Genomic DNA, 220,308 nt, shown 5'->3' with positions numbered 1-220,308 from the left:
CCCAAAAATGGAACTTCAGTAAAAAATAATTTACTCACCTTCATGTTGTTCTAAACCTGTATGATTTTCTTTCATCTGTTGAACACAAAATAAGATATTTTGGAGAATGCTGGTAACCAAACAGTTACTAGTAGCCACTGACTTCCATAGCATTTTTTCCCCATACATCAGTGGCTGCCAGCAGGCTGTTTGGTTACCAACATTCTCTTTTGTGTTCAACTCATGTAGAACTTTCATTTTTGGGTGAACCATATTAGTTATGTATATGAGATTTTTATCGATTCTATCCTCCCATGGTTATTTGGACAAATAGGGTTGTAAAAATTGCCCCCCACCACTAAGCCACCCACTGTACTCTATATTCAATTAGCAGCAGGGTCTATCAGATGACCTTTTGTAATCACGCTGCGATAATTCAGCTGAGCGCAAGCGTATTTTTAGTTTCTTTACACAATTAAAATCCTGTTTTCAGACAAACAAATCATTTATCTCCATCTTTCTTCATATGAATCCCATAACAAAAGCTAATCAGATTATGCTAAGTATTGAAGTGGTACAATCAAGCTAAATGTGGTGGAAAACGTGAGCAGAAGGGGCCAAACCGGTTTAAAAATCACAGACCACCGTTAGAACAAAGAGGGGCGTTTTGTTCCCCTTCTGAGATGCTATCGTTTTGATAAATTGTGCATGCCACCCATCCTCTGAGACGAGAGGAAAGCGATTGTGATAATGAGCATCCTTGACTAGCTCCAGTGAATTATGGGAGGAAGTGAAACTCGCCACTGATGACTGAGAGGATCAAAGAGAGGAGGAGAAACACTGATCTCAGCTGCTTTGATGCATTAGAGCTTGTGTTCATGCAGGTCTGGAGAAGCATCCTGAAGAGCCGCAATCATCATCTCAGGCTGCTGCTGATGGCATGGACTTGAGTTTAACTCGCTGTTATGCAGTGGGAAGCTCTTCAATGTTCAGATCAACACATTTGGAGGTAGCCAGACTTTTGAGTAACAGCATACAATCTGAAGCAATTTGCATCTTAATGCTAGTTCACACTGTCACAACAATTATCAGCGACCGTTGAAAGTTAGCGTTTGTTGGGGACTCAATGTGAACTAGCCTTTATTAATACCGAGAAGCACCAACATAGACATCTAACTGAGACCATTTATTTGATGTTCAACCAAATGAATTTTTTTTAGATGTTTATGGCATGTTTTTATTAATACTTTGAATCAGATGTATATGTATATGTGTGTGTGTGTATATATATATATATATATATATATATATATATATATATATATATATATATATATATATACATATACATATACATATACATATACACACACACACACACACACACACACACACACACACACAGTGGGTACGGAAAGTATTCAGACCCCCTTAAATTTTTCACTCTTTGTTATATTGCAGCCATTTGCTAAAATCATTTAAGTTCATTTTTTGTCCTCAATGTACACACAGCACCCCATATTGACAGAAAAACACAGAATTGTTGACATTTTTGCAGATTTATTAAAAATAAAACTGAAATATCACATGGTCCTAAGTATTCAGACCCTTTGCTCAGTATTTAGTAGAAGCACCCTTTTGATCTAATACAGCCATGAGTCTTTTAGGAAAGATGCAACAAGTTTTTCACACCTGGATTTGGGGATCCTCTGCCATTCCTCCTTGCAGATCCTCTCCAGTTCTGTCAGGTTGGATGGTAAAGCGTTGGTGGACAGCCATTTTAGGTCTCTCCAGAGATGCTCAATTGGGTTTAAGTCAGGGCTCTGGCTGGGCCATTCAAGAACAGTCACGGAGTTGTTGTGAAGCCACTCCTTCGTTATTTTAGCTGTGTGCTTAGGGTCATTGTCTTGTTGGAAGGTAAACCTTCGGCCCAGTCTGAGGTCCTGAGCACTCTGGAGAAGGTTTTCGTCCAGGATATCCCTGTACTTGGCCGCATTCATCTTTCCCTCGATTGCAACCAGTCGTCCTGTCCCTGCAGCTGAAAAACACCCCACAGCATGATGCTGCCACCACCATGCTTCACTGTTGGGACTGTATTGGACAGGTGATGAGCAGTGCCTGGTTTTCTCCACACATACCGCTTAGAATTAAGGCCAAAGTTCTATCTTGGTCTCATCAGACCAGAGAATCTTATTCAGGTGTTTTTTAGCAAACTCCATGCGGGCTTTCATGTGTCTTGCACTGAGGAGAGGCTTCTGTCGGGCCACTCTGCCATAAAGCCCCGACTGGTGGAGGGCTGCAGCGATGATTGACTTTCTACAACTTTCTCCCATCTCCCGACTGCATCTCTGGAGCTCAGCCACAGTGATCTTTGGGTTCTTCTTTACCTCCCTCACCAAGGCTCTTCTCCCCGATAGCTCAGTTTGGCCGGACGGCCAGCTCTAGGAAGGGTTCTGGTCGTCCCAAACGTCTTCCATTTAAGGATTATGGAGGCCACTGTGCTCTTAGGAACCTTAAGTGCAGCAGAAATTTGTTTGTAACCTTGGCCAGATCTGTGCCTTGCCACAATTCTGTCTCTGAGCTCTTCAGGCAGTTCCTTTGACCTCATGATTCTCATTTGCTCTGACATGCACTGTGAGCTGTAAGGTCTTATATAGACAGGTGTGTGGCTTTCCTAATCAAGTCCAATCAGTATAATCAAACACAGCTGGACTCAAATGAAGGTGTAGAACCATCTCAAGGATGATCAGAAGAAATGGACAGCACCTGAGTTAAATATGAGTGTCACAGCAAAGGGTCTGAATACTTAGGACCATGTGATAATTTTTTTTTCTTATATATAGTTTTTCTTTTTTAATAAATCTGCAAAAATGTCAACAATTCTGTGTTTTTCTGTCAATATGGGGTGCTGTGTGTACATTGAGGAAAAAATGAACTTAAATGATTTTAGCAAATGGCTGCAATATAACAAAGAGTGAAAAATTGAAGGGGATCTGAATACTTTCCGTACCCACTGTATATATACATACATACATACATAAACACACACACACACTTGTTTCACTATCCTTGTGGGGACATTCATAGGCGTAATGGTTTTTATACTGTACTTACTGTATGTGCTATTGCCCTACACCAACCCTACACCTAAACCTACCCCTTACAGGAGACTGTCTGCATTTTTAGATTTTCAAAAAACTTAATTCTGTGTGATTTATTAGCTTGTTTGCCCGTGGGGACCTCAATTTAAAAGTCCCCATGAGTCTGTATTCAGGTTTAAGTCCCCACCTGAATAGAAAAACAAGTACACACACACACACACACATACATATATGTATTTGTTTTTTTTATTCAGGTGGGGACTTAAACCTGAATACACACAGACTCATGGGGACTCGTGTCATGGTGGGGACCTAAATTGAGGTCCCCATGGGCAAACAAGCTAATAAATCACACAGAATTAAGTTTTTTGAAAATCTAAAAATGCAGAAAGTCTCCTTTAAGGGGTAGGTTTAGGTGTAGGGTTGGTGTAGGACAATAGCACATACAGTAAGTACAGTATAAAAACCATTACGCCTATGAATGTCCCCACAAGGATAGTGAAACAAGTGTGTGTGGGGTTTTTTTGTTTGTTTTTTTCATTTTAAAGTTTTAGTCATTTAAAGTACTTTTGTTTTACTTTTATATATGTTCATATAGATTGTATTAAATTGTATATCAGTTTGTTTGGGATATTTTGTTACATCAGGTTAAACTAAATGAAAAATGTTGAAAAATGTATATACATACACACAGTGCCCTCCAAAAGACAAAATTGTTAAATGAACACACACACACGATAAATGAAGTAAAATAAACATTAAAAGAAATAAAATAAGAGATTAGTTTAAATATTTTTAGTTTATTTACATATTTTAAATCTGTTTATATAAAATGATATACTTTTTGAAATTATTATAGTGCTTATTAGAATATTGCAATAATAAATGTTTAATTATAATTTACACACACACATTTAATTTACTTTGAAGTAAAATAATTAAAACTAAATAAACTAACTAATAAATAAAAAATAATAAAAATTGACTAAAGCTTTAACTATGAAAAACAGAAGAAATAAAAGAACAACAACACAAAAGTCTGCACACAGGCTCCTAGGCTTTTTTCTGTTGTCGTTATCAATATTTTTTTGTCATGCAAGCACCCTGTTTGAGTGTTTTTTCCAACTAAAATTAAAGTGACAATATAATAAAAATAAAATATAATTCAAGATAGTAACAAAAATTATAATAGTGTTTCAACGATACTAAAGAAACACTGATTGGAGAGAACCTAAAGGTTTCAGTTAAGGGTGATGAAATAGCTGACCTTGTTGTCCAGCTCTATCGTTATCCCATCTTTTAGTGAATTTTATTGGTTAACTGATGACCTGCACAACTCCTAATTGTACCGCTATCACTGTGACTTACAGTTTGCTGAATCAGCGTCCATGAAGCCCATTCCTCAGAATGTTTGTTTGTGCTGCTGGCTGACCTTATTAGGCATCTGTTTTATGCACGTACCTGTGTGAGATTCCCGCCGCAGTCAGCAGCCTTGCAGCTGGTCCAGGGATGGTGGAGTCGTCAGCTCGCGGCTGTTTTTATAGGGTCATTCATCTATCACGGGCACAGCGCACACATTTAGAAAGGGCATTGGAGAATGTCAAACCAAAATATTACCGTTGAGCAAGAACGGCACACAAAGAAAGACCAAGAATGAGAATGAAAGAGACGATTCTAAATAAGAAGTTTGATTAGTGTATCTGCATCAAATGTGTGATGTGACCCACTCGGCAGTCAGCCCTGTGTCTTTGACCGAAAGAGGCCAGGAAACAGGTATAACGCTGAGGTGCATGAATCTTTGAAATCACAGGGGGAAACAGAAGTGGGTGAGTTCCCAGTTATATATCTATGAGAGAAATGAACTCCCTCCAGCATATCCGAGTCATTTATAATCCATACAAACTATAGGACCGGAGAGAGACTTTCACGTAGAGTAGCCTACAAAAAAAGACCCATTTTTGTAGCTTAAATAAAGTGAATGAATGCAAATACTGTATTGCGGGGAGAGTGGGGTAAGATGTGCTGCGCATGTTAATATTTGTCATGTGACCATATATTTCGATAGAGCTCATCATAGCTGATACAAATGTGATAATCATTTATGTACAGGTGCTGGTCATATATTTAGAATATCATCAAAAAGTTGATTTATTTCACTAATTCCATTCAAAAAGTGAAACTTGTATATTATATTCATTCATTACACAGACTGATATATTTCAAATGTTTATTTCTTTTAATTTTGATGATTAGAGCTTACAGCTCATGAAAGTCAAAAATCTGTATCTCAAAATATTAGAATATTTACATTTGAGTTTCAATAAATGACCATCCCTACAGTATAAATTCTGGGTATCTCTTGTTCTTTGAAACCATAATAATGGAGAAGACTGCTGACTTGGCAATGATCCAGAAGACGAACATTGACGCCCTCCACAAAGAGGGTAAGTCACAGAGGGTCATTACTGAAAGGTGTGGCTGTTTACAGAGTGCTGTATCAAAGCATATTAAATGCAAAGTTGACTGGAAGGAAGAATTTGGGTAGGAAAAGGTGCACAAGCAACAGGGATGACCGCAAGCTTGAGAATATAGTCAAGCAAAGCCGATTCAAACACTTGTGAGAGCTTCACAAGGAGAGAACTGAAGCTGGAGTCAGTGCATCAAGAGTCACCACGCTCAGACGTCTTCAGGAAAAGGGCTACCAAGCCACTTCTGAACCAGAGACAACGTCAGAAGCATCTTAACTGGGCTGTGGAGAAAAAGAACTGGACTGTTGCTCAGTGGTCCAAAGTCCTCTTTTCAGATGAAAGTAAATTTTGCATTTCATTTGGAAATCAAGGTCCCAGAGTCTGGAGGAAGAGTGGAGAGGCACAGAATCCATGTTGCTTGAAGTCCAGTGTGAAGTTTCCACAGTCAGTGATGATTTGGGCTGCCATGTCATCTGCTGGTGTTGGTCCACTGTGTTTTCTGATGTCCACAGTCAACGCAGCCATCTACCAGGAAATTTTAGAGCACTTCATGCTTCCTTCTGTTGACAAGCTTTATGGAGATGCTGATTTCATTTTCCAGCAGGACTTGGCACCTGCACACAGTGCCAAAGCAACCAGTATCTGGTTTAAGGACCATGGTATCCCTGTTCTTAATTGGCCAGCAAACTCGCCTGACCTTAACCCCATAGAAAATCGATGGGGTACTGTGAAGAGGAAGATGTGATATGCCAGACCCAACAATGCAGAAGAGCTGAAGGCCACTATCAGAGCAACCTGGGCTCTCATAACACCTGAGCAGTGCCACAGACTGATCGACTCCATGCCATGCCGCATTGCTGCAGTAATTCAGGCAAAAGGAGCCCCAACTAAGTATTGAGTGCTGTACATGCTCATACTTTTCATGTTCATACTTTTCAGTTGGCCAAGATTTCTAAAAATCCTTTCTTTGTATTAATTTTCTGAGATACTGAATTTGGGATTTTCCTTAGTTGTCAGTTATAATCATCAAAATTAAAAGAAATAAACATTTGAAATATATCAGTCTCTGTGTAATGAATGAATATAATATACAAGTTTCACTTTTTGAATGGAATTAGTGAAATAAATCAACTTTTTGACCAGCACCTGTATTTATGAACACATAGATTGATTAATTATGTATGCATGCATGTGTATGTATGTAATTACAACAAAGGGCAGGGATAATAGTTAACAAAACCTAAAAGAAAATGTTACTTTAAAATAAGCATCAACTAAAATAAAATACAAAACGTTTTTTATTTCAGCTATTTTAGTTCATCTCATTTTTCATTTTCATTTAGTTTAACTTGACATTGTAAAACTAAAAATAAACCGAAATAAAAAATGAATAACAAATTATGTAAACATATTTAAAAAATAATGACTGCCAAAAACAAGTGAAAAATAAAATAATTCAAAATATTAATAAAAAATATAATAGTATCTCACTGATAGTAAACTAACATTGGTCAAAGTAAACATGTTTAGGACTAGGAATATATTCCATAGGTGATTTAAAAAAAAAAAAGTAAATAATTTTTAAATATTTGGCTAAAGTGTTATTATTACAAAATGCTAAAATTGTTTTATGGAATTCAGAAAGAGCTTTCCTGGTTGAATAAATATGTATATATACAGTTTTACCTCTTTATCTTGCAAAGAGGACAGCCAAAGTAAATCGCAAGCACAGCTTGCCCTACTCTTACATAAAAAATCCCATATTCCTGTACCATAACATTTAGATGGAACTATAAAGGACTGCCAAGAATACTATTATAATCATATTGCATCCAAAATTAAATGACATTTATGGTAATCATACAGTATCCTCCTATTCCCATCCATGGTACTGCCACAGTACTTATCATAAAGGTAATATTAAATCTTGGAAGGAAAATTAAATTGCAGCTACATCAGTAAATTAGTCCAGAAGTAATGCAGACGAGCTGGTTATAATGCTCTCTGTATTGGTTTTCTTTATCTCTGCACCAAACCATGCAAAACTAGTTTTAAGTTCTGATTTCATTGTATTTTATTTGCACAGCTGAAGAGGATTTGTGCGTTTGTCATTTGTTCTGCGTGTCCTGAACTTGTGACTGAAAAGCAGGATGGATGGAGCTTCAAGCGGTCACTATGTGATGTCTTCATGACATCATCGCTCTCATTGTTTCCAAGGCAACACGGCTGGCAGTGACGCAGGTGATTCGATACTCTCTGCGGTCACATAAGCTAATGTTTACTCGCTGCAGAAGATGCTTTGAAATGTTGGATGCGTCGTCATCTGTTCCACACACAGTGACAAACACGCTCACCACTGCAGAGTGTGCAAGAAGGCTCAGATAGCATGCATTTGCATAATAAACATACAAATGCATCGGTATCATAATAGACAGTGTCGTGCATGCAGAAATGAAGTCTTGCATCTGCTCGGCTGAATGTACTGTAAGAAGCCACATCATAACTGACCCGTGCACAAGGAGTCAACTGCATGTGTGCGTGCATGTCACTCTTCATCTGTGGGAATGTGATGATGGCTGCTCTTGGTATTGAGCATTAGTGAATCATGTGGTTGTCTGAGCACACCAGCAATTGTTTCAGAAATGAACTAATAATGGATCAGATATTCAAGGCAGATTCTCTCAACTGGTCTGTTGTGAAGGCTGTAAAGAGCAAATGTTAGTTAGAAAATGCAATTAGCCAAATAATTGTGCATAGTTAAGATAGCAAAATAAATCGATTTAAAGGAAAAGTTCACCCAAAAATGAAAATTTCCTCGCCCTCAGGCTATCCAAGATGTAGATGAGTTTCTTCATCAGAACAGAATTGGAGAAATTTAGCATTACATCACTTGCTCATCAATGAATCCTCTGCAGTGAATGGGTGCCGTCAGAATGAAAGTCCAAACAGCTGATAAAAACATCACAATAATCCACAAATAATCCACATGTCATCACTGAAGCAAAAATTGCATGTTTGGAATAAACAAATCCATCATTAAGATGTTGTTAACTTCAAACCACTGTTTCTGGCAAAAATATGAGTCCATAATATGCTTACTCCAGTGAAAAGGTAGTCTAATCTGAATCAGGTGAGAAATATGCACAGATCAAGCACCGTTTATAAGACAAAACAGTTCTAAACAGATATGTCAGTGGATTTTGATATGAGAGAACAACACGGGACTTTTACATTGGATGAAGCGTTATGGATTATGGACTCATATTTTGAGTCAAAATGCCTTCATTATGGATTTCTTTCTTACAAACACACACCTTTTTGCCTCACAAGATGTTAACTGATGGAGTGGTGTGGATTATTGTGATGTTTTTATCAGATGTTTGGACTACATTTCTTCAAATATTGAAAATATGAGCCAGATTCATTTGCAATGAGAATAAAAATGGTGTGCGGACCACAATGTATTTTGTAAGGTGAAGGCTGCAGAAAGCATTAAAATATCAAAATTATATTTTGTATGCTAGACAATGTCAGTACTGTTTTTGGTTGATTTAACTTGAATTTGATCATTGAAACTTGTATAATCTGGGGCCTGAACCAAAACCAGTTGAGAACCATTGATTTCAGACGTCAAATTTATTTGCTGTATATAATGGTTATTAAAAGTGGTTGTCATCCCTAATGTAATCCATCTGATTGCTTTCACACCAGTTGAGAACCGTAGTGGCCCTGTTTGATATTGCTCTGAGGTATTGCACAGATTTTGCCCTATATTTCCCCTTTTTATATTTTATGTTTAATTATATATATATGTGTGTGTGTGTGTCCACTATGTGCCCGTGTGTGTGTGTGTCTGAGATCTGACCAGATTTATGACTCCTGCCGTCTCTCCCAGTGAGAAATGTTAAGATATTCTCATAGAATGCATAATGAACTCCTTATTTTATTTATAGAGCCGTGGCGGCAAGAATGCACAGAGGGCCAGAAATAGACGTTGTGTATGTATGTATTAATGTGGTGCTTGATGATTTATTTGTTTAGAATATATCAGCATCATATTTAATTTTGTTTATCAGAACATCACCTACTACAGTGCTATTTATGGATCTGTGCTGTATGTCACCTTACAGTTAACTTGCGGAATATGCAGTATGCATATGTTAACATCAGTTACTTTTTGTATGTTTTGTGACCCTGATATGTCATAAGTGGAGAAGCTGCAAAGGTATCAAGCAGTCAGTTCAGGCTTGAGTCATCACACATAATATTTAAACAATATTTTAATGTCTAAAATTGTACGCTACTGTGCTAAAGTTTGGAATCAGTAAGATTTTTTTGAAAGAATTCATATTTATTTATTCTATTCAACAAGGATGAATTCAGTTGATCAAAAATGACAAAAAGAAAAAAGAAGAAATGGAGGACTGACAGTAAAAACTTTCAAATAGGCCTAAATGCTTTTCCTTTGAACTTTTTTCATTAAAGGATACTGAAAAAAAAGTATCACTGGTTCACAAAAATAACAAGTAGCAAAAACAGTTTTCAGTATTGATAATGATAAGAAATGTTTCAGCGAATCAGTGTATTAAAATGATTTCTGAAGGATCATGTGACACTTAAGACTTGAGTAATGATGCTGATAATTCAGCTTTACATCACAGGAATGAATTACATTTTAATATATATTGAAATAGAGAATAGTTTTAGAATATTGCAATAATATTTCACATTTCTAATGATTTTACTGAATTATTGATCTAATAAATGCAACCTTGATGAGCAAAAACTCATGCATCCTGTACATTGAAAGTAGTAAAGTGATTATAGAATTTTTTTCATATATTTACTATGGATTGACATCCATATTCTGCTGTTGTGTAAATGTTTCCACTATTAGTGTTTTCTTGTTCTGCAATCCAGGCCTTATTGCTTTGATTTGAACATCTTACAGCATGAATAATGAAAGACTGTGCAATTAACACTGCAGTACCTCTCCTGTCCAGTAGGGGCCAGTGTGTTGATTGAGATTGAGCTGCTGTTCTCAGTGTTTGTTCCCAGCACGAGGCCACGGCCTGTTCTCACAGCCCCGTCTCTCTCTCTCTCTCTCATTGCTAGGCAGGTTCTGGTTCGCCTAATCCCCGCTGGATCCGCTGTACCCCGAGAATGAAAAGACACGGATTAGGTAACATGAAGAAGGTGATGTTAAAAAGCTTTGTGAGCAAGAAATGAGAGGAACAGGAGAAACCTCTCATGGTATATTCTGCCCCGCCCACTCGGATAATTACAGTAGTGATTGACAGCTGCACTGACCTCTCCTGGCTCTGTGTCTCCATGGCTGCATCTGAAAACTTATATTAGACAACTGCCTCGCTGCCCTATGAGGCGATGACTTTGCAGGCAGCGTTTTTGCATGAAGGCACCTCACGAAACTGATTTTGGACAAGCTTCTGAGGCAGTGTAACGGTTTAACGATCTACAACAAAATAGAACTAGTTTTGGTGATAACTAAACGAATATTTAATTACTATAATACTAATTTCTCGCTAGAAATAACATTAAAAGTGCAAAAATAGTGCAAAAAGTTAATCATTTTTAATCAGTTTATTTTTTAGCTTAACAGTTTCGGAATGGAACGCACAGGATTGTGGGATATCAAAGGCAGCGAAGGATACGTCTATGCTGCCTTCAAAAATCGATCAGATGAAGGCATCTCATGAGACAGGAAGTGATGCTAACTTTGGATTCGGACATGCCTTGATGCCTTCCTACCTTGGTGTCCTCCAAAGGCAGCATTTTTCAGTTTTCGGATGCAGCCATTTGTCATTCTTTCTGATGTTGACAAATGACTCTTCCATCTCCTGTTACCTCATGACAGCTGTCTTGTCAGCCCCATGTGGGCTTTTACCTCATTTGCTCTGCATTGAGTTTACATGTACACCTGTTTACTTGGGTTTCACAGCAAAGCGACGGACAGTAATGGTTATATTGTCAGTAATGGCGTTTGGATGTGATGATTTCTTAAGAAGGTAGTAAGTGTGGCTTGAAAAGTGCCTCTTTTTTTTTTTTTTTTTTACAACAATTTCTAGTCCCCTGGGTTAGGGGTTTCAAGTTTGAATATATAAAAATGAAACAAACTCTATTATAACAAATAACATGAATGTGAATTTAAATAAAATTATATTTCTAATTAATAATATTTAAAACTAAATCTTAATTATGAAAAAAATATTAAAGTTTATTAAATTAACTATACTATAACAAATAATATTCATGTGATTTCTATAAAATTATATTTATAATTAATATTTAAAAAGTATCCTAAGTATGAATAGCAAAAATGTAAGTACATTTTAAAATGAAAAATTCAAGTATATTTTAAGATATACTGAAAATGTTTTATGTTACTTAGAACACTGTAAAAAGTGAAAGTTGACTTAATTTAAAAAAAATTGAGAAACCCGTTGCCTTCAAATTATTAAGTACATAATAATTAAAAGAAAAAGTTAAGTGAACTTGACAATTCAATTAACTTATTTTTAATTATCATATACTTAAACATTTTAAGGCAACGGGTTTCTAAATTCTTTAAATTAAGTCAACTTATCACATTTTACAGTGAATATAATAAATCTTATAATTTATATTGTATATAAATTCACACAGATGTTATATTTTGTTATATCACCTTCTAAATAAAAATTCTGTTATTATGCAGCCATGTGAAATGTTAAATAATATTATTATTATAATATATAATTTCATTTTTAATATATTTAAATTTTGTAATTATTAATTTTTGTACAGTATATTTTTGTAATATATTCTTATTATTACCATGCTTTTTATATTACTTTAAATAATATTAATAATAATAATTATATATTTTACATAAATTCACACTTACGGTGCTAGTGTATTATGCAATTCTATTCTATTATTCTCTTCTATTACAGCCATGTGAGTTTTTATACATGCATACATATATACATATTTAGTTTTATTTTATTTTATTTTGTACAAATGACAAAATAGTTGATACAATTAAAATCCAAGTGCCTCCTTTGACTCCAGAAGGCTAATATTGTCTTAATGTGGATAAAATTGGTAGATGGAGCATATCAAACTATGGACAAATCGACAATCTGTTCAACATTCCCAGTGAATTTCTGGTCAAATTGACACTAGCATCTAGATTTGTTTAGTGAATATTTATCTAGTAACTCCTTGTTTGTGTTTCCTGAATTTCATTTGGCCAGGTTTTCAGTCCAAGTATAATGCAAACAGAAATCTCAACTAAACAGACTGTGGTGTTCATAAATTAGTATCTACATGAAACTGATTAACCGGACATCATTAGCCTGTAGCCCGATCCGTTTTTACTTATGTTCCACCCTTTGCTCTGATTTTTTGTGATTAAGTCAGTTTTTCATGAGTTCCCAGTAGGGGAAGGTTGTAAAGATTGTTTTATTCAGGTTTCCTGAATCTCTGATGTGATACTTTTAGACTAATTAATTCCCAAGCCGTAGCGTGCCTGAATTTCCCAGTGGAGCACAGCAGGAAGTTTTAGATCACTAAAAAAAATTTGCAACATTAGGAACAACATAACAGCTTTAATCATGCTTCGCTGATATTCTGATAAGACTGCAATTTACAGTACATAGTATTAATTCATTTGACATATATTATACATTGCATAAAATGATTACTTTATAATAAATAATTTATTTTTATTTCATGCCACTTCCTGTGACGTCATTAGAATTATCTTCAGAGTTTCCTGTGCCGCACACTGCTCGAGTGTGACCTCAGCAAACAGATCACACAGCTGTGTTTAAAGGTGCAGTTGCAGGCTTTATTTCCAGCGCTAGTTCAATTTGCATGTCTTTGACCCACAGTATTATTTTCTCTTTGAGCTGCCAACCACTGAATTGAGTTGCGAAAGGTCACTGAATCACAGTGAGGTTTGAGGTTTGAGCGCGTGTCTGTTATCTGGAGTTGTTATTTGCGTATATATAGGCGTGCAGCTCATGCACTGAGGCCGCAAGTCTTGCTGTTGTAAAGGTGAACTTGATTTCTCTCCTGCTGGGTCTAAATAAAAGAGGAGAAGAGAGCTACAGAGAGTGAGAGAGATATTAAAAAGAGGGAATAGGAGAGGGGGTTCTCACATTTCTAGTACTCTCTCTCTCTCTCTGTCACTCTAAAACTAGTTACAAACTCGTATAGCCAAGTATTTCATTATCAAGTCTGGTACAATTGCAGCCTAACCTGGCCAAAAACATCCTACATAAGAATCAAAAGAGTCTCTAACCGCTTTGATTTTAGGTGCCATTTATCTGAAATCATTAATAGCAGTATAAATTTATAGAGTCAATTTATTTTTGTAATGCTCAGAATTAAATGTTTGTATTTTTATCTAATTTATTATCTATTTAATTCACATTTATTTTATTTTAAGAATTATTTTATATCTAATTTATAGGCTTATTATAAATATAATTTATGAATCTAATATTATGCTTACTGACTGTAATTGTTGAGTTTATAATGGATATATATATAGGCTAAAAAGAAATATACTGTTAAATAAAAATCAATAAATATTAATATATAAAATAATTTTATTGTAAGAATTATTTTATATAAATATTACATTAAATGTGACATTAAATATATGTAATATGTGCTGTAATATATATATATATATATATATATATATATATATATATATATATATATATATATATATATATATATATATATATATATATATATATATATATATATATTAATAATCAATAATAATTTTATATAAAACTAATATATATATATTAGTTTTTATTTTGCATTTCAACTAGTTTACATATAGACTATATAAACAAGTTATTTTTGTGGAAATATTTTTAGAATTTTTTAATTTATTTTAGATTTTTTAAATGATTATTATTTATTTTATTATTATTATTATCATTTAGTACATTTACATTTAGTTATTTAGCAGATGCTTTTATCCAAAGTGACTTACAAATGAGGACAATGGAAGCAATCAAAATCAACAAAAGAGCAATAATATGTAAGTGCTATAGCAAGTCTCGGTTAGCTTAATGCAGTACATGTAGCAAGGTTTAAAAAAAAAAAAAAAATTATATAATAAATTAAAAGAAAACAGATAGAACAGAAAAAGAATAGAGCAAGCTAGTGTTAGAGGCATTTTTTGCTTTTGTTAATTGTATAATAAATTAAAAGAAAACAAATAGATAGAATACAGAAAGATTAGAAAAACTAGTGTTAGTTTAAAAAAATAAAAAATGGAATTAGAATAGAGAGTGCTGGAGTTAGAGGGTCAAATAAAGATGGAAGCGATGTGTTTTTAGCCGATTCTTGAAGATGGCTAAGCTGCTCGGACTGAGTTGTGCTGGTCATTCCACCAGAAAAGTAGTCTGTGTTTATTTCAGTGAAATATTAATGTATTCATATATACATACAAGTATTTTATAATAACAATTTACATATATTGTAAAATCCTAACAGTTTTTTATGACTCGGACAAAACACTATCTTTGATTTGTTGACAACCTGACATACTTTGCTAAAACCCATAATTAGGCCTAGTTTTTCCTCAAAGAGTTTGCTGCATCAATCTAATACCCTAAATATGTAAACATGGCTTTGTTTCTAGATAAAACCCTGTGTGTGTACTAACTCCGGAAGCTACATAACACCGACAAATGGGATTTCAAGGTGATTTCTGGTGAGTTGTGTGTGCAGTTTATGCATCAGTCTGTGAGTGCTGCCATATGAGGTTAAACTACCCTGAAAACTGCTCTGCGGTGGTTCTGGAGTTTGATCCTGTGCTATAGTTCCATCCATCATCATACGGCACACTGCACAGTCATAGACATAGTATGAGTTGTGAGGATTTGTTGTCTAGGACTTTTTGGAGTGTGACGGTGCTGTCGGTACCGGGGTGACAAACTTCTGATCCCTGTGGGTCTGATCCTGGACCGATGATGATCGTCGACCGACTGGAAATTGGACACATCAATCCCGCTCAAACGCATGAGTGTTCCTGTCATTGACTCTGGTCCATCTGATATACAGCTTCCTGAGGAGCCAAGTGAAAAAAAATCACATTCAAAATGGATTTATAGGTAAAGCACTGCCATGGGTTTATAATGGTAAACACTATTATAGACGACACACAATTTCAACATTTTTATTTTATCATCACGTTTCTGAAAGTATACACTGAAGCTGTTTACAAGGCTAAATTAATCTCATACTTACTCATGTCGGATAGATCGTATTTATTAACAACCACAAAGTTGTTATTATGAGTGGGAAACTCAAAATTTTCTTTAAGCCCCGAGTTTCCGAGTTGGGGGCATGTAAGTGAGAAAACGTGTCTGATGCAATAGCTGAATACTATAGATATTCAGCGGCTGTATTGACAGTAAATTTGTTGAAATTAATAAAATGATTATTTTTTTATATTGTATAATTATCATAGAATATATAATGATTTAGTTTACATCACTTTCATAAATTGATTTAAATTTTGAAAAGAAAAAAACACGATGCACATTCTTTATTCATCATTTTGTTTATTATAGAGTTTTAAAAAAAAATCATTACATTTTATGTAAGTTAAATTGCCATCTTGTTACAACAAAAGTGACTTGAACGCACCAGACGTCGTAATTATGGTTGTCATTTCATAAGTACGAACGTCCCAGGAGGACTTGAATGCATCAAACACCATGTCTGCAGTTTATGGTTTATGATGACAGAATTTGCGATTTAAGAATTCAGAATTCGCAGAATTTATTCAGTGAGTGTGCGCTACAAAACTCTGGTGTTTTCCACGCTGCCTAATCTAAATGCCTCTGATTGGTCGTTGCATTTATAAGCTCACCAGAAACATGCGTGATTTGTTGCAAAAAAAAAAAACACTTAAAAGAAATCTGATCCAAGGTAAGCAGATAAATTTGTGCCGCAAATTGAGGCTTTTCATTAGTTTTAACATTTTGTTTTAATTGCGAGTCACGACAGCTGTAATATATTCAGTTTAATTGTGCAGGGGCATTTTCTGCCCCATTATCTTTAATTTGTGGGGCATTTTGTTTATTGTTAGCATCATTTTTGCCCCGCCTTTCCCCCATTTTTGAACATTTGGAAAATGTTAGAATGACACCACCCTAGAATGACATCTCTGTTTGGTCCTAATTCAAGATTGACCCACAACCCTCAGCTTTCTCTTGATCAAAGTTTGTTAAAGTAAAATTGCTTCTCGATCACAGTCAGCACTTTCCGCAGTTCAGTCTTCTGTCATTGTAGCTGCAGACTGATTGGAAAGGCTTTGAATATTTCTCTCTCAGCATGATGAAATTACCAGGGATGGAGGATGCAGCGCTAACGGTCCCCTCCGTGAGATATTTCCTTTTTTGATGTGCGTTGTGCCGAGGCAGGTCTCTGCTGCAGATATGCTTCATCCCAAATTGTTTTTCAGTGTCGGTTCTTAAGTGGTGCGAGGCGGATTCCTGCCGCTGCTGTTTCTTGCTTTACTGTTAAGTGGGAGGGTTGAGATTGCTCCCTAATTTCTTCACCGTCGAGTTTTATTTGAATATCTGCCATGAAAGCTTTATTGATTTCTTTATTTTCCTCTCGCACATTTTGTTTTTGTTGTTCTGTGTGGTAGTGGTTTTTCCTCCACACATCCCCAGCCATCCGTCTCTCTCTGTCTGTTTATCTCTCTGCATATTTACAAGTATATTGGAGGAACTCTGTAGTTCTTGTACTTTATCAAATCCATCTGCTCAAAAAGTGCTCTGAGTCAGCATTATACGAGACTGTAAGTGTGCTCTTATTTATATAAGTGTGTGTGGAGGTGTAGACATTGTGTGTGAGAGGGAAAATACATTGATTGAAGGAAAGAACAGCCCCAGTGTCTGAAACACAAACGCTTTACAGCTCCGAATGCCTTGAAGCACATTATGTTCATTGTTTTCAGCCACACTCACTAAAATCTCTCTCTCTCTCTCTGTGCGTGTGTGTAAAATGTATTAGATTTTTTCATTTTTATTATATTATAAATAAAACATTATTCACATACAGATACTCGTTGTTTACAGATACGTTGTTTTTTATTTATTATATATCTAGTGCTGTCAAATCGATTAATCGCATCCAAAATAAAAGTTTGTTTACATAATATGTGTATACTGTATGTGTGTGTATGTATATGTGTATATACAGTGGGTACGGAAAGTATTCAGACCCCCTTAAATTTTTCACTCTTTGTTATATTGCAGCCATTTGCTAAAATCATTTGTTCATTTTTTTTCCTCATTAATGTACACACAGCACCCCATATTGACAGAAAAATACAGAATTGTTGACATTTTTGCAGATTTATTAAAAAAGAAAAACTGAAATATCACATGGTCCTAAGTATTCAGACCCTTTGCTGTGACACTCATATATTTAACTCAGGTGCTGTCCATTTCTTCTGATCATCCTTGAGATGGTTCTACACCTTCATTTGAGTCCAGCTGTGTTTGATTATACTGATTGGACTTGATTAGGAAAGCCACACACCTGTCTATATAAGACCTTACAGCTCACAGTGCATGTCAGAGCAAATGAGAATCATGAGGTCAAAGGAACTGCCTGAAGAGCTCAGAGACAGAATTGTGGCAAGGCACAGATCTGGCCAAGGTTACAAAAAAATTTCTGCTGCACTTAAGGTTCCTAAGAGCACAGTGGCCTCCATAATCCTTAAATGGAAGACATTTGGGACGACCAGAACCCTTCCTAGAGCTGGCCGTCCGGCCAAACTGAGCTATCGGGGGAGAAGAGCCTTGGTGAGAGAGGTAAAGAAGAACCCAAAGATCACTGTGGCTGAGCTCCAGAGATGCAGTCGGGAGATGGGAGAAAGTTGTAGAAAGTCAACCATCACTGCAGCCCTCCACCAGTCGGGGCTTTATGGCAGAGTGGTCCGACAGAAGCCTCTCCTCAGTGCAAGACACATGAAAGCCTGCATGGAGGACTCCAAGATGGTGAGAAATAAGATTCTCTGGTCTGATGAGACCAAGATAGAACTTTTTGGCCTTAATTCTAAGCGGTATGTGTGGAGAAAACCAGGCACTGCTCATCACCTGTCCAATACAGTCCCAACAGTGAAGCATGGTGGTGGCAGCATCATGCTGTGGGGTGTTTTTCAGCTGCAGGGACAGGACGACTGGTTGCAATCGAGGGAAAGATGAATGCGGCCAAGTACAGGGATATCCTGGACGAAAACCTTCTCCAGAGTGCTCAGGACCTCAGACTGGGACGAAGGTTTACCTTCCAACAAGACAATGACCCTAAGCACACAGCTAAAATAACGAAGGAGTGGCTTCACAACAACTCCGTGACTGTTTTTGAATGGCCCAGCCAGAGCGCTGACTTAAACCCAATTGAGCATCTCTGGAGAGACCTAAAAATGGCTGTCCACCAACGTTTACCATCCAACCTGACAGAACTGGAGAGGATCTGCAAGGAGGAATGGCAGAGGATCCCCAAATCCAGGTGTGAAAAACTTGTTGCATCTTTCCCAAAAAGACTCATGGCTGTATTAGATCAAAAGGGTGCTTCTACTAAATACTGAACAAAGGGTCTGAATACTTAGGACCATGTGATATTTCAGTTTTTCTTTTTTAATAAATCTGCAAAAATGTTTAATCTGCAAAAAATCTGCAAAAATGTCAACAATTCTGTGTTTTTCTGTCAATATGGGGTGCTGTGTGTACATTAATGAGGGAAAAAATGAACTTAAATGATTTTAGCAAATGGCTGCAATATAACAAAGAGTGAAAAATTTAAGGGGGTCTGAATACTTTCCGTACCCACTGTATATATATATATATATATATATATATATATAGCGCTGTCAAATGATTAATCAGAATCAGAATGACTTTATTGCCAGGTATGTTTACACATACGAGGAATTTGTTTTTGTGACAGAAGCTTCCACAGTGCAATAGAATGACCGACAGAACAAAAAACAGATTAAAAAAAAAAGTAAATAAGGAATAAAAATATACAAATTGACAATTGTATGTACAGGTATATAATTACAATAGACAGTTGTATGTACAGGTATATTATGTGCAAACTGAAATGTAGTCTAAGTATGTGTGTTAGATAAATAAGTGAATAAGTGTATAAATAGTGTGTGTTCCACAATTATTGTCAGGTGTTCATGAGATGGATTGCCTGAGGGAAGAAGCTGTTCCTGTGCCTGGCCGTTCTGGTGCTCAGAGCTCTGTAGCGTCGACCAAACAGTTCAAAGAGGGAGTGTGCTGGATGTGAGGGGTCCAGAGTGATTTTGGCAGCCCTTTTGCTCACTCTGGATAAGTACAGTTCTTGGAGACTGGGGAGGGTTGTACCAATGATTCGCTCAGCAGTCCGGACAGGGACTACCCTCTGTAGTCTTCTGAGGTCAGATTTGGTAGCTGAGCTGAACCAGACAGTTATTGAAGTGCAGAGGACGGATTCAATGATGGCGGAGTAGAACCTTCAGCAGCTCCTGTGGCAGGTTGAATTTCCTCAGCTGGCGAAGGAAGTACCTCTGCTGGTCCTTTTTAACAATGGAGTCTATGTGAATGTCCCACTTTAGGTCCTGGGAGATGGTGGTGCCCAGGAACCTGAATGACTCCACTGTCGTTACAGTGCTGTTCATGATGGTGAGTGGGGGGAGATCAGGAGGGTTTCTCTTGAAGTCCACGATCATCTCCACTGTTTTGAGCGTGTTGAGCTCCAGGTTGTTAAGACTGCACCAGACAGCCAGCTCCTTAACCTCCTGTCTGTAAGCAGACTCGTCACCGTCCAGAATGAGGCCGATAAGTGTGGTGTCGTCTGCAAACTTCAGGAGCTTGACAGAGGGGTCTTTAGATGTGCAGTCTTTGGTGTAGATGGAGAAGAGCAGTGGGGAGAGGACGCAACCCTGGGGGGTGCCAGTGCTGATCGTACAGGTGTTGGATGTTTATTTTCCCAGCCTCACTAGCTGCTGCCTGTCTGTCAGGAAGCTGGTGATCCACTGACTGGAATGATCATGTTAAAAGCTGATCCTCACATAAGTCCCTGGTATGTCTGGATCAGAGGTCTCAAATTCAATTCCTGGAGGGCCACAACTCTGCAGAGTTTAGCTCCAACCAGCTTCAACTCACACCTGCTTGGAAGTTACTAGTAATCCTGAAGAGCTTGATTAGCTAGGTTTGATTTGGAGCTAAACTGTGCAGAGCTGTGGCCCTCCAGGAATTGAGTTTGAGACCACTGGTCTAGATGTTGCAGAACATAATACAGTCTCATGTTGACTGCATCGTCCACAGACCTGTTTGCTCTGTAGGCGTCCAGTAATGTCCTTCAGGTAGGCCAGCACCAGTTTTTCAAAGACGTCATGACCACAGACGTTAGAGCCACAGGCCTGTAGTCATTTAGTCCTGTAATTAATCGCATTCAGCATAAAGGCTTTTGTTTACATAATAATATGTGTGTGTACTGTGTATATATTAAGTACTGTATATATAAATACACACACATGCATGTATATATTTAAGAAAAATGTTACGTTTATATATTAAATATATTTATATATGATATAAATATATACATGTAAATATTTTCTAAATATATGCTGTATGTGTGTGTATTTATATATACATAATAAATATACATAATACGCACAAGTATATTATGTAAACAAAAACTTTTATTTTGGATGTGATTAATCGCGATTAATCGTTTGACAGCACTAATAAATACACACACATGTACTGTATATATTTAAGAAATTTTTACATATGATTTATATAAATATATATTACATATATTTCTTTAATATATACATGTTTGTGTATGTATTTATATATACACATAAATATACACACACATTACATAAACACAATTTTTTATTTTGGATGCGATTAATCGTGATTAATCGATTTGAAAGCACTAATATAAACAATTTTATTTAGAAATATAAAAATATTATAATTTGTGTGTCTTTATGATTACATGACCAAAACTAATGTTGCTCTTTCTTTGTGTGGAAGTGTTTGTGTTTTCAACAGTGCCATTATATGAATTATGCTGCTCCAGTAAGATTGTCTGTGTAATGTTCTCTGCTACAAGAAGTGGCTCATAGAGCTTCTCTTTGGAACAGCACACTCAAATCAAGAATCAAAGGAATAAACCCAGATTGAACAAGAGAGAAGATGTCAAAATAGAAAACATGGGGGGGGAATACCAAAATTACGTAAGTGCAGAATAATGAAATAACATGTACCTACCCACAATGAACTGGGATTATTTATGTACCAAGCTAATACTTACAGTACAAAAGAAATTACACTTTTATCACACTTTATAATGATATTTCCAGAAATAACCTCTGAATGAGAAGCAGGACAAGCACAGCAACCCAGATTTGATTAAATGAAAATAACAGACTGCAAAGCCGACAGAAACACGGGATGTCACACCTTCCTTTAGCTTTATTTTTACGTGTGCACGGCTTTGTATTAACGCACCCTATGGAGTGATCATATGTTCCCTACCATGGGGTTTCAAGAGAGACAGAAGGAGAGAAACAGGCCTAATTTTGACTGAAGATTAACAGTTTTTCTTTAGAAATAATTTAAGGCCAGAAATATTAAAGAGGTATTCCTGATTCAAGTTAAGCTCAGTCAAAAACATGTTATTTACACTTTTGTATAATTTGAACTTTAAAGTTGTTTAAAACATTTTTTACAGTGATTTTATGGGTTATGCATCAATGTTGCCATGGCAACAAAGTTATTTAAAGGGGTCACGTGATGACACAAAAAAAAAAAAAACATTATAAACGAGGCATTTGTTGCATCCAGTGGGGACATATTGTTTATAATGACTTATACTGTCTTTTTTACGTGTCGCATTGCATCGTGCTGCGTAAACATTACCATTTCTGCATTTTTGATCGGAGAAACGACAAACAAAAAGCGCCAATCTACACGGCTCAAAATTTTTTGAGTTTGAATAGTCAGTGGCAAATTCTTTAAAGAAAACATACTTACAGGCTGTGAGTCAGAAGCGCCAGACTTTCTTTGCAAAGTTGGAATTGCCCCACTTTATAGAAAGAGCCTTTGTGCATTATTATTATTATTATTATTATTATTATTATTATTATTATTATCAGGCAAGTAATACTATCTAATTAATATTAGGGCTTAATATATTTCTTTTTCCACATTTTTACATTGTTGCGCATTATTATAACCAATCACATGATTATGCTGAGTTTATGAATGGCCAATCAGAGGCGTTCAGATGAGCCATTGCTGGAACAGCGGAGTTCTGTTATTCAGCACGCGCTGACTAAATTCTGACTCGCGAGTTCTCTCATCATAAACAACAAAGTGCAGATGTATGTGCGATGTAAGTATAAGAGATTTATTCATCATACAGTGTAGATTCACTGATTATAATGGGAGTGTTTTTAAAGTGAATAAACTCGCGCTAGGCCGATGTTCTTTGCTTGTTTTCTGTAGCTGCTTTTTGAATAACTGAGGAAATATATGCATTATAATTAGTAACTTATGATGTTTCTATTAATTTGTTATCATGTTAAATACAAATTCAGTCATATTAAAACATTAGGCTGCTTTTAGCCTTACGCTAGAGTTGGTTCACTTTCCGGCAATGAAACTAAGTAAATAAATAATGAAATAAATTAGCACGATAATATCGTGTATCGGCGATCTCACAGGCTGACGATAGGACGATATGAAAATTGAGCATATCGCCCCACACTACTGCACACCCTCTAATATTTGGGTTGAACTGTTCTGGAACAGTGTTGTAATTACAACTTAACCACTGATTTCTAGTTGTGTCCTCTTTTGGAAGCACAAAGAAAGTACTTTCGCTTTCACAATGAAACACTGCGTCTCCACGACATGGCGCCGGCGGCAGCAACAGTACTACAGCGAGAATAATAGTTCCGCCTTCTTTCATTGCGTATACGTATGTTTTGCAAATCTTCCCACACAGTGACGTAGACATGTGGGGGTGTGTTTAAATGAGCCATTTTAGGAGGGCGTGGTCGACTCTTAACTTTTATAAGGAATATCTCTTTGGTTTTGAGACTTTAGTCTTTGCAACTTCAGGGATCTTATCTATACATAAACAGCTTGTAACACTCCAAAGAGAAAGGAAAACTTGAAATCACATCATATGACCCCTTTAAGTAAATCAAATGTAACTTTACATACCAAAGGTGAGTAAATGATTTTTTCACACGTAAATCATGTTAACACACATACTGTTCATGCTTTTGTTGTTATGCTATTAAAACTGTGAATATATTAAGGTTTTCAAATTGACTTCCATTTCTAATCTCACTGTAACCCAGATTTTTGCTTAAAAATGAAACGAAGAAAAAAGAAACAAACAAAAAAGAAAAGGAAAGAGTCAAAAGAACTGAAGGGTTCTCCAAAAATCCATGAAATTATCTTATATGTTCATACATATACTCACATGTGCTTAAAGTTTCCTTGTGAAATTTTGAAAAACACTCCGATTTAATCAAAGCAGAAGTAATAAAGTGAATCCTTTGATGTTTGGAGGTGGTTGGAGAGAGAGGTGAAGTTTCAAGCCGCTGGGCTTTCACTCTTTCCTCTCATCCTCAGTTCTCTCTCTCTCTTCCTCTGATTATATAATGCTGACGTTTTTGCCAAACCCTGTGTTATCATTTTTTAATGTGTCTCTCTGAGGCTAATCCGTAACGCGGCCCTGCTGAAACTTCACACCACACTCTGACATGTCTCTAAATTTACCACAGAAAGGCCAGACAGTCCGAAATGCATATTACATCTGCAGCTATTAGAAGTGAGAGAGAGAGAGTGTCAGTGTGTGAAAAAGACTTTCAATGTTGTTGTTTGTGAATACCTTCACTCCTGTACTCCAGAGCATTGACTGCCTTATTAAAATGACTTCTGTTCTGTACAACAAGAGGCCGCAAACATAATTGAAAAAGCAAGAAGTGTTTATGATATTCTAGTCTCTAGATGTGACTTGGTTTGCTATAGGGTTTAAAAACAAAAATAAAAACCTTTTTTAGGTCCAAAAACTTGCAGTAGTTATTATTTTCCGTAATGGGAATAACACTGACATGCATTTGGTTAGTAAATGGTTGACAAGAGCTGCTTATTTGTGCTAGGAAGTCAAAACGTCTATAAATGAGGTAAGACATCCAATTATTATTATTATTCTAAATTATGAGTCTTTTGGTGTGGTTGCGTGGGGTCAAATGATTCATTCGACTCATTTCACCATTTTGCATGAATTCTTTCAATTTCAATTCAATTTCAATTCTTTCATCATCTGATACTAATTTTTACAATTTCGCTCTGAGTGAGCAGTTTAAAAAAACCTATGAATTTTTTAAATTTCGCCATCTCTCATGACTTCTTACAATATTAGAAAATTTAAGTAAAATGTAATCTTAGTAGAAAATTTAAGTTTTTACCATCTTGAATGTTCACACTTCCGCAATTTTGAACAAATTCATAGACTTTTACAATTGCATATTTCACATTTCAAATTCTTTCAATTTCAGTTCAGTTTTAATTCTTTCATCATCTCTCAAATTTTGACACTTTTGCTATTTCGCACTAATGTTTACACTTTCGCCATTTCGTACAAATTTTTACACTTTTGCCATTTCGTATAAATTCTTAAACTCCGTTCACACCAAGGATGATAACTATAAAGATATCAATATAGTTCTAAAAATCGCTCTTAATATTAAAGAATAGCAGAGTCCACACCACAACTATAACAATAAAGGCACAGAGAAACGATATCGGTGGAATTATTTTCAGAACGATTTTTTCCAGCTGATGAACGATACAAACATTGACAGCCAATCAGAATCCATCCTGCTATCACAAGCACAAGAATTTAAAGCGGCAGGTGAGCATGCGCTGAGAATAAACAGACAATATTGTTCGCTGATGTGGACGCTAATATCGTTATCTTTATAGGTATCGTCCTTGCAGTGAATGGGCTTTACACTTTCACCATTTAATACAAATTCTTACGCTTTTGCCATTTTGCACAAATGTTTACACTTTTGCCATTTCGTACAAATTTTGACACTTTTGCAATTTCACACAAATGTTTACATTTTTGCCATGTCATGCAAATTCTTACACGTTCGCTGTCAAATATTACTTCTTATACTTCAATTTTTATGATTTCACCATCTCGTGTGAATTTTTTCAATCTCTGCATACAAATTCCTACGATATTGGCATCTTATAGAAATTCTTACATTACATAGTCATCTTGTGCATCTATGTGTGGTCTCTTTACAAATTATAATTTTTTATCTTATTTTTAATAATCACTGCAAAGAAAGCAGCCATCCATCAAAAAAAGATCGAAGAGTTATTGCAACTAACTAAAAACCAGTGTGTCTCTTTCCATATCTTCATGTTTTTTTTTGTTTGGTTTTTTTTTAGGTTACATTTTCATTTTGAAGAGACAAAGCTGAACAAGCTGAGTCTTTTGTATTCAAATTTGGTTGCTTGGGTTTAAATAATTCAGTCCACTGAACTGGGCTGCGTTAGTAGACTTGAGCCAGCTCACTGTATTGGAAATCATTGAGTGGTTTATTGGGGAATTACCTTAAGTTATCTTATAAGAAGGACTCACAGCCTTTTGCCGGAGGTCGTGTAAGCATCTAAACAGTGGGAGGGTGGTGATTTACGAACTTAAACACAAAATCCCATTTGTTATCTGACTAAGATTTGTAACCAACTCAGCAAAGTCGAGAGAATACCTTGCTGAGCAAGTCGAACAGCAGAGCTATAAATACAATAGAAAATGACTCATCCCATCCATCCCAGAGGGAAAACGTAAACTGGAACACCCAAGTGACAAACCACCAGAGTCAGTCCCGGCATGAATCTCCAATCTCCGCTTTCGCTTTCACTCTTCTTGTTTCTTTGCTTGCGGTTATTATCAGTGCATTGATTTGTTTTTGTTATGAAAAATGTTTGTCAGCTGCGAGTTTATGATATGGAAGCAGAGTCTTTGATAAATGTAATGTTTTGTCTGGAGAAGTGTAGTGTCTTGAGTTGTTTAGAGGTGACTGGTAAATGGAGACTCATACTGTATGAGATCTCACAGATCCTTCAAATGCTTATATACATCTCACCCTGTCTTCACATTATTAAACCATAATAAGTTTTGGTTTTATTTGAACTTGTACTATTAATATTTATGTTTTAATTACATTTAATTATTTACATTACAAGTTATTGTTTAACTTAAAGGATCATTGTTTACTTTTTAAATAAGTTTCAAGTTATTTCTTTTTTTTCATTAATTTTTAAATAGTTAAAAGCTTTTTACAGTAAGTTATTGTTTAACTTAGATTAAGTATTATTATTATTATGCACTTAAGTTGTTTTTTAGGTTATTGTTTATTTGATTTTGTTTATGTTGTTTAATTTAAGTAATTGTTTGCTTTAAATTACTGCACATAAGTTGGACAAAGTCTGAATTAATTTTTCAGAAAGTACAGAGTATTTTTTTAAATTAATTATTATAATATATTTAATGGCTGTACTTTATATCTAATACAGAGAATGTTAAATAATGCAGTAGTACAAATAAAATTAAACCTGACTGAAAGAGATTAAGTCTTTTTGTCTAAAGTTCTTCCATCTCTGTTTTCCATTTGTTTATTTGTAAAGATACAAAGCCAATTGCTGCAATTTTGACTGAAATGTCCCAATCGACTCTTCCTCTCGCAGTTTATTTGGGGAACCTCAGCTGACTCAGCCGTTTAACCAGCTGCTGTATCAAACCACACAGGACCATGATGACGTTGGTGGTCGCCAGAGGACTTTGAGACATCTGACAAACACGGGTCAGTTTTTATGAACATTACTCATTTCTGTTCCCTGATAATGTCATGCCAGAAAAGCAATCGAGATGATGGGGAAAAAAGAAAAGCATTGCAGCTCTTTCTCAGGTCTGGCTTTGAATACATCAGTGTAATGAGAAGTGATGAATTCATGCATTAGTCAGAAAAGTGTCCGTGTTGTCCTGGACCAAGCTCTCATCTCTAATGGCTTATCTGACCAGGCAGCTGCCTGCTCACAACTATTTGAACAATGAACCTCCTGCAAGGGCTGCATAAATCAGCGCAGTGTCGCATGAATACATGCATGCGAACAAACCTGTGAGCAAACCTGCAGGTTTACTGTGGAGGGCTGAGCTCGGACTTGAGGGGGGTTTGAACGTGCTTGGACTGAAAATGAACGCTCAGGGCTTTGCTGACCAGAGCAGGACGCTCTTGCACACTGTAATGGTGCTTTGTTAGCAGTAGTAACTGATTACTATTGTTGATAAGGAAGGACGTGACGTGTGGCGTCCCATACTTGGAATTTGTGCTCTGCATTTAACACAAGTATACACACACACACACACACACACACAGAGAAAAGCAGTTGGGTGCCTTGCTCAAGGGTCTCACCTCCGTCGTGGTATTGAGGGTGGAGAGAGCGCTGGACATTCACTCCCCCCACCTGCCAGACCTGAGACTGGAACCCGCAACCTTCAGGTTACAAGTCTGACTCTCTAACCATGGGGGATTTAATTCCCCAGATGTAATTAGATCATATTATGTTTAAAAATTCTCACAATCAGAGTACAGTTACTTTTTTATGGATTACATATTATTTACAAAATGACAGTAAATTATTCAGAACTTATTCACACCAGATCTTTTTTTCTCATTAATTTATCTTTTGAAATAGCCTACCACTTATATAAATTAGACTAGTCTTCATAGTGACTAATATACTCAACTAATATTAATATTGGAAGTCTGGACAAAAATATTTTAAACCTGGCAGACTTTGGCCATGTATTATTTTCATATTTATTAATGTTTGTTCATGTAATGTAGGAATTCACAAGCTTTTTTCTTGAGCCGAACCCTTTTAACCCAAAATATTTACTTGACATTTTTATGATTCCATTACAGTTTTTTTCATGAACCCCAGTTTGTGAAACCCTAATGTAAGGTTATGAATTTTAATGCATTCATGATATTGATAACAGGTAATGTATATCATGATATTGATAACAAAGAATTAACTATCTTTTCTTTCTCTTTTTTTTTTTTTTTTTTTGTTTATTATTATGGTATACAATAATTCCATTCAAGTGTGCTAAATGAGTAATCTAAAAAGTAAGTAATCAAAAAGTAGTCCGACTACATTACCTAATATGTATAATCCAGATTATGTTCCTAACTACAATTTTCTTCATGAAATTTGCAATCAGTAACAGACTACAATTTGTAAGTAATCTAGCACTGTTTGTTAGCATGCATGATTTTATGAAATTTACAAAAGTAGATGTTTTCTCCTTAAAGAAGAGTTCATTTCTTTTAACTTTCAGCCCTATGAGTACCATGTTTGCTGGGTTTTTCCACCTGCACTCAGCTGGGCTCTCATAAACTATTATGGATCACTATGAGGTGCCGTAACTGAACCCAAGAGCCCAAAACCATTGACCCAGATTGGCTCTACTGAAGCGTACAGGTTCACACTAACCATTTGGAGACAAATGAAAGGCAATTGCAATGGGAACTACACTGCAAAAAGTGATAAGTTGACTTAACTTAAAAAAATTGAGGAAACCCGTCGCCTTAAAATTATTAATTAAATAATAATTTAAAAAAATAAATAATTAAGTGAACTTGACTAGATACACTTTGGGGGAAATATGGAAAAATATGTTTTCCTGTTAGTTTAGAAATGTCTTTGACTTCATGTGATTTACTTGCTTTATCTGTTTTAGTGGAAGCAAGCACCGTTGGTCAGAATTAAGGGGCATTTGTACGGACTGTGATTTGCAACAACCAGAAGTCAATTTTCAATGAGTTTCCAGCAGAGTAGCAACTGTTAGCAAGGTGACAAGTTATACACAGTTCAACTTTATGCAAATGAGCAATAACACCAACAGCACCGAGACCTCCAGCGATTTAATCGATGTCAGTGTGTGAACGCACCTTCACTCCTAACATCTGTTTTAGTACAGGATGTAGAACAAACATGTTGAGTCCAGGGTTACTGAGATGGGCCACAGTAATTGTTTGCCAATCTTCTGAGTAAATGAAATGGTTGTGGATTATGCCATGCACATTAATTTCCATAATTAACAGTGCTTATTTGTTCAACATCGTTTTGTGTTGTAAAAAGCATTGTATTAAGAAGAGGTAGAAGTTTGGGCGATTTGTTTTCAGTTCTTCATCATCTATATAGACAACATTAAATAACAGTTTACTATAGGAAAACTGTAAACAAAAAAAAGTAAATAAAACTAATCAGCTGTTTATTTAAAACCTGTGTGTTTATGTGTATAGTGATGCCAAAACAAAGGTTGTTTTAACCCATTACAATCTCATGGCAATGTGTGACTATTTTACATTTTGGTGAATTGGTGGCTAAAGACCTATTCATAGCAAGAACAATAACTATAAGGATAACTATATTAGCACCCACACCAATGCATAATTATAATGCAGGTTTATTATGTTGTCACTCAGCCCATTTAAATGTCCTCTTTAAAGCAGGATGGATTCTGATTGGCTGTCAAATGTTTTTATTCTTTTCAATTGAATAATAATAATAATAATTCATTTTATTTGTGGGCGCCTTTCAAGACACTCAAGGACACCTTACAATAATAAAATACACAATTTAGAATGATTTTTATATTTTTAGAACTACTACTGAGACATTCATGATTGCTTTTTTTTCTAAAAATCGTATGTTTTTAGTTTTAATTTAATTTGAAATCACAACCTTGCGAAATAGTTGCATTTTACTATGAAATCGGGTATGTTTTACCATGCTTAACCCTCTGATGCATGATATTCATTTGACATTGTCAACCATTCTGTGTTTCCCTTCTTGTCTATGGGTCACCCTTGATACTCATAATTTTATATGACATTGTTAAAATATAATTTTAAATATAATATATTTTTTAAATAATACAGTAGCCTAATAAAAATATGTAGATTTTTTAATTAATAATTTATATTTTTATGCCATCATATTCAAAATTTGAATGACAATGGTGATAGGTCATATTTTATTTCTTTGATTTAACAATTCATACATTTTGCCAAGATTATATTATTTTTATGAAGTACCAGGATTCACATTTTACTTTCTGATTTAATAATTCATTCATTTTACAAAAAGAAAGAAGAAAAAAAGAATGTTGGATTGTTATATTCTTTTTATGAAGTAAAAATATTTATTTATTTTTTACATTTTTTTAAAAATATTTTTTATTTATTTAGCCAATTCATTATTAACAGGGACATTTTCTTTCCTTTGTGATTTAATCATTCATATAGTTTTAGGGTTAATCATAATTAGGAGTCAGGAAACGGCTTAAAACGGCGCGTAAACATTACCGCTCACTTTCATGATTAATATTTCTAGTGTTGCACAAGCCTGAGCGGAGCATCCTGGCAATTATTCAAGGTATCATATTGCCTTAGAGCGATGTCTGCCATTGGCTGATTAAAATGGCAGATTTTCAGCCATTCCTTAACGAGGATTTCATCATGATGTAATAGTTCTCTGCGAGAGAAAGCAATTTAATAAACACTTCATGTGAATTTGCCGCGTTCCAGCACAGTCGCGAGGTCGGCGGGCAGCACCGGCTGCAAAAGACAGTACAGGCTAATTTACAGGCTTAACGCTCGGGTAATCTTTTTAATCTTCATCGAATGCATTTATTCACCCCCCACCCCGCAGTTTTTTTTTTTATTATTATTCTAGCCCGTGTAAACGTTAGCCTTTAATCCTTGTCTAAACAAGAGCCAGACTCACCGGCTTCCAGCTCAATCCTCTACCGAGCTAAACTGTAATCAAACCACTAACAGATCATCACAATGAAAGCACGGCGGACGGAAGAGTGCCACCATTACGCAATGCTCTTAGGTCACTAAAAACAAACCCCCAAACCTTTAGCTCATGTTGAATAACATAGTGCAAATTCAGTCACGACAAAGATTTTGGAATATAGTGCGGCTATAACTGTCATTCTAAAACATTAAAGGTGCTTTCGGTACTTTGGCTGTCTTGCAGGTCATTATGACAGCTGTCTTGGACTGAACACTAAAGTTTATTGATGTTTTTTTTTTTTTTTTTTTAACGGATGGCTTTGAAAAAATATGTTGTGCACATGTCAGCCATGATTAATTTGTTCCCCGAGCACAAGTATCCAATAATTGAAGCTGATTCATCTGGTCATGTGATCTCAACCAGGACAAGTAAAAAGATTAATTTACACACACATATTTATTTATTCAAATATGCAAGAAATAACTTGTTTATTTACTTTATTTGCTCATTTATGAATTATGTATTCACTTATTTATTTACTTATTTACTTTCTTTTTAAATAATTATAGATTTATTTATTTACTTAAAATAAAAATGTATTAATTAATTATACTTACCTTTCAAGTATCTTTAAGTAAACATTTATGTATTTACTTTTTTATTTACTTATAGGTACATATGTATGTACTTATTTAAATACATAAGTAATTTTCTTATTTATGATGTGATATATTGATATATGATGATTTATGATATGTGACCCTGGATCACAAAACCAGTCTTAAGTCGCTGGGGTATATTTGTAGCAATAGCCAAAAATACATTGTATGGGTCAAAATGATAGATTTTTCTTTTATGCCAAAAATCATTAGTATATTAAGTAAAGATCATATTCCATTAAGATATTTTGTAAATTTACTACTGTAAATATATCAAAACATCATTTTTGATTAGTAATATGCATTGCTAAGAACTTCATTTGGACAACTTTAAAGTAAATTTTCTCAATATTTAGATTTTTTTGCACCCTCAGATTCCAGATTTTCAAATAGTTGTATCGCAGCCAAATATTGTCAGATCCTAACAAACCGTACATCAGTGGAAAGCTTATTTATTCAGCTTGATGTATAAATATTTTGAAAAATCGACACTTAAGACTGGTTTTGTGGTTCAGGGTCACATATGTTCTTATTTACTTTTTATTTAAATTATTATTTGTTCATTTTTTTTTACTTATTTAAAATAAAATGTAATGAAAATAAGTAATTATCCTTACTTTTCAAGTACTTTAAGTAAACATTTATTTATTTACTTGCTTGAATGAAAAGTTAATATTTATGTATTTATTTAAATTAAGTGTAACAAAAATAAAACTATACTTATTAATTAATTATCCTTATTTACTTGAATAAAAAGTTAATATTTATTTATTTTTTTTAAAGTCCAATAAAAATAAGTAAATAATTACTTATTAATTAATTAACCTTTCTTGCTTTCTTTTTTGTACTTTCAGAGGTGCACGTTGTCTTGGACGTGCATCTTTATTTGGGAAAAAGAAGAAGAAGAAGAAGAAGAAAAAACAGCAGTGTTGCAGATGTTGGCATGTCATTGAGGTTGGCTTGGCACAGACCTGGAAACCCTGAACATGTATTTAATAGTGCAGTTTAGGTCACACTGAACAAGCAGTTCCTTTAGCTTTGTACTGATGCCAGCTAAATCCAGACAGATGCTGCAGCTGAAGTCCTCAACACGCAACGCACAACACAGCTCATTACTGACTCACCATTTAATTCAAACCTACAGCTCTTTAATTGCTTTAATTATTATGCGCTAGAGTCTAATTATTATTTAATTTGTAGTGTTCATCCTTTGTCTTTTTCATTACATTTAAATTTCAAAAGAAGAAAGTGAATTTAGCAGAGAAGGACTCGTTCCTGCTGTTCAGTTGAGTTCTGGTACTGTTCTGCTTCATGCTGGCTTCTAAATGGACACTTGCTGATTTTGTTCAGCATGCAGTTGTCAGTGCTGTCAACAAGAATTGTGCAAGAAATGTATTTTCTGGAAGTCAAACTGTAAAATCACATTCATATTTTACTTCTATTTTGCACCTTTTGTCCTAATTTATGTAAAACTAATTTATGCAAATGATATTATTTTTAATAATGGAAATAAAAATGTATTTATTTATGCATTTAATAAAATACAGTTTTCAGTATGCTCTCAGACCCCACTTTATTTGGTGCTTTGGATTCTCACTGGTTTGAGATATTTAAAATATTTTGAATGTCTTTGTTTAAATTTCAAAGGCATCTTGCGGACAATAAACTGAAAGGCCCTTATGTGAGTGTATAAAGCTTTAAATTCGACTCATGTTTTTTGAGATTAGGTCCCTGGGGATTGACTTACGGTCTTGAGCAGATGTGTAATCCTCTGTATAGCTCAGACACAGGAGGGAAATTAATAATCATCATCATGATATTTCACAAAAAAAATAAAAAAATAAAACCGCCAGCTGTGGGGAAGCTCTGTTAGGAAGCAACCAAATTATAGGATCACCGATGTGGTCAAAGAAACCAAAACAAACCCCATGAAGCCCATGTGGTTATAAAGCTATAATCTCAGGGCACTTAAAACTCTGGATTATTCACTGTTATGCAGCTGGCTTTCAATGTCACATGGCCTGCCGAAAGTGATCTGTGAAATTGAATGGATGGCAATTGAGCAATTACTAATAACATTTCACTTTTAGATAGTGACATTGTGATTTGTCTCTATGATTGTTTCATTGGTTTTATTTAATTGTATTTTTATTTTATTTATATATATATATATATATATATATATATATATATATATATATATATATATATATACTGTATACACACACACACATATACATGACATGTGAAAGTTTGTGTGTGTGTGGGGGGTGAAAACATTTTGAATTTGAAGATCAAGGCAGTATTAAATGGAAAAAAAGAAAAAAAAAAAAAAATCAACAAAAGAAAAATTTGGACATCTTCGTCCTGTTCAAAAGTTTTCACCCCCGGCTCTTAATGCATCGTGTTTCCTTCTGGAGCATCAGTGAATGTTTGAATCTTTTTTAATAGTTGTGTTCGAGTCCCTCAGTTGTCCTCAGTGTGAAAAGATGAATCTCAAAATCATACAGTCACTGCTGGAAAAGGTTCAAATATGCAAAACATGCTGGAAAACTGAAGAATCTGCAGTACGTGGAGGATTTTTCTGAAGAACAGTGCTCAGTTTAACTGTTCAGAACAAACAAGGGACCCATGAACAACCATCACAAAACAAACACAAAAAAAACAGTTGTGTATCATCCAGGTAACCACACACAGTATTAAGAACCAAGGGTTCCCAAACTTTTGAATGGGGTTATTTGAATAATTTCAGCTATTCTTGTGGACTAAATATAAACATCTTTTATGCAAAATATCTTACTCGGGACAGTACTAAATGTTTGTTAAAATTACTTACATTTTCACAGATTCTGCAAGGGGTTCCCAAACTTTTGCATGCCACTGACTGTATATATAGTATATAATTTCAGTCCTTTTTGTTTATATGGTATTGTCATTTTATACCATCTTTGAACCAAAGCATTTGCAAAATGTCAAGCTTGTTTACTTTATGAGCAGTCAGTGTAGTGCATTTATCTCAGGACTGTAAAAAGTCCCCTGGGGAAAGTTTATTACAGTGATTTACTGGCTAAAACTCAAGTTTGATTTGTTGTACTTTAAGGAGCAAAATAGGCTTGATATTTCACGTAGAGGAAAAGACAAGCCGCAGATCCTGGTGTATATTTTCCCCATGTGTGAAAAATGCTTATACGAAACTCATTGTTTTCCTGAGCATCCATCACTGCCACAAGCAGGAGCCGTGCTGTTATGCAGCCCTTCTAGTTGCGTTTGGCTCTGAATGGACTGGAAAATAAATCAATACCAGGCAAAATGGCCCAGCCAGCCCGGAGGGTATTCAGCACATTTAGCACTGCACCTCCATGCAGCTCTGCTCAGTCGCTGCTGTTACGACTGTCATGTTTAGCTCTGCGGCCACACATGATGCTGCATACATCTACAGCTGTGAATTACTCCTTTTCCATATCCAGATGGCAGAGTAATTAAGCATATAAGTGTCGAAAATTGCCAAAAAACTAGGTTAATGGAATACAGACTTAACAGATACTACAGAAAAAGATTGCAAGGGGAAAAAAAATGTGCATTTTATGCAAAACTAGAAGTTTCTCTTCATTTTTAAAGGTATAGCTCACCCAATTTTAATTCTGTCATTTATGACATTGCTGTATGTCTAAGGAACAGCAGTTGTGAATTTTTAGTAATTAGCCAGTCTTTTTAATATAATTAAAATGGATGCGATCCAAGCAATAAAATAAAATAAAATAATTAATTCATTGATTAAAATTAAAATATTCTTTTTATTTTTAAAGGTATTTGTTCACCCAAAAATTCTAATTCAGTGGTCTATACATCATGTCTGAGGAACATAAAATATAATAGAAATGGATGGGAACCGGGGGGCTGTCAAACAATGTGATGTGAAGCGATGTGATACAATGTGAAAAATTAAATAAAATACAATTTTCTACTAATTTTTAAAGGTATTGTTAACCCCCCTAATTCTAATTCAGTCATTTATTTTATTATGTCCAAGAAATGCCAAAGGTGAATTTTTAGTAATTAGCCAGTCTTTTTAATATAATGAATGTGGATGGGAACCAGGGGCTGTCAAAAAAAAAAAAAAAAAAAAAACTAAATAAATACAAATAGATAAATAATCAAATTAAATTTAATCCTAAAATAAATTAAATTAAAATAAAATAAAAAACAAAATGAAATGAAATATAAAATATAATACAATAAAATAATATAAATAAATAAATGACATTTACGTGAGCTTTCCAAATGTTGAATGCGAGATTCCTATTTGTCCTAAGCTTTGTGATAGCTTTGTGTAAAAAACTGACAACAATTGAGGAAATATTTACTTGCAGTTAAACATTGTGCACTCTTTCTCAGGCGTGAGTACTTGAGTTTATACAACATGCTCTGATTGCCACACAATTTTGATACAAACATAATTACTGAGCAAAGAGAAGATAATGGCTACCGCTGATTAAAATGATAAGTCTCTGAACCCCGAATCAGAGAAATGAGGTGTGTTTTGACTGTAAGTTGCTAGTAATATATTTGTGTGTATTTTAGGCAACTAGCATGACGTCTCAAATAGAGACGCTGTGTTCTCTTGCCTCCAGTTGACTGGATATATTTTCACTGATTACTCTCTCTTTAAATTTCTCCCTCCTGCATGCCTCTCTGGAACATCTTAATCCAACCCCTTTTTTACATTAGCTGGGGTGATTTCAATAGCATGACAAGCTTTTTAATGTTAGAATCCTTTGTTTTTGTGCTTGCTATTTTTACACATTAATGTGAGATGGGGAAAATAGCTTCAGGATGAATAGGATCAGGTCTTAGTGTCAGCATCTGTATGATAGGATAATGTTAGTTTGTTAGTCTCTAAATGAAACACTCTAGCTCGGAAGATGTCATAATTTAGACTATCTATCTATCTATCTATCTATCTATCTATCTATCTATCTATCTATCTATCTATCTATCTATCTATCTATCTGTCTATCTGTCTGTCTGTCTGTCTATTTGTCTGTCTGTCTGTCTGTCTATTTGTCTGTCTGTCTATCTGTCTGTCTGTCTGTCTGTCTGTCTATTTGCTATCTGTCTATCTATCTGTCTGTCTGTCTATTTGTCTGTCTGTCTGTCTGTCTATTTGTCTGTCTGTCTGTCTATTTGCTATCTGTCTATCTATCTGTCTGTCTGTCTGTCTATTTGTCTGTCTGTCTGTCTATTTGCTATCTGTCTATCTATCTGTCTGTCTGTCTGTCTATTTGTCTGTCTGTCTGTCTGTCTGTCTGTCTATTTGTCTGTCTGTCTGTCTGTCTATTTGTCTATCTGTCTATTTGTCTGTCTGTCTGTTTGTCTGTCTGTCTATTTGCTATCTGTCTATCTATCTGTCTGTCTGTCTATTTGTCTGTCTGTCTGTCTATTTGTCTGTCTGTCTGTCTGTCTGTCTATTTGCTATCTGTCTATCTGTCTGTCTGTCTGTCTGTCTGTCTATTTGTCTGTCTGTCTGTCTGTCTATTTGTCTGTCTGTCTGATCTATCTGATACCGCTTTATTTGATGACTTTAAAAAAAAAAAAGTACAAATAAAATAAAAATACAATTTATATTTTATTAAAAAAAAAATTAAATTAAATAAAAAAAAAAAAATATATATATTATTCCAAATTTTCTATTTTCAAACATTTGGAATAATAAAGTTTTTCAAATCGAAAAGAAGTCAGCTCACCAAGATAAAACGGTAATATTGTGAAACATTTTTACAAAAAATCATTAAAATTTTATCTTTTTCTTGATTCATGAGATTTCATTTATTTCTGTGATGGCAAAGCTGAATTGTCAGCATCATTATGATGCTCTTGATGTCTTCAGTGTCATATGATTCTTCAGAAATCATTCTAATATTCTGATTTGCTGCTCAAGAAACATTTCTTATTTTGCTGCTTAATACTTTTGTGAAAAACATGATATACTTCAATTCAAAAGTTTGAGGTAAGATTAAAAAAAAGAAAGAAATCAAATCTTTTATTCACCAAGAATGCATTAAATTGATGAAAAGTAATAAAGACATGTATTTATTCTAAAATGTTGTAAATATTACAAACAATAGCAAACAATATAAAATAGTAAAAAAGAAATAAGGTGTTTCCAAACTTCAAACACAAGCTCCTTATTATGTTGATAAACATGTGATTTTCTTGTTTCACATTAGCTTGTGCATGAAGAGTCACTTTACTGGAAAACCCCGAGGGAATCACGTCCAAACCTCTGGTTCCTCCTGTGCTCTTGGCTGGAGGCGCTGAGAGTCTCACGGCGCTGGTCTTGACTGACTTATCTCTCTCCACAGACTTCATTATCAGACTGAGATCAGGGGGCCAGGACTCTCTACATGACCTACGCAGAAGCTGTTGAACCCGATGCCTCCACAGAGCTGCATTTTACTGCTGAAGTCAGTAAAGCAGATCTGCTGAGTTGGTTTTTACCTTGGTGGGAGGCTTGTTAATAGTCTTGGTCCAGTCCAGGTTGCAGGATGTTTATCATAGCTACTGTAGAAATATTTAGTCAGATATAACCAAAATGTGTTTGATCTAATTCAAACGGATTTATCATTATAACTTACTCCATTAAAGCCATCATTTTAATTCTCCAACCTGACTGCAGCAGAAGTCGTTTTTATAGGGCAGAGGAGGTAGAAATAGCTGCTTTTGCAACCATTACTCCTAAATTGCTCCCAGACTGCTCATTTTCACTTTGTACAATGCACGCAGTGGTCATTTTTTCTTCTTTTTATGCCTTTGGCAGACACTTTTTACCAAAGCAACTTTCACTGCATTCAAAGTATTCTATAATAATATAAACAATATGATTATAATTCTAGTTCTGATTAGAATTTGTGTATATGCATTTGTTAATAAATTGATATATAAACAAATAAAATATAAAATAGTAATTTAATATATAAGTAATAAAATAATCTATAAATACAAACACACACACACACACACACACAAACATATATATAATTATAGTTCTGTTTACAGTTTGCTAAATTTTTGTAAATACAATTGTTAAAATTGTATTACAATTTATTTATTTATTATTCATACTGTATATATATATATATATATATATATATATATATATATATATATATATATATATTAGAAAATAAATGTAACTGTAATCTGTTACAGTTACTGAGAAAAATGTGTAATTAAATTACAATTACATCTGAATATTGTCAAACACATGCACCGATTTAATTGATTCCCATCCCAAATTGCATTGACTGCTCTAAAATATGTGACAACAGTGTTTCAGGAGTTTAGGACACAGAATAGGACACAGATTCTATAATTGTTTTATTTACTATTTAGGCTTATGTATATGCTTTATTTTTTAAGATGAACTGTTTTTTCCAAGGCATTGTTAGATGCCAGTGTTTCCTGTTATAGCTATGCAAAGATTTGATTTCAAACACAGTATTATAGCTACTCAACTATTTCTTGTTATGATATTAAATCTGTATTTATCCTCAGAATGATCTCAAATTAAAAAGAAGTGCTAAAATCTGATTTTGTGTTGGCTGTGCTTTAAAATGTAATTTTTATAATCTTAATTCAGTGATGATGGATTTTGAAAGTCTTCCTGTAATCAGTGTTGATACTGTAAGGTTAACCCTGACTGCTTTACATGTTTCAGAATGATTAACAGTTGAATGTATTCGTTAGAAATTTAGAAAAGTAATCAAAAAGTAATCAAATGTAATTAATTGCATTACTTTAATAAAGTAATAGAAATAGTTACACTTATTACATTTTAAATAGGGTCAATCTGTAACCTATTACATTTACTTTGCTCAGAGCAAGATAGAAGCAATTCACAGTTAAATAAGTTTCAAGCTTCTGCTTGAAATCTGAAAATATATTTTCACTCCTAATAGTCCACAGTGGTCATTTTTTTGGAGAACAGGCTATTTGCTTTGCTGGCTTTGTGTGATTTTGTCGAGTTGCGTTTCTAATCTTTAAACCTCAGAGGACAGGGCAGATTTCTTGGGCTTTATTGTGCTGCTTTGTGCCTTTGGTCAGAACTTTTAATAACAGAAGATGTTTGCTCCAGGTCTCCGGGACTTTACAATGACTCCACAGAGAATTGCGAGATAAATTCTAGGAAAAGCAGAATTCGGTGAAGTGAGGAAAGGACGAGATGGATGAGGAGCACCGTACACACTCTGGGGATAGACGTTCTTTTGTTTACAGAAAATCTGTTTTTGCGACAATGGAATCACAGAGTTGAAAAATCATTTAGGACTCCATTTGGAGATCTGGAAATGGATCCATGCGACCTCTTCATTGTGGAGTATAACCTTGTGTCAGAGATTTCCGAGTGGGAGAGGAGGTTGAGCTTTCTGGGAACAAATTGCAGAAAACGAAGCACAATCAATAAATGTCTATTGGACGAATGGCATTCAAAATTTACCTTGAACGGATGTAGCTTTTAGAAAGTGTCCTAAATTCACATAAACACATGGAAATAATAATAATAATAAAAACTTAATTGATTTAATATATTTTAATCTTTTTAAAAAGAATAAATTAATTAAAGTGGCGCAGTGACTTACTCAGGGGTTACAACACCCATTACCATTTTAATTTTGCATCAGCCCAGCTAACAAAAGTCTATTCTAAGAACATTTTGCTAACATTCCCATTAAGTTCTCATATATTTCTAAATGTTATCTGAATGTTCAAATGATGATGATGATTTTTTAAAAATTGGTTATGCAAATGTTAGAGAAAACATTAAAGGAACTTTCCAGCTTTTAAAAACTTTTTTTTTCTTAATTACACAAATGTTAGAGAAAACATTAAAGGTGGGGTAAGTGATTTCTGGTAGCCAATGCTGATATTTCAAATCACCAAAACAAACACGCCCCTACCCCAAAAGGGTCTCACCCCTATTTTGATAGCTCCGCCCCACACATACGTACGCAACCCAGACAACAATTAGTTCTGTGAAACAAAGCAAAACCAATGTTACTCACCTATTGAGAAGAAATAAAGCAACCTCGGAGTCCGATCGCAGGCCTTCCAGCTCCTTGAGTTCTCTCCAGCGCTGGAAAGCTGATCCAATATTTACACGGGTCCTACTTCTTGCCTGATCGTAACACCGTGTATACACTGGACGCGAGCGGCGCGACAAAATACTATAGAACTCATTATAATCAGTGATGCTGTCTACACTGGACTGCACTTGGATGGGTTAAATGCAGAGCACAAATTCCGAGTATGGGTCACCATACTTGGCCTCACTTCACTTTAACTTTCACAACAAATCCCCGACAGTAAACTGCTGCCGTGTTCTATTTATGACATATTGACACAAATTTGGCCACTTTGTCGACTCCAGTGTAGACAGACTTTAGCTGTTGCTCGCTGCGCAGCGGCATCCGGTGTAGATACGGTGTAAGCCTACTTTTGTTCCGCAGACGTTTTCCTCTTTTGTTTTTACTCCACCATCTCTATCTTTCTGTTGTCGCTCGGCTAATGTCCATCCTGTGCACTGAGCGCTCTCTCCTCTGCATCATGAGTGGACACGCCCCTTACTGCTGATTGGCTACAAGTTTGTTTTGGTACTCGGCTCGATTCAGTTTTCTAAAGCGTTTTTGAAAAAAATACATACCTTACCTTTAAGCAAACTTTACAGTTGTTAAAATGTTTTTTTTTTTTTTTTTTCTTTGGTTATGCCAAAGTTAGAGAAAACATTAAAGGAATGTTCCATCACAGACAGCAAGCAGTGTCGGCCCAGATCCGGCCCACATCTGGCCCGCATGGATTTCATGCGGGCCAGATATAAACGGATCTGGGCCAACACTATGTTGCTGTCTGGGATTTTATATATTTTTTGTAAACAGGTTGGCTTTTGAATGTTCTCTAAGTGTTCTGAAACAAGTAGTAAGTAGTAACATTTGAAAAAAAAAAAGTTAGACGAAAATCAAAATTAAATGAAATGTTTCAGAAAAAGGTTCCATAAATGATGTATAAATACCATTTTTGTGGATTTAACATTTTAAGAACATTATTATAGACCACATAGCTTTGAACCAACATTCTATTATTGTTGCTGGATTTTTATCTTGCCAGAACATTAATTAATGGTCTTTAGAAATCGTTCCCTGTTAGTTAAGATTTTTCACCATGAAGTGATGATTTTGTTCTCAAAAAACACAAATACTTTTTATGATATTCTTTTTTTTTTTTTTCATTTGTATACAATAAATACAATAAGATTTTTTTAATTTAGTATTTTAGTATACAATAAATATAATAAGATTTTCAAATAGACAGTGCAATCACAAAACTACAAAAAGCAAAAGTAAAATAATGTTTTTTTTGTTTTTTTTTAACTTTAAATAACTCCAGACAGCAACATAGTGTTGGCCCAGATCCGGCCCACATCTGGCCCGCATGGATTTCACGCGGGCCAGATGTGGGCCGGATCTGGGCTATACTAACTAACTAACTAACTAAATAAATCCAGTTAATCACAGCATTAGATGCAGGGGAGATGAAGACAAATTTGTGCCCAACATGGCATTATGACAATGATATTCCAATTTTGCCCATTAATTAAATCCTCAGCTTGGATGAAAACACACTTAGTGATTCCAGTCTTAGAAAGCATTGCTATAAAATAAAAACGTAAGTGCCACAGTGATGTAAACACTGTGATTCAAATCCAACAAGCCGCCTGGCAATCCTCACATCATGAATCGTTAGGAACTGAAGGCTGATATCTCTTCTAATTTAGTTTCTGGCTCTGTTTCTCAGTAAAATACAGAGATATGAAAAGTGTACCCATGTGTTTCATAAGCAGAACAAATCTCCAGGAAGAAGCTAATGAGTCTGACATATAAAGGCAGTGATCACAGAAACATCTTTCCAGCTAATTAAGTGAGCCAGTAGTGAATGCCTCACAGAGAGAAAAGCATGCTTATGAGAGAAAGCTCAGTATGGGAGATCAGAACAGGCTTCGCTTTTTGAAGAAGCTTCCAGAGAACGTCTGCTGTTCTGTTGGTATGGCATGAAGCTTTTCCCTCGATATCCTTTTAACCTCGCACACCTCGTTTAAACTGAGATTGCAACCAATGCAACAAAACTAGAAAGCTCCCATTACAATCAAGGTGCCTATTGACACACAGCTTCGTTGATGGCTGCGTTCTAGTTGTATTGCATTGTTCGCTTGCACCGTAGACATGCTGTTGGATGAGAAAAGCACTATAGCATATCTTTGGAGATACTAAAGCGCAGCCCTGGCATGGCACAGGTCATGGAAGGTCTATTTTTGTCTTCTTTCAGAGCAGATAAAGCCTGTAATCTTGCTGTGATCACAGTCGGACCGCTGTGTTGCGAGCAGACAGGAGCGCATCATTTTAGATCAGCTCAGATGAGTGAGGATCAGGATGTGAACTTCAGTTAAAGGCTTAGTTTATGTAACCGGACCTGTTCATATGGGACGTCTGTCTGAATGCTGCAGAGGAACATGGGTTGCTATGGTTAACTAAAACTATAGAAAAAAAAGTGGTAACACTTTACAATAAGCTTCCTTTTGTAAACATTAGTTAAGTACATTAGTTAACATGAACTAACAACGAAAACTATAAGCATTTATTACTTTTAAAATAAAAAGTTGTTTTTGTTAACACTAGTTAATGCACTGTGAGGGCTAACATGAACATGAAGATTGTAACTGGTTAATTAGGTTTTTTAATAACTGCTGTAGAAATATATTACTCATTATTATTTCATGTTAGTTAATGCATTAACTAATGTTAACAAACGAGACCTTATTGAAAAGTTTTACCAAAAAGTTTAAAAAGTAAATAAAATAAATGTTATCTGAAATAAAATAAACTAAAATATAAAACACTTAAACTTATTTTTATTTATTTATTATTTATTTATTTATTTATTTATATATTATATTACTCATTATTGTTTCATGTTAGTTAATGCATTAACTAATGTTAACAAAAGAGACTTTATTAAAGTTTTACCAAAACGTTTAAAAAGTAAACAAAATAAATGTTATCTGAAATAAAATAAAATAAAATATAAAACACTTAAACGTATTTTTATTTATTTAATTTATTAATAATTTATTTATTATTAATTCTCATTTTCATTTAGATAAACTTAAAATAACCTAACAAAGTAAAAATAAATAACAACTACATAGAACTATTTAAATAAAAATAATAATAAAAGTGACAGATACAAAAAATGACTAAATATTGAACTAAAATTAAAACAGAAAATACATAAAAAATATGAGGTTATCTCAATGATACTGAAGTAACACCATCAAAAAAAATGACATCATGATTTCAGATGCTTTTTCTCATTTTTCTTCTTTAAATTTTAATTTTTAATGTAGTGGATTGTTAAACTACAGCTGAAACAAAGCAGCACTGCATTAAAATATGTTTCTTCTGTACAATTTTGGCTATTTTTTTTTTTAAGCTTGGACAAAGTATCCAAATTGTACTTTTTTTTAGAAAATGTTTAGAAATTTATTTTTAAATTCAGATTTTCACTGAATGTTCAGCATTCGAAATCTAATAATATCATTGTAATATTCACACCCTGATTTGCATCTATTCTTCTTTCTTCTTCTTTTTTATTATTATTATTATTATTATTATTTGCGTATTGAATTGTGATTGGTTGCTTCCTTCTTACAACTATTAAACTGTATATATATCTGTCCTTTTCACTGGAAAATATCCTAGGATGCATGTTGTGCCATAACAACAGCAAACTAGGTCGGATAGAGCATTTCATTTACACAGAAGCTTAACATCTAAAACTTGCTTGAAACTAATACTATTGTTTTGCTGCCTTGAAAGTGGCATTTGAATGATAACTAGATGTTGCCTTGGGCGTATACTGCTGTTTCCTTATCAATGAAAATGCAAATGCAGCTTTTCTATATTGCTTAGGTGGTCAACTGATCAGTTGCCCTCTTCTGTTCTACAAATGCCCTTCATTGGCATCAGACCCGTCTATTTTCCTCATGTATCCTCTGTGTACACTCATCAGGACCCAGCTGCCCGGACCAGAGCCTCCCAGTGGGAGAGCGGACCAAACAACCTCAGTCAGTGAGCAAACTGGTGTTCACAGCCAGAATGTCACCTTGAGAGCTGCAAGCATGAGTTCTGCTTTCATACTGTTACTAGTATCCTGGCCTAAACAGAGATATCAGATATCTGAGATCTATTTATCTTCTTGGCCTCATTTGAAAACCTAATTCATGTGTTCACTGCAGGTGAAAAAAATGAAGAAAAACTAAATCTTTAAAAATAGAAGTATACATCTGGAATTTTGTGATAAAGAATATGTGTATTTTTATTCAACATACATAAAAAAAGAAAAGAAAAAATGATATGCATTCTCTAGTATGTCTCCAATATTGCATAGCCCATCACAATTATTTCATACAAAAATCTGGGATTATATTGAAAAATGCACCAACAATAAGATTCATAAAATAATAATAATATATATATTTTTAAATAGTCTCTAAAGTCTCCTTGAATAAAATGCCTACAAAGTCTGGAAGTCCAGGGACAATGCCTGCATTCAAATATGCATACTTTCCTGCATTTTTACTGTCTTGCACCTTGATGTTTATATATATATATATATTTTGAATTTATTTAGATAATGCAATTTATTTTCTTTTTAGCTAGTGTTAGCTTTATAGCTATACAGTTTGCAATTTTAAACTCCATCTAAAACAACTCTAGACAACATTTTCAAATTGTAGTATTTCAAAAATGTTTTACTATTATAATTAAGAGGTTGCATGGAATAATTTTTGCTTTTGAGAATTTACAAAGGACCACTGAAATGATCTAAATATTTTTTAATAGGCTATATTTAATGTATGTTTTTTATTTTATGCAAAACATTTGTGTAGCCTAAAAGGTGCTATACAAATATAGTTGCTTGTATGGTAGGACTAGTAACATCTGCTTTATTCTCTCAGATTTACCACAATGAGCTTGAAACTTGTCTCTGATTACTGTGAAGGTATATACATGGAAATCTATTACAAAATTCCAGTATATTTATTTATTTATTTTGATTGTTATGAAAGAACAATTGTTTTTTTCATAGGCTACAGTATCATGCTTAACGTTTTAACCTCAAACAATTGCCTCAACAACCTCTGCGAGTTCAATAAACTTTAATAATGTGATTGGCTGGAGGAAGCGGCATACATTGATCTCAAGGTCTTGAGCTGTAATGAAATTCCGATGTATAGGCTATGCAATCAGATAATAAATCCATACAGCACAAATCCATCTGGAGATATTTTTTTAATTCACTCCCGTTATCAATGCCACCTATCTACGGTACACAGCCATTATGAAATAATGCAATTACAGAAGTCACCTGACACAGAAGATTACTGAGCGGCGACATCCTTCATTACCCAAAGGTAACCTTCAGCAGCGCGGGAAACCAATAAATCAAGAGCTTGTGTTTATCTGTGCTTAGGGGGGCTAACACTAATTCACTTTCTGCCAGCGGTTATTTACGCTGACACAAATTCTGATGAGATGCTTGAGCATGCCGATAAATATTCATATTCTAAAGATAATAAATCTATCTGTGTGAAACTTTCACAACACTTTTTACTTTGATAATGTGATGAGTTTTGAGTGAATTATAGAAATGGGTGGGATTTTAAGCTTAAAATGAAAAGCAACTTAGTGCAACTTTAGTGTGTGTGTGTGTGTGTGTGTGCACATGTAATGTTTGTGTGTATATATATATATATATATATATATATATATACAACCTGAATTCCAGAAATGTTGGGACATTTTTAAAATTTGAATAAAATGGAAACTAAACGACTTTCAAATCACATGAGCCAATATTTTAGTCACAATAGAACATAGAGAACATAACAAATGTTTATACGGAGAAATTATACACTTTTATCCACAAAATGAGCTCATTTAAAATTTGATGCCTGCTACAGGTCTCAAAAAGTTGGCACGGTAGACATTTTGAAAAGATTCAGCTGGGAGAACATCTAGCAACTAATTAAGTTAATTGACATCAGGTCTGTAACATGATTAGCTATAAAAGGGATGTCTTAGAGAGGCAGAGTCTCTCAGAAGTAAAGATGGGCAGAGGCTCTCCAATCTGTGAAAGAGTGCGTAAAAAGATTGTGGAATACTTTAAAAACATCGTCAATTTTCAAAGGATTTGACATATGTGAACATGGTCCAGAAGCGCCGCTGTGTCCTGTGGGTCAAGGCTAATATAAAATGGACTGTTTCCAAGTGGAAAACTGTTCTATGGTCGGAAGACCTTCCAGCGTGTTATCAGCGTTCAGTTCAAAAGCCAGCATCTCTGATGGTATGGGGTGCATAAGTGCATACGGTATGGGCAGCTTGCATGTTTTGGAAGGCACTATGAATGCTGAAAGGTATATAAAGGTTTTAGAGCAACATATGCTCCCCTCCAGATGACGTCTATTTCAGGGAAGGCCTTGTGTATTTCAGCAGGACAATGCAAAAGCACATTCTGCAGCTACAACAGCATGGCTTCGTAGTAGAAGAGTCTGGGTGCTGAATTGGCCTGCCTGCAGTCCAGATCTTTCACCTATAGAGAACCTATAGAGAACCTATATTGAGACCTGTAGCAGGCATCAAATTTGAAATGAGCTGATTTTGTTCATAAAATTATAAAATTTCTCAGTTTAAACATTTGTTATGTTCATGTGGGCTCATGTGGTTCATGTGATTTGATATTCTTTTAGTTTCCATTTTATTAAAATTTAAAAAACGTCCCAACATTTCTGGAATTCGGGTTCTATGTAGGCTATATACACACATATGCAAATGCTGTTGCGCCTTTTTGATCAGTATGGAGGTATTGAGAGTCCAGGGAAGATCCTCAGAGAGATAGACACCAAGGAACTTGAAGCTAACCTTGCGCTCCACCTCAGCCCCATCAATGTAGATGGGGATGTAAAACAATAAATACCTACATCTACAGCCCTATCAATGTAGATGAATATATGTTTTGCTATTTGGGAAAAGAAAATAAATATATGATATAATAATAATATATAGACTTCTGCATATATGAAGGATGTACTAATATGAAAACATCAGCATTGTTTCATAACCACAGACTATATACAGTATTTATGAAGAATTGCCCTGTTCTTTTGACCTTTTACAAACCCACAGCTTGGTTTCTTAAATTACATTTGGAATATAAATAATGCTGAATTGACATTTGCAACTGATAGAAATTCTAGCTGAACTGGTGTCATGTGAAACCCTGCTGTTTTTGCAGACGTTTAGAAGGTTGGGTTGCCTGAACGGATGAGAATAATGTTTAAAATAAGGATTTACCAACAGCATGAAGTCAATTTTAATAATGAATTAAACTGAAGTTGTATTATAATGTGTGCACTGTTAATTTAATAAGATAATTCACTTAATATTGAAAATTCTGTAGTCATTTAATCACGCTCATGTTGTTCCAAACCTGTTAATTCAGAACGATTGGGACATTTTTCTCCAGTCATTTCAACATCAAAAAATGTCCCAATCAACTTGAGTTCACCCCATGACTTTTTTTCCTCCTTCACTGACATCAAATTGATGCATTGATGCAATACACTTCATGAAGGAAAGATTTTTCAGACTTTATGTTGCAATGTTTTAGTTGAATGTCTTCTTCTTCTTTTTTTAACTGGATGTTAAGGCAAGGCAAGTTTATTTTCTGAACTTTACAGTATGTGTATGAATTATCCTGCTAATCTCACTGTCACGGTCCTCTTTAATGGATTCATCTGTATTCTGCTTTGCATGAATTCCATTAAGAGCCATTGGGAATTCTGAATGTGCGGATATGGCTTATGTCAAAGGTCTGTCGCCTCGGCTGGTTTTGTGTCACCGTTTCATCTCCTCTGTGAAGTAATATGTGAATTTCATTTACAGGAAAACGTCTGGCTGCTGTCAGCTGCTGGATGTGGAAGTATATCTTGGTAAATGATACTATTTGGTACAGTATGTAGAGTTTTGTTGCTTTTGGTCTAATTCAAAATGCTCATGGTAAGGATTGACTGTGGTAATACTTTGTAGAAGTCACATTATGTTGATTTTGATCTGACGTGAAATGTTGTCAAGTGCTTGATCTGATGCAAATAACATAAGAAAAAAATATAAAAAAGAATTAAAAATGAAAAATTAATAATTAGCAATTAATATTGAATTTAAAAAAATACATGAATGAGTAAAAACAATTTCACACAAATATTGAATTGGTTTATGATTATTTCACTTGTATATAATAAGATAAACATAATAATATATGTATATAATATTTTATATAATCGAACATCTTAAAACTGTATTTTTATAATGCGTTTTCATATTTAAGGGTAAAAGAGGGTAAGGGTTTTTGAATTCCTGATTTTATAGTTATTAATGAAACCCTCAAGGATTTACATATGAAGAGATGCAAATGTTTCATTCTATCTCAGATTTATTAGGCATACAGAAGTCTAATCCCTATTGTGGAGTGTGAATTATGAATCCAAACTGTGTGTAAGGTGTCCTGTTAATCAGAACCAACCGTGAGAGGGTTCTGTCTCAATGTATGAATACTTCATGACTGATAACTGCATCCGAGGGTAATGAATGGAAATCCTGACTATCCCAAAGAGATCATTTTTCATTTCACCACAGGAGTCACTGACATTCCTTCTCTGTTCCTTTCTCCAAATTTATATTTCATTCTTTCCCACTGTCACTGTGTCACACACTTAATTTTTTATCTCTGTACACAGAAAGAAGAGAATGGCTGAAGCAAGATGACCTTTATACTAAGAAACTGTCAAAGAGTTCTTCTCTTCTTCTGTTTCTGCAGCACATTCAAATTGTTTCATTATGACATTTAATCTCAGTTTAATCTCAGTAATTCATTTTTAAAAGAGCATAAAGGCAATTTAGACTGGACTATTTTGTGTTCTCATGAAGTGGATGGATTTCTTCTGTGTTGTTAGTTGTTTGTGTAAAGCAGCACAATATGATTGATTCAGTGATAAGTTATAACAACTAATAATAATGTCTGCATTTAATGTCTGTGTTATCGGAAGTGTTTCTAAAGCACTGTATTGTGTTTTGGATGACTTTGTATGTTGCCAGGGGGTTGTTTGTAAGACTGTTGAAGATCCCACCGCTGAAGTGAACTGTTACTTTCTCAAGCACACGGTTAAAAATAAGTTTTGTTGTTGTTATTGGCATTGATGGTTCCATGAAGAACCTTTCTCATTTACGCAACCTTTCCATTATACAAAAGGTTCTTCAGATTATTAAAATGTTCTTCACACTAAGAAAAAAATGGTTCTTTTAAAGGTTCTTTGGGGAACCAAAAATGGTTCTTCTATATATGATGTAGCTGGGAAAATTCCTTTTTGGAAACTTCTTTTCTTTTTCTATTTTTAGGAGTGCATTTCCACATTGATGTCATAATACAACCCCCCCCATGTGGGAAATATTACAATCTGAACTCATTCATAACTGAGTACCTCTACACACCTCTACAAGTCACGCAATTTGAGTTATCATTCATGTCTGTATGGTGAAATTAATAATAAATAAAACAAGCAAAAGTCGAAGATTAACAAATGGCAGCTCACTACAAAAAAACACACTGAAGCCTGGTGATAAATGGCAATAGTTCTTTTATTTTTTTCTCTATATTTTAAAGGTTTATTATTTACAAAGAAACAAAATAAAACAAAAAATAATGAAAATGAAAATAATTTTTTGACAAACACCGTTTGTCTGCATATAATTGTAAGAAAGTATACATTTACCTTTCTTTATTCAGGATCAAGTAACTAATTGTTCATGTATATTTATTGAATGATTTTCCCCCCATTTTTTTTATTCTTTTTTTTATTTATTAAACCAAGCATTGGTGTACATGAACAAGCATAATGGAAAAAATAGCTGAGATTAAGAAGAGCTTGAGGCCTGTTCTAAAATCTTCCATCATTTGCATCGTCATTGAACATATCAAACAGAATGATTTCACCTGAATCGTAGAGGCTGCAAACCAACCGTTTTGGTTTTTCCCTTTATTTAAACATCACTCCTCCTTTTTCCTTTGCATTGTTCATTTCCCATCACATAAACACATATATGATAAAAACAAATTAAAAAAACAAACAAACATATGAAAATATGTGCTGGTTTTCTTAAACGCCTCCTCAGAAAGTGACAGCATTCTCTTTTTTAGTGTATTGTTGTATGAGCGCCTCTCCTTCCCAATCTGGAATTCTAACAGTGTTTAAAGCTAAGAGGAAAAAGCACATTAACATGGGAAGCGTTCCCCTCCGAAGGCAAGTACAGTATCAATAAAAAGCAGATACCCAGAGTACCGCTGACCATCCTATCTGTACACTAGTTTCTCTAAACTATGGCATAGCAGGAGTTAAGCGCTTTTTGTTGTATGTGAACACACAGGTCCTCCCATTGGCCCAGAGGCCAGAGGATGTGATTCTGGATGATGTAGCAACCCCTTTAGTTAACCAACTAATGTATGTGTTTCTGCTTCTAGGTTTCTCTCTCTCTTTAAACAGAAAGTGCAATTCACAATGAAAGTTTGTTTGAAATGTTTCACTTTGGCCAGTTTCTTTCCACACAACATCAAACCGAACATCAGTGGCTATAAAGTTAAGTTCCACACATATTTAACCAATGATCTATCGTGATTCCAGCCGATACTGATTTGTTTGCGAATAGATATACTTTCACTAGTATGTTAATCGCACACGCCGAGCAAATCTCGTCCTTTTGCTCTGATACGTTTGGCCATTCCCATTGCTTTTTGTTCTCGTCGGAAAACATTGAACATACATGTATACACTTGTTTACATACACGTGTGCGCGAACGTGCGCGCACACACGAGTCACACTCATAAAATGAACAGGATGAAACATGGCTATAGTTTAGGCACAAATACTTAAGAATGTCCTTTTTGTGAAAATTCAATGTTTCTGATACGCACAGAGAACGTCTAGGCAGACAATGAACAAAAAAAAACATAATCTCACAATACATTTAAACGTCAACGTTTTTTTAAATAGGCTAGTTCCTCTTTTTAAATATTTGTGACAATGCATGCGCTTATGGTAGCTGTATGGGATTTGCACTGGTACAGTACTGACACAAGTTTTTTTTTTTTTTTTTTGTCTTTTTTTTTGGAGTATTGTCGTCTTTTAAACATTGTGCAAGGGGGCTTGGAGACTTTGCACAGGTCAGATGAGTTTTGCGTTATTTTACCGACTTTTGGTAGCGGTATTGAAAGAATAAATTAAAAATAGGTGGGGTCACTGCTGCTAGTTACCCCTAGTAAAATCTGCTTTACCACCAATATGGATGACTGACATGCTATTTCAAAGTCTTAAGCCCCAAACTGGATGAATCGATGTACGGGAGAGATAAAAACCTTAATGCAAAGCAGCTTCCGTTTATCTTTCTTTGAACGTCTGTATTTGTTCTATCCTTTGTTGGATTCACATAGTTGCTCTTGAAAACATACAGAATACTTCTGCTGGCCGTTTTCATAAGTGTGTTGTGTCTGCTGTGCCATCGGTTTACGGATTTTTATGTTTTAAAACTTAGACTTAAAGGTTGAGGTGTTTTTTGTAAATCTAGCAGAGCATTAATAATAAATACATAAATAAATGTTAAGTTACAATGTTTTTCACAGTCTTTAAATGCAAAAATAATGGAAAATGCATAATCAGACCATCTACATCTATGTAATATTATGAAGTTGGAGTAGTGCGTACATCCATTAATACTGATCCATGCAGGAAAAAACCCCCACTATTAATATGAAACTATTATAAAACAAAGCATCTATCGATGTATGCAGGCAGCCTATGCTTCCTTGTTACATCAGCCCAGGAAATGATCAAATAAATAGTCTAAAATGATGATGTAATATAGGCAAAATACATTAAGCTTTGCTGCTGATGATGATGATGAAGATGCATAACCCCCCTCCCCCACCGCAGTGGTGCCATGCCACTGTAATCACTCATATGCCTTTATCTTTGACCAGCATGATATTTTTGAATACAGATATTGTCTTCACTACTACCTACAGTGTAATGCTACTATTTGCATTAAGGTTTTCTTATCCCTAATGAATGTTTCTGATGCTTGTTGTCACATATTACCATTTGAATATATATATTTATATATATATGCATATATAGGCATTACCCAGGCGGCTGACAGAGATAAGACATTGCCATGTTTGAGAAATGCACCACACATTACTTTTGTAAATTCTAGTTCTACAAAACTATGTACAACACACATATAGGTAATCTTTATATCACAGTCTATTGCATAATGGTGATAATCTTTAGTTTTATAAATATTGTAAATGTACAGTCTTTAAGTGACATTTCATAATGTCCATCTCGTTCTGAAATCAGATATAGAAAATAAAACCATCCGATTTGACCACACATCCTCTGTAAAAATCAAATAAATTAAAATAAAAAACAGAAAAAAATACATTGATTCCCTTTAATGCACAAATGCTGTCTTGAAACGCAACGCAATTACTGCACAACACAAAGTATTGCAGAGATCGAAACTGCACCTTGATTTGATGCTCCTAGCATTTTCTGATATTATTTTTTTTTCCAGCTGCTAAAAGTTTTAGATGTGCTTTTTAAACATTTCAGTATTTCCCAGGTTTGATTTGCGCAAACATTTTCCACAGTGATGCCAAAAGCTGCTGAATGCTGGACTTGTTTTGTCATCTTCTCGTCGAGAACAAAAACGGTAAAGAAAACACATTCAAAAGCATTCCAGTACCAAAAACGATAACGAAAATCCGGACCGTAAGGAAAACATCAACAGAAAAGAACATCTTCAGACACGTTATAGTCACATATGTTAGAGAGGAAGACTTGCGTTTATACTAGAGTTTTTTTTTCTTTCCCATATGGTCAATGCCAAATATTCTAGTTGGATTTGCACATATATATTCGTATAATATACATTCTTAAGTTGAAGGGGAAGTGTGTCTAAAATATAGTACAAGGAAATTCTGTACAGGATAGCTATGAGGTTATTATTTTTTTCTCAGAGGAAGTTGGAGAAAAAAAAAATACGAGTCTTTTCCCCATTTTTTTAGTCTCTCCGTAAAAATCAATCAAAATATCTTTTAAAAAAATGAACATGGAAAAAAGTAAAACGGGATCATAAATTCGATGCGAACCGCATCTTGTCTTGTTCCGTCTCTGTACTACTTGAGACTGCCGACTCTCTCCTGGAGCCCGTGGAATCCCTGTGCTGGGCACTAGAGGGCGCCATGCGCACCGGCGGTAATGCGCCCGATGACATCTGCCGGAAAAGGGCAACCCTCTGTGGAACGTTGGTGCGGATGCCGCTTTGCAGAACGGAGCCCGGGGCCTGGATGCCTGCCGCGGATCCCATGGGTGGCTGAATGGAAGCGAGCGATTCGCCCGATGTGGGATGTGCCCGGGCAGCCAATGAGGTCTCGTGGGGCAGTGACGGCTGCGAGGCAGAGAGGTGGCGTATGTCCTTGCTCAGGCTGCCTGACTGGAGTGCCTGCGTGCTCTTATGGACATCGCTCCTCTGAGGAGACGCCCCTTGCGATTGCTGCGGTTGTTGTTGCGGTGGTTGTTGCGGTATGGAGGCAGGCGAGGGCTGCTGGGGTAAGGCTTGCTGTACAAGGGACAGTTGGGAGGCCGTCGGTGATCCGTACTGGAATGTTCGGCTGGCTAAAGGGGTTTGCACCGGGGGACTGCAAATGGATGTGGTGAACGAACAAGGGGACATGATGGCCCCCACTGGCTGCTGCAAGGGCGTAGGGGGATTCGGGGAAGAGGTGCTCAAGTTACCGTGAGAAACGCTCGCCGCCGAAAACGTGACGCCCTGTGAGGGCGGCACGCGGCCTGATGGGGTTATAGTGGCGGAGGTGCTGTAGCTGAGAGGGGCGGCCTGCTGCTGTAATTGGTTGTTCCCAAGAATAGCAGTTGCTGTAGTGAACGGTGGCTGGGCGGGAGAGTTAATGATGGAGTTTCCAGACATCGGCGTGGAGTTCATCCCTGTGACCGATTGCTTCCGATCCACCATCATCACCATCTCTCGGTCCTGCCGGATGATCTGCTTCAGCAACTCGTTCTCCTGAGTGTTGAAGACGCCAGCGTTCAGATCCTTCTGGAATTTCTGGAGCAAGAGTGAGTTCTTCTTCCCTGTTTTGGGGGAAAAACCGGAAGATAGTCAGTTTTTAGTTAGGGCTGAGCGGGTACAATCTAGCCCAAATGGGGCAACAAAGGAAGTTGAACAGTGAGAGGAGAAGCACAAAGGTTTCACAAATGTAGAAAGGGGAGGCTAGTCACTCCTAAGTAGAGGTTTTGAAGTAGGACTGATGTTTGATTCAACATCTGGAGGTGCTTACCTCATATGGTTATACACTCAATCTCAATGCACATTTGTTTTTCACTATCGCTAGAGTAAATACACACATTTAGACTAAAACATTACATTCTCCGAGCACACCACAGATACAGTACGAGTTTCATTACCCTGCTGAAGAACAAGCATCAAGCTTTTTTTCTAATCTGGTTTGCTTGTCTTCGCTGGTCTCCTAGTCTGGTCAGGTTGGTCTATTTGCTGGTTTTAAAGGGGCTTTGAGACCACAACCAGCTAAACTTAGCTGTGGACAAGCTTGGCCAGGCTAGGAGACGTGATATATCAGTGATATATAAGCTGTTTGTTTTCCAGTAGGGTGCAGTACTACTTTAAAAGGACAAACACACAGTTTTATTGCACTACACTGAGTAATAGTAGGCCTTTACTCTGAAAAAATATTTTCGTCAGCAGCTAATTATCCTATAAGCCTCTTCTAGGATATTTTTGTATATTAACTTAGTTGTAGTTGTTGTATTCACGACTGTTATTGTCTCTTCTCTTAAATTGTTAATGTAGCTTTTTTTTTTCTTTTTTTTTTAATTGTCCATCTACCCTGTTAGCTAGGCTAAGCTAGGTTTTTGTGTTAGTGTTTTACAATGGAGGCCTAGGAGTGTCACTTTAAAAATAATTTTAAATAATTAAAAAAAAAAAAAAAAAAAAGTTAAAAAATTTTAAAGTTAAATGTAACAGTGAAAACAAATTAGATTTAGCAGAAGGATAAAGGCAATTGGAAAATAAATAAAGCAAAGCTGTTTGCAAAAGTTTTTAAAATCAATTTAAATATATAAATATGAAATATAATTTATAGTTTGTTATATTTTGCTACATTTTAAACGTTAATTAAAAAAACACACATTTTAAATACCTACTTATTTGTCAATTTGAAAAGTTATTTATATTTTTATTTGATTTTTATTTATTTTATTTTATTTAATTAATTTATTTTATTTATTTTATATTTTTTTTTGTGGAACTGCTAGTCCTCCATAGTCTACATATAGGTAGAATTCATAGACTGTAAAAAAAGATGGACGACGCGTCTCCGCTTTCTTCCACTATAGAAAAGTGAAGCCAAAGGATCTCAATGTGGCCGTTGCCATCTTGAGAAAATTACGTCATTTGGAGCCCGAGTCTGCGCAGTAGAGTCGTGAGGTGGAGCCGCAGAATGAAACTCCCGCCCAAACTTCCGCATACCCAATCAACCATAACGACACACCCCGTTTTGATCAAATTACTAGCTAAAATTAAACTTATCACAAAAATGAACAACTGAACATATATCATTGTGATAACAACTACCTTAAATGACCAAAACCATATTTCTGAAAATTTATTTTTTAATTTTGACTCAAGTCCCATTCGTTTACATGGAGAGGGCGGGGTTTATGACCTGTACTGCAGACAGCCACCAGGGGGCGATCAAAGAGCCCGCAGCTTCACTTTTCAGGACATGTGAGGCACACCCGGTAGAATCATTGATCAGTGCAGTTAACGGTCATCTATTTGTGGGTTACTGTGAAATAAATGCCAACGTTTGAACCAGGAATAAAGAAAATGAACTGTTTGATCACCTAATGTTTGTAAAAAATGCTAACCCTAACCCTAATACGAATTTAACTTCACTCCAGTGTGCCAAATGGACTTAAATCTGCTTCTTTTACTCAAGTCAGTTTTGCTTCAATCATGAGGGATGTATCGATTTTTCCATGAACCTCTACTATTACTGCCCTTTTGTATACAATAGCTGAGCATAGCTCTATTGTTAAATAAGATGACTGAGTAAGGCTCTTATGAGCTGAAGGCATAAAGCAATAGGCTATCAATCTCTCAGCCGTAGCTGTCAGAGCGAATCAGGGAGGAGGCACAGTTTCACGATCCAGCTGCTGTGGGACATACTGTATAAACTTTTACAATGAAGCTGTCTGCAGTGTTGAGCGCACAATTGTTATATATTTAATTATTAAGGAAGGACTATTACACGATTTTGTGATTACAGAAAGAATGTAATTTTAGTATGATTTTTACATGTTTGTGGGGGCAAATGCTAATAGTTTTTCAGTGCATCATGTCAGGTGGCCACTGAATCATTGTTGCATCATAAATAATATTACCATACTTTGCAAAAGTTTAATGTACAATTCCATGGAGTTAATGCTACTAGCATTTATTTTTCATTTTTTGAAAACCATGCTTAAATTGTCACAATTACCAGTCAGGCATCACTGAAATAGTGGTTAATTTAAGAAATCACTTGTCTTTGCGACAGCCCTGGCATTTTATAAAGTTTTCAATACAGACCTACTGAATTTGAATATTTTGGAATTAAAAACAAAACAAAACTCAAGGCCTTTGGAATAAAAAACAAGTTGCTGATTATAAGTTTATATACAGTATCTCACAGAAGTGAGTACACCCCTCACATTTTTGTAAATATTTTATTATATCTTTTCATGTGACAACACTGAAGAAATGACACTTTGCTACAATGTAAAGTAGTGAGTGTACAGCTTGTATAACAGTGTAAATTTGCTGTCCCCTCAAAATAACTCAACACACAGCCATTAATGTCTAAACCGCTGGCCACAAAAGTGAGTACACCCCTAAGTGAAAATGTCCAAATTGGGCCCAATTAGCCATTTTCTCTCCTCGGTGTCATGTGACTCGTTAGTGTTACAAGGTCTCAGGTGTGAATGGGGAGCAGATGTGTTAAATTTGGTGTTATCGCTCTCACTCTTTCATACTGGTCACTGGAAGTTCAACATGGCACCTCATGGCAAAGAACTCTCTGAGGATCTGAAAAAAAGAATTGTTGCTCTACATAAAGATGGCGTAGGCTATAAGACGATTGCCAAGACCCTGAAACTGAGCTGCAGCACGGTGGCCAAGATCATACAGCGGTTTAACAGGACAGGTTCCACTCAGAACAGGCCTCGCCATGGTTGACCAAAGAAGTTGAGTGCTCAGTGTCATATCCAGAGGTTGTGTTTGGGAAATAGATGTATGACTGCTGCCAGCATTGCTGCAGAGGTTGAAGGGGTGTGGGGTCAGCCTGTCAGTGCTCAGACCATACGCCGCACACTGCATCAAATTGGTCTGCATGGCTGTCGTCCCAGAAGGAAGCCTCTTCTAAAGAAAGCCAGAGCCTTTGCTGAAGACAAGCAGACTAAGGACATGGATTGGAACCATGTCCTGTGGTCTGATGAGACCAAGATAAACTTATTTGGTTCAGATGGTGTCAAGTGTGTGTGGCCGCAACCAGGTGAGGAGTACAAAGACAAGTGTGTCTTGCCTACAGTCAAGCATGGTGGTGGGAGTGTCATGGTCTGGGGCTGCCGGCACTGCGGAGCAACAGTTCATTGAGGGAACCATGAATGCCAACATGTAATGTGACATACTGAAGCAGAGCATGATCCCGTCCCTTTGGAGACTGGGCCGCAGGGCAGTATTCCAACATGATAACGACCCCAAACACACCTCCAAGATGACCACTGCCTTGCTAAAGAAGCTGAGGGTAAAGGTGATGGACTGGCCAAGCATGTCTCCAGACCTAAACCCTATTGAGCATCTGTGGGGCATCCTCAAACGGAAGGTGGAGGAGCGCAAGGTCTCTAACATCCACCAGCTCTGTGATGTCGTCATGGAGGAGTGGAAGAGGACTCCAGTGGCAACCTGTGAAGCTCTGGTGAACTCCATAACCAAGAGGGTTAAGGCAGTGCTGGAAAATAATGGTGGCCACACAAAATATTGACACTTTGGGCCCAATTTGGACATTTTCACTTAGGGGTGTACTCACTTTTGTGGCCAGCGGTTTAGACATTAATGGCTGTGTGTTGAGTTATTTTGAGGGGACAGCAAATTTACACTGTTATACAAGCTGTACACTCACTACTTTACATTGTAGCAAAGTGTCATTTCTTCAGTGTTGTCACATGTATAAAATAATAAAATATTTACAAAAATGTGAGGGGTGTACTCACTTCTGTGAGATAATATATATATATATATATATAAATATATATACACACACACACTTACAAACCGCAACTTGATGGCAAATGTTGAATTACTGTTTTTGCAACAGCACTGGCGTTTTATAAAGTTTTCAGTACAGACATAATTAATTTGCATATTTTGGATTAAAAAAAAAACACGACCTTTGGAATGGGATTGCCATAGGATTGGAATGGGATTGTCATAGGATTGTGTTTATTCATTTATTAAATAGGTTAATATGTTGGATTTTTCAAATGCTGTTATTCTGTTTAATAAATAGAAGAATGGAAGAATAAATAGAAGAATGTCTAGAAGAATGTCTTATAATATAGAATATAAATAGGAGAAATTCTTAAGCCTTTATTGAGGTTTTGTTTTAAATGCCTTTATAAAAATAAATGGGAAAAGGACTTTACAAACCAAGACGGCTTAAAAGTGGATAGGCACAGAAGATTTAATGTGATATGAAAATAATGCTTTTCTTGTCAAAACATACACTATAGCCAAAAGTATGTGGACATAAGCCATCAGCACCAGATGGATGATGGTTTAAATTAAAATAAGAACAATATGATCTGCTATTAAGAGCATAATGTGGTAGTGCAGGACAGTAACTGTCAAGATGAATGAATTTAAACAGTGTCTCCTGATAACTTACTGTAATATGTATATTTTATTTAAGACCCTTCCCATGGGGGGAAGCGATCAATAACCAATAACGCAGAGTTTCAGCACTATGCCATTTGTTATTAGCTGAGGCAGAAAATGAGAGATATCATATGTTACTGAAGAAAGAAGGGGCTCTTGAGGATGAACAAGTCTGGTCTTGACAGGAACGGTTATTCAGTGGGACAGGAATAACGTGTACATAATCGCAGTAAGGACAAAGACCTCCCTGGAGACGTCTCTGAGGTTTTACAGGCCTGTCGTGTCCTTGCATATCCAAATATACACAATTTCCTTGTTCGTGGTGCGTATAGACTAGTCTAGTAGCGGTAAACATGGCTGGGCGAGTTTTGTAGAGAGGCAGTCAGACCTGAGATGCATTTTGACTGATTGCCCCTGATGTTTGCAACCCACCCTGAGAGAAATGGCCTTTGCATATTCGTTCTCAGAAGGCAAAGGCCACGTTGTGTAATCTACTGGCAGCCACAGTGAAATGAATCCAGATGAACACTGAAGAGACTACGGGGAAAGTCGTGGCCTAATGGTTAGAGAGTCAGACTCGTAACCCAAAGGTCGTGAGTTCGAGTCTCAGGGATTGTAGGCGGGGTGGATAACCAGCACTCTCTCCACCCTCAATATCACGACTGAGGTGCCCTAGAGGAAGGCACCAAACCCCCAACTGCTCCCAGGGCACCGCAGCATAAATGGCTGCCCACTGCTCCAGGAGTGTGTTCACTGCTGTGTGTGCACTTTGGATGGGATAAATGCAGAGCACTAATTCCGATATATACGGGTTACCATACTTGGCCACATACTGTATCACATCACTTTCACTTTTTTCACTTTCACTACGGTCTACTTCTAAATGAACACGCATTGTATGTCTATAGACTTACGTAATGTCTGAAAAGAGGTTTGGAGGCATCGTGAATTCTGTGAATGAGGAGTTGATCAAAAACATGTTATTCACAGGACTCTAAAGGGCCAGTGGAGAAGGGGATCTAGACAAGCTCCTTCCAGATCAATCATGATCTCTAAGAGGTTTAATGTTCTGCTGGATATGTTTAAAGTGGAGACATTCTCTGACACTCTTGCAAGAACTTTGAATTGATACTGTATGTCATGTTTTATTGACCAAGTCTTGCCATCAACCAAATCTACAGGGATTTCTGTAGGAAATTACATAATCTTGGGTTGTACTAAATTAAGAATTTGGCTTGCAGTAACCCAAAAATATTTAGAAACTTCAGTCACATTTAAAAATGCATGAATGTCATTGCATTACATAACAAAATATGAAAACCAAGTAGCATTAAATGGAAAGAATGCCATCTCAAACCAAAGAGATCTAATTACTAATCTAATCAGCTTCTAAAACATAAACATTTGTAGGTCTCTGATGATGGTTATACATAAAATGCTTATGAACTATTTTTAATATGTAGATTTTATTGTAGTTAATTAATGACATTAATTATAAATGTTCAGTACCATCATATTTAATGCATTATATATAAAATATATACAATAGTGTGAAAAAAGCAGTGTATTTATATTTTTGTCAATTAATAATTAATTCACTATAAATCAACATTAATATAATATTCTCTATATAAAACACATGATATAGAAAACAATTAATTTAATTTCTAATTTAATAAAAAAAACGATGTCAAATTAGGTGAACGCATTTTGATATAATCATAAAATTTAGATAAAATTGCAAAATGTACGCTATTATATTTCTAAAGCTGTGCAAGCTTAAATATGCTATGCTTTAGATGCTGTCAGTATCCAAATTGTATGTCTCAATGTTTTATTGTACATTCAGTTCATCTAACTGAATAAAAATGTAAACATTATGCACAAATAATACATATGAAAATAAATTTTTCAAGTATATGTCTTAAAATTCCTTAGAAGTAAAAAAGGCAATTGCTAGAGGAGTACTAATCAAAATTCTTGGAAGAATTTAATGAGAAATTTTATTTCATTTTAGAATAACTTAATGGCAGACTTGGTATTTTGGCTAATCTAACCAAAGTTTGAGACACCGTTGGGACCAGTGCTCAGTTTTAAGTAAAACTTTTTGGCAAAAATATATTTTGAGACTGCCACAACATTTGATTGTGAGCAAGAAGACCTATAAAAAGACATTCTGAACATTGCTTTAGCATTGATTTCACAGTAACCCACAGTCTCTTTCAGAACAAAACCTATTACATGGGGCTTGTACGGAGAAACACACATCTCCACTGAATGTTCTTAGACATTCAGCAGAACGGAACATTCTATTTCACCTCTAAGCTTGACGGCCTCCGCTGAGACACATTAGCCCTCTGCTGCATTCTTCTGGGGCTGAATGGGGATACTGGGCTTCATTTCTTTGTATCTGTGTCACTAAAGATGCCTAATAACCTGGAGTCTGCCTCCCATTCTCTAATTAATGAGTGGAACACAGTGAGCCGTGAATGCGGCACACCATTGAGCTCAAACACCTTGCCAGGTGGCCGCCATGACATTTGGACCACGGCTATAAATAGGCAGAGAGAAAGCTGCCTACTGTATATCTTAGCTTCTTTGCTAACATGTAAAACTGTGTAAACTAGTTTGAGTTTAGTTTGAGAATCTGTGTAAACTAGTTTGAGTTTAGTTTGAGAGGTAGGGATGTAAAGTGTAAATACATAGTCAACCTGGAGATTTTTGAAATTGTAATTTCCAGGCCAACGTTAAAATGTTTAACTGGCTCTTTAACCTTATCTTTACAGCAAATGACAAAGTCATGGAAATTCATTGTCTAAAGGTGTGGAAAATCTGTGTTTGAATGCTTGGTAGCTAAAATCAGCGGCAACATTACTAATTGTATTACATTTATCAGTAGTGTAACACTAGTTTATCACGAGTTTTTTTTTTTTCTTCTTTTTTTCATACAATAAGCATTTTAGGTTACCTTCTTTGCATAAAGAAAAGTTTGTTTAAATGATATTAATTTTTTTCTGTCTTTTTTAAATTAACTGTCTTATTTTTTCTCTGATTATAGAGTCTCTGAAATTTCTAATAAAATCTTATATATTTAATAATGTATTAATACATGACCTCTCTAAGTATCTTATCTTTATGTATAGCTAAACATTTAAAGTAGCTTGACTGTAACTACAGTTGTCAACATTTGAAGTGGATCAAATAAATTAATCAAATTTGTCCTAAGACAAGAATGAATTTTGGTTTTAGGTTTAAAGACCACTTTGATGAAAGGTTTAGATCCACTTCAGATGTTTACTACTGTACTATAAATAGGCTTACCAAGCTCATTGTAAAGTATCTTTCCCACCAGATTCAGACAAATAAGAATTAAAACAGAATGAAGCATTTTGTGTGTGTTTAGCAACATCATCACAACAAGCAGCAGCGTTGTTATCATTATGATTATTTTCTTGCATTAAAAACCTTAAGTGAAGCACATCTTTTGGAATTTCTAGGACCGATCAAATAGTATGCATGCATTGATTATTATAAAGACAGTTACATAGGATAAATGCCCAAACATGACATAAAAATTACTTGCCTTGACTTTAACAATAGCATGCAACCTTGTTTTTACTTACAATGGGCGTTTTATTAGTTTGATTTAACCTTCGTTTTGAGGTCCACTGGTGCACTGAATGCATGCTGGCTGCCTTAAGCCTGTGGATCGTTTCAGATGTGACGTGAGGGGGGTAAAATCTGGATCGTCATGAGGAATTTACCTGCTGCCTACTGGTCGGCCAGGACACTCTTGAAAACGAGATGAGCTCATCTCAAGAGGGGCTCCTGGTCAAATAATTTTTAAATAAAGATAGATACATCAATTGTACAACATGTCATTCTGGTTAATGCATGGTAACTTTAGTTTGCTTTTTTTTGTCAAATTCTTTTGCTTAGGACGAGACAAGCATTTGCAGTCCAAAAAACAGTACATGGAGCACCAATCATGTCACGGTCCGTATTTTTCCCTTGTATGAGACAAGACCCCTTGTTTTAGTTGGACTAATGTCAAATCAAAAGTGTTTTGTAAGTGCTGGCAACTTGCAGTGGCAATCTAGTACAAGCCCGTTCTCCACATGAAAGGACAAATGCACGTCGTGGCTTTGTTTACACCGGTCGTCTCGCGTTGTGACTGGCGTTTAAAGGGTGTTAACGTCAATGCCACAAACAGAGATGGGTGTAGATATAATCCTAGTTTTGAATTCGGACAGCGTAATGCATACTGTCGTCTTAGGGTTTAATTTAATGTAACTGAATTTGATTTGATTGGCCTGATCACATCAATTCTTATCTGTTATTGATTAGTTGTGACGTGCATGTCACAATAGTGTGGGCATATTGATCCAAACCAATCCAATCCAACTTTTAGTGCAAGGCAAGTCAATAGCAACATGCCAGAATTTTGCAAATAAACACAAAAATAAAAAGAACCAAGGAAAAAGGTTAAAAAATAACATTAGAACCTATATCTAACTTTTTTTTTTGGATGCAGGCAAGCAGGTGCTAATTTTTTATTCGATCCCAATGACTGTATAATGGAACTTAAAAAGGGATATTGTTTTATATTTCTAGCATGTTTCATGCACTCAAGTTGTGAAATTATGCAGGGCTTCATGCTATATTAGTATACGTCATAACCGATTCATATGCTTAAAGGAGAAACATTTACTTTGCGTTTTCAGGTCACATCTTAAATTATCTTCTGGTTTTATCTTATGAACTGTGAAATCAAAAGGTGCACAAAGAAACAAGACACAGTTTATACTTTGTATTATATAATCATATCAACCCCTTTTTAAAAGAAATACATATTTTGAAGCTATGCTTGGATGTGACCACTGAATTTAAGATGCATTTGTGCTTCACTTCAAATCTGGTCTGTCACAAACTAGTTATAAATATTCCTATTGAATAAAAGATTCATGGAAATGTTGGGTGAAGAGTAACAAGGCTCATGCTCTAGACCCTACTGTAAACCGTAGTGACAGAGAATTCAATTGAATAGCACAAAAAAGTGGTGACAAGGTCATAGACCGAACCCATTAAATGGTGCAGAACATCAAACCGATGTTCTACGAATGTTCAGAATGCATTAGCTCACATTTGAATTCCACACAATTCAAATTCATGATGGACGGTGGCCTGTATCTCAACAAGGAGACAAAGACTAAAATATGCAGCATTACAGAACCTGATGTGTCTTAAGACAGCTCGAATAAAATCCCTTTTTTATTTTCCATTTTTCCTTTGAAACTGGTTGAAAGAGAAATCCTTCTTTTCAGTATTTCTATGAAGAGTGGTGTGAGTGATAATGGATTTGTGTTTAGTGGGGAAATGTTAAAGTACGATCAAGCTGACTGAAATAAAATAAGACTTTTTTTAAGCATAGTACAAAAATAATGCTAATTTTAGGACATGTTTTTATGGAAAAGAACATTCAGTAAAGTAGTAAATGTGTTGTAGTGAAAAATGAGGTGGGTATATAAGGTGTTCCTGATTTTCTTCAATTTAAATGTGATATTTCAGATGTTAATGTTGTCATTTAATGAATGTTGAGGCGATTCATGCAAATTTTGCACAAATAAACTACAAAAAAAATAACACATTTGGAAAATAAACATTAAATGCTGCTTTGGAACAATATGTTTTGTGAACAGAATTGTTAAAATAATGTAAATATATAGTGGTTAACACTTTACAATAAGGCTCAATTCATTAACATTAGTTAATACATTGGGTATCATGAACCTTTTTTTTTTCAAACATTTATCAATTAATTTTATGATAATTTATAAACATGCCATTTCCAACATGTTGGGATCAAATTACATTTATATATTCATACACTCTGATATTTATTTTATTTATTTTTTGAAGTAAAATAAATTAAATATTGGTTATTGGAGTATGTTTTAAAATACATTTTCAGTCTTTCTACTTCAAAATGCCATGTTTAATTCAGAGTGTTTCTTTGTAAAGTAATTGTGAAATTTACAAACAGTATCTGAGTGAAAATTGTTTCTAAATGTTAAAAATTTAGAAATTAACCTTGACAAAGATTAATAAATGCTGTACTGTTCAATGTTAGATCATGGCTCCCAATCTATTAACTAATATTAAAAATGGATCCTCATTATAAAATTATACATAAGTGTTAGCATTGAATTAAACTGAATTGAGAAGCCTGTTATGTATGAAAAAATATTTGTTTGTTTTAAGAAAAAATAAGTAAATAAATATAATAAATTAAGCACTTTAAACGAGCAGGGACTATACTAACATGTGAAGAACTGGTTCTAATTGATAGGTAATTATTTCAGCCCTTGCCCTTTAGTGCACCAGCTCAAACCCCCTCTAGGGGGCGCACTGCTGCGGCTAGGGGTCAAGGGAGGACGGGGTGGTGCTCATACCCAGGTGTGCGAGGTGGGGGAGTGGAGCGGAGGCTCATGCTGGTGAGGGTTTGCCTCCGTCCACCCTCCATGCGTCCATTTGGGGATGACATTGAACCAAAACCAGCAGGGCGACCAGCCCTGGGCAGAACGGCTACATGCACTGTCGCTTGCCGACAGACCAATTACTTAACACTAGCATTTACAGTTAGTTCTAACGATTTATAATGGCTATAATCCATACGAAACATTTGGAGAAAGAAAAAAAGAGAGAGAAAATAAGGTAGCATATATATACACGTCATGCAACACAATGGTAGATGATTGAGGTGCGATGAAGGACAGGACAAACGCGCAACAAACACACACAAGGTTCAGGCATTAGACTAGAAGAGAAGGCGAGGGTTGGGTTTCTGGTCTTACCGATGCGGTCCAAGCGGTCGATAGCCACGGTTTCGAAAGCGCGGCGCATCATGGGATATTCCTCCAAGACTTCGTTGAAATGGTCCACGGACAGTGAAAAAAGTCGGCAGTAGGTGTCAGCGCGGACGCTAGCTGTACGACGACCTTTCGTCAACAGGCAGATCTCTGTGGGAAACAGATGAATTGAATATATTACATGTTTTATATAATGGAGGTCACTCGTTGGAGAAGGAGGCCGGTTGAGCATCTTCAAGGCTAGCTGGAAATGATTATAATATAAACATAGCATGAGAGTATGAATTCACGTGATGTATCTGGTTTAATATGTGGCGGGTGGTGCTTTTTTATACACATAAGTTATTTTGTGAATATCAAAAATTTATAAGATCACTCTTACTGGTTGGTTTTGGAACATTATCAATTGCCCGAATGTCACTCATTTATTGAGCTTTGTAGGGCGTTGCTTTGTGTTGCTTGGTTGGTGAGCTTTCCAAGAACATGTATTTTTATAATTAAGAAAAAGTTTGGACTGACTATGCATACTTAAGTACTAATAAGGGGATTATGAAGTATTGTTTGTATCACCTATTTGAATAGTAGTAGTAGTAATAATAATAATAATAATTTATTATTATACAAATAATATATTTTTAATTTATGACTCAAACAAATAACTACTACTACTTATTATTATTATTATTAACACCAACAACAACATTTTATTTAGTTGTTCTTCTAAAACAATAATATTTATATTATTATGCAACAACAACAACAACAACAACAACAACAACAATAATAATAATAATAATAATAATAATTAATTATTGTTATTGTTATTATCAACAACAACAACAGCAACAACAATAATAATTTTATTTATAGCTGTTCTTATAAAACAAAAATAAATATTATACCAAGAACAACAATAAATAATAATAATACTTTTGTGTTTATTTGTTCAATTTATTTTCCTTTTATTTGTATTTTATGGATATAAATGTAATTATTTGTATAATAAAAATAACAATAGCATTTTATTTCTAATTATATGTATTATTTATATAATAATAATAATTGTTATTATTGTTGTTGTTATTATTATAAAAAATACAATATTATTTAAATTATTAAACAAACATTATTATTATTATTATTAATAATGTAAATAAGTATTTGCATGATAATTATAGAAATTTGGATTTTATTTTACCCAAATACATAAAATTGCACCTCATCAACGGTTGAGAAGTAAGTGTTTCATTGAACAAAGTACATACTCAAAGTGTCTCACAGAGAGATTTGTAATGAACCTTGTTGTCAATGAACCTGAGGCGTCAGTGACAGTTTAATCTTGTCCACAATTTAGATTAATCTGTATTCGGGAAGAAAAGTCCTTATTGCTTAGAGAAGATCTTGTGCAAATGGTCCTGTCTTTCACCTTGAGATGTGCATGGGTGCATACTCTTATATGTAATGTCTGTAAGCTGGAATAAATAACATATGACTACTGATTTTGTGAATATATTTGCTGTAAATGTAGGACTGTACATCCTGTGCTTCAAAATGACAGATTTGTAGCATTATTTACAGAGTCTAGAGATGATACCCTTGACATTTTTTGTCCTGGACAGGAAAAATGCTGTGGAAAAAGTCTGTGTAGCCCGCGGGACATGCTAACAACACTCTCCAGCTGGGAGTGGGAACAAGGTGTTGGAGTTTTTTTAATGGAAAAGTGCCATCTCTCTTGCGTCATGTGGTGCAGTATAAAGGTGAGGATGGCAAAAGTACTTTACTCTTGCTGTTCTATTTCTAATTGGTTCATTAGGCTCAAATGTCACCGTAATGTATATTTTCTCAGCCCAAAAACAGCGACAGAGAAGTCAAGAGAGATGGAGAGAGTCTGAAAGCAAGAAAATGATGAAACGTCATGAAATTTCAGATTCCGGTAGTAATTGTCTTACTTTGCACGTCTGTGGCCTGCTGCCAGCGGTGGATGAGTGCCTGAACGAGTTAGCGCATAAGCTAGCAAATGTGTGAAGGTGTCTCTCTCACCCTGACAAAAGAGCGTCCAATCAACCAGCCCTCCTCTTGGGCCTCTGCAAATGGAAATGACACTTGACCTCATAGCCTTGAAGGTCCGTTGGTTTGGCACATATCCCAGCTGTGAGCTAACAGACGGGGTTTGCCTGATTTATCGTGATCAACACTTCACCTTAACTGGCCCTCACCTCACAGCACACTGCCAGAACTTTATTAAATTAAAATGCAAGAAAGATTTCAGACCATTCCAAAAGTCATCATTATCATCATTATAATAATAATAATAGGGCTGTCAATCGATTAATCGATTAATTAATCACATGATTGTCATGAGTTAACTCGTGATTAATCGCAACTTAATGGACAAATATGGATGCTTTATGCAAATGTATGTTTCTTACACTGAACAAAATTATAAACGCAACACTTTTGTTTTTGCCCCCATTTTTCATGAGCTGAACTCAAAGATCTAAGACTTTTTCTATGTACACAAAAGGCCTATTTCTCTCAAATATTGCTCATAAATCTGTCTAAATCTGTGTTAGTGAACACTTCTCCTTTGCCGAGATACTCCATCCACCTCACAGGTGTGGCATATCAAGATGCTGATTAGACAGCATGATTATTGCACAGGTGTGCCTTAGGCTGGCCACAATAAAAGGCCACTCTAAAATGTGCAGTTTTATCACACAGCACAATGCCACAGATATCGTAAGTTTTGAGGGAGCATGCAATTGGCATGCTGACTGCAGGAATGTCCACCAGAGCTGTTGCCCGTGAATTGAATGTTCATTTCTCTACCATAAGCCGTCTCCAAAGGCGTTTCAGAGAATTTGGCAGTACATCCAACCGGCCTCACAACCACAGACCACGTGTAACCACACCAGCCCAGGACCTCCACAAGTGCTCACTAACACAGATTTAGACAGATTTGTGAACAATATTTGAGAGAAATAGGTATTTTTGTGTACATAGAAAAAGTCTTAGATCTTTGAGAAAAATGGGGGCAAAAACAAAAGTGTTGCGTTTAGAATTTTGTTCAGTGTATTATTGAAACCACAGTCAACATAGAGCAATGAAGACTAGACATGTTTTAAAGGTCATAGATGTTTTTCAAAGAACTTTTTCATGTCTATTAGACACATGAAAAAAGAAATACCAGGTTCCCATTACTTCTCTTTTTACTTCCTGTTTACATTTTTGCACACAAGGCAGCTCACTTTTTCTGAACATGCAAAATGTACATTTATTATTTATTATTAGATTTGTTTGCCTCTCTGTGCCCACATACTGTGTTTTGATGCAGCTAAATTCTCAATAAAATTGTTTTCATTGGTATATTTTACTGTTTCTGTTGTCAGACAACGGAATGAATATGAAATAGTGACTGAAACGCGACCCATTAAGACTAGGCTACATAACCAGCTCTCCTTTCCAAGATGTTAATCTGCACAAAAATCCTGATAATCGAGCCGTCGTCTGATCAAATCAAATACACATAAGATATAGACAATATCTGTGCTGTGATTTCAGCTATACTTGCATGTTAAATTAGAGAAGCAACATAATATCTGTGTTTAACTGAAAGCGCTGCTACTCTCCGCCGCTCGCTGAACGATGCAGATGCACAGAGAGAGAGAGAGAGAGCGAGAGAGGTGTATGCGCGCGCTGGGAAATAGAGACCTCGCGCTCGCGCGACAGTACTAGCGAGTCTCAGGAACTAAATAAGGTTTGGGCAAATCCTAAAGATTTGTCGTCGCTAGGCGCTTTTTTGAAGAGGTGGGAAAAAGTCGCTAAAGGGGTCTGCAAAGTCGCTAAGTTGGCAACACTGTGCATCTCCATTTCTCCAACTACGGGCTAGGCCATGGGTCAAACAGAAAATGTGTGCTGCGTTAATCACGCATTAATAAAATTAGTGCCGTTAAAATTAACGCGTTATAAATGCTTTAACTTTGACAGCACTAAATAATAATATTGTTTTGTCTGTATTTATTAGTATTAAACTATAACAACAACAACAAATGCATTAATTGCATTAAAAATAATAAAATTAATTTTAATAATAATGGTGATAATAATCATAATAACTACAACATAATAATAGTCATTATTGTCATAATTTACTTTACAATAATCAATTTTCTTAATATATATTTATATTTATTATTATTAAAATTAATATTAATTATTTTTATTTATTATTTATTTGTATTTTTATTATTATTAAATAATAATAAAATAAAACAAAATAAAATAATTAAAATTGAACCGCTCATGGTATTAAAGTACAAGAATCAGTACAAAAGTTTTGGATTTATAGACCCAATTGCTTGCTTTTCTTTTTAATGTAATAATAATAATAATAATCATCATCATCATCATCATCATCATCATAGTAATACATATTTTATTTAATTTGTTTATAATTATTAAAATTATTATTCATAATGAATTGTTTTATTATAAATATTATAACTAACTAACTAACTAACTAACTAACTAAAATAATTAGTATTTAGCATTTAGCTAGAATTTGAATGAATTTTTTATCAATCAATTTCTGACAGTTATATATTGCTTTTCAGCTATTTTTAATCAGTCAATAAACAAATACTAGCCACTTTCTTCTGAATTTTCAGTGTCAGCTTAGGTATTGGTCACTGAAATTGCATGGCGGTCAAAAATCTACACTGAATGCAGTTTGACTTAATGCTACCCATTAACAAGTGTGTAAATTGGGTTGTCCTGCATGTTTTCATATGATCTCCATTCAATTTAGGACCAAGGTCAATGTGTGTTGAGTTTCTATCAAAAGGCAGTGAGGAGGAAGAGATTTCCTGACACTGCCAGCAGCTTCGACACACGTTCGCTCCGTGTACAAACGCACACATGCCAGCAGCATTCCCGCTACGGGCCAAAATACCAGTAGCAGATGGTTTTCCACTGGAGCAGGTGGCTGGCATCGCAGTGCACCCATGCTAGAGCAGGCACAACCTTCATGAATCGTGAGAAAAAATGATTTAATTTAAATTTTTGTTCCCACACTCGTGCAGCTTAGGTAACACTGAAGAACATGTGACATCAAGGTCATTCGAGACATAATCTCTGAATTATAAAACACTGTGTGGCTGATCTCAGAGTTAAAAGCTTGTGGTTTGTACTGTACATGTCAGTTTGATTTTGGTCCATTGGTACGAAATGATTTACTTGCAGAAATTGCATTGCATTGGTTAGGGTTAATGTTAGTATTTTGATTTCATTTTGTGCTGTAATTGTGCTTTAAACCATGAATGAATCTGACAAAAACAGAGGAAACAATCTGTTTGTAAGTTTTGAACTGACCTCCAAAGTAGGATCCATCAGTGAGTTTCAGCTCTTTGCTGAATTTGGTGATGACGCTGGCCACTCCATGCTGAATGAAGTACATCTTTTTACCCACGGTCCCCTCGCGAATGATGTAATCGTTAGGCTGGAAGACCTCAAACTTTAGCTTACTCAGCATTCCCGTCACAAAGTTAGGGTCTGCGTTTGCAAACAGCGGCATGGTGGCCACCAGCTTACGACAGTTAAAGTTCACAATTTCCTGTGGGACAAAACAAGGAAAACACAATCAACAGACATCAAGCAGTAAAGAAAAAAAAAAGAATTTAAGTGGAAAAAATGCATTTTATTCCTCCCAATATTTTTGATGTTTTGCGTTTTTGTAGAACAATTTAATATGTGTAATATAAACATTACGGTATTTATTTATTCCTTTTAAAAATATTTTATATGTATGTATTAGTGCTGTCAAATGATTAATCACGATTAATCGCATCCAAAATAAAAGTTTTTGTTTACATAATATATGTATGTGTACTGTGTATATTTTTTATGTATATATAAATACACACACATACAGTATATATTTAGAAAATATTTACATGTATATACATTTATATTATTATATTTTATATTATATATAAATATATTTAATATATAAACATAACATATTTTTCTTAAATGAAAATATAACAAATATAACATAACAAAATATAACAAATGTTTCTTCTAATGATGGACAAAACGCAGATCTCCTGTCATTCGGTCATCAAAAACCTTGTTAACTCCATTTGTGTATGATTTTCAGAAATTAAGTGCAAGTGTCTGATCATATATAAAGCCAAAATACCAACTCTGATGACGCAATGTTTAATTATTGAAAAAAAAAAGTTTCCCCTTTCTATTTTTTTATATATATTTTTTAATAATGCTTAACGTTAGTGGTGTGCTGTGGGATTTTTTACATATCAAAAATGTGCCGCGGCAGAAAACAGGTTGGGAAACACTGGAATAATCGTTTGACAGCACTAGCATGTATGACCTTTAACTGAAATGGTGTAAAAGCTTTATTATTATTATTAATAATAATAATAATATTTATTTATTTGTTTATTTGTTTATTTAGTTATTTTATTTTATTTATTTATTTTTCATAATGTTGCTTAATTTTGCATGCACAATTTCCGTGGGACAAAACAGAAGGAAAACATAGTCAAAGCACATAGAATATGAATGCAAATAAAAAAAATAAATAAATAAAAAATAAATTATTTTAAGGCCACATCCACACAAAGCCAGAGCTTTTCCTATCTGATCTTTTTTTCCCCCTCGTCTCAAGACATATCTGCATACACACGAAACCACGAAACTGACTCAAAACGATGTAGTATACATGCCAGACCAGTATGTGGTGCTGGCAATCAGGTAGCGATTTCAACGAGAGGGGTAAATAATTTGGCAGGGGTCGAAAATGGGAACAACACCGGTTTCAAAACCGGTTTCACGCTCCCAAAACGCCGGATCCGTCTGGACGAAACGATACAAACAATACGATACAAAATCTTTACGTATACAGCTAAACGCGTCTCCGTGTGGACGGGGCCTAAGATAGCATTTTTGATGTTTTATTATGTACTATTAACAAAATCCAAAACATTTATTTATTTAGGTTGGTTATTTATTTAGCTGAAAGTTTTTCAATATTCAATCAGTAGCTGAATAGTAATAGTGAGTAATAGTAATAGTAAGCTGAAAAGGAAGGCATTTTAACATTTTTGATATTTTGTGTTTTTAGTAAAACAACCTAAAAAGTGTAATATAAATAAAACGTTTTTTTTTTTAATTTATTTTTTTTTATTAATTCAATTTTATTAATTCATCTTTCTGACCATATTTGGTATGCATCAATATTTATATCTGAAATGGTATGAAGGTATTTTGTTTTGTTTTTTAATTTAAATCACACTGTTGCTTAATTTCAAATTCACAATTTCCTGTGGGCCAAAACAGAAAGAGAAAACAGTAAATATGTATTTATTTATTTGTAAAAGAGCCCTGAAAGGTGTCATATAATCAAATAATTAAAAGTTTCTTAATGTTTTTGCCTTCTGACAACATTTGATATGCATCTCAGTATTTATGTCTTAAATTATATATAATCACAATGTTGCTTAATTTTAACTATCAGCAAAAACAAATATGTTGTGAATATTTAATATATTATTTAGTAGGGCTGGGCAATGTCAAAATGTCTGTCTAAACTACAGATTTCAAAGCTTTTTTTTTTAAGCTTTTGCTTAGCACTCCTCTGCGACAATCACCAGCCTCTATAGACTGTCTTCCCACTGCATTGCAGTGAGCTTATTTTATGGTGCCCATACAGTCAGTGTCAAGCTCACTTCAGCCATTAGCTGAAAGCCTGATGCACGTAATCTTCAGTCTTTCTTGTCTCCATGCTTCCAGGGTGAAGGATGTGTTTGTTTGGTGTGGCTTGGGTGTGAAGAATAAATTTGCACTGTGCTTTAAATTGTGGCGTAGTCAGAAAAGCGTCAGGAAGGTTCTGACCGCAATCACACAGGAGGAATAATGAGTTTGATAGCCACGTCCAACCCTTTACCTCCACTAGGGAGACAAGCTGGAGACTTTATCTATTTAAAGCTGGTTTGTCACAAGGCGGTGCATGTAAAAATAGCAGCCCTGACCAACTGAGGGAAAGAGAGAGATGGAGGAGCGAGGGAGGGTGGGAGGGAGGGAGGGAGAGTGGTGCTGCCGGGAGTTAAAGGTGTTTTGGGGATGAAGCTGTCAGTGTCATCTCTCATTTTGCTGTGTCATAATAGACACTCACTGTGTCTGCTTGATGATCATGATCATGATGATATGAGTACTGCATTCTAGGTAATTTTGATACATTGCCAATGCATATATACTGTCTACTGTATGCTAATTTTCTGTATGTATAGAATATCTGGATGACCTTTTAATATTTACCAAAATGTGCAGTATACTATACAATAGAGCACATTGTGTTGGGTACTGTATCCCACAATGCAATGTGCTTGACCTTTCCATTTTTGTTGTAATATTATAGCAGATTTCAACTATGCAGTACTTTTTTTTTTTTTCAAACAGTTTTTTGTTTATAAACTGTAAAGAAAAAATGTTTGTTTGTTTGTTTATTTATTTCTAAAATAAATTGTATACTTTTAATCACAATGTTTAAGACAATTAAAGCATTTAAGACAATATTTTTTATTATTGTGCAAAACAACCTAGAAGGGTATAATATTTATGTTTGAATATATATATTGATATTCATTTATTTATTTTTTAAATTTTATATTCACAATTTCCTGTTGGACAAAACAGAAAGAAAACACAATTGACAATCTAACAGTAATGCAAAACAAACAAAAACATATAATAATAATAATAATAATAATAATATTTAAGACAATATTTTTAGTATTATGCAAAACAACCTAGAAAGGATTTATTTATTTATTTTAGTTTTTGCCTTCTGACAATATTGAATATGTATCTCAATATTTATTTTAAAAATGGCACTTTTTTGTTTATTTATTTCTAAAATAAATTGTATACTTTTAATCACAATGTTTAACACAATTAAGGCATTTAAGACAATATTTTTTATTATTGTGCAAAACAACCTAGAAGGGTGTAATATTTATGTTTGAACATATCTCAATACGTATTTATTAAAATTACTTTTTTTTAATCACAAAGATTCTTGTAATGCAAAATGCAAAAATGTAATGTATTTAAGACAATATATATATACTGTATATGTATATATTTAAATATTATGCAACACAACCTAAAGGTATAATTTATTTTTAATATTTTTAATATGATGCAAAACACACTTGTAATTTTATGCAAAACAACCTTCTACCAATATTTAATATGTGTCTCATTATTTATATATGAATTGAAGTCATTTTTGATCACAGCGTTAAGCATTGATGTCATTTTATACTGATTTCATTTTAATGGCTTACTTTGATATATTTAATTCAACATGCTGAGTGCACTTCATTTTTGTGTTGTTTTATGGGATATAATTCTGAGAATTCATGTTGGTATGAAAATCATTATTTACTATTAAAATACCATATAAAACTATTATATGTTATTTTAAAAATAGATTTCATTATATTAAATCAGATATACAGTAGATCTTCCTTATGACATCATAAAACCTTAAAAGTCTTAATTTTTTTATAAGAACATCTGTGTGTTTTGACGGCTATCAGCTGTGGCTGTTAGGGGGCTGATGTCAAATTTAATATAAACTACCAATAACCTGACACAGCGTTACTGACACAGATGAGTAAATCTGCCATAAGTGGTTACTAGGGTTTAAAGAACTGTACTGTAATTGCCATTCAAATAATAGCAAAGTACATTTACATTACATTTACATTTATGCATTTAGCAGACGCTTTTATCCAAAGCAACTTACATTGCATTCAAGTTACAGTTTTTACAATTTATCAGCTCTTGCTTTCCCTGGGAATCGAACCCATGATCTTGGCGTTGCTAGCGCCATGCTCTACTATTTGAGCTACAGGAAAGCTAGTGAAGTAGTGAAGATCTAAGATAAGATGTTTCCTTTCATATCCAAATGAAAGCGATTATGCGTCCAGAAACAGGGAGATTATCCAAGATCAGCACTTATTTTCTCAGATGCTTAGGTTGAAATGTGCCCATGGCCATATAAGCTCTGACCCTGGGTCAGCACTACTATGAGGTATTTGTGTCTCACCTCTTTGAGCGGGTCGTTGAGCTCGTTAAGGATGCTGTCCTCATCGAAGATCTTTCCCTGGTAGCGATGTTCATAGTAATCGTGGATTTTCTGCCGCATGTCTGCCGGCAACTTGTGGAAGGACATGTACTGCTCCACTTGCTTGTACTGTAAGAGAAGAAGAGTTTTGGGTAAAAAAAGAAGAAGAAGAAGAAGAAGAAGAAAATAAAAAATAAAATAAAAATCTGGAACTGCTGCAAGTAAGCAAGGCTTATAGGAAATAACATCACAGTTGTTTCTCCTAGATTGCAATTTGATTAAATGGAGGGCAAATGGAGACTTTTCCTTAAGGCATGTCTTTTTCTGTCCTTTACTGTTGTTTCTTGTCAGATTGTACATTATGATGAGCCTTGTGCGATTTCGAGCAGGATATGCAACATCAGCTGTATTTCATTGATTACATTTGACAGGACCGGGTGTTTTGACCTCATTGACATACAGCATTGCACACCACAGGAGTTAGTCTCCTGCTTCTTCTTAAAAAAATAAATAAATAAATAAACACAATTATTTATTTCAGCAGTTTTACCAATAAATACAAAAATAAATCATTTCTTTACAAATTATTTACTGAAAATTCTGAAAATATATTTTTTTATTATTGTTTATTATTTTGATTCTAATGATACTACAATAATGTATAATAATAATCATCATCATAATTTTTTTTAATTATTCAACAAGGACATATTAAATTGATAAAAAAAATGACAGTGATAAGAAAATAATAATACAATTTATTAATGCAAAATATTTCTATTTTAAATAAATGCTGCTCTTTTAAATAAATAAATGAAATTTATTTTATTTTTTTAATTTTATTTTTCTATTAATCAAATAATCCTGAAAATATGGATTAAATTTTCCACAATTACATAAATAAATCAAATAAACAAGCAGCACAACTGTTTTCAACACTGATAATAATACATTTTTCTGGAACCGCAGCATATTGAAATAAATGAATATCAACATAATTAAAATGATTTCTGAAGGATCATGTGACACTGAAGACTGGGGTACTGATGCTGGGAAAAAAACAGCTTTGCATCACAGAAATAAATGGCATTTTACAGTTATTTTAATTAGTAATAATATTTACCATTTCACCAAATTCATCCAAGACAGAATTATCTTTGCTATTATTGTCTCAGCTGTTTCTATTTTTACGTCCCCCAAGGAATTGGTCCTTAAAGGAAACAAAACTCAGAACATTTATCTGAGCTACGAAAGAGCGACCTTGAGCAATGAAACGCCCCTCTGTGTAGGCGTTTGATGAAATGATCTTTTAATTCATGCATGATTTAGTGATGAGCCTTTCAGATGAATCCTGTGTAAACACATCCACACGCACACAGAAATTGTGCTGGGTCATTGTCTGTGGGCAGGTGGTGTGTGCGGATGAACACTTCCTGTCTGCCAACTCAGCTGATGACATCAGAGCAGGAATGTCTAATCCAGCACCTGCTCCCTGTTACCTATCTCTGGTTACACATAAATTCAATTACGTATGCTTTCTGTAGCTACGCAGGCTGCCCGCTCCGTACCGTCACAGGAAATCATACCAAGACAGTCTATAACTGTCCCAGAGCAATCTATTTAAAATTTTTACATTGATTGACTTGCATATCTATATCAGCTCTTCTATTCATGATTAATCAATAAATGCTGTTAGATATATAAACTCTTATTTCTGTACAAGCTGTTTTATCTATTCTCTATCAGTGTACTTTTTAGATTCATTAAAGAAACGGTTCCACAAATTCAAACTGGCTGTATTATGATTTTCCTTGCTTCAGTAAGATCATTTTGACATACTGTGCATTACAGCACATGTCATACTTTCTATTTGTAAAAAGAAGCATGTTGAGGTTTTATGAAATGATAGTAAAACTAACATTTTGAAATATTATTACAATTTAAAACAACTGTTTACTATTTTTATATATTATAAAATGTGATTTATTCCTGTGATGCAGAGCGAATTGCCAGTATCCTTACTCAGTCTTCAGTGTCACATGATCCTTCAGAAATCATTCTAATATGATGATTTGCTGATCTGAAGCATTTTCTATTGATGTTGAAAACAGTTGTGCTGCTTAATATTTTTGTGAAATGTAAAAAAGAAAAAAAATGATTTAATATTTAATATATTAAATTAAAAATCAATATTTTTATTTTATAATATTATAATCTAAAATGAAATATTTATAAGAAAATACAACATTTTAATTAATATTAACATAATTAAAATTGTATTATTATTATTATTATTACTACTACTTGATGACTAGAAAGTTTAAAAGAACAGCATTTGAAATAGAATTAATAAAGGTCTTTACTGTTTATTCTTACTGTTAATTCTTTTTTACACTTACATGTACTGTTCATTTTTACACTATTAACAATGTCTTCAATACAATTTTTTTAAATTAATTTAATGCATCCATGCTGAATAAAAGTCTTAAATTCTTTAAAAAATAAATAAAAAATAAATAAATAAATAATAATAAAAAAAATCTTACAACTTTTGATAATAGTAGTATATTTTCTCAACAACATCAACAAAAATAAATAAAAATCTAATTTTTTAATCTCAGTTTGGGTAAAAATATCTCCATGATCAAAATGCCAGAAGTTGATGTTAAAAATAATTGATTTCAGTTCATTTATCACATTTGATACAGAAGGTTAGATTGAATGCCTTGCATTGCAGGACAAATTAACAGTGCATGATCTGGCAAATGTAGTATTCTTTTCACAAATGGAAAATGTAAGTAAAGCAGTGTTTTCATAACAATTCATTTTCTTAGAAATCTGAGTTAGAGACCGTAAGTAAACATGTAGGATACAGCACTTTTAATGTTTATTTCCAAAATCAGATTGTTTTACATGGACAGCAATATGTGTTTTATGTGATGGCAGTGAGAGGGAAATGCAGCAGCACAGAAACGGGACAGAACAGAAGACCGCGTTGTCCTTTATCAGTGCGGGTGAAATGGCTTTAAATGACAATTCAAGCACCAAGCAATTATACTAATGTTCCAAAACCTCCCCGTCTCTCTCTGCTGCATCTGCGGCGGGGAGATGGCTAGACCCATAGCTACTTACAGTCTCGACAGGAAGTCTTTATCCTTGTCTCTTAGACAGAGGCCTTGAGAATTTAAGAACTGATGTCTTCAGGCTGTGGGACGCTAAGATGGTACAGCCTGCTTTAGCTTGACCATGCTGATTTTATATGTCTCTGAGGAGACTTTGTGTCTCATATATGAAAACTGGAATTCTAATGCACACACAAAGGGGTGAAATCACTAACAGTGGTATTTTCAGTGCCAAAACATGAATTTATATATTTATATATATATATATATATATAGATTAGTATAGAATTTTAATATTTGCCATTTATTTGTTGTTGTCCATAATTTGTATATTATATATATATATTTCAACACAAACATGCCTCTTTTCTATGTAAATTATGCCTACTAGATTATGCCTTATTCACCACATCTCCAGGCTATTTGGCTGGACTAGTGAACACTGTTCCATAATTTGCATAATTCAGGCAATGGAATTGAATGCTAAAACAATGCAAATAAATGGTGCGGGCACAATTAATTCCTAGTGAATTCCCCACATTATGTTTCTAATCTGGACGAGTCAGAGTCATTGCTGAATATTCATAATATGAGTAAGAGTGACCTGTGGTCAGTCAGTCGGTGGCGGTGCGAGTGCCATCAGCTTCTTGTAGAGATACAGTGAGTCATTGGGCATCAGGGCAAAAGCAAAGCACTGATATGGGCTTCCTTTCGGAGACACAGTCATTGTGTTTATTCTCACACACATACTGTAGACTAGTATGCATGAGAAATCCTCCGTATATTTAAATCAATTTCCGGTGGCATTTTAACCTTTCTATAAAGGCAATTCTACTAACCCTTTTAAATGTATATGTCCCCTTACATTTATTTATTTATTTTTTAATTATTCAATAAATGCAATTACAGTAGAAAGATAGGACTATTACAGGGCTTTTACCAATCAAATGAAATCAGGCAAAATTTTGATGTATTTACACAGACTGTTTACACCTGGATAAATAACGTTATAATATTAATGTTATACGTTATAAAATAAAATCCAAAATATTCTGAATATAAAAATATGCAACAAGTCACTAGCCGGATTTCCATTACAGATTTGCACAAACGTTTTGCGAAGTTTTATAAATTTCGATAAAAACTTATTGTGAATCGATGGTGTTTCCATTAACCGATGTTATGTGACTAAAACATAATTTCTTCCTTTCACAAGAAGTCATGGTGACGGATATTGGTAGGTTTACGTATGTTGCAGCCACAGCACTAGTCATATATTTTTTTTTAATCGAAGGAGACGTATGCATGTGTTTTTAGTGAAGCAGCACAGAGAGTTGCTTCTGGGATGCTTCTGAAATGTGCCGCAACGCAATTGGTATATACACAAGCAGTGGCTAGAGTGACTGTAATTGGCTGTGTGGCCACGATTGATGTGCCGTGGAAATAAGGGGTTATCCAAGCATTAATGGCAAGGAAAGCATCTTATACTTGAGAGCAGCCACGTACACTGTAAAAAGTGATAAGTGCTAATTTGACAATTCACTTAACTTATTTTTTAAAATTATTATTTACTTAATAATTTTAAGGCAACGGGTTTCCTCCCACTGAAAAAGTGATAAGTTGACTTAACTTAAAAAAATTGAGGAAACCCGTTGCCTTAAAATTATTAAGTAACTAATATATATATATTTTTTTTAATTAAGCGAACTTGATAATTCACTTAACTTATTTTTTTAATTATCATTTACTTAAAAATTTTAAGTCACCGGGTTTCCTCAATTTCTTTAAGTTAAGTCAACTTATCACTTTTTACAGTGATTAAGTTAAGTCAACTTATCACTTTTTACAGTGTATGAAGCATTTTTTCGAGGTTTTAGTACATCAAAGAATGATCATCTTTTATGTACGCCAGGTGACCAGTAAATGCAAAAAACTTTTTCCATTGCAGCTTTGCGAAATATTCCTTTTTTGAATTGCCTGAAAAACCACCTCCTTTTTTTACGATATATTGCGAAATATACGTAAACCTACCAACATCGGTTGTCATGACTTATCGCGAAAAGAAAAAATTATGTTTTAGTCACATAACACTAATTAATGGAAACTGCTGAAAATAGTTTTTTATCGATATTTCTAAAATATCGCAAAAGTTTAACACAAATCTATAATGGAAACGCAGCTACTGATGATTTGTTAAAAAACGTTGAATCTCTCAGAAACAAAACAAAGCTGTTGACTGGAGACACAAATGTTCTGCTGTGACTGTTTGGAACTATTTTGGAGTCAATATTGTGTCTAAAATGTAGGTCGCTTGATATAAGTTAAAACCATGTTTAAATCTATTTATTTAGTAATTATATATCATTGGATAATGTATAAAATAGTGATGATTGTAATAGGAGGACAAATGAGCATCCGACTCAAGGCTGTGCAAGTAGGACATAGTATTTAAAAAAAGGCCTAAAACTGGACAGATGGCCACCCTACCCTTACACAAACACATATTGAAACTTTGGAAAAACACGAGCTGGAGACCAAAAACTCCAGAAACTCAAGAATCTCATCCATTTTAATCAGAGTCTGCTTACATAGACACACACACACATTCAGGAAGCGGAATCAGGGGATCAGCCTGTTTGGTTTAACGGATTGTCACAGCCTGGTGACGACAGCACCTGTGAATAAACATCGTCTTGCACACTGCAGGCCAGTGACGCTGCAGTAAGATGGTGGGTAGCAACGAAAATGAGGGCGTAAACAAAAAACGATGTCACTTCTTGTTCTACATTGATTACTGCGTGTCTGTCAGGACATGATAAGACCTGTTTGTGTTTGCAGTGAGTTGATTTACGCTGAACTCGCAAAGAAGGGAAACTTTTTGGTTGGTGGTTTGGGAAGTGCAGGGGCTTTTAAAGGAGCAGTCCTGAGGTGGTGAGATGCCACAGAGAAGTCAAGCTGTTTTGGGCATGTGGCTTAAAGCACAAATATCATTGGTACTGCCAGAGCAGATAAACTCACTTCATCCTGAGGGGATTTCATAAAGCTTGCTTACATGGACTTCATGATTCCCACTGAGGTAATGCTAAAATGTTTCAGCCGTCTGTGTGAATGACAGCTGGCGTCCTTTTAGTGTCAGCGGCATGTTTATATATCAGCTTCAAAAAGGCCATTGACACATGATTTACCAGCCTATTCCTGCAGACATGTGCCAATGTTCCTGAATTTGAATTTTGCACAATCCTTTTCCTTCATTCCTATCCTGTCCTCTCCTTTTCCCTTTCCTTCCTTCCTTTCCTGTCTTTTTTCTTTTCCCATCCTATTTTCAGTGTCCAGTTTTCTTCCCATTACCTTTCATTTTCTATTTCCTTTCTTTCTTATATTACCTTGCAATATTTTTCCTTTCCTTTCCTTTCCTTTCCTGTCCTCCCCGTCATTTAAATTACCTTGTGTTATTTTTCAATCTTCAATCTTTTTTATTTCCTACCCCCTCTTTGCTTCTTTCACACTGTTTCCATTACTTTTCCTTTTCTATTGCTTCCATTCCTTCCTTCCTTCCTTACTACCTACCTTACTTCTTTCCTTCCTGTTGTCTCCTCCTCTTCCTTTTCTTGTCATTGTACTTTCCATTTCCTGTCCCTTACTTTTCCTTTCTTTTGTACTTTTTTTCATTTTCAGTTTCCTTTCATCTTCCAGCTTGCTTTCTTTTCTTCCTCCCTTCATTCCTTCCTACATTTTCCCCTTCCTGTTCTGTCCTATTCCTTTTCTTAAGGTCTTCCTCTCCTTTTCACTACCATTTATTTTCCATTTACTTTCCTCTTCTTTCCTTCCTTTTTATTACCGTTCATGTTACCTCATCTTTTCCTTTCCTTTCCTTTTCTATTCCTTCCTTCCTTCCTCCCTTCCTTCCTTACTACCTACCTTACTTCTTTCCTTCCTGTTCTGTCTCCTCCTCTTCCTCTTCTTGTCATTGTACATTCCATTTCCTGTCTCTTCCTTTTCCTTTTTTGTACTTTTTTTTCCTTTTCAGTTTCCTTTCATCTTCCAGCTTGCTTTCTTTCCTTCCTCCCTTCTTTATTTCCTTCCTTCCTACATTTTCCCCTTCCTGTTCTGTCCCATTCCTTTTCTTAAGGATTTCCTCTCCTTTTCACTACCATTTATTTTCCATTTACTTTCCTCTTCTTTTTTGCCTTCCTTTTTATTACCGCTCATGTTACCTTATCTTTTCATTCCTTTTCTTTGTGTTAATACTAGGCTCGTTCAGATTTTTCCTCTCCACTACATCTCGTGCAAAAGCACAGCAAGCTAATCCATGTCTGGGTTTATTATCAGCCTGGGAACAGAAATGCTTTGGCAAGATTAGGTTTGTTTATCACCACTCTCTCTTTTTTCCATTTCTTCTTGCAGAAGCGGTCATCACATTAAACGTGTGCAGGGCTCTGGCAGGGTTATATTAGATGTCAGAAACAATCCGCCCAGCCTGTCTGCATCTCCCCTGCGTCTCAGGTGCTTGTGGCTGCCCCTCAAAGTGAAGAGACAACACAACTACCCAAAAAGTGCTTTGTTCCACCAAATTGCAAAGTCACCTGGTTGGGGAGGATAGACTGTGGTGCTCATACAAGGCGGATGATAATACAGATTGCTACGAGGGAAGATGAGAATAGGCAATGATTTGAGGGCATAATGCCTTTTATTCTTCTGTCCTTTTGAAAATTAGAGTCTATATTTTTGATCCTGTTAAAGTAAAAAACACACAAAATAAACCATCTGTTGCATGTCTGTTGCACATGTGGCTGAAATTTCAGAAAAAATAGGAGCACAGCAAATGCATTCAGTGTTTAGATATAATTAGTTTCTTGTATCAACATTGAATACATATTTATTAGCAATAATAAAATATTTTGTTGCATATCATATATTGCATTATAATCCATGTTAAGGGTTATCTATATAATATAATGTGCAATATAAATGTCACTATTTAGCATTCCCCTCATGTCATGATCATACAATCAAAACGACCTTTCCTTTTTCGCCCAGCAACAACAGATTTCAGACGCTTTTTTTTATTTTTTCAAGCAAAACACTGACAACATCAATGCTGTGGATTATCACCTAGTCAACGCTGTCAGTCATGACCAAAGTCCCAAGATATATATCACACAAACTGACACAAGAAAGGCTGTTAATGTTGCAGTCTGCTTTGAATTTAAAGCTCTTACCAGGGACACTGAAGAATCTGACAAGCAACAATCATAAGGAAGGACAGAAAAACAGGTGTGCACCTGGCTTTAGATGTCTTGTAGCATCCAACAAACAATGCACCTGTTTAACCTTTGCATTCAATCACACAACATTTTGAAGAAGATCCTCGCCTCGCTCTCCTGCTGTGGAATGCTCTGTAAATGCCAGGAAAAATGGCTGTGTTTATTCCTAAACTGCTATCAGAAATGACATCAGGTGAATAAGGTGAATGTTGACCTCACATCAGAGAAACTTCTTCTCGAAGCGCTCTCCTGCCGATCTTCTTTGATCTTGCACTTTGAAAGAACTCTCTGCTCAGCACACAACCACATGTCGTGGCTGCTCTCTGCGTCTGATCTCATCCATGTGCAGGTTTGATCTGCTGATCATAAGAGATCTGCTACTGCAAAGCCACAGATGAGAGGACTGATGAGAGATAAGGCCACTGGAGCGTGGTTATCTTCCATTAGTCGGTTTTCTTATGCTTGTCTTTGCAAATGGAACAGCAGATAGGATCGGAAATGAGTCAAGAGCTGAGTCAGAAAACAGATCTTTGAGATCTCTCATAAAACCACAGATTACAGCATTTATTATTATAAACCACAGTAATGTGCTCATTTGAAGTTAACATGGGCGTGTGAATGGATTTTTGCGTGTGTTAAACGTGACTAACAACAAGCCACGGTGCAAAAAAAGGTTGCAACTTCTGTTTCATCAAAAATGTAATTAACTGATATTGATACATTGTAAATTATTTAAAAGGCATCATTTCATTTTTTGAACTTAAAATGCACTTTTCTTTCTCCATCATGGTGTGGCCAAAGGTTTCATTGGTGCTTTGTCATCATTGTAAGATTTCAGATGCAACCCAGTCAGTTCTTCCAAGGCAACAAACACTGGCACATGACCAGACCGCTCCACTGCAACTACATACCGTGTGTACTTTAAAGACTAGGAGTTTATTGTTTTCATTCCAGGTAATACAGTATGTGTAAATGTTTGTTTAGAATTTTTACTACAATTATAATGTGCAGGGGTTAATGTTCTCAGTGGCATCTACGCTAATATTAGTCTGTTTCATTCTTATTCCGAGGTGAATGTAGCCACACAGTCCGTATCCAGATCAGATGGTGGATCAGCACCTAGAGATGCCCTCGACAGCCCTGAATATCAGCGGATACCATGTCAGCTAGATGAGCTCCAGAGACAGATCCCATCCGAAGACCTCGTTGGCCATCGGGACAAGACCACGAGAACCAGACAAGTCCTCTGCTCAATCTGACCTGTGTTGCAGCCTAGAATTAAACCACGCCGTGCTGGTTTCGTCTGGCCAGAGGAGAACTGCCTCCTGACTGAGTCTGGTTGGAGCCAAGGTTTTCTACTCAATTTATGTCACCGATGGAGTTTTGGGGCCTTGCAGCTGTTGCCTTTGGCTTGCTTATTAACAATTCAGATAACACTTTGTAGTCAGAAATTGACTGAATGTAAACTAGTTACTAAATAATAATTAGTTGAAACTGCTTGAAATTTTTTACAGTGTGTGTTTTAATATAATATTTTATTTTTGTAATTTAATAATAATAATAATAATAATAATTTATTATCAATACTATTTTTATTAAGTTTGGCCAAACTGTAAGGAAGTGAAAGAAAATTAATAATAATAATAATAATAAATCTAAGACTGAGAGTCGTGATTAAATATGCTTATTAATTTCATTTTATATTGCATTTCATTCAATAGTAAATAGTATTGATAAAAATACTCAATATAACTGAAAATTCAAAAATGTTCTCAGTTTTATCTTACAAGCAATACAAAGCAAGGCAGTTCATTAGATTAGAGTTTAGCATCCCAATTAGCCAGGTTAGTGCTCTAGATTTTTTCATGTATTCTTTTTTAGTTTTGATATTTTAGCTGTAATGCTTTAACTACCATGCAGAGTTTTAGTTGTCAAATAGTAAAAGGCTAGTTAAGCTAGTTAAACAGCCTGGTTGGGACATCAGCACACCAGTATCTAAAATAAGACACACCGCATGCTAGCGTTCGATGTTCTTCTCGGCAGTATGGGCCAGTGACATTGGCTTTGTTATTTGACCTCCGCTGTTTATATATAGTGACCACTCTATATGGCTGTTCAATATGAATGCCATTTTCAGATCTCTAGGCAGGGGAGCCGTATCTAATATCCATTTGCAATGGAGCCAGATTTTAATTGGCATTATGGCGGGATGAAACCACAGTGGTGACATTGCGATCCTAAATGGAAGAGGAGCGTGTGTCTCGTTTGTGTCGAATGCTACACGGCTACCGCAAGGTCAAAAAATCATATTTAAATTGGAGATAAGAGTCCATGCCGGGACAGGCGGAGAGATGTAAATTCACCGAAGCCCTTTGTCCGTTTCAGACCGCTGTGTCATTGTCGTGGTGAAGGTGACACCGGCTACGTGTGCATCTCAAATAAGCCTGTGCATGGCAGCCATGACAGGGAAATTTATGGTACGCATGAGCCATGGATGTGTGCAGCACCCTGTTTTGCAGAGTAATCCCACACTTTGTTCCGCTAAAGGGTTTCAGCTAAATGGCTTCAGCTAAATGGCTTTGCCAATCAAGAAGATGTAAGGGCCAGCTGTAATGAGAAAATGCAACTTTATGAATGCGAGTAAACTCCTAGATGGTATTTTAAAACCCTGTAACAGATAACAAATGAGCTACACTGAAAATATCTCTGGATATTGATTGGATCGTATGTCGGAATGTGTTTATGCTACTACAATAAATTTAGAGGATGCTGACATTTAGTTGGTTGTTTAGCAGATATTTTTTTTCCTAAGGCAGCTTACAGTGCACTTGATAAAGAAATGCAAACATTTTTATTTATTTTTTGAATGCATAAGTTTATGCTTATACATTAAATTGATTTTGTCGACAAAGAGAAATTGTATATAATTTTTTATTATTTTTTTTTTTTGCACAGGGGTTGCTCATAACTGTTTCATAGCTGTGAGTTGTCAGTGTCTCATTTAAGTATCAACTTTCTCCGGTGTTAAATTTCATAGGAGAAATAGAAATGGAAAAAAAAGAGACATTCTTTGATATACAGTAAGAGTTTAAAAGCGAAAATACCAAATGTTTGGATGTATTTTTAATGCTTTTGAAAGTCTCTTACCAAAGCTTCATTTATTTGATGAATACATTACAGTAAAATACAGTAAACACAGAAATATTGTGAAATATTATTATAATTTAAAATAACTGTTTTCTATTTTTAAATATTTTTAAATGTAATTTATTTCTGTGATGTCCAAGCTGAATTTTCAGCATCATTACTCCAGTCTTCAGTGTCACATGATCATTCAGAAATCATTATAATATGCTGATTTGCTTAAATTAAATTAAATTAAATTAAATTAAATTAAATTAAATTCAATTAAATTAAATTCAATTCAATTCAATTCAATTCAATTCAATTCAATTCAATTCAATTCAATTCAATTCAATTCAATTCAATTCAATTCAATTCAAATACTGTCCCAAACTTTTGAATGTGGATAGTATAGGTAGCTCAGATCTTGCTCTTGGAAGAATTTAATGAGAAATGTGTTTATTTTGATTGCAGACTTTTGCAGATTTGTCAAATCTGAGTTTAGTTTGAGATCTCTTCAAAATCTCTCAAAGAGATATACTTTAAGTGAAGTTACTGGGGTATTTTTTTCAGGAAACATTGGAGAAACCTCAGCAAAAGTCTTAATTTGTTCACTGACTCTTGATTTCAGAACTTATCTTTGAGACATTGTTGAGATCTCTTCAACACCACTAGAAGTAAGACTCATTTACTAGGCTCTTTTTCTAAATGAACATTTGAGAAACCTAAGTAAAAGTCTCCATTTTCTCTCTATTTAACCTCTTGAGAAAAAAATAAAAATATTAAAAAGGTCCCATTTGTGATATTTCTTTACTAAGTGTGTATTCAAACTTTTCACTGGTGGTACACAGTCATTAAAAAAGTACTTTTAGAGGTACAACATCTTTTTACTGGGTCAGCACCTTTTAAAAGGTACAAATTCATAGTAGATGCCATATGGTGCAAATATGCACTTTTTGAGGATACTGCCCCGTGACAAGCTTCCTAAAAGGTACAATCTTTCTCTGACAGTGTTGTGTATGTTTTCTATTTCATTTAGTCTGTGCCAGCTCCCTGGAGCAGAATTCCATTCTCTCTGTTTCAATCTCGGCTTTCCACTCATCCACTATAATGGCATTAAACAGAGAACCTGATGGCTCATGTTGGCTTGATGTTGCGTGTGTGTTGTGACGTTAACCCGGCTCACTGAGGTCGGGTTTGCCACCCAAACAGAGCCCAGATGAGATAAGCCCCCCTTCTCTCATTGGACAAAGCGGCTCTGGCTCCCATTGCGCAGCATGCTTTGGCCCAGAGAGAGTTTTGCCGTTCACTTGGGATCAATCCTCTTTGAAAGCACAGGGATATAATGATCCACTAATGGTACAACAAGCCCTCAAAGACAAGATGCTAGAATGAGGGATAATCTGCCAATCTGTCCTCTCGTGATTTCCCAGAGAGAATGTGGCATGCTGTTTAGAGGAAGTGAAATCAATACACAGTGGCATCTCTGAGTTGATGACTTAAGTATCACAATCCTCGATTGAGCTCAGTAATGAACTATACAGCTGAGGTCAGAGAACTGCAGGAATGTGTCAAGCAGCGACAGCATTGTTTCAGAAACCTGTGCAGGTGAGAGTTTATTATTTGAAGTTGATTGTTTACTATTGAACTTATGCTAGATTTAAAAAATTAGACTTTGTATAACAATTTTACTTGATTAGAAGTGATTAAACTATTATTATTATTATTATTATTAATAATTATGATGATGATGATTTTATAGTAAAAATAATAATTTATTATTATTTATTAAAATAATTAAAACACAACATACATTAAATATTAATTAGTTAATTCATATTCATGTTTATTATTAGTATTATTATTATTATCATTATTATTACAATTTCTTAACAACAACAACAATAATAATAATAAAATTAATAAATAACCAAGAATATGTATTACTAATTATTAATATATTATTATTATTATTATTATTATCATTATTATTACAATTCCTCCTAGTTTTTAATAATGATGATACTAATACTAATACAAATACTACTAATAATAATAACAATATAACAAAATGTTTTTGGATAATAAAGAATATTAATCACTAATAAGAATCAATTATTATTCAATAATAATAACAACAATAACAACAATTTCATAATTATTAAAATAATCATATGGATAATATTTTTATAACTAAGACAATTTAATATTAATATTAATTCATATTCTTGGTTATTAAAAAATTATATTATAATTATTATATAAATTATTATGTTTTTATAATATATACAGTTGCAATACTAAATGGCTCATTTTGGTCATACTGCTCATCCAAACATATCCAATAACTGTAGCCCTGTAGATGTAGATCAACCTGTACATGTTGTCTGAAGCGTGCAAGCCATGTAGCAGAGGTAGAGTTTCTTTGACGTGAGATCAATATTGATGTCATTCTTGAATGATTGATGAGCAATGAGCTCATAATGTGATACATAATGATGCCACAGATTACTACGCTGTCGAGATGTTGTACCATCACATGCACGTCCAGCGAAGGCATGGTGGTGTACATATCAAAATAACTGCAAACCTGTGAATACCTGCAAACAAAGAAGCCAGGTGAATGAAACCAATGAGGCTGCGCTTACCTTCTCCTGGTACTGCCGTCGAGATGAGTCCAGAGACTGGATGAGGGCTGTGGCGTGACCCACAAACATGGCGTAACAGGTGGCGCCCACAATCATACTTAGCATGGTGATCCAAAGGTCCGACATGCTGACGGGCGCTCTGGCGCCATACCCGATACACAACATGTGACTCATGGCCTTAAATAGAGCGTAGGAGTACTGCTTTCCCCAGGAGTCGTTCTAAGAGAGCGATAGAGACAGAGATGAGAAGATGACACAACAAGAAAGAGTCAGCAATAGAAAAGCAGGTGGAGTGAATTTAACATGTACGCTTGCAGGCAAAATATTCAGTGTATCAGTGAGTCTGCATACAGCATCCTGCCAACTTGACCTTCATGCATGGCAAACTATCTCTCTCCATGCTTCTTCCCTGTATTCTCTGTATTCTATTGTCTATATTTCTACTTCTCTGTATTTCTACTGTACTTCCTGTTCCCTTTTATTTGTTGTAATCCAACCGTCCACCTATATAGCTCTATTTTATTTTATTTTTATTTTTTTGTCCAATGTAATATTCCATTTGATTTTACATGGTTAAAGTTATTTGTAACACTGTTTTGCCCTACAACTAAGCAACAAACAACCGATATTATGTAAATTAATAAAATTAAATATATTCTAGAAATGTATATATTTTTATGTATTATTAATTGCATTATGATTATTAAATTTCTCTCTCTGTCTCTCTCTTTCTAATTAATATTTATTCATTTACATTTATTTGTACATGTGTTATAATGATTTTTAAATGGGTATGTTTTATTTGTGTGGGGAAAAATATGTATTAATAGTTACAGTAAATAGTATATATGAAGAGTTCAGATGCAAAAGCCTGTCAAAAGTGTCATTTTAAATTGTCTTCTAAAATGAGCGTTTTTATCAGGCTCCTAAGTTTATGTTCAGTTATTTCAATTTAATGGCAATGAAAAGAAGCTATTCATTGCCATTAAAGTTAAATTTCTGAACCTACACATGAGAGCCTGATAAAACTGCTCATTTTAGAAGACAATTTCAAACGGCACTTAGAGGCTTTTGCATCTGAACTCTAATATTAATTTTGAAAATAATTATACATTTTAAAAAATAAAATAGCTTTAATTTAGCTTTTTTTACACACTGTCTGACGATTTTCTTTATTATAAAATTATATTTTTTCACGCTTTTTTTTTTCTTTGAGAAAATACTCCATCTCTACACCATCTTTTTAGTCTCTTTGTCATTTGCAGTGAGGTGTTAAAAGAAGTGATGGCTTTGGTGTCTGCTAATCAACTTGGATTACTTCCATTAGCTGCCGTCAGTAGCTCTGTGGATTCCTCATGCCGGACGAGAGAAGAAGAGCAAGGACACTTTCAGTCCTCTCACAGGCTATTAGCGCAGCTGATTTTAATGGAGAACTGTGCGAATAGAAAGAGACAAACTGTACTGCAGATGTACTGCAGCGTGTCTGACCCTACTCACAATCAATACATCAGCTCATGAAAACAAGGCTGAAACTTTCCAAGTATTTTTTGCTGTTGATACTGTTATTTGTAGGCTTATATATATATATATATATATATATATATATTATATTAATAATAAATTTATATATATAATATAATATAATATTATATTATATTGTATATTTTTCCATTTTATGTTGTTAAATATTAGTGTATAATAGTATAATAAAAATAATATTAGTTGTCTAGAAAAAATAGAGTTAGTTATTTCTCTATTGAAAGCACAATCTTGTAAGACTTGAAATATAATGTGCTTTAATACTTTTTTATTTTTTTTATAAAAAATAAGCTATTTCTTATTTCATTTGTTTGTAAAATCCCTGTTGAATCAGCATTGGATATTTTTGGGAGGTTGTACCAAATGTAGCAGTGCTCTGTTTAGGTCAGATGAATTTGCTTCTCTGATTTATTTTATAGCCAGAAGCTATTTTCAGTTTGCTCTGTCACTCCTCAATGTCAGCATTACTCACAGACATTAGTTAACTGAGAGCACGGACTAAAACAAGACCCATACGACTCCCGATTGCCTCAGCTCCTCATGTTTTTGTGAAGCTCGCTGAAGGGATATGAGGATGTGACAGTTCCGAGTTCATGGATGGAGTCTGGGATGGAACTGCTGACTGTTTGAATCTCTTCCTGCTCATTTTGAAGAGAAAAAAGTGCTGAGGAAGCCGACAAATGCTCGCTGAAGCCGCTCTTAAACCTGCATAGCGCTGCCTGCCAACCCACAGGGCTCTCAAATGCTAGCCGGGACGCTAGTATCACACACGCTAGTTCTGCTGAGTGTGTGCGCCTGTCATAATAACTTCAGGAAAATGCTCCTGACGTGCTCGCTTTCTCTCTCTATGGTTGTATTAAGTCCAGTACTGAGTCACCTATTACTGCCAAATCTAATCTCTATGCTGATTGCTGATTTATTTCAAAGATTGATGGAAAAATTAAGGTTGTAATTGCACACATAGAGGTTGTGAGGTGGGGGGACTGCATCATATTAGATATTCCCTATAGCATGCTGTCATTGCACATCATACTACATTTGCTGAAAAAAATAAATGTCAGTGGTTGCCAGGGCGAGTCTGTTACTAACATATTTTCTGTTGTGTTATTATGTGGTTATTAAAGTGTTCTGAGTGGTAGCTAGGGCGTTGCTAGGGCCTTGCAAAGTGATTGCAAGGTGATTCTGGTTGGTTGCTACAGAATTTCTAGGGTGTTCTGAGTGCTTGCAAGGGTGTTGCTAGGTTGTTGACATAGTTTTCTGGGTGGTAGCTACAGAACTGCTCGGGAATTCTGAGAATGGTTGCAAAGGGGCAGGAATTACCAATAAATTTCCAGAAACCTTCCAAAATTTTCAAAAACAATTCTCAAAAAAATCTTGGAAAATTGTACCAGTAAATTTACAGAAACTTTCCAAAATTCGTCAAATTTTTCCAAAACATCCTGGAAAATTTCTGGAATTTTACCATACATTTTCTGCCCCTTTGCAGCCATAGATCTGAGTGGGTGGCATTGCTAGGGCATTGCTAGGTGGATGATGTAATTTTCTGGGTAGTAGCTACAGAATTGCTCAGGAGTTTTGATTAGGGTTGCAAAGGGGCAAAAAATTACCAGCAAATTTAATATCATTAAGTTTGGAATTTTGGAAATTTACCATACTTTTTATTTATTTATTTATTTTTTATACCCCTTTGCAACCCTAGTTCTGAGTGGGTGGCATTGCTAGGTGGCTGATATCGTTTTCTGGTTGGTTGCTACATAATTTCTAGGGTGTTCTGAGTGGTTGTTTGGTTGTTGCTAGGTGGTTGATAGAGTTTTCTGGGTGGTAGCTACAGAATTGCTAGGGAGTTGCTATGTTGTTTCCATGTCATTGGCAGGGTGTTGCTAGGTGGTTGATGGGGTTTTCTGTTGGATTGTGAGGACCTTTCAAGGTGATTGGTTTTCTGGTTGGTTGCTACAGTATTTATAGGGTTTCTGAGTGGTTGGTTGCGTTGCTAGCTGGTTGATAGAGTTTTCTGAGTGGTAGCTACAGAATTGCTAGATAGTTCTGAGTGGGTGCCATTGCTAGGGTGTTTCTAGGTGGTTGATATAGTTTTCTGGGTGGTAGCTACAGAATTGCTAGGGTATTGCTATGTTGTTGCTAGGGCCTTGCTAGGTGGTTGGTTTTCTGGGTGGTTGTTACAGAATTTCTAGGGTGTTGTGAGTTGTTGCTAGGGCATTTCTACAGCGTTGCTATGGGGTTGCTAGGGTGTTCTGAGCGGTTGTTAGGGTGTTGCTAGGTCATTGATTGGGATTTCTGGGTAGTTGCTACAGAATTGCTATGGTGTTCCTATATTGTTGGTAGGTTGTTGTAGGTTGTTCTGGGTAGAACTTTTAGGGTGCTGTTATGAGGTTGCTAGGGTGTTCTGATGGATTGCTAGGGTGTTTTGGGTGCTGGGTGCATCATTGCATGGGTGTTGCAATGTGGTTTTTAAAGTGTTCTGCGTGGTTGCTAAGGCGCTGCTAGGATATTGCTAGGTGTTTGCTAGGGTGTTCTAAGTGGTTTCTAGGTGGTTGACAAGGTTTTCTGGGTGGGTTCTTATTATCCCAAGTCAAAACCAAGTTTTATTCTGATCTGGTCCTGATCAGGTTTTACGTGAGTCTATGTGAGACTTTCACCTGTTTTGTTGTCCACCAGGGAAAAACAAATCGCAAGTCAAATCAGGTGCTTACGGAAAAAAAAGAAAAGAAAATCAAGCTGGAAAAGTTTGTTTCAGCTTTAAATTATAAAATATATATCAATTTTCATTGTGTAATATTACCTGTTTTATGTAAATAGCATGTCATGCTTTATGACAACTGCAAATAATTAAATTATTAAACCTTTCCGGAAGAGAATCTGGTTTGTAAATGTGGGTTTGTGTGTGTAAAAACCAAATGATCTTCCTCTGTAGTTTCTGATGACCAGATGTCAAGAGAAGGCATCCGTCCCAATCAGACTCACTCCACAAACACCTACAATCTCTCATCCTCTGCACTCAGACACTGTTTTAACTAACACTTCATACCAGTGTATTTGATAGCTGTGGGTCCTTAAGTGGTCTGCCGATGATTAGAAGAGCCCACTTGGGAAATGTGTTGATTGGCTGATAATCTGTGTATGTTACAGTGTTACAGTAGGTGTCATAGCCAGACAGCACCACGTAGAGCATCGCAGAGGGAGACAGCATACAAAAGCAACTACACACCAGGTATATACATGTGTCCATGTATAGCTTGGGTCATAATGCTCTAATCCGCATAATAGCCACAGACATTCACGTGCGCACACATGAATAATCCAACATAAACCGCTAAAACTTGTACACATGCACATGGCTTTGCACATATACACAGTGCTGGGAAGCTACTTCAAATTATTTCAGAATTTAAAGTTGTTGACAACAGTAAATAGGCTATATCAGTAACTCGTAGTTTAGCTTATAGCAATTTACTGACATAAAGTGGCTAACTGCATTAGCCTTTTACAGATACTATATTAAGAGGGCACTCAGAATAATAAAGAAATAAGCCATGAGAGGCAGTGTGTTACCATGATTTTACCATGGTTAAGGGATTATTTAGGGATAAAAACATTTTTCAAAGTAATACAGTTAGCCTTGTAATACGGAATTGAAAAATGTTGCTAAGCTAATAGCGCTGTTATGTTTAGCTAGTTGCTCCAGCACTGTTGACACATACACATTTCCTTTCACAAATTTGTGCTCTTCTTTGTTTGAAATTCATTCACCTGTTCAACAATGGAAATCAAAGTGGCGTCGCAAACCTGTGAAGTTCTTTCTCCAGTGTATAAGAACTATGGGCCTCGTGTGACTGTGAATGTGCGACCACTCTCCTCACCCAGGTGTGACTCTCTCAGATGTGACCAGACATGCAGTAATTGAAATTCAATCCAATTCCACTATTCAAGCTAATCACACGCTACGTTACCAGGCCCAGTGTGTCAGAAAAGGGTAATCAGGGGCTCGAATAAACCACCTTCACCTTAAGAGACATTTGCATGAACATGCAGTAGGCTATGTCATTTTCTTAATCTTCTAAATGTTTGTTTAAACAAGGAAAGTGTAGAGAGTGAAATCTTGGAGGTTTTGATTGGTCCCTGAACCCTGTTTCAGTTATTTTAACAGTGTATGTTAAAAGCACTCAGAGCACCATATTATTTTCTGGAACTCACATTTTATTTTTCCCCTACTCACGTTTCCTTTTATTTTTCATGTTTAATTATAGTTTATTATGGGATTGGTTGGGCTAAAAAGCTGCATTTTATGATTAATAAAACATGCAATGATAATTATTTAATATTTAAAAAATGTATAACATTTGACTGCAAATGAAAATAAATGCAGCAAATATTACATTTTATTATTTTACTTTGCTGAAATTAAATTAGTTTTATTTGTATTAAAGCATAAAAAGTATCTCTATTTTATTTTGAATTTAAATTGAATTGATTTTTTGGTTTTGCCCAGGACCACAGTCTGTAATTAATGAAAACTGTGACTCTTGCGTGTCTTTTCGAAACTGGATGGTTTTCCGGGTTCACTGTCAACTAGCAGCTCTTGTCCTCTTTTTATCTTCTGGTTTCTCCCTCTATCTATCTCCTTCTACCTTTTTAACCAATCTGTTTTTCTTCTTCTCTCACCTTTTCTCTTCTCTCCCCTCTGTATTTCTCCTGATGGATGTCAGCTGAGCTATCTAAAGTGACGTGTGAGATAAAACGAAAGGCCAAGCAATCGTATCAACAGGCCTCTTGAGAATTAAAAGCAATCTTTTACCAGCTACCAAACAGATCCCTGTTTTATCCCTTACATCTGGTAATTAATTACTATAACAAGGAGACTTTATTAAATAAAAGTGTGAGCTATTGATTTGGCAACATCTCAGGAGACAGCAAAACTGATGGAAATCAAAGTTAAAGGACCATAGCACATTACACACAGTGTAAGCTTTATCAACAGCATCTGAGGCGGTCGATTACCACAGAAAACACTTTTGACTAGTATCTCATACTAGTACAGCATTTCAAAACACAAACCTGTAAATCATTAACAGGTTTGTGGTTTGAAATTCTGTATATTTCGCTCAAAGCATTTTTTGCTGGTTGACACAACTGTTTTCTGTGGTAATCGATACAGATACTATAGAACTTAACGTAAATCAATTTAAAATCAGATTTTACAAACCAAATCGCATTTCCGTTACTGTAATCCAGTCAGGGAGTTTCTAAACTCTCAAAAAGGGTTTAAACATCATGATTAAGACGTTTCCAAACATCTGGCCCTACATATTCTGGTCCGTCTTTGTGCCTTGAGCATGTGCCAAAAAGACAAAGTTACATTGTTCCTTTTGTTTAGGACTATTTACTTTTCATAAACCTGAGAGGATTAATGATCTCTTACTCCTTCTAATTTGGTTTTCTGCAATGTTATCTACTCTCATAATCTCTCGCCAAATGACTCCTATGATCGTCTCTTTATAATTGCCTTGGGAAATGCAGTCTTTTGTTCATAATGGAATACTAGCATATTGTTCACAGTATGCAGATACTGTGCAGTATACACTGATTACAGCCTATTAGCTTTTAACCGCCTATTATTTAAGTAGTATCTCAAACAAAGTAGTATGCATTAATAAATGATGAACAGTAGTATGCGACCTGAAATAAAAGCAGGTATTTTTGCTATTACTGGTTTGTGTAAAAACACGATAGTCCAATCAAATAATGAGTCAAAATGGAAATGGTAAACAACGGCTGATATTAATGCATTGTATGGTATTTTATGCAATCTGCTGTGGTCACTAAGTTGTAGCTTTTGAAGATATTGATAATACAAAATTTGCGTACTGCTATATTTAACTAAAACTACAAACCATGAACAATCGTTATTTTAAATAAAGTGCAAGGCAACATTTTAACTTAGTTTAACTTGATCTAAAATAACTAAAAAAACTGAAACTGAAATAATATTAAAAAAACAAAAACAAAATATAACAAAATTAAACTACTAAAATGATTCAAAATATTATTAAAAACTGTAATAGTACCTCAATTATGCTAAAATAATAAGTAAGTCGTATACTATTAAGACATAGCTTTGCTGTTATTTTAATCATAAAAATACAAGTGGAAAAGCAGTGCCCCCTTTCCAAGCCCACCTGCAGCAAAAAGTAAGCTCTTTATTCCAAATAGACATGGGCCTTTTACATGTATTTAGGACAAAAACGCGACAAAAACGAGAATACGGAAGGATACCGTTGGAGCTTACAGTGTACATTATGCCGTGCATTGTGGGTGAGAAGTTTAAGCAGGAAGATAATGAGTCAGGTAGTAGCGCTTCTTATTATAAATAAGCTGGAAATCACCTTTGTTCTACTGGGCTTTTCTCCTCTGATGAGCTACTGTGCAATAAAAATTCAAATGAGGTTCAGTCTTTTCCTAAAACACACACACACACACACTTACCAAAAGGCCACACACATCCATATTTCTGCTTCTCTCTACCTTATCGCTTTAACTAGCCACAAGTTTCAAAGCGTTTCCAGAAAACAGGGGTCATTTAGAGAGTATGGTAATGATATTCTTCTTAATTCAGCATTACAGAAGATCAAGAGCCATATGCGGGAGATAAGAGGACTTAAGGAAGTTGTGGGCTGCATGACATTACTGGATTTAATACATTTGATAGGCTCTTGCTCTCTTCAGAGGAGTTTCTTTTTGTGTGCTTGTGCATACAGAACAGAATATAAAAATGTGTACGTATATTCATTGTGAATGTTTTTGTGAATCTATTCATCAGTCTTTGTTCCAATAATATTTTCCCATTTATTGTCTCCAGGCTCCAAGATAAATCGAATACATAGAATATTGCAGCATTTTGGTGACATGAAAAAAACATTTGAAAACCGAAGAAAAAGACAAAAGGTATGAGCTTGTGTGCTTAAATTCTTTTATGAGGGAATGAACTAGGCATTGCATAAAGCATTGCAAAGGGAACAAATTAAAATCTGAAACAGGACATTGTTTGGAAAATGCTATTTTTACTGTTTTTTTTACTGTAAGTGACTGTTTTTTTTTGTTTGTTTTTTTGAATGAATCATTGAATCATTTGCTGAACTGATTCATTCGTTACACTGATTCATTCATGAACACAAGGGACTGTCTTAATGACTTCATTCAAAAACACTAATTCATTCACAACCAAAAAAAATTATTAAAGTTATTTAAAGTGATTCACTGAATCATTTAAATAACAGATTCTTTCAGATGACTAAATCATTCATTCGTGACCAAAGCAAATGAATATCTTAAGGTGCGATCACATTTATCATTGTTTGGTGAATTTTTGCTGGTAAAATCTTGTTATTTTAATAGGAATTCACTGGGAATTTCGTGTGAGGGAGAAAAATTTCCCCACGCATATTTCGCAATGGGTTTTTCGCAATGTCGGTTAGGTGGATTTATTGCTTTGACCAAAACAAAGCTCTTTGGTTTGAAAATGACTTATTCACGTGTCACTTTAGCTATTCATTCAAACTATTTGTTTAAAAATTAATTTATTCAATGTTGGTAGGTTATTTGCAATGCTTCATGGGAGTGGGTAGCCATTACTGGGCTGCTATTACTGTTTCCATGGTAACAAGAACTTCTCTGATTCGTGGATCTCCTACAAGGATTGTGGGTGGTTTAATTCTGCAGTGGGAATTTGGAAATAAACCAGAATTTTTATCAAAAACTTAAAAAGTAAAGTTGAAAATCACATTTGGGGCTTCTACAGCAATATATATTTTCTTGGAGCTCATGGTAGGTCTGTCTTGAAAGGTTTATACATTATTGCTAAAAATCAATTTCTATATGGAGAAACTAAATAGGATAAACCCAACTGGTGCACTCTATTCTAGTCTGTGGGGCTTTTGGTGATTACAGTGAAAGAACAGTGGCCTGTTACTCAACACACATAAACCTGTCCCATATATCAGCTCTTAGATTGATCGCTCACACCCAACCTACGTAATTACGTCACCTTTAACACCAAAACAAACCATCCAATCCACAGACACACAGAGAGCCCTCTGGGATATGTGTGTGTTTTTATGTATCTGTGGTTATTTATAGCAGAGGCAATAGTCACGATTTTGTGCAACGGTAACGTACGAGATGCCCTTACAGTTCAGACTGGCATTTGAAGTAATGGTTTAAACGAGAGAAATACGGCCACAGCCAATGAAACGGAAGATTAAAAATACAAAACAAGAGCTGATTAAAATTGCGCTCGGAGAGGCCAGCGGGCTTTTAGTGTCACTACTACACCAAGCTTTTGTCTTAACATGAGGTGAGTGTTGTCTAAAGGTGTGTAGAAAATGTTTTTATATCCCCCTCCCTCTCTTTCTGTCTCTCTCGCTCGTTCTCACACCCACACAACCCCGGTTACTATCCAGCTATTCAAGCGTGAACCAATCAGGTGACAGCAGACAGCGTGTGCTTGGAGAGCGGAATAAGATCACATGTAGACCATCCCTGAGGTAAAACTACACACACATTATATTACATCCAGGAAAAAAAAAACATGACTATTTAAGAATTGCAGTATAGATATCAGTATAGATCTATTTTATATATATTTAGAACAAACAAATAACAGTATATACACATGCATACATATATATTGCTGTTATATGTTGCCTTTTTTGTCATCTTTTAATAATATAAGATTAAATATCAATACAATGACAACATAATTGTATTATATTGTATTATATTATTTTATATATATATATTTTTTAAATATGATCATTTTATGGAGAAGCGAATATTCACCAGAAGAGACGGACAGCAGCTCGTAAGTGTTGCGATACTTAGTCATAGATCTGTTGTTTAAATTATTTACTTGCTGTTGGGAAGGAATACTGTCGTTTCCTTCTATTTCTATTCTGCATTTTCGTTGAGGTTTCGTTGTTTGATTGCACTTTCTGTTAATTATAATAATTTGCACCTCGGCTAAGAAGGAACCTGGATCATTTTCAGTGCTCCTTGCTAGCGAAGTGTTAGTTTAAATCTTGAGTTATTTGCACAAGGCTATTGGCTGGGCCAATCAGAAGCCGCCACAGCGACTGTAAAAGTATTTAAACTGCCTGTTCGCTATTACAAGTCGGGAGAAGCCGAATATTCACCAGAAGAGACGGACAGCAGCTCGTAAGTGTTGCGATACTTAGTCATAGATCTGTTGTTTAAATTATTTACTTGCTGTTGGGAAGGAATACTTTCGTTTCCTTCTATTTCTATTCTGCATTTTCGTTGAGGTTTCGTTGTTTGATTGCACTTTCTGTTAATTATAATAATTTGCACCTCGGCTAAGAAGGAACCTGGATCATTTTCAGTGCTCCTTGCTAGCGAAGTGTTAGTTTCGTCTTGAGTTATTTGCACAAGGCTATTGGCTGGGCCAATCAGAAGCCGCCACAGCTGTTTTCACGGTAGTGTGTTAGGCTGTATTTATCAGAGGTCCGAGCGCTGACGCGAAGCATCAGCGAAGCGTTCAGCCTCCTCGTGTGAAGACCGACGAGGGTAAAGACCATCGACTTTTCCTGCGCGACTTTAACCGAGCAACGACTCCGGCGACACACTTAAGTATCTTTTCTTTTTCCCCTTCCCTTACACACTCTCCGTTTCCATCCTCTTTCCTGCCACCTCTATCATGTGTTTCCAAACTATTCCGGTTCTCTCTCAACCACGCCTAACGTCCCACGCAGACGGCAACGTAATCCTGCTAACCTGCGCCTTATCTCTACCTCCTTCACTACACCTCTTTCCTTCTCTGTGGGTCTCTGAATTGTCAGTCAGCTGTCAACAAAGCTGACTTCATTTCTGCTTTTTCTTTAAAATCCACGCTCAGCATCTTGGGCTTGACTGAGACCTGGATTCGTCCAGAAGACTCAGCAACCCCAGCTGCTCTCTCTACTAATCTCTCTTTCTTCACACCCCCGGCAAGTTGGCCGGGTGGAGGCACTGGTCTGCTCATTTCTAACAATTGGAAATACTCAACCCGCTCTTCCCTATGCAATTACAACTCATTTGAATCTCATGCCATTACTGTATCAGCTCCGATAAAACTCCAGATCGTGGTCATTTACCGTCCCCCTAGCCAAATTCTAGCCACCTTCCTAGAGGAGCTGGACGGGCTGCTGTCCTCTTCGTGGAGGATGGCACTCCACTCCTAGTCTTTGGTGATTTCAACATTCACCTAGACAAGCCTTATGCTACAGACTTCCATGCACTCCTAGCTTCGTTTGATCTCAAACGCCTTACCACTACTAGCACGCACAAATCAGGCAACCAACTTGACTTAATTTACACACGCAATTGTACTGCAGATAACATTCTGGTACAACCGCTACATACTTCGGACCATTTCTTCATTACATTTACATTACACTTTGCTTCTCCTGTGCCACCAACCCCTACCAGTTACTTTTAGACGAAACCTGCGCTCCCTTTCTCCTTCCCATCTTTCCTCTGTGGTATCCTCCTCTCTTCCTTCACCCACCCATTTCTCATCTCTGGATGTAAACGCAGCTACTGAGACTTTATGCTCTACCTTAACCTCTTGTCTAGACGACATTTGTCCTCTCTCCTCTAGGCCCGCACGGGCTGCTCCTTCCAACCCCTGGTTATCCGAGGTTCTTCGTGAACATCGGACTACACTCAGAGCGGCAGAGAGAAAATGGCGCAAATCAAACGATCTGTCGGACCTCAGTAGGTACCAGTCTATGCTCACATCCTTCTCTGCTAAAGTCCACACTGCCAAATCCTCACATTTCCGCAACAAGATCGACAGCGCTCCAGACATGCGTAATCTCTTCAGAACATTTAATTCCCTCCTCTGTCCCCCTCCACCTCCTCCCTCCACCTCTATTACAGCTGATGACTTTGCCACTTTCTTTACAGACAAAACTAGATCAATCAGTGGTCAGTTTTCACCTCCACGCACACAGGACCCTCACCCTACCACATCCACTGCTAAAACTCCCATCTTTTCTTTCTGTCCACTCACTGAAGCTGAAGTATCCAAGCTTCTCCTCTCCAACCATCCTACAACATGTCCTCTTGACCCAATCCCCTCACACCTTCTCCAAGCAATCTCACCCACACTCTTACCTGCACTCACACACATCATCAACACATCCCTACTCACAGGTAACTTCCCCATTGCGTTCAAGCAGGCTCGGGTAACCCCACTGCTCAAAAAACCTACATTAAACACTTCTCTTATAGAAAACTACAGACCTGTCTCTCTCCTTCCGCTCATAGCGAAAACACTTGAACGAGTTGTCTTCAACCAAGTCTCACTGTTTCTTTCACAGAACGACAAACTGGATGCTAAACAGTCAGGTTTCAGGAGGGGCCATTCAACTGAGACTGCGCTTCTCTCGGTCACTGAAGCCCTGCGAATTGCAAAAGCCCATTCCAAATCATCAGTCCTCATTCTGCTGGACCTATCTGCCGCTTTTGACACTGTCAATCATCAGATACTCCTGTCCACCCTCTCATCACTGGGCATCTCTGGCATTCCACTTCGCTGGTTTGAATCCTATCTCACTGGTAGGTCTTTCAGGGTGGCCTGGGAGGTGAGGTATCCAAAGCACATACACTGGTCACTGGGGTTCCTCAGGGATCAGTTCTTGGACCCTCCTCTTCTCCACATACACTACATCACTGGGTCCCATCATACAGGCACATGGATTCTCATACCATTGCTACGCTGATGACACACAGCTCTACCTCTCTTTTCAACCAGATGATCCAACGGTAACTGCAAGGATCTCAGGTTGCCTGGCGGACATCTCGGCATGGATGAAAGAACATCACCTGCAGCTCAACCTGGCAAAGACTGAGCTTCTTGTCCTCCCTGCCACTCCGACTCTACAGCATGACTTCACGATCCAGTTAGGTTCATCAACAATAACCCCATCAACTTCGGTCAGAAATCTTGGTGTAATCTTTGATGATCAGCTGACCTTCAAAGACCACATTACAAAACTGCTCGATCTTGCAGGTTTGCACTATATAACATCAGAAAGATCAGGCCCTTTCTGACAGAGCATGCTGCACAACTTCTTGTCCAGGCCCTTGTCATTTCTAGGCTGGACTATTGCAATGCTCTTCTGGCTGGACTTCCGTCTAATACAGTCAAACCTCTACAAATGATTCAGAATGCAGCGGCACGACTGGTCTTCAACGAGCCCAAAAGAGCCCATGTTACACCTCTCTTTATCTCCTGCACTGGCTACCAATCACGGCTCGCATCAAGTTCAAGACACTGATGCTTGCATATAGAACAACCACTGGCTCAGCACCCGTTTACTTGCACTCTCTATTAACAAACTACATCCCTCCAGAAATCTGAGATCTGTTAGTGAGCGACGCCTCGTGATACCATCACAGAGAGGCGCAAAATCACTCTCTAGATCATTCTCATTCACCATTCCTGGCTGGTGGAACGATCTTCCCACCTCTATCCGGAATGCTGGATCCCTGTCAATCTTCAAGCAACAACTGAAAACTCATCTCTTTCGACAGCACTTGACTTCATCCTAAACTTAAAAAAAAAAAAAAAAAAAATTATCTTTACTTATTCCTTCCTTTGGTAGTTTGTATTTATTTGAACAATGTCTGAGACTTGGTGTTGCAAGCACTTCGTATGTCTGATTGCCTCTTCAAGATTAATCGCCGATGTATTCCCCAATTGTAAGTCGCTTTGGATAAAAGCGTCTGCTAAATGACTAAATGTAAATGTAAATGTAAATGTATGGATAATCTGGGACCTGAAAGAACCATTTTGAATAGAGCATTTAAATATTATATTTAAGTATTATATTTAAAAGTGAATAGAGAGATTAAAAATAAGTGTTCACTCTCACAGCGATATGCAAGTTTATGATATGAGGTCTGGTGATTTGAGACAATGAATGAAAATCTTACTGACCCCATATATACATATAAAAAGTTATTTTTATATTTATTTATATGAATAATTTTCAACTTTTTTTAACTTTAAATAAGCTTTCTTTAAATTCTAAACTTTTTAAATGTTTAACAAAAGTTCTATCCATTTATTTGATTTTGTATTTTGAATGGAGAGTTTAAATATTAACGTGTTGACTTTTACAGCAACAAGATTAAAATTTTAAATGAGATTTGGCGATTTGAGGCATCTACTGAGTAGAGTTTTATGCAGCAGATAAATCAATGTCATGTATGAATGCTCCTTGAGACTTAGAAGCGTTTAGGACTTTTTTGGAGATGTGTTACTGTCCTGATGTAGATATAACTTGATAGGACTTTTATAATCTGGACAAATTCTTTAAATGTGAAAAGTATAATTTCTGCACCATTGGTGTCATTATATTAAATTGCAATTCCAACTAGATTTTCCAAACAGTCCGACCACCCTCTTTTGCAATTTCCTTTGGCCTGCATGAGTTGTATACAAATGATTTATTACAGGAATCCATGGGAATGCTGTGGATTATTTTATGTACAGAAGATCAAATGAAGCGTCTCATTAATGTTTGGCAGCAGTAGTGTGGACAGTTATGCAAAATTCATGATTGAGTCACATGAAGAAGAACTTTGCGTGCAACACATCATTCAATTAAAAACTCATTTATTATTTATTATGTGGAAAACAATTATAGTTATTGATGTTTCCTCTTAGCAGTGTGTTTTTCGCAGAGGGCTCGTGTTAGAAACGTGATTTATGGACAGTGTTTCCCACAAAACCTCTGTTGGTTTGGCTGCTGCCGCCGCTGGTTCATAATCACTCTTTCACATCCTTTATGCAAAAAACCTTTGTGAATATTTCAAGCGAATAAACTCTCAGCATAATTATCATTTTTTATATAATCATTAATTATGTACTTAATGGGAGGAAATCTACAGTGTTACTTTGCATAAATTAGCTTTGAATGTACTAAACAAAAGCATCAGTAACTTAAAGAGAGCAGATTTTGGAAAACAGTTTGTTTTGCTATTGAAGAAAAATTTGCTGCTTGATATTTTTGTGTTTTCCCCCCCAGGATTCTTTGAATCATCAATTTAATGTATCCTTCATGAAAAAAAAAAAAAAAAAAAAAAATCATATGTATATGTACATACAAAAAATTATTAAAATGATCATGTGTTTATTTATATTAACATTTTTATATATTTTTTAATAAGCTTTCATAATTCTAAAATTACATTCAACGAAGGTCCTATTCAGATGGTAAAATTCTGTGATTTAAATTTATTTACCTGATTTTATTCATTTTGATCCTACCTGAATTGGCTTCATCAGTCATTTCTTTCAGACTTTTTTATGGTCTGTGTGTTCTTGTGCTGGTAATTTCCTAGTATCATTTACCATCTACAAAAATGTTTTGAAGAAATATCCACTGGTAAAAGTAATCCAGCGTGAAATGACCTGGTGGTAAAAGCTTGTGAATCATCTCTCTGTGGTCCATGTCCAGCCTGTAGGTCCTACAACCATTATTGTGCATCAAGCACTCTAAAAGTTTTGAGTGGACGCTGGCCAATGGAAAGATGCACTTCAGAACTTCTCAGAGGGACCATGCTTGCTGTTGTGCATCCATTAAAGCACTTTTTTTTTTTTCTGAAACATAGGTTAAAAGCTTGTCTAATACAGTATTGCATGCTTATTTAACTAAATAAAAAAATTCAAATTAATTTAATATTGCTCTATAATGCATGACATTGATTTATCCAGCATTTAATGACGCAGACATACAGAGTAATAATGGATGGACTAATCTGATATGAAAGCTCCAAAGATTCAAATGTTTTTACTGATTGGAAACTCTTCATTTGGGAAATTCTGACATGAATTATGTCTGTTTTTAGCGCAGGAACCCCCAACACTCATAACACATTCACATTCCGTTTTGACCCGGAAGAGACACATACAAATGTCTACAAAAATGAATAGTTTTTAGTAAGGGAGCAAAACCTTACAAATGCTTTAGATCCTCAAAATACATATTTTTTTTCCACTTTTTTTTTTTTTAAAGAGGCATAACTATTTAAAAAAATTACACATTTATTATGGAGTACTATAGGTGTCAAAAATACCTAATAGCACACAAATAAAATGATCTATGAAGTTATATTAGTGTCTCACGCATGTTTGGGACTAAAACACACACACACACACACAAATATGTACACTTATTGGTAAATCATTGCAGTGTGACATTTTTTTTATCACTTTTTCATCTGAAAGTGAAACTTTATGCAAGTAAAATTAATTTATTTTGTTTGAAAACTTTTCATAGTAATATTTGTCGTTTTGATGCTGTTTTGTTAGAAATATATGGTTTCATAAATTTGGACTGTTTTTGAGCAATCATGAGTTATAAATTAATTCCACTCATTTATAGAGTTAATACTGTCAATTCCCAGATGATATGTTCCTATACATTTCATGCAATTACATACTGTATTCAAATAAAAATGTCTTATCAATACTTTAAAAAAAGTCATTCTAATCAGATATAATATGGTTTTAGTTCAAAAATATTAAGTTATGACTGTTTTCTAAAATTAAGATTCTTCGGGTCCAAACGGACCCAGAAAATGAAAATAGTATACCGTTTCAGTAGGGTTAATATAAATAACATTATAAGTGGACTTTAGGGAAGTAAATATGCTACAAGTATGGAATATAACTAGTGCTGTCAAATGAATAATCGCGATTAATCGCATCTAAAATAAAAGTTTTTGTTTACATAATAAATGTGACCCTGGACCACAAAACCAGTCTTAAGTCACTGGGTACATTTGTAGCAATAGCCAAAAATATATTGTATGGGTCAAAATGATCGATTTTTCTTTTATGCCAAAAATCATTAGGATATTAAGTAAAGATCATGTTCCATGAAGATATTTTGTAAATTTCTTACCGTAAATATTTCAAAATTTGATTAGTAATATGCTTTGCTAAGAACTTCATTTGGACAACTTTAAAGGCGATTTTTTCAATATTTAGATTTTTTTGCACCCTCAGCTTCCAGATTTTCAAACAGTTGTATCTCGGCCAAATATTGTCCGATCCTAACAAACCATAAATCAATGGAAAGCTTATTTATTTCGAAAAATTGACACTTACAACTGGTTTTCCTGTAGCTCAAATAGTAGAGCATGGCGCTAGCAACGCCAAGATCATGGGTTCGATTCCCAGGGAAAGCAAGAGCTGATAAAAATGTAAAAACTGTAACTTGAATGCAATGTAAGTCGCTTTGGATAAAAGCGTCTGCTAAATGCATAAATGAAATGATATAAATGTTTTTGTGGTCCAGGGTCACATATGTGTGTATACTGTGTATATTTATTATGTATATATAAATACAAATGCATTTAAGAAAAATATGTTATGTTTATATATTAACTATATTTATACATAATATAAAATAAGAATATAAATATATACAGTGGATACGGAAAGTATTCAGACCCCTTCAATTTTTCACTCTTTGTTATATTGGATGTTGCTGAATGCATAATTTCCATCTGTTTCATCTGAGATGAAGATGAGATAAAATGACGTAAAACAGACAGAACGAAGGCTTCTCAAGCGTCTTTAATTTGTCAGAAATGTCACGTTCAACATAGCCAGAGGTTTCGCAACATTTCAAAGCACGACTATCAATGATTCCCGGTAAGGCCCTCCAGAGCCAAGGGGTCTAGAGCACCTCAAAGTTAGATTGAGCCCCCTAGCACTTGAGGGGATATGTTTGTGTAACTGCGAACAGCCATATCACCCCACCACAACCACCACCCAAGACTGTAATCTAATGCGATGCCAAGCTAACAAGCTCAGACGAATATGCAAAGAGATTTGCACATGCCCATTACAGGCCGTCTGCTGATCTCTGAGCACGCTTTCAAAGTGAATGCATCATTTTTGTTAGCGGGAAATCAGAGAAATCTGACTTCCTAAAACAGCGTGACACAGTTGGCCTTGAACTAAAAAAGCCTAATGCTTTTACCAGCACTGCAATTTGACCTGGAATGTGAGTTGAACTCATTCGAAAAAGCTGGGAGAAGAAAAAAATGATCTTGGCATTTTAACATCCATTTAGCACCAACATGATGTGCGGTGAAAAACTACAGCGAGCCATCTGTCCTGATTAGCTGAACAGCTCTCGTTTGATAAAGGTCAAGTGTAAAATGTTCTGGCCAGTGCCTCTCGGATTTTAACAGTAATGGGACCTGCAAGTCCAAATCTTCGTATACTAGGGTTGTTTAAATTACTTTTTTCTTTTGATTTTGTAAAACATTATGTAGACTAACTGGTGAGATGATTGCTGCAATCACGTTGTGCAAGTAGGTTGAGATGTTTGTTCATGATGTTGTCAAACCAACCCAATCTCATGAAAGTGCGTATAAATAGTATGCCAAATAAAAACGAAAACTCACGGTTTTGATACGCAAAAATGGACTTTGGCGTGTATATACTACGCGATGGGTAGGTAGGTTGTGGGGTAGATGCATATCATATGTACTCAAAAACTGCGTATCATATGCACGGCAACAAATTTTATATCATATGCACGCGAAAACTGCGTATTATATGCATGCCAAACACGTACATAGCATATACGTAGCATAAAATGAAAACTCGTGGTACTGATACGCAAAAATGGTTTTTCGCGTCAAAAACCATTTTTGCGTATCAGTACCACGAGTTTTCATTTTTATTTGGCGTACTATTTATAAGCATTTTCATGAGACCGGGCTCTGTCAAACATATTAAAGTTTGAAACTCTGACTGCTATGAAATTCTCTAAATTCTCTGTGTGGTGACATGTAAAACCACCAAAATTGCAGTGGATTTAATGTAACTGTAATAGCTATTCGCATTGCAGCTTATTCTGGCCAAAAACTGCCCACTTAGACAGGAAGAGAGTTTTTGTGTAAACTTTGTGTTCAGGACTTTTGATTGTCTAGATGAACTGGGCACTTATTATTTCACATATACAAATCAAAATATAAATCACATTATCCTACCATTTAAAAATCTTGGGTCCATATGATATAATGTTTTTGAAAAAAGTCTCTAATGTTCACCAAGGTTGCATTTATTTGATCAAAATATATTTAAAAAAAAACAAACAAAAAAACAAACACAAAAAAAACAGTAATATTGTAAAATATTATTACAAAATTAAAAAGAACAGATTTCTACTTTAATATATTTTGAAATGTAATTTTGTAACGTAAATTATTCATTCTAATTTGCTGATCTGCTGCTCAATAATTTATTTATTTATTTAAATTATCAATGTTTTTTTCCTCAGGATTTTTGATAAATATAAAACTCAAAACTAACATTTGTGATTTTAAGTGTTTATTTGAGTTTTTTTTTGTAAACAATTTTACTGTCTTTACTGTCGCTTTTGATAAATTTAATGCATTCTTTCAGAATAAAATAAAAATAAAAATTTGAAAAACAAAAATCTTACTGACCCCAGACTTTTGAATGATAGTGTATATAATTCTGCCTGTGAAATATCTAGTTTATTTGTTACTAATTCCCTCAATTTTTATTTTTTTTTCAACTGGCAAACTAATTTAATGATTAGATTTTCCTCACAAGCACTCAGAATTTCAACACAGGTTAAGACAGGATTTTGGTCTCGGCAGAATGGTAAAAAAACAACAACAACAACAACAACAACAACAAAAAACATCCCTGACCCATAAAAAGCTATGCTGCAAAGGCAATCTGATTGGAGCTTACGATTTTCACAAGTGCCTTCCAGTTTTGTATGCATTATGCATCAGACAGTCAGACGAACAGCTAGATAACAACCTCTACACATACTTCAGTTTGATATGCCATTTTATTATTACCAGTGTTAGCAGGTGCTCTCTTTGTTCTTCTGTATTTTGCAGAAGGTGAATTTATGTAGTGATTAAGAATTTTGCTGTCTTAACCAACAAAGCCACTCTTGGATCTGTAAAAGTTGCCATGGAAACAAAGTCCCGCCATGTGAATGTTGTCATCTTGTAATTACGGTAATTCTGACACTATGTGAACGTGGAATATATTTACTGTCATTATTAAGTCTCTTAATGAACAGTTAAACATTTAGAGAACATTTTCACTAAATCATTTTCTTGTCCACTGATCAATTAATCATTTTAACCTGATCCAATGTGTAGTTCAAAATAAAATCGGAAAATGGTTCTGAAAGAGTAATGAAAAGTTTTGAATACTTACAACCATACCATTTAGCGACACCCAGCAATCAGGAGGGAAGTCTTGCAGGAGAGGCACCAGAAACTGCAGGCATCCGTCCCAGTGACACAGCAACAACATCATGCCAATCAGATTAAAGATTCTTACCACTGCACTCGCCAGGTCATACGTCATATGAAAAATCTGGAGGAACACAAGGAGAAAAAGATCAGTGGTTTTATTAAATAGTCCTGAACAACAAAAATCATTATATTGCATATTAATGTTCACCCAAAAATGAAAATTCTGTCATTAATTACTCACCCTCATGTCATTCCAAACCCGTCAGACCTTCGTTCATCTTTGGAACACAAAGTAAAATATTTTTGATGAAATCCGAGAGCTTTCTGACCCTGCATAGACAGCAACACAACTGACACATTGAAGGCCCAGAAACATATTTAGTTAAAATAGTCCATGTTCAACCTGTAATTTTATGAAGCTACGAGAATACTTTTACATGCATTGTGGTACTATTGTGAACGCACGTTGACTGAAGAAAATATGTTATTTTTGTTTTCTTTGCTTACAAAAAGTATTCTCGTAGCTTCATAAAATTACGGTTGAACCACTGATGTCACATGGAATATTTTAACAATGTCCTTACTACCTTTCTGGGCCTTGAACATGGTAGTTGTGTTGCTGTCTATGCAGGGTCAGAAAGCTCTGGGATTTCATCAAAAAATACCTTCATTTGTGTTCCGAAGATGCATGAAGGTCTAACAGGTTTGGAACGATATGAGGGAGAGTAATTAATGACAGAATTTAAATATTTGGGTGAACTATCCCTTTAAGAAAACAGTATGTCAGTATTTTTAACTGCATTTTTGATCAGATAAATTAAGCCTTGGTGAGAAGAGACTTATTTCTGAATATAACACAACCTTACCAACTGTAAACTAAATGATATTGTGCTGCATATATGTATTTGTTTTGTTATTGTTTTTCCCAGCCCACATGGCCAGGTGATTTATTCAACAGGAAAGTCATTTCAGAGTTCAGAGAAAGTAATTACATTTTGATTATTTTTCAATATATAACATGCACTGATGAATCATGCACAATAAAATCAGTGACATTTATTAAGAAAGTAAATTGGCTATGTTTTGATTTCATTTCGTCTATAACAACTCAACTTAATTGTAAGACTGAAAAACTACTAGATGCGCCTTGTAGTCTGTTTCCTGCTCAAATCTCCCTTGTTCTTAATAACCAGTGTTATGTTGTATCAGAATCGCTATCTAGACAGAGCTGAGAATGTCATGCCTTTTCACCTCTTCGTGGATTTATATTGCTAATAATGCAGTGTGAAGAAAGCGAACATCACGGGAGCGCTGCGTCTCGCAGAATGACGAGTCACTGCCCTGGAGAATTCAAAACAATTATGCTCGACCCCAAAGACAACAGTCAACATGAGAAGAGATGTGTTATCCATCTCATCTCCGCCTACTAAAAGCTCTGATACTTAATAGCTCTGCATCAAATAAAACTGCAATGAAAAGGGCTGTTCTACAATTCGCAGAAGTTCTCAACTGGTTTTGCTTGAGGGTCCGGAATTCACATTAGACGTTGAGTGGAAACTCACCATGATGCCACACCATATAAAAGTCACTAAAATGTCTTTACATACAATCTTGAGATGTTTTTCCTGCTGCGAAGGCAAATCTTTTAAACTAGACCAAACCAAAAACAGCTTAGGCCTGTTTAACCATCAACTGCAATGGTCCAACAATAAGCAAAATAATTAACTTGACATAGGCTAAATGGGAAACTTGACAATATATAAGATCCAAAGTGTGATTTACCAGATTGGAACAAACATTGGGCCAAATATTAAAAATGTACCATATTACCAAGTGACAGATGATTTTGCACCAAAATACACCCTAAAAAATAAAAATCTTTGGTTTTGGTGGCTCTAAAAAGAACCTTCAACATCCATGGAACTTTTTTTATTTGTGCAAAAGGTCCTTCATAGTGTAAAAAGGTTATTTTAAGAACTGCTTACTGAAAGGATGTTTGGGGAACCCAAGAATGGTTCTTCTATGGAATACACTCTTGAAAATAAAGGTTCTTTATTAGGATTGATGGTTCCACGAAGAACTATAAACATACATGTAACCTTACATTACACAAAAGGTTCTCAATAGTGGAAAAAGGTTATTTAGTGTATTCAGATGTTCTTTACACCAAGAAAATAATGGTTCTTTTAAAAACTTTTCACTAAAAGGTTCGTTTGAAACCTTTATTTTTAAGTGTGTACCTTTGACATAAAAAAAGATATTCTTCTCCCTTTTAAAACCAAACTTATTGTTCTGTCCTAAGTATGCACAATTTGGTAAGGTTGCTTTTCATAATTTGCATTTAGCATTGTCAGAGCAGACCTGCTACTTGTTTTGGTCACGACCCACCCGTTGAGAACACTGTTTTAGAGGTTTCATTGAGAATGCCGCCCACAGGCTCCTACGTGTAACATTAGGTGCTCTTACACATGATTGCAAGAGTCCTCGTCTGTCTTAGCGAACGCCTGGGATATCTGCATGTGTTTTGAGCCAAGGCAGATTTAGTTTATGTTTCACAAGAGTGATACTGCCAAGAGCCAAGAGAAGGAGAGGAAAGGAGAGGAGAGGAGAGAGGGAGATACAAAACAGGGGACATGGCCTGAAATGATATGAGATTACATATAAACACGGCAGATGATTAGTCATATGCAAACTACATTGTGCGCTGGCACAACAGAGACTCAGAGGGGTGAAAGGCTTTGAATTCCTAAAAAATCAATTCAGGCTTGGCAAGACGGAAGCGGGTGGCAATTTTAAATGGAGTGAAATAATGCAGAGAAATGGATAGGGGGTTAGAGGAAGAGTGTGAGTGTGTGTGTGTGTGTGTGTGTGTGTGTGTGTGAGTGTGTGTGTGCGTGTGTGTGAAAGAGATACACATTTATTCTTGTTTTGTTTTGCTGTTTATTCGGTGTAGTCGACCGAAAGAGACTGTGGCTGTTATATAATTCACAGTGTCTCTTTTTTACATTTAAACTAACACAACTTCTCAGACTATTTACAATAACATAATTGTATTTTACTCCCATTTACTCCACATTTTCAAGGTGTAAAAATGTATGCCAGGACTTGATTTTATCCATTGGAAATTGAATGAATTGAAAAAAGTAGTTAGAAAATAATAAGAATTTGTCTTTGGGCAAGACAAACATTTTATCTTACTTGGAATAACACAAAAGACCAGAGATGTATATTAAACAAGTACTAAGGAGAGATTTTGATCAACCCAGGCTCATTAGAAAAACGTACATATGGCGACATTTTTGCTAAAGTATGTGAAATTTGAATATGAATCTGGCAACATTGTATTTCTTTGGTTGTTGTGCGTGCGTGTCGCAACAGTTCAGAAATTAAATGTTTATGCTCTATTCTATTTGAAAATAACATAGCAACTACCCTAAACCTAACTTACAGTGTTAATAAAAGCAAACATGAGATTAAAAAAAAAAAATTCATTTTAGCTCGTTTCCAGAAGTCTTTATCAGGAATTGTTTAACGGACCTGAGCGCTTTGCATCGCACGTGTAATGATCAGCTACCAGGTGAGCGACAGAGCATTTTTACTACACCAGAAAAGCTATACATATAGAGCTGGTTATGTGATGCAAACATTAAAATGTATTCCTTTGCAAATCATGCACGATGGTAAAAATGTTTTGAGATAAACATAACATAGAATTGTGCAAGGAAGTCTTTATTAATCGATAATCTGGCTCAAAATCATAATTTGTGTGAAAAGTTGGTATTTTACTGCCACTAGTGTTCATTTCAAAATTGTATGTATAGGTACATTTTTGCAAAAATGTAGATAGAGAGCCATGTTGATTTTGATTTCATACTAACTTTTTACATCACTGCTATGAAATATTTTGACATTACAATTCTGGCTGAAACTCCTAACACTTTTAACATAATCTCAATTTGAATTGGTCAGTTTCATCCAACATAAATAAAGAGACAGATCCTGTTGGTTAATCAGACAATTTCATGTTATAGCACAGCACGCTCGTCCATCGTTAGCAAACGGCATGGGATAAAAGGTTTCAACGGCACTGGCTCCGAACAAAGCTGATGTTCTCTCCTGAACGCCTCCATGGGCACCCTCGCTAATTCAGCCATCCCTCATTTGCATGAAAAGCCCATTAACTCCACACATCACTCAGTTTCTTCTCTATCAGGGCCAGTTATTTCATTATACAGCCCTGGCCGGAGAAACTCAATACTTACCCCCCCAAAAAAAAGATCTCTACTAATGTTTTTCCCAGCTCCAGTGGTCACTGGTTTTGCATGAAAAACGCTGAATTGCGGTAGATATTTCCCCTGCCAAATTAAGGCAGGATTTGAAGCTGAGGGTAATTGTTATCTATTTTTAAGTCGATGGGATTGCTCTTGCACTCCACATACGGCTGGAATTACTAAGGTGTGAATTTGATGGCGTTTTAATGGCCGCTTATGGTATGGGCCTGAACGCTGCAGTGATGGGTTAAGTTCATTTTATGCTCCACAAAACCCACAGTGAGATGTGGTGACATTTTGTAGTCTCACACTATTTTTGAGTTACTGCAAAGAAGCCGAGGCGTCATTGTGAGTTAACAGAACAGACTGCCGAAACTGTCTCTGCAAATTTCTCTCAGAGTTTGATGCTTGTAATGTGATACAAAAGTATTTCTTTATGAAATACAGAGGCTGTTGAATTTCTTTCATCACAGATGTATTTTGCTATGATGAGAACAATGTTTTAAATCTATGTATAAAAATGACCGTATTAAGTTCCTTAAATGTCCCTTATTTGTGAATAGTTTAATCAAAATGTAACTTTCTCCATCTCCATTTCTTGTCTAGTAAGCAAGGTCTTGTGGATGGGAAAAATCCTCCTCTACATCATTTCTTGGCAGCATCCAAAAACTGAAAAATGCTGCCTTCGGAGGACGCATTCAGGTGTGTCCGAATCCAAAGTTAGATTCGCTTCCTGTCTCATGAGATACCTTCGTCTGATTGATTTTGACAAAGATGGCATCTGAAAGTTGCATTTGGTGGTCATTTTGTGTGTAAATGCATATTTCTGACAAAACTTTTGCACTTTTGATGTTATTTCTAGTGAGAAATTAGTATTATAGTAATTCAATTATTAATTATCACTGAAGCTCGTTCTATTTTGTTGTTGATCATTAAACTGTTACGCTGCCTCAGAAGCATCTCCGAAATCAATTTCATGAGGTGCTTTCGTGTAAAAACATTGCCTTCAAAGTCATTAGGCAGCTGATAAGGCAGCAAGTCAGCTGCCTAGGTTTTCGAATGCAGCGCTTGTTGTATTACTCTGAAATACGTCACATTATGGAAGTTAAATGTGTTGTGAATGCAGCTCAAAAGTGAGGTGTATAGTATTTTTTTTCCCATCCCATTTGTGGGTTTATTCCTCTAAAAGTGTAGACATTCTAACTTTGTGTTGCTTTCAAAACATTGCTTTGTTTAAGCATTTCTGACCAGCTCAGCATAGCAACAGTGTCTCAGCCAATGGCATGAGTTTGGGGTTTGGCTATCTCTTTATTTACCAATGGCAGGTGAAATTTTTTTGGAAACCTGTTTAAAAGTCTTATTTTTATGATTCCATTTCGACACAGAAATAACACACTTCACCTTTAAGTTTTTGTGAAAAAAATGACAGAATTTGGCTTTTGAACAAATCCTGCGGCACCTCCTGACTTGAAGCTGTAACAGTCACTGAGTTGTGAGGTCAAGAATATTGTCAAAACGCATTAACCTTCAAATTGGCCTGAGGTAATGGCTGTATCTTACATACACATGACTAGCATTTTATCTATATTGGTTTTTCTAGGCTTGTAAATACACCTCATGGGACTTACACAGAATATCAGAAAGTGGTGACATGTGAAAGACCCTCAATGCCAATGAATCAATCCCATCTGAAGTCAATATCCACAAACAAACCCAGACACAAGGTTTCTTTGGCTAGGATTATGGCTAACTAAACATGCCTTACACAAGTATGCAAACGGACACTAATGCTTAGCCAATGCATTGCAAGTGTCTTGTTAAACAACTCTTGCATTGCTCTAGGGGTAACAAGACTCAGTACTCAAGTGTGGGATAGAGTTGCAAGATAGAGAAGCAAAAGTGTTGTTATTCAGGTAGCTAGCTATAACATGTTGACAATGTACTGTAGCTAACTTTAACTTTCTCTGCAAGATTATCAAACTACTGCTCCGCCATGCCATTATCCTACCTGACATAGAAAATTGGAAGTACAAGTAGGTTATTTGAATGCTAATGTCTGTAGTAATGCAATCCATACTTGTTTAGATTTTCTGACACATTTTGGAAAGCAAATTCCAGCTTGGGAGATATAAGTGTCTGTGTTCACAAACTTATGTGTTCTTCATGACTTGACAGTTAAAACTTTGTATTTCTAGGCAAAAAGTCCAAGTTTCAGTCATACGGTGGTTGGAGGTGATTCACCATTGGAGAGTTACTGAGATCCCAAACCCCATTCTACCCTTGAACAAAGCAATTAACCCAAGGCTGCTGCAAAGGGACCATTTCCACGATTGTTTTCCTGTAAGTCACACAGGATAAAAGAGTTAGCTAAATTGTATTAGCAATTTCACCATGCAGAATAATCAAATAATAGCTTGAGGATATCATTTTGGAGTTTACATATAACTAATGTATGTTACATGTTTTCCTTCAGGTCTTTGAACTCTAACATACAACGGCATTGTGTAGAGGTAAAGCACTATGGGAATGCTAACCAACAACACTCGATTGATGCTCAAGGTTACTGATGGAAGGGCACACAGCACTTAAAAGATCAGACCACCAGCGTCAGATAACCCCTACCAGGCACTGCCACGGACACGGATCGAACGAAGGCATTCGGCATTATTGTCCGCCAGGGGAAAATCATACGTCTGGTCACTTAGAAAGGTATTAGTATTGTCCCCTCAACACACTGCATGATTTGAGGTATTAATTTGAGGGTGTTCAAGTCCCTAAACCTAAGTATGAGCAACAGTAATAGTGATTCTTGCTTTAAGTATACAAACTTATCACACATTGAGTTGAGTTCTTTGGACCAGGGCTTGAAACCCCAATTTTAAAACTCCTTATTTAGTTTCCTTATTCTAGTTTTTCTAGCTATTTCCATGTACTCATATAACTGTAAATGTAAAATGTGATCGATGTTTCTTTCAAAAAAGCTTGGTGAGAAACTGTACAGCAGCAGATGAACAAGCCAAACTGAGTAGGAGTAATAGACATAAAAAAGGAAAATAGTTTACAATGCTAATAAGTAGGCAATAGAAACATGGACAGCTGAGTCAAGCGAAGAGTTCGGTGAATGCCAGAGCAAGCCTCAGGCGCTCTACGCTTTCTTACTATCAATTATTTTCCAACTCGGTCTCCTTCTCAAACTAGTTTGTTTATCTTTCTGTTTATCTCCTCTCAGTAATGTTTGGAGTCAGATTCCTCTAGTTGGTGATTTGATCGTGTATCAGTTGATGGCATTGTCTCTCCTGGATGTATAAACTTCAGTGGGTTTGTAAGTTGTGTTCCATTGTGCCCCAGTGCCTCATGGAAAGTATGATCAGGTGTTACTGTTGCTGTGTTACTTATAATAATATAATTTTGAGAGGTTCATGCTGTGGATTAAACTAGAACAGCAGCAGGAACATCTACATTTGCTCCATGGTAAATTAATGTTAATAATGTAATGTCATTTAATTTACAGTATAGTGAATGTGTTGTAGAAGCATTAGGAACATTTGTGTTCACTTATACTGATGGTTTCATTTGTAATTGCTTTCAGATTATGCTTTTTTTCTTATTCAGTTATTGTGATAAGTGTTTGCCTGGGTTTTGAACTGCAGTTTGTGCAGTATTTAATCATGTTACTGTGTAACTTAACAATTAAAAAATACATAAAATGGCTTTGCAAGTTCACAGTTTATTCTAGTCTAGATACGGATATAAGATATCTAAGATAGGAATCATTGGAAAAAAATGTGCCTAAACTTAAATGAGCTAAATCCAAAAATGTTCCTATGCATACAATTCACAGCAGTTTTGAACTACAATGAACACTAGTGGGAGCAAAGGATCAACAACTTATATTCCTTTTCATGCAAATTATGATTGTGGAGAAGATTATCAATCAATACTCATTTTCATGTGGTTCCTTTGCACAATACTATGTTATGACCTCAAAGCAATTTTACCACAGTGGGTTATTTGTAAACATTTTCATGATGTTTTTTGATGTTGTACAACCCATAACCAGCTCCATATTCATTTTTATATCACATTTGCTTTTGTTAACATTATTGATTAGGTTTAGTGTAGGTTCTACAGTATGTTATTTTCAAATGCGATACGGCATTAACCTTTTAACACCACTAACCGGACATTTAATTTCCGAACTTCTGCGATATGCACAACGAACAAAGTAATAAAACATGTCAGATTGTTCATTTGTTTGGGATAAAACTGAACTCAACTGAGCTTCAAAAGTGTCGCAAAACATGTAGGAAGCACCATAATATCCCGTTTCCCCAAAGAGCCTGGGTTGCACATTTTACTGAAAATCTTGCTGACCGCAGCAATCTCTCATTAATTCCTATGTAAACCTAATGAACTGCAATTCTGCAGGAAACTCCATACTTTCTCGTTTTCCTCACTATTCGTCTTCTCGACCTCCTTCTGTATCGCCACACTCTTTCTTTCTCTCCTCCCACCGCTGTCTCTGGGAATGGCTCGGGCAACAGCAGTGATACAGTAGAGGCTTCTGTAACTCTATTAATCTGCCCGTGTGAGAGATACTGTAGCGGTGTACAGTGCGCCAGGGCTAAAATTAGCCCACGGCTGTGAGGCCTGATGTTTCACAGCGCCCTGACCCATCACCATTCCAGCACTATCTCACATGCACGCATGCTTAGTACACTCACACACCGCTAAAACACACATATCATCACAGACTGTGCGTTTAGTAACATATATAAAGAATCAGACTCACACAGATGCAAATCTTGAGTACAAAAATAACACTAAGTATCAAATGCAAGTAACAATGGACTGTAACAACAATTGAACTAGTCATTTTAATGTTTTGTAATAGGTTCAGGTTTACTGAGATACAGAAACCTTGTCTACGAGGCATTGTGACAAGGTCAGTGTGATCATTTTCATTTAAGATGACACATTGAAATGTCAACTTTGTCTTAAAATGTGTCATAATATAGTGCAAGTATGCGTTGCATTATTAGCATTGCCACAAGGGGCATTATAGTAAGAATATGGTCAGATACTGTCAAGGCGGAGCATAATTTTGAAGAAAATCTTGCTGAGAAAACCAGATAAAGTTAGTCATTTCACATTCAGAGCACAAAATTAAGCGAGTTTTAAGACAATTTAACTGCACTGCGGCAAGGTAAGTGATCATTTTTAACTTTGTGTTAAAATGTGTCATAATATAGTGCAAGTATGCATTGCACTATTAGCATTGCCACAAGGGGCACTATAGTGGGAATTAGTATAAACATTCTTCTTCTATGGTCAGCTACCGAGCAAAATCTTGCTGAGATTACTAGTTAAAGTTAGATAATGTTGACTTGTTTGTAGTTAGCTACCTGAATAGCATGAAGCTTAATGGCAGAGACATATGAATCTCTGTCACCATTTGAGAATTGAGGCTGAGTATGTACTGTAGACTACTACAAGAGCATGCACTTGCAGTACATCAGCCAAGCATTTACACACTTGTGTGTAAATTATGCACTCTATAGTCACAAAACTATGTTGCACATAGTTAGACAAGCACAGTGCTAACCTTATACACTGACATATTCAAATAGACTCACTTTCTCTCAACACAAACACTCATACACAGATCGAAGCTAACAACATCTAAGGGTTTAACAGCTCCTTTAGGACCCAGAAAAGACATGAAAAGGGGAAAAAGAAACGGGAATAACAGGAAGATACACGTTAGCCTATTAGCATTGCTAATGTTTCACAGTTCTGGATGGATAAAGAGAGACCATGACAGCCGCCTGAGTGCTATTCATCAACTAAACATTAGTAAAAAAAAAAAAAAAAAGAAACAGTGGTGGAAAGGAGAAGGTTGTGTAACATAGTGATCATAACTATGATCAAAACAGCATTAGCTTTGCTAACGTTCAACTCTGTTGGGGCCTAACCAGGTTCTGGCAGACAAGAGGTTATGATTTTAATATATTTCTGTACCAAGAAGGAATTTGTCTTCTTTCTTTATTTGTATATTGACTGAGGCCTACAAATACATGCAGTATATAAGATGATATAACAACCCAGGCTAAATTATGATTTCAGGGACAGTATATTAATGAATAAAGACTTATTTTCATGCAGTTCCTCACACAATTTTATGATCTCAAAATGCTCTTACCATAGAGTATGAATTGTAAACTAACACATTTTTTTTTTTTTTCCTCACATAACCAGCTCCATATGTATGTTTTTTTTTTTTGGTTTTGTTTTTTCTGACGTAGTAAACTTGCTCAGTAGCTCGCCTGGTACAGCATTACATTTTCAATGTGGTGTGCTGGGGTAATATTATTTTGCATAAAAATCACCACGGGCATGTTTTTCCCAGTGAGCCTGGGTTGTAGTATAAATATCACGGGACAAGGAGAGATAGAAAGAGATTTGTGGGTGATAAAGATAAAGAGACATTCTGATTGTCTCAATCAGATTTGCGTATGTGAATCTCTAATCCTCATTACAGAGTTTATTAGTCAGTTTCTGAGTGGGGTTCACAGTATGCTAACAGAATTAGCGTTATCATTATAACAGCTCTGTTAAAGACAATGCATTCATGCATAGTTGACAGTTTAAACATTTCTTATATGTATCTAATCCAGAACTGCATGCTGACATGGCTTCTGTCACTCTAATTTGACATTGTGTATGTGAGTAACCTCTATTAAAGGTTATCAAGGATTAACAGGGACTAATTTGCTGGGATTAAAATCCATGACTGAACTCATTACAATGACAAAGAAAGAAAATAGTGGCAGGTAATTTTATTTATTTTTTAATTATATATATTTTACATTGCATTACAAAAACGTAATGTCTCTGAAATCTTGATCTTAGGGCTTTTTTCTTTTCTTTTTTAGCGAATATTGAAATGCCATTAATTTGATTTATTCATCATATATAATTTAAAATTGATCGAATAGATTTACATCACTAATATATCATTTATATATTATTATATATTAATATTAATATAAGGTTATTATTATTATATATTTGCATATTATTTACTACATGTCAAAAGTTTATAATAATTATAATTTTTTTTTATATGTTTTTAAAGAAACATTAAATGCTCACCAAGTCTGCATCTATCTGATCTGAGATACAGTAAAACAGTAATACTGTGAAATATTATTACAATTACAAAAACTCTTTTGTATTTGAATAAATGTAATTTATTCCTGTGATGGCAAAGCTGAATTTTCAGCATCATTACTCCAGTGTTCAGTGTCACATGATCCTTCAGAAATCATTCTGTATACTGACACTGATCATTGTATTAATATTAATCTTTAATTAACAATGGGAATCTCAGTGTTACACAGAATTATTGGTGGTATAACATAATGTTGATGTGTTCGGCATTATACAGCCATGTTTTGCTTACCGATTTCAGGCTAAGATGCATCTTGTTTAAGAATCTTTACACACCCTAACAAGCTAAATGAAGTGGAAGGGCTTTGCACAGAAGAGGAAATGTGACTCACTGCGTTTGCTTTGAGGGGTTTTCACTGTTCCAGAGGAAGGGGGCTTTTTACAGTGTGCCTGGCAAACAGCCGCATGGAAATGACATCAGCCTCTCTGCACTCAGTGAGGGCCTGTGAACCGGACCCCCGTGGGGTGACAGAGAATGGGCCAGAACTTTGAGCGCAGCCTCACCGGCTGTCATTAAACCTTCTGATTCAGCCCATTACGGAGCCATTTAGCACTTTCACGTCCTACTCACACTGACCTGACAGTCTAAGAGAGAGGAGGGCCAATGGGTAGCCTGCTGTCAGTGAAATATGTGTGAAATTTTTTTTAAAAAAAGCAAAGATGAGGGGTTTACTGGAGGAAGAATGGTGATGAAAGTATAGATTCAAATTAGGTGAGATGAACAGAATCCAAGACAGTACAAAACGGTGAGTATAAATACAGTGAAATTGTAGGGCTGCACAATACTCACAATATGTATTGTAGTTTTCTACAAAAATTATTTGCATTCCGATTCTGACATCCAAAGGCACAACAATACATTTTTTTCCCTCTTATTCCATACCCATTTCCCTCCACTTGTTACTAGTGTTTATATATTGGCATATATAGGATATTGTACATGCTCATTTCCTCTATTCATTAATTCATATTGCCTCTGCAATAATTTCAAAATGCTAAAAGCTAATTTACACTGTTCTGTAATCTTAAGCAAATCTTAAAATGAATAGCCATTTTTCATACATTGCAATATTGTGTTATTATTGTGTACATTAAAATATAGGGTTATTCTAGTAAACTAAAACTAAATCTAAATTATTGAAAAAAAATTGTTAATTAAAGTAAATGTTAACTGCAATAAAACATAAAAACTTACTTAGGCAACACTTCTCATTTTTATTTAGTTTAACTTGATGTACTAAAATAACTCAAATTAAAACTGAAAAAAAAAACTACACTGAAAACAACAAAAACTAATAAAAAATGTAAGTAGAAAATATAAAAATAAAATCTAATTCAAAATATTATCAGAAACCATAATAGTATCTGTTTTTTAATCCCTCTTTTACATGTATTTAGTCAGAATAGAACATATTGTAATATCCTTTTGTGTGCTCCACAGAAAAAGAAAAATCATACGCCGTGGAACAACATCAAGGTGAGTAAATGATGCAGTTTTTCGCCTGAACTGTCCCTTTCAGAGGAATGCAACCCCAAGTTATTAAGCATGTACATATGCTGTACAGTTTACTAAGCTCAGGCCTAGTAGAAATGTCTTAGAACTGTCCAGACTGTGTGGCCTAACAGAGGCAGTCCCTGATGTTATTTAGCGACTAGAGACATTATTAATTCAAGCCAAGGTAACGATCAATAAAAACATTCCTTGGGTTGCTGCTGCATGTGTGTGTAGAGGATTTGGCAACTCAACTCTGTCGGCTATGTTTTACCTCAGAGCACAAAAACATCTGACACTTCGATTACTGAAGTTCAAAAGCTTTGTGAAGAGAAGGCAACTGATCCAAAGGTCATCTCGCTGCAGCGTCTTTCACCAACGGAATAAATGCATTTCTTTCTTCAGAAACACAGAAACGGACTGTGAAAGTTCAGGGGTTGTCAGCGCATCACTATTCAGTGCGCTGAAATCTGGGACATCCTGCTGAATTCTAATGTATCAGATGAGTGTGAGGGGAAGAGGCCAGAGAGATTTATTCTCTTTGATAAGATATGGGATATTTAGAAAGCCTACTTGTAAACATCGCATTCTGCCATAATCTGGCTTCCGCATTCAGTTAAGAATGGAGAGACAAACAACAAACGTGTTCGCTCACGTGTCTGTCCATCTGTCGAGCAATTCAAGCTTGTCTTCTCACTGTTGTAACATTCTGATGTTCGTTACTTGGAATTAGATAAAATATCTTTATCCTATAAAATCTTTTCAACTCTAATGAGAGTAAATCACATGGACAGACATCATTCTTTAATCTTCTATCCATTAGTGGGTTTTCCTGTAAGCCAGAGCATGATGTTGGTGATTTATGGCCTTTGGAAAAAAAAAGATCTACTGTTAGTTTTATTCTTTTATATTATATAACTAGAATAAAAACTGGACGTCACAACATATATAGTAACTTGTTTGGAAACCGTCATTAGTGGTTTTAATACTTAGCAACTGCATAGCAATGTCCTGGAACAACCTGAAAATACCTAAGAAACCACGTAGCAACCACCCAAAGCACCCTAGCAACTGTTTAGCAATGCTCTGTAAACACCTACGAAACAATGTAGCAATGCCTTAGCAACCACCTGGAACACCCTAGCAACTGCACAGCAATGGCTTGGAACCACCTGACGACACCTAAGAGACCTTTTAGCAATGACCTAGCAACCACCCAGAACACTCTTGCAACTTCATAGCAATGCCTTGGAACCACCTGAAAACACCTAAGAAACCATGTAGCAATGCCCTAGCAAGTACCTAGAACATCCTAGCACCCATTTGGACCTCCCTAGCAACAGCATAGCAGTGTCTTAGCAATCAACCTGAACACCTTAACAACTGCATAGTAATGCACTTGAACCACTGATAACACCTAAGAAACCATGTAGCAATGCCTTAACAACCACCCAGAAGGCTGTGGCAACAACTTGGACCACCCTAGCAGCTGCATAGCTACTCTCTAGCAACCACCTAACATTGTAACCAACCGGAATAACCTAGAAACCATATATCAATGCCCAAACAACCATCCTGAAATCCCTAGCAACTGCATAGTAATGAGCTTGAGCCACCCATTACACTAAAAAAACAATGTGATGCCCTAGTTACCAGAACACCATAGCAACCACTCTGACCACCCTAGCAACTTCATAGCAATACCATAGCAACCACCTAGCAATGTAACCAACCGGTATAACCTAGCAGCCATATTACAGTATCCTAACAAATATTCTGAACTCCTTAGTAACTGCATAGTAATGCACTTCAACCACCAATAACACATAAGAAACAATGCAGCAATGCCTTAGCAACAACCCAGAACCGCATAGCAATACCTTAGCAACCACTCTAAACTCCTTAGCAACTGCATAGTAATGCCTTAAAACCATCCAGAACACTTAAAGAATAATGTGATGTCCTAGTTACCAGAGCACCATAGCAACCACTTGGACCACCCTAGCAACTGCATAGCTATGCTCTAGCAACCACCTAACAATGTAACCAACAGGTATAACCTAGTAACCATATAGAAATGCCCTAACAACCATCTTGAACGCCGTAAAAACGGCATACAATGCACTGGAACAACCTGAAAATGCCTTTGAAACCATGTAGCAATGCCCTAGCAACCAGAATGCCCTAGCAAGTATACCTAGAACACCCTAGCACCCATTTGGACTAAAACTAAAATGCACTAAAACCACCCAGAACACTTAAGAAACAATGCAATGCCCTAGTTACCAAAACACCATAGCAACCACTTGGACCACCCTAGCAACAGCATAGTAATGCTCTAGCAACCACCTAACAATGTAACCAACCGAAATAACCAAGCAACCATATAGCACTACCCTAACAACCATCCCGAACTCCCTAGCAACTGTATAGTAATGTGCTAGAACCACCAAGAAACCTTCAAAGTCTATGTAGCAATGCCCTAGCAACCAGAACACCATAGCAACCACCCAAAAAGCCCTAGCAACCACTTAGAACACATCAGCAGCTGCTAGCAATGTATTAAAACTGTTTACAACACCTTAGCAACCTCATAGCAACCATCCACAGCACTGTAGCATCAAGGCAGTGACTTTTGCTTCCTCAAATGTAAAAGTCTAGTTTCTTTCTGATATTTCTATGGTTTGTTTCCGTACTGTAGAGGAACACAGGCTCTCATGAGAGGCGTAAAACAAGTGCTAAGTCTGGTGTATTGGTCTGGAATGAGTGCTGATGTGGAACAGAAATGAGTTAGGATTTTTGCTGGCTGATCTCTCCATCTTTACGTGCCCTAAGTGGCACATCCTCCCTGCGTGTTGCAGCTCGGTCTGGGCTGGGTCGGTCTGGGCTGCAGTGGGTCTATTTTAGTCTCAGAAGCGTGATAACCTCAACTCCTCTGCTCTTTTAATCTAAGGCCTGAACGAGACGCAGAGCAGGTCTCTTAATTCACTTCTGGCTTCTCCTTACCATCTCGTCTGTCAGTCAAAACGGTGCACAACACCGACAAAAAGTACAAAAATCCTTACAGCACCAATATTGTAAGCATTATATTTTTTATATGTTTGTATATTATATGTGGTATTATGGTACAAATTCACAGAGCTTATACTCTCTCACTCTCTCTCTCTCTCTCTCTCTCTATATATGAATGTACACACAATATGTATTATATATTTGTGAGTGTGTGTATGCACGATATTTGTTTTGTGTGTGTGTGTGTGTGTGTGTGTGTTGATTTAACAGATTCACAGAATTTATGCTATATAAACAGTTTGTGTATGTATAACAAATAATTTATTATATACCGTATATACACATTTAGTTTGATTCAATTTACTTACTCTACATATTCATTCATTCGTTCATTTTATTAAATTAAATTATTTTATTTTATTTTATTTTATTTTATTTTATTTTATTTTATTTTATTTTATTTTATTTTATTTTATTTTATTTTATTTTATTTTATTTTATTTTATTTTATTTTATTTTATTTTGTGAGCAACAGGACCATGTTTAAAAAAAAAAAAAAAAGTATATAGTGGCAATATTTCTTTTATGGTGACTTTCGAAGGAGAGAATTAGAACAGATACTTTACAAGCCTATTAATAATAACATGAGACCAAAGTCCTATGTTACATTAGCAGCTTACATTGTGTGTTATTTTAAAACCACCCTCGTTCAGAAGGTTTCTAAAACAAACACTAAAAACCTATCATGCCCAAGGCCTCATATTTCAATGCTAAACAGAACTTATTTATAGTCTGAGGGAAGAGGCAATCGATTCTTGGATGTAACACAAGAACATGGAACAAAACAACAACACAAACTAGCTAGCTTCTGTTAAAACAGCATTTGCCTATGTACACTCATTAGCAGCAATGACAAACTTTTCATTAAAAAAAGTTTAAAGGACCTAAATTCCATGCATAGCTTTCCTTTTTGATATATTATTAATTTATCCGATTTCTCTGAGTTCTGCTCAGTTCATTTGTTATATGTGTAACATTAAACTAGGTAGATCTTGTTCAAGTTTCCCACTTTCATTGATGTATTATTCTGTACATCCTGAATATGAACAATAAGAGTCATTAAAAATGCAGCTACGGGAAAGCTGGATCGATTATATTCTTTCATATACTGCAAGTCCAATGCAGAGGCCACAATATAGTGCATGAAATATTTAGTTGCCAATATTTGAATTGATTAGCAGTCTTTCTGAAAGCAAAGAAAAATACAGCCAAATGCATGCTGGGTACAGAAAATATGGTAAAAGAACAGATGTTAACAAATCATTGTTCATATTGGACTAGTAGTCGAACTATATATTTGATAGACACTGCAAATCAGTCTTGTTTACCAGTGAAATATCTTTGAAAATCAGATAAACTGAGTTTTGAAATGACTTGTTTTCAGATAGTAGATCTTGAATTATGTTTTCCTAATTCAAGTGCCCATATTAGACAGAGAGACTAAGAAAGAGACACTTATTGCCTGTTATTTCCATCTGGCAACATCACTACGATAGCCACAACCTAGAAAGCGGCCAAGACGCCATCCACTATCCCTAATTATAGAGCCTAAATTACCAGAGTTAAATTATTGATCAAGGCCACAGTTAATGGTTGTGTCAGATAGTTGATCTCCCATGATTCAAATGCCAAACTCCTGATTCCAGACAACATCACTCAGCACGTCTGTGATCATTCACACAAATGAACATCCTCATGTGGGTCGGAATGGGAAATTCATTCCCTTCGGCACTCGGGGAACCTTAGATAGTTCCTGTAAAACAGCGCCTTCAGGCAAATATAACGGTGCGCAATGTTTGATGTAAAATGATGACCTGGCACGATCATCTTACAGGTTTGACATTTCAGTAAGTACATATATTCAATTATTTATATCATTGGAAATTTGAAAACATGAGATAGATACAGGTCAACCACAGGATGTTGCCTTAAAGGAGGAAGCAGGAACTTAAAAATTAAAATAGTTTCAAACCCATATGCATTTTCATTGTCAAGACCATACTATATCATAAAAATAAAATATGTAAGACAAAGACAATAAACTTGACTGTATTATATTGCTGTCAAATAAACTTTTAGAAGCCTAAACAAATCTAAATGTATCAGAACCATCATATATAGTGACATTTTGGTGGTAGCAACATATAATGTAACGACAGTCAGAAAATATGGGCTGAATTCACATATAAATCCTTCAGCTGCTGTGAGATCTGAGTGACTGTCTAATGTTTCAGTGATGTCTCCATCTCAAACAGACTTCTGTAACAGACTAAAAATGTTGCTCCGCTCTGTTCTTATGTTTGGAGGGGCTCGACTGTCCTCATAGCTAAAAAAAGCATCTGAGACTGCCAGAGCTGTCTGATCTCTTAGTATAATCAAGTCTATGATCAAGAAACTTTTTTTTTTTTTTTTTGGTCTTGCAGCACAATTGATGCAGAGCATCCAGGCTCAAAGGTTTCTGACACAATCACGTCAAATCACAGCAACTCTAAGTGCAAGATGATAAAATTCCAGCTGCGATATTCAAAGAAAGAACGAGACTGAAATTTCGATTAGTAAGATGTTGGGCGGTCAGTGTAGTTTTACAACTAACTAATCCATTCCGAGGTTTAAAGGAAGAAGCTACTTCATTAACCTCTAACACTGTCTCTAATCTAAATGACCATATTTAGCCATGCTAGCTTATTCATTCCAATGGGAGCACTGCGCTGCACACACACAGAGAGAGAGAGAGAGAAATGCATGCAGATATCTCTCACACACACACATACACGCTGTACTGTTCGAATGACAGATTGGTCGCAGTGTAATACCAGCAGAGAGCCTAAAAGCACATTGATTTAAAAAATGGCTGACATCTCTCTCTCTCTTTCTCTTTCTCTCTGGTGTCTCTCTCTCTCTCTCTGGACCAGTGCTGTTCCCACTTCCACATTTAAAAGGATTCCTGATCCCATGTGATGTCTATATCTTCAGAATTTCAAAATAAGTTACTGGTAATCCTTTATGCGCTCATCTTGTAAATATGTTCTTTCAGAATCCGAAGGCCATGTGGATAAGGAAAAATGATATTATCCAATAATATCGCACCCTCAGAAATTCTCATCTAATCAGATCAAGCCCCGCCCTCCATGATGGCTCTGCTTGAATATTATTTTTAACTTACAGGCATGTCATATTGTTTTATGCTTATCAAGGCTGCATTTATTTGATCATATAGTAAAAATACACACACATTTGTTTTTGTGAACTGTGGGGACATTCCATAGGCGTAATGGTTTTTATACTGTACAAACCGTATTTTCTATCACCATACACAAACCCTACACCTAAACCTACCCCTTACAGGAAACTTTGTGCATTTTTGCTTTCTCAAAAAAAAACATTCTGTATGATTTATAAGCCTTTTGAAAAATGGAAACAAGGGGTAATGTCCTCATAAGTCACCTTCTCCTTATAATACCTATGTCATACCCTTGTCAATATACAAATTTGTGTCCTCATATGTCACAAAAATGCATGCGTGCGCACACACACACACACATATACACATATATATATATATATATATATATATATATATATATATATATATATATACACACACACACACACACACACAAGATTAAAATATTTCAACATTAAGGCATACTTGTGAGAAACGGTGCAAAATGTTTATTTTATTAAACAAAATTATCCGTAAATAATGCTTTTTTCACTCAAAACTGAGGTAAGTTTAGATCAATGAGGCCTACAATTAATCAATATCAAAAAGAAATACAAAGCCTGTCCTAAGTGAAAGAAAACAAGTTGACAAAAAGTTTAAATGTAATATTTGTTGATAATAGCATAATGAGAGATTTCTAAGCCGGACATTTTGGCCCAGGAACACCACAAGTGTAACATGATGGGAAAAAGAACCCTAAAAAAGTACAAACATTTTGGAAGTTGTTATACCCTTAAAATGGTTAAAAAGACCAGTCCCTCTAGTAGTCATAAATAGCTTAGCACCGAAGCCAAAGTGGTGTGAAGAAGTCTGTTGTGTGGAGGGAACAGTAGTGGGAGTCCATTCATCCCCATCTTTCTCCCCCTCTCTTTCTCACTCTCAGACTGAACTCAACTGTGGATCTATACAGCAATGGAGTGGAGCTTAAACAGATCCTGGTTCGTTCACTCTACTGGCTGAGCATGATGTGTATTTGCCAAAGGTGGGGTGAGAGAGGAAGGCAAGCAGTCAGTGGAGTGATAGAGAGAAAGAGCTGATGAAAAAAGAAGTTGTAGCAGTGGCTACAGGGATAGTGTGTTCTGAAGAGAATGTCAGTTCATTAGGAAGTATTCCAGTGTGCTTCTGTCCACTGTTGAAGGTCATCTGCCAAATGAGTAAATGAAATATAGAGCGATGGGAACAGATAGAGAGAAAAAGAGGGTGGATAGAGAGACTTGGCAGCAATTTGGCAACGCTCATGTGTACTGAGACTGCAGTCTGGACGGATTAGGACATGACAGAGAGAGAGAAAGAGGCAGAAAGATCATGGGAGAGGATCTGCAGTGGTGAGGTTACAGAAATCTGGGCCGGTTTTGCAAGATTTTGATGAGAAATAGTTTAGTTCTTATTGGGAACTCTGATGTTTGATTGTAGAATTTAGTGTTTTGGCAAACCTGAGAACAGTTTGAGACACTGGGATGTCTTCTGAAACACTAAACATGCATGTAAGATTCCTAGGGCATTTTCTTGCTGAGAGAAAGAGAAGAGGCAGAAAAGTCTTCATTTGCTTTCCATTTCATTGCTGTCTAGAAGAAACTACGAACAACTCTTAAGAGCTCTTTATAACAAATCAGTCACAAATTTGAGTTATTTAACTCACTAATTCCGCAAGAGCATTTTTTTCTTTTTTAAATGTTGCTACATTATATATATATATATATATATATATATATATATATATATATAAAGTGTTTATGGTGTCTGCTTTAGTTAATAGTTTCAAAATGTAAGCGGAACTGAATGAATCGATCACTCTTAAGAGCTAATTCTTTATAACAAATCAATCAGAAATGACTCATGAACGATTCAGTCTTGAACTGATGTTGTTCAACTCACTAAATCAGTACGAGCTCTTATTCACTGAACTGCCATTTTTTAATAAATAAATATATATATTTTCAAAAAAGTATTATATTTTTGTTTAGTATATAGTTAAGACTAGTTAACTTATTGAGGATGAACTCAAGTACTAAAAAACACGTTATTGGAATTGAACTTGTTTTCTTGTGTTTACTTGTGTTTATGGCGTCTGCTTCAGTTAATCGTTTCAGAGTGCAAGCGGAACGGAGCAACAAATAATTATTACAAATTCCCAAGATCTGTAAATTCATGTCTGGACGACACTCACGCACAGTTGAGCCATGAAAGAGAAACGCACAAACATGAAAGAGGGTGAATAAAGAGGCTTAATTTCTCCTGAGAGTGTAACACTGCAAAGACTTCTTAAAGGAGGATTTGAATTTTCTACCCTCTTTCTCTGAAGAGCATCTGTCCTGTTTTTAGTGTCGCTTTCTCTATCACATGTCTTGCTGCATTACTTAACAGCTCTTGGTCTCAGTGCAGAAATCCAGCAGAGATATTAAGCTCGGGCTTTTCATAACCATGCATAAGAATCATTTCCCCTTGGGCTTCCTTTTCTGACGCTACCATCTATGTCATCATCACCAACCCATTATCATCACGATCACAATGAAAGTGTGATCGATTCAGCTTCAGCACTCGAGGTATGAAAATGCACTATTGTATAAAACCTCCTTCGCTCATTGTGACATCTTCAGGATTTGAGTGGATTTTCACTGACGATTGTGTGATTTTTCACATGTATGGAAGGAACTAGTGCTGTTTTCTTGCAGAAGCTCATTTTGTTTTGGCCCGATTCCAACTAATCACACTACTAGGGTGACGATCCGTTTAATTCTAAAATGATTATTCCAATTTTAGTTCAGTTATAGAACAACTTGCGTTAGCCTGACAACATGCTTCATGAACTTTAGCACATTAGCACAGTTAGCACATTAATATTAGTTGTATAAATGTATAAATGACCACCTATTTTTAAAGATTGCTTTCAGCTACAGTACATATCGGTAATTGGAAGTTCCCCATGGGAGCATAATACAGATGGGCAAAAAATCTGTGACAAATGTAACTCATTCCTTCGCATCAAAAGACACGTCTCAGTACATTAACTCCACAACCCACTTGGCAACAAGACATTATAATGAATCAACCTTGGTGTCATGATGTCACTCCTCAAGATTCTGAGACCCAATCAAATTTGCATCAGTGCATGTGTTGCCAGATCAAGACAGCTGATCATTTAACCGCTTAATATTAGTGCAATTTGGGGATTAAAATGTACCTACTACCAGATATATAGCTATAAATAGACAACTATAAGGGATGGAGGTCTGATTTAATTTGAGGTCTGATGTAGTGGAGATCTGATTTAATTTAATAAGTATAGTATAAGTTGTCAACATGGCTAAAGGTGCTATTTTGGCATTGTTGCATTTATTATGTATTTAGACAGGAAGCGAAGTGGGAAAGAAAGAGGGGGGCGGGATCAGGAAAGGGCCGTGAGCCGGGACTTGAACTCAGGACACCCGAAGTGTAACAGCGCTATATATTGGCACGGTGCCCACGAGGCTATTGGTGCAGACAAAAAGAAATCAATATTGATTCTTTTTATTCTTAATGCACATAGTTGTTGTTTTTTTCTGCATGATTTATCATTGCATATTATTTACATTTTAAAAATGGTTTCTTTTCATCTTTCAGTACTTATGAAATGAGTTTCCTTTTCAGGTGACATCATCAAGGCGGCATAAGTTTCAACCAATCAGTGTTGTCTGTGTTTCAGGATGGGAGGAGTCTCCTGTGAATGATTACAAACTCTGGTAGGAAATGCCCACTTTTTATGATCCAATCAATTCCTGAATATTTACTCTGTTTTATTGATTGGTTGGTTGGTTGATTGGTTGACTGGTTGTTGGTTGGTTGATCGAGTGGTTGCTTGATTGATTGAAAACATTTCTTATTATTATTAATGATGAAAACAGTTGTGCTGCTTAATATTTTTTGTCGAAACTGTCATACCTTTTTTTCAGAAATATTATATAATATATATATATATAATTATATATATATCATTTAAAAAATTTTAAAATCTTTTTGAACGGTAGTGTACATCTGTACGGAATTTCTTCAGGTTGACTAAGCCATGATTTATACTTGTACAAACTCAGCAGTGTCGCTGACAGTGTCAAAATGTTAAAATTGTCTTAGAGGAGTAATTTCTAAGTTGTGTCCTCGTTTCACATGGTTCCCTAGTGTGCAAGTTTGTGGCAGCAGGACTTGCATGCAAGTTCACCCACCGGTCCACATCTACAGTACAGCAGCAGCTAGAAAATAAAACAGATTAGGCTAATCTGTGGAATTATCAGTCTTAAATAGTCCATGTTCCTCCTTCATTATCCAGAGTGGTCTTGCAGATGGAACGTCAACATGCGTTAAAGCTGCTCGGTGTAAATCAACAGCTTGCTGACAGAGTCACAGCTTAAAAGAATCTCAATGTCAGCATGGAATAACGCTTTATTTTTCATTTTAATTAATCTGATTAAGTAATATTAATCTGCCTTAATGAAGACAAGTTATCCCATTGGGACTGCAAATCCAAGTCTGCATTAGTCACACAGTGTCCTACACTCGTCATAAACAATGTAGTCACCTTAATGAACTTTTGCTGCTGCGGTTTCTGCTTTAGCCAACAGGGGGCAGCGCTTGGAAAAATGGGATGTTGGGTGATTCAGCATTTCCCTACCATATGTTTCTTACCAAGTTGGGTAAGTGCTTTAAGGTAGTGAAGTATAACTAAAGACCTAAAGCCCCAGCGGCCTGTTCTTTCGAAGGAAAGAACCCCAGTTGGTGCTCTTTAAATGTCACGGAAAACAGACAAATCTCATGTTGTGTTAAAAAGCAGTGGGGTGAGAAATAGTCGAGTTTCCAAAAACGGAAGCATCCAAGTCCATCCCCACTGGCACACCGAACGGCGCAGTGCGGGATGAAGCAGGGGATATTCTCTAATAATTGGATCTCAGGTGAAAATAATCCAACAACCTTCTTGCCAAGGAGGTAGATAATGAATTATTGAATCAGATCCCACATCTGCCGCTTATGGGGATTTAACCAATGCCATAGAAAAAAAGACTGCTGCGGTCATTTCTTTGTTTTTATCATGGTGTATCAAAGCATGCAGTTTGTAGTGGAGATGTGTACTATTACTTTAAGTGATCGTACAAAAAACAAAAAACAAAACGCATTTTATGCTTCAAAAAAAGCTGAAAAGAGTATCACAGCTTCCAAAAATTATTAAGCAGCACAACTGTTTCCAACATTGATGATGAATCAGCATATTACAATGATTTCTCAAGGATCATGTGACACTGAAGACTTTAGTAATAACGAAAATTCAGCTTTGCCACCACTGGAATAAATTATATTTTAAAGTATATTAAAATAATAATAAAAAAGCATTCTTTTAAATTGTAATAATATTTCTCAATATTACCGTTTTTACTGTATTTTTGATTAAATAAATGCAGCCTTGATGAGCAAAACAGACTTCTCTTTATCTATTTTATTTTTTTACTTTTTTATATTTACATATAAATTTACATATATTATTTAGGTATATATATCATTTGGAGCAGTAAAAAACTTTTGCACAAGAAATTCTGACTTCTTAAAATCTAGTTTTGCAGTACTGTTAATAATCAATAAGCAAAGTTTATTCATGTACTTACTAAATTAATTATAAGAAAATGGTTTGCTTTTAAGTGCTATGTTAATGCAGTTTCCCAGTGATGGTCTGATCATGCACTGCAAAAACATTTTGGTGTAGAATAAATTTTAACTTTTTCACTTTTGGTGTGGAAATTCTTTTCAAATTTTCGAAAAACCTTTATACATTTTTCGAAATTGTAAATAAAACAGTATTTCCAGTCATTACAGAAAAATGTAAGAAAATTTCAGTCAAAATTAAATGCACATCAGGTTCACTGCATATGTAACACTCAATGAACAGATGTTACTGTACAGCTAAGCTGTGCATTAACATCTACGCTGATCCGCAGTGTGTAAGACCATGATACATAAGCATCTGTGTCAGGTGCTATTAGATATACATACGCACACCTACATACAGAAAACACAGGACAGACAGGCAAAGAAACTGAAAGAGACAGAGCGTGAGACGCCGAACACTGAGGGCGAAACCATGTTTGCGAAAAATCTTTTAATCTGCCAGTTGCTCTAAACTCAATGGAGAATGAAGCAGCAATGCAATAATTTGCTTTGGGTAAGAGATTGATTTAGCATCGCTCTCTGTTTATGGTTTTTCCCAGCATCCCCTGATCTCCTTTGGGGCATTGAGAGGCTGGTGCCCATGGGCAACGAGCGACGAAACAACTAGTACTTGTTTATCCTCCTGTGAGCTGCAGTCCCGCCGTTTGCCTGCTCTTCCGTACGGTGCAGCGTGGGCCAGTTTTGGCCAAAGATTAATTGTTAATTGAGAGGAAGAGAGGAGAAATTGCATTAGCATGCCTGGACAAAGGGAGCCTCTTGAGAAATCTAATTAAGCAAAGACACACGAGTTTAAAGAGCAAGGAAAAATGTAAACGGGACAAAAAACAACCTGGTGCTTGGAATTTATCTTCTCAAAGTATGACTACTGATCAGCACGTGTAATGGAGGTTAGCAGAATTTGAAGAGGAAATATTTATAAGCAAAGAGATTTAAGATTAGGTTTTAGAGTCCAAATGACTGTTTTAACAAGATAATCTGTATATATATATATAATTATGAGTAAATTAATATAATATTATTTCTATAAAAACATATATAATACGTAATATAATACATAATATAATTATGTATAAATAAATAAATATTATTTTTCTACAGATCGAGAACTGTGTGTGATTGTGATTTTGGATACTTTTAGATGGTAATTGTATTAAATAAACAAGTGAGTATGAAAATTGTGAAGAATCACTGCCACATTTTACCTTAAAATTCTAAAAAATAAATAAATAAATAAATTATCAGGTCAGTATCATCAAAACTGTGAAGAAATGTCTGTTAAAATCATAAATAAATAAAATGCATTTATAAGTTATTTTACAAAATGCAATTTAAATTTTTGATTATATATTAATATATGTATCATATTTATAAAAAAATAAGACAATTATTTCAATTCAGTTATTTCATTAAATTTTTTAAATTATTTTAATGGAAGAGAGAAAAATAAGAATAATACATTACTCTGAAGATAATATATTGTAAAAATGAGCAAAATAGTTATGTAAATAATTTCAAAAACATGAAATCTTGATTCTAATTTTTCTGATTAAATCTTCTGATTCTCTCTCATTGCAGCTTAATAATCTCTGATTTAAAGATCAAATATGATCTGTACATTTCCTTCCGGGATTCACCAGATTCAGCGGATACTGACATCAAGAGGTCTGTACAACATGAATAAATATAAAGTCTTATCAGAGGTGGGTAGAGTACCCAAAAACTGTACTCAAGTAAAAGTAAAAGTACTTGAAGAAATATTTACTCAAGTAAAAGTAAAAGTAATAGTCTGAATAGTTACTTGAGTAAGAGTAAAAAAGTATCGGATAAAAAAACTACTAAAGTAGTTAGTTACTAGTTACATATACTGAATATAGTTTACTTTTATGTAGATATATAGATATTTAGATAAAATTTATATATACATATACTGTATATATATACACATATACATATGTGACCCTGGACCACAAAACCAGTCTTAAGTCGCTGGGGTATATTTGTAGCAATAGCCAAAAATACATTGCATGGGTCAAAATTATACATTTTTCTTTTATGCCAAAAATCATTAGGATATTAAGTAAAGATCATGTTCCATGAAGATATTTTTTAAATTTCTTACCGTAAATATATTAAAACTTAATTTTTGATTAGTAATATGCATTGCTGAGAACTTCATTTGGACAACTTTAAAGGCAATTTTCTCAGTATTTTGATTTTGTTTGAAAAAATTGACACTTATGACTGTGGTGCAGCGTCACATATACATATACACACACACACACACACACACACACACACACACTGCCGTTCAAAATACTTTTTGGTTTTTTAATGTAATTTATTTCAGTGATGCAAATCAGAATTTTTATCAGCCTGATTTATTATCAATGCTGTTCTTTTTTAGCTTTCTATTCATAAAAGAATCCTAAACAAAATGTCACAGGTTCCAAAAAATATTAAGCAGCAAAACTGTTCCTTGTTGAAAAACCCCGCATATGCTGGTAAGGTATGTTTTGAAGCATGGGATGCTGGTTTGAGCTGATTTAAGCTGGTCCTTTGCTGGTTTATGCTGGTCCGACCAGCTTAAGACCAGCACATGACCAGTTAAGGACCATCTTAAACCAGCAAAGGACCAGCATAAACCAGCATCCCAGCTTCAAAACATACCTAACCAGCATATGCTGTTTTTTCAACAACACTGGTAATAAATCAATATATTTTAATGATTTCTGAAGGATCATAGGACTCTGAAAACTGATAAAACAGCTGATAAAAATAAGTAACAGCTGATAAAAATTCTGATTTGCATCACTGAAATAAATTTAATTATGTATTATAAATGTATATATGTATATAATAAATGTATAAATGTATATATGTATATTTCTCTGACACGGAGAAGAGTGAAAACTCCTCACATGACTGCTACAGAACATCTGAACATAACGAAACAAATGCACTTCTTCCGTCTGTTCTGCAAAATGTAAACAAATGTAGCCTTTATTTCTGCAAGTGTAAATATTGTGAAAATATCAATATTAATTGTGTCTAGGCAAAGGCATTCCTCCTGGAACTAACGCGGGTTTGGCGGATGTTCATTTAATACTCTGTGACTCTGCTTATTTAATGAATAAATTATACATTGTATTTAATGTGTAAGGTACATGTACAACAAACTGTAATGTCATAGTGGTATCGTGTACTATAATCGAATCTATACCTGTGGAACCGACAGCACACGCCGTGTTCGTCTAATAAAGATCTTCATAGCTAGCAAACAATAGCCTTTGCTTTCAACTGACTGTAGATCCAAAGCCACGTCTTCAACGCTTTTGATATTACAACCGCTTCAGACGACTCAGCGCGCGCGGCAGGGAACTGAACGAATCATTCAAACTGATTCGCGAACCGATTCACTGGTTTGCCAACTGGTCTGATCAAGCCTTCGAACAGAATTGACTCAAAAGAATGAATCATTCGCGAACGGGCATCGCTCATTGCCCAGAAAAAAAGTAGACGGCGCGTTTGGAATAAATTGAAGGATTTTTAACTTGTATTGCATTAAGATAAAGTAACGAGAGGAGCGTCGCCCACAGTAGCTAAGTAAAAGTACCGTTTTTTCACTAAAAATGTACTTGAGTAAGAGTAAAAGTACCCATTTTTAAATATACTCTGAAAGTATTAGTTAACCAAAAAATTTACTCAAGTAAATGTAACGAAGTAAATGTAACTCGTTACTACCCACCTCTGAGTCTTATAATACTCAAAATCCTATCATACCTTACCTAATACCAAATTACTATAAGTGTAATTACTATACATTGAATAGATTCTCAGGCCTGCACAGGACTTCCAAACCATTAAAGCAGACTTCCTGCTAAAGAGACCTGCTGTGTCCAAACAGCCAGTCACATACACTCGCCGCGTGATGAGAGCTTTTAGCCTGCTGAGGAAGGCAGACCGCTTTCACACACACACACACACACACACACACACACACACACACACACACACACACACAGAGAGTGATGAGGATATTCAGTGGCTCAAGAGGCATGTGTAAGCAAGAATGTACAGAAACAATACTTTAGCCAATTAGAAGTGGCACTATAACCTGCTATTTGCATATCTGAAATCTAACCTCAACTCACTGGTGCCATTTTTAGACTTACTTTCTTGAGGCTTTTGGATGTTCACTACTATATATATATATATATATATATATATATATATATATATATATATATATATATATATATATATATATATATATATATATATATATATATATATATAATAACTTTTAATGTTTATGAAAAACGTTTCTTATGTTCACCTAGGCTCCATTTCTTTGATCAAAAATACAGTAGAAACAGTAATACTGTAAAGTATATTATTAGAAATTAAAATAACTAATTTATTAACTATATAAATGTATTTCTGTAATGGCAATGCTAAATTTAATAATTTTAAAAGACTTAATAAATGTTTATTATTATTATTATTATTAATTAAAACATATTTTTATCTTCATACATTTACCATTCAAAATTTTGGTTGGCAATTTTTTCTTAATGTATTTTTGTTTATTTATCTTTAGTGACATTTACAGTGTTACATTTATTACATAATAAAGATTTATATTTCAAATAAATGCTGCTACTTTGGACTTTCTATTCATCAAAGAATCCAAAAACAAATAAAAATAAATCACAGTTTCCACAATGTTAGGCAGCACAAAAAAAAAAAGGTTTTCAGCAATGATTAATAGAACAATTATTAATGTTAGAACACCAATAATAATTGATAATAATTGAATACCAAATCAGCATATTAGAATGATTTTTTAAGGATCATGTGACACTGAAGACTGGAGTAATGATGCTGAAAATTCAGCTTTGCATCACAGGAATAAATTAGATTTTAAAATATATAAAAAAATAAAACTAAAGTTATTTTAAAATAAAATAAGAGGATAAAATAAGAAAGTTATTTTAAACTGTAATAATATTTCACAATATTACTGTTTTATTGTATTTTTAAGCTAATAAATTTAGCTTTGGCGAGTATAAGAGACATAAAAGTTGATATGAAATATGAAAGCAGTTTTCTAGGCTGTTTTATTTGACCTCATGTTAGCACACACAAACATATAAGTAAATAAGTTTCCTCCAAATCTGAGGAAATAACTGCATAAATCGCTGGATTCTTGCTGTCAAGATAATCAGCTCAAGCTGACTCAGCCGAGTTCTGCTTTCAGGGAGGATGGTGATAGAAGCCGATCTTCTCTCGCGTCTTAAAGGTGTGGCTGAACTGTTTGTGCTACGGTTTCTAATACTTGGCAAAGATGCAAGATCTCGCTGAGGAGGCAAACAGGAAATATCCTCACCTAGCATTAACTCCCTCACCTAGCATAGCCTCCTGACACCTGTGCGCCACGCAGGGGAGGGACGTTTGTGGAGAAGGGATGAGTCACCAGAAACAAACACAGGTGCATTGAAAAACACACAGGTGGACGAGAAAACACAGTCTGACTAACAACAAAGGAAACCAACCAAAGTGATGTAGTCGCTTCTCAGGAGCAACATTTACTCTGGGATTTGGTGACCTTTTGTTTTAGAAAGGACAGTATTGACCCGTCGATTGTGACATTTGAATGCACTGTGTATTTCTGAGGTGCCAAGCACCTAGACAGTCGCCAAACAAACATGCTTTAAAATGAATCAAGTTACAATTAAAGGAATATTCGGTATACGTACATTTGTTTTAACGGACTAAATTCTTTTCTGGGATATTCAAAGGCTTCTCAGTTTATATAAACAAACAATAGATATTTCTAGAGTTATGCACTTTAATAATGCAATTTAATAATAATAAGTTGCATTACCAATTAAAATAAAATTATTGAATTATTTTTATTTATTTTTATTTTTAGCATTTACTTCAACCAAATATTTATTTATTTAGATTATGTATTATGTTAATTTTTATTAATTATTATTGAATTATTTTAGTATTTATTTTAATCAGATAAGAATACTAACTCATATATTATTTTATTTTTGTAATATTTTAATGCAATATCTTAAACATGCATTTTAATCACTGCATGTGTTTTAATCAAATCATAATTATTAATTTATGAATGTATTTTATTTTGTGATTTTTAATATTTTAATGCAATATTTTAAACATTAATTATTTTTATTTGTAGTAATTATTTTAATCAAATAATAATTTCATTAAGTTATTAATGTATTATCTTAATGTTTTAATTATTTAATATTTTAATGTAATATTTTAAACATCAATTAAATAAACTTTTAAATATATCTGTTTATTTGTTAAGATAAATGATATTTATTTTTTTATTTTGTTAATTGATTGATGAATTAATTGATTGATTTAACTGCATATTTAAAAATTAAATAAATAAACAGATTAAAATGTCTATTTGAAAATATTATTATTTATGATTAATTAACTGATTGACCTTTTTATATTTTAATTAATAAACTGATAATTAATTCCTTAATTTCAGATTTCTGAGGCTTTCTTCAAGGGCACAGTCCGATCTGAAACCTGCATAACATCCCCCAGGATCCTCACTGTCCTAAAAAAAAAAACCTGGAGGTGAAATTGGGCCTTGTCGGATGACTCGTCTCCAGACCAGTTTACTAACATTGGCGTCATTCTGTACCTCTCTGCCCCCTACGGTGCTCCTTCCGTAAGTAAGCTCAGTATGTGGGTCTGATTTTCCCCTTTTAGATCAATTTACCAGCTCACTGATGAATCATTCTGCTTGAATTTCTCCCAGGTTGAGACACGCTTAAAGAGACAGCATCATCTGACTGATGGTCACGATCTTCTGTGACCTGTTTGGTTTGGATGCATGATGTGGTTTATATGCAACCCCCATTTAAAGAAGTTAAGGTTTGATCACTTCAGCTATTTCTGGCATATTCTGCGCTTTTTATTTTAAAGTCCTCTCACAATGTTATTTAAGATATCAGACTGTTTTTGCTACTGTACCTTTAAGACTTCTATATGTTAATAGGTCTGTTATGCTTGGCAAACCTCTGTAAACTGACATACTTAACACTGTCGTTTATGAGGACAGACCAAGCATGTAAATACTGAATATGCATTGATATGCAAATATTGCAAGGCGAATGTTAATGTGTGTATGTTTGTGATATCATAACTTCTGAAAAAGCCATTTTCGCATCTAAGTTTGGGGAGGGAGATTTGTGTTAAACTCTGAATATGGATGAAATATGGATGTTAAAAACTGAGTATTAACAATATTCCTTCTAGTTTTTGTTCCTGCTGCCAATAGTTAAAACATTTTATTTTGGATTACAAATGCAATGCAATGCAATGCAAATAAAAATAAAATAAATAAAATAAATAAAATAAAATAAAAAATATATTTTTTAAATTAATATAAAAAATGAAATAAAATAAAATATAAAAAAATGAAATAAAATAAAATAAATTATAAGGTTATAACAGGTGTACATTATATATGGATGGCTGATTTAGATGGTAAAGTTACCTGTGCTAGGCAATGAGAGGGAACAGCTGTGTTTTGTTGTGGGTTCTACACTGATACACACATACACACACCATCAGGCCTCCAGAGCAGACAAAACGCTGGTGTGAGAGCAAATGGACAGATGTGACCCTCATTGACTTGGGGATTCAAGCGCTCACTTGTCTCCCCACCCTTGTCTGTTTATTTTTCCAAAATCACACCAAATGTCCAATCCCTCCTGTTTTTTCTCCATTACCTCTTTTGTTTCCATTCTTTCCTCTTAATATACCACCCATGCATGCTTGTTCCTCTCTGTCCCAATCCAAATAGCATAAGATAAGCTTTTAAGAGCATTTCAGGGACAGAATATAAAGCAAGAATGATGATCCCCTAGAAGGAGCTTCTATAACATGTCATTTTGTCATGTGGTTGCATTACTCATATGTCAGCTATGAGAGCCGTTGAGGAGATTACTTATGGTTGTGATTAGTTTCAGCTGCTGCTACTTGTTTATGTAACTGTTGTATTAAAACAATGCCACTATAATATACTACTATTCAAAAGTTTGAGGTCAGTAATATTAAGAAATGAAAGCTTGTATTTAGCAACGACACATTAAAGTGATTGTAAATCACAGTAAAGACATTGAAACTGTTACAACAGATTTATACTTTAAATAAATGCTGTTCTTTTAATCTTTCTGTTCATCAAAGAATGTATTTAGAAAAATATTAAGTAGCACAACTGTTTTCAACAGTGATAATAAGAAGAAAATGTTCTGGAGCAGCAAATCAGCATATTAGAATGATTTCTGAAGGATCATGTGACACTGAAGACTAGAATAATGATGCTGAAAATTCAGCTTTGCATCACAGGAATAAATTACATTTTAAAATATATTCAAATAGAAAACTGTTATTTTGAATTGAGCATATCTATCCGATATGTGAACTATCCGATATATAGCCTATTGTTTCTACAGTGTTGAAACCTTGAAAAATTATAGCAAGGAATGTAAGGAATTCTGGTCAATAGACCTTATTCAGGAAACACGAACAGAATGAATACTACGTGAAACCATTGTTATGTAAATTGCCACATTCAGTTCAATGCAACCATGAATAGATTTACCATTTACACAGAAATAATATAGAAAACCTTCTTCATAGCATATGTGTGCACTATTCCACCTCCCCTCCCCCTCTACTTGGGTGTCTCATCTGGAGAAACGGAAAGAGAAAGAGAGAAACAGACACAGAGGAAGTGAGAGGCAGGAAGTAAAAGAGTGATAAAGCAGGGTTAAGTAAAAACAAAAAGAAGCAATGCTACATAATGCAAAGAAGATGGAGTAGGTAAGGAAATGAGACTGAGATAAGGAGAAAGGAAAGAAATATGCATGTGAATAAAGCATATGCATAAGAAACAGATGCGAGATTGCATGTGCATGAGAAACCCGATATAACCACATTTTCTGTAAACCCTTCAAGCTCTACCGAACATCACGTCTGCTCTGCGTCGACCTCTTGATTCACACTCCAGGTTTCATTAAAGCCCATTTAGACTCTGCACCATGTCACACTGCAGCATCGTGATCCACGCGCTAACTCACGCCACAGCTGTGTTTGAGCGGATCAGGGTACAGTGACTTCATTCAACATGGCGGTAAATCCATAGAGGCGTATACACTGCGGTATATAGCACACAGACCTGCTCACGGCAGGATTTAGACAGCGATAGCGAACCCGGGAATCACAGCGTGTGCCAGGAGCACAACCCGAGGTCGGGAATAAACACGCGCTCGTTCCTGACAATCAAAACATCTCTATGAGAAGAGGGTGGGGGAGGTTTACAGCTAACTGAGAGTGGAAATATGCAGTAATGCATTCAACATGCAATATACAGTCATGGCCAAAGATATCGGCACCCTTCTCTTAGAAAATTGTTGCAGTTGCAAATGTTTTGGTACTCACATGTTTATTTATTATATTTATTTTTTCATTGGAACAACACAAAAAAACAGAGAGGAAAAGTCAAATCTAATTCAATTCCACACAGAACCCCAAAAATGCACTGGACAAAATTATTGGCACCCTCAACTTAATATTTGGTAGCATCCCATTTGGAAAAAATAACTGAAATCAATCGCTTCCTGTAACCATGAATGAGTTTCTTACACCTCTCAACTGGAATTTTGGACCACTCTTCTTTTGCAAACTGATCCAGGTCATTCAGATTTGAAGGATGTCTTCTCCCAACTGCTGTTTTGAGATCTCTCCACAGGTGTTCTATGGGATTCAAATCTGGACTCATTGCTGGCCATTTCAGAACTCTCCAGCGCTTTGTTTGTAACCATTTCTGAGTGCTTTTTGAAGTGTGTTTCGGGTCATTGTCCTGCTGGAAGACCCATGACCTCTGGTGGAGACACAGCTTTCTGACGCTGGCCACTACGTTCTTTGGTAATCATCAGATTTCATGACACCGTTCACACAGTCAAGGCATCCAGCGCCAGAAGCAGCAAAGCAACCCCAAAACATCTTTGAACCTCCACCATGTTTGACTGTAGGGACTGTGTTCTTTTCTTTGAAGACCTCATTTCTTTTTCTGTAAACAATGCCATGATGTCCTTTACCAAAAAGCTCTACTTTTGTCTCATCTGTCCACAGTACGTTCTCCCAGAAGGATTGTGGTTTTGTCACATAGGTTTTGGCAAACTCCAGTCTTGCTTTTTTATGCCTTTGTGTCAGCAGTGGTGTCCTCCTGGGTCTCCTACCATCATTCAGATGGTGACGGATAGTGCGAGCTGACACTGTTGTACCCTGTATCTGCAGATCAGCTTGAATTTGTTTGGAAGTTAATCGGGGTTCTTTATCCACCATTCGAACAATCCTTCGTTGTAATTTGTCATTAATTTTGCTCTTCCGTCCACGTCCAGGGAGGTTAGCTACAGTGCCATGGGCTGTAAACCTCTTGATGATATTGCGCACAGTGGACACAGGAACATTAAGATCTCTAGTGATGGACTTGTAGCCTTGAGATTGTCCATGTTTTTCCACAATTTTTTCTCTCAAATCCACAGACAACTCTTTACACTTCTTTCTTTTCTCCATGCTCAGTGTGACACACAACACAAAGGTTGAGTCAACTTTTCTCCATTTTAACTGGTTGCAAGTGTGATTACTATATTGCCCACACCTGTTACTTGCCACAGGCGTGTCTAAATACAAATTACAGGAGCATCACATGCGTGAAAAGCAATTATTTCTTACAATTTTGACAAGGTGCCAATAATTTTGTCCAGTCCATTTTTGAGTTCTGTGTGAAATTTTATCTAGTTTGACTTTTCTTCTCTGTTATTTTTTTTGGTTTTTTTTTTTTTGTGTATTGTTGCAGTGCAAACAAAAACAATAAGTACTTGAATACCAAAACATTTGCAATTGGAACAATTTTCTGAGGGAAGTGTTGCATTTTCTGACAGAATTGCAAGGGTGCTGTTATTTTTGTCCATGACTGTATATAGATATAAATATGCAAGTAACATCTTGTTTTTTATATATTGCTTTGCAATAAAGAAACAGCATGGCAATGAGAGGTCAGAAAGGAAGACAGGGAGAGATAGAGCTGATAGTCATTTCCCAGAATGCATCAGTGCAGCATGAGAGAGGGTAAATGGTGTGTATAATGCAGATACTTCCGGGGATGCCGTAAATAAGTGCTTAGTAAAGCCTCTGGCCTGTTTTAGCCTGTGGTTCTGGATTACTACTTCAAAATATACATTTTTACTGCATTATTTGGTCATAATTAGGTCATATTAGGGTTCAAGGTTCAAACACGCACTTAACCCTAAACTTTTGCATTTAGACATGAATGACACCTCATGGCTTTTCGTGGAGAGATGTGCTATTAATATTCTAAGCTGTCTGACTTATCAGTTTTGCATGGTGGATAATAAAACAAGCATGAATATACAACCTAGGCTAATTAGAAAACATGCCTCTACCTACATTTAAAAATATAAAAAAAATGGACCTGTACATGAAATTGGCAGAATTTTCCAACTGAAATGAACACTAGTGGCTTTAAAACACCAACAACATTTATTCCTTTTACTGCATTATTTGGTCATGATTAGGTCATTTTTAGGGTTAAAGGTTCAAACACACACTTAACCCTAAACTTTTGCATGTTTCTTGCCCCAAACAATTAGCATTTAGACATGCCTCTACTTACATTTAGATTCATTCATTTTTAAATGTAGATAGAGGCATGTTTTCTATAAGCTGTATTATGATTATGATTACAGGGAGATATTTGATTAATAAAGATGTATTTTTGCACAGTTCCTTGCACAATACTATGTTATCACGTCAAAACTGTTACCACAGTGCATGATTTTTAAACAAACTTATTCTGACAGTGGCATCACATGACTAGCTCCATATGTAAGGCTTTCTAATGTGGTAAACTTGCTTGTTAGTCCACCTAGTACAGTGTTGCATTCGCAATGTAAACCTCCCGAGTATGAGTCCTGTGAAGTAAGTCATGACACTTGATAAATAAGCTCAAAGATTTGTAAAAGCAAGCTAAAATGCTATTGTTGCTTCAGCAAACCTGTTTTTAGCTCGTTTGGTTTTCTTAACATTATCAGAGCGACAGAGCATTAACCTTTTAGCGTCTCTCACTGGATATTTCATTTCCGAACTACCACTATACAGTATGTGCAGGCAATGTAATAAAATGTTGCCAGATTCAAGTTATCTATTTTGGATAAAACTGAATGCTTTTAGTCCCACTGGACATTGCACTTTGAAAGTGTTGCAAAACATGCAAGAATCAACGTATAATCATTTTGCAGAAATGTCGCCAGTGGCATATTTGTACAATGTGACTGCATTGGAAATCCCCTAAATTTACATTGACTTCAGTGGGCTCTTTTAAATTGGACTATAAAAGGTGAATTACGTATTTCTGCGTCACAGTTTCTGTAACCACCCAAAACATGCTAGAAACCACATATCACTGCCTTATAAGCCACATAGCAACAGTTTGGCAATCACACACAACACCTTAGCATTATGATGGTGAGTTCTGGGCTTTGTTTTTAGCACTATGTGTTTTTGGCAATGTTTTTGTTTTCTGTCTGCAGCGTAAAGAAAAATGTTAATGAAGTCCCTGTCCTAACTAATCCAATGGTAGATGTGCAGCAGAAAACAATAGTAATGAATCAGCCGTGATTATTGTCAGCCACATTAGTTTGTTTTACTCTTCCTGAGAGGTACATCTGTATTTCAATTAGGTAAGATCAGAAAGCGTCGACTCTGCTCTCTACCAGTCCAGACTTGGGCTTCTGCCAGCTGAAGAGGAAGAAGAACTGGCTTTAAGAGTTTAATAACCCGCAGGGCACCAAAACAAAGAGTGATATCTTCCTTCTCCAGCTTTCAAACCTCCTCGAAACTCCTGATGTTGCATTTTTTACTTTGGAAAGATCAGCTAACCATATCTTTTTTTATCAAGCAATAGTTGTCTGAGTTGGGTTAACTTTCATAACATAAGCTGTAATTTACTGTACAACTGGCTACGGATAATAGCAGGTGGGAAGCAGAAACATGCAGTGTTTTTCAGACGAAAGTGACCTTAAAGTGCAACAACGCTCTTGTGAAACCAGCCAGTTGGGGAGGGCTTGCAAACCATATGCGTCATGTGAAGATTAATGCTTTGTATTTTAGCTTAGGGTGTCTCAGACAGAGGTGGGAATGAAGTGCTCTAGCATGAATACCGAGGTATTTAATAGTTTTGCTCAACTGCTCTCACAGCGTTGAAGAGGTCGGTTCCTCTTCCAGCTCTCGCTCCCCAATGCGGCTCTTGAGGTGTTGCCGAGGGCGAAACAGCAGATATGCTTACCTTAACCCCCAAATAAGTCTCTCCACCTCTTAAAGAGTGTGCGTCAGAGGTCTCAGAGAGGGGTGTCTGCTGCAGAACAACACCTGAGCTCAAAGAACCTTGGGTCGATTGCGTCAAACACATGCAAACACACCTAAATGCACACAACGTCAACTAACATCTCTTCTAACAAATCCAAGACGTGTTACTAAAGGCCATCTGTGTCATCTTTCGTTCACTCACACACTCATACACACACTGTCCCCTCACCTCCTCCCACTGGTGGATGTATCTGATGAGGCGTGAAAGCCTGAGAAGACGGAGCAAGCTGAGGATTTTGGTGAAGCGTACGATACGCAGTGCTCGGGCTGTCTTGTAGACCTCTGAATCGAAGCCTTTCTCCACTATTAGAAAGATATAATCCACCGGGATGGAGGACAGGAAGTCTACCACGAACCAACTCTTCAGGTAGTTCATCTTAATGACTTTTGGGTCCAGGATGATCTCTGAGCTCTCCTCATTCACAATTCCCGTTCGGAAGTTCATGACCAGGTCCACCAGGAAGATGGTGTCCGAGGCCACGTTGAAGATGAGCCAGCTGGTAGTGGTTTGCTCGGAAAAGAAGGTAATTCCCACAGGAATGATAATTAGATTCCCCATCATCATGATGAGCATTATCAAGTCCCAGTAGAACCTGCAGGGGAGACAGAAAGTGACGTGTTAAAGTGGGACCACTTGAAGGCAAAACTGTTTTTCTCCCAGCAAAATTAGAATTAAAAAATTGGTTCCCTTTCTATTCATGAGTGCAGATTTGAATTGATTTGGCCACACCTCACAGGAAGTTGAATTGGAATATGAACTAAATTCAAAATGCATTTTTTCTTTCTGTTTGCTATCAATTCAAATTGGAATTATAAAGCATTCTCTTTTCGTTTAGAATGTCACACAACCCTCCAGCTCATTCCGGCATGGATTTCCTGATTTGGATACATCAGCATCCCATTCTGAAGACCAGCATTCAAAACACAACATTTGCAGGTCGTTTCAGCAGGTATGAGAGGATTTCTGGTCAAACGTATGGCTTAACCATTTCCATTACCTGATCTATCAAAGATTTAACCATGAATTGACTTTACAACCACTTCAAAAGCACTTTCACATTCCTTCCCATCCTGATTCTATTCCTGATAGCAGGAAAATGCTAGCCCTGTTCAGCATCAAGATGATGTAGCAGGACTGGCAAGATTAAATTCCTGCTCTTTTCTGCTGGAATGCCCTCACTGCAATGGCCCTCAGATATTTGTGATGTTTCTCTGGGTCCTGTCTAACAGACTTCCTTCAGCGATCAGTACAGCTCGTGCCTGCAGTCCACACATGATGCACTACAGTTCATTTCCCTGTCGCTTTTGATATCACCGCCAACACTTCCTGCTGGATTGCCGCCCTGTGACTGCGCAGCACGGCTCACGCGTTGCTCTCTGGATGAGAAGGCAAAGAGCCACAGGACCGAAAAGGCAAGAGGGCGATTGTAACATGAGAGGGTTTCCCTCTCTTATGTGAGAGTTGTATGTTTACAAGCGTCTGTGTGCGTCATTCTGCTTTGCTTTGCTTGTACAATACCCAGAAAGCTAATTAAAGGTACAGGCTTTAATTGCTGAGGCAGCAGCACTTGAACCCTCAGGAATTAACTTGTGTTTTGAAAACATGTGAATGGAGCCACCATAGGGGTGAATGGAATCGCGGCAGCCGTTTGAAGGTGTTTGTTGATGCAGTACCACTGGCGGCCTGCTGGGCCCAGCAATTACACAGTATGCACTTTATTAATGTGTACTGCTAACAATCTAGCAAGGTAATAGAAGTGTTAACTATCCTTTGTGTACCAAAAGTCCTCAAGTCCTCAAACAGCCCATTGGGTAATGGATAAAACACAAATCATGTCAGTTGCTATACAGTAAACCTCATGAATACACATTTCTATTTCAAATCAATGCCTTTGAACTATCCATTGAGCAAAGAATCTAAAAATAAATAATCACCGTTTCCAAAAAAAAATATTAAGCAGCAATAGTTTCTTGAGCAACAAATCAGCACATTAGAATGATTTCTGAAGAATCATGTGACACTGAAGACTGGATTACTTCACAGGGATAAATTGCATTGCAAATTACATTAAAGTAGAAAATGGTTCTACAACAATATTATTGTTTTTACTATATTTTTGGTCAAATAAATGCAGCTTTGGTGCACATAAAAGACTTCTTTCAAAAACATTTGAAAAGTCTTATCAACCCCAAACTTTGTAACGGTAGTGTATAAACATCTAAATTATAAAAATATCAGCATTATCAATTATGAGCATTTATCACTGGACCGCTAGACCATCATTTTGTTTGTCAGCCAACAGTAAACCACTAGACCATATCTCATTGCTTAGCTGATGTTATATAATCATAATATAAAACGTTAGTTACATTTTGAAAAGCTCACAAAATTATTATCAGTTGTAGTTTGTGATACTCTGCAGTCTCAGTATGTCCTTCATTCTCTCTCTTCACCAGAGCACTGAACTCGTGAGAGATTTTCAGTTGCCTGGCAGAAGATGCAGTGCACAGCGAGAAGAATCGCATTATGATTTCAAACCTTCAGTGTTACGTAACAAGACACCAGTGTTAAACAGACATGCGAAGAATTGAAGGACAAAACGGCAGTATTTGGACTGACTGCTTATTTAATTCATTCCAAATCTGAGGGAAAAAAAGGAAAATGTTTTTGTATACTTACTCAATTATCAAAATATCATTGTATGTTTTTATAATTATTAATTTAAATTTTAGTTATTTATATATATATATATATATATATATATATATATATATATATATATATATATATATATATTGTGATTTAATTGATCATCATCCTTGATGCTAATTTACTCTTACTGATAATGCCGTCAAAATCATTTCTGACAGCAGGAACACCAGTGGGCTGTTTTGATATCCACTGGTCAAGAAGATGCTTCTGATAAATAATGAAACGTCAGTCCGCCTCCATTTTCATGTCTCGCAGTGTTTGTCTGCTTTGGCAGACCGGACATGTCCCTGAAATGGCTACAGACTCTGCAACACATATAAAACATCCAAGCGTAAATGAATGTTTTGCTTCTCGACATCTATTTAGCACAGGTTAAAGACTTCCATTGTCAACTCGCAAGCGCAAATCTAATGTTTGACAACAAGCCAAACCAAACACAAGTGAAGTAATTAGCGAACACTGCTACGTTGGTGGTATTACTCATGCCACCTAATGTGAAGAAATCTTCCTCAGCACAAAGTGAAAAATAGCCCGTTTTTATGTCTGCCATGAGCAGACATGAGTCAGCTCTCTGAACACTCTCTGATAGGAGTCCAACAGACAACAGAAGAGATTTTTTTGCAACACTGAAATGTTCAGAGGTCAGTGTACTGCATATACACACACACACATGCTGTAATTGCATTAATGTAGCCTCTGTGTCTTGTAAAAACCAAAGCCAGACGTATTTTGACGGGCGCCGGACTGGCCTAGAGAACCACACAAAATGTCCCGGCCACTGATAACGGCATACATCCATGAACTAAAATAGATGCTTTCAAGAATCCTATCTCATGCTAAAAAGCCCTGGCTGGTGCCTCCGATGAGGCCGATGCACTTGGCTGTAATGGATCTGAGCGAATGAGAAAAGCTCTCGGCCTTGCTTTATAAATATCTACCGATCCGGTATCAAATAATTGTCTGTGCTTCGGTCCAAACAGGCATCTTCGGTTAATAATATCCACCTTGGTTATTTTTACTTTTGGGACCTCTAAAAAGATGAAAGAATTCATTATTTGATATTGCTTCTGCTGTTGGTTGCAGTATAGCTGGGATTGTGAATGAATCACGTGTGGAGGTATATCGAGTACTCATATTGAGAGAGGTTTGACAAACCGTTTTGCTTTTGTAACTGTAGCCTTGACTACCGAATGACAGACAGGCTGTATTGTCACAGAGGTGGGACGGTTGCCATGTGACCATCTGTCCTACTGGTGAATGCTAAAGACAAGCATAGAGGACGTGACCCCGACACAATGGTTGTATATGCTCGAATGCACTTTTCTGTCTCTCTACAGCAGCCACAACTTCATTTCAGTGTGGAATTGGGTTCTTTAAAGGACAAATCTGAATTTCAAACTCAAAAACCCGAATCATTGAGTTGAACTTAAGAACTGAATCAGACTGGATTGCTAATCATTCAAACTGGTTTTATGAACTCAATGAACCGATTCACTGAAAGATCCAACTCATATGAACAATTTAGAACATTGCTACTCCTGTCATAAAACTTTCACATATTCACATATACTGTATATACACAATCCCAGCTCTCTCTCTCTATATATATATGTGAACACAATATATATAGAGAGCTGGGATTGTGTGTATATATTTATATATTTGATGAGCTTAAAGGGACAGTTCAACTAAAAATTTAAATTCTGTTCATTTACTCACATTCGAACCAAAAATTGGAATAAATAAAAATGTTTAACGTTTTGGAAAGTTTCTTAAAGGGATAGTTCACCTCAAAATGTAAATTATGCTATCATTTACTCAAGTTGTGCCAAACCTGTATGAGTTTCTTTATTTTTGAACACAAAATAAGATATTTTGAAGAATGTTGGTAACCAAACAGTTGATGGTAGCCATTGACTTCCATAGTATTTTTCCATACTATGGAAGTCAATGGCTACACTCAACTGTTAATAATAATAATAATAAAATAAACTCATACAGGTTTGGAACAACTTGAGTAAATAATGAGAGAATTTACATTTTTGGGTGTACTATCCCTTTAAGAAACTTTGCAAAATGTTAAACATTTTTAATTTATTCCAATTATTGGTTATATATATTATATAAAAATTAAAAGATTATAAAATAATAATATTTTCTATATAAAATATATTTTTACATGTACAAGTATAACAGTCCTACAAGTCATATACATATAACATACACAAGTCCTCTGTAGTCTTATTTTTATACAAGATATGGTAGGTAGGTAGGTAAGATAGATAGATAGATAGATAGATCACTGTAAAAAGTGATGTTGACTTAACTTAAAAAAAATTGAGGAAACCCGTTGCCTTAAAATGATTAAGTAAATAAATAAATAAATAAATAAAAAAAAGTTAAGCAAACTTGACAATTCACTTAACTTATTTTTTTTAATTACCATTTACTTAACCATTTTAAGGTAACGGGTTTCCTCAATTTTTTTAAGTTAAGTCAACTTATCACTTTTTACAGTGATTAAGTTGTCAACTTATCACTTATAGATAGATAGATAGATAGATAGATTTTTATTTTATTTTATTTTTTGGTGGACATAAAGAGCCACAGATTGCTCTTAACTTGCTGTGGCCTGTTTTCAGAGCTCTGCAGTCACACTGCATTCATAAATTGGGTGTTCTTCAGCATTGTATCCGAGAAAAAAAAAAACAGACTTAGGCTATTTAAAGAGTACCAAGGGGCATCCGTTTGGAAAGAGTGAGACACACACTCACAAAGACCTTTATTAGACTTTGGGACATGTCTTTGAGACAAGCCTCCAAAAAGCAACAGCAAAAAGCATCAATAATGCAAGACAAACTTGCATGCCCCTAAAAATAGAGGTTAATCTGGGTTTAGAAATCAGAGGCCGTTTGATAGGGAGAAGAAATCTGCTCACATACAAATCCTGCTTTTCCACAACCTGTGTGATTAATTTATAAGACAGAGATTTGACCCGAGCTCATCCGTTACCTGATAAATCCTGCCACTAAAAAAGAAAAAGAAAAACACACACAAAGTCCCTCGAAACGGTGAAGGAATTTAGGGAAGGTGACGTCAGTCACGTCTGAAAACCTTCAAACGATTTTCCTTTCCCCAGTGAAGAATTGTGACCACAGAAATAGGCTGGACAAACAGGCAAAGCAAGAGACAGATGACATGCAATATGGAGGACCGATAAAAGAAATATACGACTGAGTCACGCGTGACAAAAGCCGATGACAAAAGAGCTCAGGCCACATCAAGTCAAGCATGAGCCCTTTCTGAAAACAATGAATAATGAATCTTACTAACCTCCTATTAATCTTTAAAGAACCACATTGAGATATTGAGTTTCCTAATGCTTCAGAACCAAAACAGCACAGGTGAATGCTGTTGTCACTCATGTGGTGTTGCTGGTTCCAACATTTTCAGTTCACAGCTGGGATGGAAGAGAATGAGCAAATTTCACAAAATCAACTGGAAAAAGCTTAGAAACAAAAGAGCAGTTCCCTGTGTGGGTGAGAAAGAAAAGCCATTGTAAATGAGCAGACTATGCCGAAGCCTGCCAAGTGTAGCCAGTATCGCACGGTTCAGGCTTTCGGCCATTAGAAGCAATAACGACTGTCATCCTCCTATTCACTCTATTTTTCTTTCCATCCACCGTCTCCCCCTTCATATCTCCTGTTTTCTCTTTCTCACCTGTTTTCTCCTTTTCTGGTTCTCTCTTTGATGTAAAGCCTATTTGGCAAGTGTGATCAAAGGCTCAATATCGTGTTTACCACCTGCAAAATTGAAGCATGGCCGTCTAAGAATGCTATAAATAAGCTAGCACCGAATTAATTTAATTAAAAAAATAAATTAAAAAAAAGACGACGCTTTTTGGCTGTTCACAAAGAGTGTTATTTTAGTATTGCTTATATACTGTAGCAATACTGTATTCATTTTTGTTTAAATTATTACTGTTTTGCTTAACTTTTATTTTTATTTTAGTTTAATTTTAGTTCTTTAACTTATTTGATTTGAGTTAGTTTCCAAGACAACATTTCTAATTTTCATTTTCATTTATGTTTTTTAAGTTTCTGTTTTCATGTAAATTTTAGTTTTAAGTTTTAGTCGTATTGTTACATGCTTTTGTGATTTTTATTTGTTTTTCTTTACATTATTTGTTTTGCTTTATTTTTATTCAAGTAATTTTAGTGTTTCAACTTTAACCTTTTATTTCAGTTTCCAAGACATTTTTAATTTTCATTTAAGTTTTCATGTAAAATTTTGTTTTACATACGTTCGTGATTTTTATTAGTTTTTGTTTAAATTATTTGTTTTGAAAATTATCTAATTTTCACTTAAAGTTTTTCATCTAATACTCAAATTTCAATTAAAAAAACAAAACAAAATTTTTTTTTTAAATAATACAATAATAACACTCCTCATGAATTATGGTCTTTTTTCAAACCATCTGTGATGTTAGTTTATGCAGAAATTTCAACCGATTAAAAAAAGTCTGTATATACCTGAAGTCTGTAATTTTCTTTTTAAACAAGTTTCCAGATAGTCCCGCCCCCAAATCACTCCATTGGTTGAAATAGTGTTATTTTTTTGTTTTGAAAGTACCTCAGATCCATTTTTAAAAAAAAAATTTTTATAACACAATTTATAAAAAAATAGATAATATTCCTCTGCATATTGGCATCTGTATTCTGGCATCAGAAAATGTACACACTTCAGCTTTAAGTACTGGATTCTCAAAATGACCTCCTTAATAATTCATATATCGTACAGTATGTGATTGTTAAGCAGCCACGTCCTTTGTACGTTATGGCAGAAAGGTCAATCGTGTTACATCACAGGGTTCAAAGCGATGTTAATCTCGTTCAGTGTGTGTTGGACATCTAATCCGATCTCACCTTCTCTCATCCCTGCTCTGATGTTGGAGGGCTTTACACAAACCATTCTGATCTGTTTCAGGGGTGGCGTAGCCTAGTGGTTAAAGGTCTGAAAAGTTGTAGGATTAAATCCGTGAACTATCCCCATTATGCTCTTGAGTGAGACAAGTAACCTCATTTTGCTCTGGGAGGGGTTCCTGTAATAAGTGCACTGAGAGTCGCATCGCATAAAAACATCAGCTAAATGTCAAGTATAGTATTTGTAGTAGAAATGGACTTCCAGCAGGCATAATGGGTCATTCATATGGTTCAGTATTGGCTGACCTCTGTAACTACAAAAATAATGGATATGTTTGTGTTGTAAATAAATACTTCTAAGGTACACCAGACATTTACTTGAGAAATTAGCTTTTGGACTTGCTCAGGCACTTAATGTTAATTAATTATGGCTTGATTATTTGCACAAAGTAACACGATGGAACCCAATTTCACTGCTGAACAGATGTCGCCATTTTTGCAAGTCCCTTCTAACATGAGAAACTGGCAATTTATTAAGAAATAGAAAGGTGTTTCTTTATTTATTTACATGGTGTTGACTTTGATTTTGTATTTAATTTAAACATCTTTTAAAAAATATTATTTTATTAAACAGGATGGAATGTTTTAGAGAAAAACTAACTATGTCACTTCCTGGAGGATGATGTCATCGCTTTTGTTAGTTAAAGGGATTTTACTAGACTAACAAGATGGAAAGTGACATTGGGGACACAGGAAAAACTGATATGCTGCTTATGAATTTAAACAATATTTCCAAGAAAGCACGATTTGTTTAAAACAGTGCTTCCCAAACTAACACACCTGATTCCACTCATCAGCTCATTAGTAGAGACTGCAAGAACTAAATTGGGTGTGTCTGATTAGGGAGACATACAAAATGTGCAGGGTAGGGGGTCCTCCAAGAGAGATTTGGGAAGCACTGGTTTAAAACATTTGTTTAGATAATGAAAAAAATTAAGAAACACCTGAAATATTTCTATATAAAATGCATGTTTTTATGGTTTGGGATTTAGATTTAGTTAACTATAATAACCCTTATAATATTATTTCATTAATATAATAATGAAAATGAACTGCATATTAGGAATGACCCTGCTTTGGTAGTTAGGTAGTGACTTGGGACTGTAACATCTGAATTGTTTTGCTATAACATGTTACACATGATATGCCAAAGCAAAGTACATCAAGTACATGGGATAAATAAAACAGTGAGGCAGGTGGGAGTCGAGCTAATGACCCTGTATGGGATAGAGTTCTCCACATTCATGGACAGTGTGGAGCTGTTTTCAGCACCATGGAGAGCGTTACAAGCTGAAACTAATGATCAGAAACACCATTCTTTCTGCCTTGCATCTATCTATCTATTTATCTATCTATCTATCTATCTATCTAGTTGTCAGAACTTTACTGTAAAAACATGATGTTCGATGTTTCAAGCATTTTGTTGACTGTATCATTTTAGTTCCTAACTGTATATGACATGAAATTATAACCTATTTTTGGTATTAATATCTTTTGTTACTTTTAAGTAAAAAGTAAAGAAAATGTTAAATGTACAAAAAATAACTCCAGTTGTCCAATTAACAGCCATATGATGACTTCAAATTCATAAACATTAGCTTCTCCAACAACTATGACAAATAAAAATGGTAGTTTATGCACAAAAACAATTGTCCTGTTTCCCATAAATAAGGTGGTTGATATTTTTTACAAAATTACAGTAAACATTTATACAGTAAACAAAAAAATCTAAATAATGTTTTACCATATATGGTGAGGTAAACCATCTTACCATATTTTTCAGACATTTTTGCAGTATATATATATATATATTCATTTATGCATCTACCTCTCTCTATCTATCTATCCCTCTATCTGTCTGTCTATCTGTCTATATTGGCGCAATGGGGTGAGAAACTTCAAACGTCCAAGTCGACCAACAAACTCCAAATGATGCACAGCAATATGATATTATGCAGTTGCTTATGTAATTATTCCCTTCCTAACAAGCTATTTGCCAATAATCTAGTGGCAAATGGCCAAATCTTTGCCCATAGTAGTTTAATTTGAAGTAGACTGGCCAGTCAAGTTGTGCATGAAACATTCTGGTGGGGGGCATTGGGTTTGAAAATCCCCTCCATTCACCTGACTAACACGATTAGCGTTAAACTGCTTTAGATCAACTGTCCCAGCGCTAAAATTGGCATGGGATGTTACCTGGTGAGAGCCACACGGGATCATACAGAGCCACGAGATAAAACAATGGAATAATCCGCGTGCTTCTGCCTCAAAACGAGACGTGATCTCGCAGCCACCCTCGTTCCTTCTCATCTCACGGCAGACACTAACAGCTATGTGTTTACAATGCCAAAGAGTGGTGCATCATTCCCTGCGCGCACCAGCACATGCGTCTTACACAACAGCAGAATTGAATGCCCAATGATGGCAGGTCGGAGACGTCCCATGATGACTACCGTGCCGTTTATTCACCGAGATGACATTCACCCCTACTCGTGCCAAGGGCATTGCGTGCGTTCAGGTTCTGGTTCCCTGAAACGCCAAGCAAAACGACCGCAAACGCGGCGCGCGGCGCACGCAGAGCCCATTTTACCGTGACCTGAGTGTGCGTGGGAAGGTGACTTTCCACACTCCTTACCTAAAATCACTATAGGGGTGAATGATCCAATATCCAGCCGTCTGCACTCTCTCCTGCTCTTTCTCCACGGCTTTCTGACTCCCGAACATCCGCAAGGAGAACTTATTCACGCCGGGCTGCATCATGGCTCCAAATTGCCGCTGCATAAACCCGTATTGTCTGGACGCGGCGTCTATATCGTCAAACCCGACCATGGTTTCTTCCCGGTCCCCCTTTGCACCCACTGAGTTGCCGTGGTCTTTCATGTTCTGGCTCCCCATGCTGTTCTTCAAGATCGAGTCTTGCCTCTGGAACACATTATTCCCATCCGCTTTCTCCTCTTTGTTGCTCGAGAACGAATTGGATTTGTCTTCCATGGCGGTTTCAGAACGTGCTGTCTCCGGATGCGGAGGACAGGCTACGCGTAAAAGTCGAAAGGAGCAGCTGGCGGCTCTTCTGTTTCATTGGACGTCCCTCAAACCACCGCTGCCTCCAGTGCGAGTGCTGCTGCACAACTGAGAGGCAGAGTAGTGGTGAACCCGACGGGATCAGCTTTCTTGGGCTGCTGCCATCTACTGTCGGGATTGAGCGCGGCCCGCGTCCCGTGGCTCTCCAAGCGTGTCGCGCACGCGGACGCACTGCCATAATGCGCTGCTCCGATATGCGTCCAGACTGAAAGGGTGCCAAAGGAATACGATTTGAACATGATGTTGTAGATGCAAATCAGGGTTATGCAAAGCATTTGGGAAGGGCATGTTGAGCTGAAATGGTAATAATATTATGATAAACTAACATCCTTGTGGTTAAGACTATCTATAAAATATCATGTGTCATAGGGGTTTTTGGTCTGACAAAATCATGCATATAGTTTTTAAAAATTGTAGATATTTTCCCCACTTTATATTTTAATAACCATAATGCCTGTTTATTTTGAATTTTTTTTTTTTTTTATTTCATTTTATATCCAGTTTTACAACTCATGGGTATTTAATCTCATTTGACTCTTTTATCTTTTTACTTGATGTCTGCAGACCAACAGATTATTATTTGAACAAAAGTTTGGCATCTGTTCAAAACCAACTTCTCATTATGTAACAGATTTAAAAAGAAAAGTCTCTAAACAATATAACTAATATTGTAAAGCAGTTCTAACCGGATTGACAGTCATAATTATATCATGAAAGACTAACTTTTATGTGGTTAAAATCTCATGATAAATATGGGCAAGACAAAATGGAGTTTATCACTTTTAATGATTTTATACAATTTGTATTCACTGAAAGCCCTATTATAGTTATTTTCCTGCAAATTCAGTAAAAATAATTTACATTTTATTAACTGTAGTAAATTTATTTTTTATCATACCAGAGCCAACAGTATTCATACTACCTCTATTCCAAGTGCAAAATTAAGGTACACTCTCAGAAATAAAGGTACAAAAGCTGTCACTGGGGCGGTACCTTTTCAAAAGGTACACTTTTGTACCTATTAGGTTCAAATATGTACACTTTAAGTACTAATATGTACCTTTAAGGTACCAAAATGGACCCTTTAGGTACAAACATGTACCTTTTGAAAAGGTACCGCCCCAGTGACAGCTTTTGTACCTTTATTTCTGAGAGTGTATAGATAGGAAAGAAGAAAGCAAGCAGTATACTGGAGAGAGAAGAATGATTTTTTTTAACACGTCTTTAGAGAAAGTGCTGTCATTTTAACTGTGATGTAGATGGTGACAAAAGATTGAAGGTAAGTGACCATAGTATAAACAGTACAGCCAAATCTCTCCCAGTTGACACATTTTACAATCACATGATAGCCTACATTATACTGTAAGCCAATAGCAAGACTCACATAGCTATTTTAAATTCAGGACTGTCAACCTGTAAATCTGGTTGCAGGCTCCAAATGCACTGCCAATACAGGGACATTCTGAATCTGAAATAAGAAATGTTGATGAAAAAAAAAAGCTTGAGATATATGAAAACGAATCTTTTCAGGTTTTTAAAACCCGCTTTCATCTGGTTCTTTCAACCATGAGAGAACTGCTCCCTATTAACACTGGAAGCATTGGCCCTGAACTGATCGTTTTCCCAAAATAAAGCTTTTCTTGTGAGTGCTCTGATATTATCTGTGAAAAATGTAAAAAAGTCTACTTTATGGACCCTGCCTAAACTTTTATGGTTTAAGTGACGTCACTTAAAGTGATAAAACGCAATATTTAAACATGTAGTATTCAGGTTTTGTCTTTCAATATTGGCTCATCAAATTGATTTCATTTTCTTTACACTCCTTTCAGGCTGTTCCCAGCTGATTTAGAGAGGAAATAGAGTTGATGATGATGGCGATGAATATTTATGCATGCTGGACAGTTGTGGACATAGGATGATATGCAAATCCGACACAAAAACTGTGAACTGATGAAATCCAGACCGAGTCCACCTGCTACCCTGCCGTCCTGTGATTGTGTGTGTGAGGCTTAAAACCCCACATTTTCCCATTTTGCACAAGATGATTTTGAACCTGGTCTCACCAAAGGTAAAATCAGAAGCTATATGGTAGATTCTGTAAAACTGAGGCAATTTCAGCATATTTACTGCTTGTTTGCCATTTGTATCCAACACGCAGAATCCCACTAACAGCATTAAATTAGTAGGTCTATCTACACCCTTACAATTTAACATAACAATTTCCACCAAAGTACCCTTGTTATTATAATACAACTATTTTTATTACAATAAAACAGTGGTGGATTGCTAGCAAATGTTTTGAAAGCTTTATATACTAACATTAAAAAGTTTGTGGACAGTAAGATTTTTCTTATGCTCACAATGGCTGCATTTAATTGATTAAAAATACATAAAAATGTAGAAATATTATGAAATATTATTATAATTTAAAATAACTGTTTTCTGTTTAAATATTAAATATTTAAATTGACAGTGTTGATGAATTTAATGCATTCTTGTTGAATAAAAGTATGATTTCTTAAAAAAAAACAAAAAAACATAGTAATTATTAGTGTATACTTATATATTTTTTTTTATGTATTTGCTTTTTGTAGTTCCAGTTATTGGAATGTTTGTGGATTCTATTAGTACAAGAAAAGATAGAGTAAAAATCACAACATAAAAGTAAATTTATGTTTTATGGCATTAACTATTTAAAAATGTAAGCCTCGTTTCCTGGGCACAGATGGTTGTGGACTGTGTTTCAACAAAAATGATGATTCACCACTGGAAAATCTGTGTACAGGGAACTTTCTGCTAATGGGCAGCATTCATATGAAGACTATCCAGCATAGCACATTTGGCAGTGAGGTCATTATATAAGTTAGCCAAATTAAAGCTGACATTCCTTTTATTTCCTCCGTTTTGCTTTCAGCCAGAGTTTTGCCTGGATTAGTTGGCATACCAACTGTTCCCTTACAGGGCAGTCCAGAATGCTTGTGTAACTTTAGTTTTGGGGCGAAGTGTTGCGTAATTTATGAACACAAGGTAATAACTCACAGAGACTGACCACGGAGCTTAAACGCTGCTGGATCACGTGTGCGGGGGGCCGAAATAAACTCTGGCATATGCAAAGGTCTCACTGGACGCCAACTGCAACAGATGAGACAAGTGAAGGGCATTTCAAATCACTGCTGTGTGTTTTTATATCAGAAAATGTGATTTGATGCTCCCGAGCTAATTAATAAACCTGAATTTGGCACAGATGTGGGAAGCTGAATTGCTTAGCATCCTGCGAGGCTAATGTTCTCATGTGCACCTATCAGGTTACATTCACTCATGCGATATTTTACCCAGATGTGAAACATTACATGCTATTCATGTCAGCTATTCCTCACACAACAAATATAGATTTGCGCCAAAAAATCTAAGCATTGTTTAAAAAATAACTGACTCTTTCTGCTCACTCATACACAGTGCTGGATAGTAACTGATTACATGTAATCTGGATTACGTAACCAGATTCCAAACAATAAGTACTTGTAATTAGATTATATTACATTTTCAAGTACTCATAATCAGATTACGGTTATTACATGATTATATATTATTTACAGTAAATTATTCATAATATATTGATTTGCCTCAATTCTTCTCTCATATTTTCCTTTCTTAAAAATCTTACTGCTGTATGCATTCAGAAAATCTGGTGTAATGTAATGTTTAATGCAATTCATGATGTTAAAAACTCTCACGAGTTAGGTCAAAAAATAATCTAAAAGTAATCAAAAAGAAGTCAAAATACATTGCCCTAATATGTAATCCAACAGATTACGTTACTAACTACAATTGCCGTCATGCAATTTGTAATCTGTAATGGTAATGCTCTATCCACTGCACTGCTCATACATCTTAAAGAAAATGTACATTTTAATATCACTATTAAAATATTTGTTCTTTATTTCCCTTTCTAGTATTATACACATTTAGAAAACCTAAAGCAATAGAAATGCATTAAATGCAACAAAGAATGTTTTTCCATTTTGTAGGCCGTTACTAGGCTTTTGCTAAGTAGTTGCTAGGTTGTTCTGGTCTGTTGATTCTGGTTGGTAGGGTGTTGCTATGTAGTTGTTAAATTGTTTTGGCTTGTTATAAGATATTGATGTGTGGTTGCTAGGGTGTATTTTTGAGTTGGTAGATTGTTTTGGGTGGTTAATATGCCATTGCAATGCAGTTGTTTTTAACATGTTGCAATGTAGTTGCTAGGGTGTTGTTATGTAGTTTCTTGATTGTTTTGCGTTGTTAATATGCTAATGCAATGCAGTTGTTTTTAGCATGTTGCTATGTGGTTGCTAGGGTTTTGGCTTTGGTTCTGGGTTGTTAATAGAACATTGCTATGCAGATTACTAAGGTGTTCAGTATGCATTTTTAGGGTGTTGCTATGCACTTGCTAGACTCTAGTGGTTGCTAGGTTGTTCTGGGATGTTGATATGCTATTGCTTTTTGCTGTTTCTTAGGTGTTCTGAATGGCTTTTATGCGGTTGCTAGGTTGTTCTCAGTTGTTGCTAGGGCACACAGGCCCCTTCTTTAATGTAAGTTAATATGATTTTGACCTTTATTTGCAAGACAGATGATAAATTTTGCGTCTGTGATGGGCATCAGGTTTCAAGCCCTTTGAAAATATAACAAGTTAAAGAAAATCTTCTAATGTTGCCACACATTAGTAGGTGAGATTGTGATTACTTTGCACACATATAGAGCTCTTTGTGTTGTTTTGAATAGCAGAAACATTTTCTCGCTCACATTCTTTAACTGTAATCCTATCTCAAATCTGTCTTGTATCGTGGGCCGTTGTGTCTGCATTATGGCCTCTGGGGAAATAAAGTACTATTACTCTGATTCTGTCTTGCCATGTCAGAGCAGCAGAAAACGAACAGCAAACGGAGGACGATCCTGTTTTAGTTTCCATTCGACCTTGTGCTAGTTCACATTCAATGTTTTGGGGGCTCATCAGGGCGCTTTCACCTTAACTGAGCTGAATATGAATCGGTTATCTGGATTAGGGGAATTATGGCTGAGCTCTCAGGAAGTTTATAACATCTCTCTCACACACTTGTCCTCTGATCAGTTATAAGACTGAAAAGCTCCTTGAGCAAAGACACAATATTGATTTATATTATAACACTTCTACTATTTATAAGTTTCTATTTACATTTAAATATGTAGCACTGTGGTCCTGCGACCATTTCCTTCCACTGTATGTCTCCTCATATAGCAGAATGACAATAAAGCTCACTTGACTTGACATGGCAGTCATCTCTTTTTGATATCTGAAACATTGAATAAAGGAGGACCACCTTTTGGACACCCCTGACTTTGCAAGAATATGCTGACCACTCTTTTCATAATGAAAATAAATCCTAAATGACAGGGGGGAAAGGACAAGAAAAACCTTGAAGTTGTCAATATTACAACTACATTCCAGTGACTTCATGATAAAATATTAAATTTTTGTGTGTGGATAATTCTTTTAATATGCTTTAAACAAATAATAACCACCGCATTCTGCTAAGAAAGCAGAAACATTTTATTTAATTTCTTGATATATTTGGCTTTGCCAAAAGGTTTTTGCCACAGCCATATTTAAAGTATAGCTTAGTACCATACTGTGTAGTTATATATATATATATATATATAGTATTTAAATATATATATATATATATATATATATATTAATAGTATCTATATATAATAATATATATATATATATATATATATATATATATATATATATATATATATTAGTGCTGTCTATCGATTAAAAATGTAATCGCGTTAATCACAGTCATGGACTGTGATTAATCATGATTAATCACAAATTTAAAATACTAGGATTTACCTGTAAATGTGTTGAAATAAAGAAATGCATGACAAACTAAGGAAACAGAACCTTTCACACTTCCACCAGGTATGAGACATAATCCTTATTATTCTTTTATCATTATTCTTTTGTTTTTATTTAGCCATGATCAGGCTTTATACTGGCAATAAAAAGTTTACCAAGCCATATAAATACAACAAAACATTTTCTTGCGACCTTACGTGAAGTATTATGACAAAATGCATTATGAAGAAGAATTGGACCTATTCTGCAGGTGCATTAGAGCTAATATTAGCATCATGCTTCATAAGACAATTTATGAGGTTAATAGTGCACGTTTACTCAGAACTCACTTCAAACCACCATTGAGTGTTTGTAATAACTTCCTTTTACGATCACATGCGGAATTTGGTCGTTTTGGTCGCCTTTTATATCGCTGCACAAATTAGCATATCAGATGTACACATTCATCTCAAGAAAATCACATGCAAATATCCTATAATAATCGTGTTTATTATCTTATATAATCTATAGTGGCTGTTGTCATGTTTATTGCTGCTGTGTAAAAGCCTTAACATGTGCTCTGCTGAAACTCATGTTGTTTGTGATGTTACAACAGCCTCTCTGTTCTTAAGTTGCCAGGGATACATTACAAGTATAATACACATTAGTAAAAGGATCTATTTAAATGTTTATTTGTCTATATACACTTTGGGCGGCCGTGGTACATTATAAAAGTAGCCCAAAAAAAACGCAACCCAGGGCTCTGTATTTTTTTCCCGCGACTGTATTTTCAAAATAGCCCAGTAAGCCCACTTGTGCCGCTGCCCTGGCAACACTGGTTCGCTGTACCCTCATCACATAATGATAGATAACCTTCCACGCTGCGATGACGGCAAGAAGTCGGGGTCAAACCTTATCAAACGATTAATTTGCGTTAAAAAAAATATTAACGTGTTACAATTTTTAGATTAAACGTTGACACCCCTAATATATATATATATATACACACACACACACGTGTGTGTAAATATATATATATATATATATATATATATATATATACCACATAGTTCAATGTGGCTTTAGTTGTATTTTTAAACAAAATGCAATGTTATGAAAATATTTTGTGCTTGCTTGAATTTTACTATATAAGCAAGGAAATAGACAAATAACATAGAAAGATTTATCCGAATAAACCTGCTGTTTAGTTCTTCACATTACATCCACCGTAATATGAATTCAGATTGGTCTGTGATCTTGTTTATTCACCCTTTCCTCTAGTTCTGGTTTGCTAATGATTGATGACTTTACTTCAGACGAAACTGAAGGTCAGTTCAGGGCCAGTTCTCTCCTTGTGAAGTCGAACTCTCTTCCACAAGCAAGTCTCTGATACACAAAAATACTGTAAGTGGTGTGGACTAAAGCAATCAAGTGGGCTCATTGCGGTATGGATTTATCCACCTTGACAGAAGGGGGCAAACGAGAAGCATCAGGGCATCAAAAATGAAATTGTCCTTCCAGCAGCCATGAGGCATTACCTCTAATGGAAGGACATTAGAGAGAGAGAGAGATGCAAGTGGAAACTAAGGTGGAGACTCACAGTAGGTGGTTGCCCAGGTGTTGCTAAGATAGCTGTGTGGTTCCTAGGCTGTTTACAAGAAGATTGCTTAGAGAAAGGAAGAGAGACATGCAGACATCAGAAATTGAAAAAGAAAGAAAGAATAATAAGGAGAGGTAAAATCAAAGGAAGACAGACAGATTAAGAGACAACCTTGGTCAATTCTTCATGGTCACTTTAACTCTGAGAGTAAGAGCTCGTCTGTCTTTGAAGGGATCTGTGACTCAGCTCAGCTTCACTTAGGAGTTAGTAAACACTAATTAAACTGCCTTGGCTATTTTGTTGTCTCTCCTCACCTGCACTATCAGTGTTCAGAGGCTCGCCGCCGTCCATCCACTGGGACAAAGAAAGAAAATCCCTAATCAGAAGTCTAGTCCTGCCTGTCGCTCTGCTTTACAACTCCTTTCAAAATGAGCTTCTGCAATTACTTCTAAACCTGACTGACAGATATTCAATGGTGAAAACTCACAGCATTGCTCTTCTTTATTACGTTTGCTGCCTTTTTTTTTTTTTTTTCTTTACCATGAACCACCCACTTGGAGAGAAAGTGGCCAGCATCTGAACGGCTTTTATTAATTAGAATTTAATAATAATAAAAATAATAATAATAATAATAATAATTAGTAGTAGTATTTTGTTACATTTTATTAATATTTTATTATTAGTAGTAGTATTATTAGTATTATTATTATTATTGTTATTGCTGTTATTATTATTATTATTATTATTATGATTCATTGAATCATTTTTATTGAATTAATTTTATGATTGTATTAATTTTATTGATAATAATAATATTTTATTAATAATTGTTGTTAATAATAATAATAATAATAATAACAATAATAATAATAATAATCATTTAATACTTTTTGACAATGAACCACCCACTTGTAGAGAAAGTAGCTAACGGCTTTTATTAACAGCTTTAATAATAATAATAAAATGATAATAATAACAATAATAATAATTATTATTATTATTATAGTTTGTTACCTTTTTACTTTTATTAAATTGTATTAATATATAAAATATTATGATTATTCTATATTTATGCATTTTATTGAATTAATTTTATGAAATTGTATAAAATAATAATAATAATAACTATAATAATAATTTAATAACATTTTTATTATTTAGATTAAATTCAAATAATTTAATAAAACATAATTCAATTAATAATAATAATAATAATAATAATAAATTCCAAAAATATTATTTATTTGTGTCATACTTATTAAAAAATTGTATGTGAATGCACCTTGAAAACTAGAATAAACATTCAGTAAATACATCAAATAAACTATAATATGTCACAGATTAGCTATTATTTTTTTCCAGTAAGTGACCAGTGACGTGAGAATGCAGGTTACTTTTGGTACGCAGGTTAATCGCATTTTTACTGTACCTGAAAATAATTCAGGTAACCTAATGCATCTTAGCTATATAGTATATGAGCCAAATCCTAATTATGATTATAAACTGTAAGTCCACTGATCTAATATTTTTTCCACTCTTCCACTCACATGGGAAAAACAAGAACCTTTTACATAAAGAGAGTTTATTTTTATAACAAGAGTCTGTATGTAACAACATTTCCTTTACATCTCCTCACCTCTTTGTTTTTCTCTACTTCCTTTCCTCTCATCCTCATTTCCTTTCACCTTTCTCATGCTCTCTCTCTTTCTCTCTCGGGACCCCCGGGGCCAGGCCTTGCTGTCTCAGCAGAGATGGGAGGATGAATATGTGAGAAAATCAGGATGTTCCCTGTCGCGTCTCTCATTAGCACATACAGTGGCCACTTAGATATAAAGTCTTCTGCACACAAGCCCGAGCGCACGTACACAAGCCAGAGCATCAGGCTTGATTATACATTTAATGTAAAAATAGAAAAAAAAACCCGCTGAGGGGCAAAGCAACCTGGATGTCCTTGTAGAGCAGAATAAATATTAATAGTACCCAACAGTCTCATCATATGAATCGGAGATGCTCGTTTTTGTTCTGCTTAACATTGTTATACATGTGAATTGATGTCAGACACAACAGGAATTCACCTCAGAATGAACGCAAACCTCATTAAGATCTTATTTTATTTGCTGTGGTTATTATTTGTTATTTTCAATCTGCTCTGACTGTGAAATAAGGGTCTGAAGAAAACAATTTCTACTCAAAAATGATTTTAATATTTTACCATTGTCAGAGCTGGAGGCGCTAATTTAAATTTTAATAGATCTCAGTGGACCTTGAAAAACAATAAATTAGACCAGTTTTGTTCAGTGAAAATATGAGCAGCAAATATTGAGAATGGAATAGCACAAAACTGAAGAATATATAGAATAGAATATATACACTAAGTATCTTAATATTGACGGAAATCCATCATTACCTTTTGAGTAATTGTTCGTAACAGGTTTCTGTGTGTGTCAGACTGCAATTTCATAAGGTTTATTTTCTGTGTTGCTTATGATGCAATTTCAGTGATTGTTATGTTTATTTAAATCTCCAGAATTAAATACATCATCAATATAATGCTGCTTAACAACTCGTCAAATGCAAAAGTCTCAGTCTAACCATCCACTTCAATCTGTATGCCTATTCAGACGGACTGGGTGGTAAATTAGAGTATTGTGAGGGAGAATTATTATTTATTGCGGAAACCTGTGGGGACGTGTATGATGAATGTCTTAATAATCGCCCACTGTGGGGGCAGTTTTATAAATGTTTGCTCACTTTTCTGGAATCCATCAAAAACCTGCAATAGAGGGTTTTTTTAAGTGAATTTAAAATGTTTTTTCTTCAACTGCTTTTGGCCCTGTGGACTTTTTGAATAAACTCCTTTGTCTTGCTAAGACTCATTTTGTAGCTAGCATTACATGTGTCCTTAATACAATCTAAATGTAAATATATAAAAATCTGATATTACTGTCAACAGCCACACACACACAAAAAAAATGCATTTTTAAGAATAAAATGAACCCCTCTGAATATATAGAACTGCAAAGCTTGGTTACGGAAGTGCTACAGAAGTGGAAATTTCTGGCTCAGAAAACTGCATCAATTAAAAAAAAGGTTTTATTACGTGATCACTATTGCTTTGAGTATGCGGTTTTAACCTAACAATGTCCACCGAGAGTGAGTCATGGAGATTTCTGAAAAGGCAGATGAAAGGGAATGGCTGATGGGTAGGGAGACACAGCCGGGCAGGAGGGAGGAGAGGAGAGCAGGGTTATCCAGGTGTGGAGGCTGATCCATCATCTCCACACAGCATTAGGAGTGAGGATGGAAAGATAGCGGTACCAACTGGACCGGAAAAGGACAGTGTTTCTTTAGGTTTTTGTTTTTGTTTTCCGTGTCCTATCATGTGAGTTTTCATGCAATACTATGAACAAAGAGTGTTGCACTAAAACACATAATTCACACACAACGTAAATGTGTTTTGTTACTGTAATTGGCATGTATTTTTATTAAACAGGGTGAAAACATGATGCAAATGTCTTCTGTGGTTAAAATGCAGTCTGTAATTCTTTAGATAAAGCAGTTTGCATGTGGATATCTGCACCACAAACATTTAACAAGATTTTTTGCCATTTTATCATCCACAAGGTGAAAATCGGAAGTTTTCCAATTTTTGGACATTATGACGTCATACAGTGTTTTTTTTTTTTAATCATAAAATCATGTAAAATAACTGTTGAAGTGCTGCAAAACTATTAACTTTTTACCACAACAAAAATATTAATGTACAGTGAGAGAATTGCAAGATTTAGGCTACTAGTCATTAGCTACTTTTATAAATAATTGCAACTGCATTTTAGATACATTTTTGTTTTTCTTAATCTATTAGTCTGCATTGCTTGAACATCTGTTTTGAGAAATTATATTGTTCTCCCATTCGAAAATGAATCCTGCATTCATGAGACATTTATCTCACTCTCGAAACTTGGCTGCTTCTGCAGGTAGGGCCTATATGCCGCTAGAAGCACGAAAAACAAAACTTTTATTCAAATTCTGAACAGATTATATTTAGCCTAGAAAGTGCGCAAATAGCCCTTATTTTATAATTGCTAAAAATTAAGTTCCTTTATAATCAATGAACGTCTTATTTACATCGTATTACAGCTGGTGAGAGGATTCGCAAGCAAGCAGGAGGAAATCTGGCGTTTAGAGGTGAGTGAAGGCAATGGCCAATCACTGTGTTCAAGAAATCAACAGATTTGTCTGTGATTGGCTGCATTGCTCAGCACTATGAAAACACATTGTATATTGAATCTTTTGGCAATTTCCAGTGTCCAAACACAAATATGCACTGGAGCCTTTACCAAATCTGTTTCGCTAATATCCCATTATTACAGTTAATCCATAACTGAAGATGCTTTTGACTGCATGAGAAAATGGATGTGTGGAGTGAGAGGGTGAGAAAAGTGTCAATCGGGTGAGTCTCATGCTGAACGAGTGAGAGTTGGCAGCTTGTTTCTATGACTTTTTCCATCACGTTCAGATGAGAGATGATGTCAAATTTGCCGTCATTCCCTCAGCCATTTGTGTAAGACGCAGCGTTAACTGGTTTCCTGAAAATGAATGTCAAGGTAATAAAATACAAAATGTATTGTCATAAATGTACATAATTTATTATTTAAATGACCTTCTAAAAAGAACTGCTAGATTTACAATGTTAATAACTGGTTAATAAGGAGTCAGTACATTTGAACGTAATGGGCGAGGTATGAGCGAAAGTTAAATAGGCTACTAAAGGGAACCTATTATGCAAAATCCACTTTTACATGGTGTTTGGACATAAATGTGTGTTGGCAGTGTGTGAACACAATCACCGTACAATAATACAAAATCCACACTCATTTTTTAATCCCCTTTAAACTAAGTCAGTCTCACTAGGCCTGCCGTTTTGATTCTCACTGCAGTGTGACGTCACATATCGGAGGGCCGGGTCACGAGGGTTGATTGACAGCCCTGCATTGCTATAGTTTCTGCCCTCAGCAGTTACACTGTCCTTAATTTTCTCCGTGCTCGAGCAGCTGTAAGGTCAACAATATATCGCAAGCAATCCCGGTGCTCTGTGTTTGGATGTAAGACAAAAGAGTCTTCATTTTCTCCCAACATCTGAGCTGCTGAGGACGCTGTGGATTACTTTCATTCTTCAAGGTAATGCGCCTCAAAATCTACTTAAATACGTGTATCACTCCAGACTCTTTTGTGAATGTTATGTCGTTATAGTGCTTAGCGTTTTAACGGTATTTGTGTGCATTGTGAGATTGGTTCGCGCTGTTCTTAGCGTGAAGGGGCTTTCACACAGGACGCGGCATGAGCTGCGCCTGCCGCTGGGTTCAGCGCAGCCCTTCAGATACAAGGCGATTTGCGCTATGCTCGCCAGAGCGAAGTAGGCGGAGTTTTCAAAATTTTTAGCGGGAGTTCTATACGTCTAGTCATTAGATTGTTGTTCCACCTTTCGGTCAGCAGCAAAACATGTATCTGTCCCGTGCTAACTTTAAACACACCTGACATGCCAACTTGAACAGAGATGTGTCTCCATGACACAGCTTTTCTCCCGATGTCCCTATACGACCGCAAACTTGTATCGTATAGCTCTGGAAACTCAGACACAGAGAATCAGCTGTTCATCCATTTTGAGTTTGGCGCTTGTTTGGATGCCCGTTTCTATTGGCTGCGCGGGAAGCGTCACAGAGCGCAGCGGCAAAAGTTGAACTATTTTGAACTTTGACCGCGGCGCGCGCAAGCTCGCCGCTGGTGCGCTCCGCTGCGCGTGCGCTTTGGTCGGCGCAGCAACTGACCGCCTTCGCGCCGCGCAAGCCATTGAAATGAATGGGTTGCGCAACGCAGCGCAGCGCATTCCGCGTCCTGTGTGAAAGGGCCTTGAGATTGATCCGCGCCAACGACCGTCATAGTGACAACAGCCAATCACATTACTTTTCTGGTGCTGCATGAATGGGATTGGCTAGCGTCTGCGCTAAGGGTATTTAAGGTGATCTGATTGGCTGATGCCTGCGTTGGCGCTTGAAAAGTTGATACGTTTTCAACTTCTGCCACGAGCAACGCCAGTGAAGTGACGCGACGGACCCACAATACAGTTCGGCAACGCTTGAAGTCACTCCATTCAAAGTAAACGAGAGGCATTGACGCCGACACCCCGTGTGAATGGGGCATAACATTGCTCTGTTTCGTCCCACTTTCAGTGCATTTGACTCCCCATATGTAAGGCTGGTTCTCTCGCTCTCAGTTATGTTGCGTCTACCGGCTGCTTATTGCTATAGATATGCAATGCAGAGAGACGTATACGCAACGCCCTCTTCTGGAGACGGGGCGGGAATATGCAGTTCATTTGCATTTAAGCCATTTTAGACACACCCCAAAAATGACATTTTCCAGCTGTTATAATAAATGATCTGTGGGGTATTTTGGGCTGAAACTTCACAGACACATTCTGGGGACACCCAAGGCCAATATTACATCTTGTAAAAAGGGGCATAATAGGTGCCCTTTAAGATTATAGAGTTATATAAACCTCTAATTCTAAATACAAGCATTATTAATGGTTATGCATAACACAAATTAGCCTACATACGCGCACGCACGTACACAAACAGTATCTCTATACCGTATAGACTGTACGTTGTGCGGCTTATGGTAACAGATGAGGTGTGCAGGATTGCAAAATCAGGGTTTTTTCTTGACCTAGTTTTCTTTCGTTTTTTGCCTCTCCTCCTCCTCTCCTTTGTTCCTCTGCCAGACTGTCATCTCAAGGCAAAAGGCAGCATGTGTACCACGGAGGAGTATTTGCCAAGCCTAATGAGGAAAACAGTTTACCCACGTGCACGTTTGGTGCTGAATCATAGATATATATATATACACACACACACACACAGTATATATATATATATATATATATATATATATATATATATATATTTTTTTTTTTTTTTTTTTTTTTTATTATTATTTTTTTTATCCTTAAGGTGTTTTGAACATAGAATATGTTCAAATATATTGTATATTTTGGCTATGTTGGTAGTTTGCATGTCTACTACTACACTGTCAAAAAAAATAAAATCCGTAAAAATAGGGCACAATATATTATATTTTAGGTTTAACAGAAATTGGATAATGTTGTGGCAGAAAATTACCAGTATGTTTTTTATTTTATTTTATATATTATATATATACATATATATATATATATATATATATATATATATATATATATATATATATTATTATTATTATTATTATTATTATTAGCAATTAATTTATTTATTTTTACAGTATATATCTTTTAATAAACAGCCAGCTGGAAGATTGGTCATTGTACATGGATACCATTTTTTTCAAACTGTGCCTAAAGAAAATGAAACTCTTAAAACATAATGATTACTGGATAAAAAGTCTCTCTGGGGAGAGACGGGCCCTCCATTAAATTGATTGCTGTGTCCCCAGACTGTTTTCTAATAGCAATTGAAGCAGTCAATTGTGAATGTAATCATGACTGTAGGGCTTTCAGGCAAAACAGTCCATCTGATGCTTAAATAAATGTGTAATTCTGCTCGATTTGGTTCAAGGAGAGGTTTTCAGTGCTCTCAGATGTCTCGGACATGTTTTGGTATCTCAGCTCTTGAGCTTTCAGTGGAAAGCTGAGAAACATGGAGACGACACGACAGAAGGTGTAACGCTCAACGACCACTCACTGTTACCTTTATGTCATTCCTTGTTTGCTCATTCACTCTGTGCCAAATGAAATATTCATTGAAAGCCTCATCTTGCCAGTATAAAGACAAAAAGATAAGAATCTTCGGGTCACAGACATACTGGCCGGACTGAATATTTCAGTGGCCAATAGGAATCAAGTTTTGGGTTGAAATGTATCGCAAGAAAATGATCCGTGTGACGAGTGAAGGGGGTGAAGAGCCCAGCGGTCCGGGTTCGGGATTCTCTCTGATTGTGATGGATTAACTCATTCTGCGTTAGTCTAATCAGTTCATTCCATGTTACTGTAGAGTCTCACTAAACCGGTTTAAGCAGGAACGTGATAAGAACCCTTAAACTGTATTACATTTTAGTGATTTAAACCCACTACATAACCTAATTAGCTCATTTTACTAATTTCAAAGACTATTATTGTCATTTTAGTCCAACAATTCAGTTTCATTTTATGTTAAATTTATGCGTGTATGGTATAAATGATATACAGATGTATTTCTTTCCTATTTATGTTAGTAATGGCCTTGCTAAATGGTTGCTAGGCGCTCTGAGCTCTTGCTATAGCCTTGATAGGTGGTTAATTACTGGTCTAATTAAGATATTCTGTCTTGCTTTGTTAAGCTATAGAACAGAAACTCCAAAATAAAAAATAAAAAAGTAATTAATTGCAATAAACATGACACAATAGCATGTATATTTCATTCTTTCTATTTATTTTATATTCAATCATCTATCTATCTATCTATCTATCTATCTATCTATCTATCTATCTATCTATCTATCTATCTATCTGTTTGTTTGTTTGTTTGTTTGTTTGTTTGTCTGTTTGTTTGTAGATCCAATTTAATAAAAAGTATGAAAAGGAACATATTTCAGGTTTGATCTTATTTATTTGTTTGTTTGTATATTTTTCCCATTTTAAGTAGATCCAATTTAATCAATAAGTATGAAAAGAGACGCATTTCAGGTTTGATCTTTGTTTTGTTTGTTTGTTTACACTTTCCATGTGTGAAAAAGTGTGAAAAAGAACAAATGTCAGGTTTGATCAGATTTATTTGTTTGTTTGTTTATAAAATGCATTAACACTGTTGCCTTTTAAGTAGATCCAATATAATTTACAAAAAATGTGAATAGGACACATTTTAGGTTTGATCTGATTTGTTTGTTTGTTTGTTTTTGTTACTCTTTTTTCTTTGTTTTTAAGTAGATTAACACTTTCCCTTTTTTAAGTAGATTTATTGATTTATTTAGACATGCAACAACACTATTCTCTTTTTAAGTAGATCCAATTTAATCAACACATTTCAGGCTTGATAAATATGATGGGTGGGAAAAAAAAGTTTTTAGTTTTTTTTTAAATCCCCTTTTTTGTCAACACTGTTCTACAAAGTCAGTAAATAATCTATTTGCATTCTATTCATTCTATGTAATTTATAAATATCACCATGCAAATAGTTTATTTTCTAGTTCATTCCAGCCACACTAGACTACTTTTACATGACACTTGTCTTGTCCTGGTATCATTTATTTATTAAATAGCACTGTTTGCTTTTTATCTGATCAGTGTCAAGATACGACACCAGTCGGTTTGGTCATCCAGCTGAGCGTTACTGTATGCCTGAATGGAATGTTTAAACATACCTGTAACAGGCTTCGACGTAACATGAGGTTGTGTGGCAACGTAACGAAATCTCCAACCTATTATTCATTAATAGTCTGTGTAAAGTTACGCCTCTTAACTCAGGCCTAATCGTGACGAAGTGGACGTGCCGTGTCCTCTGCACTCGGCTGCATGTGAAACGGACAGCGGATATGGCATGGTGCCAGAGGTCATTGACCCATGCCCTCATGTCTCACAACGATATCATCGATGATGTCATCGTGTGGTGTTGAGCTGCTATAACATCCGCTATTAAAGGACGTGTGCATGCATCTGATATCCAAACTGCACACTCACGCATCAGAGGTGAGAAGCGTGCATGTTTGATTTATGTGACAGTACAAGAAAGTCACTCTCTTTGACCCTCTTTGTCAATGTGTTGACATCTTTTAATTATTTTTGGCCTTCAAAACCAAGCTATTTTTGCAACATATCTTGAAATCATGAAATGACATTATAGATTTGTTGGATCAAGCATCTTGGCAACGTCTGGACTCATGTTCCACTGACCCAAATATATCCTTGAATAAAACAAGAAGGCTCGGCCTTCCTTTTAGCTTGTTACGGCACAGAACAAACAATCAACTCTCAGAGGAGTTCACAGTGGCTTTGGATCATTCACAGTTCAGTTCCTCACATTTATAATGCCGACAGAAAACTATAACGTTTTGAAATATAGTGTCGTTTTGGTCTTGGTGGTCTCAAGAGGTCAGGGTTTTGCTGTTTAGCATCATCCAGCTTCTGATGATAGACATACTAATTCTGGCTGAAAATACTATTTTACCATATTTACATACCATATTTAAATAGAAATAAAAATAGAAAACAGAAAAAGTGTTATATAATGTATTGTAAGATAATAGTAAGAGCATGTATTTTGCATATTATATCATTAACGTTGCATATTGTAGGTATTATGAGATAAACAGACTATTTTTTGTTAATGTTATTTATTTAAATGTAATATTATAATGACCTGCATAACATATTTTTGTGGTGCCTTCAGTCAATAATGGATTTCATGATGTCATGATTTTTCACACACCTCTTGGGAGTCCTGCACCAGTTTAAGTACCATTGAGATGAATAACGGAGAACTTTCTCCAGGTATTATTGACCTCCTTGGTTGGTCCCTTCACAGGTAATCATGAGTGATGGAATCAGCCGAGTCTGAACTCCAATTCCAGGTTAAGGCCATTGGGCTAAACCACCTCATTAAACATTAACTGTCCCTGAACCAAGGTGCTCAAGATCAGACTAATGAATCAATCACTCAGGCCCCAGTTTATTCAGGTCCATTTACTCAGAGGTGGTGCTGATGAGAGTCTGCTAATGTACAGGCTGGGATGAAGTAACCCAACACTAAATCCAAGGAAGTTCCTTCTGGTCATTGCTGGAACTTAAAATTCCATTTCAGTTTCTGAATTTGAATTGACAGTATTTTTGCAGAATTGCAATTTCAATAGAACAAAAATAAATGTAGATAGATAGATGGGCAGGCAAAGATAGATAGATCTTAACAGGTTAAGTACTGATTGCTTTTGATTGAAAAGATATGTAAAATGCGTGCTCCCTCTCAACACTGATTGCAGAGAGCCGACTCTCAGCTGCTAATGTTTTCTACCATCACAGATGTCCCATGTTTCCCCAATCAAGTCTGTGAATTTAATCACCACATCCATTTGTCAAACCCCAAGTTTGTGTTGTGGATTCGCCTCTGCATATCAGATATGTTCATTACAGGTGCTGCACTTCAGTAATTTCCTAACAGATGCTTAATTTGACTGTTTTAACATATGCTGATCATTTCTCCACGCGTGAGGGGTCTGGCCATCCAGAATCCCCACACATGTTGAATGCACTATCGGAGGTGTTGATGGAGCTGTCACGAGCTAATGAAACCGTCACTGAAATAGCATCACTGTGTATATTTGACCACCACATCTGTCAATAATGGCTCTTCAGTTAGAAAGTCACTCTCAAATGCCAGTCAAGTTTGAAACCACCTCCCCATTAGTCTTGCTGGTAATTTAACTGTGGCACAGATGTAAGCGAGTTTATGAACTGTCTTTTGATGAAGAAAAGGGAAAATGTCTGTTTTTAAGAGAGAGAGGCATAGCTGGTGGAATTTTTTTGCAGGCATCAGTGGTGGATTAATGTGCCGCACAGACCCATTAAGCTCCATAAAGGGAAATGAGGGGTAGTAAATAGAAATTCTTTATGTGTGTCCAGACAAATTTGTAAAGAGGAAGCAGAAGCTTTTAGCGAATCTCTAGACAGTTGTCGGATTTGGTATTCCTTGATGTTTTAGCTTTAAATATATCCTTGATAAGTACTGTATGTGTCTGATCTGAAGTTTTGAAGACAAGCAAGATTCTTTTAATAGTATGTAAAACAGTAGTATATTATTTATTTTATTTTAAAATCATTCATGCATATTGAATATCAATTTATGACTTACTATCTCTCTCTCTCTCTCTCTCTCTCTCTCCTTCTCCCTCTATATAAAATGCGATGTTACAGAAAATGTCTATTTTAAATCAATTTAAAAGTTTCATTAATCAAAGAATCCTGAATCTCAGGTTCCAAAAAAATATTAAGCAGCACAACTGCTTCCAACTGTCAGGATCCTGCCCTGACAGTCTTGTCTGTCTTGTCTCTGTTCAATGTTTCTTTGTTTTTTTTGTGTCTGAGCACATGGCTCTGTCTCTGTTTGTGTTTTCCATGTGCTCCTCTTGTCCCACCAGGACCGCTGCTGGCCAAATGGGTGCCCTAAGCAGGATTGTATTGTTGTGCCCCCTCCCTCAAATATTATGGAAGTAAACAAAAATACCTACTATAGAATATAATATAAAAGTAAATAAATAAATAAATTGTAATAAAATTGTATTATTTACAATTACAATTCATCTATATGTCATCTATAGCAGTGGTTCCCAACCACGATCCAGGAGGCCCCTCCAAAACTTCAAAAGTTTTTCAAAAATTACCCCAAAAGTTTTCCATGTCTCCTTAATCAAACACACCTGATTCAGATCATCAGCTCATTAGTAGAGACTCCAAGACCTGAAATGGGTGTGTCAGACAAAGTAGAGATGCAAAATGTGCAGTGTTGGGGGGCCTCCAGGAGCGTGGTTGGGAACCACTGATCTATAGCAAAAAGGTGGCCAAAAATTAGAGATTAAGCGGACATTTGAATCAAATGTTGGGTCAATAGCCTATTAGACAAGGACTTGAACATCCTGTAAGTGTAACAGCAGCAATTACCAGGCCTTTGTCCCCCCGTTGCAGGCATTTGTAATAACATGTAATGTTGATAAAAATAAAAAAAACAATGGACAACATCACAAAATTTGTAATGGTTTTACTGGTTATGGTAATTGGTCACCTTCTAAATCCTAATGGAATATGTCCCAAAACACACTACAGAATGTTTTTTAATGGTTAAAAGTTGATGGTTTGTAATGTTTGTAATGGTATTTGTGATTCATTTTTTTCAGCAGGGTTGCCTCATTGTTTTTATATAATGCATTTTAAGTCATTTTAAAGGCTGTTGTTGGCTTAGGTTTGTTTTTATAACCACAAAAATATTATCTTAATACTTCTTTGTATATTATTATTTTAAGTAACAAAACCATGGTTAATTTGCGGTTCCCATGGCTACAAGAACCTTTTTTTTATTAATTTTTTTTTCGTGTTAAAACCATGGCTAACTTTTGTAAGTGAACATGGAAACGCTGAGAGAATATTAGACGCGTTGGTGGTGGTGAAATTATTACCGACATTAAAACACGTTATTGACCTCAACACCCAAAAAAGTTTCACAGGATTTTGAATGTAGCCTACCTGAAAGTGCATTCAGCCGCAAACATGAGGTGCGAGTGGTCTAATGCAGGAATGGCGCATCACCTTTTTTTGTTTTTTTAGTTTTTTTTTGGAGCAACTGGGATGGTGCACCCCTGGGGGTTGGTGCCCTACGCAAACTGCGTACTCTGCATATAGGGAGCAGCGGTACTCTGTCCCACCTCCTTGTTTCCCCTGGTCACGCCCCCTTGTCTAGTCCTCGTTTGTTTGATTGTGTTCACCTGATCCTCATGTGCTCTGCTGCTTTATATTGTGTTCCTTTCCCTTGTGTCTTTGCTGGTTTGTTTTGGTGTTTATCTGTTCTTGTGTTGGAGATTTATTCTTTCATCTTGCTTGAGTTATTTTGATCTCTTGTCTAGTTATCTTTTATCCTTGTTTCCTTTTTGTTTTCTCTAGTTCTGCCTAGTTCTTGTTTTTTATTTTGTCCGTTCAAATCAAGTTTTGTTTCTCTGATTTAGAGCTTATTTTCCCTTGTTGTGCATTCCAGTTCCTTTTGGTTCTTAGTTTGTTTTTACTCTTTGATGATTTTCTTTGGCCAGTTTAGGTTATCTATTGCTTTTTGTTTTCTTTGTCTACATTTTGTCTATGTTGTCTTGAGTCTCGTTTGTTATCGTGTCCTGTCCTGCCCTTTACCCAGATTTCCTGGACATTGACCCATACTACCTGGAAGTAGCTCTCCACTCTCACGTGTCAAGTCTCTGGTTCTGTGAGTCCCTACCTGGCAGCTAGACTGTCTTCAGTCTTCCTGCCTAGCTCTTCCTCTGGAGCTGCCGCCTCTGTGCTCAAGTCCATTGCCATCTTGGACTGGCTCAGTGGTCATCCCTCCTGCCCGTATTGTGTTGTCTGCCCTGCCCCTGTTTGGACTGATTCACTCCTCACCCTCCCTGTTTCAGGTCTACATCTTGTCAATAAATTATCCTTATCTGCTCATTTGCATCTGTGTCCCATTTCTTGCAGATCCCTGACACCAACATTAATAAATCATATTAGAATGATTTCTAAATGATCACGTGACACTGGAGTAATGGCTGATAAAAATTCAGCTTTGCATAGAAAATTGTTATTCTCATTTGCCATAATATTTAACAATATTACTGTTTTAAAAAAATGAATAATCTTATCGATCCCAAACCATAAACGGTGGTGTATATATTTTATATGCTGTATTATGAAGTAGGAAACTTGATCATTTTTTCTTTCAACATTAAGGAAGCCATAAGAACCAGTTTTATTTTATTTAGTTAATTGTTAACTTACAAAAATGTAAGGTAAGTAGTTGCAATCAGTTTATTTTAGCTACATTTAAATAAACACATTTAGTTGACTAACTTTCAACTTTTTTTTTTTTTAATTTATATGTAGCTAAAATAAATTGTTTGCAACCACTTACCTTAAAAATGAGTAGCATCTTTTTTTCAGTGTGTTCTTGACTTGACTTGTGTTCATGAAATTATGATCTCCACACAACAAATGTTATCTCATGATCGCTACTTCATTTTCTTACAAGAAATCAAACTGATTGTCCCTCGCCATTTTTATGCTCCGCTACGAAAGCATTTCATTACATCTCTCAACATCAGTCTATCAGCACACTGTCCCTTGATTTGCTAGCGCAATGAAATTGACCTCATGTTTAAAGTGACTTTAGTGACTGCAATGATAGCGCTGTAGTCTCATTCTCAAGTGTCAGACGTTGATTTTGAAGTGCTCTGTCCATCACTGACAGACAAGAACTCATTTCATCTTGAGTGAGTCCCTGATTAAAACAAAAATCAATTCACATGTCCACATTCAGAAACTTTTGTTCTCACCAGACAGCACAAGAAAGCAACTTTTAGTTGATCTCGAGAACAACTTTTTAATGACAATATTCTCCTGATCATGACAAAACAAGACTTCATGGTCTCTTAATGTTTCTGAAATTTGACGTTTGAACATTTGACCTCAAGAACAAAAAATTACAGTGTTTTTCTGAAGTTTGACAGGCCTGTTTATTTGGTTTGGTTGGTTAGTTGTATTTCATTATCTGCATTTAGCATTTTTTCTTTCCCTGCTGTCCTGACCCCAATCCATTTTTGTGGTCGTGACCCAGCAGTTGAAAACCTCTGGTGTAAAAGACAAGATTGCAGTCTTAATGCATGCAACTGAAGATTAGGCGGTCTGCTCTCACACAGGCCGACACAAGACCCTGTCCAACAAGGTGAGGAGCTTACCAACAATTTGCCAATATTGCAATATTCTGATATCCATCAGTTAGCCACCCAGAATGAGAGATGGATAGGCATTTTTGCGCTGCAGGCGAAAATGTAATGCTGGGTATTTTTCTTAATACCGCTTCCCCACTGACACTTTCAAGCTGGCCAAGGTGTTATTGTAAACAGCACAGAGTAATGATAAGCATGAATCTATGTCAGCCACCATCATTATGGCAGACCCTAGAGATTGCACGGTCACGGCTATAGCCGTTTCTTACACCCTGCTCTTAAACAATAACACTTCCATGAGGATAAACAGCAGGTCGTTTTCTCTTCCTCACACACACATAGACACTCATGTAAATGGTGGTTCATCAGCATTTGATTTATTAGTACCTTGCAATTATCTGTGCGGAAGCATATTACTTCCTGCGTGGGCTGGTGGCGGTCATGTGACATGGACCTTGGAGCGCAGCAAAGGAGGTTGTAATGTATTTTTCACACGTGACTGCAATTATCTGTGATTATCTCCTGCCCTCTGTTTGGGGAAAATGATGGCTCTTTGTTTGGATAAAAACCTCAAGGATTCACCTTCAAGACATACAGTACAGAAAATCTCAAAACCTGCAATTTTCTGAGCTTTGGAGGTTGATCATTATAGATGTCGCTCGAGGGTTTGCTTGTTTGAGTTGTGCTTGAAATCGATGTGCAAAAGGTGCAAATCAATCCCTTTGTACTTTTCCAAACGTAAGTCTCCGTTGCAGTTGTCATGATCCAGTTGAGAACAGTTGAGTTATCTTCTTTCTTCATTGGAACAGATTTGGAGAAATTATATTACTAACAAAGAGATCCTCTACAGTGAATGGGTGCCGTCAGAATGAGAGTCCAAACAGCTGATAAAAACATCACAATCTTGTATGAGACAAACCCACCATCAAGGCATTTTAACTTTAAACCATAATTTCTGGTCAAAATGCAAAACCATAATAAAGCTTCTTCAAGTGAAAAAGTTTTTCACTGGAGAAAGCAATATTGTGGATAGAGGACTTTTTTGAAGTTAAAAACATCTTAATTTTTTACCATCACAGTTTTTCATTTCGCAAGACATTAATTGATAGACTGGAGATGTGGATTACTTGTGGATTATTGTGATGTTTTTATCAGCTGTTTGGACTCTCATTCTGACGGCACCCATTCGCTGCAGATGCAGTGAATCCATTAGACCATTAGTGAGCAAGTGATGCAATGCTAAATTTCTCCAAAGCCTTTCCAATGAAGAACTCATCTGCATCCTGAAAGGCCTGATTTTTGAATAGCAAATTTTTGGTGATCTGTCCCTTTAAGTTGCATTTGTTAGTAAGATTTGCAGTGATTAAGGAACAGCCGACTACAACGATCTCTTACTCATGAACTCTGAGCTTGTTCGAGGCTATAAAAACATATTTCTATAAAACTTCCCCTCTCGTTATTGTACTTCAACTCTAGCCAACTTTCTAGGACGAATTTAATGATCAGATGTCATGTTACATTACTGCAGGCTGTGAATTTAATGCACTCTAGCCAGAGGGCAACTTTGACCGTCACAGACATTTGTTTATATCAGACTTGCACCTGGTTCCAACTCACCAGCTAATCTCAACGTAATTGTCAACTTTCTTGAGGTAATCTTGATATTCTGATGACGCATACCAGCAAAAAATAATTTCCATAGTGTTCCTTTGCCAAACTCAAATCTCAAACCATATGCACCTTATATTATTTTAAAATGGGTTATTTGTTTCATGTGATGCAAAGCTGAATTTACAGCATCATTACTCCGGTCTTCAGTGTCACATGACCCACATTATTTAGTGCTTAAGAAACATTTTTTGTTATTATCACTGTAGAAAATTAACAGCTTTATTCAGCAAGGACACATTAAATTGATCAGAAAAGACAGTAAAGACATTTATAATATTACAAAAGAAGTTCTTTTAAACTTTCTATTCATCAGAAAATCCTGAAAAAATACATATATATAGGATTTTTATCATATTAGGATTTTCTGATGAATTTCCACAAAATATTAAAATGGTAAAATATATTAAATAGAAATCAAGTGTTTTGGTTTTGAAGTGTTTACCTCATAAAAATGAGGTAAAACAGTAATAATATTTCACAATATTACTGTTATTACTTCTTCTTCTTTTTTTTAAGTGCAGCCTTGCTTAGTATGAATGACTTCTTTCAACAACAACAACAAAAAATGTAAAAAACTAATTTTTCCAAACTTTTAACCAGTAATGTGTACATATACATTTGAAATGCTTCCATTCGTTGGCACAATGGATGTTAAAATTCATACAGGATAGTCGGGCTCCCTGTCATCACGTTTAATTATCTGATCTTCTCATCATCTTGCAGGCCACGCATGGCTTCCTCCCTAAAACAATCCGTCCACACGTGCCGTCTCTCCTCCACCTGTTTCGGTCCAGCTCACTCCATCAGCGCTTCTCTGTACACAATGTCCTTTTATCCTCTTTTTTCCCTCCCATGCACCAGCCCGTTTTTATTTCCCTCAGGGTATTTACACCTGACAACAACTTAATTATTGAATTCTGAAGAGCGGCTCATCAGTTGTCTTCTCTTTTGCTCTTTCACCTCTCCTTCCTGAGCAGGTTGATGGATACATGGCTCTGTCTCCACAGGGTTCGATGGACAAATGGAAGGGTGGCTTTCATCTCAACAATCCCATGCACTGCTAAATGCCTGTCAGAAGCCGTTTGGCGTCCTGCGGCATAGGGTTGAGTAAGGTGACCTCCAGAGGTCTTACCACCAGGTGGACCTCAATCAAACTGCTTACAAAGTCCCTCTTGGGAAGGAGACCACCTTTAGTTCACAAACACTGTCCAAGATCAATGCACTTACTGTTAGCACACATATATTAACCCTAGTACCTTTTTTTTTTAGAATCAGATCCAGATCATCATCATGTTTTTGTTTTTATGATAAAACACTTTTTTTTCTGTCCCAGCTCAATATGCAGAGAAATAAGTAGATTTGTGCAAGTGCTGCTAGTGGTAAATTAATATGACACACTTCACCTTAAATATTTAGAAAGAACGTTTTGCATATTACTTTTGTGACATTCTATAGTTTCAATGCCCTTCTTAAGGTTCAAGTTCTCTTTTCAACCCCTCGAAAAATCTGCAGGCCACCCTCTTGACCCACGATGCCACACAGCATTTTTTTAGCTGACACCTCATTACCTGGTATAGATCGAGCTGCTGGACAACAACAGTCTGGGGAGAAACCAGGATTACGCAGGGGTCGAGGCCTCTCTACCTGTCTTGTAAAGTGAGAGACTGTGTATCTTGATCTGACTGAAAGGTAAAACAACAACCATGTTAACCTAATATTTAAATTTCTATTACAGACAAAACTTACAAAAAAGTACTCAGCCCCTGGGCAATATATATATATATATATATATATATATAATGCAGTTGTAGGTAGTATTTGTACTGAATTTAATTTATGCTGATTTTAATATATGTATATATATATATATATATATATGTATATGTATATGTATAGCTAAATAATTATAAATCTTTATGTCTAGACAGGAATTTTATTTAAATGTTTTATTGTCTTTAAAATATAGGCTATGTTTTTTTCAAGTAAAGCATAATATAATTTCTATTTTTTGATTTTAGGTGAAATATGGCCCTGAACATTTCTTTGTTAGATTCATCCATTTAATTTCAATTATGTAAACTGTTGTTTTGGCTGGAGCTGGAGACCTTTAAGTCCATTCTCCAGCTCTAGCTACTACAATAGTCTAGTATCATGTATAATTGTATGTAAATTGAGACAGAGCCAAGGTGCTTGTTCAGTCCTTCAGTGCTGAATACCCTGATGACATTTGTTCTTGCCCTGCAGAACAACATCTGATTCTAGCTAATGAGCTAGCGTTGTAAGCCAGGGAGGCTAACACGTTTGTAAAACCAGCTGGTGTCATGCCTCGCCAGGTCAGATACCCAGAACACGTGGTCCCACGCTGAACAACTCACACAGACAGGCACATCCAAATGTGAAGAAAGATTTTCATAATAATGCAGAAATATATAGGTGCAGCATTGTGAGCTCAAACAGTATGTATGTGTCTCTGACTGTGTGTGTTTGTGTAAGAGAGAGAAGAGAAAGTGAGGGAGAGATGTTTGTCGAGTTATGGTGGATCCTCAGAGACGTCTGTTTGTCTGGCTAAGGTCCAAACCTAATCAGAGATGTTGAGTTGCTCCCACAAGTCAACTGAGACTTCATGCTAACTTTCCACACTCGCTATTTGAAACAGTTTTATATAGGACTAAAATTAGTTAGCGGTGCAATTTCCTTTTTTAATTTTTTTTACAAAGATGCTTTGGGGAATCTCATAAAAATATTTCTAGGTTACATTTGCACCGAAATCAAAAGAATCAAAATATGAAATAATATTTGCATTGAGAACATTAAGATTATTTGCATTGTGATTTTATTTTCATGACATATTTCCTGCAAAACTCACATTAACATGTTACTTTTGAATTTATTTGTAAACTTGCAAATATTCTAAATTGAATCCACCAAAATAAAAGTTTGCGTGACAAATATTATGGCATGCTAGTTGTTTACAATATAAATGCAAATTTAATAGTTCTATTTTTTCTTTATAATATATTTGACAAATTAATAACAAAGTTTAAAAAAAATGAAATAATATTTTCATGAAGAAAGTGAGGTTTATTTTAGAACAATTAAGTTTATTTGCATTATTTGCAATGTGATGTTGTTTTCATCACACATTTACCCCCAAAATTCTCATTACCATGTTACTTTTAAATGTATAGGCCTTTATACATGAAATTATTTCAAAGTATCTTATTATTATGAAATTTACATAATTAAAAAAAAATCTTAATAGTACTAAAATTTTCTTTATTAAAATATAATTTCTAATTTCCTTCTTTACATTGTGAGGTGAAACGTAATGTAACGTTCTTGACAGATTCACACTAGGACCACTGAAAATATGAATTCACTTACATAATAAATAAATAAACAAAAACAGGCTGACTACATTTGCATACATTTACACCACATTTTGTACAACGGCTGAGGCACTTCATCCACGCATGTAATGATCTATTAGAGCACATGTTTGACGTCTGGCATTTTTCCAGAGGCTTGTTAGAGATAACTGGACCAATGAGCCCTGCTCCTCTCACACTTCTCACCGTCTAACAGCACTTACCAAGATCTGAGAAACAAACTGTAAGCAGTTGTGTCATAGCGAGAGATTTGATACTGTCACATACAGCCTTAATGAGAGCCTTAATGATCGTCTCTGCCCCGTGTGAACACACCACACACACACTCACAGAGAGAGAGAGAGAGTAACGAAAATCAATGAAATGCCAATTTTGAAATAGTTAAATAATCTCACTGTATAAATGCTGGTGTGCTGGAATTATAATAGAGTGCAACAGTTGGGCTCTGGAAGTAAAAAAAAAGTAAAAATCACATTAATTTTCACCATAAGGAAAATGATTTTTCACAATAACTTATAAACCTTTAAAAATAGACCTACTTTGAGCTCCAAGGTTGTTGATCGATGGAATGTGCTTTTGTTGAAGCCTTAAGTTTGCATAATTTCAATTTATTTTTTAAATAATCAACTGTAGCAGTAAAATTCCAGGTGTTAAATTACATTACACATGCATGATTCTGCAAATAAATCTCAGTAACACTTTATTTTAAAGTGTCCTTCCTTGTTACATGTTACATTAGTGTTATAATAACAATAAATTATGTACAACTGCATGCAAGTAACCCTAAGCCAAACCCTAACCATACACTAAGTGCATTGAAAAATGCAGTTTCCCTTTGCCCTCAAAATACTGCAATATTGAGAGCATACTGCATAGCAGGGCTGGGTCTGAGGGAGGGCGGGGGGGGGGGGGTTCAGTGTATAATTTTGTTCAGTGTAGAATAAGGTCTTGTAGAATAAGGCATTAATATGTGCTTTATTACTACTAATAAATGGCTAAAATTATAGTAACATGCATGCTAATAAGCAACTAGTTAAGAGACACTAAAATAAAGTGATAGCGACACTTTTCATTTCATTTTCACTTTATTTGCGACATACGCTCCGCATATTTTTATATGTTTAAGTCATAAGTTTACATACACCTTGCAAAATCTGCAATATATTAATAGCCTAAAAAAGAAGGGAAAAAAGAAAAGAAAAAAAGATATTTTAAATTGCATGTTGTTGTTGTTTTTTTATTTAGTACTGCCCTGAATAAGCTTTTTCACATAACAGGTTTACATATAGTCCATATATGCATTTACACAAATTAAGAAGTTTAAAAGTTTACTTGCGCTTGATTTTCATTACCTGATGATCCAGACTGTTTTTATGATTTGTTTTTATGATAAATCCCATGTTTTGTTCTCTGAATGACTAATTTGCTGTTAAACTCCTCATATGAATGTCTGCATGACATGTATAATGACAATTTGCAAGAATTGTAGCGTCTATGGCAAGCCGTTTTGACTTTTATTCATTCTCAGGATATGACTTCTTGATATCAACAATTCAGTTTTCACTAGTTAAAATGTTCATTCTTGATATCAGGAATTAGATTTCCACTAGTAACAATGGCTATTTTTGATATCAGCAATTGCATTTCCACTAGTAATAATGTTAATTCTTGATATCAACAATTACATTTTCACTAGTTAAAATGCTAATTGTTGATATCAGCAATTAAATTTCTACTAGTAAAAAATATTATTCTTGATATCAAGAATTTATATCATGGTAATGGCAATAGGCAAGCCGTTTTGACTTTTATTCATTCACAGGAAATGAATTCTTGATATCAACAATTCAATTTTCACTAGTTAAAATGCTAATTCTTGATATCAGGAATTAGATTTCCACTAGTAACAATGAAGTCATATCCTGAGAATGAATAAAAGTCAAAACGGCTTGCCATAAGCGTCTGTGTTATGAAAACGATCGTTGCGAGATGCTGACGAAGTAAACGAGTCTCTTTGAGAGAGTTGTGAGTGAGGACGTGAGTGTTGCCAGATCCAGCTATTATAAGCGTTTCAAGACTTGTTCTTTCCACTTAATTTGACACTTTAGAAACTTAATAAAGTAGGATGTTGTAGTTTGGGGACAGCATATAATCGTATTTGCAAAATATTTGCAATAATGTCAGTTTATTTGTTATTTATTTTTGTTTTTAATAGCAATATCTGGCAACACTGCATCGACGGCACTCAAACTGACAGTAATCAAAAAAGCCTATGGACAGGTTATTGCTGACAGGATACGACAGTCGGAAAAGCAAAAATATCATGATATTATCTGTCAGAAACGTTATCAACGCTGTCAAAAAACTGTATTTAACACTACACAGATCTGTAGAACAAGTATATAATGAAATGAAATACACAAACACTAGCGCCATGAAGAAGTCTATGCTATGTCATTCAGTATAGTAGTTAAATGTTCGCAAATCATGTTATAAACCCCCAACCCCCAACCACTGTAAAATAATGCTGCCCCACCAAGTTTTCGAAATGCCACCCCAGTCACGCAATCCTAGAACCAGGCCTGCTGCATAGTACAGATTTGAATTAAAAATCATTTCCAAATTGATTGATTGACTGTTTGTTATTTGTGAGTATTGATATTAGTCTGCTCTGCATTAGGATCTATTTTCCGACAATGACCAGTTGACCAGTCATTATCCTTTACATAATATTTCCTTGATCATAAATGAACTTTGATCTTACATTTGATGCTGATTTTACGTAAATCTATGTGTTTCTTTATCCTGAGGCCCATTATTTCAGTTCTCCTATCAGTCACAGATATGACTCAGCCCAAGTCATATGAATCAGCACTCAACATCGCAGAGGCTCTTCAGAGGTAAACACACACATCTGTGACCACTTCACACTTCTCTGCTCTCTATAAGTTGCCTCTACAGGAGGTCAGGTTTTCTCTGTCGTTACCGTTCAAAGCTTTTCCCTTGACATGTCCCTGTGATTGCGACGTCATATTCAGCTGGTGGTCAATGTCCCATTTTGCATCTGTTATGGAGCTTCAGTAACCTTTTGTTCCCCTCACTAAAGCTCTGGCTATTTGATAATTAATCTCTGATGTTCTTGTTTTTTTTGGGAATGGCAGCGGTTTTGACAGATGCATAGCACACAATGACCTTTACATGAGTCTGAGCCCAGAATTTAAGGACAGCTTATCACAGAACCTGCCAATCAAATGGTCAGATGGTAACTTAGTGGTTTTGATACTAAGTTGCTAACTATGTCCTCATTTGATGCATTTATAGACACATAAAAAATACATAGGCATTGCTAGACGCTAATTAAGAGGGCTTCAGGCCCCCTCTTTCATCTCAGTCCTAAAAATTGTGATTATGTGGTCTTTCTTCACGTTTGCTGAAAACAGCAGCTGTATTAAGCTATCTGAGGATATTTCACTCTGAATCCTCCCCATACCAGTCCTAAAATTTTAAAACCAGTTCTATAGTTTGTTACATCAAGTAATCATTCCCATATGATAAAAAAAAGAAAAAAAAAAGAAAAAAAAAAAAATATATATATATATATATACATATACATATATATATATATATATGCAGATGTAATTTCAGTTTATTTAAAAAGCTAACAGTTGAGCAAGATTCATGAAACACTGAACATCATATACCCTCTACTTTATTTTCCCAGTGTCTTTTCTGATAATTGTCACCCCCGGTGCTGAGAAAATGATATTGTCCTTCCCAAAAGCCACGTGTTTAATTGTTACCATAACGACCTTTCAGTTTAGCAAGTGAACATCAAATTATAAATAAATTACGGGTGTAAATCGCCTCTCCGCCTCTAATTTAGATCAGTCCAGAGTTTGTGGTTACTTCTTAAAAGCTTTCTGCAATTAGCAGTTTGTTGTGGTGCACCAATGCTAATTATCGGATAATTGCTGTGATCACATTTGCAGAGGTGAATGAGAAGGTTGGTTTATTCTTGGATCTCAGATTTTAGTACCTGGATAGGTAAGTGGCATCACAGGTAGATTTTACAGACATGGCGAAAGCTGCTAATGATTGATTAACAAATAAAATGATTAATAAAAAAGTATAAAAATGAATTACATATGGTCTCCTTAAAGGGATAGTTCACCCAAAAATGAAAATTACTCACCCTCATGTCTTTCCAAATCAATAAAACTTTGGCTGATCTTCAAATTTTGAATTACCCACTTTTAAATATCCTAATTTGTGTTTCAAAGATGAACCTTATGGGTTATGGAGTCTTACAGGTTTGGAAAGACATCAGGATGAGTAAAAGATGACATAATGTAAATTTTTGGGTGAACAGCCATCTAAGTGGGAGCTATTTTCAATCTAATTTTGAGTTTTTTACTATAGTACTTTACATTTAAAAACCCCATTGCTTTGTTTCTTGATGGTTTGTGGAATGATTTATCCCTGTGTCTGCTTTACAGGTTAAAGAAACCTCTCCAGACACATGTGCACCTGTCATCAATGGACCTTTGAGCGAGAGACTACGGTCCTCAAGGAATCATGTTCGGTTTGTTGCGTTCTCTGGCATCACCTGAAATTAAACTCGACGTCTTACACACAAGTAACCCAAGCCGCGTACCTGACCTTCAACACAAGAACGAATCCATCATGACTGTCTACTGCTCAGATCCCATATTTTGATACTCCAAAAGACATTGAAAATTTAAAGTGCCATTTGAAATTGATTTTAGAGAAAATAGCTATCCAAAAGGGGTTTGAGAAAAGGTAAAAGGGTTTGAAAAGATGCCAACTGTTAAAATGAGAGTTGTTATTATTTATTAGCTTTCATGTTTTTTTTTTTTAACCCGTGTGACTTTCTTTCTTGTGTAAATTTAGATATTAAAGGAGGTACTTCACACTCATCATTATTTTAATGGTATTACGTAGAGACTGAGGAATAGTTCACTGAAAAATTAAAATTTGCAGAAAATTTACTCACACTCAGGCAAGCTAAGATGTAGATGAGTTTGTTTATTCATCGGAAAAGATTTGGGGAAATTTACCATTGCATCACTTGCTCACCAATGGATCCTCTGCAGTGAATGGGTGCCGTCAGAATAAGAGTCCAAACAGCTAAAAAACATCACAATTATCCACAAGTAATCCAAACGACTCGAGTCCATCAGTTAACATGCACTGTAAGAAACAATTCCGTAAAATTTACGGTAAGAAAAAAAACGGCAGCTGTGGTTGCCGGAATTCTACCGTAAAAAAAAACGGTTACAACATTTTAGGTTTTGCAGTTTTAACTTAAATTTACAGTTAAATACCGTAATTTAATTTAACTCATATAATATTAATATACCAACCTATTGGAGTACTGAAATCTATTTTGTACCTTTGAAATACACTGATAACCACTAAATGCAGATGATGATGATGAGAAACAAACCAAAGCCCATCACAAGCAGCTTTTAAATAATAACATATATAGAAGGTGCACAGTGTCATTCACACAAACATTAAACACCATCATGGTGAGACTCATTAAGCTGAAATATGCAATAAAGATTAATTTAACACCATCAGATGTAACATACAACCCTAATAAACATAACTGATAAGAAAAAACTAAGAAACTTTGTTATTTCAAAGAAAAAACATCAAATTCAAACAAAATTTGAAATGCAACGCAGGGAATTCTGGGAACGTCAATTTACGTTTTTTCCCTGTAAATTTTACATTCTTTTTCACTTCCAAAAACGGTATTTCACCGTAAAATTGTCTAAAATGTCTATTACAGTTTTTCACTGTATATATTAGGGGAACTTACCGTTAACCATTTAACAGGTTTTTACTGTAGCATTTTCACAGTTTTTTGCCATTAAAATCACAGCCATTTTTTACAGTGTATTATGAAGCAAAAATCTTTGTTTTTGTATGAAACAAATCCATCAAGACATTATCAACTTGCTTCTTGCTAAAATATGAGTCCTCAATCCATATTGTTTTCTCCAGTGAAAAAGTCATCTTGTCTGAATAAGAAAATATGTACAAAGCAGTCCAAAACAATTCTAAGCAAATATGTTGGTGGATTTTGATGTGAGAATGTGAGGACTTTTTCACTGTATAGGAAGCTTTATTATGGATTATGTACTCATATTATGGCCAGAAATAATGATTTAAAATTTCTTACAAACATGCAGCTTTTCACTTCATAAGACATTAATTGATGGACTGGAGTCGTGGATTATTTGTGGATTATTGTGATGTTTTTATCAGCTGTTTGGACTCTTATTCTGACGGCACCCATTCACTGCAGAGGATCCATTGATGAGCAAGTGATGCAATGCTAAATTTCTCAAATCTGTTCCAATGAAGAAACAAACTCATCTACATCTTGCATTGTCTGAGGGTGAGTACATTTTCAGCTAACTCTCAATTTTGGGCTAGCTATTCCTTTAAGTTACTTTTTAAAAAATGTTTTTGTTGCTATGATATTCTCGGTATTTATCAAATGTTAGTAATAAACTATTTTGAATTGTAATACAAGACCTCTGAGTGCGCGTGAGGTTATGCTAATGTTCATGCTTGCATGTGTGTTTGCAGGCACCCAGTTTCCCTGTGCAACTTGCCATAACTCACAAGAATAGGTACATGAGACACAGCAGCAGCTGTCCCAGAAATGTGACGTTCCGCCATAAAGGGAATGAGGTGTATCATGATTGATCATTCTTCACATCGCCACCATTGAAGTGAAAGAGCTAGTCACCCATGTCAGGAACAGCTCCCAGATGTGTGAAGCATCTCTCTCTCTCAGTCTCTCCATCAGGTCTCTGAAGCTTTCCCAAAATTCTCTTATGCAACAATAAAAATCACATCACGCTAATAATGCATTTAAGACTCATCTGCACTCAAGGGAACAGCTGGTTGCGATGATCCGCTGAAATGTTTCTCACCATGTTCCTCAAGGTCAGCAAAACTATTTTTGCCTCGTTTGTTACATAATGATTCTCTTTTGATCTGTAATGTTTGCTAATAATATGTTTGCTTGGCAGTGCAGTCATTAGGGTGGACAAAAGAGACGTTGTTTATATCACGTGGACATATGCATTTCCCCAGAGGTCATGTACTTGAGTAGCAGTGTCATTTAAAACGCTATTCACTGATTCACAGAATACAGTTAGACGTGGATTGTTCGGACAGCATGGGGAGAAGGACTCATGGATGACCATTCCTTTATAGTGGTTTAAGGTGAGTTTCTTTGTCATTAGCAGCATCACAATGGCAAAAATACAAACTGTTGACAAACATTCTCCTCAGTTTAAGTTAAGTTTCCGAACCATACATGATGATAAAACAAATATTTCAGTTTCATCTGGTGCAGAAATTCTAAACTATACTAATGTTTTGTGCTGTAACTGAAAGGTTGTAGGTTCAAACCCCAATAACGGGCAATACATAAACAATTAATCAAGACCCTTAAAGTTAATGAAATGACATTTGCAACACAATTAACTTCTGTATTTTTACATATTTCAATGGAAGCTTGTTTCTGCCATGTAATTAAAAAAAAGTCTTTGAGATGTGCACTAAGAATTGTGAGTAAAAGTTTATACCTCCCAATTCTTACTTTATATCCTGAAATTCTGTCCGAAATTGTGGGTGTTGCAAAATGAAAAAACATAAAAGGGACATTTTTCATCGTCTGAGAGTTATTATAGTTATTTTATATAGATATATATATATATATATATATATTTTTTTTTTTTTTTTTTTTAATAACAAGGTTGAATACACTTACAGGTGCATCTCAATAAATTAGAATGTCGTGGAAAAGTAATTCAACTCAAATTGTGAAACTCGTGTATTAAATAAATTCAGTGCACACAGACTGAAGTAGTTTAAGTCTTTGGTTCTTTTAATTGTGATGATTTTGGCTCACATTTAACAAAAACCCACCAATCTCAACAAATTAAAATACTTCATAAGACCAATAAAAAAAACATTTTTAGTGAATTGTTGGCCTTCTGGAAAGTATGTTCATTTACTGTATATGTACTCAATACTTGGTAGGGGCTCCTTTTGCTTTAATTACTGCCTCAATTCGGCGTGGCATGGAGGTGATCAGTTTGTGGCACTGCTGAGGTGGTCTGGAAGCCCAGGTTTCTTTGACAGTGGCCTTCAGCTCATCTGCATTTTGGTCTCTTGTTTCTCATTTTCCTCTTGACAATACCGGTCTAGTGAGTTTGCTGGCCAGGCAAGCACACCAACACCATGGTCATTTAACCAACTTTTGGTGCTTTTGGCAGTGTGGGCAGGTGCCAAATCCTGCTGGAAAATGAAATCAGCATCTTTAAAAAGCTGGTCAGCAGAAGGAAACATTAAATGCTCCAAAATTTCTTGGTAAACGGGTGCAGTGACTTTGGTTTTCAAAAAACACAATGGGCCAACACCAGCAGATGACATCGCACCCCAAATCGTCACAGACTGTGGAAACTTAACACTGGACTTCAAGCAACTTGGGCTATGAGCTTCTCCACCCTTCCTCCAGACTCTAGGACCTTGGTTTCCAAATGAAATACAAAACTTGCTCTCATCTGAAAAGAGGACTTTGAACCACTGGGCAACAGTCCAGTTCTTCTTCTCCTTAGCCCAGGTAATACGCCTCTGACGTTGTCTGTGGTTCAGGAGTGGCTTAACAAGAGGAATACGACAACTGTAACCAAATTCCTTGACACGTCTGTGTGTGGTGGCTCTTGATGCCTTGACCCCAGCCTCAGTCCATTCCTTGTGAAGTTCACCCAAATTCTTGAATCGATTTTGCTTGACAATCCTCATAAGGCTGCAGTTCTCTCGGTTGGTTGTGCATCTTTTCTTCCACACTTTTCCTTCCACTCAACTTTCTGTTAACATGCTTGGATACAGCACTCTGTGAACAGCCAGCTTCTTTGGCAATGAATGTTTGTGGCTTACCCTCCTTGTGAAGGGTGTCAATGATTGTCTTCTGGACAACTGTCAGATCGGCAGTCTTCCCCATGATTGTGTAGCCTAGTGAACCAAACTGAGAGACCATTTTGAAGGCTCAAGAAACCTTTGCAGGTGTTTTGAGTTGATTAGCTGATTGGCATGTCACCATATTCTAATTTGTTGAGATAGTGAATTGGTGGGTTTTTGTTAAATGTGAGCCAAAATCATCACAATTAAAAGAACCAAAGACTTAAACTACTTCAGTCTGTGTGCACTGAATTTATTTAAAACACGAGTTTCACAATTTGAGTTGAATTATTGAAATAAATGAACTTTTCCATGACATTCTAATTTATTGAGATGCACCTGTATGTTAGTTTGGGATATTAACAAAATAACTATGTTTATTTATGATTCAAAATAATTAATGTTAAATATACTAATATACATAATGAGAAAAATTACGTTATGCATAAATTAACATTATTAAATGTATTTTGAATGAATATGAATTACAATGAACAACAGTTTATTTATAAATTAACATTAATCACAAATAATAAATGTTTTAAAAAATTGTTGTTCATTATGATACTTAATGCATTAACTAATATTAATTATTTGAACCTGCACTGAAAATATGGTGTGATTTACATTCAGAAATGGCTAGTAATTTTCACAAATAATTACAAATAAATGGCAAGTGACACATTAAATTAAGTAGAAAAACTGAAAACGTATTTTCTTGTAAAATGTACTCCAATAATCTTTTAATAAACGTTTTATTTATAACTTACATCCACAAGTCCCATTTTAGATACAGGAGAAGATTAAACTAAACCCAATGAAGAGACAATGTGATGGTAAAAGGTCTCATGGCTTGGCTCCAGCTCTGTAGGACGTCTGAGGATAGACTCCTTTTGCTTGGATGCTTTATCAAAAGGCTTTCTGAGCCAGCTAATGAGGCTAGCAAGACTAACAACAACAAAGCAAAAAACAAAGACACAAAGAGATCTTCCCTTAGGCATGAGGGTGCAAAGCATTACCAAAGAGATCTTCTGGCCTTTCCATTTTTGAGGCCTGGAGGAAACGCACTGAACCATACGCAGAGGATTCTGCTAGCACGTTAGATGTTTATTAGATCCTGTTTTGATGTCAGTGAACATATAAAACTGTTCACTCTATTTGGCATATCCATTACGTTTAGACCATAAGTTGTGGTATGTATATGTATGCTTGATTGCCTAGCCTGTTTAATAGAAATTATGATGAACAATACAAATTAGGTGAGATAATAATATGCCAAATTAGCAACTTGGCATCTAGTAGATATTCTTCATTCAACTCAAGATATGCCAAGTTTTAGGACAGTCCCGCTGGAAATACCTGAAGTTAAGTGATTTACTCAAGAGTAAAAAAGCGCAAGACAGTAATCTTCAGTTTCTTTGGCACCTCTATATGGGCTGAAGTGTTTTGCAATGGTTTTTCATTGTTAGGCTAAAACCATATCCTGTAATTTTACAGTCTATATATTTTGATATACAATACAGTTAAAAAATTTGAGGTAAGTTTTTTTTTTTTTTAAAGAAATGAATAATTTTATTCAGAAAGGATGCATTGAAAAATAGAGTAAAAGCTTTTATTTTGATACAAAAAAATTCTATTTCAAATAAATGCTATTCTTTTGAACTTTCTATTGATGAAAGAATCATGAAAAAAATTTACGGTAACACTTTATTTTAGGGTCTCTTAACTAGTGGCTTATTAGCATGCATATTACGAGAATATTAGCCATTTATTAGTAGTAATTAAGCGCATGTTAATGCCTTATTCTACATGACCTTATTCAACATCCCTAATCCTACCCAATACCTAAATTTAACAACTACCTTACTAACTTTTAATAAGCAGCAAATTAGGAATTTATTGAGGGAAAATTCGTAGTTAATAGTGAATAGGTGTTCCCTATTCTAAAGTGTTACCAAATTTACACTTTCCACAAAAATATTAAGTAGTACATTAATAATATCAACAAGGGTTTCTTGAGCAGCATATTAGAATGTTTTCTGAAGGAGTAATGATGCTGAAAATTCAGCTTTACATCACAGGCATAAATTATATTTTAATATGTATTAAATATGAAAGCAGTTATTTTAAATTGTAATAATATTTCACATTATCACTGTTTTTACTATCATTTTGATCAAATAAATGAACCATTTTTGAGCTTGAATCACAATTGCATAGACTGACAGATTTGCCAACTCTTATTTTTGGAATTATTGTGGAATTATTGTGAATTTGGAGAGAGTTATTGAAGAATTTGTCTAATTTTAGATGCTGCATCCTTGAAATTAAAATGATTTTATACTGTATCCTGACCAGGTGTGATGCTTGTTAAAAAAAAAAAAAAAAAATTATCTTCCTTGTTAATTCAGGTTTTATATAACTGATTCTGCAACAAGCAATGTTATTATTGGTCCAAATTCCAAAATAAACGTCAAATATTAGTAGATTTACTTCTATTTGTTTTTTGGTGCTTATCAGATCTGCATGCTGCATCTATTGAAATATTACAATAGGACAGCCGTATTATTTCATCATGGATAAAGCAGCTTTGTGTGTGTGTTTACTAAGGTGAGCGTGAGGGCAGACCGTGGCATGGGCTGGGCTGGTTAGATTACCATGTGCCCGGTTTCATTGTTACCAAGCTGGGATGTGTTTACACGCAACTGAAACACAAGCCACCTCACCTGCCTCTCACATACAGGGTTTGACTTACCAGGGTCCCGTCTCTGCAAACAACGGCGTTCTGCTTCCTGTGTTGAAGTGTGATTAAGATTTTCTCAAGATGGTCCATTATTTCCATTATTTCATTTTCACGTGCGTACTCTGAGCAGTCAAACAACTGTGGAGATAAACGTGTTGGGGAAAACAACAGCGTCAATCAACAAGGCTGAATCTACCACCAGGGTGGATCCGAATAAGCATAATGATTTCTGTCTGAACTACAAGAGGCAATCACATTAATTAATAAATACGCTCTCCACAAAATCAAACATACACAAAAAAACACACTGTTGCCATGGAGATGAGAATAAAACCTCACATAGAATGATGACTTCCTGTGGAGAGACAGAAACTGGGGCATCGGAGGGTACGGCAGACTAGCTGGTAAAGTTGGTTTTGTTGAATGTGCAGATTTTCAAACTACGCACAAACGGCATGACGCCTCTATATGATTGATGATGTAGTTATCTAGGCTCTGGTGGATGCATCACCCATTGAATTATGGCCTCGCTGCTTATGACGACAAAATCGTGTAAGACAACATATATGGGCCAGAGAAAACAAATGAGCCGACTACTCAAAGACTTAATACAACACTGTATGTGTTGTAGACAGCATGCAAAGAATTTGTAGCTCTCTCAAGTGTTCTGTCCTGTTTTTCCATTGGCTATTGCAGGGGGGAAAAAAATGCTCTGTGACCAACATAGTTTATGATTCTTACACATTTTCTTCACAACGTTTATGATTTTTGAAGTTTAATGCACCTGACAACCTCTGTAGTGCCATTGTTAACAACCACCATTTTAAGACAAGCAAAAAAAAACTTTAAAAAAAAATAAACACAAGGGGATATTACTGATGTATTTTATGTTGTAGAATAAAATGTGAAAATATCTGACAAAAAAGTGAAGAAAAAAACGTTGAAAGACTCACTGACTTTGTCAAAATGCTAACTCGTTTCCGGGTTTTGGCCAATAAAAGTATGTCACGTGGCAGCAGGTTGTAGTCTGAAAGCATAGACATCTCTTCTCCACTTTCAACTACTTTCATGATTTCTTTGACGGGAGGGGGTATATGGTCGGGTGTATGTATGGGCTTTTTCTGATCTTTCGATCCAATATTGCAAAATAAGCTTGTGCTATTTACATATGAACACGAAAGGAGACAACGGAAAACAATACAGAGAAAAAAAAAACAGTAAAAAAAAAAAACGAACAGTAAGAGAAACAAGAAGTAGCTGCAAAGCAGAGCTGATTGTAATCCGTTTCAGATTCCAAATTACATGACAAAAATTGTAGTTAGTAACGTAATCCATTACAGTACACATTTTATGTATAAATCAGTCTACTTTTTGATTACTTTTGACCTAACTTGTTTATTACATTGATTTAAATAGGATAGTTTTACCATATTGATATAAAAATGCAAAGACCAAGAAAATATATTCCATTCATTTAAACATTACATTATGTCAATTATCATTTATAGCTGGCAGCCCAGCTACACTGTAAAAAAAAAAAAGTTGAGCGAACTTTAAAAAAAACATTTTTTACCAGCTTCAGCAGATTTTTGAGTTTGCTCACTTATTTTTGTGGGAGATTCTCAAATTTTTGTTGTATAAACTTAAAACGTCAAGTTGAGAAAACTCAAAAATCTGCTGAAGCTGGTTGCCTTAAAATTTTAAGTTGGCTCAACTTTTTTTTTTTTTTACAGTGAATAAATTCCAGCTTTGTGAATCTTACAACATCTTTGGTGAGAAAGAATCGTAGAATCAATTCTGATGTATTACTTTTGAACCCCCACCCTAAAGTTCACAAATAATACCTTTAATGACAATCCACAAATCTGAATTTCTGTATGAGTAATGTGTTCGAGAAGATTTGTGGCTGAGAGTTTTCAGAGGAACAGATATTACGGCCAGACAAGCTCCTGAAACCTGGGCATTTAAAAGTGGCTCTGTTTGTTTCTCTCTCTGATGACTAAGCGACAGGGAGTCGATGTCCACAGAGATTATGTGTCATTCTCAGACATTATCACAGAGTACAGAACACAGTGTCATCCTTTCAGGTTTCTTACAGAGCAAACACAGGCACACACATATGCCTTTCTATTAAGTTCAATTGTTTTTATACAATCAAAAATCAATATTATCTCCCTTAAACCTTCAAACCACTAGTGGAACATTTTCAAATGGTGTTTTGGTTGTGGCAATGTTTTTTAAATGAATCTTTTAAGGGATGAATCTTTCTAATTTAATTCCATGCATTTGTAAATCACTGTGTAATTATTCAACAAATCAGCGAACAAATCTTTTAGTGAACAGATTCCAAATTGTAGTGTTCATTTCATTCAAGCAAATGATTTGAGCCTTGTATCCTTTCAGTAAGCTTGTAGAATTGGAGATATTTTCTCTGGACATTAAACTGTGGGATAAATTAACAAAAAAAACATTGAATAAAATGACATTCTTCACCTTTAAACTAATTGAATCATTTATCAGAGTAACAGTGCTTGAAGTGAGAGCTCTGTTTTAAATATCAGGTCACTGTATTTATTGGAAGGCATTTTCTGAAATTTCTCTCCTTGTTTGCCTCTCTGCATTGCAGTCAGACAGGGGTTTTAATATTCCTGTGACTGTTTTTCTCAGTGCTGTCTCATAAAATGCCTTTTATGATTTAATGATCATAATGCTCAGTCAGCAGCATCATCCTTTCATCCTGGTACTTTCCCAGCTACCTTTCTATGAGGGGATATATACATGGCCACTATGCCTTTTTATTGATCAGATCAATAAAATCTAATCATGAAAGGATGGGGTCGGTAATATTTTATGTGTTTGAAAGAAGTGTTTTATGCCGTCCAAGGCAATTATTAAAAATACAGTAAAAACTGTAATATTGTGAAATACTATTACAGTTTAAAATAACTGTTTCTCATTTAATATATTTTAAAAATGTAATTTATTCCAAGTAAAGCTGGATTTTCACATGCCTCTTCGGAAATCATTCTAATATGCTGATTTGTGCTCAAGAAACATTTATTATTATCAATGTTGAAAACAGTTAATGTTTTTGTGGAAACTGTGCTACTTTTTTCTTTGATGAATATAAAGTTACTGCATTTTTTAAACAGAATTTAATTAACATGTCTTTACAGTCACTTTTGATTAAATGCATTCTTGCCAAATAAAAAAAGTGTTCAGTAAAAGCATAAATAGGCTTCTGCGGATTGTTGTTTTGCATATAGAGAAAATGTATATTTGTAAATGTTTGTATTTATAAGCAACTCTGACCTTCTGCTGTCTCTAAATAACCCTGCCAGCCTGAACCCCAACATTAATATATTTTTTGGTCTTATAATCTCTGTGTCCTATCCACACATCATTGCAGCAGATGGGAATCACCAGATGTTCGTGATTACCAAGAATGCAAAATGATTCCGGATAAAAAGAGAGCGGGCACTATAAAACAGACACGGATGCCCTTCATGTTCGGTTGTCATTTAATCACAGATGATTATATGGAGAAATCAAACCTCAGTTCAGCAGATGTTGCATAAAGCTGGATTGTGGGACAGAGTGCTGTGGTTTCCTGAGGCTAGACTACAGGAGTGGGCGATTTTATCCACGATTGGTCATTACCTGGAAGAACAGGTTGAAAGCCAGAAACAAGACAGGCAGAGAGAGTGGCAGATGGACACACCATAAATTATGTATGTGTTTGTCTGAGTAATGCACCTTCAGACCAAGGTCAGAAATCTATCGGGATCTGTCAAAGAAATCTATTTGTTTGAGTCTAAAAACTTTTACATAACTAACCTGAGGGCAGTAGATGAAAGCCTCCTTTGCAATCATATCTGACCACAGGAGCTCTCTGGGTAAAGTGACTAGTGCTTTGACTGTGTAAAACCCTTCAGATCAGAGCGGTTAGATTAAGACCTTCATTTTAAGAGCCTAAAACTTCTCTTGACCCCTTAATGTTCGAGTTTTTCCACTTTGAAACATGCTTTGATTGTTATTTTTCTTTTCAAATTTTTTTATTGTAGGATAGCCCAACTGTTTTAATTAATGAAATTGCCTAATTTACTTTTTTGAAATGACAGAGATTTGTCATGTAGCAGGTCATAAAGCATTTTCATAAAGAAAAGTGTCTTTTGCTGTTAAGACATAATGTATTTTTTGCATCCAGTTCATGCTACGTTTAAACCCTATTTATTGTGTTATTATAAACACACATACACACACACTAACATTCAAAATGGTCAGAAAGGGTCAATGCCAGCTGTTTTTTTGTTGTTGTTGTTGTTTTTTCAGAAATTAATACTTCTATTCAGCAAGGAATCAAAAAAAGTATCAAAATGTTTTCCATTCAAATAACATTTTACATTTCACTTTTTTGTTCTTCTTTTTTTTTTTTTTTACATTTTCTATTAATCAAGGAATCCTGAAAAAATAAAAGTATCACAGTTTCCACATAAATATTAAGCGGCACAACTGTTTTCAACATTGATAGTTATAAGAAATGTTTTTGAGCAGAAAATCAGCATATTAGAATAATTTCTGAAGGGTCATGTGACACTGAAGACTAGAGTAATGATATTGAAAATTACGTTTTAAAATATAATAAAATAGAAACCAGTTATTTTGAATTGTAATAATAGTAGTTATTATATAGTTTGTTTTAAATATTTTACAATTTAATTTAATTATTTTCTATTTTTATTTGTAATTTGATGTAATTAGAAACCAATAGATTATTCATAAGAAATGAGTGGCATCAGTGCAAAAAAAAAAAAAAAACAGCTGTACTGTAGGATTAAGTGCCTTGCTCAAGGGCACAAGAGAAACCATACTTTCCAATTCATGGATCTACTCTTCTGTGACTTGACTGACAGCTTATAACTTTAGTAACACCCTAGGAGGTTGTTTTTGCATTATATGAATTGAGACTGGGATTTTGAGAGATTTCTACCATTGTTAGTGTGATAACACATCAAAACAGACACAAATACACAAAGATTTACAAAGATATGTTGTCTGGTCTTCCAGGCGGGGATGTCACATTGATGTGAAAGAGACACATGATTGACAGTCACCTACAGCCACAACATCCAGCTCTGAAACACTAGAAGACATCATGCTGTTTAAACAAATTACTTTCTCAAACACAAACTCATGCCATGAAATAAATACAGAAATGAGACATTCACTTAACCACTTAGTTACTAGAAAAGGGATAGATAGATAGATAGATAGATAGATAGATAGATAGATAGATAGATAGATAGATAGATAGATAGATAGATAGATAGATAGATAGATAGATAGATAGATAGATTGATGCTAAATGAAGGGCATATAAACACACAAATACTCAGTCTCTGGTTCCCACACTTGCCCTTGTCGGTCAAAACGTCTTGACCTGGTCCGATTAAAGTCTAGAATGACTGTCTAACTGATTTGGGTAGAGATCAGGTGACCTGTCTCTCTCTCACACACACTTCTTGTAGCAGACACCTGTGAGACTATGTGAGTCTCGAACTGCAGGGGCCAATGAAAAATTCAGAATGGTGTGAGCAGTCACTTATTCCAGTGCAATGGGGCCTGTGAGAGGACACATCAGAGAAAACACGCCGAGGACATGCTATTCCGTCTTACGAAACCAACACCTCTGACATTTTCCAAACAGCTGCATCCAAACAGCACTAAAACACATGTGCATCACAGGGCAATTTGTGATCTTTAATGATTCAAAATACTTTTTTTTTAGCGTTTGTTGAGAGAAAATCTTGGCTATTTATGGAAAGTTATTCTCTTACTAGAACTGCATTTAACATATCTGACATTTACATTTTAATAATTGCTGATTTTGTGTGTGTGTGTGTGTGCGTTAAATGTATTTTTTTATTTTATTTTAAAAGGCTACTCTTATTACCAGCATTGTATCAGAATTTATTTAGTTAGTTATTATTTCCAGCATTACATTGAAAAGCTTGTCATTCAAAACTAATTAATTAATTACATTTATTTATTTATTTATAACTTTTTATTTTTAATTTATTATTATTATTATTATTATTATTATTACAAAACATACAAATGATACAAGTTCTCACTCAATTTATTCTAAATGCATTTTTATTTGTATTTGTATTTTTTATTTTTATTTTTTTATTTTATTTTTTATTTTTTGAGGCTAATGTTATTTTCAGCATTGCATTGAAAAGCATGTTGTTGAAAATTTATTTATTTCTTTATTAAGATCTTTATTGTTGCTATTTGTTAGTATTAGACAAAGCATACAAATAATATATTAAACATATTATATTATATTATATTATATTATATTATATAGATATTTGTAAATTATTTGTCAATCTGAAATATTTGTAATTTTATTAATGTGTTGTTTTAGCGTGCCCTACAGCATCATTCTAACATATTTCTGTCTTGTGTTGGAGAATCAAGAATTGCATGCACTTCAGGGAACAAGAGATTTTCACAGCACTGATGTCGGCAGCTGAACATCTCTGAAGATCAGTTTTGCATAAAGCTGATGGAAAAAATGCATTGCTACAATGACAGTTGATTCTTTTCAGATGTCTTGCACTGTGCACAATAAAAAGTTTAAATCAGGTCATATTTTTTCAGACCAGTTTCATAAAATGTCCACAACACATTGCCGCACATCTTGCGAACATATGTCACATTGAAGTGCCGCTATGTGTGGTTAATCGATGCACCGAGTTCCTGTAGAAACACTGCATCCTTGACTGAAGGGGATTATGGGATTTCTCAAGGGTATTATGTCCTTTGTCTGTCATAGGTGAGCTGTCATATGCCCATTCTTACATCTAGCAGAAGCGTAGCTGTCCTCAGGAAGCCTTTGTGCTGAGAACATGGTAGACGTGGGCGCAAAAGCTTCTGTTTTTCTGTCGCTCTAGTCTGGTCAGGATGTGACTACAAGGTGTTTCATTTTCTCTCCGGGAGCTGTTAAATTTCCTGAGGACAAAACACAGGAGAACCAGCTTTCAATTTTGTGTTGCATAAGGTAAAAATGTTCAATCAGAGAGACAGACGGTTGTCGCGGGTTAACAGCAACACTTAACCCCTTTATTCTGGAGACAGAGCGTTCTACGATAATCCACAATTGTACTGCCAGGGTACAAATTACCCACTGATCCCACTGAAGGATGTCAAAACAGGATGTTAGAGAGGTTGTAGAAAGTAGCATGCTTATAATATGAATATAGGTCTGAATGATTTTGAATAGTAATTTTGAAATGTAATGGGTTGTACCATTGACATTACCTGAGATGTTAAAGTAAATAAGCCAGAAATCTCTCCACTTTATTGGACACAGATTTTTTATGGAAGCTTGTTTCCACCACGGGATAAGAAAATGAAGGTAATTTCAACTTTTTATTTCACAATACAGGTGCTGGTCATATAATTAGAATATCATCAAAAAGTTGATTTATTTCACTAATTCCATTCAAAAAGTGAAACTTGTATATTATATTCATTCATTACACACAGACTGATATATTTCAAATGTTTATTTCTTTTAATTTGGATGATTAGAGCTTACAGCTCATGAAAGTCAAAAATCAGTATCTCAAAATATTTGAATATTTACATTTGAGTTTGAATAAATGACCATCCCTACAGTATAAATTCTAGGTATCTCTTGTTCTTTGAAACCATAATAATGGGGAAGACTGCTGACTTGGCAATGATCCAGAAGACGAACATTGACACCCTCCACAAAGAGGGTAAGTCACAGAAGGTCATTACTGAAAGGTGTGGCTGTTTACAGAGTGCTGTATCAAAGCATATTAAATGCAAAGTTGACTGGAAGGAAGAATTTGGGTAGGAAAAGGTGCACAAGCAACAGGGATGACCGCAAGCTTGAGAATACAGTCAAGCAAAGCCGATTCAAACACTTGGGAGAGCTTCACAAGGAGAGAACTGAAGCTGGAGTCAGTGCATCAAGAGTCACCACGCTCAGACGTCTTCAGGAAAAGGGCTACCAAGCCACTTCTGAACCAGAGACAACGTCAGAAGCATCTTAACTGGGCTGTGGAGAAAAAAAACTGGACTGTTGCTCAGTGATCCAAAGTCCTCTTTTCAGATGAAAGTAAATTTTACATTTCATTTGGAAATCAAGGTCCCAGAGTCTGGAGGAAGAGTGGAGGCACAGAATCCATGTTGCTTGAAGTCCAGTGTGAAGATTCCACAGTCAGTGATGATTTGGGCTGCCATGTCATCTGCTGGTGTTGGTCCACTGTGTTTTCTGATGTCCACAGTCAACGCAGCCATCTACCAGGAAATTTTAGAGCACTTCATGCTTCCTTCTGTTGACAAGCTTTATGGAGATGCTGATTTCATTTTCCAGCAGGACTTGGCACCTGCCCACACTGCCAAAGGTACCAAAAGCTGGTTCAATGACCATGGTGTTACTGTGCTTGATTGGCCAGCAAACTCGCCTGACCTGAACCCCATAGAGAATCTATGGGGTATTGTCAAGAGGAAGATGAGAGACACCAGACCCAACAATGCAGATGAGCTGAAGGCCACTATCAGAGCAACCTGGGCTCTCATAACACCTGAGCAGTGCCACAGACTGATCGACTCCATGCCACGCCGCATTGCTGCAGTAATTCAGGCAAAAGGAGCCCCAACTAAGTATTGAGTGCTGTACATGCTCATACTTTTCATTTTCATACTTTTCAGTTAGCCAAGATTTCTAAAAATCCTTTCTTTGTATTGGTCTTAAGTAATATTCTAATATTTTGAGATACTGATTTTTGACTTTCATGAGCTGTAAGCTCTAATCATCAAAATTAAAAGAAATAAACATTTGAAATATATCAGTCTGTGTGTAATGAATGAATATAATATACAAGTTTCACTTTTTGAATGGAATTAGTGAAATAAATCAACTTTTTGATGATATTCTAATTATATGACCAGCACCTGTAGAGGCTTTTTTCTCACAATTCAGTTAATATCTCAAAATTCAGACTTTTTTCCTTGCAATTTCAAATGCAGAATTGCGATAAAAAAAGTCCCAATTTTGAGATAAAAAAAAAAGTCAGTATTATGAGATGTTAATTCACAATGGTGCGATATAAACTCATAATTCTGAGAAGAAAAGTCTGAATTATGATAAATAAACTTGCAATTGCAAGAAAAACATTGTAATTAACTTTATTTTCTATTCTGTGGAAAAAAATGGAATTGCGAGATTTAACTCAGAATTCTGAGGGCGGGGGGAGTCACAATCGCGAGATGTAAACTCAGAACTGTAAGATGTATGAATTCCAAAATTAGAGATGTAAACACAGAATTGTAAGGAAAAAAGAACCAACTGTCAGAATTGCAATATGTTAACTCTCAATTGTAAGTTTATAACTCTTTATATAAACTTGCAATTATAAAGAATTCTGAGATATGAACGCGCAGTTGCGAGAAAGAAGTCACAGTTACCTTTTTTATCTTTTATTCTATGCAAGAAATAATAGAATTGCGAGATGTAAACTCAGAATTCTGAGAAAAACAGTCAGAATTGCGAGATATATACACATAAACTGAGAAAGCCAGAATTCTGAGTTTACATTACGATTCTGAATTTTTTCCTCAGTATTGTAAGTAATCTCACAATTCTGACTTTTTTCTAAGAATTGTAAGAAAAAAAGTCTGAATTGTGAGATATAAACTCAGAATTGTGAGGAAAATGTCAGAATTGTGAGATAAAAAAATTTACTTTTTTAAAAAAAAAATTTATTCCATGGCTGAAACAGATTATCTGTCAATCAGATGTGCATGAAAACCAGTCGAGAGAATAGAAAAAGAATAGAGAACGCTAGTGTTAGAGGGTCATATTTTAATAAAAAGAAAACAAGTAGATAAAAAAGAAATTGAATAGAGAGTCCTACTGTTAGAGGGTCAAGTGTAGATGGAAGAGATGTGTTTTTAGCCATTTCTTGAAGATGGGCAGGTCATATTAAGTTATACAGCACCATTAAGAACTAAAATGACCTAACAATTGGAAAAATAATTTATAAATAACCAAGATGAATAAAAAATATAATCAATTAACGACACCTAATTAAATTAAATTCATGTTATATTTGCAAATGGTAATGTATTCAACATAAGCCCCATTTTAGAGCTGGCAGAAAACTCACAACCTGCAAGTAAGCTCTATAATTCTTTTTACATGCAAAGCCTGCTTAATTCAAAGCATCAAAGCAAATATGGAAAATGCTTTTGGGAAACTCAATTACGACCTTGAATAACATTAATGAAATGATAAAAATCCATGGTATGACCACAGCCAAATAATGTGATGTACTGAAGCCACAGACATGAGCCAACAGTGTGGTGTTGCAGCTGTCCTGAAGGAATCAATCTCAGCTTGGTGTCACTGATTCATTAAGCTGTAGGCGTGTAGTGTACACTCTTACTGCACTTAATTAAACAGACGTATGAAACACAGGCAGTCAATATACTCCAAGACGTCTCCCTCAGTGCATGTACTCATCCCTGAGATGAAGATGTCAGCTTCAGGCTGAGAGGGTGGGCAGGACGTTTGCTCCGGGGCCAATCAGAGCCTCTGTTATTTTGAGACGTGACATTTAAGGAACTATAAAGGCAATGCAAAAGAGAGAGAGAGAGAGAGACAAGAGATATTTATGATTTAATTGCATTAGGGAAAAACATTCATAAATTCAAATGTTCATAAATTTTTGAAAGTCAAATGATATGCAAATATACATTTTCTTTACATTGCAGCGAGCAATCCATTTAAAGGGATAGTCCACCCAAAAATTATTTTATTAATTTCTCACCCTCATGTTGGTCTAAACCTGTAAGACTTTCATTCATCTTCAGAACACAAATGAAGATATTCATAATGACATCTGAGAGGTTTCTGTCCCTTCATTGACAGCCTACACAACTACCACCGTCAAGGCCCAGAAAAGTAGTACAGACATCATTGAAATAGTCCATGTGACTCCATTGGTTCAACCAATGATAAAGACTTTCAAGTTTCTTCTGCATCAATCTCCAACATGCATTTACAACAGTATCTCATCTGAGAATGTAACATTCATTCAAGCATTGATAAAATGGAGCATACTGCACTGGCATACTTACAGAATATTTAATATGCAAGCATTATATAATCATAGAATTTAAAATTTCTTCTTGTTTTGCCATTGGGAGAGAAAAGCCACAGAAGGGATCCGATTTGATGAAAATGGTTAAAAGCCATTTTGATGTAATTATAAAGGAAGAGACTTATAGATATGCAGTAAGGTATATTGATTGGGGTCAGATGGAAAGGTCACTGCTGTCTATTATAATGCAGATTAGTTATTCAGATGTGTTCAGCGGCTCTATATGGATATTTAATGATCTCTAATGCTGTGAATGAATCAATGATTCATTTACATTTGCTGAATGTCAGTGGTTGTTCTGGACAGTTTTAACCTGCTAACACTCTTCTCATGGCTTCAAGGCTTCACAGAAGGATTGAGTTTGTGATTTTTAAGCTTTTTGTCCCCCTCAATAACTCTTTGGTTAAAATTCAAGTGGATGTAAATTAAGTAATTGATTATAATTAATATTTGGGAACTTAAGTCACTCCGAAAAGTAATACACATACAGAGTTGTTGTATTGTTACCCTCTGGTAGACTTATTTTTATCTTAGATTTATAAATCTTTTATATTTAATTATTCTATTCTTCATTTAAAATACTCAATAACAGCTTGCAGATGTAAATGGATATATTTTGGGAAAATCATTTTTATTTAGAAATTTGATTAGACTTTATATTGCTTTATATGGTTTTTTTATGATGTTTTACAATGTTTCACTATATATTTTTTATAGATTTGTGTCTTTTTTATTATGAAATGTTTGCATTTTATTATTTACAGATCTCATTTACTTATATAATGATTTGAAAGAGAACAATAACACTTTGCACAAATTAAAAGAAAAGTGTTGGTGTTACTTCTAAGAAAAGGCTTGTTTGTTTGCAAAAGCCACTTGGTTGAATATTTTGTTATAATGCAGTGAAATTAATTTGACATCTTTTCTACACCCTCATAGCTTTAAATAGCTCATATTACAATTTACATAACCATTTGTCTTATCAGGCCTGTCGGCGAGACAGTGACAGCAGCTCCCCGTGGACTGCAGCCAGAGGACAGCAGGTCTGATGCCGTCCGGTGTGCTCAGGTGGAGACACTGTGTCTGGAGTTACACAAGAACTGTACAAGCGGTGTCATCTTACCTGCACACTCTCATCACTCACTCATGTTTTTTTTTTGTTTTTTTTTCTCTGCATAATGCTGCAGTTCTAGAAGGAACTAACTGAAATTAACCAGCCAGACCATGACCACCACAGAGAGACCTATAGGTAATTTTGTTGCTATGTTTGGAATGCAGAACTAGCATCCTGCATAAACACACATGCACACACACACATGGCATCATGGTAATTTGCATGGGCAAATACCACTATATGCATAATATAATAATAAAATATAATAAAATGCACATTTCAAAATGTGCTTATATAATTTTTTTGGTTGTTTAGTTGTAAACAATTAACATTCATTCATTGTGGGTGATGACTGTATTTACATGTAGGCCTATACATACAAACATACATAAATAAAATACCACAACAATAAAGCGCAAGCACCGTGCACCGCCTCTCTTTAGGTGGTCAGGCAGACTGCTGGTTTATGTGTGCATGGGTTTGCAGTATTTGTCTGGCACTGTGGGATATTCCTGTATTCTAGCTGACAGGTGCCTGTCTGATAGTGATGGATGCTGTTGTTATGACAGCCTCCATTTGCTATGACTGCACTGTGTAGTGCTATAGCTTAGAGTATGAACTGTGAGAGAGGAGAAGAGAAGCTGGCATCTGTACAGACAGACGCTGTAAACAGATTATGATGGCTGCACTGCAGCTCTCGCTCTCTGCTTATCCCACAATTCCTTGCACCATCCTCTCTCAGCTGCAATGCTTTCCAAGGCTGTATCTGAAACTGAAGGCTGCCTTGCTGCTTCATTACCCAGAAAGTCAATGAATTGCCATGCAGCTGTTTTGTATGAAGGTTTTCTACCTTCTAATAATCTTAAACTCAAGTAAGCTTTAGAGACATATAAGTAAAAATGTAATGACTGTTTATTTCTCAGTAGATATTACTGTTAAGTCGCTAAGATTTTTTAATGTTTTAGAAAAAAAAATTATTTGATTAAAAATACAGTAAAAACGTAAAATACTGTGAAATATTATTACTATTTAAAACAACTGTTTTCTATTTTAATATATTTTAAAATGTAATTTATTCCTGTGATGCAAAGCTGAATTTTCAGCATCATTACTCTAGTTTTCAGTGATCCTCCAGAAATCATTCTAATACTGATTTGCTGCTCAATAAAATTTTTTATTATAATCAGTGTTGAAAACATATTTATTTGATTCTTAAGGCAGATTCTTGAATTGACATGGATAGAAAGTGTAATTTTAATGTAATTTTTGATCAGTTTAATGCATCCTTGCTTTAAAAAAATAATAATAAAAAAAAAAAAAAATTATGACCCCCAAAATCTTAAACAGTAGGGTATATAATAAATAAAAAAATATCCATCCATCCATCTATTCTCCATACTGTTTGAAATTGCAGGTATATTAATTAACATATATATAGTCATTTTAGTATTAATATTTAGTATTTATATTTATGTTACAGCTTTGAAAGCAGTGTTATACAGCCCAAAAGTCATCTGAAATGATACATTTTGGGGCTGAAATAAACAATATATTAGCCTAAGTTGGAGAGGTGAGAAGAGGAGAAAACGTACTGTGTTGCAAGAGAAAAAACTGCTAAAAACTGAGGAAAATAAAGTGATAGATAAGGGAAAAGATGAAATCAAGGAGCGGGAAAATGGAACAGAAGGGTGAATTGAGAAAGAGACATTAGTTTGGCCAAGTGTGTGTCCAGGAGTCAGCATGGTGCTCCTCTGTGGTTGATGTGCCAGGCGTTGCGTAATCACCTTATGCCCACCACAGAGAATCTTCCCTGCCTGTGGGCCCAATGCTCAGGCAAGGTAATATGTGACCGAAAATGTCTTTGTCCCTCAAAATGGAGAGGAAAAAAGAAGAAAATATAAAGGGGGACAACAAAAGTGGTGCACAGGATCCTCTAATGGGATATGTGCTGTCACATCTGTAGGCTTGACCCTAGGATACACATAGAAACAGCAGATACGATCAAACAATAGCACTGGTGTTGGATTACAAGATTTATTCCACTAAATGAAAATACTTATTAGCTCGTTAGAAGATTGCATGCATTTTTTGGAGCTGTGGCCTAGTAGTTAGTGCACATGCTCTGACGCATTGAGCAGTGGGGCTCATTAAGGCGTTCTGAATTTGAATCCAGCTTGTGGCATTTCCAGATCTCATTCTCCCCTCTCGCTCCCCATCTTTTCCAGTCTTTTCTCTGCTTAACTGAAATCCGTATTGGAGCAAGTTTGTTCACTTGGCAGCCATCTTGGCGAAACCCCCTGGCAGCTATTTTCTAGTCATGCAAGCACAGCTTCTGCTTCAATGGGGAAGGACCACAATCTCCAAAACGGTTTGTCATGCTGTCCAGTATACACTGCATATTTTAATGCTATATTAGTGTATAACATTAATATATTAATGTTACAGTATATAAATTTCAAAAATGTTATGTTTTCTTAATCTTTATCTTAATTTCCAGGTTTAAATGGGCTTTTACGTCCATGGAAGCCTGTTTCTGCCATGGAATAAAATAATACAAATATTAATTGACTTTTTATCTCTCAATTTAGACTTTTTCTCACAAGATTTGTTTTTCGCAATTCTGAGTTTATATATCACAATTTGGACTTTGTTATAAAACAATCAGAATTGTGCAATATAAACTCGCAATTCTGAAGATAAAATGGATCTGACTTTCTTTCTTGCAATTCTGAGTTTAAATCTCAATATTCTGACTTTTTTCTTTGAAATTTTGAGATTACATCTCACAGTTCAGTTCAGGTTTTGTTTTTTGAGTTTATATCTCAGAATTCAGACTTTTTCTCAATTCTAAGAAAAATCTAAATCGCGTAATATAAACTCACAATTCTGAGGGGAAAAGTCAGAATAGCGAGATGTAAACAAATCTGGCTTTCTTTCTTGCAATTCTGAGTTTAAATCTCAATATTCTGACTTTTCTCTTCAGAATTCTGAGTTTAAATCTTGCAGTTCAGTTCAGGTTATTTTTTCGGGTTTTTTTCTCAGAATTGTGAGTTTATGTTTCACAAATGACTTGAGATTTTCTTGCAATATCGCAAGATATGAACTCGCAATTTTGAGAACATTATCAGAATTGCAAGATAAACTCACAATTGCAAGTTTAAAACTCAGAACTGAGAGAAATAAAACAAATTGTGAGATATAACCTCAGAAATGCAAGAAAAAAAGAGTCAAGAGTATTGAGATAAAAAGTTGCAATTACTTTCATATTTTTATTCTCTGGCAGAAACGGCCTGCTGAAAAACAGCTGAAACCAACCTAAGATGATTGGCTGGTTTTAGCTGGTCATCCAGCCTGGTCATAGCTGGTCAGCAGGCTGGTTTTGGAGGGGTTTTAGCCACTTCTTTAGCTGGTCCGGCTGTGAGACCAGCTGGCCAACTAGTTAAAACCAGCTAGACCAGCTTGGAGACCAGCTAAAACCAGGTACGTCCAGCTTAACCAGCTAAGACCAGCTAAGCAGCTTAGGCTGGTTTTAGTTGTTTTTATTTTGTTTTTGGGGGTTTTCAGCACGGCGGGCTTCCATAGAAATCTCATATTTTTAAAAGTCAAATAAAATCTGACAACAATAAATTATAAATTCCTCTTCTTTAAAGGTGCCATAGAATGGAAAACTGTATTTACCTTTGCATAGTTGAATAATAAGAGTTCTGTACATGGAAATGACATACCATGAGCCTCAAACACCATTGTTTCCTCCTTCTTATGTAAATCTCATGAATAAAAAAGACCACTGAAAAATAGGCGAATCAGAACATAACACTGACTGTGACGCAACAGTCGGGATCAGTAATAGTTACGCCCCCAACATTTGCATATACCCACCCATGTTCTAGGCCAGCCGCCAGCCGAACCATCAGAAGTTGTGCAGGTATTGTGAAGAAACAAGCGAAGACAACAGCGAAAATGGCAGTTCATGGAAATGAATGTTATGTTTCAGGCTGTGCAGCAGATGTGAAGTGCTGGGATGGGTTGGTGTCTGTATTCAGAAAGGTACGGAAAGCAAATAACGCGTTCTAATAATATAATGCAAACCTCTAAAGGGATATGGTTAGCTCCTTGCTAGCGGTAGCCTGTTACATTGCAGTACATAAGATTTCACTTACCACATAAACAGAGTAAGTAGAGGTGACTGAGGATGATGGCGAATGATTTACAGATCCTGAGCACCACTGAAAAGCATCTGATCTTGTAAAACGTGTGGTAAGTACTGCCGCTCCATAGTATAAACAGCGTTCGTGCGATAGCGAATCTCGAAAGTGAAAGTAAAAAGCGATTGTGCATTTGAAAGCAGTTTCAGTGCCCGCATATTAATAGCGGCTCCCTGATTCCAGCATTTTATATACAGTATAATTACCTGACGATATAACTGGGAGAAAGTATTGAATATATTTTCCTCCCTGTGTTTCCTTCCTGCTGTGTGAGCTACCGAAATAAGCCGCACTGTGAAACAGCCAATCAGAGCAGAGCTCAACATTATTATTCATGACCCTTCCAAATAAGCCAATAACAGACCATTTCATTCTATAGGGAGAAATCCTAGGGTTGTAAATGCACATGTAAAACCGTTTCTGGAGAATTTTTGCCCTTACCTAAGCCACATACCTTCTATGTAGACATCAGAGAACAATTTAAAATATAGTATCAATGCATTCTATGGCACCTTTAAGTATAAAATAAAGAGCTCATTCAAGTTGGTCCAGCTAATGTGCTCTTTTTTAAACTACTGCAACAACACAACAAGAAATTACTTGTGTGAAACATTTTACCTCTACCCCAGTAAAATGCTTTGCTTCTTTAAGGCTGGCTGTGTGAAGGATGTTTGCACCTGGAGACATAATGACCCTGCTCTCTCTATCTATTTATCTATCATCCCTTTTCCTCCTCTCTGCTGAGCCATCAAAACTGCAGAAACTTAAATGGCACAGCAGGCACCCTCCCTAGTCGTGACGCACCCCGGTATTTATAACACTGGTCATCCATTTTGTTTACGTTGACGGTGTGCAGCCCTACACTGGAGTTGAAGAGTCATCTAGCGGTCAGCTGCGGTACTACAACTGCAGATTCTGTCTCGTTATTGTGGCTCAGAGCTTTTCAGAAATGCCTTGTGCCCCTATACAAGCATTGAGAACAATAATATGTAATACGGTAATAATAATACTGATCTCACATGATAAAGTGCACATGTATGACAGGATGAGCATTTTAATCCAAAATGACTTGCTATAGCGACTCTAAAACCGGACAGTGAGAGTTAATCTTGGTTCACAGATTTAGTGTCCAGGCAGGTCATGTGAGGTAGAAAATCCAACAGACTGCAAATCTCAAGATTTTCAATTGTCTCTCTGTGTGTGTGTGTTCCAGCGCATAATGTGCTAAATATAAATCCTAGGTTTCGTCCTGACTGCAGATTGTGTTGTTGATGTAGCCTAGAGCGGTAGTAATCCCACAACTTCATTTTCTGTTCTCAGACATTTTCAAATAGATTCAAAATCCAGAGCTGTATTCTTCATGTGTCAACTATCAGCTGAAGAGAGAAAGGGAAGGAGAAAAAATAACAGCAGTGCCCCGGATGACCTTGATTATGGACCATTGATTTGGGTGACCCAGAGGTCAGCATGGTAAATTCTTCCTGTTCTCACGCACTAAATACACACATGTAAATGTCATTATCACAAGGAGCTGTACCGTCATGCCAAAACACAGATGATTCTCCCTTTGCATTAAGAAAAATAGCACCCAATCATTCATATAAACAGGTTTAGGAAAAAGCAATCATTTTAGATTAATGTAAATATTTGGCTACAAAAAAAGTATTTGGATATTTATATCACACTTAGTGTCTGAATTCAATACATTAGATACAAAATATCTAAAGTAAATATTGCAGAAGCTTTTCTCAGAAGTAACTTAACTTTTCTGTGATAGAAAATATATATCATAATATAAACTTCCTTTTCAAAAATTTACAAAAATTTTCATTTATATGTTTGAAACACTATTTGAAATAGATTGAATCAATGTATAAGTCTTGTCAGTCACTTTGTATCAATTTAATGCATTCTTACTGATTACAAATAGGAATTTATTTAAAAAAACGAAGGTAAGTGTACAAAACCTCTGCTTGAGAAAACACATTTGTGTAATTGACTTTTGGCTCAAAACATTATAATGACTGTACAATGAAGCAAATCATTTTTCCTAGGATCTAAAAACTTTAAATCCATTACACACACACACATACACACACAAAAAAAAAAAAAAAAAAACAGACCTGTTTCGCCCCAGCTGCAAATATATGCATGTACCATTGACATTAAAATATTTGTAAGGCTTTTAAAGTGCACATTTTCCAGTTTTTACACTGCTCAAGTTGACCTATTTCTTATGCCTTAATTAAAAACAAAACTTGCAAGCATGCTCGTTCTCATTAGCA

The 220,308-nt window shown here is 35.5% G+C and overlaps 1 protein-coding gene and 2 long non-coding RNA genes across 6 annotated transcripts; 2 read left to right on the top strand and 1 right to left on the bottom strand.

Annotated features, from left to right (window-relative positions):
• The first annotated feature begins 10,536 nt into the window (after window positions 1–10,536).
• On the top strand, window positions 10,537–33,678 carry LOC131528962 (uncharacterized). 2 transcript variants are annotated; one of them, XR_009267958.1, is made up of 5 exons: window positions 10,537–10,730; window positions 15,225–15,296; window positions 15,477–15,696; window positions 27,394–27,509; window positions 33,032–33,678. It is a non-coding gene; the product is annotated as an uncharacterized LOC131528962 (long non-coding RNA). The 2 variants fall into 2 exon arrangements; XR_009267959.1 differs by lacking the exons at window positions 15,225–15,296; window positions 15,477–15,696 and having other exon boundaries at window positions 10,537–10,744.
• A 17,184-nt stretch (window positions 33,679–50,862) lies between these two features.
• On the bottom strand, window positions 50,863–182,579 carry LOC131528980 (potassium/sodium hyperpolarization-activated cyclic nucleotide-gated channel 1). 3 transcript variants are annotated; one of them, XM_058758462.1, is made up of 9 exons: window positions 161,297–162,067; window positions 151,136–151,559; window positions 112,435–112,596; window positions 91,587–91,805; window positions 77,412–77,558; window positions 72,647–72,887; window positions 67,262–67,426; window positions 64,172–64,235; window positions 55,232–55,546 (listed from the first exon to the last, which is right to left on the bottom strand). In XM_058758462.1, the coding sequence occupies exons 1-9, from the start codon at window positions 161,650–161,652 to the stop codon at window positions 55,360–55,362; spliced, it is 1,965 nt and encodes a 654-aa protein (XP_058614445.1). In that variant the 5' UTR covers window positions 161,653–162,067; the 3' UTR covers window positions 55,232–55,359. The 3 variants fall into 3 exon arrangements, with proteins under 3 accessions (XP_058614444.1, XP_058614443.1, XP_058614445.1); XM_058758461.1 differs by lacking the exons at window positions 64,172–64,235; window positions 161,297–162,067 and adding an exon at window positions 182,461–182,579 and having other exon boundaries at window positions 50,863–55,546; XM_058758460.1 differs by lacking the exon at window positions 64,172–64,235 and having other exon boundaries at window positions 50,863–55,546; window positions 161,297–162,057.
• Window positions 143,999–151,850, top strand: LOC131528981 (uncharacterized). The gene is made up of 3 exons (XR_009267966.1): window positions 143,999–144,178; window positions 144,269–144,384; window positions 151,803–151,850. It is a non-coding gene; the product is annotated as an uncharacterized LOC131528981 (long non-coding RNA).
• Window positions 182,580–220,308: the final 37,729 nt, after the last annotated feature.

Source organism: Onychostoma macrolepis, chromosome 21, assembly GCF_012432095.1.
Source record: "Onychostoma macrolepis isolate SWU-2019 chromosome 21, ASM1243209v1, whole genome shotgun sequence".
Taxonomy (NCBI): domain Eukaryota; kingdom Metazoa; phylum Chordata; class Actinopteri; order Cypriniformes; family Cyprinidae; genus Onychostoma; species Onychostoma macrolepis.
The sequence above is the reverse complement of the archived record's forward strand: the minus strand, read 5'-3'. Positions and strand labels throughout refer to the sequence as shown.

Coding starts and splice junctions, on each gene's coding strand:
- LOC131528980 (XM_058758460.1), bottom strand. CDS start 161,652: ATGGAAGACAAATCCAATTCGTTCTCGAGCAACAAAGAGGAGAAAGCG. Junction 112,597..151,135: donor ACATCCACCAGTGGGAGGAG/GTGAGGGGACAG, acceptor GTGTTCCTCCAG/ATTTTTCATATGACGTATGA. Junction 77,559..91,586: donor GACGGCAGTACCAGGAGAAG/GTAAGCGCAGCC, acceptor CTTCTCTTACAG/TACAAGCAAGTGGAGCAGTA.